Source organism: Diplotaxodon limnothrissa, linkage group LG22 (assembly GCF_057381915.1).
Source record: "Diplotaxodon limnothrissa isolate DT_005_m linkage group LG22, D_limnothrissa_male_GT1.1, whole genome shotgun sequence".
In the NCBI taxonomy this organism is placed as follows: Eukaryota; Metazoa; Chordata; class Actinopteri; order Cichliformes; family Cichlidae; genus Diplotaxodon; species Diplotaxodon limnothrissa.
In genome coordinates this window covers 10,173,190-10,459,573 of record NC_140616.1, presented here as the reverse complement: position 1 = coordinate 10,459,573, position 286,384 = coordinate 10,173,190, and the positions used below count along the sequence as shown (strand labels likewise).

Here is a 286,384-nt window from a genome sequence, read left to right as displayed (position 1 = left end):
AGTGCTTTTACCTTTCTTTTTGCCTTTCTTTCATCTGGGTTTTGATTTGAATCTGCATGCCACGTGGTTTAGGAGGGTGAAGGCCCACACACTTGTAAAACTAAGGGATGTCCTGGATTCATATCATAAGAGAAAATAAGATCATCAATGCAAAACAGAATGCAGCACAATAATCTTCTGTCACAATTATTCTGCTGTTAGTGAGAATAAACAAAGCCAAAATAAGAATCCGAACACGCCAGCGGTTTGCAAAATGCAGAATCAGGTCTTTTTGTCCCCTTGATGAATATGTAGTACCACAAAAAAAATGACACTCCTGACACATGTTTCATTCATCCCGCATCTATGTCACTGATACAATACATCAAGTCAAGTCTTATCTCAGCTTTATATTACCTGCATGCCGCTACATGCATCCTGTACTTCACTGTTTAACTGCTAAAGCTGTGAACACTACCACTTTTGTCCTGTTACTCTTCCTCCTTGTGTGTCACTGCTGGCAGGAGATAAAGTGGAAGTGACACTTGTGTGGGTAAGATGATATTTATGTGGTATGTGGGGGTCATTTATTAAAAGAAAAATGGCTTATTACTGGCCCTGTATGATGACTTGATTTATCCTCTCCTCAGCTTTTACCTGTAAAAATCCTCTCCCTGTAAAACAACTGGGATTCACTTGTTTCTCTTCCCCACGTAATAAATCTATACATTTTTTCAGACTTTCACCTCCCTCAGACACACCGCTGATTAACTCAGAGGACAAATTACAGCCTTGTATCTATTAGTGCCGTCCAGGTGCTCTGCCCTATTGAACGATCAGAACTAAAAAGGTCTGCAAAATACACCACACCGCCAAGCCCCTTAGATTTAGATGGAGTTTCTTTATGCACCAGAGGACAAAGGAGCATGACTGACTGGAGATTACATCATGGTTTCGCACCAGCTATCTGCCCTGCACTCAGGTTCGACGGCAGATTTACGATCTATTCATATTATTCTGACTGGTCGCTCTCTCTGTCCTTCTAAAATAAATTATTGTACACAGGGAGTTCATTTAATTTGTGCCATGCTGAGTCCCCAGTCAAATTAAACGGAGTGTTTACTAAGGATAAATGCAAAATGGCCCCTACACAAAAGACCTACAAACTGTAGGAGCTTTGGCAGTAAATTAATCTAAAAGGAAACAGTGTGAACTCCACTTCCTCTCAGTTGGGGATTTGTTAGGACAAAACAGTTACTTTCTCTTTCTCTGATGAAAGAAGTAGAAAGACTGCTATCCAATATGAAGCCACAAACAGTACACATAATAGCTGAAACATTTAACAACTCTGTCCTACTGATCTCTTAAGCAAGATCTTCTCACTTAAACAATAAATTGCATCACTTGTAGCTGCCCTTGAAAGATGCACATCAGTATGTTCTGGTCTTCTATCAGCAGCACATCATTTGGCACTGCTGAGAAAAACTATAAAACATTGCACTCTCTGAAGAGCACACATTGTGACCGAGGTCATCATCACAGTAAAAAGAAAGCAAAAGTTCAAAGACAAAACAGCCAACTCACTGTCAAAGTCCAGTCTTTTTATGTTGTATAGCAATCTCATCCCTTTTACTCTCTTATTCCCTACAGACAAAAATTAGGATTCTTCCGGCTGCTGGAGAGCTTTGTGTCTCGAACTTCAACAAAAGTCATGTTATTGGTCATTTGCTGAAATGAATAATGTCATTTTTCCTGGAAGAACAATTTCCCCCCAGGGGAGAGTGATCTATGTAGCATCTCCTATTAAAGCATACATTTTAAACTATGAATGAAAAAAAAGTCAAGGTGGTTGCCTTGACTTACAAAACTACTTTTGTAAAAACACATTAAAGCACAGGATGCTGCAAACCATTCTAACAATATGTGGGCTAAAAAAGATGATGGCTAGAAATCCATTCACCATCTGTTCATTTTCATTGTCCTCCATCTCTTTGGTCTGAGCTGGAAAGGGGCTTTTCAAGAGGGAGTTATATAACTTTAGGAGTATGTCTAGCAGACTGTCAGGCTGTACAGTGAAGGGAGACAGCTGCTGATTTCAGGTAAGGTATCTGAACTTGTGATTTAACAGTGACATTGAGTTATGATTTTACACTGAATTGTTTGCAGTAAGCCAGTGACTACAATGCTTGAAAATTAGGCATTTCATTACACAGTTATGCATACATGTAATATTTATATTACACTGTACAACCGCAGATAATGTACAGTCCTGTGAAAACTCTCGTTTAAAGTGCATTCTTACTACTTCCACAGGAATTAAGAGAGTAAGTTGATTAAATGATCACGGCTATGTTAAATGTTCATGATGGCACAATTAGAAAAACACTGAGTGTGGCAAGGTTGACAGGGAAAAGCATATTCTCTTTAAAATAAAAAAATCCCAAAACTTCTGGTTCTTCCCCAGTGACAGATGAGAGCACAGTGGAGATGTTTGGCCAAAATGCACAGTGTCAAACCAAACACAGCATATCAGCACAAAAACCTCATACCAACTGTGGGGGTGATGGTTCCAGCTTGTTTTGCAGCCACAGGACCTGGACACATTGGATTCAGTGAGTCAACCACAAACCCCTCTGTTTACCAAAGTAAACTAGAGTCAAATGTGAGGCCATCTGTCCAAAACCTAATGCTTGGCCAAAACTGGCTCATGCAACAGGACAACCGGACTCGAATCAGAATACTTGAATACTTGATAGGTCCCAGGGGAGAATTGTTTTCCTACAGATGTTCAATTAAAATACAAATATAAAAGATAGAAATTTTAACCTCTCTATTTTAAAATAAATGAAATTAAGGCACTCAAAGTGCAATGTTATATTAAATATTCCAGTGTTAAACAATACTATGTATAATGTGGACAAAAAATTGCAAGTAAAAAAAATAGTCCATGTATCACTGGGAGGAGTTTTAAAGTTTGACTTCCACAGGTATGAAGGATTTCCTGTGGTGTGGGGCATCGTGGTGGAATGAGTCTTTTGTTGAACGTGCTCCTGTGGCTGTCCAGCATGAGATGAAAAGGGTGTGAAGGATTGTCCAATATTGTCCGTAACTTGGACAGAATCCTTCTTTCCGAAACCTCTGTCAGCGAGTCAAGCTGCTCTAACACTACATTACTGCCCTTGCAGATCAGTTTCTTACATTTTTTGGTATCTGCTACCCTCAGTTTGCTGCCTGAGCACACCACAGTGATGACCATCATCTTCCAGGTATTAAAGGACAATGCAAATCTACCAGGCTGGAACAGAAAAGATTCAAGTTGTTGCAAAGGCCCAGTTAAAGCCCAGAAGTCAACAAAATTAAATGCTGTGGTGGTACCTTAAGAGATCTTTGGATAAATGAATCCCCACAAACCCTCAATGAACTGAAGCAGGGATTTAAAAAAGAGCAAGGCACAATTCCTCCACAGTGATGGGAGAGACTGATAAAGTTCTCTCACATGTGGAGCTCAAAGTTTGCTGTTGTGTCAGTCCTGTATCCAAAGATGACCATTTAATGAATTCTGTCATGTCAACAACTACAACTAATGCAGTATGAAATTATGTCATAATAAATTCTTACTACCATTACTTTATATCAAAAACACACGCACACATATAGAATTGATGGAGGTGAACTTGGAAAGCTTGTTATCATGGCCAGATATTGAAACGGCAGAATTGCAGCCAACAATTGATCATCATCGTCATACAGCTTATTTATCCTTCATTAGATTCATGCTACACAGTCTGCCTTGGATAAACTTAAAAGACTGGTGAACTTTTATAGCACATCCTAATAACCTTGTACAATAAATTTACTAAAATTTGAATACTTAATAAGATGGTGAATGGACTTGACTTCCATAGAACTTTTTAAATCTTTACATACAGTTTTCCTCTCTTGTTCACATGATCACGCACCACTGGTGACAAAGCTTCCACGCAGAGTGCTCAAGTACCCGCAGGATAAAAGTGGTTCTATTCAGATATTAAAGGGAAAATCATATTCATTAAGTGTAACTATCTTGGGTGGCATCTTCTAATTAAATTGGTCACAAGGAGACACGGATCAAGATGTGTTTACCATCTCGACACAGTAGTTTCTGGAAAAAGCTAAAAGTACCTGACAATCATATTAAGAGTAATCGAAGTGTCTGACCTCACAGTTTGAGTTTTCTTGGCGCAAGCAATGCTACTTAGTTGGCTTACATTTTTAATTACATAAACCTACTAATTAAATAAACCTACTAACTCCTTTCTGAGAAAAAGTTTTTGAAGCTGGCAGTGAAGGACAAATCATAAAAATATTCACATTAAGAACATGACATTTACACAGGCATCACACACACACACACACACCATATAAAACATAATTAAATATTTGGGTTCATTCACCTGAATGTCACATGAGCTAATGAACACATCACAAAAAGTATAAAATCCAATTAGATGGAAGATATCTTCATGAGTACTATCAAACTAATTGACAGACCTCAAGCAACACACTCTCACGCCTATTACACATGAAATCACTATTATTTAAAACACACACAGACACAGACAAGGTTGTTATAACCCCAATAAATATGACATGAAACAATGCTAGTCAGTAATTGGTGACTTACAGCATCTGACTTACACTATTGCCTGCTTTTGGTTTTAATAATCAGCTAATATCCACAGTCTGTGCTGTTCCAGATCCAAAACAATTTCCTTCCCTCCACTGAGTCCCAAATTAAATAAAATTTTCAAGTCTGGTCTCCTGGGTCTAACCTCTACAGACCTCTCCTTGATTCTTTGTACTTCCTGTATGATGCAGCCTTCCCTGCCATCTGCTCCAACTCACTACTAGATGGTAATCAGCTGACAGCTCCTCTCGCTACCTGAATTTCCAAGACATACGGTCACAGGTCAGATAATAAGACAACAAAAGGTTGATCATTTGACTTTGTTCTAAGATTATCTGGTACCTTGCAGATTTATGACCCACCTAATGCTTAAGCGTGATATTTGTTACATACAAGCCACGTCTGCCACAGAAGTCCAATAAGAAAAGACTGCTCTGGTTTAGCTCAGTGCAGTAAGCTATTCCTTCCATCCAACCCTCCCCACGTTTCTCCATAGTATCCCATGTGAGCACTGATGTTTTACAGGAGAACTATAGAGTCCCCTTCCAGGATCCTACCCAGAGGTCCCAAGAAGGGCAGGTATTCTGATAACAGTCAGAGATTTATCTTCTGTGACTCAGTCATAGAGGTGGCTATCTGGCTCTCAGAGTAAAGATCAAATCACAAGGGCACACAATGTACACAATGTAGGCTGGCAGCCATTAAATTTTAAAAATTCTGATGGTTCTCACATTGCTGAAAATAAGAACCTGGCAACAAGTAGATGTCAAAACAGACAAAAACACACTGTAAATTATATTTAGTACTAAATGTTTATAATCATCAGTATTAGATGCCAAGACATTTATCAATTTAAAAAAACTCTGAAAAGCCTTTGGCTGGATGTTGCCATTGAAAGGAGGCCACACACAGAGAGCAAGAAGGCCACCATCTCCTCAAGGATCTGGAGGCAAAAGGGTCAATAATATACCTCAACTTGCATTAATATAAAGTGAAAGTTGACAAACTCAGCAAGGTTGCAGCATCTTAGAAAGATAACCATGACAAGCTGACTGTACTGCTCAAGACAGAAAGGGGGAAAAAATGGACTAGCGGGCGGATCAGGTCTATTTAGATGCTTTGAAAAGTCCAGCGACTTCTAGCAGGAGGTGAACAACCTGAGTAGTTGAAGGATCAGCTAAGGTAGAGAGACAACAAGCCTGAAGCCTGAGAAGAGAAGTCTCTATGCCAGTCTCAATGAAAAGCTTCAAACTGACGAGGCCTTGATAAACAAATACAGCAAAACAGCACACTGAGATGCTGAAAGTGGTGGCCCAGAAAGAGAAACCTGAGCAACAAAGAAAGCTCTGAAGGAAGATAATGAAAAACTGACGAGACAAAAGAAAGAAACCATGAAAAAACTGCAGGAAGAAAACAAAGACCTAAAAAAGGAAAATAAAGAACTGACGGAGGGAAAGAAAGACCTACACACAGAGGTATCTGATAAGGATAAAGAAAGTCTGAAAAAGCGAGAAACCGAACAGTCAAATAAAGAATCAAAGGAAGTGCGAAAAGAACTGAAAGAAAAGAAGAAACAAATGGAAGACGCAAAAACAGAGGAAAACACGAAACTCTTGAAGAAAGAGTTTTTGAAGGCTAAATAATCAGAGGAAACAGTGCAAAAAAGTACAGAAAGAGCTGAAAAGCAAAAAAAGGAGGATAGAAGGTGAAAGAGTAGATAGAGAAAGTGAAAAAGAAGAGGCGCTACTTGAGTTGATACAGAAGAAAAAATGTGACCATAACAGAAAGCTGGATTTCATCACCTTTTTCTTTTCTTTCTCTCCTCTTTTTTCTTCCTCTCTGTCATCGACATTCCTTTAACCCTCCTGCTCCCCGACCCAGCTGTTACCCTTCTTCCTCCTCATTCCTCCATTACCCCTCTACCCTCCCTCTCACCCCCCTCTCTTTTCTGTCACCCCATCAAGTCGAATAAAATCATAATAATAATCCTTAACATAAAACAAAAATAAAAACAAAACACTCAAAATCATTTGAAATTGTTACATATTTAATAAACAAACTATTAATATCTGCATGTGTTTGCCTCCCTGATTAAACAGAATTAACACTGTGGCCGTTGGTGGTTGTGGAAAATGCTGGTGGTTATGATTTAAAAAGGAGTAAATGTCTGAAAGTCATTACTGTACAAAATAATTATATAAATTGTGGCAATTAAACAATTAATTACTTGCTTATTTCACTGTATGATTTTTTTTTACCTTGCTGACTCTAGTTCATGTGGTGAGGAAAGAAAAACAGACCAGTCGTCCATATTTGAGAAGATACAACGATGACTTTCACTGTTAAAGGTTTATTAAAGGCCAGAGGAAGCAGCATCCTCTCCCAAATCCAAAACACATCTACAGAATCAGATTAAACTACTGCATCTACAGTTCAAATGATGATGGCGCACGTGCAGGTGCTATTTCATTGGTTGCGAAACAGCAGGGAGCTAACATTTGTTAAGCTAGCAACTGGATATTAAGAATGAGATGAAGAGTTCATCAATGTGAAAAAGTGAAGGAATACTTGACCTGCATTAGGTAAGACCAATTGTTCAGGTTCAGGTTCTGCCACCAAACAGTCAGCATAAATGATCATTAGCCTGTTTTTACTGGTAAGTTGATGATGTGACGCCCTCGCTCTTCTTGTGAATATAGCAGCGGTTATGCTCTCAAGATATTTTATAATCAGCATAGCTGTGCTTGTAGTGTTTGTGTACTTTGTTCTATCAGATCGCTGTTGGCTTTATCTACACACAAAAAAACCTGTTTGACAGACGTTTGCTAAAGACTAAGGAGAAGGTGTGGTGTTGCCATTGCTGTCAGCTTTGATAGTAAATTTCTACACTTGTCGTTTTATTGTTAACATTTATTGTGTGGCTTTGAGAGCTCAATCACTGGATATGTGCATAACCTCTATTTTTCTGTATATTTTCTTTGAAGATTGCTCTTTCTTAATGTATTTTACTCATCTTTAAGACCACAATTTTTAAATGATGCACTTAACATTTTATAGCAGATACAATTTATACAGTTCTTACTTATATGGCTACTGAGGATGCTATCCAGCTTATAGTGCCATTTTCACAGCACCGTGTGTGTAAAACTAATTCTCACAGCTATGTTGTTATTATATGAAAGAACAAAGAACGTGATGGTGAAGTGTAAACTGCACCAAAGCCAAAAGCATCTATAAGGTGTTACTAACGCCACCTCAACTTATGGCAACAGAAAGCTAGTATCAAAAACCCAGTTATGTTAAAGCTGAGTGTATGTAAAGTTCCATGTAAGCTGGATTTTAACTTTGTTGTTGACTATGTGTTCATACTTAAAAGCGGTCTGCCTCGTCCTTCTGGGCTACATAGACAGAAGCCACACGCCAAAACACCTTGATCAGTTAATAAGGTTGGTTCTGTTTACCTTTAAGTGTTGCTGGAGTTCATGCATCCCTACTGGACAGAAGACCACTTCTCCTTCAAGGTTTGACCTCTTGTGCATTCTGTGAAAGATGCTGCGTGACCTCACTGACATAAAACTACAGTATATGTTGGTGTCACAGCTGGGATCGGCGGTGTGTTTGAGAAGCAGACCCAAAAGCACGAGGGACAGAATTGAAGTTAAACAAAAAGCAGGACTTTTATTCTGGCTGCTAGAAAACGTAGGTACAAAATGGCAATGGTGAAAACTAAATTATAACCTAAACTGGGAAAGCTAAAGCTAGACATGGAAAACACACAAACATGAACCTGAGAAAACTAAGACTTGAGATGACATGAATTTAAAGAACATGAGGTGCGCTAAACAGACGACCTGACAATTAACAGAGGAAGACAGAGGACTTAAATACACAGGAGGGTAATGAGGGTAGTAGAAACACCTGGGGAAACACAGCTGACACAAATGAACATGACGCCACAGGGGAAGCAAAACTAAACACACTGAACATGGAAACACAAGACTTTCAAAATAAAACAGGAAACATGAAGAGACGTAGACATGACAACACAATCTTGACAATATGAAACATGCAGACAAGAAAAACATGACAGACTGGGGAGACACGGAACACAGGGAGAGACACATGAGAACAGATAAGGGATAATTAAACATTAAACAAAGAGGACAAGATAGACTAACACAGGAAAAAACCCACAAACACGGAGACATAGGTGAAACATAAACTAGACTAAAACTCGGCTAAACTCTAACTAAATAATAGTACAAGAACTTACCATTACTGCAATGCCATCTGGTATGGTCTTCTGCTACTATAGCCCATTTGCTTCAGGATTTGACATGCTGTTCATTAAGAGATGCTCTTCTGCATACCAAGGCTGCAACAAGTGTTTATTTAAATTACTATTTCCTTTCCATTTGCTCAAAGCTGCCTGGCTGTTCTCTTCTGCCCACTGGCATCAACAAGGCTTTTTTCCCCACCAGTCTGGCTGATTAGATATTTTGATTAAAAAAAGGAAAAAGGAAACAAACATGTTATCTGCCTCGAAAACCACTGTGCTCTACATGTTTTGCATAAATGGTAGAAAAATACAGGCCAGCTGGCCAAATCAGATCTTTCATCAAGTGAAATATTTTATGCCAAAATATTGAAATGTCTCATAAATATACTTCAGGTAACAAAATACTGCATACACACACACACACACACACACACACACTGACATCCCTCCATGCATTCACAAAGTTCTACTGCTTCATTGCTTATTAATGCTTTCAGACAACCTTAGTAACTGGAGAGATATTTCGGGGGCAGAATGATCTTCAAATCATCTGCCAGCGAGCCAATCTCTCCCTGTGCTCATCACTCTCCTACCCGATTCTCATCACTTTTTCTCCCCCTGCTCATCACTTCTTTCCTGAGAGCAGGAGGCTGGCTACAGCCAGGGCACGGCAGGTTGGAGGGCGTGTGTGTGTGTAAGAGAGAGAAAGAGACACAGAAAGAGTGCACTGTGTGGTTAGATAATGCCAGGTCATGCTTTTCTGACACTGTGCAGTCAAAGGGCGTCCTCTATAGGTCACTCGACTAACTACATCCTGCCAAGGGTCAAAAAGGTCAAAGAAAATCATACAGATTTAAAAAAAATCTGCAAATTTTCCAGTCTGACTCCTGCATTTCTGCCTATATATATCTTCCAGTTAGAGATTTATTTTGGGAGATAGCTCCTCTGCAGAACAATATAACTGTCCAATGCCCATTTTCTCCCTCTTTTACATTGTACTTGGTTGTTATTCACAAAAATCTTTTTCATTTTAGACAGCTCCTCAAAGGAAAGATTTAATGTTTCCTTCCTGCATCTACTGATCATCTTTGAGACACTGATCCTGACACTAATCCTTATGACTGACAGTGAAAATGAGGCAAAAAAAGGGAACATAAACAGATGGATATGTAAAAATTGCATTCACAAGGCATAGAAACAGGAGGATGAGGTGCAGCAGTGATAGAGAAACGAAATGAGGCGGATGAAAAGAGAGGAATTAGACGTTTGTTTTTCAGGACACTTCTGCTGTTGCATAAGCTATTCTGTCAAATCACATAAACAACCTAAAACGAGGAAAGACGTAAAGGACAAAAGAAGGTATATAAAGCTGGACTAGAAAGAAATGGAAGAAATAAAGTAGCTTAAAGGGGGGAAGGCGAAGAGCAAACCAAAGAGTGTTTAATGAAAGTCAAATTCTATCCGTTTCAAAGAACACCGTTCCCTTAAGTTTCGTTTACACCTCCCTGCAGCTACTGTACCACTGCACCACTGCACCATCAACACTGCATCACCATCGCACACTCCCTATCTTTCAGTCACACACACAAACTCATAACTGTCAAGCTGCTTACCTGCTGAGCCTTTCACAATGAGAAACTATAGCGCTGCAACAAAAACAAAAATACCGACGAGCATATGATCCCATCCCATCCTGCTTGGTTCGTTTTTACCCTCCCTTGATTTGTGAAATAGAGTTTACCCGACTTTGAAGTGACAGCAAAAAAAAACTTTCACAGTATCTTGCAAGATACTGCAAGTTCATAAAGAGCTACATGTAATTTCAGTAACATCATGTTTGTATTTGTTATACGTCGTTATTTTAAATTAATGTCATCACACTACAAAGTTCACAGTGCTTTCATACAATGTAATAGAGACTGAGCTCATACAGTACTGTGGAGAATTCTTTAGCCACCCCTCATTTCTTTATATTTTGCTTCCAAGGAGCAAGATGTAATGTGTCATTTCTTTAAATAGTCCTTAAGTCTTTCTGAAGGATTTTGTTTTTTATGATGCAGAAACAATTTTTTGCTCCCATTTCTTTGGGAAAAAATGAATCAATAAAAAAGAGGTGGCACAGATTAACAGGCACCATCATTCAGTTGATCCATCTACTGTTCACTGAAGACTCATCAGAAAGGAGCTCAGTGGAAGGGTAGCTGTGAAGAATCTGTTCTTATGGAAGGGAAATGGGGAGAAAAACCTGAGGTATGACAAAATACACATAAAAAGAAAAGAAAATGTAGAAGAAACATCTGTTGGAGATTTGGGGACACCTGCAGTCATGGATTGACCTCTCCAGAGACTTAAAAACTGTATGCGGTCATCTTGACACAAAACAAAACAAAAAGCAGCCAACATCCAATGAAGAGCTTTGAATGTCCTTCAGGTAGCCTGGAGAACTACTCTAACATAAAGAAATTACAAAGCACCCATGCTAAGTACAACTTTCAACCCATTAGAATTGGACAATCCCTGTTTTTATGGCAAAATAAGAAAAGTGGGTTGACTTGAGACTTTTGCATAGTAATGAAAACTCGTATGATAGTACTATTCATACTTCTTAAATAATCTCACTTCTAAATAAGATGAAAAAATAGCAGATTTTGTTGGAAGAAGTGAGTATCCATTTGAATGAAGTGAATAACATTTTTAATAGTTTATGGAAAGAATATGCTGCCGGTAAAAGCTGAAACGGCACTAAACTCTAATGTGAATTTTGCCTCTCAGAAAATGCAAGTGCAACAGAATAGTTTAAAAATGAAGACAGCAAAATCCTACAGAAGCCAAAAAGTGACTGATATCCCATGGGATAAGCAGCAACACTTATTCTTTGCCCACCTGTAGCCTAGATTGCACTGGCCTGTCATGTTTGATGCAATGCAGAAAAATTGGGGAAGCTGAAGTACCGATCGCTGTGTCAGAATCAGCTACAATGCTCATCAAATGAAGTGGCAATCATAATCTTTTGTGAGAAAGAAAGTCTCACCATCTTCATGATTAGCCCCAATCATCCAGGCCAGAGTACAGGAGCACTCATAGCTATCTGACAATGACCTCCAGTGATTACTGAGATAAAAGTTGACTTTTGTGGCCATGAGACAGATCTTTGGTCCTTCACTGCAAGTTTTTTTGTCACGCAAGTCAGAGCAAAACTTTTCTGTGGGTATGTGGTGAGGGTCACACTGATTTAAAATAAAAGAACATAAGAATTCAGCATACTCTTGAGGGAAACCTCATAGAAGTGGTGCATACGTATAAATATCTTGGCTTTTTAATTGATGATTCTCTGACCTTTAAACCTCACATAGACAATCTTGTGAAAAAACTCAAACTAAAATTGGGATTTTTCTTTCGAAACAAATTTTGCTTTTCTTTTGAGACAAAAAAGCGTCTTGTAAATGCTACATTTTTATCTGTTTTAGATTATGGTGATCTGCTGTACATGAATGCTTCCGCCCAGTGTCTTCATAAGATTGACTCAGTTTATCATGCCTCCTTACGGTTTATTACAAACTGTAGGGCCTTGACCCATTGTTGTGATCTGTACGCTCGAGTGGGATGGCCTTCGTTGTCCTCCAGGAGGTTTGCTCACTGGTGCATCTTTATTTATAAGGCCCTGCTTGGACAAATGCCCACCTACATTTGCGATCTGCTCACACGGAGAAGTACTGTTTCTTACAGCCTGCGTTCAAGCGATCTTTTATTGCTCAATGTTCCATTTGCCAGAACTGAACTGGGAAAGAGGGCTTTTACTTATGCTGCCCCTTTCACATGGAACATGATGCAAAAAGACTGGAAGATAGCAGATCTTATTTCATTAAATGCTTTTAAGTCCAGATTGAGAGAGCCAGAGAAAAATGTTTTTAAAATGTAATTGTTATTTATAATATGTATGTAACTTTGTAATTTCAACGTGTTGTCGCCTCTTGGCCAGGACTCCCTTGCAAAAGAGGTTTTTAATCTCAATGGGACTTTTCCTGGTTAAATAAAGGTTAATAATAATAATAATAATACTATTTTATATATTTAGTCTGCAGCAAATAACAGCTTCGGCAGATTCAGCTCCACTGGAAGGCAAAGTTACTGAGATGCATTTTAGCCCCCACCTATGTTGTCAATCTCAGGACAGCAGAACTCATGAAAAAAGCATGTAGTGTGATTGCAGTGCCTATGTCCAGCTGAACAGCACATCTCTACCTTTTCAAGCAGGCATGGACACAGTTTATTAAACAGTGCCCAGGCACAGCACACAGCAATCAAACCAGTCACAGAAACTGGACTTTGGAGGTCAATTAAACTGAGTAAGAGTACAGCGATAGTGCACTGTTAGTAGGGCCTCAGAGAAAGGGTGAAGAGTTCATACACCCATTGGGAGCTTGGAGTAGAACATCTCTTCCTTGTGGTGAAAAGGAGCCAGCTGAGGTGGTTCGGGCATCCAGATGCCTTCTGGGTGCCTCATCTTGGAAATGTTCTGCCAAGCTGGGAAAAGAGCCCGAGGCAGAGCCAGAACTCAGTGGAGAGATTATACAGTGTGTCTCATATGTCCTGGGAGATGCCTAGGATATCCCAGGATGAACAAAATGTTGCTTGGAAAAAGAACAACGGGAACACCCTGTTTAGCCTGCTGCTGCCACCACAACCACCATGACTTCAGATAAGTGTAAGAAAAGAAATCGATGGATATACATCATATGATGCACACTGAAAGTATTAGGAAGAATGATTCTCTTCTCTCTGCTAGGAAACTCCTATATATTATAGTAAATTACGTTGGCGATGTATAAGACTGGGCCCATTTGAATTTGGCTTAACTGCATTGTCTTGATTTATGTTTACAGTTTTTTTTTGTTTTTCTTCTTGTAAATCATTGTGAGAACACTGCAGACATAAAACGAAACTGTTTATGCTCCATTGAATCACATCATTCCACATTATGTCACATAACGTACAGAAACTGAGTAGTATCACTTCAGCTTAAAATGTCATTTTTCTGTGTATCATGTGTATCATGACATCCTCACAAGGAAACGCACTCGAATGCATTCTGTAATAGGAAAAAACAGAAGCTAGTTTTAGCTAGTTGCTGTACAAAGCCTGCAGCTCAAACACACACATACACAAACTTATTTTGCTCTGACCATAAAATTCTTAAATATGCAACAAGTACTGCATGAAGTAGAAAAAAGATCTCACTAACGACCTAATTAGACCGTGGGGTTGTGGGTCACGTTAAAAAAGAAAAATCCTAGTTAATTACAAGCACATCTTCTGTGTAGCATGATCTGAGTGGAGTCCTGGAAGCTCTTCTAATGCTATCAATGCTGACCCGCTAACCTGCGATTCTTTAAAGGACTACATTACAGCACATCTAGTAAAGAGGGTGTCAATTTGCCAAGCACGACTGTTTTGCCTCACCCTATGCCCTTTTGTTTTGTAGCATTAAAAGTAGAAACTAAAATCTGAACAAGTCAAGCAGCAAAACATGGTTATTTTAGAAACATAGCCATAATTTTGTTATGTACTGCATCTTTTTTCACTATAGCTCTTAATTCAATATTGAAGATCCCTTTAGTCTTATTATTTCATTTGAACGACTGAAATGCCAACTGAAAGCAGCTTTTTCAGTTTTAACAATAACTTTGCCTTGCGAAAATATTTGAGCTGATAAATTCTGTCAGAAGAATTAAATATCAATTTCCATTCATCTGGAAAGAAAATTAGAATTTGAATCATTGCAAACTCCGTACTTGTCACGAGGGAACGATGAAGTGAAGTTTAACAAGAGTTGCTATGGTATCTAAAGTTGCAGCGCATAAAGTGAGGTCAAATATAGTAAAACAGAAGTGGGGCCTCACTACAGGTTTGAACAACAAGAGACTTCAAACTGACATCACAGAGAGCTCTGAATTCAGCAGCACCGTCCACAACAAGTGTTTAGAGCAATCTGAAGCCTGACCTTATTACTCACAGGGTTCATTCGTGCATACACCAGATTTATTTTAGCCTTGTTTATTTAAAAATCATCGCTGTAACAGTATATATGACAGAAATTAAAATTGAAAGTATAACAAATGCTATGTTAAAATAATTTTAGTATTGAAGTTTGAGCTTGAGTAAACCAGGTGGAAACTATCACATGCCTCAGTCTCACAGTGACACTCATGAGCAGTCACAATCAATTTACAAACAGGCCTTCAGCCCTTCGCTCACTGTCAGCGCGACACAAGAGGTATGAAAGCACTGCTGACTACCTGTTGCTTTTCTCTTTCTTCATCCCGCTCTTCCTCCTGACTTCTTCCTCATCAAACCCAATTCACAGGAAATTGGTCATTCCAGTGCTACCTTTTGAAGCCTGTGATTAACAAGCTATTTGGCCTCCAGTCAGAGAGAAAGAATGGCACAAGGGGAAGAATCAGAGAGGCAAAAGCACATCAGAGATTTCTGATATATGTCTGCCTATGGCTCACTTCAGTCACATTTCTACAGATTTACAATGTCTTAGCTCTATGAGGGCAAGACCTCTGGTATTTAGTTTTGTTCGCTAGAAGGCAGCTTCACTGCCAGATCTAAAAGGGCACTGCAGGGCAACAATAATCCACAGGAAGAGAGCGAGCTGTGCTGTGAAAGAGTGGACAAAATGAAAAACAAGAGCAAGGCTCTCAAAAGACAGGGACAAAAGAGCTTTCCCCCTGCTGCCTGTTCCTCTGACACGACTAATAAATCACCTTTACACCATCCATCAAGTGCGAGACTCACATGATCGATCAGGATGCCTTCAAACTGAGGTAAAACATGGACTAGATACAGAGGTCAGGCTCTGTCATGTATGCAGCAGAGCACATAAGCAGAACGTATACATATAGACAACAGTTAAAAAGCACACTTAACAACTGGCTGTGAAATTGAGCTGAGTTCAATGTCAACATCCACACTCACACCTGATTATTGCCAGACCTGTTGAACCAAGAAGTCACTTAAATAGAACCTCACCACCAAAGTGAAGCAGGTTAAGAAATCTAAAAAAGCAGCACATCATGTTACAATCTACAGAAACTCAAGAACTGCTGAGAAACGAAGTCATCTGTCAGCCTGGAAAGGGTTACAAAGTCATTTCTAAGGTTATGGGATGCCAGCAAGGCAGAGTGAGAGCCATTATCCTCAAGAAGAGAAAACGTGTAACAGGGGTCAACCTTCCCAAGAGTGCCCAGCTGTTCAAAATTACTCCAAGAGTGAATCAGCGACTCATCCAAGAGGTCACAAAAGAACAAAGAATAACACCGAAGAACTCCAGGCCTCACTTGCCTCAGTTAAGGTCAGAGTTCATGATTCAACAAAAAGAAAGAGACTGGGCAAAAATGGCATCTATGGGAGAGTTACAAGGAGAAAACCACTGATGACCAAAAAGAACAGAAATGCTCGTCTCACATTTGCAAAAACATCTTGACTTTTGGGAAAATATTCTGTTGACTGAGGAGACAAAATTCAAACATTTTAAAAGGTTTGAGTATCATTACAGCTGTGATGGTGTGAGGCAGCTTTGTTGCTTCATGATCTGAATAACTTGCTGTAATTGATGGAAACATGAATTCTGATCTCTAAAGAAGAATGTCCATCAGTTCATGCTCTGAAGCTCAAGAGCACTTGAGCACACTTGAAAATGATCTGATTTGGAGTGGCGTAGTCAAAGTCTGGACTTAAATCAAATTGAGATGCTTTGGCAAGACCTTAAACAGGCCAATAATCCTCAAAAACCCTCAATGTCGCTAAAACAGTTCTCCAAAGAGTGGGCCGAAATTCCTCCACAGCGATTTGAAAGACTCATTCATTCAATCATTGTGAACACTTGACTGCAGTTTTGCTGCCAAGAGCAATACAACCAGTTACCAGGTTCAGAATGCAATTATTTCTCACATAGGGCAGGTAGGTTTGGATAGATTTTTTCCCCTTAATTACTTAAATCATTATTTAAAAACTGCACTTCATGTTTACTCTGGGTTATCTTTGTTTGATGATTTAACAAATTAAGTGTGACAAATATTTCCCCCCCCCCCCCCCCCCCAAAAAAGAAAGAAATAGAGATGAAACACAGTACTGCAAGTCTTTTTCATGAGATTTTTAGCATTAGAAAAGTTCTGCTCTTTGTCATTCTGGGTTCCACTTCGTCTTTTTTTAATATTGTGCTGGAGAAGACAATACTCACCACCTCTGCTGCAACAATTTGGGGAACGCACACTTGGGAAGAAAACATCAATCAAAGGGGGGAAAAAAATCTTTGATTCAAAACCATAATACTCAAACAAATTACTCTCCTTATAGCAACATCTCTGGTGTCTCTTTATCACAAAGCACAAGACACAAGCACCAAAGTCTTTTCCTGTTTTCTGACATTTACTATTCTTATGCTGTCCTGGTGGCCAAGAGGTTCTAACACAGAGATAACAGTCAATCTAGATTTACTCTTGTTGAAATTTTAATATAAACTCTCAGTGCGCCCGAGTTCCCTTTGTTATGATTCAGTGTTATGGATCATTTTTGTGCTGTGTTTTTTGTCTGCCACACCAGAGGGTGGTATAGTTTGTGTCCTGTGTTATTGCTGCTACGTGAGTTCCAGGTGGAGGCTGACCATTGGTGGAGGACTGGGAGAGGCCTGCTATAAATGAGGACCCTTCTCAACCGGCAAGTCCCCTGCCTACTTCCTGTTCCCAACGAACTGTGCATGTGGCTGCGTGTGAATTTGTATTCTGGAAGCTTTTGCCGTGTTGTAAATAGTTTGTTGTAAATAGATGTAAATAGTTGTCAATATTTTTTTTACTCGGTAGCTGTAGGGGTGAGAAGCCATTTTTCTTTGGAAACTTTTTCTCCTGTTTTTGGTTAGGGAGGCAGGTAAGACACCTGTAATTTTCTTTTGGGGTTTTCTGTGTAGGTACGCCAGCTGCATTTCATTTCTAGAGTTTTTGTTTGTTGTTTTGGCTATGCTCACCCTGATGCCCGCTACCTTTGGGGACTTAATAAACTGACTGGCTGTTGCAAAATCCAGGGCAGTTGTCTTTTTGGTTCGTCTTCCTTGAGAGCAGGGAGTGTGGGGGCATTTTCTTTTTTTTTAATTTCCCTTATGTTGCACGCCGGTTTTCCCTGGGCTGGGGTGTAACACCTTATATTGGTTATACATTCAAATGAAACCAATCCTTATGTTATCAAAAAACAGTCAATTGCATTCTATAAACAGATGCAGTCTGTATCCACAAACACATGTGACTAGAAAACTGGGAAGCAACTGTGATGCACATGTGTTATAGCTTTTTGAATATCTAACATATCAGCAAAGTCCAAACAAAAAAAGCAGCTTTGGCCCCATTATTTATGATATAGTTATTACAATATAAAATGTTAACCCTAATAACCCAAATCCTATCATAGCAGCTAGGCTAGTGATAGCCTAAACTAAAACTAAACCATAACTAAAGTTAGTTAAAGCAGAGGTTGGTAAGCAGTATTTCAGTGATGCAAGGTGATGTTTTCTTCAGTGCATATGTAAATTACCTTAAGATAAAAAAAAAAATCAGTGGTTAAAATTAATAGTTATCATTATTCCAGCTCCAGCTTTTCCCCTTTATTGCCTTTCTTTTTTTTTTCAAATAAATGCTTCCTGAACCAAAAACCGTGAAATGCTTGATTTGTGCAAAGCTACGCCCGAAGCTCAGCTAACTGGATAATGACATCATTGTTTTTAAATGGTTTTGGAAATCGACTGTAGGCCTACATCTTGAACAGCATTTACAAAAGGCTGAAAAAAAAAACATATTTTTCCGCTAATAATTTCTTTTTGATACATTTAACTCCAAAATAAGTGACAACAAGACTTTTTCCTGATGAAGAAACTGAAACAGCCACAGCTTTAGACAAACAAGAGCTGGTATAGAACTTTAGCCTCAGTTCATATAATACAGATTAAAAAAAATACAGCAAGACAAGGACAGAAAATGACTGCAGAGGACACTTTTTATTGTTTTTAACACTCAGGTTGACTTCAGCTCTTTGTATGGTAGAACTTTGATGGCGGATGGACCAATAACAGTATGAGCAAGAGCAGCGTGCAGACAGATTGTACCACATATTTTGTACACTGCCTCCATCAAGAACCAGCCTCTTGGCAGGTAGATGGGTAGTGTGTGACTGCACTCAGAGTACCTTTGCACTGCACCCACCCAAGCATAAAACAAACATAAGCTGTGACACTGAAGGGCAAATGCAACCAACTTCTGTAAATACTTAAATATTTATTAAATACACAATATCTACCTAACCTGGCCTGAAGTGAAAAGAGACAGAAACTATTCGTTTTATTTATTTTATTTTTTACAAAAAGCTTTAGAAGGGTCTGAATCACTGTGACTATTATTTTAAATTACTCCAATACTTTTAAGGCAGTAAAAAACTGTGGGTTCAATGAATCTGTTGTTGCAAGCAGTGCTGGCTGTAGTAACTTGTACAAAGTAAATCATACAAAAACATCAGATTACATTTTTCTGTAACACAGTATTGTAATGTAACTACATTCATAAAGTTTGGAAATTAATCATGAAAGGAGACAAATGTAACACTAAAGTGCCTGAAACTAACCTGTAGCTAGCAAAACGTGAACTCTTGGCAAGCGTCTGCAAACCCATGCATGCTAACGCAAAGCTAGTAGCGATGAACCCCAGACCCAGAGAGATGTCAAGTAGCCATATCGTGATTTTTGGCACATAATAAAAGCAGAGACAAACAGTCAAGTTTGTAGCATTGAAGCCTCCACTTCACCTGTTTCTACAGGAGAATCTCACTGGCCACATCTGTGTGCTCTTTAGATTGTTAATACTGATGCACTAAAACAATAGACGTCTCACTTGCTGCCAGATATGATCGAAATCCCTTTCCTCGCGGTGATACGTAGTCACTTTGAGACTACCCCCTTAAAAAAAAATGTGGACTTTTTTTCCCATTTGTGACCTTTTTGATTTTCTAATGAAAACCAACCGAACATTCTCCTCTCGAGCATCATTCTCCCTGCGGCAAAAGGATAAGAGAAGGTTGAGCAGAAGGAGAAGACGGAGCGACACTTTGGTGGCCTCGATGGATGTCGCCTTCAAACGCCACATATACCCATCGAAGCAAAAGTGCTGAGAAACATGAGAGACTTTTATTTTTAACGCAGCCTTCCCTAATCTAATTACCTCAGCAATTAGACTGCAGTGACATGAAAATGAACTCGCAGAAGGCAATGCGGGAGTTGTGACATGCTCTGTTTGCCTTGGCCAGCCCAAAGACGGGGAAAAAAAGCTTCTGAGAGTTGGCATAAAATTTCATCAGTTTTTCCGCCTGTGGCAAGTGTGTGGCCAGTGCCTGTGTCCATGCCAGTAAGTGTCTGCTAAAAAAAGGACATATCAGGGTGTCTTTATGTTCATGTCTCCTCTCTGGTATTTGAGATGAGTGATCTGCTATGAGCTAAAAAGAGTAATGTTCTTCCAGCGCAAGTGACAGTTTTTGGCTCGGTTTCACAGCTAGTCACAGTCTCCATCAGGAGACATCGAGTCACATTGTGCCGTCATAAACAAGGCTTTTAGGAACAGATCCATACCTCCTCAGTGTTGTGAGTCACATGGTTGGACACTAGCCTGTGCTTGTTGGCAAAAGAAAGAGTCACACACAGATGGAGAGATGAGAGGCAGCACACGGATCGGTTTAAGTACAGGCGTGGACAAACAAGGTAGAGCAATGATCAGCAAAGATTGGAGAGATAATAATAATAATAATGGATACTTTATTGATCCCCATGGGGAAATTACTTGTTTTTCTCTGCATTTGACCCATTCACTCAGTGAAGCAGTGGGCAGCCTACTAAGCAGGCGCCCGGGGAGCAGTGTGTAGGGACGGTACCTTGCTCAGGGGTACCTCAGGGTAGCCGTTAAGTGGATTCAAACCGCCGACCTTCCGATCATGGGGCGACCACTTTACCTACTGAGCTATCCCTGCCCCTAATAAGAGAGAACTAGAAAAAAATAGATATCGACTTCAAACCCAAACAAAATATAGAAATACTGCATTTCTTTCATCTTCTGCCGCATGTATATGTATGCGTTTGCATGGTTGTAAGTGTGCATCGGCCCATCTCTTTACCACCCAGTCTCTCAGAGTGCGTCTCACTTCAAAGTCAAACCAAAACTGATTTATTAGGTACTTCAGTTGACAGGGTATTATAGCTGCTCGTTAGCATAATGGTAAAGATCCAGATCACAAACACATATATATATGTATATGTATATATATATACACACACACACAAAGACGTGCATTTAAAAAAGAACAACTGATTTGTTGTTCAGTTGACAACATTGGCTGTAATGTTGTAAAAGACATTCTCCCTGATGGATGTGTTGTGTTGAGGCAAAAATGAAGTTATTTTCAGATACAGTGGGCTGTTAACCAATTAGAAGGTAGGTGGTTTAATCCCCAGTTCCTCCAGTCCTTATGTCCATCCACATGTCCCGATTCATCATCATCTCATTGGCATGAGATGGTAGTAGACACGAGCGCTGCATGCATAGAATAATGTATGAGTGAATGTGTGTGTTCGGCTAATTGGAGATCCTATTTGACCATAGGTGTGATTGTGAACGTAAATTGTTGGCTGTCTCTCTGTGCTGGCCATGAAGAACTACCCGGGGTGTACCCTGGCAGCTGGGATAGTTTCCAGCCCCCCGTTGACAATGAATTGGATAAGCAGTTAAGAAAATAGATGAATGTGTGTGTGATTGGGTGAATGTGGTGTACAGTGTAAAAAGCAGTTTCAGTTGCCAAGAAAGTAAAATACTTTGTGTTCGTGGCAATTTACCATTTACACAGTATTCACCAAACCTACAATACACACCATGCACATACAGAGTGCAGTATGTATGCACTGTGTTAGATCACAACTACTGACAAGACGTGAAAAATACTAAAAGCTGCAAAACTCTCTGTACAGCAAAGCTTTCCCGCTGTGCTATCACGCTGTGTTACACTGAATCTTCTCTATGAAGAGAATGTGCTCAAACTCGAAAGTTTGAGCACATTTCCCCTGTTTTAGCTTCACTTCACTGGCTGCCCATTTCTTTTAGGATTCATTTTAAAATTCTTTTATTTACTTTTAAAGCTCTCCATGGCCTAGCTCCATCTTATCTCTCTGAGCTGCTACAGCCTTATACACCCACCCGCTCTCTCAGGTCAGCTGATCAGCTGCTCCTGAAGATACCCAGGACTGGGCGTAAACTTAGAGGAGATCGTGCTTTTGCTGTAGCAGCTCCCAAACGGTGGAACGAGCTTCCTTTAGAGATTAGACAGGCCACTTCTTTATCTGTTTTTAAGTCACTCTTGAAAACCCACCTCTTTACCTTGGCCTTTGACACCACGTGAGATGTTGGTTTTTTATTTTTATTTTAGTTGTTTTTAGGTGATTCGATGCTGTTTTATCTTGTTTTTGCTTTAACATAGGGCTGTTTTAATTTTATGTCTTATGTGTTTTATTTATTTAATTTGCTGTTTTTTGTTATTCTATTGTTTTAACTTATTTTCTGTACAGCACTTTGTTCCTGTGCTGGGTATTTTAAAGTGCTTTATAAATAAAATTGGATTGGATTGGATTGGAAGTAAATGTAAGTTCAAATACACAAAACAGGAAATTGCTTACAAAAGGCATAATTTGCAGTCTCACCTGCCCATTTGTTGTTCTTAGGAAATTTGGTGGCTATCATGACACTCAGTTTTGGCCTACAGTAGTATTTTTTTAGACTGCAGAAACCTTGATAACAGATACTGACGGCATTTGTACGTGGACTGTGTGCACTTCACAAAAGAGCTACTGCTGACTTTAAGCAAGGAAGACATATCAAGGAAAATCTTAATATAAGGAGCTCATTGTACTTGCAAAACCGAGGTATGGAGAACACAAAAACTCTTTGTTGTCAGTCAGTAAATAACACATTCATGCGGAAAGAAAATGCTTATAATGCACACACTCACCCTTTTTCTTTAGATTTTCCTTTTTTTAAGAAGATCACATATCTTATCAGTATTGTTCCTCCTTTGGCACACTATAGGTAAACAGGTGGTTATGCAGACATTTTCTGTACTGTCTTTTTAAAGTGATATACAGCATGTAATCTGTAGGGCTAAAATTCATCTTTTTATTCCATCTTATCTCATCTGCAACCGTTGACAGTGGGCTATATATCAAAGATTTGACGCCACGCTAAAATATGCAAACTACACCATTATTTCAAACTGCATGTGGAGACATAAAAACTCATCTGAGGATAAAATCTAAAAAAAAAAAACTTAAACTCTGTGTTTCATGCTGGAAGATGCCCAGGTTCTCACTGAACATTGGCTTCTAGGTATTGTAAATGCTGGGGCAATTTTTCATCAGCCCGAAATGAATTCCACTGGCCTGACTACAAAGCAATAAAAGCATGTTAAACTTAGATTCTCTGTCGGTCTGCACCATCAAACATGAGCAGACACAGCAACAACAAAAGATTAGAGATCAAAACTGGTACCAGAGCAATAAATCAGCTGGAAAACTCCTGTACCTGGCATACTGGAGGGACAAATGTCCCCTGAAAACAGCACTCTTGGCCTTGATAGGTTACTGTGCTATCCCACAAAATGTTGCTGCACCACAGCCCGCGTGCCGCGTACTGTTTCATATTCAATGAGTCTGTGGTGAGTTTTCTCAAATGCATTCCATCACCTCAATCACTGCTTCCTCCATCTTTTAATTAAATCAATGTCACCCTCCTTCTCTCTACCTCTGTCTGTCTGTCTCCTCTTCTTTCGTTCTCATTCTTTTCCATCTCTCTCGCTCTCTCTCTCCCACTCTCAATCTCTCTCGCCCGCTCTCTGGCCCGTGTTACTCCCCTGCCGCAGTTGATTGATGATGAGAAAAATCTCCCAAGGACAGGCGCCTTGTTAAAGACAGGCCAGTGTGTTCTGTCTGTTGGCGCCAACAGAGATGAGTGAGGGGAGGGAGAGTTGAGGGGATTACTAAGACAGGATCGCCCTGATATCCAGCTGCTCCACTTCTGCTTTTCCTTTCATTTCCCGATTTTATCTTTCGCCATAAATTCTCGCTTCCTGCTCTTCCTTGTATTTTCTTTTATGGTCTCATCTTGATTTTATACCCTACAACTCTGCAGCTTCACCGCAAGGTCCTTTTTTGGGGGAACTCCACTGAGAAGAGGATAGTCACAAGAGGGGCTGCTGGATGGGGGTGATAGCCGTCAGGTGGGGGAGGATGGAAATGGAGTAAAACAGGAAGATGGTGGTGAGGCGTGGGGAGTCTGAGTCCCCTTTGAGATCCCCAAGAGGGGGGGGCATTCCAGAGAGAGACAAGCGGCGGTCTGATTAATGACAGGGAAGTCGTCGAATTCATCACTGCCCTACATCAGCCCAGGGAGAATAGCTGTTTGTTGCCAAGACTGGTGGTTTTTCTGCCTCTAGATGTTTTTTTTCCCTCTCTCTAGTTTTTCTGAAATTAATGTACAATGAGACAAACAGAACCAGAATACATTGAGGAAAATAGCAAATGAATGAAAAAGAAAAGAAAAAGAATAAATCCAATTCTTGAAAGTATTTTTTAGTTTTTATTGGCTCCGTATAAAACAAAAGGACAGATAACAACAGAGGGAAGGACAAGGACTAAACTAAACATTTTATTACAACATGCTGATGTCAGCCTGTTTTTATTTTCTAATTCATGTGACCCTGACCTTTGACCTATGACCGTGATGTATTACATACTGAAATCTTTTGTTTTTTTATCTTTATGATTTGAGCTGAATTGACTGAATCCTTTAGCTTCTATAAGCTATAAAAACGTAAGATTTGAAGATATATTTGTGCAGTGTGTGATTTTGCAAAACTTTATGTGATGTGATAGTGGTAATAAGAAAATAAGATGTGCTGTACAGCTCTCTCCATGTCCTTTCATATGATATTTTACATGATTTTTGAACTTGGGTGCTAACCAACATGGTCCCTGAAACCTAATAATGTTTTGAAGTTTGAAGTTCATAAATAAATGTGGGCAATATCAAGTTTTTATTGATTTTCACACTTGGTGTGACCTTGACCATGCCCCTATTTTCACAAAAACTAAATCAACTGTCAAACAGAATTTGAAAATGATATCCTGAAAACTGTAGTTGCTACATTGCTAACAACCACACAGACAGACAAACAAACAGAACTGATTACATTCGCGCTCCTTCCAGGGCTTAAACATGAAATACGGGAATATCGTAGAGCCAATGACATGTTTCTGTCAACGAATTGTTGGGTCCCCAAAAAACACATTACCAGATTTGCAAACAGGTGTTTATCCAGACAGATTTCAGGGATTCTCCAAATATATTACACTTCCAGGAAGAAAAGCAGTGACCGCTCGGTGCCAGGTTTCCAGCACTTGAGCAAATTATGATAAAGTGGTGGCTTCCGTGGAAAACCACAGCGCTTGTTGTGAAATCCATGAGCTGAGAGTAAAAAGCTTTGTTTTCATTTACAGGCAGAATTCAGTGACTGTCAGAATAAACCTGCAGCACTAAGTTTACATGGTCAAGAGAGGCAGATCATTATCTTACCTTATGCATGTAAAGGCAAGGTTTCTCAAGTACAAGCAGTCATTTCAGTAGTCTACAGCTGAAAGACACTGTGACTGTTATTGTTTGGATCCTTCTACACATTTCCACAATGAGTGTGAAAAAAGGTAATTATGAACTGAGATTAAGATCAGTCAGAAGTCCTTTAATCCCACAGAACTGTTGTTACAGCGTATGCTCCCTAGACTTGCTGAAGACATTAAAAGTACTGTGAATTCAGTAAAAAAAAAACTTCCTGGCCTTGAATTTGTTCAGCCATGTGTATTTCCCTATACTGCAACCACTGCCATCTAGTTTACATTTGTTCCGTATCCTCCTACTCTTTTCCTCCCTTTTCCTCATTTTCAGTCCTCTTTTTCTCTACTTCCTCTCCTCTTCCTCCCTCCCCAAGCCCTCCACAGACTCATACAACATTTATGACTGTCTGGAACATACGCTTGCAGCAAAAAACTGAAGGGCATATATCGCTGTCTTCATACCAATACTAACACCGCCTAACAGCCTTTTTGTTGTCTGATTTTCTTTTTCACCGGACAGAATTACACCAACTCTCTGGAGGCAGTGACCTGCTTCAAACTCGTGCTGGAGAAAATGCAGTTTGGATTCGGAAATAAATTTTCCTGCTTCCCATGTAAATGTAAGCCTGAATACTTTTTATTCGCCGTGAATCCCAGATAGAAGAAAAAACATGACGGGCAGCAGCGCAGCACATCAGTGCAATCTCTAACCGTACTTTTTATTAGTTTGCTCTTATTTTTTGCATCCCCAGTAAAGTTTGAATTCTCAGAGACTCGTTAAAGAAGGGATGGACATTTCAAGCAAACACAGTTTAATTTTACTTTGAACTATTCAACTATAAAACTGACCTCAAACAACCGTGCACAGTAGTAGACGTGTGACGTACTAGTTTTACCTAAAGCAGGTTTAACACACACAGGATATCTTCCTGTTAGCTGGTTTTCTTTAGCCTAACATCAGGAGGCCGTGGTCACAAGAAGATGTTTATCATTAATAATTAAAACATATAATTAAAACAAGGTTCATCAAATTAGGTGCTAGCACATTCACAAACATAACTGTAAATGTCTACTGGCAGCAGAACGGCTGATAAAACTAAGATAGTGGAGAAATGTCTTAGTTTTATCTTAGAAATATCTTAGAAATTAAAGAGGTTAAACATGTAATGCACACTGAAAACAACGCAGTGGCTGCACACAGAGAGGCAGAGTGTGAGTGTGTGTGAGTGGAAAAGTGTAACATTAAACATGCTGTACAAATGTATGTGTGCTATACATGCTTTGGCACCACTGATTAAACCATTAAAAGTGAGAAAACAGCATTTATTGATTTATGGCATTACATATGATACACTAGCTTTACATAATTATTGCTGTAGCTGTTTGTTTTTTGTTCGCACTGGTAAACACCAGTTTCCACCACAAGAAAAGAAAAAGGTGAGTATTACAGGATGTATGGACCTCTAAAAATCTTTAAAGAGACGTCTTCATTATCCAAAAGACAAACTGCCCGAAAGAATTCAAAAAAGGTAAAAAAAAAAAAAAAAACTGTTTTAGAATTTCATTCAGAATAATACAATAAACAAGCCTTGAGCAGCTATTTATGCAACAAAAGAAGAGTTGTTTTAGTTTATACATTTATTTGTTTGCATAGCAATCAAAAGAGCCACAGGCTGAGAAGATGTGCACTGAATCATTTTCATAAAAGAAGACTGAGACTGAAGCCGTGCTCTTTTTTTCCTAGCAGAAAAGGCTTTTGTCACTCGCATCACATCTCTGCGCTGTTTCCTGGAAATTCCAGCGCATACTTGGAAAAGTCAAACTCTGAAAACTACAAGCAGCCCAAGAGGCAGTTACAGAATGCAAATGTATTGAATCAGTCAGATCAAAACTGAAGTCTGATAGATTTCTTCAACTTTAAACACTATGAAGATATTGAAGGCCTGCGGTACCACGGGGCACCAGGTGTGCGAGAGAACGGCTGAGCAGCTTTAGCTCCTTGCAGAAGTGTGGAAAGACTGAAGTAACTAACCTCAGTGGGCAATTTTTACAACGACCATTTTATTGGACCTCACACTCTTTTTATGTGGTGCAGAGCCATAATAGACCACTACTGAAGTCCTAAGTGAGCGCACTGGTGGTGCCGAAATGGAGTTTAAGGAGATTCCACCAGTTCATATTTCAGAGCTTCTTTTGATTTCACGCCTTTGCTCTGCCCATTACCTTCAATCATCTGCGTTAATAATGAAATAGGTGGTTTTCTTTTGTTGCTAATCTATCTTATTTGCTATTCAGCCACTTAAGGCCATTTCACTAGAACTCATATTAGAATACTGGGCCCAGTGGGCATTAATATTGGATGAAGTGGGAATATAATAATGTGAGCTCCCCTCACTGGAGGCAAATCATTCTCAGTGCCTTTCTCTCCTTCTCTGCGGCAATATATATGGAGGAATATTAATTACTGTCGAAGCATTATGGTTATTATTATGATTTCACATTATGCAGCTTCTAGGGGCAATCTGCGGTGCGATGCTAAACAGGTACAAGCTACTTAAGATGATGAGAGGAAATGAAAGCGGGTTACAAAAAAAGAAAAAGCTCTTTCTAAGACCTGCTACTTTTCTTTCTCACACTTTCTCTGGTTGTTTTACTTGCATCCATGTTCTCCACTTCCTGTCCTCCTTCTCTGCAGCTTGCTTCTTGGACCTACTGGCAACACTGTTTTTTTCCTCCTCGACCTCTTCCCGCCTCTCACTCTTTGACCATCCCTCTCTCACTCCCTCTTTCCCAAAGGCACAGTGGATCAGAGGGTTTTAGGTGATAAATACCCTGGACCGAGGGCTCACCAGCCACCGATTCCTGCCACTTTACTGTGTCACATTGTGGCCGAGGCCTCATTAAAAAGGCATTAGCCTCCTCTTGGTCCCATGATGGAGGCTGGCTCTGCCACTGCCGCAGGGATCTATTTAAAAGTGGCAGCAGGAACGGATAAGGACGAGAGCGATAGGGAAACCGAGAGCGAGACACAGAGAAAGAGAGATGGCAATGTAATGAAGGCAGGATTTGCCTATAGAGAGGGAGCAAGAGGGATCAATCCCGTGTCTTAGGATGAGCCGAGGTCCAGGAGTCCGAGTAGGCGAAAGAGGAGGAAGCAGAGATAACTAGCTGGAACAAGTCCACTTACTTGTCCCCTGTGACTTCGTGTGCTTTCAGAATTTAATTGATACTGGCCAATTAAAGCTGCTCAGTTTTCACCTTGAGGAGGTCAAGAGAGGTGAAGTCAGGGGTTGAGAACAGGATGAAGGGGGTGTCGGGGGATGATGACAATGAGAGGAGTGAGGTGAAGAGTGCAGAGCGAAAACACAGGAGTAAGCGTTTGCTGAACATCATTAGTAAATAAGTAGTCTAGAGGTGAAGATGGAGAGGGAGGGAAAGTGGGAAAAGAGGGCAGGAAAGGAAGACGAATAAGGAAAACTGTGTCGGTGGATATAAAAAGAATGTTTGGGAATTAGGATAAATCGAGGGCGCTATAGGGAAAACCATCAGACATTACATCATCTACATATTTCAAATATTGCAAAATAGATTAGTGTGAGGTGTGCAAATATTCCTGAATTCCCTCATTCGGATAAGGTACTCTCTTATCTCTAGCCTACAGCTCAGCTTTCTGACCTTCAGACTGTGCAGATACAAGTCGACATAATATAGACGGATGTCAAAGAAAGACTTCAAGGCCACCCATTATGTTACAGAGCAATGCGCCTCTCCTCTTCTAATCCTTTCTCTAAAGTTCAATAAACCATAAATGACACCGTGACCACATGAGTGATGCTATGAGAGACATTTTAACAGCCCCAGCTGTAGCCTTTACAATCAGTAACCTAAACACAGCAATTTGTTTGATTGTACCCCATTAGAGTTGGAGAGAGCTACCCGGTGGATTAAATACAAGGCAAGAAAGTCAAATAGAAGACTTTTGGCCTCAGAAGTACATTTCTGGGGGGGATTTCTTTTCTTTTTTCATTTGGCACATCATAAAACTACTAGACTTGTGCTTGACAATGCTAACCGCAGCACTGCATAACCACTGTGCCTGTTTTTACACCGACTCCTACTCGAGGAGGTGCTCACAACGATGAACCCAGAGAGAATCAGTGTCTGAGGCTGAAGTTCCTCTTGGCAATACTAAGCCTTGCACTGTAGGCTTTTCGCATTTCTCTGTTTTGTGCCTCTTCATCTCATCTCCTCTCCATTCCCCTGTATCTGAGCTGGAAATGTATCTCAGTAAAGCATCTTGTAGGATGTCTCAATCCCTAAAATGCTCTCTCGGAAGGAGAGCGAAGCCTTGCCTGTTAAAACACACTTCTGCAATACAGAACCCAGAGGTGTGGACTCGAGTCACATGACTTGGACTCGAGTCAGACTCGAGTCATTAATTTTATGACTTTAGACTTGACTTGAAAAAATGTTCTAAGACTTGTGACTTGACTTGGACTTTTACACCAATGACTTGGGACTTGAATTGGACTTGAACCGGTTTACTTGAAAAGACTTGATATTTTACCCCAAATATAAAATTTAACATGCATATTATATAGAGATTGAAAATGTGACGTCATTCACGGGTAGAACCGCAAAGGATTCTGGGAACTCGTGGCAAGCGGTACTAGCGCACGCAGGCTTTCAATTAAAATCAGTTACACAGCGATAAAAAGAAACACAAAAAATGGCAAGAAGCCGTTGTATTATTAACTGCAATAGCCGGTCGCATGACAGCCACGGGAAGCCGACGGGTAAAGAGATCGGTTGTTATCGGATTACGTCGTTGAAGAGAAATTGTTCAAGACATGTTTCCGAAGTAACAAAGACGCGACGGGTGGCCTGGATTGCAGCCATTCAAAGATCAAATATAACGTCCCAGAACACTCCAGCTCACAGGTTAGTCTGCTCCAAGCATTTACACGAAGGTCAGTGTTTTTTAGTAGTTAATACGTCATTTTCATAACATAATTAGTGATATAGGTTACAAGCAAGTCTGGCGCTGAACAGAAATTGTCGCGCTATGCTCCTTTGTTTATTGTGCATAAACAGTGAATTGTCCTGACACAATATTGCGTTTCGCTTCTGTTATTATGGTACATTGACAAAAACATATACTTTTATTCACAGGATAAAACAGGTTTTTTGTATCACTAATTGCCCAGTACGATTACAGCATACAGTATTATTGTCACTGCTACATTTCTGTGATGGGTACCAGAAATTATTTCCACTGCTAATTAATTACCGTTGAGCTCAAAGGTCCTATTAATAAACGGTTAAGGAATGTGTATTTATGACGACAATTTGTGAGGCTGGTAAACTTATGATACGTACTGTTGTGATATTTTGATACTACGGTTAGCATTTACAGGATATTGTTTTGTAGTAATATTATACAGGAGAACTGTTACTCAATAAGGCCCATTTACTAGTTGTTTTTCTCTTTCTCTCTGACCCATGTATTGATGTGTAAGACTCACAGGCTGGTACCCCAAGGTCGAAAATACCACAGAGACGAGACCACTTCCTTACTCCCATCCTCCCTTCCTTATGATTTAGAAAAGGCTCGTTAAAGGCCAGGTGGTTCGTTTCAGAATTCACTAATGAAAGAACTCTGTATTCTATGTCTAGGAGTGTATTTTGCTGGGATGATCATAAATTGTAGCTGAACTGATAAACTACACAAAGGATACTTCTTTGCTCACAAGGCAGGAAGACGTTTCCTTATTTGGTCTGTACCGGTTTGAACTGAGAACCTGCTGACACACGAACCTTTTTTTCCTCTATATAAGCTGTTATGTACTAAATAAACCTTTGAGTCGATTTGGGAAGGCAACCTGAAGCAGTCTGTGTTTCCTTGTTCTCCCAAGCTACTCCCGACGTCGTAACTAACCCAGCTGAGCGGCATACCTGAGTGTTACTTTGAATAATTAGGAATCTTATAAGGAAAGGACAAAACTCTGCTTATCGGTGCTCACGCCTTGGAGGGAAACCGGGACGGAGATTTTCTCTTCACGTACGATGGTCTTTACTTTCTACACGGTGCATTTCAAGGTCCTGCACCCATCCGTCGGTAAACTGTACCTGGACTTGTTGCAGTGACCTGAAGTTACTAAACTTCATGAGTGTATGCACTCACTCCAAGAACCGTATGATTATAAATATGCATATAAATATGCTAAGATGAGATAGCTGACTTCATCTAACTAGCAAATGTTTTCCAGGCTACGTTGGTGATACAGTTTTTTTTAATGTGTATGATATTTTTGTCATGCGATTTTAAAGCCGGTCCTACAACCGCATCCAAGAATAACATGCAGCTTATCTCAGAAATGTCGGTGAAAATTATTCTTGGAGCTAGGTTTAATTGAGCTGCATTTTAAAGAGGTGCAATTTCACAATTTGTGTATATTTTCTAAGTTCACTATTTTGTCATGTGTTGAGAAAAACACAGATTTTAAAATTACATGGTCTAATATTTACATTTAGCATAACTGCAACATTATTTTTTCGTTTTTTTTTTTTTTTAAAGACTCGAAAGGACTTGAAATTCAAAGTTTCAGACTTGTGACTTGACTCGGACTTTTACACCAGTGACTTGAGACTCGACTCTGACTTGCCTGACATTACTTGAGACTTGACTTGAGACTTGAGGATAAAGACTTGAGACTTACTTGAGACTTGCAAAACAATGACTTGGTCCCACCTCTGACAGAACCCTTTGACAGGAGAATGACTCTACAAATAAGAGTTTCCTTTTTATTGTTTTGTTAGTTATATTAAAGTTGTATTAAGGCTATATTAAATATGATCAAACGCATGAACAAAAACTTCTGTATACCATTTGTGAGTGTATGTATGCACGACTTCCTTTGGTTTATTAATGTTGTGCTCCGTTTTGTGTCGGTAGTACTAATAGTAGTGATACTATTATGTGATTTGTGTAGTAATGTCACGTGTGATCCTCATGTAGGGGCATTTGTGTGCATTTAGGGAAGTCCACTTAAACTAGTTAGTAAGAACTGCATGTGGTGACCTATAGTTAAACACTCATGGTGTCCTGTGGTGACTCAAGCTTGTGTGCAAGGTTGCCTCTTGCTTCAGCTTCTGATTGGTCTGTTAGGGTAACTTGATTTGTGGCTGCTGCACGCCACACTTTTTTTTTGCAGCTTTTCTCATTTTGTTTTTCAACTCTGGGAGAGGATCCGAAAAGACTCAAGAGGGGCTTATTCTTAATTTATTTCGGGCTCCTAGAGGAACACTTCTGAGGTGTGAGGTGTTATTCCCTCTCTATAACCCTTATTCTCCTTGCAGTGGCAGCGCAAAAGTATTTGGGTGTTGTTTGGACTTAACTGTCGATTGTTTGTTTCAGCTTAGAAGTGAGACACAGGATCTTGCCAGACCACGTCATGCTCTCCTGGCTGTCATTCTGTGAGCTGAAAATATTTTAAAAACGTAAAATAAAAATGTCACTTTACTGCCATAACAGGTGTTAGTTATTAAAAGCAAAGGAAATAAGATATGACCAAATAGAAAATAACATTAACTGTATAATGCACCAGACCATAAGGGGAAAAATGGCACAAATATAAGGAATTACAACACCATTAGACAACAATGCCGTAACTTTTTGAGGTTAAAGTAAAAATTGCCTTAATGAGATAGTTGTGTCACAGAAGTATGGCTGAAGTGGGCTTGCAGATTAAGACTGACAGTGGAAGGTTTCATTAAAAAGCATAAATGAAGCCACATTCGTGCCAATTTAGCTCAATTTACCATCTACCTTGTTTAACTCAACTCAACTTTGTTGTAACACCTCCTTGCTGACAGCTTCTTGATTCCGTTAATTTGAATTATTTTCTTGATGTAATTGCTATCACTTGTTAAAAATTCCGACAATAATTTACCACAAATCCACTTTGTGAATTTCATTCAAATTATTTATTGAGGTTTCAGGGTACAGCTTAGCTAAACAGGTCAAGAAGGCCGTGAGGCTTATCTTACAGCCCAGCACTGAGTCTGCCCTGGGTCATTTGTTGAGCATCTCCCTGCCTTCCTGCCATGTCCTCAGCTGTTCCCATCATGATTGAGGTGAAAAAGTCATGTGCACATTGCTCAAGCGTTGTCACTACCACGCTAGTGACCAAAAGAATCTTAAGGAGGTTTTTGTCAGCCTGTTGTGGAATACATGTTTTTCCCTAGCAATGGGTATTTGCCAGGGGGTCACCGACCAGTCTTTTGGCCTGTGTGCTGGGACTTTAGCAGTCATTTTCGGTTGTTGCCAGATAGTCGCAGACCCTTATTCACTTGATCCGATGTTGTCACCATGACTGTCACCCATCCAAAAGGCAGACAAGTTAGCGTCACATATCTGCAAAAGCTTGATAGAAGTTGTCATAACTCTGTTATATTAATCTGACAGAGATCATAAAATACCAGGTTTAACTGCCCTTGCTTCAATTATTTGCTTGGAGTGATAAAAGTCCCAAAAATATGAAATATTTTGACAAGCAAATAAGCAGATCAAACTTCAGGTGGACTGCAGCAAACAGAGAGAAAGTAACAGACAGGCAATCCAGCAGTATGCCTCCTCATGTATTGACAGAGCAGATTCCTATCAAATTGCCCTCTGCCCTCTGTAAGGAAGGAAGAATAAATGAGCAGATAGCTGTCACCACCAACACCTGCGTGTCTGTCCATCCACTGACAGGCTGAATAGGAAAGATGCGGTGTGTGTGTGTGTGTGTTTGCATGTGTAGGCAGCTCAATGAAAGAGGATGGGGTCAGACAGGCAAGCATTACTCAGATGCAGAAGAATGTAATAGCTCTAAAGGAATACTGGGTAAAATAGCCACAGACAGAAAGGTAGGAAGTTGTTCGTGGAAAGTCGAGCCACAGGTGAGGAGTTTGTCTGGTAGCCAGACACAGAGAAAAAAGATCATACTGCAAGCAGCTAAAAGGAGAGACAACCATTGCTCTTGTAACGATGCAGATCAAAAGGAGAAGGTCAGATAGAGAGGATTCAGGTGGAAGGAAGTGGATAAAGCTGTGATTTTTTTTAGTATCATTTTCTTCTTTTGAACTGTAACAGACAGATGGGCTGTCTGAGGTAATTTTGCAGGAAATAAAGTCTTTGTTCAGATGAAGAAGAAGACAATCTGATGTGAGGAAGGCTGCGTTGAGCCTTGTAGGGTACTGGACTGCTGTACAATGATAACCAATATGCTTGAATAATTCAGAGGATGGACAGGCAGCAAAGTTAAAGAAATAACAAAACTCAGCAGTCAAACGGAAAGAATATACTTTGTAATGATACAAATCAATACAGTGGAAAGACAGACTTTTGTTGTTTCTCCTCTCTAAGCCCTTTTGTGCTGTTAGGCAGTTTGTTTACTTGTTCTTGTTCTGGTATGTATGGTCTTGTTTTTGTGGCTATTGTCTTATTTTTGTGTTTTATGACAGTTAATGAGTCTTCAAGCATTTGGTGCCTATTGTTTTTCCAGATACTGTCATAAAAGAGGCAAAAGCAGAGACGAGATGGTATATTTTTTCTGTATCTGTGCACAGTGGAAACCCCTTGAGAAAACGATTTCCTGCGATTCACATCTGTTGTTTACCAAGTCGCATTAGTATAATGAAGTTAAAGTTTTATTATTGTACAAAAAATGTAACTATAGCAATGAATCTTCATACTTTGGTTGCAAATTTTCATGCAACTCCCAAAATCTGTTATGCTTTCTCGAGGAACTCCAACAACCCGTGCTTTGTGCTTGTACTCTGTGCTCCTGACTGACTAATACTTTGAACTGGGGATGTCATGCTCTTCCGGATCTAGGCCAGATCAGTCCACACAATCCTTTGTGTCTATGTAGTTTAAGTAATTGGTTGAGGTCTGGGTTGCCTCTCTTTATAAAAATACAAGACTTATAAATCTGTGCAACAACAAAAAACGTCAGCATATGGATCAGTAATCATTATGAGCCAAAACTCAGACTACAAACTGCTTTGCCCACACACTTCCTTTATGATTTCAAAAGATGCCTAAGCTAGTCATTTCAAGCACACAGCTGTGTCCCTGTGAGCAGAAACTCCAGCCACCCACTGTTCAAAGTGTTTATGAGGGCCAGCCAATCAGAAAAAAGCTGGCTTACACTGAGAGGAGGTAAAACTGTTTGTTTCAGGATAAAAGGAGGAGGATGAACCAAGGGGCTTCACCGATGTCCATAATGATAAATAAAGGTTATTAAGAATGAGTTTCAGATTGAGAAAGAACTGAGGGATTGCTCTAATGCCCAATATAAAGTGAATAAAGATTATTCTGAACTGTGAATCATGCAAAGCTACTGTAAATATGCTAGTAGAGTCCAAGTGTCGTGATTTGTGTGGATGTGGACCCCAACTCCAGACTCAAACACTGACAAGCAAATTTAAATTAAAGCATACCTTTAAAGGAACCTCCAGGAAACCACAAGAGCCAAGAATAAATGCACTTCTCACAGGGTGGAAGTAAATTCAATTTTTCTGTTAGTCTTATTAGTTTGGTTTTACTGTTGCGTGTTTTTACGTTTCTTGCATGCCTTTATTTTGAAAAGTCCTTACCTCCTACCCACGTTCTTCTGATCTAGAAAATTTTTGACACCTGCTCACTCACTGTATGAATAAGGGGGGGTCAGCACAGTTGAGAGGAGTCAACAGAGCAGGGACACAGCAGAGTTTCAGCAGAGCAAGTGGAAGCAACAAGATGACCGTTACAGACAAATGCCAAGAATCCTGGGATTGGAACAAGGAATTGCTTTGGAACTAGAGTTGGATGTGGAGGAGGAACTGGGCCCAGTGAAAGACTGATTGCCATGATGGTTGGTTTTAGAGCATTTTTTGGAAGACTGAAGGTTTTACTGCTAGCCTGGTTTTTGTTTTGTTTTGTTAAATGTCCCAGACCGAAGCAATTAACATGAAGCAATTAACAAAACGACCTGGGTCAATGACCCAGGACATAAATGGGAATATGGAGCAGGAAATGGGCAAATGTTAGTAAACCTGTGGGTTCAAGAGCTCAGGGAACACACTGGGGCCAGGTGGCCTTCGAGACAGGCCAGCTAATTTGAAATTTATCAATTGCACGGTTCAGTACAAACACACCGACTGTGTGTGGCTGTGTGATTTTAAAACATTTAAGAACTCCAAGCACCATTCCTCTGCAGTGTAATACAACAGTTGTCCTAAAATTCCTGTAATAAGTTAGTAAACTCCTCCGTATGACAGTGCAAAATGACAACTAATCACATGCTAGCAGCTTGATCCTCAAGCTGTCCATGCATTTAGATTTTCATTAAAGGCATTAAATCCCAAACTGCTCATGATGTGGGACAAACATAAGTCAGTTTGGATAAACATTCCTGCCCAAAGACACGTCAAACACCACCAACCTCAAAGCACACAAGTGGGATTTACATACAATAATACAACCTCTCAGAAACATTTGCAGCACACTAGATCAATTTATGTTAATGTCACAAAGCATCAGTTCGTTCATTTTAACACCAAGATCTCCCCTAAATGCCTGATTAAAGTTACATTTTCATTATAATACTCATATTTTAAAGGAAGATGTAGATGTAAAAGAAGGAACTGCCAGAGTTTCATATTTTCCAGCAAGTAATAAAAACATTTTAAACAATATAATATGTACAATATGCAATTTTTTCAGACCAAAAGCCACAAGTGTTTTACTGAGAAAGGAAAGTCAAATACTGAAACAAAACAGGCAAACAGGCAGAGGATGAAATGTACTTAGTTTAGCTGACGCTGGAGCACATTCTCCACCTGTATGTGGGTGAATTAAACCATTTCCATATCTCAAAATATCCCACAGGAAGCTGATGGCAGTGAAACAGTTTGCTGGAAAATGTGTTACTGAAAAACAAGGGAATTAACTCAGTGTTTCAGTGAAATTATATGAAATTATACTGAAATAACTTTTTTATTTCTTTGTTAGAATTTAGATCTTTAATTTCTCACAGTGTCACAGTGGACTGCAGGTGGCTGCGTTTGATGATTGTTTTTTAATTAACTTGACCTGGATTCCCCTCACAGATTACAGGAAAACCAGCCATTAAAATGAGGAGTGCTGTGTCACACGTTTGAAGACATCATTGAAAGCCATGCATTAGATAAAAGATGGGTTATATCTTTTAGCATTTTTTGCATACTTGTGACTTAGTTTTCTTTGATTCTTGAGAGAAAAAAGGGGCAAAATGGTCAGGACTTCTTGAGCAACTCAGGGGGTTGGAGAGTGAATGAATAGTGGAATTGTAAAGCGCTTTGAGGGTCTCGAAAAGTGCTATATAAATGCAACCCATTATTATGATTATTAACAAGGTCGCCCACTATGGACCACCACTAGAATACCCTAGTGCCCCAAATGCCTCTGTCTACTGCAACAATAATTAATAACTCTTTTATGAGCTCCTCACCCAATCTCTCTTAGAGAAAGGGTGAGGAGTTTGGTCATTCAAGAGGGACTTGGAGTAGAGCTGCTCCTCCTCCACATAAAAAGGAGTCAGCTGAGGAAGTTCGGATATCTGACTAGGATGCCACATGGATGCCTCCTAGGTGAAGTACCCTAACGGGAGGATACCCCGGGGCACACGCAGGACTGGCTGGAGAGATTACATGTCTCAGCTGGCTTGGTGTCCTCCTGAATGAGCTGCAGGACATGGATGGACACTTGGATGGATTTCTTCATAAAAGATTTAAAGTTAACCTTTTAATTGCCCCTACTCCGAAAGGTGTTTAGCTGGTTCATTGGGAGGCTGTATAGTTTGTGGCGCTACTGAGTTGTGTCATACTAAGAGGGAATTCTAATAGCATTTTCCAAACCATATTATATTATTGAAATTTTATAATGGCCATAAAGTTGTAGCAGGAATGTTGTAATTAACTGCATTAGCTTTATCTATCTGTACCCAATAAACTGGCGAAGTACACCTCTAAAGACATTTCTCCAGAGTTAATTTAACATCTCTGTTACAGAGTCCAAAAAAAAAGGTCATTAAAAGTTTCACTTGCAAGGCTGCATTTTATTGCTCGAGTAATAATGATGATACTGCACATCTAAGCTGTGTGGATTATTCTCACTGGCATGGAAGACAAGCCTCTACTCTATCACCTGTTCTTATTAGAGATGAATGAGTTGATTTAGTGGTTAATGTAGAAAATAGTGAGAACTATCCATCATTGGATATTTGCACTGTGCTGGATATTGATACCCAGAAAGTTAAAAATGATGAACATTTTTTACTTGATAAATGCTAATTACAAAAAATGTTCCTAATTAATTTTATTTTTGCTTATTTTCATCCGGTCTGTGTTATTCATAAAATGCCCATTCGCAATAGCATGAATGTCAGGGTAGCACGTTGTTGTTTTAAGTTAATAGGTCTCGAGCTGAATGATTTATAGCAGGCAGTCAACATTTTGTTTGACGAACCAATCACATTAGAGATCCCACCCCAAATCCCCTGTTCCCATTAGGCTGAATGACACACAGTTTCACACCACGCAGGCTTACTGTCATTCTCAGAGGTTAGTTTTAGTCACAAAAGTAAGTCAGAAAATGAAGAAAGTCCCTAGAGCTGTTTTAAAATACCCTGACATACCCGCCAGATTCATGGACTTTTAGATCATTCAGAATTATTTACATCATGTTTACCCCCTCACAGCATTTTTCAGTCAGTATCTTAAGAAAGATTTTCTTCCCTGTTGTAAGGTAAAGACCTTATAATAATACAGAAAGAAGCTCAACAATGTCCATGGATCGAGTACTTGGGGACAGTAACTGTTCAGTCGATATTAATGCCTTCTCTTTTTCTTTGTTTTCTTTGTTTTTCTCCCTTGCGACCACATTCTTGCACCTCCTCCACATCTCCACCTCTCACATGTTGCTCAGGCTCCATCCAAGCCTCCAATTTTATCTCCACCACCAGCATCTGGACTCTGGGTGGTGATAGGGATCACCATTGGGATCCCGATACTGTCTGCTATCAGAGTCTAATAACCAAATAGCTTAATTGAATTCTGTATGTCAATAAACCATGTTCGATTCCTTCTAATTATCTCTCCTTACTGAAATGATTTTAAAACTGCTTCTTTTAAAGATACTTCCATTCTTATGACAAGACTTTATCTGATTACATTCAGTCTTAACCAGTGTTGGTCAAGTTACTTGAAAAAAGTAATCAGTAACTAATTACTTCCCCAAAAAAGTAATCCCGTTACTTTACTGATTACTTATTTTCAAATAAGTAATTATATGCAACATTCTCTGACTGGAAGAAATTTGTTTAACATTTAAACCTATTTTCTGCACATTCCAGCACATAAAATAAAATATTTTTTTGTGTTTACACTCACTCTTTCAAATAGATGCAAGTGAAACACAGCAGAAAATAAATAAAATAAAAGACTCAGCGGTCCTGTTGCTCTATTTTCACCTGTAAAGCAGGAGTGGGGTAGGCGGAGGTTTGCCCTGGTGCAGGTGTGCCGGAGCGGTCAGTTGAAGAATCCGTGAGTTTCTCTGTGAATTTCCCATTACGTGGTAGTGTACTGTCGGTGCTTGCTTGGAAGTTTAGGGTTTTTTTTCGCTGTAAAAAGAAGTTTTCTTCCCACGCACAACTAATGTTTTTGTCACTTTTTATGGAATCGAACTCAAAGTAAGGTCAGTACTTCCACGCTTAAAACGCTGCACGCTCATACTCTCTCCCTCACTCGATATATTATCCATTGTTGAATGCGACTTTTCCCCTGCTTCAGATCAACTACAGAATCTTAGATTAGATTAGATTAGATAGAACTTTATTAATCCCTCGGGTGGGTTCCTCTGGGAAATTCGATTTCCAAAAAAGCACAGCACCGACAGAAGTTACAGAGTTACAGAATATTATATATATATATATATATATATATATATATATAATACACACACACACACACACACATATATATATATAAATACAGAGACAACATAAATAAAATATACGAAGGGGATAAATAGAATAAATAGGAATAAAAATAAAAATACAAGTGAATTGCACATTTCAAGTATTGAGTCTATTGCACCGTTGACTATTTACAAAAGTATTGCACAAAAGGTATTGCACAGTGAGGTGAAGAGGCACTACAGCTTAGTTGTTCCCCCCTCCTTTGTCCTCCTGTTTCCCCTCCCTCTCCCCTCCAGGGAGGAGTTAAACAGTCTGATGGCGTGTGGGACAAAGGAGTTTTTAAGTCTGTTAGTTCTTGTCTTTGGGAGAAGCAACCTGTCACTGAACAGACTCTTCTGGTTGTTTATGGCCGTGTGCAGAGGATGCCCAGCATTGTCCATAATGTCCATCAGTTTCTTTAATGTCCTTTTCTCTGCCACTGTCACCAGAGTGTCCAGCTTCATGCCGACCACAGAGCTAGCCCTCCTGATCAGTTTCTCCAGCCTGGATGAGTCCTTCTTTGCTGTGCTGCTCCCCCAGCACACCACAGCATAGAAAAGTACTCCAGCAACCACCGACTGGTAAAACATCCTCAGGAGCTTCCTGCAAATGTTAAATCTTTTCAATTAATTAATTCAATTAATCTTTTCAAGTATGGAGCAGATTGCTCATCAGGTTTATCACAGGAGACTAGTGTGTGTTTTAATCAGCCTTAGTACCCTCAACAACTCTGAATGCTAAGTGAGAAGTTTTCAGAAAAACTTTGTTGTAATTTATTCTTGTTTCGGTGAGCCATCATTTTAATCTTCTCCAGTAAACTTGGTAAAAACAGTAAAAGAAGTAAGAGAACACGATGAAACTTTCCAGCATCTGGAGGAAGTTGCTGAAATAGCTGGACAGTAATGAGATAACAACATAGACATTTTGCTGAGGCAGGTTGGAATCTTCACACCAATTAATAATAAAATCACACACGCACACACCTACACACCCAACCCTGCATATCCCATGCTCTACTTATTATGAAACTGATTTTAATTCATGCTCAGGGGGTGTTGAGCTCTCATAAGAAAACCTACAACAGTTGCCAAAAAAAGGTCAAAGAAACTTGAAAGGGCATCAGTCCCCAACCTTATCCACTCACAGATGATTTAGTTCCTGTGTCTGTATGCAGGGGCTACTCCACAGATCAAAGTGGGACAAGGGTAAAGGTGCTGTGGCAATAAAGTCAGATTGGTAGTTTATTAGAATAATAAATGATCTGAGGTCAGTGAAAGGGGACACGTTAATGATATGCAGCGCATAGAGTCCATGTAGGAGAAAAATCTGTGTAGGAAGTTTGTTCGAAAATGTGTACGTTTGCATATATTTTGCATTTATAAAATTTCATCAGTATATGATCCTGAGTGCTGAAGGCTGAATAGTTCTGATTTATTTTGAAAATTTACAACTATTTGGTTTTACTGTTTTATTAAAGAAGCTCCACAGCCTGTAAAGTATTAAAAAAATACCCACTACCATTTTTGTCTGGATTTATTTAAAGCCATGTGAAAAATAAAGTTTTCAAGGGCTCTCTGTAGTCTTCCAACTAAGTACACCCTATGATTCAATAGCTTGTAGAACCACCTTTATCAGCTATACCTTGAAGTAATCATCTTTTCTGTGACTTTATCATCTCTCACTGCTCTTCTTTACCATGTTGCATCAATTCATTCAAGTTTTAGGCATTTGTTTATGCACAGCTGTCCTAAGATTAAAACAAAATAAAAGGCTTGCTGCTAATTATTTAAGGCTCATTATTCTACAAGCAGGAGACAAAAGTGAGAATCCTTTAATATGTGCATTATTATAGGAAAATTGAATATGCACTTATTTCCGTTCTCGCTAAGAGCAGGCTAGGAAGACCGATATCGTGAATTGTAGGTATTTAAATTTTATATAAAACTAACGCCAGCAGCTGTTTACCTTCAATAACCTTGAACATAGGAAGATGAAAAACAAGTTGGCTGTTTGCAGTGGTAACAGTTATTCTTGTAGGAGTGCACGCCAAACCTTTTCCTGGAGTGTTCTCATCAAATTAAGGTTGCAGATATCAAGCAGGTGCAGGTGACTAGGTCTAGCCAAGAAGTATTCCAGCACATAATCACCATTATAATAATGATTTCTTGGGTTTGCACAGCCAACATATTCCCACAACGTCCAGTCTACGTTAAGCCTGGAAAGGGGTAAGCTAAGAAATCAGCTCACATAACCCCAATAGGAAAAAATCGATGATTTGATGACGTAACAACTAGATTGTGTGTATAGAGGCTATAATATATGCTTTTCTTCAACTTTTTATCCGCTACCATTATCAAGATTCCTTTAACAGATGCAATGTTTACCTTCTGCGAAAGACCTGCAGGGAAAGTGAAATTCATTTAGAAGCACCAACATTTACAACTGCTGACTTTACTGAATTTATTGAGCTAATTTACTTCGCATGGCTGCTTTGTACTATATTCAGTTTTTCACATAGTACTTTCATGGTACTGTTTGTTTTCATAGTATTGTTTGTTGATGTATATTTATAGAGCACTTTTATTACATTTTTTTCAATTTAACACATTTTTTTCCTTAAAAATTTAGTTATAAACTATATAATTTAATCCTTTATAAAATCCGTAAATCTTAAGAGGAAGTGGTGCCAGAAGATATTGCTTCTTTCTGGTTGTAGTGTGAACACCTGAATGACGTACAAGAAGAAATGGTCAGAGACCACATACTCTGCAAGCGGAGGTCAAAGAGCAGTGTGTGTGTGTGTGTGTGTGTGTGTGTGTGTGTGTGTGTGTGTGTGTGTGTGTGTGTGTGTGTGTGTGTGTGTGTGTGTGTGAGGCTTGGTGAACAGACGTTTAGAAAGACAGGAATTACTGGAAGTATTTGTAACATTAGAGGTGAGAAGAGGTTATGCAGCCTAGCGAGCAGCAGTTTTGAGAAATGAGCAGTGAACTGGCTTAGGTCAAAGGTTACTAGCTCTGGGCAAAGTAACCTCGAACCTGTTCTCTAGCAGATTTGTGGCTTTGCAGAGCGGTAAAAACCCCACCCCGCTAAATCTTTAATACCTGCTGCCTCATAGAATCAGAGGTATGATAGATTGGACTAGTGCTGAGCAGGTGACTGCCATCTGGGAGTGTGTGATACAGAGAGGAGTGATTGACTGGAATTTAGAGGAAACTGGCCCGGCTGTGTGGTCTGACAGGGACTGATAGCCTTTGTAACATCATTCTGGGTCACAGCAGGGGAGGTCTACACTCTGCCTGGGAGGTCAGGAGGGAAGTACAGCAGCAGTGCGGGTGAAGGGACATAGATGGCTGTTCTGAGAGGATTATAGAGAAGTTTTTATTAACGGAGTTTTGGCGCATTTATAGAGGTGAAAAACATTTCAAGTGCAGAGTGCGAGCAGCTTATCACAGATAGGTTTCATCAGATTAGAGACCATCATCAACAAAAATGTGGACTTTAACTTCAGAGGCTGTTTCTACTCTGATACTGAATGTTTAGTTTAACTCTCATTGTTCTACAGTCCTAACCACAAGTGCATGCAAAAACTTTAGCATTGTATCCAAATTTTTGACTCCGTTTACATCCTGCTCTTCATGAGATCACATTATTAGCTAAAAGTTTGGAAGGAAAATGCGCAACGTCAAATCTCAGTTGAGGACTTGAAATCATCTGGTGCTTGAGCTCATACTCGGATTAACAGATTATAATTGGTTAATACAAATGTATTTCAATCTCACAAGCTACCACAGAACAATATAAATACACCAGAGTGCACAGTGAAGGTAGAAAGATTTTGTAAAGAGGACTGTCAAGTGGAGGCCAAGAAATGCCTAAACACAGAACATGCTATCATTAACCCAACCACTCCAAGGTAGCAGTTGCTTCTTTTGCCTCTGGCTCTCTTCAGTGGTCCAGCTGACTGATCACTCGGGTTGCATTACCACCAGTCACAGCAGTGAACACTGGAACATCCACAGGTTGTTCAGTCTTACTCAAGTGTCAAACCGTTGATAATTCAGTTGCTTTGGATTCCAACATCAGAGATCGTGTTAAGATTCTGGTTTTGACTTTTAGAGCTGCACGGACAAGCAGTTTGTACATCAATGAACTTTTACATCCAAACATCCCCAGGAGGTCCCTGAGCTCTTGTGCCTGCAGCTGGCTGTGCAACTTACAAGGCTGGGAGTGTGGCTCCCAGAACCTGAGACTCTTCCGCAGGGGCTTAGATGTTCGAACTCAAAATTTTGCTTTTGCCTCATTTTTTGATGCTCAAATATGGGATATTTATCTTGAAAGGTGCTATATAAATACAAATGTTACGTACTTACACTGTACACACCTGTTTTTCATCTTCCCACTTACATGCTGTACTTAAAGTCTTTTCTGTCCACTTACCCCAGAGCATTTCAGCTGCCAAAGTGATAATGTCAGGCTTCTTAGGATTGCACCTCTTTCATCCATGTGTATTAGATTACTTACCTTTCGTCTTGTCTGTGCTCCTTATGACCCTTCCAGTGTGTGTGATTGCTGCTTTGTAGCCTGCCTGGAACTGTCTCACTGCAATTCTGTAAGAGGAAAAAGATGTTCATGAAAATGATAGCTCACATGCCTATGCAAGTACATTATAAATACTACTTTGTTGCACATCCCCCTTATTATAATAAACCTATGATAATTTTACAGCACGCAGTCACTGAAGTGTCAGCTCCTAAAGCAGACGCTGTGTAGTTTGTGTGTCGGTTTTGGCAGCAGGGTGCTTCTGAGAGGCATGAATGACTTTGCAGTTCTTAACACAGGGTGCAAGATGCCCCTCATTGGACTGGGAACATGGAAGAGTGAGCCTGGAAAGGTGAAACAAGGAGTTATTTGGGCACTGGAAGCTGGGTATCGCCACATTGATTGTGCACCCATCTATGGCAATGAGGCTGAGATTGGAGAAGCCCTGCAGGAAAAGCTCGGAACCAAAAAGTCCCTAAGAAGAGAGGATGTGTTCAACAACTCACACTACAAACTGAATTTGTGCCTTCAACAACCCCATCAGCACACCTTCACCTTCCCATATCACTGATAAATGTACCTGGGTCCTGCCATCGAAGTTTGTCTTTAGATTTTGTTCAATTCTGCACTTGCTGTTAGAGTAATTCAAGTTACTATTGGATGGTTGAGACTGAAAAACTAGTAACTGTAAACACACCGTACAGTATGTGTTAATTTTTTTTAATAAACATTTTGTTACTTCCCTTGCAAAAAAAATTAAATAAATAAATAAATAAATAAATAAATAATAATAATAATAATAATAATAATAATAATAATAATAAACCTATGAAATTGTCTCCCGTGTCCGTCTGCTTTAGAGGTCTTTCTGTCTCGGTGTCAACATACGCAGTGAGTACAGTCCATTTATATCAGCTGTTTTGCTTGTGTACTACAGCGAGGTCACATGTCAAACCACAGAAGGACTGTAAAAATATTACAGTTTTAAGATGAGTATAACTTGATTCATTTGTTTCGGTTTACCACCTCTCTTCCACACTGCTCCTGGCTTCCCTTTGGTTAGGACCCAGGAACTGCCAAACCATTCGAGATCCTTACAGACTCCTTTTGAGGTCAGTGTCCTGTGCAGGCTCACCAAGTGTCATGTGAAAGAGGGAGAGACTTGATGTTTAGAAGGATGCATTGATTTTAAGCAGTTTAAGGTATCTTAATTTTTAATAAGACTTGGATATGACTTTTTCTTCTGCTGTTAGCTTAAAACAGTTGGCTCTAAGTTAATTGAGTACTAGTAGTACTAGTAGTTATTTCCTGGAGTAAAATGAGCTATACAGGCAGGAGATGTTGCTCCTCTCAAGATTCATTGTGTACCAGGTAATGCTGATGAGCAGGCCACAGTGGCTGTACTGCCAGAAGCCCAAATTAAATGTGATATAAATGTAATACATTTTGGATTGTCATTTTTAAGTTGGAGTTTCCGGGTTGTTTCTCGTTGTTATTTAGTTTTCACTCCTGCGGTTTCTCTTGAGGTTATCTTCATTATTTACCAAACTGGCCTGCAGAGTAAATATGCTACATCAGTCCACTGCTGTAAAAGAGCTAAAAACATTTCTCTGAATATAGTCAGGCACAATGTAAAAGAAAAAGAGAAAAAAAAAGAAGCTAAAGACAGCTTAACAGCCCTGCATTTCTGCCTTCAACACTCACGTATTCTTTACAAGGACAGCATGCCACACGAGAAGATTATGTCGAGAGAAATTTTAGTAGATTAAACCTGGATTATTCTCAGGTTGAAATGAATCATAATAACCCTGAACAGTGTAAGTGTCATGGATTTGGGGGGAAATTCATGCACTAAATGTTGCATGCTAGATAAGATAAGTGATGTCAAACTTTTCCCTAAAATTGCTATAAATCATTGTCTTGTAAGCTAGTAAAGTGGAAAAATATTGTTAATGGGAGTGATAACATTCTGTGTGCTACACAAGAATCGAGGATATGGATTGCCATGTGTCAAATGCGAGTTATCTCTTTCTATTATCATGGCCAGTGAAGAGAGCATAAAGACTATATAAAAATGCTTTTGGAAACAAGAAAAGCAAATAACCATTTGTTACAAGCAGTGTCTGAAGACACAAGCATTAGCATGCGGTGGGGACAGGCTCACCGAAATTGGACACTGAAAGATTGGAAAAACACTGTGTGATGTGATGGGTTTCGATTTCTGCAGAGACATTCAGATGGTTGGGTTAGAATTTGGCCTAAACAACAATAAAGCTTCAACAAAGATTCCTGCTTTGTATCAGCAAGTCAGGTTGGAGGTGATAGCATAAAGGAGTGGGGCAGATTTTCTTTGGCAGACTTGGAGACCCAATTCAGCAACAACTAATGTTCTTGATTGTCCCGGAGTTAAAATTTAGTATAACTACCTTTACTCTTCAACGCAGCCTGAACTCTCTTAGGCAAGCTTTCTTGTCATTTCTTAAAGCAGTCTTTAGGAACAGTTCTTCAGACTTCTTGAAGGACATTCAAAGTTCTGGATATTGGCTGGTTTTTAATCTGTTCTCTGTAAAGGTGATCCCATGTTGCTTCGACATTGTCAAGCTCTGGGTGCTCTTCTTCTGTCCTCCACTTGTCCAGTTTCCTTAGATTTAGTAAGGGCACACTGCCGAGATGTTTTCAGCTAGAAGTTCTTTACAAATAACCTTTTCTCTGCAAAAACTACTATTGTGTCTGTCAAGCTATTATCTCTGGTAGATTCAACAAAAGAATTATGTGTTTATATGTGCTAAAAAATAATATTTACTTCACTAAATTGTCTGGTATGTGTATATAAAACATTAGTTCATCCTTTGAGTTTGGTGTCTTTTTATGCTTGAATGATTTATAAATCAGTTTTAAGTCATTTTAAGTTGATTAAAGAACAAAAGATAAAGCTAAAGAAAAGCTTCAAAAAGTCCAAAGAACTACTGGTCAAGAGCACTTTGAATATTTCTGAAGCTGAGATTCAAACAGGGGTTTTCAACTCTTTCTTTTTAGAGGTTTAAGGGCAGAACCTGCAGGTCAGTGTCAATAGGTCGGGTAAGGACAGATTAGCAACCAAGCAAACAACGTATCAAAGGTAAGAGACCCGAATTACTCTAACCCTGTAGTCTGGTAAAGACTGCTGGTGACAGTAGATGTGCCAGAGGAAATTGGGGCAGCCACGCCTAATCCTGGGTGGATGCGAACATAGTTAATCACTCGCACATTCACATGTGCAGAGGTAGAGAGAGAGAGTGGCAGTAAACACCTGAGAGGACAGGAGGACCATGACAGTTATGTCCAATATTGAGCCATTCATTCATTCATTCATTCATTCATTCATTCATTCATTAAACTTCTCCCTAAACAGCAAACTCATTGCATAAAGTGAAAGTTTCCTCATTACTATCACTGGCTCCATATAATATCTAAATGAACAAACCAGGCAGATAATGTCAATCAGCATAAGCCTATTAGTGCATTTAAGCCAATATGCAATTAAAAGCTGCAAGTGATGTTGTGATGCAATGAAAGAAATCAATCCAACATTACCAATTAAATTGTGTGAATATGATGTCATTGGGACATTTTGCACTAATTTACGGCCATGCCCTTTCAGTCTGAGATGTTAATCCGTTTGTAATAAAGCTAATCAACAACGCAGTAATGAATGAGTGGTTATTGTAGTCTCTCGTGTGGGAATTAAAAAATCGTCTCTATTTCCTCTCTCTCGTTCTTTCAGCCCACTTCCTTTTTTTTCTTTTCTTACCTACATCTGCATTCCCGCTCTCTACTCCTTCACTCTCCCTCTCTCCTCCACACCCACCGCGTAAAGCTTATAAATCACACAGTGAAAGACTGACCCCTTTGGGAATGTCTCAACCTGAGGCTCGGAGCAAGGGTAGCTCACCAGAGATGCTAGTCTTTGTTCTGAAAGCACATCACCAGGGAATATTTACATGAAGGGCACAGATCCCTATCATCCCAACTTGAAAGAAGGGAAGAAAGGGGTATACTCAGAGAAATAGTCCAAGGACAATAAAAGGCTACAATAACAGATATTTTCAAGGGACCAAATTGCAGGTTATATTCAGACTGAGACCTCTGGAGGGACAGAACACAACGATTGTCTCTATTTATATTTCAGCTGTGTGACTTCACTGCCATTGAGGCAAATTGTGTGTCTTCGTTCAAGAGGAGTAACTCAGAAAGTGAAGCACATTGGTGCTGTTTGAAAGCCGAACTAAAAGAATATGAGCCTGATCTGTTATAAGTGGCTTATTAACAAGGAGCAAGACACTCTAAGCATCGATGTTTTGCTGACAAGGGCTCAGGTTAACTCCTGTTTCACACAGTAAATTTGACACTTCAGTTTCAAATGACCTTCATCCCTACACGCTGCCTCACTGCTTTCTCTTGCCAGCGATCCACCACGGTAAGCTTGCGAAAATGACACGCTGCGAGGGGCTCGCACCATCCATCACACCTCGCAGGAAACAGTGCGGTAGCTGTCACACAATCCTAGACACACGTTTTACTTTTAATGCATTTATATCTGTACGGGAATGCCAAAAGCAACAAGGTGACCTCAAGTCATCAACACAATTTGCCAAAAGCTCCCTCTGCCATAAGTCACTCATCCCAGAATTTCAGCACAGGCGTCCTCTCTCAGTAGGATTAAATATTTATACAACGCAACAGGGGTTCACAGTGAGCACAGGAGGAGCAGCACAGTTTAACACAATGTCAGGTAGTGTTATCACCTTATTGTTAATGACTATAGACCTTACAGACATCCAGGCGACAGAAAGTTGCCAAGCAGAAGCACAGTTGTAGGATACAGCCAAGTTTCTTTGCAGAACTGCCAGTTGGATATTTATGCCTGGCTCCTCCTACAGTATTCCCCCCTTAAAAAGTCCAAGAAGTTACTACTGTTGTTAATATTTTTGCCATTCAAAGCAAAATTGGCAACTGTTCCATCATTATTGAACAGACCTAAAGGAAAAAACACATTTTGTACAATTGGAATTGGGATTGTAAAATCATATTTTAGTGGTCTTGACTATGTTTTGTATATAAAACATATAGCCATTAAATTGTGGACTGGAGTTACTTACATCTTGGTTTTTTAAGCAGGATGAAAACACGTTTGGAAAAAGAGGGTTTCATCCTCATGGTGAGCTTTCTGTTAATGGTACTGTCATAGAGGATATAAAAACTAGACATAGCAACTGCTTTCTGAAGTTGCATTGTGAAGTCTTGAAATTAGTATTTCTGTGATGCCATCTTGTGTCATGGTTGTCCAGTCCTCCTGTGCATCTCTCTCCTCTTTTGTTTACCTCTTTTTCATTATGAGTGTGTGGGTGTGTTTGTTTGTGTGCCTCTAACCAACCCCTTAATTTGCAGGGGTGGGATCCTTCAGGGATTTCCGCCCTCCGCTCCAGCACACCTGAAGTAATCAAGCTCCCCTGTTTGTCTGCTGATCTGCCTGCCACTACTTATGCTGGGAGAAAATCTTCAGTCTTTGCCTGACCGTTGAACTAATCACGTTAGTGAGACTGTCTCCAGTCTGTACGTCCTGTTGCCTGATGACCCCACTGATCATTTACCTGCTCCCCTCTTCTGTGCACTGTCATTTCCTTGGTGAGAGAAAACTGTGAGAGAGAGCGGTAGAGGATAATTTGTTCTGTTCATGTGCAATTGGAGCTCAGGGAGCTCAGCTCATTAACAGACTTTCCTCTCCAAAGGACCTTGCAAATAGTGGATTTGTCTCTTTATCAAGATTTGGTGAATTGTTACTTTTCAGAAGCACTGTAAATAAAAGCACTGAATCTGATCTCCTAAGACCCGCATTTTGAATCTGACCTGCTTCAATGGTTATGACATCTTGATTGCAGAATAAAACGGAGGCATGAGTCTAGGCAAGGATTGCGTGGTCTCATACCATAAATAGTCCTCCATTCTGAAACATGGTGTGACCAGGATTTACAAAATAGACTATTTGTCGTTTACTCTGACCAAAAGTATACAACTTTGCCCTTAAACACCAAAGTATTTACGGAGGCCAAGTCAGAGAGCTGGCTCCTCACAGACTTGCATATGAACATGTCTTTTTACAACCACAGCTATCGCCATCTGGTGGCCTTTAGATAAATTGCAGGTTTAAGGCACTTCCACACTGGTTATTCCAACCCAGAAGCTATGTCGACCGTTCATAAACTAGTTTGTTTAATAAGGCAGATCCTCATCACATCACTGTGATATTTAATGGGATGCTAACTAGGTGTGACGGCCAAACCCATGGACACAGTATCAAGTCGGTAACTCTTGTGTATTTTCATTTCTTCATTTGAACACAGTAACACACTTTAGTTTCTCCAGTTTCAATAAGTTTATTGATTGGTTTGGATACACTTGTTCTATTTTTAAGCGCGCACATTTAGTTTACTTATTACTTTGATTTTTGACTAACCTTTGTTTCTTTTACTTCTTACCTGCCATGATTACATGCGAGTTGCCAGGCAAAAGGTGTTGACCGCACCACCACTTGCTGCTGACGGGGAGAATGTGTGTTTTCTTTAATTAAGGAACAAAGTATTTGTACTTAGTTAATTATTGAGTTTAGGGTTTAGTAATTTTGATTTTCTTCTTTGATCTTTAGATTGTTAGCAAACCAGACTGTACTACTGTCACGGTCTGGCTGGCAGACCGTGGGGATGTGGGGAAAGGAGGACCCAAAACGCAGACTCTGCGATGCAAACAGTGCTCTTTATTTACAGTGAAAAGGCTGTAAATACAATAACTCCCCGTTGCTCCCTCGAACCCCGTGTGCGTGCTTCCCTCCGATATCTGTGCTCGTGCTCCCCGCTGTTGTGTTTCCGCACCCCCGTGCGTGCTGCCTCTCCGGACCACTCCTCCTCCTGTAGGGAAACCAGAGACGCAGCCGTCAACACTAACCCTCGGCGGGCATATACGCACAGCACAGACCTAAGCTAACACACACTGACTTGGTAAGATAACTCAATGATCCCGCGTCGGTGGGAGCTCCAAGACTCTCCTAAGTAGCTCCCCCGACGAGCCCTGATCAGCGGCAGGTGTGTGGCTTCGGGTGTGGCCAGTCCCTCCGCAGGGCCACACCCCTCAGGCCTGCAGGTGGCCGAGCTCCATCCTCCAGGCACACCCGCAGACATACACACCCATACCTCGCCTAAACATATGAGTGGGACACAGACTAACACAGCACAGAGAAACACACATATGTACACGCACAGAGAAGGGGAAACGACACCAAAAATACATAATAATAATAATAATACACAGGTCCATGACTGCCCAGGGATCCTGGGTCGCCCAGTCCCAGGACCCTGACAACTACATTGTTTGTTTACGATTGTATTTTGTTTAGTTACCCCCTCATGTGTCATAGTGGTCTGATCAGCCATTATATATTATATCTGTGTCATTTCATGTTCAGGTCAGTTATGATTTTTGGGCAGTCATTGGGTTTGTCAGGTTTGTAGTTCTTTGCCTGAGTTCAGTTTGTTTCTTTGACCTCTTTTATGAGCTCAAATTTATTGCTTTTGTAAATGTAATTTTTGGTTAAATGAATGGCAACCCTTTTTTTCTAATAATTCCTGTGACTCTTGCTTTTTTTTTTTTTTTAACTCGGCCCATCACACTAGGCATAGCAAAAAAACAGCAATAGAAAAATTTAATAATTGAGTCCTTAGATCAGGGGTGGTCCCCATTTTTCTCAGGGACATAGATACATTTTTAAAATGGTGATGGTGTTGTTCATCAAAGAAAACTTATTTAAATTATTTTTATTTGAGGGAAGTTCAGGTTGTTGGACTTCAGGGGCCCAACCATACTTTGCTCATGTGTGCCTTTGACTCTCTTTTAGTATAAAAGATAAACATGGGATGAAGTCACACTTCTCACTCAAAGTGAGTGGCTTAGTTATATATATATTTTTTAAAAAACACCCCTTACAGAGCTGTCACCAAGCAAGACATGCTACAGAAACCTTGACTGATTTGCTTGGGCAGCGAGCCTCAAGTGGCAATTTAAGGAACTGCAGTTTTTAGCATCTCTACTAAGATTTAATTTTTGATTCGCGAGGGTTGCCACACCAGGTGTGTCTCAGTATTTTAGTGCCGCTAGACGCAGGGCTCTATGGATGGCTGTGCTGAATAGTCAGCAGTCACATTACCTCTTTGGTCCAGATTAAAATTAGTCAGTCAGCCGTAAGATGTTCTTTACAGACTTTGCACAGCTGTCACAAAGAGCGTCCCAAGCATGGCCGTAGATTATTAGACAGTAATGTTTCTAGCTGCAGGAAAACATCAACACAGAGTGGCTTTGCAATATCCAGGGTTACATTTGGTTTACAGATTTCAAGTTTATGGAACAAATATGCCTCTGTGCAGACATATTTGTTTGTCAATATCCTTTTGAAGTTTGAGCAAATGTCTCTCGTTTATATAGCCAATCAACGGGCCGACTTTTAGCTTGCATCTGGAGAAATATAAACATTGCACAAAGATGCTTTGAAGAAACCTATAAAAACTGACACTGAAGTCAGTGGAACTATAAATTAGAAGTCACTTGCTCAAAACTGCCCTTGACAACATGCATTAGGCTTCCAAGACTACTGGGGTCTCAGATAAATAAAGAAACAAACTCCCTTGCCAAGCCTGCCTGCAATTGCTTTTCTTTATTAAGTGGTCAAAAGCAAGACCTCATTTAAAAGCCTGAAGTTTCATTCTTCCTTTCCTCAGTGCCCTCCCTCCATTAGCTCCAACATCTCTTGGGAGAAAGAAATCTGGTGCAATAATGTACAATGCACGGTGACAAGAAATAGGATTTTTAATAAACAAAAATAAGAAGAAAATCCTGCCAGGAGACAGGACCTGCAACCTTTCACAGGCTGTCTGTTGAAAGTGTCCTGATCTGTATTATACTGTAGAGTTTTCAGGGGGTCTGCTCCAGATAAAGGTAAATAAAGCCTTTTATTGCCTTGATTTCTTCAAAGATAGACTCAGCTGTGTAATATAGCGACTGAGATACCAGGGGATTGAAGCCAAATAAGAATAGCAGCAAGGTAAGGAATATATCATATGAAGATTTTTTTATTATTATTTTCTTGTGATGATATTGATGCAAAGAATAGCTTGGCAGCAATATTGGAGTATTTCTTTTACTATCCCAAGGCCCAAAAAATCACCTAAAAATCATGTTTTCTTCTGTTATGTAATACACAGGTTTTATTAAGAAATGCACAGGTATAAAAATACACTTGTATAAACTCTGTGTTCGGCTGATTATCTGAAGATTACATTAAAAGTGTATTTTGGCTAGAATATAGGTTTATCCCCTGCTGGCTGTGCCAAATTTAACAATTACACCTTATCTCATAACCTGCAGCCATGCTGACCTATCTGAACTTGGCTTGGTAATAAGGTCATACTGTATCTGACAGCAGCTTCCTTTCATTACTTCCATCTGTCACTTTAAGCACTGGTTCACATACAGTAGCTCCAACACATATCGATCGGTATTGAAACCGCCATAGGACTCAGCTGCCGAGCAATACACAAATACTCTAACAGCTCTAAGATAATTCCTTTACGCTAATATGAGGTCCTCAAGTGGTTCAAATACCTTCTGTTGGCACAGGTGAATGTGCACCGAAATTCCTCTTTTATTTATGTCTTATTACCAGTTATGTAGTCGTATGGCCTGATTTATTTCTCAACTTGGACTCGCTATTTATTAATATTTTCTGAGAGAGCGCCTTGTGCAGCACCTGTCATGAGGAAGGTCACTGAGAAGTCAATGTTTGTGTCAGTTTAGTGGCTCGCTTGATGTGCAAGCTGCTGTGTCATATGGATGACTGATGGGTGCTCCCCCTCTCCTTTAACTAACATGGCAGCTGGTCTGCAAACTTTCAAAGTGTTTGGGCAAGCAGACATTGATGGTAATTTCCTCACAGACCTTTTTGAAAGGAGAGGAAGCAACCGGAGAAACACATCACCTTTCAGCACTACGCTCATCACGAGGCACCAGAGGCGCAACCGTAAGAGTGGAGGTTAAATTTTAGGTGACTTTCAAAAGAGAAATGATGGTTCTTCACAGATTCACACCCAAGATGTAATAATAAGGGGGATGTTTACATTTGTTCTCCTGGTTGTTCAGTATGAGACATTTTAAGTGAAAATACTCTGATGTAGTTTTGTGTTTCATGTTTAATTGAAATAATAAATTATTCAGTAGACACTATACTGCCAAAAGTATTTGCTTGTCTGACTTCATATGCACATGAACTTGAGTGATGGCCGCCTACTTTGCAACTATAACAGCTTCAACTCTTCTGGGATGGCTTTCTCTGACGTTTAGGAGTGTATTTCTGGGAATTTCTGAACATTTTTCCAGAAGCATTTATCAGGTCAGATGTTGGATGAGAAGGCCAGTCAACTTCTTCCACACTAAACTCATTCATCCATATCTTTATGGGCCTTGCTTTGTGCACAGAGAACACGTCTCCACGGTTCTAGAGTCCAGTGGTAGTGTGCTTTATGCCACTGTATCTGACAGTTTGCGTTGTGCTTGGTGATGTGAGGCTTGGTTGCAGCTGCTCGGCCATAAGAACCCACTCTGTGAAGCTCTATGCACTGTTCTTGAACTAATCTGAAGGCCATGTGAAGTTTGATCACTGTGACCGTGATACTGTGTCTAAGTTGCTTATCAAAATTAACCAAGATCATTCTGATTGGTAGTTGAAGTGTGAGGCAGAGGAAGATGTGCAGGGAACAGGAGAGTAAAAAGTAATAAAGTAAAAGATACTAGATAAAAGTCTTGGATTTTCTGAGTTCCGTGTGCTTCCTTATGCTGCGTGAGAATAAAGAAATGTAAAAAGGATGATAAAAGGCTCCCCCAAGCCTACAGCAAAGACTTTTTTGCTGTGCCTGCAAAGGCACTTGGTGCCAAGTGGCCTCCATGGGGGTCACAGCCTGAGGACCTTTTTCCTCCTCCATGGGACACCTGAGGACATCTGCGTTTCAGCTCATCTTTCATCCAACTTTGCTGCACAAAATCTCAGGAGATCGTGAAGTGGAGCAGGATGAGATAAACTGGGACTAGGGGTTGATTAACTTTTACTGATTTTATTTCTAACTATTGAGGGATTTTTTTTTTATTGATTATTGCTGTTACTTTTTGCAAGAATTAATAAATGCTTGGAGTTAAACTTTTCTGTATGTACTGTTTATTTGGGTTTCTTCAAATGTGACTAGTGTGTGTCTATGCCAGATCCTTAGCTGAAGGTTCTAAGAGGTCATCTCTGGATTCTGAAATTAACATCTCATTAGCAGTAAATGCATCTTCACAGTAAACCACACTGTTTTCAAGGGCATTCCTGGGTTAAGCAGTAGGGTTAGTGATGAAACAGAGAGGCTTTGAGAAGAAGACAGTTGGCAGCTGGATGGAACTCCTTTAACTCAGTCTTTTTCTATATTAAAGACTGTACATGTAACATATAATGTAATTGTAAGGAGGTATTTCTGTAGTCTATCAATTACTAGATAGTGGAAAGGGGGTGGGATTAAATAAGCTTATGCTTCTTCCTGCTCCTTTTTGAACATGAAAGTTATTTGTAGTTGTGGTTGCTCGTTTTCCTTTTGTTGTGCTTTGTTTGTTTCTCTCTTTTTAATTCTATGTTGTTATACCTTTTCAACATGTTCAAAATAAGGATTCAATCAATCAATTCAAATCTTGCACTGTTGCGTAGTCAAGTAAGCATTTTGATATGAAGGCTGAACTGGGCCCATGTACTGAGCTGCTGGGGTAACAAACAAAACATTCCAGTCAAATGTATTTCTGACAGAATTCAATTGAGAAGTATGAAATGTGTTAGATATAAAGACTAGATTTAAAGTTTTTTCTAGAGTTTCCATGGAGTTTTCACCAGATGCCCCTGATTTGCATAAAGAAGCCTTCCAGACTTTATGCAAATAAGTAACAGGCGACTGAATACCTTAGCAGCCCTGTTTGAAACAGTGCAACATTACCTGCTTCCTCTTAGAGAATAAATGGAAAAGAAAAAGAAATCTGTATGTATGTTGGCTTGTTGTGTTGAAGCTAAACGCATTTGGCAGCCTAAAGGTGACTTTTAGAATGTAATGTTATCAGGGCCAACCAGGGTTTAGAAATTAGTTAAGTCCAGCATTTTCATGTATTTATGTATCATATTTATATGTCCTTTCTGAAAAGTCCTAAAGTTACAAAACAATCATAACCAGAAATTGAAACTATAACAGACAATATTTTTCTCAGCTGTACATCACATATGTATACCATTATGTAAAGACTCTAGCATACTGAACCACAGGTAACATCATCATCATCACACATCCATTTATGCTTGTCTTTATGGGGGCAGCTAGTCGCTACAGTATTCTCCTGAACCACAGGTGTCATCACTCAGACGGTACCTTCACATCAGCGTTGATGTAGGAGGAGAAGAGATCAAAACCAGAAGCAAAGAAAAATTTTGTAACCCTTAAGTCTCATCTTTTCAAACTGTTAGAACATCTCCCTTTGTATAACTTTGTATAATCTGTAAAACGCTGAGCTTCTGTGCCGATATATTAGGCACAAATTCCAAATGTATCTTAACAGTAGATTGGACTGGTCAGAAAACACTCATGCTGTGTACAAGGGCAAAGTTGGCTGTAACTGCTGGGCAGGCTGAGGTCTTTTATGACACAGTGATGGCTTCTGCAATCTTTTAGGCAGTTGTCTGCTGGGGAGGTGTCAGCATGACAGGAAGCGACTTAATAGACTGGTGAAGAGGGCCAGCTCTGTCCTGGTCAGTCCTCTAGACTCCACTGAGGAACTGGGTGAGAGGAGGATGTTAGCAAAGCTAATGTACATAAGGGATGACATCTTTTAACCTGCTGCATGAGACTTTGGAGGCCCTGAGCCGCTCTTTCAGCAGGAGACTGTTAGAGCCACTGTGTAAATGGTGCACTATTGTAACAGCAGTCAGACCTGCTCATGTGTATGTACAATAAATATTTATGTATATATGTATATGTTATCACCCAAAAGGGAGAGAGTATGTAATCAGCAGTCTGGATATCATTTAAAAATTTTGAGTGTTTGCCGACACTAATAACTGCTAGAGCTCGTTAAATTTTGATATTAATCGGGTCAAGGTCAAGCTCAAGGTCACACCAAATTTCAAACTCAGTAAAAACTTTTTTATCACCGCCAATTTTTCTATGGATTTTCTTCAAACTTCACAACAATATACTTGGCCTCGGGAGTCATGAGTTCCTAGGTTGGCCAAGCATTTGACCTTGATGTTCATTGTAAGCCTTCAAGGTCAAAGTTGAAACCATATTGAGTAATATATCATATAAAAGAGCGCGAAGAAAGCTGCACAACACACTTTTTTTTCAGTACGACGCCTATGTGTTATAGCAGCTGCCACATAAAGAGCCAACTGAGAAGGACAGAGAGATGGTGTGATTCATTTATGGCATAATATATTTGCAGATGGCCATATGACACTGCATATGGGACCATCACTCTACTTTTATATATGGAGTCGCTGAAACAAGCGCACGACACACTGCAAGCAACTGTAGAATGAATCCACTTTCTTCACAAGGTTTTAACCATGAGGTAAGCATCATCAGCACTTTTTTCCTCCAAGTTTGTTAATTTAATAAAATTTGAGAACACATTACAATGAAATACACCAAAATAAAATGGATTAAGGTTGAGTATTCAGTTTACTGCTGAGTGAGAGTGACGAACAGACTCAGAGCAGGAGCCACCTGAGACTCCACACTACCCTCAGTCAATTTAAATCACATTCTACAGAATCTGTCTTTCTGAGCGCTAAATTGAAATAAAGATTACTTAAACTTTTTTCCCCACAGTGTTTTTATTCTTTTTGGTTCTTCTGCAAGAATGTAGAACTTGTTTTACGTGTAACGGACCGTGTTAACTGTCACTACTTGAAAAAGGAGTACAAGACGGGGGGGCGGAGAGAGAGAAAAGTGTCTTTTCAGCAGGATACCAGCAATAATCTGTGTTAAACCTGCTGAGCCGCTGTATTACTGAGGCTTTTGGCAGGTGCAACCACAATGTAGCCTTGCTCAGTCAGTTTGAATAAGCTCTGAGATGATCACCGTGAAACTATAGATTAGCATGACTGGCGCACAGACGTGCCAGGGGAAGGCTGGATCTGCCTCTCTTGCCGCTGCGATCTCAGAAGAAAAAGCAATCACAATGCAAATATGACGGCGTGGTTTTTTTGCAGCACCGGAATCTGCAGTGGTATTGTTTTCATGGGAGCAGGTGACACACGTGGAAGGGGAGAGGATATTCAGAGGCATTAACATGAGCTAAGCGTGTTGTTTAAACCTGAAGTCCTTACTTTGAACTCATTTATTCCCATCATTCAAATGAGATTTCCATAATCTGTTCCATCAGCAGTGGCTGTCCTTCTTAGAGGCCGCACGGTAGATTACACTCAAATGAATGCACCCCAGTCGCCGCTGTTAATGTGATCTACTGATTATGCAGGAGGGAGAAAAACAGCAATTCAGCAGCTTACTATAGCAGCCATAAAATGCTTCTCAGGCTTTTTAATGTTGTGTTAAACATTAAAAACTCTATTTCCAGGGAAATAATCAAGAAGACGGGCACCTGCTACTAGAGACTTGAGACCCAAGCACTTAAAAACACTTTGCACATTTTTTTGCGGCTGACCAGTCAGAAACAGGGGTCTAAGGGGTCAACAGCTTTGTGATGCATGACACTGGAACAGGGTTTTCTGCTAACAGCACGTCAGTGTTACTTACAGCGAGGTCAGCATTTTACTCACTTCCCTCTGCACACAATCTCAGGATTTCTGCTCCAAGACCTCAGACACACATCAGCAGGCTGATGGGCCAGCAGTCTGTCTTCACTCAGTCGGACGTGCGTTCATGTGTCTGGGTTGTTGCTCACACTGCGTGTCCATATGGTCGTACATTTGTTGTTGATGATTAGCAACTTGTAGAGAAGAAGGAAAGTAAGATACACTATGCAATATTTTATATTAATGACTGATCAACAAGAAGTTATGAGCACACAAACAATTATCACCTAATTCTGCAGGTTTTCTGAGTTCGGGGGACAATTTTAGGCCCTTTCCGATAATTGTTTTGATTTTCTGACCTTTAAGGAAGCATGCTTTTTCATTGGTTTCTAATGGGAGTGACAAGCAGCTGGGTTTCTTTTGCATTATGAGGACTGAAAAATGTTCCACTTCAGGAAAAATTGTGCACCCATTTCTTTCACTTCCTACCCAGCTGGTCCAGTAACAGTGGAGGAGGGTCGGGATAGATGCTACATCAACCAGCCATCACATCCTACTTGTACAAGTGGTAAATGGTAAATGGCCTGTATTTGTATAGCGCTTTACTAGTCCCTAAGGACCCCAAAGCGTTTTACACATTCAGTCATCCACCCATTCACGCACACATTCACACATTGGTGATGGCAAGCTACATTGTAGCCACAGCCACCCTGGGGCGCACTGACAGAGGCGAGGCTGCCGGACACTGGCGCCACCGGGCCCTCTGACCACCACCAGTAGGCAACGGGTGAAGTGTCTCGCCCAAGGACACAACGACCGAGACTGTCCAAGCCGGGGCTCGAACTCGCAACCTTCCAATTACAAGGCGAACTCCCAACTCCCACAGTTTCTTCAATTAAGCAACAGTTAGCTAGAGTCACTAAACATCAAAGCATTTCTACTGATAAAATCCTGCCAATTGGGCGTTTTCCTGCTGTTTTCAGCTGGGCTTAAAAAATAAAAAATAACACCAGTGACTGGCTGGTGAACATGGTTACAGCATTTAAATGCTGTCTCTCACAGTGGTAATGCACCTACAATGTGAATCTAGACCCCTCCATGATTTCTAAGTGGGAGAACTTGCAAAATCGCAAGGTGTTCAAATACTTGTGTTCCTCACTGTGAATGTGAAGGCCCAGATATTTATTTTGACAATTAGTGTGATGTAAACACAGCTTGTACTGGAGTAAACATTGGTCTTGAATTCTTCAGGTTGACATCAGCTTTGAGCGTCCTAAACAGGACAGTATCTACACCCAGCTTTAGTCCTATCTACGCCCTCCCTCTACTCAACTCTTTCGTGACGCCATAAAATTCCCTGAAAATATTGTGAACATTAAACGTGTATTGGCTATGAAAAGAATCAACTGATGCACTTTGATTTTAGTGGCCCTGGTTTTTAAATATCTAATCTAATACAGTGAAGGAGAATGAAAACTAATTGTCTAATTACTTAGTTACAGAAAACCAAAGACAGCCTGTGGATCATGCAGGGAAAAACCCATCCAAGGTGTTCAATCGCACTGGAGCGGAGGCGTTTTTTTTAAGATAAGACCAAACCTTTTGTGTGGATAAATATCACAGGGTGGAAAAATGTGTCTGGTATTTGGGTGGTGAAACGAGCTGAGCGATGTTGTTTATAAAAACTTCTTTTGACAATCCTCAATTCTGACTCATTCCCTCTTTGAAAGGCAACTATTAGAAAGGAAGAGACTGGATCAATGAGTTCACAATGTTCAGCTAAAAAGTTAAACATCTTCTTTCATGGGGAGAGATTTATTGATGGAAGACGTGTACCATAAAACTACTTTCCAAAGGGAGGTAAAGAGGAGTTTTCAAAGTTGCCTGATGCCATCCTTCAGAGGCAGAACTGTTGTCAGCCTTTCCTCTGTTTTTGGCTTCATTTGATCTCTTTCTCTAGAGTGTGACTGCTTAATGAAAACAGCTCTGATGTTCCCCGGTGACTCAATCTAGTGGTACAAATGCAATGTACTCTCAATTACATGGAATTAGATGCTGGCTTAATGGTGCTTTATTATCTCACTTCTTAAGTTTGCACTTTCTGCCTCCTGTCTGTATAGAAATGCAGTGTAGCTCATTTAAGTAAAGGAATGTCACAGTGAAATTAAAATTTCATTAGAAATCAATAAAGTAAGCACCCACTTACATTAGTGTTCTTCAAAGGCAATGAGGTTTTGGTTCCAACTAATAAAGTCGGTACTGTAATTTGACTGGTAATATCTTGTATTGGCACTAAATATATTTGTAGCTCCAGTTCCAACAAATATTGCAGTTAAGAAACACCACACTAACTTTTCTATCAACTCTGGAAGCACTGAGATAAATATTTTATATGCAATATCCATAAATGATATTAAAAATTGAGATAGCTACCAAACGGTGCCCAGTGTCACCCACTGGGTTTTGTCTCATTCAAAGCGACAGTGTTTACCAGTTGATTAGCTTGGTTAGCAAGGTGACTGCGTGGGTGCATCACAAATACCTGCTAATTAGTGCTAACATATTTTTAAAAATTAATTATAATTAACAGTTAACTACAACATTAGATACTTGCATTAAAACATTGTATAAGGCATCAGTTGTCGTGATATCTGGTAATAGGTATGTCTTTTTCACAAGTTTTGAATTGTGAACCTTTTGTCTGGGTTTCTGTTTTTTTTTCTGTATTCTTGAAGCTTTGATTTATGTATTTGGTATGTTGAGTTTTGGAATCCTGTTTTGTATATCCTAAGTTTTTCAACATTCACCAGCCACTTTATCGGGTAGTGCTGGCTTAGACCCTTAGATTTTCCATTCATAACTGGCTTATTTCTCCCTGATATTGATTCAACAAGGTGCTGGGAGCATTCCTCAGAGATTTTGGTCAATATTAATGTAATAGTATTCATCCACATCCATGATGTGAATCTCTCACATCCCAAAGGTGCTCTATTGAAATAAGATTTAGTGACAGTAGAGGTCATTTGAGTACAGTGAACTCATTGTTATGTTAAAAAAACAGTTTGAGATTATCTGAGCTTTGGCCTGCCTAAATCAGCCGTCAGAGGATGAGTACACTGTTGTCATGAAGGGATGGCCATTGCCAGAGACAACTCAGGTAGGCTGTGGCACTTAAATGATCCTGAGGCGTCCATACTGTGCCAAAAATTAATCACCAATCAATTACACCACCACCTTTTTGTTCCCTTTTCATGAATCTATTATCAGATTTTGGATAAAGTTTTACTTTGTGTCCAGTTTGCATTTGGGTCTACCTTTGACACTAGTTACTTTCAGGAGGTCCATTTCATTGACTCAAATTAGCTGAGCTGAAGCCTGTTAGATAGCATGGGGTTAAACCTACTTATGTCTCTACCTGGCTCAAAGCAGCCATATCGCTAATAATGCATAACGCTAAGCTGTATGGAAATTAAACAATAACAAAAAAAGAGCAATAACAAAAACAGATATCACCCTGTATACAGTCGTTAGAAAGCAGGAAACTGTTTTTTGTTGGGGGGTTGTTGTATGAGACTGTAAACATGTCTATTTCTGCTGTAAAGTTGGGTATTTTAACACTGGACTCAATGACAGTGGTCCCCAACCCCCGGGCCACGGACCGGTACCGTGCCGCGAGGCTCAGGTGTGAAATGCATGGTTTTCGGGGTTTAATCAGTTTTTATCGTTATTTTTTTATCGTTTTTAACATTAACTCGATTTCCCTGGGTCTTTCCCGTGTGTTATGAGTACATCTTCTGGTTTTTTGGTACCGGTACTGGTTTTATTTTGTTGTATTTATCCGCAACACCTTGAAGGCCGGTCTGTGAAAATATTGTCGGACATAAACCGGTCCGTGGAGCAAAAAAGGTTGGGGACCGCTGGTCTATGAGGACTCACTTTTGGAGTTATCCTTAAGTGGTGATCAGAGGAACTGCATTTTCTGGCTCTTTAGCATCAGCTTAATTCCTTAGCAGCAGAATTAATTGTTCTGCTTGAATTTATCACATAACTGTCTCATCCATACATTTAACTGGTAATGAAAAAACACCTTCAATAGATCATTCAAAAGCAAATATTTATTCATATCCAACTCAAAGAGAGAAAGGAATTTGAACCAGTAAAGATAGGCTCTAGTTGTTGTTGGTAGGAAAATTTGCTAGCTGTGTTCTTCCATGTGTTTGTGTGTTGTGAAAAATGGAAATCAGCAGGGCACATGTGCAGTAGCTCTTGAAGCAGACCCCTTAATCATATCACTCATCACTGCATCTAATAAAAAGACAGCCTAGAAATGAAGATAAATTGATCCCCCTACTTATTTTATAATGTAGGTCTGGTGCCGTGAATCCAAGAGAGACAGGTGTTTCTCAAACGATCCAAGAACCACTGTGTGTGTGTGTGTGTGTGTGTGTGTGTGTGTGTGTGTGTGTGTGTGTGTGTGTGTGTGTGTGTGTGTGTGTGTGTGTGTGCGTGTGTGTGGTACACACATTATAACCAGCACTGACTTCATCTCAGCATTGTTTCTGCATCTACTACACACCCGGACAGAAGATGCCGCCACAACTGTCTGCCTGTGGTGAGCATGCAGACACAGTGTGGTTTTTCTCCAGGGCTGACCAACTTAGCAACTGCTAGAATAAAAAGACTTTTGTCTTTGGTGGGTGTTATAAAATAAGCATACACCACATATGTTTTATTTAGGGGAGACATAGTGGCTGTAAGTGCATCTAATAAAATCACCCATAAGGGACCAGTTAGAGGAATACCGCAGAGCAAAACTCATAGCTGAGCAGCAATCTCAAGGCCTCTGTGACAGCAGCACTTTGGGAAAATCTTTTAGACGTAACCTGAAGTAATAACAGAAATGAAATCTCTGAACCCAGCCCTGCATCAAAGTTGAAAACCATCCAAACAGAGTGTCAGCTCCATTCCTTTTGCTGTTCTGTCTCTAAAAATGCAGCTGAGTGTCCCCAAAAACTCAATAAGAAACTGTCAGCTTGGCTTTTCATTTATTTTCCCACCATTTGATGCACCGCACAGTGTTTCTCCTAACCTCAAAATATGAGTTAAGATGTAGAAGGGGGTAAAAATGTTTGACTTTTGGCTGAAACTGCCCGATCTTTGTTTTGTTCCTGCTTGTTTTCTCACAAAAGAGGTTTCAGAACATTTTCTCTTCATTCCACTGAAGTCCTGTTTTTTCCTGTGAATCGACTTCTCTGTGCACCTACAAGACAATATGAAAAATTATGTATGTGGCTCCATCGTGTTGTAACAACTGAAAACAATCAGAGAATGGAGAGAGCAGAGAATGTGTTCGTAAAAAAACTACTGGTCTCAAAACATAATGTGAAGCTTGAAAGGTAGTCCAGAAAGAATGCCCCCCTATGGAGCTGTTGTCCAAAATTGTAACTTTCATGGAATAGAAAAAAAAATTTCATTATGTTTTAAATAGGAGTCCAGACAATAGATCAGATTTCATTTTATAAAAATGGAAACTTCACAAGCTGTTTTCCAGCATTTCAGTTTTCCACTTGCAGTTTTCCTTTTCTTATAGTGATCCCAAGCAACATGATTCAAAGACCCAACTCTAGTGCAACAGAGCCTGCCACCTCCTGAATTGGATAAGCATAAGAAAATAATAGGATGGATGAAAGGTGTGTGGATGCTACGATTCCTTCTTTGGGAACCAAGGATGTCTGTACCAAATTTCATTACATTCCATCCAATAATTATTCACACATTTAATCCCAAATAAGTATTAAAACCGCTCAACAACCATTGTTTCAAACCTGGAGGCTTAAAGTTTACAGGCTTTCTGTCTACTAAATGTTAGATATAGAGGATATGTCAAAACATAAAAATATGTTTCCATGAGGTACTCTCTGTCTCACCACAGCCACTTCAGTTCACCAACTTGAGAAGTTATTTAGATTTAACAACTTTTATAACAGATGTCCTTTCAGAAAGGCAATAGTTTGACACTAAATCTAAGCCATCCCAGTGAAAGACTTTTGCCTATACTGCCTCTGCCATAGACTGTACATGAAAGACAGACCTAGAAACCTTAGTCTCACCTATTGATTAATGAAGCATCGCTCTGAGCATTTCAGTCTCTGCCATGTTGGACAAACAACAATCTGACTGAGATGCCAAGAGATACTGTTGACTCTAAGGTAAGGCATCAATTTATCAATCACAAGGGAGAGTCGTCCTAAAGCAAACCCTGCTTTTTTCTTATTATTTACAGTAATGAGGGCCATATTTAACAAAAATTAAGTAGTGAGACCATAAAACTGCTTTCTTCTTGTTTCTAGAGGAGACAGGCCCCCTGCTGGTCACTATAAAAAATGCAGGTTTAAGACACTTCCACGTTTGCATTTGTTCCCACCTGGAAGCTACATCATTTATTTACAGTCTATGGTCTCTGCTGACAGTACACGTCATCACTATCCTGTGATGTGACCTTTATTTGTTGTTAACATTATGTGCTGTTCTGAGCCGAGTGGCTGAAGCTGTATGTATCCAGTTTGATTAATATTTGTCTAACAGCATTGTTTTGCACTAACATATAAGATCAAACTCATCAGTCTCCTCACTCATCATCTGTTAGTGCAACCTGTTCTCCCAAACAATATATATGAGTCATACTAACTGATAAAAGAAGCATTCAAACACAGCCTGTGACAAGGTGAACAGTAAGGCATCTGAACTTAATGTAGGATTTTCTGTTGGAGGACAGAAACGGACCCTTTGTCTCCTCCCCAGTCTCCTAATAAATTGGTTTTAGTCTGTTTTGGAGCAAATTATCCTTCCCTCTCCCCCTAATTTTCCAATTTGCTGTGTCATTTATACCTAATTGAGGACCGCACTGGGCTGCATTACTCTCACAAATTGGGTGATATAGTTTATTGAAGGTCTGCTTTATACAGAGGGGCTGGTAAACCAAACATCAATTGTAGACCATACAGAAGATGGGGATTTTTCCTGCAGGCTGGGGAGCATTGCAAAGAGGCTTTAATTATTTCTCAAAGGCAATCCTGGCCATTGCTCCACCACTCATTTTATGGTCACTTTCTTTTTCTTTCTTTGATGGAGGTAATGAATGGGGTGAAAATTCACTTCATTTCATCCCTGCTCTGTCGCCCTTCCTGGTATTTGCATCTCATATTCTTCTAACCAAATAAGAAAAGCTTGTTTTCAACCTGCTCAGGCCAGGTCCAGCATAGGAATGAACGAAAGAATAAAGCACAGGTTAGTGCCTCCTCCATTAGCGTGTGACTCCTCCTAATAAGGAGGTGTAGGTTTGTGCCCTTGACTGTCAAACTATTTACTGGAAGAAATTCCCAACAAAGTTTTGTATTTATTTGCAATACAGAAACACAATTTATTGGTACACTAAAGTGAAAATGTAGGAACATAATAAACAAAAATGTGGTTATTAGTTAAATTCATGTGATGATAAAGGAAATACTTCAACAGTTTAAGATCCTTTTTTTTTTCACTTTTAAAGATGTCACAGAAAGAAAAAAAGGAGTTAACAGCAGTTAAATACATATTGTATCTCCTGCAGGTTTTCCAATCAAGCCTAGTTGACTCAAGTCAAGTACAACATCCACACAGAAAACTGTAATGGTTTTGAATAGCTAATCAGCTAGCATCATGTCTTATTCTTCAACTGACATCTCAGCCTCTTTCGGTACTAACCAAATATTCAGCTGCTGACTTTCTATACATAAAGCACCACGAGACGTGTGAACTATTCAGAGTGCACGGCTTGACAAATGACAGTTTGACTGCTCTTATCTCTTACACAAAGTGTCTACATAAACACGTCTCCAGTGTAGACTTTACTCTTCAGCTGACAGTTCAACCTCCTTCTGAGCTTCGACATTACCTGGCACTTTAGCTGTTTACACTTAGGCGTTTGTTTTTTTTAACTCCAGTTGTTACAAAGTGACAGCTCCACTTCCCACAGCACTTAAACTGAAATCTGACAGACTTTATGTTATTGCACTTCTGCTCATTAGCAGTTCTGATAGTGTAAAGGCATTCACTTCTTGAGAGTCTCTGAGTGCGTCCGTGTTTTAGAAGGGCAAACTGCAATCCTGGAGGCATCTTCTGTAGCAGGAGCTATACCACAAAGGCCGTTTTGTGATTTTTGTCTGTATGCTGGTTGCTAGAGTGGTGCTCCTTCCAGCTGCTTTCAACTCACATTTGAAGTTCAAGATGGTTTTTCCCCTTTGTTCAGTTTTCATACTTTAAGTGAAAATATCGGATATTTCACTTGCTTTTATGGCGTAGACAGTGATTGCTATTATATGACTTCAACAAACATGTTAACTGAAGACCTTCAAGTTCCTGGGTACAACCATCTCCCAGGACCTGAAGTGGGAGACCAACATCAACTCCATCCTCAAAAAGACCCAGCAGAGGATGTACTTCCTGAGACAACTGGGGAAGTACAGTCTTCCACAGGAGCTGCTGATCCAGTTCTACACTGCGGTCATTGAGTCTGTCCTGTGCTCCTCCATCACAGTCTGGTATGGAGCAGCCACTAAACAGGACAGGAGCAGACTGCAGCGGACTGTACGGGCAGCAGAAAGGATCATCGGCACCCCCCTGCCCTCCATCCAGGATCTGTACCTCTCAAGAACCAGGAAACGGGCAGGGAAAATCATCACAGACCCCTCACACCCTGCACACAGACTTTTTGATCTGCTGCCCTCTGGCAGACGGTACAGAAGCCTGCAGACCAGGACCACCCGACACAGGAACAGTTTCTTTCCCCTCGCCATCTCCCTTCTTAACAGTTGACCTGTCACACTGCTCCCACTGCCAGACTGCAACTGCACCTTATGTACATTTTGTAGTATTCATTCCACCTCATTCATTTCTGTATTTTATGTATATACGTTTAGATTCGTTATTTATAGTTGGTTTACATAGCTTTGTGTATGTATGTGTAATGTGTATATATAGACACTTGTGTGTGTGTGTGTGTGTGTGTGTGTGTGTGTGTGTGTGTGTGTGTGTGTGTGTGTGTGTGTGTGTGTGTGTGTGTGTGAGATTTACATTGCTGTGCTTGAGAGCCACCATCTACCGGAACCAAATTCCCTGTATGTGTCTGCACATATACTTGGCCAATAAACACGATTCTGATTCTGATTCTGATTCTGAACTGCTTACAGAGCTGCTCTACTGTGACATAAAATTATGGTGAAAACCGCTCCTACAGGACCTCAAAGTGAAATTTCACATGGTTCCAGAGGCCACGGTTCAATTGTTTTGATCTGTTTTCAGCTCTAATACTTGAAATCATTGCCAGGGATTCAACTACTGCCCTTCTGACATTTTACATATAAATACAAGCTGTCCTGTGGCTTTGCTGACTGTCCCAACTGATCTATTACAAAAAAAGATACAGGTCACGCTCTCACCTTTTCAAATATGGACATTTGTAATGAACCCATTGGCACCATTTAAGTGTCATTTTTCAAAAGCATGATTATCACCCTAATACATGATCTTTTGCTCAATGTTACTAACTAGTTTTATGTCTAAACCTAACCAACTAGGAAATGTGAAATTAAAAAGTGACTGAAAACAAAGCTTGAAAAGTGCAAAATAAAGCTTGATCAAATTACAATCTCTTACAAACTTGTGGTTTAATTTATTGGCACCCCAACAATCTTTAAATGCCACTCTTTAACCTCCTGCGGGTTACAGGTGAGAACCCTGTTTTGTACTGAAGAAAACAGTCACAGCAGCAGTCACCTCAAGGCACTTTATATTCTAAGGCAAAGACCTACAATAACGCAAAGAAAACCCAACAATCATATGAGCAACTTTGGGCAAGCAGTTGGCGGAAAAGCTCCCTTTTAATAGAGAGAAACACTCAGTACATCATGGGAATCCCCTATCAGCCCAGACCTATTGCAACCACAAGATTTATTTAACAAAAAGGAAAGTTTTAAGCCTAATCTTAAAGTAGAGAAAGTGTCCGTGTCTCAGTTGCAAACTGGGAGCTGATTCCGCAGACGAAGGGCCTGAAAACTGAAGGCTCGGCCTCCCATTCTACTTTTAAATTCCCTATGAAAAACTACATGTGGTTTTCCTGGTCAAAAACAAATCATTTGATAAAATGAAAAAGAAAACAATGAAGGAAAAATGTGATATTCTGATTGCGTAGAGTTGGGGTTAGAGTTGGAGCTGGCACTGATGAGTTAAATAGCACAGTCACTGTCCAATAATGCCACTACTAGTGTGCCAGGAAATCCATGCCAAAGCACACCTCTGCAATACCAGAACAGCAGTATCTGACACTCTAGCACGAGAAAGCACTTGACAACTATACAGGTAAAAATGTTTTCTATCTCTAAATGGCAGAATGGGTTTAATACTTAGGTCTTGTTTTTGTATTTAGTGCAAATAGATATCTGAATTTCAAAGCCATCAAGAGGCTTCTCAAGCAAAAGTTTGTCTCTGTGCAATCAGCAAACAGCATTAACTTCCCACCTCTCCTCAGGGTATCCTGTTATTTTCTTTCCACAGGAATTTTTTCCTTTTTTTTTGGCAGCAGATGTTCCTCTCCACCCTGCCCATCGTTGCAGGTGCCTGAGTGACGGAGAGGCCGCCCATCAAAATGCCATCAGGACCCTGCTGGCCACCAGATGAACGCATGCCCAGAATGCATCATGTGGGGGCTGTTAAGTCCCATTTACCTCTTCCTCCCGTCTGCCACTTTACCATCAGCTTGTGTCCTCGTAACTCTCCATCACCGAAGCAGACATAACAAAGCATTCAGCGACACTTTTTCTGGTTTGTGCTGACAAACCAACTTAACAAAAGATGAGTCTCGACCCCTGGCTGGCTCAGTATAAAAGACCGCGGCAGACGGAGGTGTGGGCATGTGAATAAATCGATTAGCAGAGCGCTTGACGGATGGGATTTACAGGAGGTCTCGACGCACCAGAGAATTAATTTTGCTGGGAGAACATGGTTCTGCCAGGTTCATTCGTCTTGGCGGGGAGTTTGGCAGTTTCCCCAGGTCTGGGGGCTCAATTAACGAACGGCTGCAGCGGTTTGGGGAGGAAACAGCTTTGTTGAGGAATATGCCACATCCATGTGTCAGGCACATTTTAACGATAACGGATTTTGGGAATGCAAAATGAGAAAGGGAAAGGGGAGGTTAGGGGGGTGAGGTTAAGCTTTCAATGCTGGATTGGTGGGGGATGGGGTTTTAAGAGGAACTACAGGACAAAGAGAGAGGTAAAAACATCTTGTGGAACATTAAGCCAGCACGATGTGTATGTGTTATTAAACAGCTGGCTAATTTACACAGCATTACACCATGGACCCAACAAATACACTGTACTGCAAAAAGCACTTGCTTGTCTGCCTTCACATTGCCTTCAGTGGCATCCCATTCTTAGTCCATAGGGTTTAATGCGATGTCAGCCCACCGTTTGCAGCTATAGCAGGTTCAACTCTCTGGGATGGCTTTCCCTGAGGTTTAGGAGTGTGTTTATGGAAATTTTAGGAGCATATTTGTGAGGTCAGACACTGATGATGACAGTGATGAAAGCCTGGCTTGCAGTCACAGCTCTAATTCATCCCAAAAGATGTTCTATCAGGTTGAGGTCAGGACTCTGTGCAGATCAGTCAAGTTCTTCCACACCAGACTCACTTATCCATGTCTTTATGGGCCTTGCTTTGTGCACTGGTGAGAAGGAGCCATCCCCAAACTGTTCTCACAAAGTTGGGAACATCAAATTGTCCAGTCTCTTGTTATGCTGAAGCATTAAGAATTCCTTTCACTGGAACTAAGAGGCCAACTCCTGAAAAACAACCCCATGCTATATAAATTAGCGACCTGTGTGTACTATGCGCCTCAACATCTGCTGACCCCGCTTTTACGTGGCCTACCACGTTGTGGTTGACTTGCTGTCATTACCAATTGTTTCCACTTTATTATAATACCACTAGCAGCTGACTGTGGAATATTCAGCAGTGAGGAAATTTCAGGAATGGACTTGTTGCACAGGTGGTGTCTCATAAAAGGACCACTCTGGAATTTAGTGAGCTCCTGAGAGCAACCCATTCTTTCACAAATGTTTGTAGAAGCAGCACGCTTCTGTACTTGATTTTATGCACCTGTGACCATGGAAGTGATTGAAACACCTAAATTCAGTGATTTGGATGGGTGAGTGAATACTTCTAGCAGTATAGCATATAAGGCCAATATTCATTTTACTTTTGATGCTGCCTCCACCACCTCTACACTCATACAGTATGTCAGTCGCAGAGTAGTTCACTGTAAAGCATCCAGTGTTTTCTCCTCCTTTTGCTGTAAATGGAACCATAATGAGAAGATGGAAATGCAGATTTAAGCAACTTAAAACAAAAGATGGGGTTTTTTTTATCTTCTGTATACAGTCAGTTATTTATGCAGTAATATAAAATATTAAAAATTATTAAAATTATAAATATTACAATTAAATTACAATTTTAATATAAATTATAATTATGAATATTAAAATTATTTGAAGCTTTGTCTTTCAAAAAAGAAAAAGATTTTCCATATGAAATTTGCACAAATGTTACTTTAACAGGATGTGGTCTGTTCATTTCAAGATGAGTATTTTCAGTGCATGGGCTCTGCAGAGTAGCTTTGGATGATTAAAAGGTCAAAATAATCTTCATTTACTGGGCCTTCAGTTAATCTATTGTCTAAAACAATCGGTTTTAGCACCTCTGCCTTCAGCCAACTTTCTTCTGACTGGAGGAGTTAATTGAAAAGGCCTCTGTGGTGACCAGATTGGGAATATCTGCTGTCTTTGACATCATACAGACATCCAAAATCAAGCTTCTAAAGCAGCCTCAGATAGCCTGAAAGAAGGGATTCTTTTTATTATTTGAAGATGCGCTTGAACATGTATATGCATCCACCATTGTTAAAGTATAAGTAAATATATATATGTATATATGACAGAAACTAAGGATAAATATGATGGGCCTGCTTTAAATTCTTAAGTACCTTTCTTTGGAAGTAAAAGGCAGGTGAATCTAGACTTCCACAGACTGAGCATTAATGCAGAGTTGCTTGTTATGTTGAAGCATCTTTGCACTCACTCTTCCCTTCCCACTATCTCAGGTTCCAATCCCTCAACCTGAACATTTCAGTGGATGATTTATGTAGTAGTGTTGCTCTGTGACCTCAAAATCCGCCCCATCCATACCGCACCTGTCACTGCGCCACAGCCTGCATGCTTACTGAAAAGCAAGCCATCCATGCAAAATGGCAATTTTCTACTCACCTAGAGAATAAAAAAAGGATCCAATCCATTCAGAGGCAAAACAAGGAAAATTCTATGATATATAGAGCAGGTGCACGAGGCCTTGGCCCACTGCTAACGAGGGAGCTGAACTGCATGCACCGTTGACCACAACATCTGTCGTTTTCACTGATGCAGAGTTTGGTTTTACCTTTGCAGCACAGTTTGCACGGCAAGAGACAGGAGATGATAAAGTACATAAGATGGATACAGATGGAAGAGACCCGGCCCGATTTCAGTTGGGGGGCACAAAGTTCCCATGCTGTGCCTTGGTAGCATATGATGCATGAGAATCCACCACGAGCAGCAAAGAGTTATGCTTGTCTACCTGGGCCCAAGGTGAGGCCCGGCCTGACCCAGTTCACCATCCCAGGTGGAAACCCTAATGAGCTCATCAGGCCTAACGAAGCTTAACAAGCTTCTAATTGGCAGCGTTATGATGTCCCCGAAGGTCAGAGTGCAGGTTCCTGTGCCAAGAGCAGGAAAGGCTTTCACTTCCTGCCAAGAGCAATCACGTGACTGACTAATATCCCTTTGTGTAAACAAAGTAGGGAAAGGGCAAGAGGAACTTCTTACATAAGCAAAAAGAGTGCGGTAGCTTACAGATAAAAAGTTGTGGTGAGGTTTGAAAACAACGCTGCAGCCTCACAACTGGAAAACAAAGATGTAAAATAAATATCACCAGTATAAATCATGCTTGACAGTGTAATCTAATACAAGAGAGAATACAGACACCTATAACTTTACAGATTATAAAATAAAAATCAACAAACATATAAAAATTTGCTACCAGTAAATAACAAGCAGTTAAAAAAGTTTGATCAGATACAGAAATCTTTTTTTTCCTTTAACAATAAAAAAAAAAAAAAAAAAAAAAGAGCAGAGGCTGTTCAGGTGCCTGACAAATATTTCTGTGGTGAAATGCTGCCACCTACTGGTCACTATGCACAGATACAACTTAAAAAAAAATCTGTCCACTGAAAGAAAGAAAAAACGAATTTCCACATTATGGCATAATTAAAATAAAAATCAAACATGCCATCTGCTATATTTAAGAATACAAAACCCCAATAAACCAGAAAATAGCCACATCACACAGTTATGAAGACAGAGTGCACGATGTACACGACGTATACATTTTAACTATTGATGTAACTACAAGGTTAGTGATAGAAACATGGAGGGGGTTTATTGCAGCAATGACAAACCACACAAATAATATCAGAAAATGTACTTTAAAAAAAAAAAAAAAAAAAAGAATAAAGAGAAAGTTGTATCTGATAAGCACATACTGCATGTTTCTGTTGGATATTATCATGCAAGTCCTATTAAGATCCATTAAATCCAGACTGGCCAGGAATAAAAGACTGGAATAGCACTAAAATCTATCCAATTTCCCCTGCAACAAAAAAGCATCTGAAACTACATAAAATTAAATTTTTTTAAGTAAAGAGATAATTTAGGAGAATGTAAATACAATGAAATGAACAGTTTAACTTCTAGATTAATTCCAGTGAATGTGAAGGATCTCAAGAAAACAGTGTCCAGCGCAACAAATATTAACCTTACACTGTATCCTAAAGTATTAGTTAAAGTATAAACTGTATAAAGGCAAAAAAAAGAAGAAGAAAAAAAACATGCCACATTGTAGAATGATGAAAGCTTTATAATAGAGATAAAACTTGTTTTTAAAAAAAAAAAAAAGTATAGTACACGTCCGTGGCAGACTGTTTGGTCACTCTGATGTCCCACACAATGTTGTGAGTCGATTCTGTTGGGAAAAATAAAAAGAAATGATGAGAATCAAAGCATATGCAAATATTTCACATCAAAATTTGGCTAAAGCTGCAACAAAACAGTGATGAAAAGCTGATGAAACTGCAAGTAACGCTGTCCTGCTGGAATTTTTACCTGCAGCTGCCGAATGCTCCTCATGGCGGTTTCGTCCAGCAGTGACAGATCTACTGAGTCCATCTGACTGGCCAGCAGGTGAATGCTCTGGATCAATATGTTAAGGACACTTGTGTTAGTGATTTCGTTTTTGAGAATTAGCCTTCTAATCAAGAGTTTTGTTAGACAATTAATTACTCAAAAGCCATGAAGTCATCAAATGTAACTAAACAGTCATCAACATAAACACAGTATAAAATCAACATGAAAGCAGAAGACTTGAAGGCCGATTTAATGCAGCTTTAAGCTCATTTTCAATAAACCATATATAACAAAGTATTCAATGTTTTATCTTCCTGAAAATAGACATCTAAATTTCTTCAGTAAATATCGTTTCCTCTGCTGCCTTGTTAAAATCATTTCTTAAACAACTGACTGATCAATAGTACCTGAAGCTCTGAGCCTGACTAAATGTGCACTCACCTCTCCATTCCCAACGGGAACATTGATGACAATATCCTCATTTCCTGCTGCAATGGGAGAGCCGTTGACTGAAATGCTATAGACCCTCTCCTTGTGGCGGGGAACTCTCACTGCGGGGGTCTTGGGAAGCCTGAGGTGTAGTGAGTAATATGAAGCCTTCTTTGTAGGAAATGTCAACATTACAGAGTAAATAGCAGGGGCTGCCAGATTACAGCAAGTCTCCAGTCCCCACACACTTTCTAACACTCAAAGACACTAGATCCACTTACAGCTCTATGAGAGCAGAGATTTTGCTTTAACGAGAAGCCTGAGCTTTAATACAATACTTTGAGCATTTGTTTGTCTGTTTGCCCATGTTTTCACAGAATCACTATCTATTCAGCATGAACTGTAAATGAATTTGTGCTAGTAAAAATATCTCAGTACTATGTCTCAGTAATAAATCACTGAATATAAAGACATAACAATGCAGAAGTCTTCAGTGAGCTGCACTGAATAACCACATTCAGCACAGGTGTAGATGTCAACCTGTGAGGACGACTGGTGCACTGCTAATGTTATTCACACACAGCAAACTAACCTGACCAGTATGTGAGTCTAGTATCTTATGCACAATATAAATCTGACCCGTCTTCATCTGTGCTCAATTTTGAATCCTTTTTTTAACTGTTTTATAAATACGTTTTCTCCCCTCTCAATCAACTAGAACACTAATTGCCATTGACACAAACACCATCTTTAGAGTGACACAGTATAATTCTAAGGTGTACCTTGGGTCAAAGCGGGGGGTAATAAGAGGAGTGGGTCCCATCATCACAGAAGAATCCAGCAAGCTTCTGGCAGGAGTAATCAGGGGGTTCCTGTTTGATCTGAATCCAAACAATGACAATGTGTTAGCATCACATTTGTTAGCCACCAAACTTGCTTCCAAAAGTTTTTAGCACGGGAGGAAAGAAGAAGAAAAGAAAGAAAGAAAAAGAACAATACAAAAAGTAAAAGAGCTTACCGTCTGATGGTGGAGCTCTGCTTGCTGATCGACAGTGCCTTTGCCCTCTTTGTTTTAGTCGGGGGCTTTCTGGTAGTTCTCCCCTAAATTATAAACAAGCATTTAAAACACCACAAAAGAAGCAAACAGAGGATCCTGCATAACAACAGCTGTATGTAGTTGCTCTCATGTATGACTGTATGAAAAGCAGTCATTACCTTTTTTGTTGTGCTTGGGACGTTTTCATCCTCAGAGCTCAATGTAGCCCCACCTTTCATCTTTAATGCTGTGGATTGGACAAAACAAATTGCATTGGCTAAAGGGAAATGGTTTTCTTGTTTCAAGGGAAATGTATAAACTACTTTTAACTCACTTTTCTCAATTGTTTTTAGAAGAGATGTATGATCCTTAGCCACAACACTTTCCACGAGTGCAGCTTCCTCTTTTCTCTATAAAAGCAAATATAACTGAGTGTTTATGCAGAACAGAGCATCCTTGCACAAGCATGAAACTTATATATACTTAACGTATATTAAGTATAATTTGAGAAGGCTAATCAACTGACCTTTGCATTATCGAGTTCTGGTGTTTGTGGTTTCTCAGACTCTGCAGAGATGTAAATATTCTTTATTTAATGCTGTTTAAAAATGAAATTCATCCAAGATCAAATGCACAGATTTTTGAAAATGTACCATTAGCTTTTTTAAAAATAGGAAGCAGAATGCTGTAAAAGTCTCTGTGGCTCAAGAGCATTTCTTCTTTATAGATTTGGGATTTGTTAGTCAATAATCTATGTATACTTACTCCAATGCTCCAACCAGTTCATTTGTCTGACAGCCTTGGGGAGCTTAATTATTGCCATGTTGTAGCTGTTGTCAACATCTTTCAACAGCTGGTTTATCTTCTCTTTCACCTGTCCAACTCTAGTCTTCACTGCAGAAACACAAATGTTGAGTTCCGCTTCAGTTATACATTGTCACTTCAGCTTAAGTTATACAGTGTCAGGGTGGGGTGGATGGATGTTAGCATCAGTGGTGATTTGTAGCAGTAGGTTAGCAGCAAGAGTGAAGGCAAGATTTCCATTGATAGTGACCAGAAAGGACAGATTAGAAATTAGTACATGTGAAGGATGGTTGAAGTTGAGTGGTTTGGAGACAAAGTTAGAGAGGCAGGGCTCAGATGTCATAAACATGTGCAAAGGGGGGACAGTGGAAATACTGGACAAATTATGTTGAATATTGAGCTCCAAAGCTGGAGGAAAAGTAGAAAAGGTTCATGGATGCAGTGAAGGAGGACGCTCCGAGGGTTGGTAAGACAGAGGAGGATGCTAAGGATATAGTGAGCTGGAAGAAAATGTTCTCCTGTGGCGACTCCTAAAGTGAGCAACCGAAAAAAGAACAGGGAGTATTTCTGTAGCATTTCTATGGTGAGTTAAAAAAATAGTAATAATAATCACCCTCGCTGTCAAAATCCTCCATAAAAGCTTCCAGTTTTGCCGTCTTGGGGTTATTCTTGCGTTTGGTGGTCCTTTTCCTGGGAGCCATTTCTGACGGACACGGAGTATATTAGTAATTACAATATACCCTAGTACAGTACAGTGTAGTGCAGTATAGTGTGGTATATTAACACCCCATAGACACCATGAAATGTTAACATTGTGGCCTTAATCGGGAACAAAAGAATGCAAAAACAAAAAATCAGCCTACATGCGGCTAACTGTTGGTGAAGCTAACGTTAGCAAGTAGCTTTAGCTGAGTTAACGCTTATTTTCTGACCTTATTTTCGACAGCTGTGTTTACATCTACCAATATGTGTTATGGTCTTTTAAATAACTGTCCCGAGATGTATTTACATAAATTTTTTAAAGTATATATCATTACCTAAATGTGTTTTTCCTGTTCGTCCTCGAGACTCGCCTTCCTTCCTTCACAAAGCCGTTTTCAAATCTTCGCGCGGGGAGGGGCCAACACACCAGATCAGCCAATTAGGACGCGCATGTGCCATGCGTCGCAACAACTTTGTTTTCAGCCTATCGTAGCGCCAAACGTCAGTGTTTACATCAAGAGAACGGAAGTGGTTCAGGCAACATGGTAGAAATGTGATGTTCTGTAGCTGCGGGAAGAATCATTTAAAAGTCATTTTTCATAAAGTCGCCTTCATGGAAAATAAGACATAAAGCTGACTTAATGTATTTCGTGTTTTTCCCTTTGAACACCTAAGTACTGAAATCGTTTGCTGAAATGTCCACGCTTGCGGTAGCTACGCTTCATCAGGCTCTGAGGAAAAGCTTCGCGACACTTGAAAGCAACCAAAAAGTATGGAAGAGTGTTTTAGCCGAGTGCAGCCCTCTGATGGTGTCTCTCGGGAATTTGGCGGAGCAGTCGAGAGCACTGTCCAACGTGCAGATCTCCAACACACCGCTCAGAGGTTTTCCTGACCTGGAGGAGAGACTCCGCTTTAAGCTCCTTGAAGCAACGGATATAGTGCTGGGAAAACTCAACGAGAAGATGTGAGTAAATCGGCTATTATATCTGATGAGGATGCTGCGTTATTGGTATTCACATCCAACTATGTATGTTTGATCGGACAGGAGTACAGCTACATCCTTTTTAGTAATAAAGATCAGTTAATTTTTTTAGTAAGTAAATGGATCTTTGGAGAAGAACCTTATTAGTACCAGTTTGCAGAAGCTGCTCAGAGTATGCTTAAAGTATATATTATACTATAATTTTTATCTCACCCTCCCTTCTTTCCTTTCCTCTTTCTTTCAGGTCTTCCCTCCAGTCTGCGAGGGATGCTATCAGTAACCAGGTTGCTTCAATCCTTCATCTGTACGAGCAGAACGCACACAGTTTAGATCTGCTTGCAGTAACTGAGGGATCAACCACCACCCCGTCGGTTGCTGACATGCTCGAGTGGCTTCAGGATGCTGAGCGTCACTATCGGCAACAGTATCCTTTTCTCTCTTCAGTTTTGGATGTTTATGTTATATACTGGTATTTTTTTCCCCTCAACTCTTGTGTTCAGATTCCTGAGGAGGAAAACTCTGCTTCAAACACTGAGAGCAGATGACCTCTCTCTTCTGGAATCTGCTCCCCAAAGGTGGAACTCATTGGAGTCTCCCAGTGCTGAGGACCACATCACAGGTAAAATGTATATGACTAGTATGTCTGTGAAGGTTCTCAGTTATCCACTTCATTGTAGTCTAAGTAGCTTGGAAAGAAAAGCGTCTGGACTTCTTTAAGTTGCTTTGCCCCTCTTTGGGGGGATACTCCCACTGGGTTTAAATCTGGGACTCTCCACCATTTGACCCTTAGAACTGAAGAAGCTTCTCGGATGAGAGGTGAAACGTCTTCAAGCAACTTAACTTTTCTTTCTAAGATCCTTAGATTATATGACCTGTACTTCACTATACCATTCAGTTCACATCTGTAATTAATGCTGTATAATGGACTAGTTCTTTCAACATAGAAAGAAGCTGAAGATGTTTATAAATGTACTTAAATCCAGAACAACACAAGTACTGACAGACTGTCGTCTAGCATATATCTAAAGTCATGTAAAGATTTGAAAACAATAGATTAGAAAACAACTGTAAAAACATAATTCGGGAAATATTATATCACGGCTTTAAACTTAAACTTTTTTCCCGTTACACTACAGGGCGTCTTTAAATATTCTTTTTCTGTCACGTATAATCAATCATAAAGGGACCTACCTTTATGGCCAGTATTCATAACACTTTTAAAATTCAGCTCAAGTAGCAAAATTTAACTTGATATAATTTCACTTTTAATAATTGAGTACACATTGGCCAGAGACCAGTGCTCTGATGGATCTAGAAGTGACTGTTATTTATTAAACGAATTATCTTTCTCTCTTTTCTTTTCAGATACACTTTGCAAAGTGTCTTTCTTTGTGGAGTCGCAGTGAAGATTGTTAAGGACTTACCTAATCGTGAATATAACTGCATTTTAATGAAGACAATGAGAAGAAAGAGATCCACAAGAATGACTGAATCTAACTCCACATTGACTTGAACTGATGCACACAAACGTCGCTTGGAGGACAATGGTGCAGTGAAAGCTCCTGGTTCAAACCTCCTGGTTAACTGTTGGTTTTTGTGTGGAGCTTGCATGTTATTCCTGAGCCTGCAGGGGTTCCATTGGCTTCTTCCCACAGTCCAAAAACACAAACTTGTATGTAAATTGGATGCCTGGATGTGAAAGTATAAATAGTTCTGTCTTCCCTGATGAACTGTTAAGCCCAGATAGGATCAGCAATTAAAAATGGATGAGTGGACTTAAACTGCTTCTAGATCTATTTTGAAGGGAAACCAGGGTGGCCTAAAAACTACAAATAAGTATTTACAAATAATGGGGCCAATGTAAAATATTGATTTATCTTGAATTCAGTTTGGATGGATTGAAATGTTTAATCCAGTACGTATGAGAATTTTGAGCACAAGTGAAATTAAATGTATTGATTGAACAGAAATTCTTGGTGTGTGTGTGTGTGCTGTTTTATTAGCTACAAAACTAGCAGTGTAAAAGAGACTCAAGAGCAGAATAATATCAAGTATAACAAAATGTACAGTGGGGCAAAAAAGTATTTAGTCAGCCACCGATTGTGCAAGTTCCCCCACTTAAAATGATGACAGAGGTCAGTAATTTGCACCAGAGGTACACTTCAACTGTGAGAGACAGAATGTGAAAAAAAATCCATGAATTCACATGGTAGGATTTGTAAAGAATTTATTCGTAAATTAGGGTGGAAAATAAGTATTTGGTCACCACAAACAAGGAAAATCTCTGGCTCTCACAGACCTGTAATGTCTTCTGTAAGAAGCTTTTCTGTCCCCCACTCGTTACCTGTATGAATGGCACCTGTTTGAACTCATCATCTGTATAAAAGACACCTGTCCACAGCCTCAAACAGTCAGACTCCAAACTCCGCCATGGCCAAGACCAAAGAGCCGTCGAAGGACACCAGGAAAAGTATTGTAGACCTGCACCAGACTGGGAAGAGTGAATCTACAATAGGCAAGCAGCTTGGTGTGAAAAAATCAACTGTGGGAGCAATCATCAGAAAATGGAAGACATACAAGACCACTGATAATCTCCCTCGATCTAGGGCTCCACGCAAGATCTCATCCCGTGGGGTCAAATCTAACTAAATTAAACCATATCCCACTTTTAAAGAAGGTAGAAGATGATCTGGCTAGATGGAAATGTCTACCCATATCACTCATGGGAAGGGTTGCCGCTATAAAAATGATGGTCTTACCAAAAATAAATTATTTATTCTCAATGATCCCAACTAAACCGCCACAAGATTGGTTCAGATCTCTAGATTCATGTATGTCCAAATTCCTTTGGAAAAATAAACCCCCACGTATAAGCTTAAAAACACTACAAAAGACCAAGGATAAAGGAGGACTAGAACTGCCTAACTTTCAGCACTACTTCTTAGCCAACAGGCTTCAGTTTATCTCAGGATGGCTAAAACATACCCTCTTAGATTAACCTTGGCTAGATGTAGAACAAGCACTTTGCAATAATCTAGAGATCTCAGACCTACCATTTATCAGCTCAAACATCCAACGACATGAATGCTTTAAAAGCATCAACATCAGCTCTTCTCTGACAGCATGGTGGGAGTTTCTAAAATTGACGGCGTCTTCATTAATCCCATGCAAACGTACACCTATCTGGAACAACCCTGACATATTACAAAACAATAATATGATAAACTTTTCAGATTGGAGTGGTAAAGGAATCAAATATTTAGAACATATACTAGAAGGAACAGAATTTATCTCATTTGACGGACTAGTTACACAATATGGAATCAACAAGAAAAGATTTTTAGAATATCAACAAATTAAATCCATAGTAAAAAAGAAATTTAAACCAGGTCAAGTTGAACTACAAACCCCACCAAGTGTGTTTCAATTTCTTACTCTTAAAACCCCCAAATTACTATCCAAAATATACAGAATGCTTTCTAAAACAGATGAATCAATATCACTTCCTATTGCAAAATGGGAAGCGGATTTATCAGTTAACTTAGACCTAAACTTCTGGTCTCAGATTTGCTTAAAAACCTTTCATCTAATTAGAAATCCCAGTCTTCAATTAATTCAATACAAAATATTACATAGAGTGCACTATACAGGTCATCGGATGTTCAAGATGGGCTTTACGTCTACCAACAAGTGCTCACACTGCCAAACCAATTCACCGGACAATTATATCCACGCTCTTTGGTTCTGTCCACCAGTTCAGAAGTTTTGGCGCGAGATATGTGAAGACTTATCGAAGTGTCTGAAATGTAACATTCCAACTTCCCCCTTAGTGTGTTTGTTGGGCAGCTTAGATAATGTCACTTCAGAAAAGAATATCGCCCATATGGTTTTCACTGCCCTATGCATAGCCAAGAAAACAGTCCTCATGAACTGGAAAAATAAAAATAATCTTAATTCTAACCAATATAGAAATTATCTATTAGATTACATTAGTCTTGATACAGCCTCTGCCACCACATCAGATCAATTGCTCTGGGCTCCTTTGATCAGCTCCATCACCTAGTGGGGGTGGGGGGTCATAGTTTGGTCCCGCCTTCACTGTTGTGATTGGTGTGGGGGTAGGGACAGGCTTAGGGCGTCGGGGGGTTCCCCGGAGGCATCTTCCTTGGGGGGCTCAACCCGGGGTAGCGGTCATGTCCGGTTAGGGGCTCTGTTGGCTCTCAGGCGACTGTTTCCTCGCGGCTGCGTGCAGCGGGGCTAGGGGAGGGTCTGTGCTGACGGACGTGGGTTACTGACCTGGTAGCCTGGCTGCCCCTGGGTGGGTCCGGGATGGGCGTGAGGTTCTGGGGGTGCTCCGTCTCTGGGCTGGGTCCCGGGCCGGGCCTCAGGGGCTTGGGTCCTGGTTGGTGTCTTGCCGGGGTTGTGGGCGGGTGGGTGCATGGGGGCCCACCCCTGGAGCAGGGTGCCGCCGGTGCATCGAGCCACCTGGGGGGCTCTTCAACTGGTGGGGGAGATTGTCACATCTTGCAGGAGCTTTCCTCTCCTCGGGAGCTGCCTCTGCAGGAGGGGGAGATACAGGAGAGGTGGAGGAAGATCTCAGCCTGGGTGTTTATTGTCTTGTGTAGTCTGGAAGATGAGTGGATGGTGGGGTGGGTGCAGTTTTCTCTGTGGTGGGGTTGGGTGGACTGTCCCGGGCTCTGTGGGGCCGGGAGGCGCTGCTGCACTGGGCCCCGGTCTGGATGGGCCTGGGCCCCCTTTCCCTGGCGGGTCGCGGAGTATGGGGGTGCCTACTGGGGTCAGCGGGGGAGCTGGCCCCAGGGAGGGGTCACTTGCCCCTCCCTTCCTTCCCTCCCCATCTCCAGCTGCCTCCCTCTTCCCGCTCCACCACAACCACCCACACATGCAGGACCTTGGAGTAGGGGTATGTCACCAGGGTGCAGAGGAGGCTACCCCCCCCCCCCCCCCCCCCCCGTCCCCTTCTGGCTGCCTCTGCCTCAATTTTATCCCACAACTTAGACATTCACATTACTCACACTCTCATTACACATACATATAGGATCTTGGGGGTGGGCACGATACACGGAATCCAAAGTACCATCAGGGTGTACACCCCACCCCTGGCGTCGTTGCCCACCTCTCAAGGTTAAATACACGTAGACATTGAGGGCTAGCAGGAGGGACCATGCGCTTACCTGCTGCTCTCTGGCAGGTAGCTCCATGCCCTCCTGGGTTTTAAATGCACCTTAGAACACACATGCATCAACACTACAATAAGCGGGTGGAGGGAGGTTTGGAGTCTTCTCTCACCCCCGTTCTCTGCGACCTGCTGGAGCGGGGGGGCTAGGAGGAGGAGTTGGCCGTCCGACTGCGGTCTGGAGTGTGGGGCCTCCCTGCTGCTGCGGAGTCGGGGTGGTCTGCCTCCCCCCACCGCAGGGAAAAGGGTAACACCACCTGGGTCTGGGTGCAGTTCCCCCTCCAGGGGTAAGGGTACCTAGACCCGGTTTGTAGAGTACGCTTGGGGAGTGTGATCGTGTGTACAGCGTCTCTTTATGTCTGTCTCCACGTTGGTTGAGTGTGGAGTAAGTGCATATGAGAGCATGAGGGTGGGAATGGATGTTTGTATCTGTGTGTGCCTGTATTTCTGTGTCTATATGTCAGGTTGGGTGTCAGGCGCCACCTCTCTGGGGACATCTCAGGCCCTCCAAGGTTTGGAGGCCTATCTCCCCCTACCACCACTTCCCCTGCCAGTGGCGGACTCCCTCAGGTGTCGGTGCGTTGGTGGTTCTTTGTGTCCGGGGATGGGCGTCCAGGTACACACCGGCTCACTCCTTGGCGGCCGCTTATCGGGGCCTGGAGCCTGGGGCTCGCTCGGGCCACTTCAGAGGTGGGGTGCCCCCGGCCTCTCGGCCTGGGGCTCGGTCACTCAGGCACGGCTGGCTGCCGGCGGAGCTCATGGGCGCGTCACTGCAACTCCCCCTGGCTTCTGCTCCGCGGCTGCTGAGTGAGCCCTCATCTGGGACTCTCCTCAGCTCTTTCTGGGACAGTGGCGCGGCTGCCCCTCTGTTGGTCTTCCTTGGTCTCTTGTGTTCTGGGGGCCTCTGGATGTCTGGAGTTTTGATCTCCTCCATACCTGCTTCATGCCCTGGAGGACGGGGCTGTGGCCCCCCCACACCCTCTAGCAGATCATTACATGAAGGAACCTTTTAAAAAAACAAGCGCGTCCATGCTCACAGGTGTACACACGGGTGATCACACCCACAAACTACACCCTTTTTGGCTCCTACCTCAAAGCACACTGTTCTGTTGATCTTATGTGCTGCACAATAATGTTTAATATTTAGTATTTACTGTCATATTCCCATATATCATTGTGATGCTGTTTATTCTATTACTCTTGTTCTCTTCTGCTTGTTTTCTTTTTTCTTTCTCAGCAGGTGATCCAGGTGATTGATATATGCATTTTTTTTCTTTTTTTTTTCTGCTCATTCTGTTGGTTTTTGTTTTTTGCCCTTCTCCCCCGTCCCTCTTCTCAGCTGTTTCTCTTTCCCTCTTTCTTTCTCCCCTTCTTTCCCCCAGTGAAGTCTGTCCCGTATTCAGTAAGTGAAAATAAAATAAACAATAAAAGGTGAATCAAATGGACCATTATGGCAAGGCTGGGATGGTCAATTTGGTAAAGTAAATCCGTTGGGCATCTTTCTTTGCCTTTAGACAATAATTCTGATGGCAAAAGAGCCAAACGGGACAGGCAAAAAAAAAAAAGAAAAAAAAAGAGAGAAGTAAAAAAGCGCAGACAGCATAGGATCAGTGAAACCATCGTATTGTTACACATATATAAGTTAGGTCCTGTGATGAAGTCTGTTTAAAATCTTAATGATGATGGGTGTTAGAGTGAGCGAACCCTGGATAATCCTCCTTTTTGTTTGGAAAGATGACCAAAATTTACTAAAATAACTTCATGTTATTTGACATGAAACTCATGACTAAACCAGTAAAGTCATCTGGAGCATAATTACTGAGGTCAGAGAGCAAAATAAATTATAAAACCAGACGTCTTTTGGCAACCACAGGAGTCGCCTCCTGCAGGCCACCCCGCTTTGGCTTCAGTTTTCAGACCCAGAGACTATGGCCATCTTTTATACAGTGTATGTAAAGAACAGAGTGAAAAAAATGTTTAGAAAATGGTAGTGAGAGCAGGCAAAGTACATGGGTAACAGTGCTGATGAAAAGGGAGGAGGTGGAACCAATGGCTGCTCTGTTAAAGATAATAAATTTGCACTGAGAGTGACAAAGACTGACAGGATTAGGAATGAGTACATCAGAGAGAAAGCTCAGAGATGGACAATATGCCCCAAACTTAGCTTCAGGTGAAACATTACCTTAAAAGGGACAGCAAACCTCCCTAGACCTCTGATCTCTGAGTAGTATAATTCATTTTGATGTTATTAGGTTACTAAGTTGATACTTTGTTAACTCAGTAGACATTTTTTTGTAACTTAATAAATAGGGTGTTACAAGTTCACAGAAAGCTTTATTTATTGTAGAACATAGCTTGTGTACTGCTAAGTTAAAATGGGAGAAGTGTATCATTTATCAAACCTTTTTAACAAGACTGTTTTAGGGATTTATAATCAAGTATATGTGTTGTTCTTATTAGGATTTCGCCTACTTCAGTATCAGTTTAAATGTATTACTAAGACATACACAGAAAGAGAGAAAAAAAAGAGAAGAAAAGAAAGAAAAAGGAAAAAAAGAAAAAAGAAAAAGAAAAGAAAAAAATGTACAGGTATGTATTTTCTGCATCACCAAATTAATACATGTACATTTCCATGAGTATATAACACTTAATTTAGTGGTTTTAGTGAGGTACGGCTTAACAACTTACACATATTAAAAAGTATTCTCCTAGAAACTTAAAACGTAGTCTAATTTAAAGCTGAGCAAAAACATGATACTTTCTTTTACTTCATTACTGTACTTAAGTAGAACTTTGAGGCATCTGTACTTTTCTTACAACTTTTTACTTTTACTCACTACATTTTTAAACATATATTTTTGAATTTGGATTAACGGATCTGACGGGAGTTATTATTTCACAGTATTTCATCATCTAGCTAGCCCTACAGAAAACAAGCAGGTAATTTTAAATTAAGAGTTTCTATCAGCTCAGCTCAGCTCACTCAACCGTTTGTGTCTCCAGTTTGTGGCACAGTGTGTTGCTAGCTAAAGGTCCAGCTACTGTATTTGATGGAGAGAAAAGAAAGAAAGCTAATTTCGCTCAGAGATGGATAAAGGTAAGAAAGACGACACGAGAGGAAGAAAAGAGGTTAGAGTTAAAGGTAAGGAATGCTCAGTGGGGTCTGCTACACTGGAAATGTAAAGCTTGCATGTAAGTCCTCGTGTTTTTAAATCAGATATTGGGTCTGTACATGCGGCATTGTGTGTTTTTCGTATTGTGAAACATGCTGCAAAACAAAACGGAGGTAGACTGTGTTATTTAAGGCTCAGTCAGCTTTGCATAAGAATAGCTGGTAGAAATATTCCTCAAGGAGCTTTTTTTTACCTTTTTACTTTAAATACATTTCAGAGCTGGTACTTTTTCACTTTTAGAAGTTTAATTGGTGCTTCAACTTTTACAGGAGTTTTTTTTTTTTCAACACTAGTAGGTGTACTTCTACTTAAATACAGAATGTCTGTACTTTTTTTGGGTTTGTCATATGCATGTCGACAGAGTGACCCTAAATAGAACAAAAGTCCAGCACACACAAAGAAAAGCAACTACTTCAAAATACTTTAAGCACACTTTGCCAGATTTTTTTTTTTAATTTCACAATTTTCTGACTTAAGTAATCACTGCAATCTTCAAAACACAAGCCATCATTAAAGCCATCATCAAGTCATACTGTTACAGCAAAGACTAAAGGCTTTCTTCAGGCACTGCTATGACTCAGAGAACAGAAAACATCAAATCTCAACGTACTGAAGACAAACATGACAAAGAGATATACAAAATACGTATTCATAAATATATGTTTGAATTTATACCTTAAAATTCATGATCTTTGTACCATTTTTAAGAGTATCAGCTCTTCTGTCCTTCTTCCTTTCCTACACATACTCCTTCAGTGGTAAATTATTAGAAGTGATAGGCTTTGGGAAATCTGGTGCTGTAGCAGGTGAATTTGCAAAACTCCGCCCTATGTAGCCCCTCCGGTACCTGCCTCCCCTCTCCATGAGCGGGCAGGTGCTGCTCAACACAGCTCCGCTGATCATGAGAATAACCGCAGCCGCCCAGCCCAAATAAATAGCCTGGCCCAGCTCTCTTTTGTACATCACAGGCACGTTGGGGTTGTAGAAATCCTGGATGACTGTATTGGCAGTCCAGGAAACTGGAATTAATACGCACAGGCCTGTCAAAATGAAGAGAACTCCACCTGAGAGCGCTATACCCGCCTTGGCCTGGCGATCGTCCCCGGCACAAGTGGTGCACTTCATGCCGCAGCAGGACACGGTGCAGGAGAGCCAGCCCATGAAGATGGCCAGACACATAAGAGCACGGGCTGCCTGGATGTCGGGAGGCAAAGCCAGCATGGAGTCATAAGTCTTACACTGCATGTGACCCGTGGTCTGGTAAATGCAGTTCATCCAGATCCCTTCCCACTTGATCTCTGAGGTCAGGATGTTGCTGCCTATGAAGGCTGAGACCTTCCACTGAGGCAAGGCTGTGACAGCGATCGCCATGATCCAGCCGGTCACCGCACAGGTGAAGCTGATCAGCTGCATCCCGGTGTTCACCATGATGAAAAAACTGGATGTGAAGCTATTTCTTAATGTTTAATTTGTTCTCTGTCTTTAGCTTCTTTGACAAGATCTTTTCCTTATTATCAGTCTTCCAAGTTGTTTTTTATTTAAGTGTTCTTCTCTTTTCCTTTTGTTGTTTGGCCAAGCGTCTTATGGTCTTTGCCCTAATGTCACTTTGTCAAAGTCATGTTCTTCTCTTTTTCTTTTCCTTCTCAACATCTGCTCACAGTTTCCACTTCCACGCGTCTCAGTGCGCTGCGTTATCCAGAAGTAATCGCTTGCTTTCCCTCAACAGACACCCAGCTTTTCAGGGGATCAGAGGCTCGCGCACTTTCTCCTCCTTTTCAAGTTTGAGTCGGTGCATTATTGAGTAGCCAATACCTGTGCAGCCACCTGTGGCAGCCTGCAGATGTGGGATCAATCAGGCTTTATAATGCAGGACCGGTGGAAGAGAGATCTCTGCCAGGAGTTTTTCTTTTCTTTTCAGTGGAAGTGCTTCTTTTTTCCTTGAACTCAGGACTCCTGAGCTGCTGTTTACTTCAGTGTCACTCTTGGTTTTGGTGTAGCCTTACCTAGATGGATCAGACTGATATAACCTGATACCTGGATCCGAGGCTACTGATGATGCTATGAGTGTATCCTTTCACAGGAGGTTGAATATAGTGACTCTCAGTTACACAGAATAAAACAGCGTAGCTTTTTACCTCCTGGTCATCGAAAGCCAGTTTCTACTCCTTATGCTTCCAGAAGGATGGACAAAATATGAACCGTGATCAACCTAAAGAGGGTACTCCAGCCTCCTTTTTCCTCCAAAGAATCCCAAATCCACATTAAGCCTCAAAGCAACGGGTTTTTGTAGTCTTCGTCCTCTGAAAGAACAGCTTTCCTGTAGAAAACAACCTGCAGAATTTATCTTCAGACACCGCTGCTGTTGCCAGCTGAAGTGTCTCTTAGCTGACAATATATGGCGCTGGGGTCCAAGCCTTGATGAGGCCACTTCAGGCTTCAGCTGCTGCACAGCTTCACCCTCCCTCAGCCACTTCCTTTAGTAGCAGTGCAGCCCAGATGGGTCAGTCCAGATCTAACAAGGGTATAAATAAGAAATCAGGCCTGCAAAGTCAGACTTCTGGGTAAGTAGAGCATAAGATCCCTCCCCCTTACCTTCATCCCCTCTGATATCCAACCTGTGGAAAGCACCACTGAACCCCACAAAAAAAAAAAAAAACACAATAAAACAGGCGAGTGGGAGGGAGAGGGCGAAAGAGGGTGAGACAACAAAAGGGAGGGAGGCATGGGCAAACTCAGGATGGAGCGGTGTCTGTAGGTGGATCAGCTAACACAAAGACAACATGGAGTGGGCTCCTACAATGGGGATTACAAACTCTATTGCTCCATACCACACGTAATTACGTGAATTTTAAAGAAGACAACACAAAAATAGCTTTCACTTGCCTCTTTTTGTCTGCAGCGAAAGGGCGAAGCAGCTTTTCATGGTTTTATTTTTTTGACTGTGGATAAAATGTTGTGAGGCTACACAAAAAATAAATAAATAAATAAATAAATAAATAAATAAATAAGAGATCACAATTTGTTTGGGGTTTATTTTCAAATTCACTTAACTGCAATTTCTTACTAAACACTTTCATGTTTTTCAGTTAGACACAGACTACTGAAACATTAACAAGCTGAAATACCAACTGCAGTTATTATGGTGAATTGTTTGGCACATAAATAGCTGGGGGCAGTGTAACAGAAGGATCTGACAGCAGGTCTTTGTTTTCATTTCAACATATTTTCCACCCAAGAAAGAATCCTTATTCCCTCTGCATTTGGCCTTAGTGGTGTGTTGTGCTGATGAATTAAATATCGTGGCATCAAGATCTGGGGTTCAGGTTTCCTTTCTTCTGTAGCCTCCGCTCGCCTTGGTAACAGTGGTCATGACAACCAGCCGGGACACAGGAAATGCAGCGGAGACAGATGATACACAAAGGGGGGGCAGAGGAAGGTGGCACATACCGCTAATGGCGAGTCACAGTGAACAGATAAACAGACAGATGTGTGTGTTTGAGTTTTCCTTTAAGGGAGCAGGCGGCAGTGAAATTACTCTAAACTTAAATCTTAAATACACATGGGAAAGACAAATACTTTAGAGCTTAAATTTTGAAAATATGGTTTAATGGTGGAATGCTTCAAGTCCTAGCTTGGGACTTTATAAGCAACCAATTCACTATCCCAGGTTGATTGCTTGCGTTACAGGTTGCATTTGCTGACTGCTGACCTCTTTACCTGAGGTGCACAAATATAACAGGCAGCCACCTGGTTATTTGACCAGTTCCTTCTTAGTAAATGTTGTGTTGTTGTTTTTTCAGTATATAGTAATGCATCTTAAAAAAAAAATCTGAATATCATGAAAAAGTTTAATTCTTTCAACAATTTTCTTCAAAAAGGGAAACACTGATATAGTCTTTATTCATTGCATGCCTTTTAAGCCTGCTAAGGTGTTGTTGAAGGTTGATTTGATAGCTGCCATAACTTGAGATTTATAATAGTTGTCACTGTGGGCAGTGCTAGGTCCTGCTGGAAAAGGAAATCAGCATTCCCATAAAGCTTGACAACAGGTGGAAGCAGAGGTGTGGACTCGAGTCACATGACTTGGACTCGAGTCAGACTCGAGTCATTAATTTTATGACTTTAGACTTGACTTGAAAAAATGTTCTAAGACTTGTGACTTGACTTGGACTTTTACACCAATGACTTGGGACTTGAATTGGACTTGAACCGGTTTACTTGAAAAGACTTGATATTTTACCCCAAATACAAAATTTAACATGCATATTATATAGAGATTGAAAATGTGACGTCATTCACGGGTAGAACCGCAAAGGATTCTGGGAACTCGTGGCAAGCGGTACTAGCGCACGCAGGCTTTCAATTAAAATCAGTTATACAGCGATAAAAAGAAACACAAGAAGCCGTTGTATTATTAACTGCAATAGCCGGTCGCATGACAGCCATGGGAAGCCGACGGGTAAAGAGATCGGTTGTTATCGGATTACCTCGTTGAAGAGAAATTGTTCGAGCCATGTTTCCGAAGTAACAAAGAGGCGACTGGATTGCAGCCATTCAAAGGTCAAATATAACGTCCCAGAACCCTCCAGCTCACAGGTTAGTCTGCTCCAAGCATTTACACAAAGGTCAGTCTGCTGTTGTAGTTAATGCGTCATTTTTCTTAACATAATTGGTGATATAGGTTACAAGCAAGTCTGGCGCTGAACAGAAATTGTCGCGCTATGCTCCTTTATTTATTGTGCATAAATAGTGAATTGTCCTGACAGAATATTGTGTTTCGCTTCTGTTATTATGGTACATTGACAAAAACATATACTTTTATTCACAGGATAAAACAGGTTTTTTGTATCACTAATTGCCCAGTACGATTACAGCATACAGTATTATTGTCACTGCTACATTTCTGTGATGCTACCAGAAATTATTTCCACTACTAATTAATTACCGTTGAGCTCAAAGGTTATATTAATAAACGGTTAACGAATGTGTATTTATGACGACGATTTGTGAGACTGGTAAACTTATGATACGTACGATGGTCTTTACTTTCTACACGGTGCATTTCAAGGTCCTGCACCCATCCGTCGGTAAACTGTACCTGGGCTTGTTGCAGTGACCGGAAGTTACTAAACTTCATGAGTGTATGCACTCACTCCAAGAACCGTATAATTATAAATATGCATATAAATATGCTACGATGAGATAGCTGACTTCATCTAACTAGCAAATGTTTTCCAGGCTACGTTGGTGATACAGTTTTTTTAATGTGTATGATATTTTTGTCATGCGATTTTAAAGCTGGTCCTACAACCGCATCCAAGAATAACATGCAGCTTATCTCAGAACTGTCGGTGAAAATTATTCTTGGAGCTAAGTTTAATTGAGCTGCATTTTAAAGAGGTGCAATTTCACAATTTGTGTATATTTTCTAAGTTCACTATTTTGTCATGTGTTGAGAAAAACACAGATTTTAAAATTACATGGTCTAACATTTACATTTAGCATAACTGCAACATTATTTTTTCGTTGTTTTTTTTTTTTAAAGACTCGAAAGGACTTGAAATTCAAAGTTTCAGACTTGTGACTTGACTCGGACTTTTACACCAGTGACTTGAGACTCGACTCTGACTTGCCTGACATTACTTGAGACTTGACTTGAGACTTGAGGATAAAGACTTGAGACTTACTTGAGACTTGCAAAACAATGACTTGGTCCCACCTCTGGGTGGAAGCATAAAGTGCTATAAAATCTCCTGGTAGACAACTGCATTGACTTTTTGATAAAACACAGTGGACCAATCAACCATCAAAACCCACCAGCACTTGATACACAGACCACACTCTCCACTTTTCCTCCAGAAAAGCGTGGGCGATCGTGGCTCAAGAGTTGGCAGTTTGTCTTGTAATTGGAAGGTTGTCAGTTCGAGCCCCGGCTCGGACAGTCTTGGTTGTTGTGTCCTTGGGCAAGACACTTCACCTACTGCCTTCTGGTGTTGGCCAGAGAAGCCCATGGTGCGATATGGCAGCCTCGCTTCTGTCAGTCTGCCCTAGGGCAGCTGTGGCTACAACTGTAGCTTGCCTCCACCAGTGTGTGAATGTGAGAGTGAATGAATAGTGGAACTGTAAAGCACTTTGAGGGTCTTGAAAAGCGCTATATAAATGCAATCCATTATTATTTGAAAAGGACTTGATTTCCAAATGTAGTTCAAAACGTACTTTTATCTGAAAAGAGGACCACAGAGCAGTAGTCCACTTCTAAAGTCTCTGGTTCAGGGTGGTTTGACAGCAGTAGTAAAGCAACAGCTATACCGCCTGTTATGAAGACGTCTATATACACTGACACCAGCCTCCGTTCACTCCTTGTGATGTTCTTGAGTCAACTTTTCCTGACAGTCCTCTCAAGTCTGTGGCCATGCTCTTTGTCTCCCTCATACTTTTTCCCCTTCAGCCAACTTTATTATTTACACACCTCCATACAGCCAGCCTTTTCAGCAAGACCTGTGGCTTATCCTCCTATTAGAGAACATCAATGATAGACATCTAAACAACCATCAAATAAGCAGTCTTCCCTCTGATTGTGTTTGCAGGTATTTACCAAGGTCTGCATACCAAGACAAACATTTATGTGAATAGTTTGTTCTTTAAATTTAAACTGGCTTTCTGATTTTCATGAGCTATAGGCATGGTCATCACAACAACAAAAAAGTCATAATGCTTGCATCATGTATAATGAATATAAAATATAGTTAAGTTTGTAGTTAAAGGTTTTATAGTTTAAAAAAAAAAACCCAAAAAAACCAAACTATTTACAATAAAGGACAAAGCATCACATTTTTTGACAATGAAATCATTAAGAGAAAATATCCTACTTATACTGTTAAATATGCCCCCACAACAATTTCCATTAATCTTTGGACCCTTTTCTGTATTGTACAGCATGTATTTTGTTTGAGTTTTTTGTTGAGAAAAATAAAAATTTATCCCATTACTTGCACTACATTCTTAAACTTTCAATTTCCAAAACTGCATTCTATTTTTAAAAAAAAAAAAAAAAAAAAATTAAACAAATATCCCTTTTTTTTTTTTTTTTTTTTTTTTTTTAAATACTCAACATTTCAAGTCACTGTTCACATACAGGACCCCATCCCTACACTCTTGCCAGGACTACTAACTTAACACCTGCTTTACTAAAGCAAAAAAAAAAAAAAAAAAAAAAATTAAATGTGTTCAGATTTCTTCAGGCTACTTAAGACAGAATATATCTGATATTGTTACACTATTCAGCTGCATCCAAGGACAGGAACAGCTTACATCATTAATATTTTACCAAGTGCCATCATCCTGTAATCTGATTTACTTTGGTAAAGAATGCCATCTAGTGACAATAAATGCATATGTAGGCTTTGGTGTCAAGTGCAGATCTAGCTCTGTGGGCATAAATCCACCTTTTAATCAATATTACAGGCTAAATGTCAATGACGAGCGCACACAGTTATGTTATAGGCATGAAATACCCATTTATTACTTTGCACATTAACACAAGAATTCCCTGCAGGCGAACAAAAACAACAAAAACCAATTCAACATGTCACATAATAGCAATAACAGCAAGTGAATGGCCTTCTGAGGGCAGGGACAGAACGAACCCTGCCCCTTTACAACTTAAAGGATTCCGTTCATTCACAGAATCTGAACCACCAGATTCCCAGAATCGGATCGCTCAGATTCTGTGATTCTATTGCTATTAGACAATCACACAGTTTCAGAGACCACTAGCAGGAAAAAATAAAAATAAAAAAATAAAGCAGAGCTATAACAAACCTAAAAAAGAAAAAAAAAAGTGGGAAAAAGGGTAACAAAAAAGGGGGAAAAAGACATAATACACAATGTCAAATTACAAATCTGTCAAGATATAATATATCAAAGTGAGAGGAATTTAAAAATAATTCATGCTCTTTCCATTGGGGCACAGAAAGAATTATGGATCTTGTTTTAAAAAGGTTAAAAAGAGGTAATCCTGCTCCGTCAATGCCTTGGGGACCTCTACACAAAAGAGGAAGTATATCTGTGAAGGGTCAGCGGAGTTGCCATGGAAACAGGAGAGCGCCCACCAATAGGCGTGGCAATAGGTACAAACCAGGAGCGAGAAGACGAAATGGATGCTCTCTACAGTAACCTGGCTCAGAGGAAAGGAGTTCGGTCTTTAACGGGTCCACGTTTGAAGAAAGTACCTCGTTTGATTTGGAACACGACGCAAAGCGCAGAAGCCCTCACCTCAAAAAACAGCTTGTACCTCCCAAATTACTGACATTTGTGTAGGAATCTTTAAAATACATCTTAAAGAGAGACAGACAAATATTGCTAGCCTAAAACAGTCCCACTAAATTGATAAACATTTACCCCGCCCCAAAAAAAGGAAGTTTATATATTTTTTTTCTCTCATAATAAATATGACTCCAAAAAGGTTTTCAGTTTTTTTGTTTTTTGTCGTTTTGTTTTTTTTAAAGGACAATACTCTGGCATGCAGGCGAGCAAAGTCTACATTTTGTTACTTGAAAGAAAGAGTCTAAAGCCTACACAACTACTCCACCGAATGCACATTCCCACTGATTGATACAAGCAAATCATGTTTACAAAAAAATAAATAAAAGTAAAATAAAAAAAAATAAAATACAGAGATTTGATAGCGAGTGACCAACAATCACAATGAGTAGAATTATATCTTTGTTTTTAACCATATTTGAAAACTTGGGTTAATATTGCTTTGTAATATTTATAAACAGGGAGTGAGCCTTTATCTGACTGGATTTTAATGACCAAATATTGTGATTTAAACATTCCCCCTTGGAGATCCCAGATGAATATTTAATCAAATCTGCTAACAGAACTGCACACTGTAAAAACTAATCTGCATCATTTAAAACTTATTGCAAGCAACGCCTGGAAAACATCCTCCCCAGTCCCCCTTCTGCTACTCATTTCCTGCTTCTCCACTTGATGCCCACGCCCACATCAAGACGGAGCTCAAACTCATTCATAGTAAACCTGCTGCTTTACGGGTGGTTTATTACAAAAGGGTTTTCACTGAGCTGTCCCTCTCGATGAGGCGTGCACATTTCTCCCAAAGCCTGCTGTCCTGCATTATTATCCAAAAGCAACATTAGGGGGAGCCAATTGTACGTCTGTCACCATTAGTTTCCATGTTAAAAAAGGGAGGGCGGGGGGGGGTTCCCAAGGGCAGCGCTTCTATTTACCGTCAATTTAATCCAGTGTTGAAATGCATAAAAAGCACAAAAAAAATACTGTTAAATAGAGAATTGTAAGATGGATATAACTGACATACACGCCGAGTAAAATTGTTTTTAAAAAAACAATTAAATTCAATTCATTGCCTACCATAACAACATTTCCCGATTGTCTCCATCTATCGGATCAAAACCAGCCAACACCCGGTGCGGGACGTACACCACCATGGCAGACCTGTTACACCAGTCTGACTGCTACAAGACAACTAGAGTCGGCCACCGTTACATCAGAACCTGCAGAAGAGGCGCGAATTCATCCATCCTGAGAACTACCTCTCACCAGAATGCTACAAAAAAAAAAAAAAAAAATTCCAATCTGAAAACTCAACCCCTCAACCTGCAGCTCAACAACTGAAGTCTATTCCTGAAATCACACTAGTAGCTATATAACTGGCTTCGCTGCAGACCTTAAAAATTTGATCACAATAGTAACAACAGTGACAACAACGAGAACAACAACAGTAAACTACTAGGTCTAAAACAGTTTAAGATAACCACAAAACATCTTATATTAAACTTTTACAAATCTGCTTTGTTGATTCGTATGTATAAATGCATAAAGGTAAGAGATTGACAGTGCCCTCTGGTTCCTGCTTAGCATCCCTGGTCAGTGCAATGAATTGGCCAACATTAGCAAAGGAGACCTTAAAAATCAAAATTAAGTTGGTTCCAGGTTCCTTGAAAACAAATTTAAAAATGTCCAGCAGTGTCATAACCCTTCTTAAAAAGTTTTAAAAAATTGGATACCACTTTTCACACAGAAAGCAAGACTGATAAAAACATACTGTGTTTAATGCCTTCAGCTTTTTAAACAGGTCCCAATGCTGAACCAGTCACAGGCCAGACCATGGTTGCTACTGCTACACATCAGTCCTGGCTTCAGTTACTACTTGAAATGGACTCTGGGATTCAAGGATGTTTAGAGGCACAAGAAAGCAGCCGTCTCCCAAAGGTGCAAATCCCTATCCAGCCTGTGCAAGCAGCAGGCTAACACAACCACTAAATGTAATAAACATTTCATTTAGTAAGTGACCCAGGACTGCTACAAATACCCACACGTGCCTCTATGAGGCCTGTTTAAGTCATATGTCTCAAAGTTGCTCTATAGATGTAAATATATGCTTATATGTACTGTATGTGTGAATATAAAACACAACAAATCTGAGGCATTTACAGCAGTTATCTCCTTGATTTCCCTTTACAATTCAGTGGCCTGCCATGAAACACACAAACACTCTCATACAGCAGTAAATGTATATACAGAGATGCACGCGCACACACACACACAGACTTGCGTATTCTTCGCTAAGATGGGAGGAAAGTCGCAATGGGTATGGACACCCAGGTCACCTCGCTTGTAAAAGACCGAAAAAGGAGAAAAAGTTAAAACACACGCTCATAAAAAGGAAAATATATATATAGATATAATTCTCAAAAGGTCAACCCCCCTCCATCTCTGTTCATGTAGAGCTCCCTCCCCACCACCCGATAAACCCAAGACCTTGTGACAGATTTTGCCCAAAAGGGCTTTGAGGTAAAAGTAGATAAGAGTCCTGCTTAGCTGGGAGAGCTAAAGAGCTGTGCGGGCACAGTTTGCGCCTGCCCACTCTCTCGCTCAGTGTATCTTACAAACACATGAGTACAGACATTCAAATAGAAAAAACAAAAACAAACGCAAAATAATGGCTCAACTCGTAGATGTGTGTATGGTTTGTTTTTTCGCGTTTTTCTCTTTTGTGCATTGTAAACCCCTGTGGGTTCGCAGTGCTGGATTGCTGGTTAAAAGGGCGGCTCGATTGGGAACGCTGGTTGGAAATTGTTCCATGAAACAGAGCCTGCTGGACGTTGGGATGTAGATGAATCCCCCTCCACGAGCCGCTTTGGTGCAGATTCAGAAAATGTAGAGTGAGTATGAAGAAAAGACTACAAGGAGAGAGGGAAGAAGGAAAACGGGGAATGGGGCAGATGGATTTAAAAAGAAAAAAAAAAAATATATGGGGTAGATCCACAAGTGGACTGGCTGACAGGCTAGTTCAGGCAAAGTACATGGTGTGCTGGGTATCATAGTGGATTTGAACTGCCTTTGCCAATGCCTGGGGGTCTCGGCCATTACTCTGGCCTGAGACGTGGCTGCCTTCGGCGCTGCAAGACAAAAAAGTAGTGTCAGTACGGTTTTCCTTTCTGTACCATCAATACCGATTAGAAAGCCATTTAATAATTTAGCTTTTAGGTGCTTTAGAGTTTTAAACTAATAGGTTAAAGTGAGTTGATGCACAGACTTCTATATTAAAAACCAATTAAAAAAAAAAGTTTTACATTAGAACTTAAACAATGTGGTTAATTTGAAAGGTTTTAGAAACATCTTAAACACTCATTTATGTTTTATCTGATAATGACATTGTTGTAGTTACATACGAGGCTCCCTTACCTGTCATGGTCTTTGTCCACCAGGTGGTAGCGGGCTCGGAAAGCCACCAACCTGGCATAGTAGGCTGGGGCCGGGATGGAAACTGAGCGTGTGCAGCGAACATAGGTGTGACACAGCTGGTAGGTAAGGAGCTGCAGTTCATCGGCCGTGAAACAGTTGTCATCCCACAAGACGTGGTAGTGGGAGGGGCGACTGGTTCCCTGAAAGAGAAAGCAATGCAACAATGTCAATACTGCATTACAACTTCATGAAATGACTTCCTGCTCTATTCCAGCTCACTCACAACCGCAGATTTGCCTGGAATCTGTTTGTTGCTCTAATCTTTGTCCACCCTCCCAATGCTCTGGAAGCTATTCCACTGCAAAAAGTTAATAACCTGGACACAAATTTCACTCATTTTCCTTTATTATCATGTAAGCTCACCTGGATCCCAGCATGGCTGCACAGGTAGAAATCAAATTCGGACGGGTGTGTGATGGTGCTGTCCACTGTGGTGCCAGCTGGAACGTTACCACTCTTCCCAACCTGCAAGGGGTAATAAAGTCAGACTTAGGGAACAGATTGACCAATAGATATCCCTTAAATGCACACATCTGGGTAAACTGCTAACCCTCTCAGCTTTGTCAGAGCAGAAGAGACGAGTATGGTGACGTTTCTGGACCACAATGTAGGTAATGCCAGGCCTGTAATCCTCCTCCAGACTGATGCAGGCCTTCCTGATGGCTATCAGCTCGGGCCATGCTACCTGAAATACCAAAAATAATTTAATGAATTTACACAAAACTCAAAGGCGTTTGATTTTACATATCATTCTGTTAGCTTTATGGTTTGTAATTTCTACATGCTGCCAGTATTACCTGTTTCATTTGTCCCTCTGATACACCACCACGATAATAGATGATGCGTGTGGGCTTGAAGCGTGTCGACTTGTAAAACTGGATTAGCAGTTCTCTGACCATGTTGGTAAGGTCTTGGATAACTTCCTGGCTGAAGAGCTGCTCCTGAAGATGCAAAACAAATCTGGAGTTAGTACAGGAAAGTATTAAAAAGTGAGCAAACTTTGGTTTAATGGACGTGAGCTGGGTCATACTGAGGTAAAACATTAGATCTGTTTTATAAAGACCATCTGTGTCAGTTTCAAGCACATCTGTAGTTACCTGGGACATGTCTTGTCGAGACGTCTGGACTCGCACCGTGGCGCAGTACCGGCTTGGGTGGCCATCCATGCTTCCCACCACTGCTGCGATGGATGGTTTTTTCCCATCACCCGCTGGAGGATGTGTGACATCAGCACCCAGGAAGATGACAGGCTGCTGGAACACAGAGGGCCTGAAAAAAAACAAATAGGAGTATGCTTCATTTTTAATTTCATACTGCATAAACAGCACTAATACTGTAACAGTATAATTAATAATCCTCGCATGTTTGCCAAAAAAAAAAAAAAAAAAAAAAAAAAGTCTCTGTCCCACATGATTACCAAGGAAGATTTCATTTTCCAGAGAACATTTAAACAATCTTCACCATTCAAGAGAAGAAATTGCATCTCTGTGACCAAATTAGAATTCTTTCTGACCTCTGATGAGGCACCAAGACATTGTTGATGCCTCCTAGCTTGGCGTTAATCTTGAGGCAGAGGTTGGAGAGGGTCTGAGGGGAAGTCTTCACCACGTTCTTCACTTGCACGCACTGGGTGGCCATACCGAGGAGGGTGTCTCCCACCCGCTTTACCTCAGCTGCACAAGACAACCAACATGACCAAGATTACAGTCACAATATTGTTTAATCCATATAAGAAAGAAGAAAATAAAAATGAAGAAAAGTTCCTTACCGTAGACCGGTGTTTTGCCAGGAAGGATTACCACAATCAGCTGCAGACCAACGTAAGACATCTTAAGGTGTTTAAACATGGGCTCCACGCTATCAGCTCCTTGGGCATATTTACAGAAACAAGGCTGGCCTTGAATGGGCATCCCAGCATCCTTTGAAATTTTTCGCAGCTGGTCAGTGAAGCTCCTGTTAAAACCCCAGAGTTTATTATAAATCAGTCCCTTATCCAATTCAAGGTCGTGGGCAATTCCCATCTACTGCTGTGAAAAACCGCTTGCATATAAATATTCTCGATTTGTAGTTTAGAGTTAGTAGTAATGGCAACATGTTATATCAATGATCGTTAACATCATATAGACATACAAAGCTTTAAAATCGTTGCACTCTTCAGAATCTGGGTTTTCTCATGCTGCACCCAAACAGTGATGATGCCGTTGGGGGGGGGGGGGGGGATTTGAGCAGCTTAGTCTAAAGAGTTGAGTATTAAAAGTGAGTTCTCATTTACAGAACTTAGTTTCATATTTTTGTGCACAGAATTAAATCCAGACATTTCACTGTAACACTGAGTGTTTAATATAAGCGTAAATGTTAGATATTTCTTTAAAATGTTGCACTAACAGCTGTTAAAAGCTTACTTGAGCAGGTCCTCACGACATTGTTTTTGTGGAGCGAAGCAGGCCACAGCCCAGACCTTGATCTCTATGCCAGCGTAGAACTGCTTGCCCCTCATGTCCCACACGCCCTGATTGGGCGTCGCCACTGTTTTATTCTGCGGAGAGAGCCCCTACACTCTTAGTCAACCCTGCAGTTGGATGAGCCAATACAAAAGCTGCAACAATTACAAGCAAACAAAGCATTAACCCTCTGAAGTCCAATCATCCTTAAGGTTAACACTAACCCTATGTTGAAGAGGGGAAAAAATAAATAAATAAATTAAAAAAAAAAAAAAAAAAAAAAAAAAAAATAGGACTTTGTTTTGTAAAAATGTGTAAAAAAAAAGTTTGTGTGTATGAGAATTTTGTCCACTGGTTGCCAAAACATGTGAAAACATTTTTTTTAATCCAAAAATGTAAAAATGAGATAGGGTTAGAGTTATATGCACACTGACCACTCAAAAAATAAGGGAACACTTCAAAATTACACATTGGCACTCAAATGACATTTCGGAGCCAAAATCTTTCACTGTGTAAGTTGTTGAGAACATGAGGATGTAACAGTCAGTGAAAAATATAATTTATTCCCTTTAAGGGCTTAGATAGATCAAATATAAGATTTTCAAAGTGTTCCCTTAATTTTCTTTATCCACATCCTTTGACCTCAGAGGGTTAACACACAGCTGAACATGCCTGTAAACACTGTACATTGGCTAGGAACACTGTACAAGTGTTAAAAGGCTTAAATGTTTGATACCTCAATACCAGTTTTACCATTGCTTATAGAGGGAGGGGGGGGGGGGGGGGGGGAGTGTTAACACATGACATTTATTTTGGCATCACCAGACTTGTGTAAGAAAAAAAAAAAGTCTCAGTTTTGAAGGCTGCAGTCAACCGAACAAAGTCCTGGCCGACTGAAGTATACCTACTCTTCAACCAAGTGTTTGGGGCAGTGGGTGTGGTGGGATACGCTTTACCTCTACATTTAGTAAGTCTGCCACAGCTGCTTGCATTTTATCCTAAATGAATTTGAAACAGACATAGAAAGTCATTATTTGCAACATATTCACTCTGTAATGGTTCACTTTTAGCTAAAATCTGGGAAACTGTCAGTTTAGATAGGAGCAGGAAGCCCATCCAAATTGGTCTGGGTCCATCCTTGCTGCCTCTGACAGATGATGGGGCTGTTGAAACAGTGGTCAAGTACAGATACATAGTTAAATATCTTCCTTCTTTTATGCTAAAGCTCAATGTGTTAAAGGCAAATGTTGAGACACTGTAGTACAGACTAGTTAACCATTTCTAAAGATATCATGCTGTTGAGCTGTGACATGCAAATTACTGACAAATTTAATGAGTTTAACTTAATGTGGCTACAACTGTAACAACATCAGTTGGTTTGCTGCCAATTCTGAGTACAAGTTCAACAAGTTGATTCACCAATTAAAGCTAGCAGTATCTAGGTTTGCCTTGAAGTCACCAGGGCTGGGTGAGTCCATAGTTGTGGTGTGGGGGGTGTTTCCGAGGTAGATTGTTACCCTGCTGCCAAAAATAATGACTTGGTCCCTCAAAGGCTAGTGCCAATTTGGTCAGTCATGTAAACGTATTGCGCGCAAAAAAATATAAATAGATTTAAAAAAAATAATAAAATCAGAACTTTTGATTCTTTTTAAATTGCCAAGAAATAACCGGTTTTCTTATATTGCTTCATGTCAGGGGTCCTAATGAGTAATATGAGTATAATGAGTATTGCATCCACTTAAAGAGACACCGAGCACTTCCAGTTTCAGTTGGGTTGCGACTGGAAATTCAAAGGGAAGCTTTCAATTAAGTTAATAAGATTTGCCAAAGGCCATTAGGAGCTTTGTTCTTCAAACTGAGTGGCCACATGGAACTTCAGTCGAATGCCAAAAGTTTAGTGGTTCTCCATCTCTTTTCAACACAACCTGAAAAATGTATTTAAAAAAAAAAAAGAAGATAAAAATACATATTTACAGGTTGTTCAGACTAATAAAAACTTCAGCGCATATTACACAGAAAAAAGGCGGCACGATTATATCACATTGAATAGAATGAAATGTGCGCATTTCATTCATACAAAGTGATCACAGAAATTGGAAAAAAGCTTTCTGTATGCATTAAGGGCACTTATGCTAGAAGCTGATTAGACTCAATATCCCAGCAGGCAAATGGCCAAATCATTCAGTGTTCTTTCAGGATCTTGGGTTTATGACGCAATGTATAGTTGAGGCAGTCAGAAGTGGATTTAAGCTTGGCACAGGTACTCCCCCCCCTCCCAAATGAGAATATGCCTCTTTTTTTTTTTTATAAAAAGTTTAAAAAAGGCGCCAGAGAACTCTACGAGAAAGCTGGCCAAAGACTGAGCCAATATTTCCCCACAGGGATGATTAAAATTTAATCTTATCTTAGCAGAATCATTGCACACTGCCAGTGAGTGGCGAGTTTTAATCCAGCCCCTGTAGTATTTATATTAACCTTCTAATTTTCATATGAAAAATAGATTCACATTCACTCCACAGGCACAAACAGTGGAAGTGAAGACTAATTTTACTTTATTCCTGCATGGATAAGAGTCTTATCGTCTTCTGGTTGGCAGCATTTCCATTACCCCCCACCTTTACACACAATCCTTGAATCCCAATTCAGCCTCACATGCCTTCCCAGGCAATAGTCAAGATATTGAAGGCGAATAACTTATTGCTATATGGCTATTTATTAAATTCCTTATTTTAGCTAGGTAGATGCAAATGATGCCATCTAGCATCACAGATCCTAACAGAGCGGTAAACAAATTGAACATATCCAGGCTTTCATTGCATTAGCTGACTTGACACAACCTAAAACACCAGTCAGAGATAACAAATATCCCGACGGTGGGTATCAACTTTGTTAACTCAGGGTTTTTGCGCCTCACATAAAAGGGGTCGTTTGATGGGTCATTTGACTCTTCCTCTGCACAAAGTGGATCAGCTGAAGCACTGTCTGAAATCTATAAAGAACAAAAGAAATAAGTGAAATGACACACTTGCTACACATGACAGTAATGTGGGAGAAAACTGCTAACCTTGTGATGTGATCACCACAAGTGCACAGAGTGCTAAAATGTATAACCTCAAGTTGATTATTTTAACCACTCAGTGCATTGTTACTGCAGCCATTTACTTCTAAAAAGGCAGCTGCACATTAGAGTTCAGAAACTTTAACATGCATACATCTAAACAGCCACATTTGACTGTCTTAACCTTAAAAAAAAAAAGAAAAGAACAAAAAAAAGATGTGGAAAAATCACTTTGATTTGTGAAATCAAAGTGAAATTGAAACAGCTGAATGTTCTGTGATTAACAGCCTACAAATGTGGCTGATTATTTTAACTACTCCAATAGCAGCTAATGGAACAGATTCATTCAGTGGTGTTGGTTAAGGCACAACTTAAAGCATAATTTATGGTCGAGCAAATATGTCCGTCTGTGTAGACGTTACCACTCGTACAGCGGGGGAGAGGGGCTTTCACTCACTGCAGATGGGCTCCCATGCAGTTCTCCAAAATTCAACTGCACGTCGCTGGAAGCAGATGCTGTATGCCACTGCCAATGCCGACTGCTTGACAAGTGAGCCGGAATAGAGAAGTGAGCGACAGCGGAGTTCACTGGGAAAAACCGCAAAACAACAACATTTTGCTCTATATTCATGCTGTACTTTTTTTAATTAAAGACAAAGCATGAAGAGTACCGACAGTGGCTGCAGTGGAAACTTCATGTTTAACACTCCGTTTCACTTTAGCAGTTTGTATGTTGTAACTTCGCTCTTCTCCACTACTGGCTGACGGACCAACAACAGCACAAGCAAGAGTGGCCCGCAGACCGGCTGTACCACATACTTTGTACACTGCTTCCATACACAGAGCCCTCTGCAGGCAGATGGGCCATCCCCAGACCGCCCGCTGTCTGTGAACACGCTCTCCCTGCTGAACCATAAATTCTGCTTCAGTTGCTTATATACACTGTGTTCCTCCAGGAAACAATCAGTTACAGGATACAGCAAAAAGATGACAAAATGAAGATTTAAAACCAAAACTAAATGCTTCTAGCCAGGTCAAAAGAGCCACCTTCGTGACACTAAAAACTGACTTTAGGCTTCTCAACTTTAGATCCTCAAATGGCTGATTTGAAATTCAGTGGGCATATCTCAGTGGTCCACAGGCTCCTCATCTCATTTCTTCCACTTACAAAAAGCAGTCAATGCAATATCATTTAGATCTTTACATCCTGAAGCTGTCTTAATGAGGGGAAGAATATGCAAAAGGAGACACTTAATAGACATCTGAGATGCACCACAGGATTATAACATGGGAAAGGTCCAGGTCTTACAAGTGTGCATATGTTAAAGCCGACTACTGTATCACCTATACTTCCAGTTTAATGTATATGTAATGGGTATACTATTCAGCATGTACTCAAGTCATTAATCACTTTGGATATTTTAATTTAACTGTATTTACAAGATTATAAGCATCTCAATCCTTAGCTGTAAAACCTCTGCAAACCTGGAACATCCCCATGTCACAGCATTCACTCTGAAGCCCCGTCCCACGCCCACCCTGTGCATTCCCAACGGGCTTGCGCCCTGAGAATGCAGTCCCCTGCCCAGTACTCACCCTGCCACAGTCCCTCCCTGTGTCTGTACTCACCCGGCCCCCATACTGTAGCATGGGTGCTGGGAGGACACGCCCTGTCACCTCTGTCATGTCATTATGCACAACAATGCCAAATTCCTTCAGGTAAGGGTCGGGGCCCCCGACCATGCTGTTACTTTTGACCTGAGAAAGAGAAAGGAAGACCAGTTCACAGGAATCACAATACAATCAACCTGCCAGGGACTGGCATTTGAAAATGTACAGATAAATCTAGTATACTGACAATGACAACTGTGTTTATTTATTTAAAAGGGACAATGCACTCAAGTCAGACACTCAAATTTCTAATTTTCCTTTAGACATGGTTGGGTTTGAAGCAGTTGCTATAACTAAGCAAACAATTAAAAATACAGCATGATGATCCAGCCCCCAATGCCTCCTCAAACAGGGAACCAACTCTCACCAATCTGCTGATCTCTTCCTGTCTGTCGGGGGCTGAACGAGCTGTAGCTTTAATCATGGTTGATGTCTGGTTGTCGGTCAGTTTCTTGATACAGCGCTGGCCTGCTACTATGTTACAGACCTGCAGGAGGAGGAATGGGCATTTCATTAATTAAACAAAAATCAGATAAGAGGAGCAGCAGTGGGCAATCTGAAAAGGAAAAAATGTCACAACTTTTTATTAATTTTATTATTATTATTATGGGGCAGGGATAGCTCAGTAGGTAAAGTGGTCGCCCCATGATCGGAAGGTCAGCAGTTCGAATCCACTTAACGGCTACCCTGAGGTACCCCTGAGCAAGGTACCGTCCCTACACACTGCTCCCCGGGCGCCTGCTTAGTGGGCTGCCCACTGCTTCACTGAGTGAATGGGTCAAATGCAGAGAAAAACAAGTAATTTCCCCATGGGGATCAATAAAGTATCCATTATTATTATTATTATTATTATTATTATTATTATTATTATTATTATTATTATTAAAGGTATACTGCGTGAGAACATTTTCCATCTCCCCCCCTCCAAAAAAAAAAAAAAAAGGGGGGGGTTTCTCACCTCTAGGGGAAGGTAGGTGTGCTTCTGTTCCTGTCCTACTTGCAAACAGGGTAAGTGTGGATACTTGAGCTGTAGATTGTACTTCTGCTTGAAATACTGAGCTACTGTGCACTCCATGGCCTGGCCGTTCTCAAGCTGTAAGGGGAACCTGTGCATAAATGGAAAATGTGTGCAAGCCACATTGAAGTCTCCGTGAGTATGAATAAATAAGAAAATGTTTGCCTAGTTTAATTCTACATTTACAACACTTATAAGGGTATGACTTTGGTACACTTTACTACAGTGCCTTTGCTGATGAGTGCAGGATTGCTACTTACGTCTGATGGCTGGCAGGTCGGCGCGTGACATTGCAAACTCGATACTTCCTCTTCATCTGACCACAGTGTGTGACCTCAACTTTCAAACCTGTTTAACAACACACCAAGAATAATTGCAATGTCTGGATAAAAAAAATAAAATAAAATGTAAAACACATTACTGTGTTTGCCTTTAGCAGGTTTAGCAGTCTGGTTTTTTGAGGCCATAATATCAATGCTGACACTCCAGCTAGCTATGCCTTTTCTTTAGACAGAAAAGTGTGCTTATACAAGCCCCACAGAGGCTAGAGAAGTGAAGAACAAAAAAAAAAAAAGTTTAATTTCAAGTTTATCTGGTTCTGAATTTCAACAAAAACATGTCAGCAGCTTCTGCTCTTTGTTGTGCAACTACCAGTTACAACATGTGAGGCTAAAGAAAGATCAAAACTGGTCAAAGAAATGTTTCTGTATTTTTGCTTAAAGAGAAAGTACTTTGATTTCCGCCAGTTGATTTAGATATAGCAGGACTGCATGACCCAGTTACCAGAGTGGATTTCTTTGTAACTTTTTATGGAGTGCGGAAGAGTTAAAGAGTCTAAAGTCATTCATAACGTGATAATGTGTGTCACTGACCTCCCCGGTCTGGCAGATTCTAAGCTCTTAATTCAGTTGGTGGTTGTGAGTGCTCACCTCTTATTTCCTTGGTGAACTTGACACGTTGTGAGTCAGTCAGTGGTTTGGTCTGTTCATTGATGTTTTGTATATCAAGCACCTCGCACATGAACTCGATCACAGGCTGAGCACGGTAGAAAGCAGTAGCTGATACTGTTAAGGAAAAAAGAAAGTTATTCAACTGGTTTTATAAATCAGTAACTGAGGAAAAATGAATAGCAGTCAATACAGAAAAGCAAAGATGAACGAACCAATTAAAAATCCGGACTCGACAGAAATTTCTTTGTCAACTTCGCTATTTAAAGACCAAACACATAACAGCCTTGTGTGCTTCTGTGAACCAATACCTTGAGCTGTACCTTGTGTTTAGGGCACCTTTCACTTTTACCCTTAATTATCTACCTTTATTTACCTTTTCAGATTCATATTATAAACACAACATGATTTGTAATGCATCTTATAAAGCAATATATTATGATGCTTTGCTAACATACTGAAACTTCATATGAATTGCATTGTAATACTTACGACTGTTTCCGCCCAATCATTTCTTTACAAGTTTTTACTAAAGAAAGTCAGTGTTTCTAGTCTAATGGGAGTCATGACACTGTACGAAATATTAAAGAAAGTATTCTAGTTGTAAGCACTTTCTTATTTCATTAGGCACATCTTGCTAGTACTGTGGTGGACCCCGTTTTTAATTCAGAACTGTTAATTCTTGGTGGCAAAGATTCAACAAGGTGCTGGAAATATTCCTGCAGCATTTTCATCCATAGTGACATGATAGCATTGCACAGTTGCAATTTGTCACTGCATCACATCTTTCTATTGGGGATTGGACTGAGACCCACTAACTGAGGCCATTTGAGTACAGTCAACTCATTGTCATGTTCAAGAAATCAGTTTAATGCAAGATTCGAACTCTCATTCAACTGTCACGGCAGAAATTAAGATTGATTGATCAAAGCAACATTTTTCCAATCTTTTGTACAGCTTCAGCAAACCTGTGTGAACTGCAACCTCAGTTTCCTGCTCTCAGCTGACAAGAGTGGCACGGTGTGGGGTTTTTTGGCTGCTGTAGCCCATCAGCTTCAAACTTTGAAGTGCACTTCCTGCTCTTGTTTGATAACAAGTGGTTATTTGAGTTACTGTTGCCTTCCTCAGCTCAAAGTAGTCTGGCAATTTTCCTTTTACCTCTGGTATCAACAAGACATTTTCACCCAGAGAACTGCCATTCGCTGGATATTTTCTCTTTCAGACCATTTGCTGTAAAACTAGAGATGGTTGTGTGGGAACATCACAGTAGATGAGCAGTTTCAGAAACACTCAGATCAACCCGTCAGGCACCAATAACCATGCCACGTTCACTCATGCTTGTCACTTTTCTCCATTCAGACACTGAACTTCAAGAGGTACTCTTGACCATGTGTACATGCCTAACTGCAGTGATATGCTGTCAAGATTGGCCAGTTAGATATTTGCTTCAATTGGCAGTTAACTGGGTGGCCAGTGAGCATCCTTACATCACATAAAAATCTCATTTTGGATGTTTTCAAATCAATAAAATTTCAAATCATAGCTGCAGAAAAATCTGTTTGTACCATCGATGTTGAGCATCATGTTCCACATGGCAGGACGGACAGACTGATGGAAACCAAACCACACCTCCCTGCCTCCACCAAGAGGATGGTAGTAACCCTCCGGAGGAGAGAAAAACGATCGCCCCACTGGAGTGTACCTGTGTGTAACCGAAAAACAAATTTTAGGTTTTATATTATCTAATTTTTGTATTTATTAACAAACCAGATGTTCACTTAACCATTAAGGTATATTTTTAAAACATGCAATAAAAAAAAAAAAAATCCAGACGCATTAGTCTGAAAGACAAAAGTGAGCATATGAGCATGCTAATAACTGCTCTATTGATCTGGATATTCGTAGTACAATGAATTCTTGATATGTTTAAGTCCTTCTCTTCTAAATACATCTGTGTTTACATTACTAAGTTATAACAGCTTTCAGGGAAAATTTAAGCCATTATTCTGACATTAGATTACATCAACAACACTGCAGAAAAGACGTGAATAAGCTGGTGATGCGTTTGTAAGTCATGGGTGAAAAGCCGTACCTCATGGAAGGCAGATGCCTTGTGATGACATCCAGAGCCTGAACGGAGTCCTCTGGCACCTCGTTAAGGTGACCCGACAGGGCTTCCAGCAGCATCTGAAGACTCACCACAGAAACCCACTGCAAGGACACCTTGAACGTCTGATCTTTCCCCTCACCAGGTAGGGTGACCTCCAGATCCACCTGAGGGCAGAAGAGGGCCAAGAATGATGAAAACAAAAGCTCAGCGAAGGGACATTGGTTGTAGAATGTGTGACAAGGGGTGATCAAAAAAACCCAGAAATGCAAAACAAAGAATGTAATCATTTTTTGGATTACAAATAGATGAGCTAGAGTCACCAATGAAGAATCAAGGGGTATAAACCAGACAAAAACTGAAGGAAAGGACTTTAAGTTACCAAAATAAAGCAAATGAAATGTCAGTAAGTCATAAAAATGGCACCAAAACACTTTTTTAACTGGTCATGCAGATATTAGTAACCCACTTTGTATTACTGAGATCTCATTTCCACATATACTGGCCAGATACAAACAGATTAAATTATTGGAGTGAAATTTATTGTTTCCTTTAAACATAAATTTTCATCATCAGGCTTTTTTGTCAGCTTAAATTACATAGTCGATGAAATATGAATGCCTGCATACTGCATTTTCTATTAGAGGTCCTATCTAAAAGACCCCTCAGACCAGCACAGATCGCATTCCTGTTCCAGACTTTCCTAGAAATCCAGTTGGAAACCTTTCACTCAATTATGTAGTCTGCCTCCTTAAGCTGAGCCAGTAACCCATTTAATACGCCTGCCATTTCCTTCTTAAAATATGATCTACAATCACTGAGGTATGCCATTAAATACAAAACTTATCCCTTTATGGTGCATTAGAGCTGACAGTTTATGTGCCTGAAATACCAACCCTGTCCCTCCCTATTGGCAGTGGATGTGCTGTGTACATGTTCCTCTTCCCATCATAGCCAGGCTGTCGGTCACCAAAAATCTGCATCTTGAAATGCCGGACCATGGTATCCACCACCTCCCTACAGAAGCGAGGTCCAACAGGATAGTCAGGGCACATAATCAACATTCAGAGACATTTAGGCAGTCTGGTTGCAAAAGCAACAGATCAAAACGATCAGTATCTTCATGAATCTTTACCTGTTAACCCTTCGTGGTCGTTTCTCAGGCTTGATCTCAATATCATAGTGATAGACATCAATCTTGGGAATCTGCACCTGGAAGTGGTTGGCAAGGAGCCGGATGGGTTTCCCCACCGTGCCAAGGCCGGGACGCCGTGGAGGCTGAAACAGAGAGGTAGGGGCGGGCGGGCCTGAAAGGAAAAGAGTAATAATTTGCAACACAATAACAATAAATTGATTCCCTAACGTCCACATTTGAGACAAGTCTCATTTTAAACTTCGCATAAAGCACATTTGGCATTTAACTGTTTATAAAGGTGGTGACAGCTTGTTTAGCTTGCCATTAAATGTCATGTCTGATGGATGAATGTGCACTGCGCAACGCCAAGCTCATTGGAAACTCTCATTAGTGACACCTGCTTGAATGCACTAAAATGGTCTCGAACCCTGAAGGGCACATGCATGCTTTGATTGATCCGTAACTCTGGCCCCTGACCTACATGGGTCAACAAGGGGCTGGCGAAACAATGACCTCCAATTATCCTTCAACCCGCCCACTGCTCCACCCAGACACACAGGGTGCCCACCCTTTACGCCGAGACAAAGACAGCGCTCTTCTCAGACAAACAGCAGTGGGACCATATGGAGGGGTGCCATGCGGACAGTCTGGGATTACCGTTACAGTCCGCATCCAACTCCCATACATACAGAAACGTACATATACACAATTTACGCTAGTACATGAGCCTCAATTTTAATCATAAAAGCCGCAAGTACCGAGGAACACAATATATGCACATATACGTGCACAAGACCTCAAGCTTCCTGTTACAGTGAACCCAATAATGATTCATCTCTCAAATATCAACACTACTGATTTGCATCAACACGGGAGGAAGGAGGGAATGTGGTGCTTATTCTGTCAAAATCATCAGCTGATATGGCTAGCCAAGCATTACTTGGCACAAGAGCGCCTAAAAGGCTTAAAAATCAAATATCCTAATACAACTCTCTACAGGAGGGGAAAAAAGCTTTTGAATGCTTTAGCCAAACTAAAGCATGCACAAAATTTAAGCACTTAAAAGGAAATATATATACTTATGTGTAAATATAATAAGTGCTGGTAGCACCAAATGTTGCCTAATGCTTTTGTCAACTGCCAGCTAAGGGACTGCGGGGGTCCTCCTAAACTCCGTGCACCCACACGCTCCAGTTAACAACTGAAGCGTGAGAGCACAGACAACTGAGACCCTCCCCATCGCTTCCTAAAAACACGCTTCCCAACATGCCCTCATCTAGCCTGCGCACCCCAGATCACCCTCCTCCTCCCTCCTCTATTCTACCCACTCCTCCTCCATCACATGAACAAGCCATTAGTTCTTATGAAACATTATGTTTGACGATATGTGCTCAAGTAAGAAGCCATTTGTTGCACGTCTGCTTTTCTCTGCCACGATCTGGAAATACTCTGATGAGTCATTTAAATTTGTCCTACTGGCCTTGTTACAGATAGCAACAAAAGGCATACCAAATGTTCCACATTATGCTTGAAGCTACACGTCTCTGCATATGTTGTACTCATCATTTGTGTTGGTGTATGTCACAACTTACAGGCAGGATAATTTGCTTATGTAACATTTTGTCTCCAACGTGGGATTTTGTCACACTTGATCCTTCAGTTCTGCAAAACCAACACCTTTGATGCAGCTGTGTTTTACTAGGGAAGGAATAGTCCTCATTGAGGTACTTTTATTCATTGCTGCCTTATACTATCATTTGGCAGCTCCAGCTTTTCAGATTTGTTGATGCATATATTCTAAAGTCAAACCAATGTAATAAAGTACAACTTTTGTAATTTAAAACAGAAAAATATGAATGACTTGGCAGAAGTAAAAATGGATTTGGTGAATCTTATATAGCACTTTTCTACTCTGACTAACCCAAAAACTCTATGCTCTATATAAACGCTATCTAACAATCACACACATTCACTGTCCGATGGACACATTGGAGAGCAACTTGGGTTAGCATTTTGCCCAAGGACATTTGGCATGCAGACTGGAGGGATCGAACCAACAACCTTCCAATTAGCAGATGACCTGCTCTAACACCTAAGCTACAGCCAACCCAAAGACATTGTAAGGCATGTACAATAATTCCTTTAATGCAACAAGTAATAATGACACATAACAAACACAGCAATAGAAAATGGGCCCATTTGCCAAATTATTTTAGTGCAGGCTTAGCATGGACTAAATTTCAGCATTCAGCCATCTGCATAAATAATCCACTTTGTGTCTATGCAGCTAACAGACGACCTGCAGTCAACTGCAAAAACAACTTCTATTTCGTCTACCTTTGTGCATATGCGCAGATACCTTTGCACACAGATTTCTTTTGTTTTCAGCCCACTGTGTGAAAGTAGCAGAAAGTGTTTTTAGTATAGACATGATGCACAGCAACTTTGAGGGCTTCCTCTTCCACCAAAAACAGAGCTGTGCCTATATTTAGCCTCCTCAGCTGCTACATTACTACACTTAGAAATGTGTCTCAATGTGAAATGCCTAAAGTCATCCTTCCTCCACAACCACTCTTCTCTCCACTAACACACCCCCCCCCAACTTGACCCAACATGAACTTTAAAATTGTAAAATATGAAAAGCACCCAGCACGAGATAGAAACTGATAGTTTTGTCTGACCAACTGTCTAAAGCGCAGCTATTTTCCAAGTACTTGTAATCCAATAACTAACAACTTATAGCAAATCTGAGTGTAACTGCTGGCTTTGCTGCCACAGGCAAGAAAAATATAGATCTACTTTTAAATTTAAACATAAATAATTAAGTTAGTATTGGATGACAATCCTAAAGTAAATCCGTTGGGCATGTTTCTTTGCCTTTAGGCAATAATTCTGATGGCAAAGGAACCAAGCGGGACAGGCAAACAAAAAAAAAAAAAAAAAAAAAAAAAAAACAAGTATTGGATGACAATCCAGGCGACTGAACATTATACAAAACTTAATCCACACATGTGGATAACACATTTCACTTTAAAGAACTTCTAAGTAAACATGGTCTTGTATTTTGTGAATGTCACAAGCTCATTCTCAGTAACAGCACTTTCAACTGCACAAGGGGTCGCCACAGTGGGCAGCTCCAAATGTTTGATTTGGCAGTTTTTACACCAGACGCCCATCCTGACACAACCCCGACGGGATCCGTCTTTCCTCCTGGGATCACACTGGGGTATCTCTCTCTTGTCTGGCAAATATGTAAACCACTACACTATGGAGCTACGAGGCACAGTTTCAATAAAAAAAAAAAAAAACAATATTTAATACAGAGCCTACATATTTTAGCAAACCTGTCAGCTGCACTAACACAAGACAGCAGTGACAATCTGCACAGGTCTTTTAATTCATTTTTTCAACCAGAACATTAATGAAGTACTTAAACAGTGCTGAATACCATATAAATAGCAGCTCTCACATTTACAGCGAGCTTCCTCCATAATTTGTGCTTCTGCTCCAAATGAGACAGAGTTGCATCTACTTTGAGTCACAGAGGAAGTGAAATTAACTTTCCCCCCTTACACACAAAATGACAGATGCACTAAAGGCAAACAAGCCTTCCTTTTCAAAACTTAAATCCAAACTGACCATAAACATTTCGGCCTCCCTATCTTACTGTAACACCCCACCCCCAACTCTTCACTGATCTAATTTAGACAAACCATTAGATCGTGTGCAGTGTACTCACACTTTCTGAGTAGGGTTTCCTACTAATGCACTGTAGAGCCTACTAATGCTATGCATGTCCCTGGTAACCACAGTGGAGCATAGACAGCTGGGCTTAAAGCTAAGCACGAGGATGATGGCTTGGCCCTGCGATGAGTCAGAGACTAAGAGCACCGAACAGGGAGTACACTGACGCCCACACCTGAAAATCACCCGGATTAAGGTACTACACCGAACAGGAGAAAGAGGAGATACATTAAGAAAGGCTTAGTGACCATTCACAATGTAGAAATATCCACACATCAGTGTAGAGATGTGCAGAAGAATCAGGCGAGCTGACTTAGATGATTTTAAATGTAACACAGGATGTCTTACTGACCATGTTTACCATTACGAATTAATGCATTTTCCAAATGGGATCTTATACTTCTACACTTCCTCTCAGTTTCACTCAGTGTCCTCCAGGCTTTTGTCTTTTCACTCATCTCTGCATACTCATGTTGTGTGACTCCACCACAATTTCGAGACAACAACAACCCAATTCAGAATTCTGTCACTGAATAGGCCACTCACTGCTGCATTTCACACCTCTAAGAACAGACAGTTGACCGTCTGCTTTACATCTTTCCTGTGTTTGAAGACATCCCCACCACTGAACAAGAGTATTGTTGAAGCACGACTAAACGGGAGACAGCAGACACACAGACTGGGCTACAAGACATTACTGTAACTGTAATTTAGAAGAGTTAAAAACTGCAACTAAGGCCGTCACAATATTAAAGCTTTGCGTTTATTTTGGTCATAAAGAAAAGAACGCGATTAGATATTAAGCATGTATAGAAATTTTGAAAAAGAGTCAAACTTATTTCTAATACATTCAGATTTACTTCACACCTGCACCGTGGCCAGTTTGCATTATATTAATATTATATTAATAATTCAATATTAATAAAGATTAAGCACTGCCTTTGAAAAGGGCAGCAAAGCTTTACAAACATGCCAAAAAGAGAAATTCTAGAGCAGTGTTCACAGATCATATTTATATTCATCACAAAAAATCTCATTGTTACGTCTGCATCTATGAACGTGTAAACAAAGGCTTTGATAGAAAATCTCAATTCAAACTCCACAACCTAAACACTTGCTGTAGCAAAGTACACACAGCAGGCACAATAAGCAATCACTAATGTATAATAATAAATGCTGATTACTTGGGAGTCATTATTTCATTTCATTATGTGCAGCAATGATCCAAACACACCCCTGAAGGATAGATAGGATGCATTGTCCCCAATAAGCCTGGACCCTCACAGCTTCTTGCATCCATTTAACATTTTCTGCAGGAGCACATTTCCTGTTTAAATAACACATCTAGTGCTTCCTAATGCCACTACCTTTCTTCTGATTCTTGCGGGGAAATGTGTGGTCATTTAGAAAGTCAATAAATAAATAATAATAATAAACCATGTCAATGCTGTCGCATGAAGACTTTTCTGTTGAAAGATGCTTCGTTTATGAAAAGGCGCGTTTCCCACACACAAAAAAAGAACACAATGTCTCCAGTGGGGTGGGGGGGAATATGACCTAAACATATTTTGCAGCTTTGTGACAATAACACTGCATATTGGACTGATGACCGCACAGGTGCATGATTTGACTTCCCACTGCATGCCTTTATTGCATCAAAATACGTGCCTTTGTTATCATATAGGAGACTATAATGGAGCTGGCCTGCAGATCTGATCGATAAGAGCGCCATCCATCCCTGCTGTGCTCTCACGGGCGCATGGCTGCTGCCCAAGGAGAGGCGCGCAAACCGATGACCACCTCACATTAAAAAACCCCACAAAATCACCACATCTGCAGAGTAAACGTGTTTTGTTGGCATTCATTTTGTCTTCCCAAACCATCGCTGTCATCTTGGACGGGCGGGGAGGGGGGTGTAAGAGACGAGCTTGCCTGCTCCTGATGGCGATGCAGGCAGATTTATATGATTTAACTGAGAGGGGGATTTTGCAAAAACACGTTACATTCCGCCGTATTTCGACGCAAACGCGCAGTCCCCTTGAAACAATCGGGTCGTAAAGACGTGAAACGCCGAATAAACACAGCGAAACCAAACAACGTAAACATAGCACGACGCGGAAGGAAGGAAGGTCCCAGTTAAATCCCCACTCACACAATGCCAGCCCCGACACGACGAGTAGAGCGTGCCTGACATAAATATAACCCTCGGACACGGCGGGAGAGTGGATAAAAACAACCCCCTCCGGTACTAACAGGAAGAGGAGCCCCCCTTGGTTCGATGTAATTAACGTACTACGAGTACGTACACAAACACGGGCTTGGGCCTCGGCTTGTTTTCCCGTCACAGCGAGGCCTCGCTGCAGCCACGGCCCCCAGTGAAGCGACGCATTTGCGCACACGCGCCCCACACACGGCTCGCGCTCACAGCTCCTCGCTCCGCTCTCGCTTTCTTAAAAATCCTTACCGGGTCCGAGCGCTTCCATGGCCGAGGCCTCTCTCTCCGTCTCTGTCCCGGCCTGGCGGCTCCGTACCGACGCTGAAATTGGGGGCGGTATCTCGAAGCTTGAAAGTGGCTAAATTTAAGAAACGGGAGTATAGATAGACGCGTGGACGACTGCTGACTGGGCTGACCTGAACTGAGCTACCGCCGCTGCCGATGCTGCTGACGGTTTAGATATGCGCATGCGTCGGTTACAAGTGGCAAAATACACCGTAGGCTACCGCAGAGATGCAAGCAGTTGTTTTTACTAGTTATACTCAAAATTTCTTTGTTTGGGAGTTAAAATTAAATACAGCTTAAACAATATAGCATCAATAAGTATAATAGCATTTTTACACTATACAAATTACCCTTGTATTCATTCATTTTTCTATTATATCTTCAATTCATTTTCTCATTCATTCGACGCCTGAACGTCTCCAGTGTGGGATTAATAAAGTTTCTGTCTGTAAGCAGAGTATATACTAAATATTTGTTACACCAAATAAAAAAGATCAAAGTTTCTTAATGCTTAATTGTGCTGTGAGACATCAAAACATTTAAAGCAAATCTTGTGTAAGTTTTTTTGTTTTGTTTTTTCAAACTGAGAAGCTTTTTAAGTGATACTTTCCAAGCAAGGTGCACATGCCCTGCTTTATTTTATCTGAATAAAGCAGAATAAAAGGTAGCAGCTTTTCATCAGTTTGTGTTTTTGTTATTTACTTGGATTATATCATAAGAAATCTTATTTTTTGAGAAGGGGTTAAGACCCCCAAACAGGTTGCTGTTCGAGTTTAAGATTTAAATTTGAATGTTTTTGTTTTTCCTTTGAAGATTTAGTTGGGACTTGGTCACAAAATAAAAATAAAGAAGAGAAACCCAAGGCAAGATATAAAATCTGGGCATCCTTACCTCTTCTAAATCCAAACCGGTCTTCATACCTCCTCCCTTTTCCGTTGCCTTGCTTTGGTAGTACATAACGCTCCAGGAACCGCCTTAAAATATAACCGTATTTTTTCTGCAACAACTCCCAGTTCATGGTTTCTGCTGTCAAGACGCTATAATTGGACGATACGCTCAATAACAGCCCCACACGATTCTCGCTCCGTGGTACCAGCTCGTTGCTCTTAGGCAGTACCATTGTTGCTACTCTACCTCCTCCAGTAGGATACCTCCACACTGAAATAAAAACCTGCGCTTAAACCCCTGCTATATACCTTTTTTCACCTGGACACGCATGCGCAGTTGTCTTAAGAAGTCACATCTGAAAAACTTTTGTGTCAATAAAACTGAAACAATATTAGAATGATAAAATGTTTTTTTTAAATGCTGTAAATTGGAAATAAAAACCTAATGGCCAAGTATGTGCATTCAAGAAGTAGGACTCCAGTTTGGTTCTTGCTCTCTGTGCAGTGGTTCAGAGTGCAAGATGTTGAAATAAATTCGCTTATTGGTAAGTACATTTGGAGTGGAACATTGTGTTAGTGTCAGTTGTTGATTGATCATTACGAATCATCTGTTCAACTATATAGCAGAGCTGAAAAAACTGATTAAAGAATCAATGTCGCTTGTTGATTAACCTGGAGTATCAGCCTTTGGGTGGGGATGTGGGGGTGGGGGTGTCAGTTTCGGGGGTTATTGTTTGGTCTAACAAATGAAACTGTGGGATACTGCTAAAAATCCAAATGTTTCATTCAACCTTGCAAAAGACACAAATGTATTAAGCTGCAAAAACCTGGAAAAAATACTAATTAACAGAAGTCAAGGTTATGCAACTAATTTTGAGAAACAGACAACTCTTGGATTGGATTAATTAGTATCAACAAAGCGCCGACTTTAACACTTGATTGGGGAATAGTGGGTTTGTAAGTAGAATTGCACAGAAAAATCTGTGTAGATGGACAAAAATGTGGAGAAATTTAATGGTTTTGAAATGTCTGGGTAGTAGGTCTTTAAAGAACAAATAAGCGATAAATGATTAAATAAAGATATCACTCCATTATGCAATGCCATTTTCCTTGCAACGGGACAATGGAATAGTTGCAAAACGGTGCATTTTCAATAACTGTGCTTTATGATTAATTACCATTACAATAAGTGTTAAAGTTGTTCTGATATTTGGAATTTTTTCCTTTTTGTTTCTTCTCCAGCAACAACCCCCACCCGCCGGAGAGGTCCCGGGGATTAAGCAAACGCTTTTGCATTGCAGCGTAGTCAAATTAGGCGGGACAGCTGCGCCAAACAGACCAATAGGAAATCGAGAACACTGTGATTGACGTTCCGGTGACGAAAAACTGTGGGCCAGCTGTCACGGCGCGCGAAACATCAAAATTTCTATTCGGTGTGTATGGAACAGGCGGGAGGAAGATAACTTTTCCGGCTAAACGCTAACTAAATGTCAATTAAAATACAGAAGCACCACTGGTCGCTTTGACTTGTCCACGTTTTTCTGTGGCTAACACGAGAGTACGAGGTACCGTCTGAGCCTGTTTATTTTGCAAAAAAAGAACGTAAACTAGCCAGCGGACAAAGATGAGCTTGCTTTCTCAACAACAGGTCAGGCAATGCTTTGGTTTGTCAGTGATTATCTTGAACATCTGCCTAACCTTTCTAGACTTGCATATATCGCTCTGTTTGATTGGGTCGTTTTTGTTTGGTGGAGATTGGCAAGATCGAAAGAAATATGCTAACTGCACATTTCGTTAGCCACCTAGCTTCCTGGCTAGGTTAGGTTTAGCTCAGCTCTTTTGGATAGTGATAACTGGCCTGGGCCTTTAAAGCGTGTCAATTTGACATTTTAATTTTAAATCCTTTTGTTAAAGTAAGACCTAGGTGACGGACAGCCTTATCTGTTGCCTGAATGGTGATAATTAGAAACGTCGAAAGGCAGACATGCTGCTCATTGTTTGGTTTACTTCAAGGCGCCAGTCCTGTCAACGAACAAGCGTTTCGCTGCTCAAAGTGACAAAAGTGACACCCATCCTCTGTGTAAACACCCTCTCCTCTGTGTTTTTGTCAAATGCAGAAACATGCTATCCTGGGGTACTTTTTTTTTTTTTTTAAATTAGCTATGCAGCAATTTGGGTTGCCCTCCATTTGAAACGAATTCCTAGTGTTACTAGATTTAACAAAAGCAGTCCCACACTACATGAATCTCAATCAAGTAGCCTAAACTGAACTTCTACCCTTGCCTTAGATGAACTGTTTTTCAGTTGATACTTAACCTCAAGTTTTTTTCCACTAAATACCTTTTACTCCCCCCATGCAGCAACAATTCATGTGTATTGTCTGCTACTGTATGCAGGCTGAGGCACTCCCAGTTGTGGCCCAGACTGCAACAGAGAGTGATTCAGACAGCGGGGTGGGCTCACCAGCAGAGGAGATGGCTACAGACACCTCTAACAAAAGAGAAGGTCGTTCAGGTAAAGCAGCATAACAATGAGCCACTCTGGCTGTGTAAATGAGGTATGCATTTATGCAACTGCCTGTGACACCAGAGTAGGCAGAGAAACACTAGTTATCATAATGAGCCAGTCTGACCAAAGAATCAAAGCTGCAGTGCTTTAGAAAATATACATTCAAAGGTTATAAATGAAAGCAAACCAGTATCTAAAAGATGTCCAGTTTCCAAAGGACCAAATTTATTTGAAAAATAATAAAGGCAAAGAGTAACGTATCAGTCCAAGGGAAATTCTGTAGGAAATAGTATAAATACTTTAATAATGAAGTATTTCACTCTCCCTGGACTCATATTTGTTTTTCTTCAGAAGGGTTTATATCAAGGTGTTCTGTATATAATTGTCCTGCATATAAGAACTCTTGGTGCTCACTGAAGATGTTTTTTCTCTTCCATCAAAGAAATTTCATCAGGGCTGTGAGCCAAACCACTCTCTGAGGACATATGTTGTTTTTGACTTCTGCTTTTTCTCCTGCCTTGAAGCTCCATTTCCCCCTTTTTTATTTTGTGACCAATATGTCCACTCTCCCACTTTAACCACATTAAGTTTGCTTTACCTGTCTCTTAACTTTGTCTCCAAACTACTCAACTTGCAGCTTATCTGTTTAGTCACTCCCAGAGGCCTGTTTCATGTTGAAAATCTCTTATTTAAATTACAAAAAGACATTACCGGTACATTTTTAAAAATACCTTTTATGTTTTGGTCTTCCTTTTTTATTTTTATTTCATTTATTTATTTATTTTGGTTAAACAAAAATATGCATTAGAATAAAATTCTACTTGAATTTATTTTTCTCACTGTTTAGTGCAAACTCGAGTATTTTGTTTCATTACACATTGATATGAGCTGGGATTACCACTCTACCATTTTCTACCATTTTCATTCTACTCTATTCTAATTTTCTAAATTGGTTGGTTTTGCTGTCTTATTTATCAGATTCTGATGACGACGAAGACATCACGGTGCACAGAAAGCCTCACCGTAATGCCATTAGAGACAGTGACAGCGAGGAAGAGGCGGCAGCTGCAGATAGCAGCGTACACATGGCAGAAGCACTAGTCTTATCTGCTTCCAGTGGAGAGGAAATGGAGACTAAGAAGGAAAAGGGACGACAGAAGTGCAAGAGAATAAGCCGAGCTCCTGTTGATAGCGAGGACAGTGAGCCTGAGGAGGAGAAAAGTGGAAAAATGGAGGAGGAAGAGGGGAAAGTGGTGAAGAGGAAAGTGAAATCCACAAAAGAAGTGAAGGAAAGAGAGAAGAGCAGGAGACATCATGAGAAAAAGGAAAAGCGCAGCAAAGCGGTGGAAAAGCTGAAGAAGAAGGAGAGGTTCTCTGAAAGGGATGAGGTGAGTTCTTTAGTGTCTGAACTCTTTTTGGCTGGTGTTTGATACATCAAGGGTTCTCACACACATGGGCAATAATCCGTCCTGTGGACTGTCTCAGCCCGGTCTATAACATATTATTAAAAATAATAAAATCAATAAAAGGTAGAATTATGTTTTTGAACCGCAAAGTGAATGATTGTCAGCAAAGTGGACTACGCTTACATAGGTGAAGAAAGATTTTATGTCAAGTACGTTACATGTTAAAAGTTATATACCATTTAAGTAGATTTTTTTAATGTAATCATGTGGCCTTTCGATCACTTTATTTAAGTCAGTGTGACCAGAAAAAAGACAAAGATGGCGCACTCACAAATCCTCAAATGATTGTGTTAAATGTGTTGTCAAAATTAGTTTTTCAAACATTATTTTATCTCAAAATTGGAAACCTTTGACATTTAAAAAAAATGTATTTATTTTTTTTATGTCCCAGTCAGATGATGCTTTTCAGTGCATGTCCAACTACTAGGCCAAGTAAACAGATCTGCTTCTGGAAGAACTTTGTTGTCAGGAAGAAAGGGGGGAAAAACACTTCCTACCACATCAGTGTGATGATCAAACTACTGTTGTGGAAGCATTTGTGTTTTGGTTCCCCGAGCACTATAATAAGGTTTAAACTGCAGATCAAACTGAACAAAGTTTTAAAATTTAGATCTTGTGTGTTGTGCAAAATGTTGAAGCCATAAAAACAGCATACAATTTGGGTAATGTGTGTGCAACTAAAATCAGCTTTACTCCCATTTCCTCAGGAAATGCCTCATCCTGGGACCCTGAATGACAGTGGATGTCCGCTCGGTGACACAGAACTTTTTGACAATGGTCTGGATGATGAGGAAGAAGAGTCTCTGGATGCGATCCGTGCTGCGGTCAAGCAAAAGATGAAAAAACATAAGGTGCAAAAACATCAAGTAGTTTAAAAGAGGGGCTCTCCACCCATTTTCCATCACTATAAAAGATAAACATTTGGAATTGGTATCATTTATGTTTGGCCTTTGACTTATTTCCTTAAGAAAAATTAAAACAGCTGTTGAATTTATGTCAGTGACTTGAGATAAATTTAAATCCTTCAATTTTATTGTAACACTTTGATTTAATGTTGTGGTGAGAATAGTTGGACCATGTTGGGCATTGTGTCCTTTTGTTTCTATGTTACTACAGGATCCCCTCTCCAATGAGGAGGAGGATGAAGAGGTGCCAGAGAAGCCCCAGCGTGCGGTATGCAAAATCAGAAAATAAATAAATAATTACTTTAAATTGTAAGCAGTTTGTCATTGCCACTATGTGACTCTTTCAGGAGAGAAAGGCTGCACGTGCCAGCAAAGAGGCGATGAAGCAGCTCCACAGTGAGTCTCAGAGGCTGATCAGAGGTCAGTTGATAAGACACGTTTATTTAACCCATAAAGTTTTATTGTGGGTAATAATTTGAATAGAGGATGGTATTCTAGTTTTCTTTCCATACTTGCAAACATTTCTGGTTTTTCTGGTTTTCCCGTACTTTAAAATCTTCTCATGGTGCCCATCTTGCTGTTTCTCCTGTGTATTTACACTGCAGTGCAGACTTTATTATAAATAACTGAAGTAGATGCATCTTTAAGGTTTTAGTTTATTCTAAACCTTAATTGCTAATTTCATTTAAAGAAAATGGAATGAATTTCACCATCTGATGTTGACTTTGGTAAAGGTGGATAATTTTTCACTTATTCAAGCCACTAGAATCAATAACAAGTGAAACATTGTAAATATTTTCTGTGGAGATTATTGCATAGATGTTGACAGGTGTAATTTAATGACTTATCTGCTACTAAAACTGCATTCTTCTGCCTTTTTAGAGTCTTCTCTTGGCCTGCCCTACCACATCCCCGAGCCAAAGACCATCGACCAGTTCTTTAAGAAGAGAGCAAGGCCAGAGGGTCCTGTCATGGCATTGTTGAAGTAAATACTAACATGACATTTAACACATTTCAGGTCAGACACAAGTCATGTAAGGATGGCCGCTGGACCTGCTCATTTCACACAAGTGCAGATTTAAGTAACTGTACTTTGATTCTGTCAAAGTAAAATCTTTACATTTATAAAACTCTTTCTGCTTTTAGATCTGCAAAGTACTCAGAAATGATGTTGGAGACACCGTCAGCTCCTCCACCTTCTGTAAACCCACCCAGCAAACTGCCATCCACTGAGCAGGACTGTAACTCTTCTTTGGATATGTCGCCCAATCAAATCCAGCCTTTACTTCAGCCAGCAGCAACCTCATCCCCGCAAAAGCAGAACCTCAACCAGGCCGGAGAAACTTCGGTTACCTCGGATCCTGAGCAGGAGTCAGGCCCAATGCTTTACCTCTCTGAGAGTCTGCAGGACTCGGTCACAGCTGATGCTGAAGACAAGCCTGCATCTGACTCAGGAGAGGAAACCTCAGCTGCTCCTTTACCACAAAATCCAACTGCAGCAACATCTGACTCTGAAACCCTGCAGAAAGAGACTGTATCTAGGGCTGTGGTTGATCCTGCAGCTCCTCAGTGTTTGAGTGCTGATTCAGCTACAACAGAGCCCTCGGTACAGCAGCCTACCAAACCGAAGAAAGACAAATTGACCAGACTAAAGGAGTTGGGACTGGATCCGCCTCCTATTGCAAAATTGTGTCCAGATGATGGAGCTTTTGTACAGCTCGACCCTCCACAGCTTAATCCTGGTGAGTCACAAATATTTCCCAATCTCAGCAAGAAGACATGGAGAATCAAGCCTTTTGATCCTTTGCCATGGTCACTGTGATAAATTAGGTGATTTGACTTCAAAATGTGCATAATCTCACGGGGGAAAGAAGTACTAGCAGGCAACTTTTCCCAGGAAAAATATGTGCACGATGTTACTTCATTTCATCTAGCTACACTGGCAACATCCTTCCTCTTTGTTTTTATCATGTTTATTGTTCTGAGCAGCAGAAATCTGAACACATGGCTGAGCGCTCTATGGTTTGGGAAGGCAGAAAACAATTAGAACATACTGTCCTTCTCTCAGGACCTCATAACATGTCCCAGATGCAGTTTTAAATCCTTTGAAACATGATGTGAGATCAAACGAAGTGTTGTGCACTACAAAATTTTTGTCCTCATCAAAAGCAAGGCCCGATGTCTTCTGTGCCAAAGAAAACCTCTCTTACCTCTCCTCTTCTTCAACTAGGTGTGGAGGCTCTGAAGGAGCGTTATCTGCGTCACATTATTGCACCCACACGACCCCAAGGGCAGCGCACTTTGCAGCTTGACATCATCCGTAAGGACAGCACCCCATCTGGCCAGGAGGAGCTGCACACGGAGTCTCTCACTGTGACTGTCAAAGAAGGAGCAGAGGAGCCTGTGACCACTAAACCAGGTCTGGATATGTAGAAGAGATAGAAATTATACAATTTTAAATTGTTTAGCATTTCTGTGAGTGTCATCATTTCACTTTAGATTATATAATTGATTGAATATAAGTAGTTATGATGGGCTTACGTTTACAATCATTAACCACAACTACACGTGGATCAGCTGGAAATGATATGACTCCCTTGCTCATCTCTGTGTAGGAGAGAAGCTGCTGACTCTGAAGCAGCGCCTGCAGCTCGCCATGGCCCAACGGAGAAAAGAGGAGAGGGTGCGCAAGGCCGAGCTGAATCGCCTAGACAACGAAGACTGTGGGGAGGATGAAGAGGAGGAGGAAGACATGACGGATGAGTCAGAGGAGGAAGAAGTACGTGGATGATTTTGTTACGCTGCACAAATTTTTGCTTTTACCCTCTTTGCACTTGCATCAAGCTGTTCTTCTGTTCCTCAGGGTGTCGATGACTTATTGGGAGGTGGTGATGGTGAAGAAGACGATGTGAAGGACAATGAAGATGAAGAGGAAGAAGGCAGCATGGCTCAGAGTATGAGGAGCCCTTCTCCAGTGGCACTGATCGGACCCTCGTCAACTCCCGACCTCATTAACACAGATGGCACTCTCATGCTGTTCCCTGGAAACTCTTCCTCGCGCACCGGGTATGTTTGCAGTTTTGTAGAAGCACTTTTAAAGTCTCTTATATTTGGCTGCAAGATGTCACCTGCAGCAGCTTGTTTAATGGATAAAATTAAAAATATTTTTGGTTTTTCTTTTTTTAGTGATGGTGTAAGAAGGTCTGGGCCTTCTGGACATGACAGTGGCAGTAAGATGGGTGGGTAAAGTGGAAGAGCTCCATTTAGTTTGACCGTATTTCCTCTTTTTTTTGTTTTGTTATTGAGAGAAATTGAAAGTACACTCTTTTCCTCTCCTCTCCCGCTCGTCTCCAGAAGAGGATGACTCCCTGTCCCTGGTGAAGGACAACAGCCACAACAGCAGCTTTGAGCTCCCAGGGTCCATGATTACATCATACCAACCAGTGAATAACCAGCGTGGCACAGGACGAAGTGTCCTCAACTCGTCCATTTTCCGCTCCCCTTCACCGTGCCTCTTCAGGCCGAGCTTCCTCGGCTCCGCCTCAAAGGTGAGAAGAAATGTTTTTCATTCACTCTAATTATTGCAGCATCAGACAGATTTCACGAGGGGTTTGAATTTGGGCCAAACATGCCCTTGGTTACATACATGCATATGTAGTTAAGTCCAAAAAAATTGACGAATCAATAAGGCTCAGAGAAAATCCACGAATAAGACTGTATCTGCAAATAACCAAGAGCTCATCTGCAAGTGCATTTTATACAAATAGAATAAAAGAAAATAGAAACCAAACTACACATTCAACATTAGAATGAGTACTTATATTTTACTTTTAAAAAATTCTCTTTCAGAGTTCAGGCAAGCTCTCCGAGCGTTCTCTTTGCCTCCCTGTTGAAGACTCCCAAGACCTGTACGCACCTTCTTCTCCCAGTGCAGATTCAGGCCCCCTGGATGGAGCTGCTTCTGGTCCTGGTCTAGCAGGTGACTCTCAGGGTCGTTTTTCGCTTGAAGATGATGCTCAGTCCCAGTTACTTGACGCAGATGGTTTTCTAAATGTGGGGCCGCGCCCCGGTGCACCCACCTCTCACAAGAGGCAGCTGATCTTGGGCAGCCTGGATGAAAATGCAATGGATGCACACATGGGGGAGCTGTTGGGGTTGTGTTCAGGTGGTTTTGGATCAGGGAAGAGCAACTCCATAGGGGGAGAGGGCGTTGGAGCAACACAGGAGGATGAGCTGCTTGGGCTGTGCTCAGGAGCATTTCCACCGACACAAGCTGAAGGGGAGCATACAAAGAAAAGGAAAGAGGGAGAAGACGATGAAGACTCTGAAAATACTATGGATCAGCTGCTGGGTCTATGTTCAGGCAAATTTTCGAGTCCAGGTAAGAGTGGTGTGCATTTCTGCTTTTTTATAAATGACATTGCATCATTGCAATTTTTTTTGTCACTTCCTCTACAGCTCATGTTTTTACACAATCCTTTTTCATTTGCTGCCAAATTTAGGTTCTACTCACACAGCTTCACCATCACAAGACAGGTACGGTACAAATATCGTCAGTATCATTTTCTGGTTTTGTTAATAATCTCTAAAGTTTGATTAGTTTCCGTGATCCTTTAAGCTGCTCCTCTCCCTCATTACCCCCAAACTGCTTTGATTAGAGGATTATAGGAATAATAACTGAAATATTTACTTGCAATGTAAGATTTTCACTTTGATTTTACACTATTAAGTAGAAAGAAGTTAGAGGCTAGAGAGCAGCAGGAGGAGGAGGAGGAAGAAGAGGAGGACTGCGAGTTCCGGCTCCTATCAGATGTTGAGAGTGAGCAGGTAAACAAAGAAACAAACAAAAAACACTTCAAGTGCTTTGGATTTTTTTTTTGGGTTAAATATATAATGCAATTACTAAAGTATTAAAAATGTCTTGTGGGTGTAAAGGAGGACAACGATGATGATGATGGTAATGATGGAGAGGAGGAGGAAAATGATGAGGAAGATGAAGCAGATGCCAGCGAAGAGGAAAACAATGAGGTGGAAGAGGAGGAACTGGAGGGTGTGTTCGCGCCACGGGCGAAAAAAAAGAAGAAAATGTAAGTGAAAGTGCTTTCATGCAACGTGATCGATGGAAAGTGGCAGAGTGTTGTGGCCAAATCCTGCTGTGGGAAGATTTTTGGTGGCAGTAAAATACGTCTGTATTTGGATGTAATCCAGCAAACATGATGCTTTGTTGAATAAAGCAGCCCTTCTTATAAATAAGTACAGAATTGAATAATACTTTTCATTGTGGCCTAACTAAATGTCTGTGCAAAATTGATCTGAGCAGCAGGCTTTTTTATGCAGTTTAGAGACCAACAGATAAATGTGTTGGATGTTGTTTCTGGCTTTGAAAGTTGTTTAAACTTCACTGACTGATGGAAAAGAGTGCTTTTTTTTTTTTTTAAGTTAATGCAAAGATTCTCACTTAAAAACTATTAGATTTTATTTTTGCCATTTGAATTAGGTCATTGGCCGCTAACCATCAATTTGCAAACTGTAGAAATGCTTAATTTTCACTGCTAATCCACACCTGCGACACAGCTTGAATGGTTTCTTGGATCTCCTTGGCAGGCGACTGACCGACTATGTGGACTCGGAGGCCGAGCTGTCTGGTAGTGATCTAGGCAGCGATGATGAGGACGGCGACAGAGGGAGCGAGTATGAGGAAGAGGAGCTTCTGGAAGACCTTCCCTCTGACGAAGAGCTGCAAAACCAAGTCAACAAGATCCACATGTGAGCAAAGACTAATTGATTTATAAAATGTCTTTTGTGTGAAGTACATCAAGCTGGAGATGAACCTGTGGCACAAAAACGATGTAAAAGTTGTTAAAATGCGTCTCTTGTTCTTACAGGAAGCAGATTTTGGATGATGACAAGCGTCGCCTGAGGCTGTATCAGGAGCGCTACCTGGCTGATGGAGACTTGCACTCTGACGGTCCTGGACGAGCGCGTCGCTTCCGATGGAAGAACATTGGTGAGTTTACAGGATGAACGATTAGATGCCTGGATTACCAAATACCGATAATGAGTGTTGGTAGGACTCAATTGGAGTAACAGCAGTAATAAAATGCACAAATCTAAATGAATAAAAACATTATTAGCTATTTGTTTCAGGTTTTATAAGAATTTAGCAGCATTATCTGTATTCAGTTAATTGCAACTTTAATACTGTCAGGACAAAATATTTTTTTAGCATCTAGCACAAGACAGTGGACGCAATATAGAAGAAAAGATAAAGTAAAAGATAACTAAATTACTTATTTTAATCAAAGCATCCTAAATATGACAAGTGATGATTTCTTCTGATTATTGGGTCTAACTGTACACATTTGTCATTGAGAGATTTTAATTGTAATTTTTGGTCCAGATGATGGTTTCAGCATGGAGAGAACTGGAGCCGAGGGCGAGGAAGGCTGGGAGGAAGAGGATGATGTGGACCAGGCTGAGGTCCAAAGACGGATAGAGAGACTGGAGAGAGAGCAGTGGCTCAGGGAACAGGTGGGTTTTATGGTTTGCAGTTTTTTTGCACACACACATGAAGGAGGTGGCACTAATGGAAAAATATACATTTGAAGAAAAAAAAGTGTGATGGTTTTCGCCAAGTTCTGTTAAAAGGATTTCTTAGAAATGGGCTGTGTGCGCCTTATGAATTGGCCTCCTCTGTGAGGGCTGCTGCTGTTTTGTGTTCATTCTTTTGTCACTCTTCTCACAGTCTGAACAGAAAGCCAAAAAAGGAGAGGATTTGGAATTGGATCCAGATGATGAGAAGATTGGAGAGGAAGACAGTCAATTCATGAAACTTGCCAAAAAACTGACTGCCAAGACTCTGCAAAGAAAAGGTTAGTTTGATAAAAGTCCCCATGAGTAGAATCCCATCTACTTAAAAACACCCAGAGGAGCTTTTGTCCAGCAGTTATTGGCACAACTGTCTTGCATAGCAGGAAAAATAAAAGATTAAAAAAGAAAAATATGTGAATTAATTAATGGTAGTAGTTAAGACACACAGTCAAACTGTAGAATAAAGCCAAACAACAAGAAGCCAATCTGAGGACTTTAGGACCTATGAAGAATACAGAGGGTTTAAATCATAAAGTCAAGAAAGGTTTTAAAGTTGGTATTTTAAACTATTTCAAAAAGGATAATTTAATGACCCCCAAGATTAGTGTAGTTTTTCAGTTTGTTGCTGAATTGTTAATAGAAAATATAAGAAACATACATTTTCATCTACTCAGTGTTGAAAGTTGGGAGTACAGTTGGATAGATGGGTAGATTCGGATAATGTGCTACATGGCTGTAGTAACGACGGCACTAAAAACACCAACATGTGTCCCAGCAAACAAAACTTGACCATTCGCAGAAACAGCTACAGAAATTCACGTTCTGTAAAAGAAAAAAAAGGAATGTAATCAGTAGCTAGATCTTTTATTTATTTAACTGGCTGCTTCGTATCGTCACAAAACAAAGTTCTACATTGAGATATGAATCATATTTAAAGGGTGTTTGAACTGTTTGCACTTAAAAGTATGAAGTTTTTCTGTACTTAATTCAACATGAAAACACTTAAGGAATTCATATGCAACACATGCACAACCACGTCATTCTTGTTAAATAAACTGGTGCTTTACTTAAGCTAACTGTGTAACTGTTTAAACCAGAGCCGCCTGTGGCACCACAACCAGAGAAGAAGACAGCAGCAGCTCTCAATCCCTTCCAGAGGCCCTCTCAGCCTTTACAGGTAATTCAAACACCCTGTGAATAACTTTTCTTTCTTTTAATTTTTTTTAAAAGTCTAAATAATACCTGCTTTTTGTTGTCTGTGTAACAATGTACAAAGAATTCAACATTAATCACGGCGTGAACAGTGTTGGAGTCTGCCCCACTCTGTCACTGCTTTCTTCTCTTCTCCATGCTGTCCTATAAAGAAAAGGCTAAATGGCAAAAAGATGTTTAGTTATTGCTTTTTACTAAATAAAACAAATATTTTAAACTGTCACACAGTGGGTGTTTGCAAGACTTCATCATGTGTTCGTCCATAATCTGCACAAGGCCGGTCTAAGATCTGTGTTTCTCCCAGGTGAGGAGAGGTTCTCTCCTGAGTCAGCCTCAGTCCGTCCTCCAGAAGCTGGCTTCCATCTCAGAGGGAAATCCTCTGGCCCCCAGAAACAGCCGTGGATTCCTCTTCCAAACACTCTCTCCTGAGAAAGTTAACTCATCAGAGGCTCCACAGAAACAGGTGAGTCAGAATTATGATGCTAAAAAAAACCCCAACTATTAATAAAACCCATTTCATGAGTACACGTGACAGAAGTTCAGCAGAATGTTCAAAGAGTACTTCATTTTACACTCCCAAACACTCAGCCCCACTCTTCATGTACACTGAATAGGCTCAGTTGTGTTATGTAAGTTAATATGGCTGCAGTTTTACTGCTGTAGTTATTTTTAGTCTTTTTTTTTTTTTTAAATAATCATGGATCAGTCATGAATAAAATTTTCTGTAAAATTCCCCCAAAACTGTTAAAATGAGAATCTGTATCCTGCGGTGAAGCCTTCAAACTGCTTGTTTTGTTTGATTTTTAATCAGGTTTAAACAAAACCGGAGAGGTCAGTACATGAATAAAAATAACTGTTTAAATAGTTGAAAATTCAGTTTGAACCAAGGTTATACTTGTAAATTAGCAGAACTAGAGCTGAACTCAAAATCTCACTTAACAAAAGGAACTAATTTTTAAATGGATAAAAAAAGCAAAATGTAAAGCACTTATTCAGATTAAGTATAAAAGTGCATGTCTCCACTATATGCACTGTTATGAAGTGTTGCTGCAAAAACAATGAAACTCTGGGAACCAGTCCTGTCCTGTGTGACCATTTAATGAGCATATGTCCTACTGATGAATATTCTGCCTGACATCAAGGATCAGTGGCCCACAGCAGCAGCATGCAATGACCCTCACTGCTAATTTGTAAAACAATAGTCCAGCATTCCTGCAGGCCCCTCTGGCTTCAATCGGTTCAGTCTTAAAATGCAAAATAAGGCTTGAATTGCTCTTTGCAATGATTAAGTACTTAAATCAACCCTTAAACTGCCTTTAAAAATAAAACAAATGAAACACAGAAGACACTTTTTCTTGCATTGTGAAATCTTGTTAATAACCATGAAAGTCACATGACCTCCAATCGATGTCTTTTTCATGAGACATTAGTGACTCCCGAGGAAAAATGTTGTAAATGTACTAAGTGGAAACTGGAAAAACAGTCGATTAACCTCTCCAAAAGTTGATTCTGTTCATCTGGACGTAGCGTTTTGTGGGAGAAACGTTTCGTCACTCATCCAAGTGACTTCTTCAGCCTCAGCTGACTGCAGGTTTCCCCAATCTTATAAACAGTACATTTGCATAATGACTGAAACCAGCCCACTGAGGAAATAATAGGCTGGGAGGTCAGTTCCTTGATCTTAACTCTATCAAGATTAAGGAACTGACTCAATAGTTGAACAGAATCAACTTTTGGAGATTTACTTACCTGGATGATATAGCATGCATCAAGAAGTCGATTAACCTCTTTAAACCACTTTAACTCACAGGCTGATTAATGTAACATACAACTAATTATAACAATAACAAAGGTGGTTTTAAAAAAAATTAGTATTAAATTTAACTGACATCGTGCATTTCAATTTCCAGAGTCCAGAAAACTTTATATTCAGTTTGGGAACTGCAGGGTTTAGATCTCACCCTGGGTCAACACAACTGAATCAAATGATTAGTTCATTACCAGTCCTCTGGAGAACTTCAACACATGTTGAGGAGCTAATTTAGCCATTTATATCAGCTGTGTTGGGTCAAGGATCTAAAATCTGCATGACACCCCACCTTGATTTGACAAAAATCTCTACAATTTCCTGTAAATTCTGACCATTTGATAAGCAGAGATGTCTGTTACAGTTGAAGCCACCATGAATAAAAATATGGTCAAATTCAGGGGGAATGTTTACTCAGCCTTTAGAAGCTTTGGGGAGGCCACCAAAGGTTTAGATGGATGGACAGGAAATTGTATTGCAGCAGGAATCACATCACTGTGGAGGAATTTTGTCCCACTCTTCTTTGCAAGATTGTTTTAATTCAAGAAATCGGGAAAGGCAGCAAATGCGTTATTACCTCAAGGAGTTCAAAAGATTTCACAATAAGTGCGACTGGTCTAAAGTCGTTGGCGCCTGAAAGTCTAGGGGAACTTCAGAAGAGGAACAATTATGGACACATTTCAAATAATTCTTATTGTGTGATGGTTTAAAAAAAAATCTAGAAATTTCAGTTTTTTAAAAAGATACTTTTGTCTTCTTTTAATAGTCACACAACAGCAAACTTTCCCATCTCCTAACAAGCACAGGTGGCCTTAGAAATCAGGCTGCTCTCCTTAAAGTGTCATTTCCCAACTCTGTCTGCTTGTCTCTTTAGTGAGGTCTCGCTATTCTAAAATAAATGCAGAAACGAAATGTTTTCCACAGAGCTCGGGGCTTCTCTTAAGTATGAGAGTCATGTGAATGTGCTGGGTGAAGTCATGGTATCTGGTGTATTCTCAATATTGGACACTATGTGGCGGCAAAGCCCACATTTCTAACAGTAGATTAAAGGCTGACTTTTACACTGTCAGTCCCAGTGCACATGCAGTCACTAGCCGGTATATTGTTTTATTTTGTACGGCAGTTTTGTAAAAAGACAAACTGATGTTTGTTCCTCAGACGATGAAGAAGAGGGGGCAGATGGGGGCAGCGAATCCAGCAGCAAAGAGGGTCTGCAGAGAGAACAAACCTGCAGGACAGACCAAAGGGTCTCAGAGGAGCATCTTCAACTTCCTGGACCACTGATGATGCAGCGCACTAACTGAATGAAGATGAAAAGCTGGCTGGGAGTCCAAGTTTTTCTCCCAGCTGCTACAGAGGCAGTGAGGAGGCAGAACTGACCTTTAACTTTCAGTGTTTCACTTCACAATAAGACTGAGAAAAACGAAGCTAGTGGCAAAACTCTGGGTGGTTTCAGGATTATGAGACGTCTCCCCACCTGTGCCCATTTTGTGGTTGAGCATAAATCACCAGCAAAACACACCACTGAAGATCCTGCTACTCTTTTACTCGATGACTTGCACACTTAATCTTCCCTTGTTCAGCTCGTGTGTTCAAATATTTAATCCGTTACGCCACTAGCGACATTCATCTGATCTGACTTGACCTAATTTGGACCACATGATTGAGGTCTATCTAGAAATGTTTTATCATGTACATATGGTTTTTCTTTTTAAGAAGTAGGGAATTTATTTGTGTGATGTTTTAAATGTATTTGTTTTACAGTGTAAATAAAATATTTTAAGACATAAATCTGATTCTTTTCTTGTCTCGTTAGACCAGATTCTTGTTTTCAGTATGTTTTGAACGTCCTAAGAAGATTAAAGGAATTGCAAAGATGTGCATGTTAGGTTACTTGATTTATCTAAACAGAAATCAATGCATGGCCCTATGATAGACTGCCCACTTGTCCAGATTGTACCCCACATCTTGCTCTACAACAGCTTGGATAGACTCCAAAATTGGAGGAGCTGATTCTGATCTGCGGGGGCCAAACCTTGGTAAATTTCTTGGAGAAGCCCCTCCAGTGTGCTAATATCAGTGCCAACAACTTTGGACCAATCGGCTTCATTGTAGCATGCTGTTTCCAGCTTTTTAAATGTATCTATGTAGTGGAAATCAGTTCTCCTTGGATATTGACACTGTCTGAGATATGTGCTCCGAATTTCAGAATTTGGGAGGCCTTTTTTTTTTTTTAGTCTTGTGCTACATAAAGTTGTTAGTAGGACATGTCTGGGTTTAAATATTTACAAAAATGTTTCATGATTTTTTTTTTAAAATGTGTCCATGCACAGCATCAGTTGTCTAAAAACAGCAGCTAATTTATCATCTCGCAAGAGTACTGGCCAGAGATGCGTAAGACGCAGGGTGGGTGATAAAGGCTCTCTTCTACTTTATAAAACATTTACTTACAACACTGAATTCCTTACACAATAAACCCATGATTTTGGCAGCAAATATGATTGCCCTTCCTCGAATGTTCAAATCCATTTAAGCTGAACATTGAACTAAAAGGTGGAACACACTGTCAGTCATATCTATCTGTGACAGATTTCCAGTCTTTCAAGGACTCTTTTTGACTCTTCTTTTCACTTTTTCCTCCTATTTTAAAGCATAATTGCAATTTGGAGACTAATGATTTGGTAAGTGGCTAATAATAGGCTGGCATTAAAGGGATGGTCTTCTAACGAGCCCTTTCATGTCTCTCCATCTCATTAGTAGCCACGGTGATTAGCAGGAGGTCCTGGGGTTAGGATCGGTCGCAGGAGGCCCCATTACACATCATTAGGGGCCAACGCCAGGAGGGTCTGGAATGAGCCCCATGGAGGGCCCCCGCCTGCAAAGAGCTGCTGTATACCTGCAGGCAGGCTGGCTTAATCCTGGTGTTGTTATGGCAGAGAAGGCATCTTTTCTCTTTTTTTAGCTTTTGTCAAAACATTAATGGTAAGTTTGAATGTTAAAATGTAAAGGGCAGAGAATCACTGGATATATTTTCAGCAGTGAGCAGCATCCATCATCATTTCCGTGTCATTTATATGCAATTAACTGACATAAAGACTTGACTCCAAGTCCTGAGGCCCGATGAGCGGGGGTCAAGAAATCAATTTTAATTAGAATTTAATAGGAATAATGTCTGCAAGTCCTTTCTTCTTTTGCATCAACACCATAGCCTCCTCTCCAAACTGAATTTCACAACTTTGTTTAACCCCCGAGAGGGAATTACGAGGTCAGCGCAGTGAAGCCAACCCCCCCCCCCCCTCTCCACCCTGAACTCCACATTCACTCTACACTTGAAAGAGGAGGAAGGTTACATGTTTTGGCATGGAGGCCCAGCTTCTAAATATCTAGAGGACACGGATCTGGCGTTATTCAGATTATGAGGAGGAGAAAGGGCAGAGGGTGGAATAATTGAAGAGAAACATGAGCTGTAGCACCCAAGGGTTTGTGTGCTTGTGTCAGCACTGTACGTGTATATGTGCGTACTCGTATTTAAAGTAAAAGTGTATAATTAGAGTGCAAAGCGACCTCTGTGCTGGATTAGTGGTTCAATTTAGCACGTCTTGGGTGATTTGGCTGATTTTAAAGAGTGCTGGCTGTGAGCTGGAGGTCCAGCGAGCTTCTCTTTGCAGATTCTCTTTGCATCTCAGGACCAGGGATCTGACAGCGTAGCCCATGGGTGCTGCCGGCTGCCCTCGGCCACTGTCACAGCCGAGACTGGTGCCGGAGCAGATGTGGAGCTGAACTGAGGGAAGTGGGTCATGGTGCTGCAGGCTGTGTACAATTCAAACAAGGCCTTATTATGCACAAGGTAAGTCACGTTCCTTTTTTACTCTTTTCGTGTGTTTGTCTGTGTGTGTGTGTGTGTGTGTCAAATGAAGGCATGGCTGCTGTGTTAACATTACAATAATCTTTCTTCCCCCAGGAGGCCTCGCAGACGACCCTCAGTCAGCCGAGTTCAGTCTATCGCTCTTTCCATCAGTGTCCTCTGCAGTTGTCTTTTGTAACTTGGGTTTTTTCTTTCTTTTCGAGAGAGGGGAGATGGAAAAAGAGATGATTTTGCGTGTGACGAGGCCTTGGGCGCACGGCTGTGTTTGATGTATTTTTTATGTGCTTAGGCTACTGGTGAACGATGGGGAGGGCGAGGGATGGGGAAGGAGTGAGAGAGGATGCCTGGAGCTGATGCAGTTGAATGGGAATGTTGTTGAAGGAGAAAAGGGAGGGAGGAAAGAGATAGAAGTGTGCGTGCGTGCGTGCGTGTGTGTGTGTGTGTGTAGGGGAGGGAGGGAGGTTGAGTTTTTTTTATTTTATTTCTGCCGGCAGCAACATTATGTCAGGGGGATGAGTGCAGGGAGGAGAGAGACAGCGAACACTTGTTAAGTCTGTCTGATGTAGCCTCTCTATACCAGATACACACCTCCAGAAAACACACTTACACATGCACGCACACACACACACACACACACACACATATTCAGACACACAGAAACCACTGCCATGCCCCTCTGATCTGACAGTTCCAAAAACATTCAGTCACCAGCTTGGAGAAAATATCACATTGCAACAAATCCTGCAGTCCTCCCTTTTGTGAGGACCGGGGGTATGATGCCGCCTGTCGGTGTTGCATTCTCCGTAACATTTTGCCTTAAACACACCTGAGACTGTAAATGATGAAGTGTGTTGTCCTAAGACTAAAACATCCCCTGTTAGCTTTATATAATATGCACTCTTATCAGCCCTGATGATGACGGTGTGTTCGGTGACTAACTGGAGGATTTGGGATTTACTGACGTGATTCTACTTACCTTAAATTCGCTTGAGTGATTTCCTCCATTTCCCAGAAAGTATTTTAACAACCACCAGAAGATGGGCATGGCTTTTTTCTTGTTGAATCCAACAAAAGGGAGATAAACTGATTATACAGTTATCACAGTGAAAGCATCACATGATGATTTGTGTGTGTTTTTGGTGAATTTAAATTCCCCAAAGCCACGCAGGGAAAAAAGTTGTGATTGTGTTGATATGCACGGTCACAAGTAAAAGTAATTAGCACTAAAATATACTCAATAAATCAGCTTCGTCATAGTATATTCAAGATAATTGTGATTTATGCACATTATTGTTGTTGCAGTGGGTGGTTTTGGTGTAGCTGATTACATCATATTGACACTCATCTGGGGAAAACCAACCACAGCATATCAGCACATATACCTCATACCAGCTGTCAAACACGGTGGAGGAGGGATGATGATTTAGACTCGTTTTAAAGCCACAGATTTGGGCACTTTGGACTCATGATGAACTCCTCTGTATACTAGAGTATTCTAGGCTCCAGCGTGTCTGCCAGTAAAAGCTAAACCCAAACTGGGTCGTGCAACAGGACAATGACACCAAGCAGAGCAGCAAACCTACAACAGAATGGCTGAAAAAGAAGAATCAAAGAGTTGCTATAATCCAGGTAAAGTCCAGACCTCAACCCAGTTGCCGTGTGGCAGGACCTTAAGAAAACTATGCATAAATCAATTCCAAAAAACTTCAATAAACTGAAAAAGAGTAGTCCAAAAAGTGTTTTTTCAGATGGTGAAAGGTCAGCCCTGCAGGTCAGTTTAGCACCCAGACTCTTCTACTACAAAGTCCTGCTGTTGTAATAGCCATAGGTCTTGCATATTTTGCTGAAATATGCAAGACCTTCCCTGGAAATGTCATCTAATGGAAGTATGTGAGATGTATATGTGATGATGTCTTTCCAGATGTACAAGCTGCCAATTCCAATAGGCGCTAATACCATCAGAGATGCAGGCTGTTGAACTAAGCACCGATAAAAAGCCAGATAGTCCCTCTCATCTGTAGTCCAGAGGATGCAGGGTCCATTGTATTTTCAAAAACAGTGTCAAATATTACAATTATACTGTTTTGAGATTCCCACATGACCCTTCAAAGGATAGCAGCAAGTGCCTGAGTCTGTGGGAAGCTGAGTAAATGTGTTGGTGACAGAGTTCTCATGACGTTATCAAGGTTCCCCTTGACTTCTGTTACCACAAACTTCTTCGTTTCCCTTAAAATGAATCTAAAATCTATCTCAGTAGATATCATATCGTTATATCTGACAGAGAACAGAATGTGTGCACAAACATTTAAACAAAAGTATAAAATTTTCATTTTTGTGTGTTTTATGCATTTCTGGCAACGCATCAGGGAAAAAAGAATAACATTTATGGTAATTTTAATGCTGTCCGATGTCAAAAGAGGTAAAAATGTGACCTTAACGCTGTGCAAAGGTTATGTATGAGTGCAATTTTGGTGTCAGTCACTGATCCAGTTTGCATCTGTCCTGCAAAACAAGACAATATGGAAACTTAGAACATCCAGCATGTGGAGAACTGACTTTTTTAAGTTTGGTATGAGACACAGATTTGTCACGGGGAGAGATTAAATGTATTTGCAAGACTTAATGAATACATAACTGTTATACCGTGAAATTCCACCAGGCCTACAACTGTAAATTACATCAATGTTAAGCTTTTTACACACTTTATTGTTTTTGTGGTTTTAATTTTGACTGAATAAAACTGTCCCTTTCTCATATACTAAAAAACTAAATATAAAACAGTGAAAGAGAGTTAGATGTTCTCTAACAATTAAAACCCCCATATCTCTTATTTTATATCTCACATATGCATAGCTATATATTGTGACTCATGTAGTTATTATGTATTTGCTGGGTGACCTCCCCCACCGCCCCACCCCACCAGCCAACCTGGAAAAAGTAAAGTGACATCATAACATAAGGGAGTTTAAACCATGATCTAAAACAGTTATAGCATGTAGCATAATACTATTTCAGCTGATAGTGCAGTTTGACCAGCTTCACATTGACATGATGTCAACAAAATGTCATTTTAACAAGAGTAAAACCACCCCCTCCAAACTCCAGCTGCAGCCAGATGTAGAAAGAGGGAGTGAATGGCACTACAGTAAAACCGTGTTGGTTATATTAAAGAGATCCTATGGATGGATTATAAACCACTTTTTAAACTTCTACATTGTGTTTATGAATGAGGATTCCCATAAAGGTACCCAAGAATTATTATTCTTTTTTGCCCATTTTGAGATGCTTTTATTTCTTTTTATTTGTTCATTTATTTTACTTGCTGGATTTCCTCTATGGAAATAAGTTTGGTAGCTACCACCCACAGAGTTACAATCCATTGTAATAAAAAGACGCTCGTTTCTGGGAATTCAGACCCATTGTTGAATAAACAACAAACACAACAGGCTTTCTGTCCGCGCACCGATTCATTCTCCACTGTTTCCTTTTTTCTTTTTCAGCCGCAGCCCAGTTTAGGAAATGCTTTTAGTCACCCAGCCTTTTCTTTTTTCTAGAGCTACCGCGTTAGACTGAGAGGAGGAGGAGAGAGGAAGAGGAAGATAAACATCACACAGAGGAGGGTCAGAGGAGGGGAAAAATTGGGAGGGCGCAGTGTCCAGCTTGTCTATCGAGCAACAAACCGGCAAAATAGGTAAGAAAAAACTGGAACCTCGTGCAAATAGATTCACATGTCTGACTTATGCAAGCGGTGAAAGGGAGATGAAGGGCAGGCTCTGAGGTTGTTTTATATGAGAAGGGCTAGAGTGGAGACTGCACAGATATGGGGTGAGCGTTACATAACGCAGCGCAGATTAAATATCCCCGCTTTTTCCTCTACATTTCTGAGTATATTTTTATTATTATTATTGTTTGAGGATGAAACTCTGAGGCGTTTTTGAGCTTTAGCAAAGAGCAGTGCTCGGATGAGGAAGAAGAACTGTCGCGTTTCAGGCTTTATCATCCTGATATTCTCCAATAAGCCGTAAAATGCAGCCACTGGGCGGCATTGGACGCCTTTTTCACGTTTTCTACAGAGCCAGGCGTCCTCATTTCAAGATTATAGGCATCCACCCAGCAGCAGGACTGCTTAGGTATTATTTTCCTTTATTTCCATCGCGCTTACGGCAACAAATATGGTGTTTTTGCACTCAGAGCGAAAAAAATACAAACCACTCGTTATCAGCATGAGAATTATTTTATTCTCCCATTTCAAGCGCCAGCACTGCGGCCAAAAACGCGTCGATTTCGGGCGGTTTGTCCCCGTTCCTCTCGCCGTGGTTAGAGCTTCAGCATGCGCGCTCGCGACACCGCCACCATCGCTGTCCTTCAGCACCACGTGAGCGCGCGTGCATAGGAAGAGGAGAGGGGACTGATTGACAGCAGCCTGGAGTCAGGATTAGAGAGATTTCCATTCTGAGGAGACATGTAAATATTTGACGCTAATAGAAATGGAGTGCGCAGACCAGCCTGTAGTTATAGACGTTATAAACAAGGAAAGTGTGTGTGTGTGTGTGTGTGTGTGTGTGTGTGTGTGTGTGTGTGTGTGTGTGTGTGTGTGTGTGTGTGTGTGTGTTTGGCCCCAGTGGGCTAGGCATTGAATTTTCCTGTTTTTGTTTTTGTTGCTTTAGCTCATGACTGCATTTTAGCTGTTTTGATCTTTTTTAATCCTCCTCCTTTCGCCCATGAAGAACTTTTCTTTGTTGCTTTGTTCTGCTGCCATGTGATGACAGGTTTAAGCAGCTACACACTGTGCAGGCCTGCGACACAGATTTTATTTATTGTTTCACTGTGATTTGGCTTGACTTTCTTTTGTTAGAGCATACTGCACATTTCTCAATGCAACTTCTGATTGATGTTCTGTTTCTTTAACACACTAAGATGTTTTTCTGCAAAGGAAGCCAAAAACCTTAAATGTTATAGACTGAAGCTATAAGCACTAGAAACTTAACTATGGATCTCAAGTAAGTCATGTCAAGTAGATTTTCATCTTCTATCTAAATTTTTGGCTCCAGGAAGTTGGGAAACATTCAAAGTGATGTACACGGTGGGCAAATGTCCAGCGGTGCTGTGTGTAGAGGTTATTTGAAGTAAAGAATGGCACTACCAGTACTTTGATGTTATGTTCTTTGTCATTTCAGTGAGAATCAGTCGAGGCCAGTGATGCTTCATCATCAGGACCAGCCTCTGAACTCAGCCTATGGAAGCTCCAACAGTAGTTCCTCGTTCCAAAACAGGAAGTGCGACAAAGACGGCAACTTCAACTTCCTGCCAAGGAAAGATGATGAGGACTACACGGGCAATGTAGAAGGAGGAGGAGATGAGAACCGAAACCAGGTGCGGCCCCGAAACTTGGGCCCACTTGGGCGTGACCCCCCAAACTCAGGGGTTCTGTCGCCGCGCTCCCGCATGTCCTGCTGGAGCCGCCTTGAGCCTCTGCCTGAAATCGAAGGTGGGGACGATGGTTATGGTAGAGTGCCCCCTGATGGAGCGGAGGAGAGGAGGATGGAGGAAGAGGAGGGAAGGATGATGATGAACCAGGATGATGAGAAGCAAAGAGAGAAGAGGGAGCAGCAGAGGAGGAAGGGCAGCACAGACTTCAGAGGAAGACAGGAAGAGGATTATGATGCACTGCTGGACGACGAATGGGGAGACAGTGACTCCGAGTCGGAGTACAGCTACCGGTCTGGCGGCAGCATGTCTTCCCTCAACATGGAAAGCGGGGGAGAAGGGATGCTCATGGGAGGCCTGGACCGCATCGGTGTCGGGGAACCAAAATCGAGTCATCCGGAAAGTGGCCCAGCAGGAAACAGAGACCCAGCCACGAGACAAAGAAGCTTTAGCCGCAAGTCCCTCCCAGGAAGCAACCTGGGAAATCTGGAGGAAAGAGCGGAAGATCAAGACGATGATGACGATCAGTCCTCCGACTCAGACGGCGAGATGCCAGAGCTGATGGACACCGTATGGACGCTGCGGGACCGTGAGCGCTTCAAGGCTCAGGAAATGGAGAAGCACCAGGTGCAGCTGACCATGTATCGCCGCCTGGCGCTGATTCGCTGGGTCCGCACCCTTCAGGGCCGCGTCCAGGAACAGCAGAACCGCCTTCAGTCCAGCTTTGATGTCATCCTCACTCACAGGAAGGAGTTGCTGCGAATGGGCGCCGCCGCTGCCATAGCCAACACTGCTCCCGCTGCTGCTGTCAGCCAATCGTGAGAGGAAACAAGTGTTTATAAAACTGCACTTTTGCTCATAAATTTCCCCTGGAAAAAGGAAAAAAAATCTCCCATCATCCCGTCAGACATTTTTAAGCTTTATGTTGCTTATTGTTGCTCATCTTCCCCGTTTTCCCATACAGAGCATCAATTACTGTATCAAACTCATCTTTGGGCTGCTGAAGACTGGTTTTAACTTCAGCTTCTACACAAAAACCAAAATGTCACATGACTTAAGGTCAAGGTCAAGGTCAAGGTCAGATTTATTTATATAGCACATTTCCAACAGCCGATGCTGCACAAAGTGCTTAACAATAACAATAAAATTAAAAACTACAGTGTAATACAATAATAACAATAGAAACAATAAAATAACTTAGGATATATTCTCATTAAAGCAATGACTGTATGAACTCTTGAGTGTTGTTATAATATGATGTTTATATCAGAAATGTCCTACATGCTGTTGTTACCTGTCTTGACCTCTGCGTAAAAAAAAATCCCTAAAAGTGTTGGAAAACATCCATGTGTTAGAGATGATTTCTACCAGGAGATGCTGTATATAATTATGATCGATTAAAAGAATAAAGTATCCTTCTATCTAATGTTTTGTGTGGATGTTTTTTTAATTTAACTTTTAAACAGCTTAATCTAGATTGAGCTCATTTCTAATAGACACATCTGAGAGAAAGACTAAGGCTGATAACTCCACTTCAAGAGCACAGAGGCTTCTTTTGATTCCTGAGGAACATTTTAAGAAGCTGGTTTATCAAAGTTCCCTCAGAACAGATATGACTAAAGAAGGCCAGTTTTTATCTTCTGTAGCTGTACTTGCTGTACTTGAAGCCTTGGGCCAATGCCCTTTGAGCTCACAATTGCCTCTTTGTCAGCTGAACAAAGTTGTTTTGTATCTGCTCATCACACGGGGCTGGGAGCGTGTGTTCTGCAGGCAGTGTGATAGCCGTGTGAGGGCTCAAGCCTCAATCTTTACGGGCTGGGCTTCCGCCGCAGGCTTTCCGAGATCATCTCACCTCTTTCTAAGTGCGTGTATGTGTGTGTGTGTGTTCAGAAAGATACCAGCCACGCTGCCACCCTGTAATCTCCGTCCTGGGCGAGTCGATGGGAGTCGCTGGAAGCCCTCGGGGAGCTTCAGTCTGCGCCCCGGGCCGCTGCGGGTCCTATCCGGCCTCGGTGAACAGACGCCGGTCCGGTTGCGCGCAGGAGCCAAACCCCGGGGCAAGTTTGGGATAATCCCCAGCTATGCCTCCAAACCAATTCCAGTTTATTTATTTTTTTCCTAGCTTATCGCTTTTCTTGGACGCGCAGGCACCGCACAGAAAGTCTGAGTCCATTTCCATATTGATCCGCTGTTCGTTGTGTTTGCGAGGCGACAAATCTGAGCGGATAACATGTTTACAGCAGAGCAGTGACTTGTATACAACGTGATACAGAAAACATCCTCAAAAAAGGGACATCTGGGAACAAACGTGCCTTTGATGGGGATTTTGTAAACCGCGGAGACTTGATTTCAAGGTAGTTAGAGGTTATAAATGAAGTGAGACAAAGCTCACGAAGATAAATGAAGCTGCAGGGGCGCGAAGGGGAAAAAAACACGGCTGATCAGTTTTACCTCGGGATAAAGGAGGGTTCCAGTATCTTTAGAGCATATGACAATATTTTAGATGTGTGGTTCAGTATTAAAATATCCGCTGGTGCTAAGCTTATTAACTGTTTCCTCCATTTAAAAAAGAAGGAGGCTTTGTGTAGATTAAATGTAACTAGTGACTTTATTAATGGTTAATAAATGACTTATTATGCTTTTATTAATGCGTTGTAAGCAGTGATTAGCACGAGACAGGTTTATCTTGTCGGCCTATATAACGTTTCAATAACAACTCAAAGACGTTAAGGATTAATACAAACATTATTTAATGACGTCATTTTAACAGTAAGTTAACCAATAAAGATTTGTAAACTGTTTTTAATAGTTAGTGTTAAAATCTATCTATGACTTGTTTTTATTGTTAAACTGCTGAAAATTTGATTTAAAAAAAAAACTGCTAAAAAAGTTTGTAACAAATAGACTCACATGTTCTCATTCAGTATTTTTCCAGAAGTTCAGAGGTCAAAGTGTTCAATGAGATCTCCAATGAGACCATTAGAGTGTCCACGGCTGGAGGAGAATAAAGGCCACGAAGGGACCTGGAAAACTCAGTAAATTGTTTATTAGAGACAATGAGGGCTTTATTTTCGAGTTTCCACCGCTGTAAATAGTGGCATCATGCAATATTTCCAGGATAACGACTATTTATATCCGACTTTCATGAAAAACACTATGTAAAGTATGCAGGGTTATTATTATTATTTTTTAACTTACATTCCTTAGACTAAATACGTTCTTCGGCGTGACCGTCGGGGCCCTGCTGCGGGCGCATTGCGCACATCTTCTGCAAACTCGGTAAATCAGTCGGTTACTAAAAATAAAAAATAAATAAGTAAATAAAAAAATAAAAACCCTACAACAAAAACGAAACCCTGGAATGACAGGTATGGCGTTAGATGACTTTTTTTCAGAGCAAAGCTTCCCGGGGAGCAGAGAGGTGCGCACAGCTGGGCCTTGTGGCACATCCCCAAGGCGAGTGGGAGCGCCAAAAGGCTCATCTGCATTTTTCTGTTTTGTAACACACTTCACTTTTTTTTTCAAACAACCAGAGCACCCAAATCCAAATGTTTTAATGTCTGATGGAAGGTTTCAGGGTCTTTGCTTTGCGATATATTTAACCCACAGAGAAAGGGTTGTAACACTTCTCCTTGAAGTTTAAGACGCTTAATCGCGAGTGTTGTTAAAAGAATTATACTGTTTTCTTCTAAATTGTATTTTGGTGGTATCATCATGTATTCTAATAGCAGACATGTGGTTACCTATAAAATACTGACTGTGAAAACAGATTTTTTTTAAATGAGCTTTTTTACGCTTACATTTAAAGACGAATGTGCACTAAAAGAAAATCTATCGATTGTTAAAATATATATTTAAAATATCAATTTTGCGGCCTGATTTTCATGCCCTTTGGTGATATATTCTTTCTCGTGTAGATTTTGGTAGCTGTGCATGTTGTGCCATCGATCAGTGGTTGCAAACCTGGAATTAACTGATGTATTTGTTGATACTTGTGTATTTTTTTTTAATCGATGCTTTGCAGAAAACATATCCAAGGTTGCCAGGTTTGCTACACTACCTTGTGACGTTTTTTCCCTTCGAGCAACGGGCACTCAAAGTCTTTATAGCTTCCACAGCGAGATTCTTCACACCTGCATATTTTTTTGTGATGAATCATTTACAGGAAACAGAGCCGCATGTAACCATTCACAAATGTATTAGATTAGCCAACTTCTCAGCACAAAACGCGTTAGAACCTGTTAAAAATAGTATCTAATCATCAAGATGGCGCAGGGACGGAGGAAAACATCCTCCCTACCAGACTATGAAAGAAAATAGAGCTACATATACTGGGGGGGGGGGGGGGGATAATTTTTGAAGGTCAGTTTAAAGATGCTCTCTAATGTGATTAACTTCAGCTTTGAGGGAAGATTATTTTAATGAAGTACAGCAGATAAAAGATGTGTGATGATGAGTCATCAGCCAGTATTAGGATAACCGGAACACTACAGACTAAATGTAGGGATAATGTGAGACACATTACTAATAAATGTGCAACTTTACAAACAATCTATGTGGGCTAAATGTTCGACATGTTTTATTGTTGTCTGTGTGTCTTTATATGCTTGTGTGTTCATCGTTTCTATCCTAATAATTGTTAAGACTGTTTTTTCAGGTTCAGCTAAACATCTTTGGGTTTCACTAACGATCTTTCTTGAAGGTGTTAACTTCATTTTTCTTTTAAGGAGGGGACACAGGGGACAATATTAATACTTAAACCCCAAACTAAGTGTACATGCTACTGTGTGGTGTGAGGGAGTGATGGAAACTGTGCATCATTCTATTAAATCCAGAAGTAATTAGAAGGAAGAAATGGAACAGCAGAAGATGGGGAAACAGTACATGTAGTACAAGACAGAATTCACCACAGGGGACCATGGCAGGTCACGAGGGCAAGGTTTCACAGGCCTGCTTTAATATCCACCATTACTGTTGTCCATTTTATTTGTTTAGACTGGTAGCAAACCCACGGCATGACCCCCTGCAAAGAACAGCCTCAAGACTCTAAGGAGGGAGATTTTTTGTATTGAGATCACGAGTCTCAGGACCTTGATGTTAACTAGCAATTCAAAGAGTGGAGATAATAACCCAGCTGTCCTCGTATCATGCTGACCATTCATGAGGAACACAAAGTGTTTCGTATATGTGTTCCACTTGTCTCACAGAGGGGGATTGTGAACAGAAAGGAAGGGGGGAGAGAAAAGTATTTAAATATGTGTTCAGTTTTTTTCATCTTGAGCCAGTTACAATGTGAGACAAGGGCTAAAAATGCTGTGCAGTCCCACAAGAAGTGGGACACCTGATCACCCTGGTGGGATGTTATTAAAGGAGACCTGAATGGACTGACTTTAGATTGCCTGAGCAGGAACAAGGAGGCTCCAGCATCCACTAGGGGGGGATACTCCATCACACACCCACTCGGTTCAGACCGTCACCTCCTTTTGTTTCTGTGTTCTGACACCAGAGGTCAGCAGCGTGCACATGGATGGCTCATCCAGCAGTGTGTGCAGCAGTGGTGCACTTAATGGGGGACCACCAGGGATCTGCAAAGGAGGGTTTCTATTGGGACATATTTTCAAACAACCCCCATTTTTTATTCTTTTTTGTGGAACAACAACAAAATAAATAAATAATTAAGATTAAAAGCTCTCTTTCTAACCTTTCTACAGTTTGGGTTTAAGTTTACTTAAAAAGAAAGAAAAGAAAAAGCACTAAAATTATTTTGTAGCCAGTGCTGAATTTAACGTGTTTGCTCAGGAGGTCATGGGCTCAAATGTGGAGAGCCACACAGGAAATGCAATACCAAAAATAAAAACATTTGTGACTTCTTCTTCATCAAAATCATACGTGTAGCACAATCTTCTACTGTGTGTTTTTTGTGTTTCAGCTTTATTTTAAACATTTTGGAATCTCGAGCTGAATAAAGTTACAGGATCTGAGCCAAACTCACTCGACACACAGAAACAATGTAACACCAAAGTTTGACCCAGGATTTTGTGTCATTATTTGAACACTGTTGTTCTGTCACTTATCCAAACTGATGCTCTCGTGCAGATATTTTTTGGAACTTACTTATCTCTGCTTGTTGTTGTTCGTTAACACGTATTTGTTTCGGCCCCTCTTCATAAATCTGCCACGCGCTTTAAAGTAAAACTGCATGGATGTACCCAACAAAAGGTCAAACTCATCATATCTGATCTTGAATAAAAAGTCAGTCCAAAAAAAAAAAAGGATGTCAAAAGTGAAATGATGAATTAAACCAAGATGTACTAACCAAGTGGAGAGCTATTAATTGAAGCACTGCCTGGGTTATTAATCCCATTTTAGATCAATAGGCTGTTTTGGTGCTATCATCTGTGCCACTGTTGGTTGTTTACTCAAGAATATGATATGGGTTTGCTCTTTTTTATTATTATTTATTTAAATAATCTCTTATATGTTATACTTTTTTAACTGGTTGTTGTCTAGAAGGTTCATATCCTAAAACATACCATTTTTTCTTTCTTTAAATAATAAAAACAAACAAACTGTGGATCCAAGATTTTTTTTTTTTAAGGAAATAAAAGCCAACACAACAGCATTTGTCCCCCTTGTTGTCCTCATCAGGCCTGCAGTGGATCTGCGCCCCACAGTTTGAAAACCACTTGTTTACCATCTCTTACGAATTTACTATTGTTGCATTTTATAAATTGAAATGTAATTTTTACACAAGCAAATATTAAATTGTATCATGTTTAAAGGGAACCTGAGCTTGTTTTGTTTGTCCATTCGGTTAAATAAAAAGTTATATAAAATTAAACAAATACCAGTGCTCTTGAATACAGTTACATTATAACACTGATCCAAACTATCTCAATTTAGAGCCAGTGACGTTAGTGTGCTGTATTAGTTAAACAGTCCTTGTGATTTATTATCTGATGGTTACAAAATCTCTGTCAATATAAGAGCTTGTCAAATATCAACAAGACACTGATAAAAACAAGTAAAACACTGTGTCTTTTGCCTGGATTCACTTTATTTCTGGACTCTACTGACAGCAGCCCCCTGATGTTTTGTTCATTCATGTCTGTGTAAAGCTGTAAATCCTTTCCTGCTGTCACATTTACCTCCCTGTGTACGGTAGCTACAGAGACTCATATCTCTCTTTCCCGACACTAAAATTCCCCACAGATTAAGATTCCTCAGGACAGGATCTGCAGTCTTGTATCCAGATGCCCTTGACATGCAAAAGTTCGGGAGTCCCTGCTGCAGCCACGGCTTTAGCTGTTGCATCGGGCTTTTTTTGAACACAGAAATACATATATACCCTATCATACTCTCTCTCCCCTTCTTCCCTCTGCCTGATGTAGTGTGACAGTGTGTTCGCCCGCAGCACTCTGCTGGCGTGGAAACAATCAGCTTTGACAGAAAGGGGGTGGCGGTGGAGGGGATAGAGGGAGGCAGAGGAAGAGGGAGGGATGGTGGGTGAGGAAGGGTGGAGGGGAGGCTGCGGCCTGAGGCCTGTGTATGATGAACTGGATAGAAAGACCCGTCATGAGAAGAGAAACAACACACAAACATAATAGATAGATAGATAGATAGATAGATAGATAGATAGATACTTCCTGTTTTTGTCTTTTCCTCTGTCCTCACTGTTGCCTTGATTGAATTCACCTGTGCCTTGTTATCCCTCTTTGTGTGTTTTTGTTCTGGTAGGTAACTTTAGTTAGTCTTCTGTTTTTGCTGTTTCTCTGTATTAAATAAAGTGTCTTCTTCTTTTTGTCAACACTTGGGTCTCCATTATGGACCTTATTGCCACCTTGATATTGATATAAAGAAAAAAGATACACTCCTGAGTCCAGCTTATTTAAGACATAAAAATACTTGTTTTATGTTTGTCCCTTTTATAATCCCTTCATCTCTTTTCTGAATGTTTATGTTGTCCCAGCCTTTTCTGTTAATTCGTTCATATGGGTACTTTCAAAGCAATATTACTCTCAAGAGACCCACACCTATGCGTAAATTATCAAATACCCTAAAATGTGTTAAGTATAATTTAATGAGTGTGGAGAAACTCTCTGTATGAATTACAGCAGAAGTTTAATTAAATGTCTCAGTGTGTTTAACTATCAGTTATCATTACTTTACTCATTCCTGCAGAGCCCAATTATTAAATTTAAATAATTTACAGTCTCATTAACAATAGATTTACTACATCTAAATGTTCCTGGCTAAGTTCACACTGCAAACCTTTGTGCTCATTTCTAATTTATTGCTCATATACGTTTTTTTCCCCCCTTTTGCTTTGCTCTTAATGTTGTTCTTGTCCTGAACTATTCTGCAATGTGCAAATGAGCAATACTGTCACAGAGATCATGCTGCTTTGCAGAAGTCAGTGTGCAGCGCTGTGTTTGTAAGAAGCCAGTGAATTTGTGAGAAGGTGACAACGAAGATGTTAATTATGGCTTGGTGTTCCGGTAAGCAGGTGAGTGGGATCATCACATGAATGGCTGCCACGGCCAATCAAAATTGTGGATTTGATCCAAAATTTTAGGATGTGACTTTCAACAAGATTCAAAGGAAAACTGTCCATTCAGACTTTCCCTCGGCGATGATGGAGGACACAACAAAGAACGTAAGTAAACTGAAGGTTTACATACACAAGGAGATGAGGGCGGAGTGGAGACACATAGGGAGAAACACACAGCAGAACTGAATCTAACTGAGGCAAGGGATACACAACTAAACATAATGCACATTAGCGGCTCTCAAAAGCAGGAAGTCTCAACACTGAGACAGACAGCGACACAAAATTGACATCAGTAAACAGACATGACTGACTACACACAGGGGACGCTGGGGAGGACACACAGAGAGGAGAATTAAACAAACTGGACACGAAAGGGAACAAAATTAAACAGAGAAATGAGATCTAGAAACATGAATAACTAAACTAGGAAACAGTGGAAATACTGAACCAGGAGACTAAACAATGAAAACTAGAATGCAATCATAATAACTCAGAAACAGGAGAGAAAAAACATAGGAATCATAAAAATTCACAGAGGTGATTCAAAGTGGTTACCATTCATCTGTTTTATAAAATATAAAATATATTGAATACACAGTGATAACAGTGAATACAAAGGACAAAAAATATTCTAAAGAAGAATATTCTTTATCCACTGCTTCAACAGTGTCAAAGTCCGGGCACTGGGGAGGCCAATTCATGACTGATAATGTTCCACTGTGTGTTTTTCCATCCAGATATGCTTTTACTGCAATCGCAGTGTGTTTGGCATCTCTTTCATGCTAGAAAATGAAGCTGATGTCAATCAGAGACTTCCCAGATGGCATTTCATGCTGGAAATCTGATAATACACTTTTGCTTTTACAATTCCATCAGTTCCAACAGATCCCCAACACCACTGACTGAAACATAGCCTCAAACCATGATAGATCGTCCACCGTGTTTTACAGATGGCTGTATCTTTCTCTAACGATTGAAACCAAAATGTTCCAAATTGGATTTATCACACCGAGAGACCTGTTACCACTGATTTTCAGTTCAGTTCTTGTGTAATTTCGCATACCCCAGCTTTTCTCCCTCTTTCCCTTCCTGTTTCCCTTCCTCTTGACAGCCACCCTTTTTTTTCCTATTTCTTAAAGACATGACTTTCAGATACTGTTTACCTGCTGTAGGTAGTTTTTAAAGGCTGTGTAGACACAACACTGGGTTCCTTTTTACACTTGAATGAATCACAGCTACACATTCCTCTGAAAATGGTGACCAAGGACTGGACTGAAAATAAGTGATAAAGCAGCCAATGTCTAAGAAAACCTTAAAAACTTTTGCTCAAGACCACTTAAAAACATTATAAGAATGCCTGCCTCTGTAAAAGCAAAACACATAGAAATGAGGGGTGGCTTAAGACTTTTGCACAGTACTATAGCTGGATGGATTGACGAGTTAAGTTTAAATATACAAATAAAGCATGATCTAAATCCTCTGCACTACATATTAGCAAACAGTAAACATCTACTGATGTGTTGTAACAACCTGTTGAAAGGCGCAAAAAACTTCAGATCATTTAAGGCCTTCCTGACCTGAGTGTCGCTCTCCCACTTGACTCTCTTTTCTGATTTAGTTAAAGCCATCAGGTCCTTTAAGAGGGTCTCTCTCAACCTCTTCAAACATCTTGTCAGGCTCTGATTCCAGGACTTGAAGCTTGTGTGTGAAGAGGGGTGTGTGCGTGTGTTGATGGTTCAGCTGCCTCGTCTGCTATAACCAGCTAATAAATATGAAAACAGCAGGTTAAAACTTTTTTATTCGTCCCGTGCCTGAAAGGATTATACCCTTCTATAGAGTCCCGTGAAAAATCCCCCAAACCTCATAATGCCCAATGTTGTCCCATAAAACTGTGTTGAACAAAAGATGGAGAAAGGGGGCTTTTTCACGCATAAGGGGTTTTCTCAAGAGCGCATTGAGAGGAGCCCCGGCCGGGATCCGCCCATAGATTATCTGGCTGTCGGTGAAAGCCCGGCTGGGAGAGGCAGGTGCGTGTGCCAGGCACAGGGGGGTCGTGGGGGCCCGGTGACCGAGCAGAGGGTGGTGAACTGTGGGGAGTGCTGCGCAGCTGCCAGCAGGAATGTTTGCAGATTGTCACTTCCATTTAACTTGCTCTTTTTCTCTCCTCTCCACCCACCCACCCCAGCCTAGAGATGGAGCTGGTCTCCCAGGTTTCCCTCCCACCTCCGAGCCGCAGAGATCGGACTAAACGGTGACACCACGGCCACAAAAGCGACAACCGGCGCGGGTCGTCTCCGCCCCTGCAGCGTGAAATTGTGGATTAAACTGATAAGGAGGAAGAATGATACTGATCCCACATTTTTTGAGGGCGCTTTAGAAGGCTAAGCGAGTGCGATGTAACTGGTAAAGCAGGGTTAACACACTGTAGTCCCCAGAGGCTTCTTTCATACAGGTTATTGGATTTTAGGCTTCTTTTTTTTTTGAAGTGCAATCTTCAACATATGGTGGCCTGTAGACAGAACTGAGGCTCTTTAATAATGCAGCTCATAAATTTATCTCTGCAACTTTGCCAGAATTTACCAAAATAAAATAAAAGATGCAAATTGCATGTCCCCTGAACTCAGAGAGCATTCATTTGTCACGTGGAAGCATCACCTCTTATCTTTACTTTCATGCATTCGCAGGAAAAGCCTATATGCAAAATTAGGAAAATGCATTTATCACAGAGGATAGTCGTCCGCCATGTTGACCCACACAGGCTGCATCTTTGCCTGGAAATGGCCCTCTTTGCACCCTACCTTAGTCTCTAATCTCTTCAGTCCAAACTGTGTCCTCTTTCCAAACTGTGGCCTGAGGCTACGTGTGGGTCCTCAACATAATCCCCTTCAAAACTCTGCAGTCCCTGTTATTCCACTGGGGTTTGGCAAAAGTGCTTCATGTCAGAGCAGCACAAAGCTCAATGCTTTTTCACACCATCTTCCAGCAAAAAGGGATTAATGTCCTCACCATTATGAATAATGAGAATGAATAACAAACAGCTCCCTATTTATCCCACTCGATTAAATAAAGGAAAGAGTGTCCTTGTGCTTTTTTATTGAACTGTCTTGAGGGTGCGTATGGAGGTCGCATATAAATAAAAGAAAAGCCTAAAAGCCATAAATTTAGTCAGCATGTGATGCTTCAAAGTGTTTGCACTGATTTCATCTAGTGACTAATGTCTCAGCCAAGAAATTTGATTTCTCCATATTTCTGTACACAAAGAGCTCAAGAAAATGTTACGTAATTCATTGTATTTAATTTGATAATTTGACCCTGAATTGGATAAGTGATGGAGAATGGATGGATGGATAATTTGACCTTGCTGTGTATGGCTTTTAAAATAAAAAAATAAAAAAATAAAATTACTGATGATTATACTCGTATTTTTTTTTTAACTTGTGTTGTTTAATTTTGAGTCTAGCAAAATGGCAATATGAAAAAAAAAATGCTGGGCACATGAGTGCGCATGAGAATTTTTCAAATTAGTATCAAATAATCAGGTCAGTGTATGCTGAAGTAATCTACCTGAACCAAAAGCTCAGGCTCAGACATCCTTTCTGCTCCTGACTCTGTTTGGTGTCAGAACGATGTGAAAGGAGATATCCCTAATATAGATATCACTGCGGTAATGCAGATATCACTCAGGCACAGCGGCTCCACCTGTTCAAACCTTCTGTTTGTGAGGAGCAGCCAATCAGGAAAAAAGTTCTCTTAAAGGCAGAGTAGTTTAACTGAGGGCATATCTCAGAAATAAATAATAATCAATAAGATGACAACCCATAAAACTAAAAAAAATCCCTAATTTTAGTGTCAACATTTGCCGTTTGTTTTTCCTTAAAGTGTCTCTTCTGTATCATACTTATATTACATTTATCTTTCACTTATGGTCTCAGATTATCCAACAAGCACAACTCTGCACCAACATCTGCCAAACAGACAGTGATTCATGGAATAATGAATGAGAGAAGCATTTCTCTTAGGAGACATAAACGATGATCAATGTGACAAATCAGCTTTAATACCCCCCACCCCCCACCCCACCCAAAAAAAGGTGGAATAATGAACACTTTGAGCCGTGAGTGACAAAACATCTCCTCTGCATCTCCTTAAAGTGCCCCCTGTGCATCGTGACCTTAACATTTCGCTTCTTCGCATCTGTTCCTCCTCTTCTCCTCCGCACGCACTGGATCACAGCTCCTTTACCACAGCTGCCAGAGCGGACAATGGCGGCTCAGAATGAGAATATGAAAATGAAATATGAAACAGTGGTGTGATAAACTGGTAGATAATCATCTTTTCATTAAACTTTCATCCCCAGTGACTTAAAAATTCAAGAGCCCAATTACAGAGCTTGTATCTCTCTTTCTCTCTCTCCCTCTCATTTCTCCCTCACTCTTGCTTTTCTTAACAAGAGCAGTCAGGGAGAGGGGGTGAGTGGCTTAAGGGATGAGTGAGAGCATCATTATGAAGCGGTCACGGGGAGGATGGGAAGGCGGGGGGTGGGGTGGGGTGGTGGGGTGAGATGACCCATCGTCCTGAGTGGAGGACAGGGAGCAGCAGGCCTGATTTTAGCCTGTCCAAACATGGAGGAAGAGGAAGAAGAGATGGTGAGAGAAAGACAGACAGACATGTGGAGCGTACAGCCATGCGGGTCTGATGGATGGATGGATGGATGGATGGATGGATGGATGGATGGATGGATGGATGGATGGATGGATGGATGGATGGATGGATGGGTGGTGGTGGTGGGAGGCAGACAGGCACACAGACGAGCTAAGAGGAGTATAGATTTTCCAGGCAGATAGTGGAAAGATGTGTGCATCCTGATGAGTGCCACAAACAGGGCGCATGACTCTCTCGTCTGCCTGTTTCTGTGTTGTGTGTGTGTGTGTTGTGTTTATGTGTATATCTGTGTGTGTCAGTGTATTAGCAGTCAGAGCACTGAAGCCCACGGGCGATTCCTGTGTGTGCTTGCGATAAAGGGAAAAAGGGAGGAAGTATAACGGGGGGGAAAGCGGGGCGTAGAGGCGGGGGTGAGGGGTGGGTGGGTGAGAGTAGAGATGAGGAAGTTGGATGGGGGTATGGGAGGAGGTGGGGGGGGGGGGGGGGATAGAGAAAGAGAGAGAGAAAGAGAGCATCTAGCAGAGCATTGAGCTTCCTCTGTGCTGTCAAAGCCTCTGGATCATGTCCCCATCGGTCTCTCGCTCTCTCTCTCTCTCACACACACACACACACTTTCCCTCACCCAATTGCTCTCTTTCCCTCAAACCAACCCCTCCTCCCCTCCCTCTCATGAAAAGAGTGTCTTGGCAGGGTAATTAAGAATGGCCTCTAAACACAGGAGTATGGCAGGAAAGCTCCAGATGAAAGTAAATGATTAAAATAATTACAGGCTGAGAGCTGACGAGCCGGAGTGTGGGGTGGCCGCCGGACATTTGTCGGTAATTAGATAATTAATCTGAATGCAAATGATGAGCCCTAACGAAGCAGTCAAGCTGAACCAGCGACAACTGCCGTGAGTGAAATGTAAGGTGGGGGGGAGAAGAGAGAGGGAAAAGCAGGGGAAGAGATTTGGGCTGGGTGGAGAAAAAAAACAAAAAGAAAAATATGAATTTTAGTATAAAACCTCCTGAAAGTCAGCATGAGCAGACTCAACTGCAAGAAGAAGAAGCAGCAGCAGAATTGCAAATCAATAAGTGTTTCTGGCAGTGACGGCGGAAAAACACCCCCCACACCTCGCCTCACTCTGTTTGTAACTTTCACTCCTAATGACAAGTAGACATGAATATCTTGTTAAAAATATACAAAAAGGCACAAGCCATGTGTTGTGCAAAAAATAAATAAATAAAAAATGTCTGCACTGAAACACCAAATGAAGGGTAGGAACATGAAATGGCACCTGAGGAAGAAAACAGAGCGCGCTTTGCACACCCTAAAATGCGTGAGCAAATTGTGGATTTACTCACTCGCTGCAACACATCCAAACACACACTCGTTATATCTCCGCACCTCTTCCTCATACACACTCTCAAATACTATCAGCAAGTGTATGTGCTCTAAGCGGAGGTAAACACTGAACTTCAGAGCTTATTCGGAGGCAGGGTTGTGTTTTTTTTCTCTCTCCAAGGTTGGTATCTGTGCAAGAGTGTGGATCACATCTTTAAATTTAAATAAAGATCTTCGGGGTTTATTCATCGCGATTCTGAGCAATAAAGCTGAAAGTCTTACAGAATACAGCAAATATTATATATTGCTAAAGATGTGGCAATTCTGTCTTCATTAACAGCAGTGGGCATTAAAGCACCCCACAGTATTATAATAAATAACTTCCTGAGTGGGCAAGAAAAGAGCTTGAAAAGGTAAAGCTGTGATTATTTTAATGGTATTAAGAATCTCATTTGAAATCAAATAAATAAAACAACTCATGTGATGCAAGTGATGGTGATGGTTTCACATTTTGCAAATTCCACCACCAAGAAGAACACAAACACGCCTTCCTGCAAAACCTTTAACTGTCATAACTTGCAGGTTTTACATAAAATATAAATACAAACAAATCTTTATTAAGGCTATACAGGTGAATCAAGAAGCAGCAAGAGATAGCATAAATTTATAGGGTACACACACACACACAAGTGGGAAACAGGCACACAGTTGGAACTATTTAAGATGATAACAAAAGAAGAAAAGCACACAGCAAAGCTACAGAGACAGATTACTAACAAACTAAAACAGCAACTAACTAAATGGAGAAATTACATGGCACAGTTGAATACTTGACATCAAGATGCTAAAAGAGCCTAATAAATTAAAGCACGAGGGATTAAATATCTAGAACTAAAGAGAACTAAACTAACCAAGCAATTCAAAAACTAAAGCATAAGAACAATTGAGAAATAGAAGACTCAAATTAACAACAAAATAACCAGAAAAGCACAGACCATGGTGTGAATTTAACTGAAAAAGCCAAATTTGTCTTTTATTAATGGTTTTCTAAACTCAGTGAGCACAACAAGGGCAAAAAATGACTCCAAAATTGTGGCTAAATTGTGGTTCACATTGAAATCTAATGAAATAAAGAACTTTCAATCCCAACTGTTAGTGTTCAGCATCTATCAGTAATCCAGGTTTCGGTGCTAGGTTAATTCTAATACCTAAACACCAAAACATTTCAATTGCCATCATGTAGAAGGGGACATGGGGGAGACAGAGAGACATGTTAAAATAACAAATAACATCCACATGAATACTAAGACTCTTTGAATGGTAAGTTTCCCATCAGACTCCATTTGGAATTTTAAAAAATAAGATACTGTTTGGATTATAACATTATACAGAATACTTTTGTGTTTTCCGACAGTCCTTAAATTACATATTTGGCCTGCTGTATGTGTCTAACACAACTACACAATATAAGTCATCCACCAACTCACCTGCTTGATCTTCTGTAGAAGCCACACAATCTCTGTCTCCTGCAAACAACCAGGTCTCCAGTCTTCACTGTCGTCTGATGTCCAAGGGAGGAGCCGCATTTACCTATGCATTCATATCTGCTTTACTAAATAAACTGGAAGCAATATCTATTGATATCCTTCATTATTCTAGATTCACCAATTAACCTGAAACGAATGTATTTGCACTGTGGAAGGAAGCCAGAGTACCTGGTGAGACCCCACCCATGCACAGGAAGAACATGCAAACTCAACACAGAAAGGCCCGAGCCAGCCAGAACCTGAACTTGCTGTGAGGCGACAACGCTAACCAATGCACTAACTTACATATAACCTAAAAACAAACCCTAACTTGGCAACCCTCATATTAAAAACTTCAGCTTCTCTTTGTGGGTTCCTTTCCTGACTGCCTTGACAATACTACTTTTTTCTCCTCCGATATTTAACTAAAAGAACTGTTGATGGGTTTTCTTGCTATTTTGGGGTACAGAGTGGTACTAAATGAGAGCATGGGTATGTGCCAATTTTTTAGCATCTAAAATCAGTAGCTATCACTGCAACATAGCAACAGATATCTCGGAAATTTATATTTCACATTTTGGACAATATCATTAATGTTTTAACCTGAAAGTCTCACATGTTGGATCTGTATGCAGCAGTAGGCTGATGTGTTGGGGTAGTGGGTAGAACAGTGGTTAACAGAGTTGCCTCACAGCAGATATATCCTGGTTTGACTTTTTTGACTTACTTGGCTGTGTGAAGATTGCATATTCTCTCTGTAATCCTAAGACTGGTGATTCTAACTTGTCTTGTCTGTCTCTCTGTGATAGGCTGGCGCCCGGTTAAGGGTGTACTTCACTTTTGAAAATGTGGATGAGGATACTCATCTATTCAAAATCTCCCATTGGTCAGCTGTTAAATGTAAATATATGGACTTAGATCGGTTTAATACCAGATGAATCAACTTGGTGATCTTTTGTGTCCTCTATTCAAACGAGTGTGTCTGTCAGCAACAAATGTGTCATTTTGTAAGTCAGATCTTCTTATTTTAGCTGCTCCCTTTAGGGGTCACTACAGCAGATAGTCTAATGCCATCTTGTCCTATCCCTAGCATCTGTCACACCAACCCTTAACTCACAGCCATACCACCTTGAACATGCCTGGTCTCATGGCAGGTCCTGGTTAGTACTTAGATGGGAGACTGCCTGGAAATACTATGTCCTGTAAGTTTGTGGGGTGACTATAACTCAGGAAGTAGAGCAGGGTCATCCACATATTGGAATGTTGTCACATGGATCCCTGGCTGCTCCAGTCTGCATACCAAATTATGCTTGGGGAAGATACGTAACTCCAGTGGCTTTCTGATGTGCTCATTGGAGTGTGAATGTTAACTAGAAAGTATTTTTCACACATTGGCTCATGTGATGAGGCACACGATCAATAGTCGGTCAGTGACCTTCTTAAGATACAACTCCCACTAGGGCTTAAAGACCTGGGACTCTCCAATATTTGGTTTTAGAAGTGAAGAAGCTTCTTGGATGAAACGTCTTCACAAATCTTAAGGAAATCCAGTTGCTTTTCTTTCTGAGCTCCATGACCTAGATGACAGAGAAACCTACACAGACAGCTCCTTCTAACCTTTTTTATACTTCTCTAAAGCAAGCATCTCACATATATTGCTCTTTCTCAGCATGAGGCTGCTGCTCACCAATCATAGCTTCAACAACTCTTTCCCATATCTTCATGGTGTGGCTCACCACCTTGATCCCTCTGAAGTTACTACAGCTCCTCACGTCACCCTTCTTCATTTTTAAGTGATAAATAAATCAACAAATCCTGACATGTTTTCAAGAAGCACTGGTTACTCACAACATAGCTCCTTGTTAGTGCAAATTATCCTCTCTATCCACTCCTTTAAAAGACTCTGGAGGAAAAATGTCCACCACTCTCATTAAATAGAGACAGTTTGCCCACTCAGTCATTCAGTTCACCTCATCATAACCACTGGAGACCACCTCTTTGCTGTCAGCATGCTTGGTTGGCACCTTGTTAGTCTGTGCTGGCTAATCCTGAGTGCCATCATCAGGCAATAACTTCAAAACACAAAATACTAGTGACAGATTAAATAAACAGATTTCTGTGAAATATTCATTTTACAGCTGGAATAAGATGAAAATACCATTTATAATGTTGCTAGTCTGTGATGGTCATCTTTGTTATTTTTTATTTCTTCTTTTGTTTTATAAATTAAGATATTGTGTGTAATTTGGGGAAAATAAAGGATAAAACACTATACTTTGACTCAGACGTCAGATCTGGCATTAGCATTTATTTACATGAAAATTTCCAAGAAAAGACACATAAGAAAACAGTTCAGGACAAGAGTATTGGCAACTGCTATTGAACCTTTGTGTCAATAAATGTGGATTCAAACACTCTATAAAAGAGAAAATACCCTGGTTTTAGATATAGAAAATAATACCAAAATCTTTTGTTTGCAGCCTCTATTAAAAACATTAAAAGAAACAAAATGTACTCTACAGGGTAGAAAACTGGCCCTTTGAAGGCTACAACTCCCCCCGTATTATGCGTCCAGGGTGACACAAGATTCTTTTTGTCTTTGTTTTATTCTTATTTATTCAACCCTTATGCCAGGGGAGATAATGAAATATTCATAATAAGATTAAAATAAGAACACAACTGTTTTAAAAGCCTTTAAGATCCCGCCAGAGTAAAAGCGATGGTCACACACCAGATAAAAATCAGTGAAAGGCATCTTATTTGAAAAATACCAGCACCAGTCAACAATCCTGATATATTTGTGCATCCTGACTGATTATGCTACAGGTGAATGTATCTAAACATTTTAATTTTGGTCTTGTTTATGTAACTATGGGGCCATTATAACATCAAAAACTATCCTGTCTGTAAGCATCCACAAAATGACTAGCAATCACATTAAGAGCAAACTCCAAAATGATCAAACTTTACAATAAGAACAAATAGAAACAGATAAAACTTTAATGTTTTGAGTAAGAAAAGCACATTTTCAGCAGAGTCCTCCCAGAGTCAGTGTTTGTATGCATGTCTGTGACAAACACAAGCATGCTGCCAAGTCTTTCTTTTTTCCCTTGAATATTTACTCCACGACCAGTTCAAACTCCTCAGCCTGGTCAAACTCTGCATTCATCTTTGCAGCCAGAGCGTCCAGTTCCGTGGCGTCTATCTGCTGGACCTTCTTCTTCCTCCTCCTCCTCCTCTCCTTCACCACAGCCACTCCGGGGATGTCTGGGTCCGGCTCGGGGAAAGCTGAACCACCGCAGTCATCAGCCTCAAGCAAAGACGTGAATGAGTTCAGTCCTGTAAAGGATCCTGCAGAAACCTCCAGGCCAAACTTGGACACCCCGGCTCTCCGGACCTCTGGGGTTTTCAGCTTCTCAAAGCCGAATAAAGTCTCACGAGACTCGGGGCTGTTGAATGAATTCTCGCTGAGCCTGCTGTAAGATCGGCGTACCTTCTGCGACCACACCGCGTCCTCTGGATCCATCTGCGGGGTGTGAGAAGCGGGCGGCGGTGATGAGGGGAGGATCGGTGAAGGCATAGTGGCCTTTTTCTTCTTAGCCGAGGAAGAGCTGCTCTCTCGGCCCGGGACGGGACCGGGCGTGGAGACCTTCGGCTTTTTCTGCTGGATGCCCTCAGAGCTGGACGGCCTCGGCGTGTTCTCCTTGTTCTGTTCCGATAACGCGACTGTTTTTCTGGGCGCTATTTTTCTTACGGTGATTGAGCGTTTAACAGCGAGAGACGGCAGCGCCATTTTGTTGTCACTTTGAGCTTGCGGAGAGCTCAGCCGCGGGGAGCGTCTCCGCTGCGAGCTGTCAATGCTATTAGAGTCCGTCATTATGCTCCGAGGAGTCCCTTCGTTCATCCCAACAGTCTCTTGAAGAAACTCCAGATACTTTCCCCTTCTTACAGCAGATCAGACTGTAACTCAACCAACACAGGGCACACAACAACAGCGAACGTTCAAATTGCCCGCCCGCGTCGCGTGAAAAATATGAGCTTCCTTTGCTGTGACGTAAACACTGTGCGCCGGCTATCACAAACTTTTGCTGTGTAATCCATACAGGCGAGGCTAAGAGACTGCTCATAATTTAATCTGTTTTATATAAATACTCCAACTTGTATCAGGTCAACAGAATGGAATATTTAATCGGGATACAGGGACCGGATTTTGTCCTCGTCGCCGCTGATAATGTTGCAGCAAGCAGCATCATTCAGATGAAACACGGTATGACAACGCGTTAGCGTATAGCGTTAGCCGCATAGCCGGTTATTTTAGACAGATTTGCTAACATAGCTACATTTTAGAGTCTCTAAATGCATTAAATCGGCTTTCTGCTTCTAATAAGTACTACTTGAACCAATTTTTTATTCATTTTGCTAAATATTTACATGTAACTACACACTGAATGTGACTAAAGCTAGCCAAGCTAACAGTAAGGTAGCAAATAATATCTTCTATCGCAGTTTGATGTTTTTTCTCAGCATTATCATAACCTTTTCCTAGCTAATAGATCAACTCTACATTTCATTCGTAACTAAAGTTGGCAACCTTAGCATGAGTTGCCATAAGAAGGTTACTGACAACGAAAGTGAAAGTCACTGTATCACTGTGGAAATGGAAGTTTACTTACACTCACCATGGATAATTTTAGCCTATTAATGATTTGTTTGATCTGTTCTTTTTGCAGAGTGAAATGATTGTACAGCATGTGTCTTTAATGAATATAAAAATGAGAGTTGGGAGAACAAGTTTGAATTTACTTCGTATTTGGTTCACTTAGCAAGTTGTACCTTGATCTTATATTTTTGGAAGGCATCAACAGACTTCTGGCATAATTCTGACTGAGTTTTGACCACAATTCTTGATGCTTCAACCTGCAAGCTGTTAAATTGGGTTGAGGTTGAAGAATTTGGAGGTAGTCCTTCATTATTATTCTGTGCACTTTGTTTAAAGTACCAGCACCACTGCCAGAAAACTGCCCCAGAGCATGATGCTACCACCAGGCTTAACAGGTCATGCAGTGTTTTTACATCTGAAAGCCTCACCTTTACTCCTCCAAACAACATCTTGTCATTGTGGCCATATACTTAAATTATTGTCTTGTCTGGCCGTAATACTTTGATCGTTGAGTGATCCATGTGGTCAGCAATTTTGGAGCACGGGCTTCTTTTCTGGTGGGCACCCTCTCAGTCCATGGTGATGCAAACACCCTTCGCTGTGCATTGTGCCACCAGCAGTTTTAATTTCAAGGTTGGCTTGAGCCTTGGTGGTTCCTGAACAGCCTAATTAGTTTCCTCTCATCTGAAAGTGACTATTTGGGTCTTTCCCCAGGTGTTTGCAAAGTGGTGACACATCCATACAACTTGTACTTGCATTCATTTGTTTCAACTGATGATCTTGGAATCTGTAGTTGTTCTGAGATGGCTCCAAGAGATCTTCCTAACTTGTGTAAATCTATAGTTTCTTGGGCTTTTTCATTGTTCTGAGTATTTGCCAATCCAAATAGTGGTGTCAGTCAAATCCTTTTTATGCTGGAAAAAGAACAGTTCAAAGAAATCATCAATAGCCCAAAGTTACCATGGTCATGATTAGTGTGTGTGTGTATAAAGGTTTGACTACAAACTATAAGACAATTTAGGAACAGACTAATGAATTTGTGTTCTTCCTTATATTTTTTCAGACTATGACAAGATGTTCAAGCTCAGTGAGAAGATTTTGCTGCTGTGTGTGGGAGAAGCTGGAGACACAGTGCAGTTTGCAGAGTACATCCAGAAGAATGTGCAGCTCTACAAAATGAGGAACGGTAAGAACCTCAGACATGATTGTTGTGATGCTGCTGGTGCTTATAGGTTTTAAGTTTAACTCTAAAATGTTTTTGGGAAACCAGTTTGCTTGCTAAAAACATTTATATTCAAAGCTTTGTGCCTTCTTTTTCTTAGGTTATGAGCTCAGTCCATCAGCAGCAGCAAACTTCACGCGAAAGAACCTGGCAGACTATCTTCGGAGCAGGGTAAATGTCCTGATATATTTATTTAAAAAAAAGAATAATATAGTAAGGCTACACAGATATAAAGTCAAAGTGATCAATTTTATTTTAATCTTTGTGTCTCATTAATTTTTGCACCGGCTAATCGAAGACGGTGTGGTAAAGAGTTGGAAAACTGTAAAGTATTTAAGTTATTATTTATTTATTTTTTGTTATAATGAAGTTTTCTTTATTTCTTTCGCACTGAAGAAGTTTGGAGGTAGCACATAACAGAAACCAGATAAGTAAGAACAAACTTTTGACAGATTTTACACATCAACATTGACCTTGAGTGGAATGGAGATGATCTGTACATCCCCAGATACTACAGTCCATTTTACTGTGTGCTTTTTTTCTTTTTTTTAATTGAAGAAGAATGGCTTCAAGCATTGTCTTTTAATATAAGAATTAGCTTGAAATTATAGGTGTATTCGTTATTTCGCCAAGTAAAAAACTTTGTCTGAGTTGTTAATTTGTTGGCACAGTGAAGATTACCTGATATATATATAGTCATTCAATGCTGAAAACAATAGGGTTGCGCTTGAATCCAAGTTATATCAGTAGAATCAGATTTGATCATAATATTCTCGCGTCTTTTTTTGTTTTTGTTTAGTCGGTTTTAGTTAATTGTATTTCTTTTGCAGTGACCAGTCATTCTTCTTTAGTTTGTGGTTCCTTGTCCATCCACTTATTAGTTGTTTGTTATAAGTAATACTTTAGGAAGATATTTTTTCTTAAATGTACAAATCAGTTAATATATTACCTAAATGTCAAAGGAAGCTAAACATTTTTAAGCACTGACTTGACTAAGTCAACACCTTTATGTTTATCTGTGGAGGAAAGTGTTGAGTTTCCAGCAGTATATGCCACACCATCAGGACCCCACTCTCTATTTTGGGTCCATTAATGTGCCAATTTAGACTTGTGAAAAAAGAGATCCTTAGAAAAGTGAAATTCACAAACAAGTTCATAAGTTTGGATAGAAAAAAGATTTTAAAAAAACAATTAAAGTAGTGGAAAAACATTTTTTTACTTTACCTTGTGTATCAGAAATCCACACGTTTTTTATTATTATTATTATTATTATTATTATTATTATTATTATTATATGTTTGATATTGTAAAAAATTATTTGTCCCTGTTGAATGCGGCCTCACCTAAGTGCTTTTTTTTTTTTTAACTGTCACAGCCACGAGCTTGATGTAAAGCAGTGGTCGTAACCTGTGTTTTGTGAGAGCTGCTTTCTCTTGCCCCGGGGAAAATGTGGTCTGTTGAGACTAGAGAGCAGAGACTACAATCATAACCAGCATAATTGTTTGACTTCAGGTGCCTCATACACACTATGCAGACATAAAGAAGTGATATCTTTTGTAGATGAAAAAATTTCTCCACTCTGCTTATTCAGAGTTTGATCATTGTAACTGATCCTTCGCAGGTGAGTCTCCACAAGTCCGTTAAGTTTTGTCTTAATGAGTGAAATCATAATTGGTGTAAGGGTTTAACGTTTCAAAAATGAGTGCAGATAAAACAAAATAAAGAAATCAGCAAAATAATGCAACATATATCATATTTGGTCTTTTGCTAAACATTTTTTCGTCACTAGTTTCAGATGTGATTGAGCCCAAATGACTATCATGTCTAACAGAAAACAACCTGCGCTCGCTTAGTTTCCCCACACATATGTCATCTTGCAAAGATGCATTTGTTCTGCCTTGGACTCTCTGTCTTCCTCCATATTTTACTTTTTGCTTCAAGTATACTTCTACCCTTTTGCCCATTTTCAAATCATCTCAACACTAGTATCCTTGTATATTTTCTCTGTTAACAAAACAGTTGCTAATTAATCCCAAGTTCTAGTGGTCACCGTCTGAATTAAGCATATTCATCCTGGAGTAATGAATGAACATACCTATAAATATTTTAATTTCTATTTTAAATTAATTACACTCTTCTGCCAGTATTTGCAATCTCATTTGGCTTAAGGGAACAAATGATAAAATCACCAACTAATTCAAGTAAGACTAACCATATAAGGTAGGTTTACTCATCCAATTTAAAAATGTATTTTAGTTTCTACTTGAAATTCATTTTCTTTGCTCAAAATGAAAACATAGTAACAGAAGCCCTAAGTGTGTTGATGACACGGCAGTGCTGTGGTGGTGCTGAAGAGGTGGTATTACCAAGGAGCTCAGGTGGGAATGAACTCCCACTTGAGTTGGCACATGTGTTTGTATCATTGTCAGCTTGAGACACTCATGTTAAACCAGCAGATGCATTTTGACAGAGCCAGGTACATTTGTCAGCTTGTTGTGAAAGGTGACTGAGGGTTCTCCCTCTGAGATTTCCTGTAACACCTGAGCCTGCAGGCCTGTCTCTCACCCTCACTACGCAGATCTGCTGAATGTCTTATCAAAAAATTCTGGTTTTGACCTGAGAATGAGAAACACGCAAATTACTGCTACTTTATCTGTGTTACTTCATGCAGATGTTATATTGCAATATATAGAGCTGGGGGGGGGGTCAGTACCTTAACACTTTAATGTTAATTAACCATTTTATTTGTCTTTGTGTTAAAAATGTTCCTGGTGACTAATTTACTAGTAGCTAAAATATTTTTAAAAAGACTAGCCGAGTAGTGACTGTTCATGCACAGTGCAAGCTATTGGAAGAATGAACACTTGAGCTCAGTCAGGGTTAAATGCAGTCTGTAGAAAGGTTGCATGTGTTTTTAAGAGTCCTGAGAAACTATTTATCACTTTCTTCTGTAGTCAGTTTATCTTTTCACATTCTTCAATTATCAAGTTCAATTTTAAATTCCAATGACATATGTGGCACTTCGGGCCATATATAATGAACCAATCCCAAGTTCAGTCTCCTGATAGCCTTATGAGTAAAGCGGGGATTACAGGGCAATACTTAACGCAAGTGCACTAAGGTCCATTTGGGTTCCAGTGACATAAATTTCATCAGTCAGTTTTTGCAAATGTCCCTCCAACATCCATTTGTCTGCTTTTTTTTTTTTTTTTTTTCTTGACTGCACAGACTCATCTGCAGAAAATTTACATTACAGTGCACCAACTATGCGGACTTTAAAGAAATATAAGAGGAATGACCGCTGAGCCATCAGGTCTCCAGCTGACCTAAGCTTAAAGCTGTTCAGCAGTCTAACACCTGGTTTCACTTCTTGTCACTTCACAACTTAAACCAGTTGTGGAACATGGTTGACAACCCCTGAGCCTGATTCTGTTGGAGGTTTCTTCCTGTTAAAAGGGTTTTTTCCTTCTCACTGTCACAAAGTGCTTGATCATAGTGAGGGGGTTTCGTATATCATATCTTCTCTGTGGCTAGGCGATGGACCAACAACAGCACAAGCATGACTAGCCCACAGATTGGTTGTGTTTTGGCATGGCCCCCCATCTTGACAACAGACACTCTAAAGGTAGACGAACGGTCTACACGTTACCACACCCGAATCATCATTTCCCCATATGCACCAGATCTTCCTCATGCAGGTTGTAATACCAAATTGACTAAAACAAAATACCTTTACTACCCTTTTTTTTTTTTTTTTTTTTTTTTTTTTTAAATTACAGTTTTGTATTTTTATGTATTTTCTTGCATATACAATATGATGTCAGTTAGTTCTGGTTTTCTAGTTTTTATTTTTAGTTCTGTTACCTGAAATTTTATTCCGCACATAGCCAAAACTAAATATTAACACTAACCATAATAATCCTGCTTGTTCATTATTAAGTCAAGAATGATTAGTTTAACTAACTGTGAGGGCAGCATCCCACACTCTTACTTTTGTGTTGGGGGGGCGTTTATTTCTCATTTTAAGAAGTTGACAAACATCTCTCTGATTGGCCTTAAGAGCTTTACAGTTTATCGTGCACACAGCCTTCCCTGTCCTTAAAGCCTTAATACTGATGTAGGAAAACTTTTTGACAAGAACAAAATATGCCAAAGGGTTTAACTCATCAATGTTACAGACTTTGGCCTAAAGTTAAAATAGTGTCCTGATCGGGAAATCGTGAAATCAAAATATGTCTGTTTCGATACTTGATGCGTGGAAACCTCTCTAACTCTTCACAGAAATGTTTGGATTTATAAAACCTGATATTTTTTTTTCCCCTGTCTCTCCAAAGGGGAATTTCTGACATCCCCCTAAAGAAGTTTTAGTCAGAGCTAAAAAGTTTTATAAATAAAGTAACATATTCTTGAGCATACTTTACATTTTTGTTCTCAGAAAGTCAGAAATGACAGGCAAATTAATAGGTGCTCATCAGATAAGGTCACACGTTGCTCTCATGAGTTACTGCGACTTTTTTGATTTTACAAAAACAAAATCATTTTTCTTTATCGAGTTTTGATTGTTTTTCTAAAAACATGCTATTATCTCATAGCATTTAATAGATTGAGATTTCATTCATGGTTGTTCGTTTGTAGCCCATTCAACCAAAGTACAGTTGAGCTCATGCCATTCGCCTGTCCTTCCATAGTTCACAAGAATCACTCCTACAGTACTGGTCAGAACTTAATCGAACTATAGCCTGCTGTAGGTAGGAGGAGGTAGAGAAGGTCATGTATAAGGTTGGTGGTTCGATACCTGGAGTCTTTAATCTGCATGTTGGACAAGAAACTGAACTGAGTTTTCCCATCCATTGATCTGTGAATGTTATAAAAGTGCTTAGGCAGAGAAAGTGTGGGTACGAATGGCTGAATGAGGTGTTTTGAGTGCTCATATGGAGTAGAAAAGCGCTATACAAGTACCGCTCCATTTACAGTTGGGTCTTCAGCCAAACTGCTCATATTTATTTTCAGTGTTGCCAGATTTTATTTGTCCTAGAGATGACTGTCTGTGATGTGATGAGAGTCGTGGACTACTCATTGGAGTTTAATTCTCCTTTGTTTTTGCAATACAGCCAAATGATAACAGCAAAACTTTTCACTTTCTTTCTGTACTTCACATATTACAATAACATGTGAATTGCAATATCTTTCCTGAGAATGTTTTAATCTATGTGTCAAGTTCTTTTAGCACAGTAAGAGGAGATGCTGAAGGTTTCTTCCTGTTAAAATTGAGTTTTTCCTCCCACTGTTGCCAAAATGTGTTTTGTAGGCTCCCGACCTTGTAATATAAAGCACTTTGGGGCAACAGTTTTTGTGATTTGGCGCTATATAAATAAAATTGAATTGAGTCAAATTACAGTTTATTTTTCTGCAGAGATTGCAATGTCTGAATCTTTGTTTTATGCATTTAGCTTATAATGTGAATTTTCCTATGAAACCAAAGCATTATACTTGAGTAGCTGGAACTAGAACTGCATAACATTTGGATCTTTGGTTTGAACAGTTGCTTTGAAGTTCAAACTAGTCTAAAAACTAATGATTTAATTTGTTTTAACCTGCAGTACACATGCACAGCTTCGTTCTTTTTCTTTTTTCTTTTTTTTAAACTCTCTACTGAAGACATCTGTATGGTCCTCGATGCATCTCATGCAGTAATTTGTTAAGAGTAGTGTAGCTGCTGCCTGTCACAATAGCAGGAGGGTGAAAATAATTACAAAAAACAATTAGTGTGGCAGAGAAGGGAATGTGGGACACATCGAACGGGGGATAGGGGCAGAGGAGCAGCAGCAGGAGGAGTAGAAGAAGTGGAGGTCTCGAGGGAAACGGCTAAACCCAGTAGACAACAGCACACTGACTGGAGTGCGAGGAGGAGTAGGAGTCAACATACTCACAAAATACAATATACATGCACACAGAGGGACCTATAGGATCGAGATGGTTTTATTCAGTCAAGGTTGTGCATGTTGTGGGATAACATTTATATTCATGTCTTGCCATAAGCTGCAAGTGTATCGTTATTTTTGTGCCTCACGGATATGAATTTGGCTTTATGAGTGCAGGATTTAGTAATGCTGCGTTCTCAGGAGTGCTCAGAAACTGAAGCAATAGCACTTTCTCTTCTGCATCCCACACCTTCCTCCAGCTATGCTCTCCTCACATTCATCAACCTCCAGAGTACACGGACATTTGCAAATTATGTTGTATAAACAAGTTTTTTTTCATGCCGCTACCCACCCCCCGCAGAACATCTTGTATATGTAGAATAACTAATGTGTCTTGTCTTTTTGAGAGTGAAACCGAGAAAGAGATCCTTGGCTGAAGTCTTGAACAGTCTACTGGGTGGATGTTATGATACATATTGCCATTCTGTGTTGGCCCTGAAGTTTATTTTTGGGTCAGTAATCGCTACCTAAAATAAATCTGAGCAATGCAATTAATGCAGCGTTTATGTCAAGACTTTAGGACTTCAGGTCATTGATTATTTGTAAACAATTTTTCTGTTTAATCTGCCTTTTTTATTTATTTTTTTTATTTTTTAAGATGAACAAAAAATCAACAGTGATATACAGAGGAAAGGTCAAGTTTCACAGAGGTATAGGTATAAACAAATGATTCGGGTTATTAAGAAAGAAAAGGAAATTTGAATATCATTTGACTATATGAAATCAGGGAATTTGGGATCATTTACCTGAAAAAATAAAACAAAATAAACAGATTTTTTCCTTCAGTAAATTTGGCTGATATTTCTGCCCACTATAATTATTAGTCAGGATTGTTAATCTGGTATTTTTGCTTTGATTTGATTTGACTAATGTGTTAACTCAGTGCCGACAGATGACCAGTTGTGTGTCTCTGTTTGGTCATTAACGTCCACAAAACCATATGAAGATAGACATTATTTTGATCCTACAGGCCAATTTCTCATATGTGGTTTGAGAACCCATTTGTTGACTAAATCTAAATTAGATGTAGATTAAGGTGAAAAATGCCAGGAGTCCAAGGGAATATGCTGCATATGTTGAAATATATTTTAATTAATATGATTAAATCATGTATAGCTATTTTTTTTCTCGTTATGCCATCTTTAAATTATCTTTTTACCCTCCTAAAAAATTTGTGATCCCACTTCCATGTCCAGAGCCCTAGGTTAAAAACCAGTGGCTGATAAATTAATCAGTGGTATATTGTTAATTCACATGGCTTTATTCCTGCAGGATAAATTAGAGATGAGTCCTTGAGTCTGAAAGATGTCATTCCCCAGTGGCCGCAGACCTCCGGGAGGTATAGTTAGCTAAAGTCAGCAGAGCATGTCGGCGCAGAGACATTGAAACCCTGCTCATATACGACTATGTGCTTACCAACCCGTTGCATAGAAAAAAAACAACCCTGGTAACCTCTAGAGTACTGCGTTCACTCAAGCTATAGAGAGGAGACAAAGGAGGGGGGGAAAGCAGCATAATCACCTGAGGCCTCGGTCTGCTGCATGCATATTAGCAATGATATGTGTGAAACTCACCGTAGAGCAAAGATCCAGGGCTGAATGCTTTGCCTCTGTTTGTTTTGCTGTTCCTCTTCATGTGCTGTGATGCACAGACAGGTCTCAAATTAAAGGAAAAAACCTGACCCTCTGACACAGTGAGAGGATCCAATGGCTCTGCCTTGATATGAGGAGTGGTTTACAGTCCACTTGTGCCTTTTATCAGCAGTTTATACTCACTTTTGTCATCCTGTTTTGATGTTGTGTATCAATCACAAATTAATCACCAGGATTGTTCTGGATGGACATGGACACTGTGATGTCACTCACTGATTTCGGTTTCTGTGTTTTGGCACATCACAATTAATGAATGTAAAGGAGAGTCAGGCTTGGTGAGATTTAGCTTAAATAGTTTCTAGATTGCTTTTAATATTTACAGCTATGTGTGATCCCGGCTGTTCAGATCTTTTGTAAATAAGAATTTTCCCATTTTTGTTTGCAGTAAAAGTGACTAAAAATGATAAAGTTAGAAGGAAATATGGTTGATCTATTGCTTTATAGAAACAAAAGGCAGGCTTATTTGACAAAAGCAAACTAAGTTAAGGAGGAACATGCTTTTAGTCCCAGGACAAAATAGAAGGAAATTCCTCAATCATGGATAAAGACACTGCAGATTGGGATTTTTGATACTGGTAGCTACAACAGGCCAAGACATGATGTTAATTTAATGGAGGGAACATCAAAAGGTTTGTAAATACAGCATTAAGCTGTTTTGAGGCTGATGAGGAACCTTAAATGTCCCATTTGAACAAGTAGGTGACATTCAGTCTGTTAATTTTTTTTACCATTTTCTATAAGACTGCTGCAACAGTTAGATCGCTGCAGTGCAGTGGTGATCTACAGCTCACCCCGTATGGGTTTGTAAAATATTTTTAAGCATGGGCACACAGTGGGTACAAATAATTACTGGCACCATATTGCACGCGGCTCCCCTGCTCCTGCACAGATGAACAATTAATACAGCAGATTGAGGAGAAATGCCAATAAAGAGAACATGCCCCGGGGCAGGGTGCAAAAATAAGGGGAAGGGAGGGAGGGGGGAGAGATGGCAGGAAGGGAAGTGCTGGAACGTGGCAGAGGAGTGTTTAGGGATGACTTTGTGATGATTTTTTAGAAGCCTGACCTTAATTTGTGTTCACAACTACAGAGAAGTTTCTTCGTGGTTTAGACGAGAAGACGGATGCCTCTCTCCTGCCTACAAAAAATAGTTTGCTACGTTTAAATCGCACAAAGACTGGAAATTGGTAGGAAGAGCCAGATTAGGGCTTTGGAGTATTTATAAAAATGCAGATATCTGTAGGCAAGCTACCAGAAGTTTCCTGGTTTGTGTGTCTAGAGCAATATCAACCAGTCAAAAAAAGTTAAGTGTTTCTACATTTGTAAATAACCACTGCCACAGGATTAGGAAGTTTAGGGTCAGATATATGATGCCTAACCCTGGGAACTCACAAAGGGTGTTTCTATTAGGCCGTGTGACCAACAAAAATTTGGTCGATCATCTTCTAATCACACCAGGAGTGTTTCAGAAGTTATTTTACTACAGGTGAGCAGATCTACCCAATATTCATAGTATCAAAACGAAACATGCACTATGAAAGATGTCTGAACCTTTTTGTGCTGACTGTCACGTCTATTTTATTTATAGGCTAAAGAACATTTACATGAAAGGTGTGCTTTGTTGGTTAATAAGTTGTGGAAAGTAAAAATCACATTGGTTTAGTGGTGATTGAAGTGTCCAGAATTTCAAAATTGACGATGATTCATCTCATAAATCGTGACACACTGTTCTCTCCTCACTATCGGTAATACTAGCCCTCTATGTACTTGGTATCAAATTGATACTGGTCGTGTTCGTGTGGTTGTTGCGGGCTGATTATTAGACCTTGCGTTGTTTAGAGTGAAGTACACCTTCTGAAGTGCTCTGCAGCACTTTTGGTAGAAATGCAAACATTGTCTTGAGTGGTGACTGATTGGTTGGAGAAACGTAACACTGCCCAGGCTGTTCTCCGGATTTGTCTTCAGGTTATAGCCAGCTGGTACCCACTTGGTTCTATGTGAGCAAAAACCATTTTAAAGCTCACTGAGAAACACTAGAGCTGTTGATTATTTTATTTTTTTTAGTAAGGTGGTGGACACATTGGGGAACATGCTGTCGAGTCTGCTGACTTGGCCTGACTTGGGGAAAACACCCAATATTTTACGACTTCCTGAACAGCCGCCTTTAAATAGCAGATAAGAGATATAAGCACTTTGTTTTAATGGTTTGTTTGCCGTTGTTGTTAAGGAACACACATAAATTCTTAAAACCAAAAACACTGAGCGAGAGACTAAAAATTATAATTAGCAGATAGCCTGTGGCATTTCCAGATATGGATTAAGCCCATTTGTTGACTAAGGCTGAATTAGAAGTAGAAAAGGTGAAAAATGACAGTCGTTTGAGGGAACTACCTCCATATGTTAAAATTTATTCTAATTAACTAGATTCAATCGTCACAAATTAAAGACCAGTTAATGATCTGCTATGACAAATACTCATGGTTTTGAGACTGAAGTTCAGCAAACACGTGGACTCGTTACCTCAAAGCAGGTAAAGACCGCTCAAACATGATTGGTCAGTAGAACTTGGATTACAAGCAGGAACCCGAAAACGTATCCCTTGACTACAGACCTGAATATTATTACAGTTACAGTAAAATCCACCATAAGTTTGTAAAGTCTGTGTTGAAGCCTCGAGCTGAGTGTGTTCAAAGAGCGAGGGACAGATGTGACCGTTAGATCAACTTCACGTGTTAGTCAGTATGACCTGAAACTATCAACTGAGCCCTTAAACTCTGAGGTCACAGGACAGCCGTTTTACCACAGATTTTTACATAAATAAGTGTTTGCAGTCAGAGGAGTCGCCCCCTACTGGCCAGTAGATAGAACGTAAGTTTAAAGCACATTCACATTTGTTTACTTTTCACTTTCAGAACTAAAAGCTACATGTGTCTTTTATACTCTCTGATGATACTTACAGGGTTTGTTTGTTTGTTTGTTTGTTTTTAATTATTGCCTCTTGAAATTTTTGTGCATGCTTTAGCCTGTAGGTCACACACTTAAATTGGTCCTGCAAATGAAAATGTGCAGTTTCCATGTTACTGTGTCACTCGCAAACCCCAAATTTGTAAAGTTACACATTGGAGCTATGAAAGGAGGGGCAGTGTTGGAGTAATTCTTGGCTAGCTGTTCCTCCATCTAAAGCAGGTTTGTGTCTGCTTAAGGCGATGGCATGGGTTACGGGTGAAGCCTTTTGTCTCATGGCCCAACAGTCGCCTTGCTTGGCTGTGAGCAGGAGTCACGGCAGGGAGGATTAAAACATATGATGTGTATTGTTTGCGTATTAACTGAGGTGTGAGTTCAGGTGGTAGGGTTAACAAGGTGCCTGTTCCCTCCGAGGTGACATGGGAAAGGGAAGGTTATTTTGATGCCAAGACTGTATCATTGTTACATGTAACCAGTGAGACAGCTGTCTGGTGGGCGGGGGTGACGCCACTGGGGCGTTTGCAAGCTCACATAGGAGTTAAAACACACACACATAAACACACACACATTAAGATATTCATCCTGAGATTCACGCTCATTGTGCACTCCTGCAAACACCATTTCTCTGTGTGTGTGTGTGTGTGTGTGCGCATTCGAAACCATCGTTAAAATACACCCACATTAAAGCCTGCTCCCACAGGGAGCGCAGCGATCATCGTTGCCCTCATGGCACACGCAGCGCCAACCCACAAGTCACAGAAACAAGCAGGTTGTCTCAGACATGAATTAAAGCACGAGGGCAGGTGCCTGGCGTAATGCGAGTCTTATTGTCGTTAAGACTCCCCATTTTCCTCCTCGTGCGACACATTACCCTTCTGCTTCTACTTCAGTCAAGAATTTAGGCCACAAGTTGTTTTAACCCCCTCCCAAAAAAATTAGTCCTGGTTTAAAGGGATTTTTTTTTTTCTATTGAAAATGAGAAACAAGAGCTTGCAACAGCGAAGATAGAAAGTTGGTGTTTTGGAGGAAGAGAAGGGAGACGAGGCTGGGAGCGTTAAAGATGTAATTTGAAAAGAGAGAGGGGGTAGGGGCAAGAGAAACGACTTTAGAAGTTTTTAATGAGCCCTGGCGCTACTCCAGGGCACAGGGTGAAGGCAGCAGAGAGAGGAGGAGGAGTGGGGGGGCAAGGGAAAGAAGGGATGAAGACAGAGGGAGGGGGTAGGGATGGGGGGCGCTGGCTCCCAGCAGATGTCACACTGCCGATGACACCCTGATTCCTTTCCCCCCCCCCCTAAACACACAAAACACTCACCTCCTCTGTCCTGTGACCCACTATCACCTTTTCCGCTCCCTCCGTTGCACAGCCGCTCTCTGACTCCTCCGCTAGCGTGTCTCTCTGTCACACTGCTGCTTATGTTTTCTTAATGTTGCCGCTGTGTGCAGCACGCCACGTCTCTGCTAAGTGGAAAAATCAAAGTCGATAATTAGGAGCAATTTATTTGGGATAAGTTGAGAAAGAGAAGTTGCACTTTTCAAGTGCCGTTTTAATCTTGTGAGCTGGCTCCTGGAGTAAAATCATCTATGGAAGTGTTAGCACCTCTAATTGGAGCAGAGAAGTAAACTTTTTAAATGGAGACAGTAAACATAGCACCGTGTTTAAAATCGTACCACATGTGATGCCCGATGAGAGTAGAGGCCTGCAGCTGGTGGATCCAAAATTCACTCTTCAAAAAATATCCGAAAGCTTCTTAAGACACTTGTATCGTGTCTTCAGTGTTTCTGGAGCAGCTTTCCAGTATCTGAATAAATGCATCCAGTTGGCTTGTCAGAGGATTTCGATGGATGAGCAATAAAAGCAAGGATTAAATGCAGTAACCACTCAGTCGCCCTTTTGATGCTTTGGTTTTAAGCACTTTAAGCAATAAAGTTAAAAAAGGAGGAACAAATATGATAGAAATATTAAAACTCATATCATATGATATCATATCTCATATCTGTCTTCCAGACTTACCCATAAATCTTTTAATAATCAGGCAGTCTAAACGAATCATAAAGTGTCCTTGACAGAGGTAACTGAGCTTATAGTCTCTGCATTGGTTTCTGACAACTTTGAGCTGCACGTGGGTGAATGTGAATGTGAAGTCTTCCTACAGGTGTTCATGAGCACTGATTTATGACATTTCTGATCCTGCAGCTCTGAACTAAATCGCACGTAGGAACCTGTTTCTAGAGGTGTTGCGTTTAAAACTGAACACATTTAGTTTGTTTTGTTCACGGTTATAAACTTGAATATTAATCCTCGGCTGCCTCCTCCTCCTCCTGCGTCTCCAGACTCCATACCACGTGAACCTGTTGCTGGCGGGCTATGATGACACAGACGGCCCGGGTCTCTACTACATGGACTACCTGTCTTCCCTGGCCAAGGCCCCCTTCGCTGCCCACGGCTACGGAGCCTACCTCACTCTTTCCATTCTTGACCGATACTACAGACCAGGTCAGTGCATACGGACGCCTCGTATCTTGTTGTTTTCTCTTCTTCTCATTGTTCCTGTGAGACAGAGAAATGGAGAGGATGATGAAATCACCGCGGAGGTTATAGTTTGTTCACACTCGGGTCAGGAGATTGGCTCGAGGCGTGGTGATAAACGACTTTTTCCTGGTGGTGATAAATGACTTTTTTTTTTTCCTCAGTCTTACAGCTCAAACTTTTTATGTTAATTCCAGCGTTTGTTAAAGTAACCTGTGACCCCTGTATAATGCACCACAAACTGTATTTTCTTTTTTTTGTTCTAGATCTGAGTCGGGATGAAGCGGTAGATCTGCTGAAGAAGTGTGTTGAAGAAGTGAGTTGAAGCAGTTTCTTTTTTTCATTCGCATAAATGAAAGCCGATATTTATTCAAATATTTATTATGTCAAGACTAACGTCTGACAGTTCCACACATACTCTTGGGTATTTAATAGCCATACATGTATCTCCGCAGTATTTACAGCATCCATTTCCTGTCAGAGTTATAATACTTTTGTGAAGTTATTTATTTCTTCTTCTTATTTCTTAGATTTTTCTTGTTTCCAGAGTAGATATACTTGTTAGTTTTTTGTTTCATTTCACATTTTTACTTATTTCACTCTGTTTTTGGTGATTATTTAAGTGATGTGGGAGTACTACAGTACAACCTCTTGACTCACAGTCATGTAGCTGTCTCAGCCTCGTACTGATGGTTGTGTTGAAAAAGACTGAATACAAGGACAGATCTTTTTGAGTTGACTGTAATACCTCTGATGTGGATTACACCTGAGAAAGGACAGCTGTGGAAAGTGTCCCGATCTAATTTCTGTGTGAAAAACATTTAAAGTAGCATTAGACAACTTCTACACAGCAAATCCAGCATGTCCAAATTAACACTGTCGGATTTGATTTCAACACTATTAAAGTGTCTATATGGGTCCACACCAGAGAGTGTTAATTTAACTCTTTTTGGAGAGTTGGTACGTTAACTCTGATTTAGTGTTAAACACCAAATCTGTCTGGAGTTGATAATTTAACACTTGGTGTTAAGAGTTTATATATTAACTCTCAAAGAGTATTTTAGTTTAACTACGTAAGAGTTATCTTCTAATTCATTCTAAAAAGCGGGAATTTTACTGTTCTGAACTTCTAGAAATTTCTTTTGGAAATAAACATTTACTAAAAAGATGCAATGGTTTTTGAAAAACATTTATTCTGAACTGTGCACCACAATTTCAAAACATTTTCTGAAAGATGTAACAGTATACATGTTCTCACTTTCATTAGAATTTTGTTTATCAAAAGGTCTGACATGGTAAATGCAAATAACAGCATTCTCATCACTTATTTCTTCAATACAATATGCATGTCCTTCATTCATCCCTTTGTGGAACTTCAACGCACTTCTGCTCTCCCCCATATTCCATCTTCACAAGCATATCCTGTGCGGAGTTTGAATAAAAATTAGTTGACACTAATTAATGGCACAAATAATCCAGTAAACAATTGCAGCACAGTAAAAAAAAAAAAAGGAATCCTTTTTGAGCCATTACTTGTGTAAAGTATTTTCCCAAAAGACAAAGACACAGGCAACAGGTAATACTGAACTAAATGTAAAACCTCAACCTTTTTCATTTTTACTTAAACCGTGTGCACAAAACTCTGGAGGGATCTATGCTAACGTAGAATCCAGTCAGGACGCCTGCTACTGCTGTTTGCTCGTTTTTTGTTTTTGTTTTTATAGGCGATCGTTTTCAGGCTTCAAGTAGCACCATTATACCAACATTTCACATTCTAGACATTGTTTTAGGTGTATTTGACCAAAAGTTTGACTGAAAATTCACATGCAAGCTTTTTTTCAAGGCTGTGGTATTTGCCCGCAAACAATACCCTTCAGCTAGCTAAAACAGATTATTATGCTATCAGCGAGCAACATGGCTAATGCCTTCCACACAGCTTTGTCTCAACTCCAAAGAGCCACAGAAGTAAAAGCTAATAACAATTGAAACAATCTTTGAAAAAATGACTTACCAAGCATGGCAAACAACTCAAATATGTAGAGCAAAATGTTCTGAAACGGCTTCACTTCAGCTTCGATTGGAGCCGTGCTGGGGGCGGAGTCTGTGAATTTACTCTATTGGTGTCATAGCCCCTCTAGGAGTTCAGAGTTAAGAGGTCAAGAGTTAATGTTTCCATTTTAACACCTCCAGATTTGACAGAGAAACACTCATTTTTAACACTCGATTTTAACTACTATCATTTTACACCTCAGAGTTACATTAAAAGAATGTGACTCTACTTAGAGTAAAATTAACTCTACTTTTGCAAGGAGACTATTAACACCAAAAAATTTAACACTTTTGAATTTGCTGTGTACTACCCCCTGTGCTAATGTCCCAAAGCTCACACTGTTGGCCATTTTTAAAACACTTAAAACATTTTTAGTTACTTCGATTGTTCCAGTGTCCACAATTTCAGCGAGCTCGGTAACCTGGAAAGGCCAAAGCTCTGTCCACCTCCTGATTTGATTGGTTGAGATTTCTTACATGATCACAGACTGATTTTTTTTAAGATGTCAGTATTGTTTCACAAAGGTAAATCAGAAACACCTGTCTATTACCTTAAAAAATAATGTATTCTTACTTTTGATCACTCTTATGATCATAATCCAGTTTTTACATGAGAAAGCTGTTTCTGTTCTACTTATTATTGATTATTTTGCCTCTGTGGCCTCTAAGTGTTGCACCTGGAATTAAGATTCCAGGTTATCCGCCCATCCCAATCTTGTGGTGGTGATATCTTAGGATATAAATGGACTGATAGCGCTATTCTACTCTCCTGGAGTACTCAAAGCGCTTAATACAACATGCCACATTCACCCATTTAAACAAGCACTTTGTTGTACAATTTTAAGTTCTCACTAACATTCACACACATTCATATTCTGATGGACGCATCAGAGAGCAACTTAGGGTTAATATCTTGCCCAAGGATATTTGGCCTGCAGACTGGGGGGAGCCAGGGATCGAACCACCAACCTTCCGATCAGTAGATGACCTGCTCTACTGACTTAAGAGAAACTATTCAAATATTCCACAAGCTTACTGTCAGTTTAGCCTGTCATATTTTGGGGATGACTTATGAGTCGCACATTTATGAGTCAAGTCTTTTTCCTTCGGGAAGTCTGTGCATTTACTTATAATTTCTGGACATCTGATCGACGGTTATATTTTATGCATGAATAAATTAAACATAGTAATAAACTGGTTGGGAATCATTTTATTACAATCCTCCTAACTGTCTTATGTGACCGCACTTGTTCTCGTCCATAAATGAAGAAGAGATGAAAATATTGTGTGTTGTATTTACACTATAACTCAACAACAGAAGAGGCTTCTGACCATATTATTACATCTGCGTAGGTTTAGATTAGATCTGGTAACCCATGTTTTGGTGCCCACGCTCGAAGCTGGGACGCAGCGTCCCCATTTTAAAACTCTCTTTGCAGAAACATTCATATTTAAAGCTTTGCATATTTTCGTGGCTACAGATCAGAATAAAAGAGGAAATGCACTTAACACCTTTTACTGAAATCCTTTGAAACGTTCGCGTCACGTGTAATGGCAACTTGGGAGCTTTGATCAGTCTTGACACATTAATAGGTTCACATCATACAAACAGCAGGATATTTGAGTTTTTTGAATAGTGGCATGTATAGATTATTAAATATAACAGAGGTAAAAAAAATAGCTGGAGTGTAAATTATGTCACTTTTCACCTCTTTTCTTACCCTGCTTCTCTGCATCTATTTTTTTTTTTTTTTTTTAATAAAGTTTGATTTTCTGTAACTTCACCCCAAATCCTTTCATCTTATTTTGTTGTTAAATTTCCTCCTGTGTCTGCTCTCTCTCCCTCTCACAGCTCAACAAACGCTTCATCCTGAATCTCCCCTCCTTTACCGTCCGTTTGATTGACAAGGAGGGCATCCATGACCTGGAGAAGCTCACCCTCGGCGCCAAGTGACCGCACTGCAAAACTACCCACCATCACAATCGCTTCTCTCTCGTTCTCTCTCTCTCTTTTTTTTTTTTTTTTTTTTTGTACCAGTGACCTCCCTGCTTTTTCTGTTCCAATAAAAAGTGACACACAGTTGAGATACAAGCTCTTTGTCCCTGTGGTGCTTTCTCGTTCTCTCGTGTGCTCATCTGCACATTGAATGAGAACAGCCTTCTGGCTGTGTACTTTGCACTTGTACTCAGTGAGAGGGCATGTGGGTAATGTACACTTGCTTACGCTCCTCGTACACGTGTATTAAAACACGCGTGCACATGTAAAGAGAAAAGCAGCTTTCTTTTGATTGTGAGATTTATGGTAAAGACAAACACGTGTAGCACAAGCGAGAAGTAGTACGATCACACAAGCTGTGTGCAGGGTGACCACATGTCCTGCTTTATGTGGTGCTACACGGCATTTTTTATTCCTCGTTCGACTTTTTCACATCTCGAGACAATGTCGTACATTTTCACTGATTATGCAAGAGTCTGGCTTTTACCCAGAACATGTGAAGGGAAAGCTTTTTATTATTATCACCTAGCACCCTGCCCTTTAAAGCGCCAAGAAGTCACAAGCTTTGCAGATTTTGTTGGACGTGATGAAAATGAAGCAACAGTATTTTCTGAGAAATAGATGGGTTATCTATTTTGTTGTTAGACATATTATGAACAGAAAAAGTGTAAAATAAATAAATGCATTTGGCAGTCTGGGTGCATCCTCTATTACTGTTGCCAGGCTAGAAAGCAGCTAAGCTTCCTTTTAGTTTTAATGCATTCACTTAGCAAAAGAGTTGCAAAAGTTGCATTTAGATCAAATAGATGTGCCTTCCTCCCACCACTGTTAACGTGTCCCACACAAACACTCGGTTTGTCCCACATGTTTTTCACCCCCCAAAAAGACTTTCAGGGCAGGGGAAAAAGGTCAACAGCAAAAATGGATGGTTACAATTATGTTTTTATTATTATTATTTCCCTAATTGCAAGCTTTTAAGAAGAATTAAACACACACACAGGACATATTCTATTATTATAGGGTTCAGTTGACCACCAATGATCAATTTGACTTCACATGTTTAAGAGAATGAAATGAACAAGAGCCCAGCACAGACATACAAACAACAAACTGCTCCTTCATTTCCACACGTTACAGTCCACATACCAGAAAACAAAAGAAAGAAAGAAACAACAACCTGCAGGGTTACAGCAAACTATTCTGACACTCAATAAAATCCAAAACATTCACTTCTTTAATAAACCTTCACAATCATGCACTGTTTGTCTGTCGCTGTCCTAAATTTCATTGAGTTTTTCTTTTCTTTTTTTAAGTAATGGTATTAACCTTTAAAAAATGCTTATTTTGTGGTAATTCTTTCTTCTGGATACAAATACATTAAAAGTAGTCTTTTTTAAATAATCTTCTCTTTCTGCCAAACACAAACTTTTCCTTTATCTGCACACTTGTGTTCATATCTCCAGTATATATTTTTATTTTAACAGCTTAACTTGGCAGATGTTAAATGTGCTCAGCCAGTTATGGTGTGTTAATCTCAGGTGTGTCTACACAATCCGAGCTGCAGCACAAGCTGATTTCCAATCCTCTGCTGAGATTTCACTCAAACATTATTCACTGATTTAATTATGTATGTCGGTAAATGTATCGCCGCGCGCATCTGTTAAATGATATTTACCTTTGAACAAGCTGAAATTGTTTGCTAGTGAGCCCTGTGTGTGGTTTGTTAAATATGAGCTGCCACATTTTGATTTACCTGTCAGGAAGAGATTAAACATTAATTATCAGTCAGGTTACATTTTACAGGTGTCCTGATTGATCACGTGAGCAGGTATTTCAAAGCTAGCACAAAAACACAACTTCCCCTGAATCTGATTCCATTTAAGATGATATAACAAGGTTATACCAGGGCAGCTACTCTGGTGTTAACAGAGAGACCAGTCAAACCAGTCAATGGGCTTTCAAAATAAAGTGTTCATATTGTAATCAGAAGAAGGGTTAACAACAAAGAACAACTGACTTCACAACCTCACATACAAATAAATTATAAACTACATTTTCACTTGAAATTTGAGAAGATTGCATACGGCTGATTGGTTCAGTTTGATATATACACCCTGAGATTGTCATTTCAAATTTTAAAGAGAAGTATTCTCATCCAAAGTCAATTTCGTGCATTTGTATAAAATAGTTATGAAGTTTTTTAGCTATAAATTTCCATAAGAGGACTTAAATTTAACCAATTCAGTCTACATCAAGGTCCGAACAGTAGATAAAGTTTGGGTTTGTTTTTTTTAAAGAGGGGCACAAAGGAAAAAAAAAGAAGTAGATGAACCTCGTAAACTTTTGCTACAATAGCTAAAACAGTTTCAGATCGATGTTGGTCTGCTCAGTCTCAGTTTTTTCTCTCCCTAAATATTCAAAGATGGTGTTTAGAAAGGCTAAAAAAAGCAGTTTATCTGCTCAGAGGACGGTGGTTTATGTTGCTAATTATCTCCACTGTCCTGGTTTTTAGTTTTTCACTGGTATTGAGGAAGTGGTTACTTTTCTGGACATCAGCTGAGTTTTTAAATACTTTTTTCTATTTTTTTGGCAAAAATACTAAAGAGAAATACATCCTTGGATCATTCTGTGCCGCTGCAAAAGTATAAAATATCCTTCATTTACACCAAAAGTTTAAGAATTTCTGTTACAGTAGCCAAACCCCCAAACACAGCCTTAAATATAAAAGCTTAAAGAATAGCTCAATAACAGCAAAGTTTGGCAACATAAATACCTCAATGAGGAAAAACTAAATCATGAAATGCATTTAACTAATTAGAGACAACAAAATACAGTAGAAGGCTTTATCAAGTGAAACAGCTCAAATTTATATAAAGAAAAACAGATTAAAAATGGATTTCTAACTGTAAAAGTTTAATATAAACTGAGAATGAATCAAGTGTATTCAGGCTTGCGTTCAGTAAGCATTAAATGGTTTAGAGGGCCACCACTGGACCACGGTCCACACTTTAAACCCTGGATATGTTTATTTTTACCTTTTTATATCTAATTTAAATCCTTTTATTGCTAAAAATTTGTCCAGTACTGAACCTTTAAGTGGAAATAAAAGAAAGGAATCTTTGTGATTCACTAACAAGAAGCTGAAACAAGAAGTTCATCGGTTTTGTCTGCGTATCAGAAGCATTACAGTAAACGAGCACACTTGCATGCAGCTGGAAATAAGAAAACCAGGCCAACCTCACAGCTGAGCTGGTGTGTGTTAGAGCGACTGTAAACCCATGTGTATGAGAGAGGGAGAGGCAGCGTGTGTGTGGCTCCATCATCCCATCTCCTCTCTCCGCCACAGACAGGTGATTAATAAACATTAAACAATCCCTCCTCTCTCAAACACACCGGAATCTGACGGGAAGAGCAGCATATGTTTGCCTGGAGGCACAGAGAGAGATGGAGAGCGGCCCTGCTGAGTGTCAGATAGAGGGAGAGAAAAGGCGTGGTGGTGGGGGGGGGGGGGGGGAGTTAGGTTACAGAGACGGAGATGAAGGGATGGGGTGGGAGGGGTGAGGGCGCTCACACAAGAGGGTAATGAGATGGGAGGAGAGAAGGGGAGATACGGCAGGTAGAGATGTTTGAGAATGTATGAGCAGGCGACATGTATGTGTGCGTTCCCTGGAAAGCAGTAATTGTGCTTAGCGTCTCATTCTGGTTAAATAAAGTGAAGGACTGAGCATGAGCGGTGGTCTGTGGGAGACGCGTGGAACAGACAGATGGGTTGAGGGGAAGCTGAGGTGTGCCTAGTTGGGCGCTGGAGGTCGTACTACTCCCAGGTACAGCGCTCAGGGCTGCAGCTGTGACACTGCTGTCTCCACAGGGGCCTCTGATGGAGGCCTGCATGCAAAAGAGGGTCACTGACGGTTTTTGGGGCCTTTGGGGAGCCATAGAAAGTATAAAAGATGGACATAGCTTCCAGGTCCGAAAGTTATTCCAAGGTATAAGTGCCTTAAATCTGAATTTTATTGAACCTCCACCAGAGGCTGAATCCTCTTGAAAGGCTTGGAAGTCTTTTTGTTGGAACGGTCTTTGGCTTCCTCTCTCTGTGATCTCAGTAAACAATTTTTCGATTAGTTTATATTCTCATTTAGGAGATTATGTACATGTACAATTGGGAAAAAAAAGACATTTATTTTGGAAATTACTGTCATTTTTAGAATCAGAAAGGAAAATGATCCAGAATGTGGTTTTAGAACAAAAGCTTCGAGGATTCAGATCAAGGATTTAAAACATGGCTTCACTAACCAAAAGCTCTCTCTGGCTTTTATTAATAATAATAATAATAATAATAATAATGGTCAGAGACAGTCACAACAGTGCTGCTGGAGGCCATTTTTTAGGTCTGGCAATTCAAATCAATTCAATTCAATTTTGTTTATTTTGTGCCAAATCACAACAACGGCTGCCGGAAGCCACTTGTAAATTATAAACTCGAAAATAATACAAAGAAAATCCCAACAATTAAACAACCCCCTTTGAGCAAGCACTTGGCAAGAGTGGGAAGGAAAAACGCCCTTTTAACAGGAAGAAAAACCTGGCAGAACCAGGCACAGAGAGGGGCAGCTATCTTTTGAGACCGGTTGAGGTGAGGGGAGGAAAACAGGTGCAGTGCTCATCATTTTCCTCTTTGGACAAAGGAGCAGATTCCGGTGCTGCTAATGGGTTAACAACATTTCCCTCCCCTCTCCAGCTCTCTTGGGTAACTGTCCTTCTTTTGAGACTGTGGTGAGACACAGCTAAACTTGTGGAAATGACCTCTATTTATGTGCCATCCCAGAGGAGCCAGATTACCTAACACACACTCTGTAGGGTCCAAGTATCGCCTCGTGCTATAGGTACGCTGACCCCTAGCCACTGTTTTGGGGGTTGTCTAATTGTTGCCCCTCAAGTGCACCTGTTTTTAATTTCATTAACACCGAAGCAGCTGAAACTGATTAACAACCCCCTCGTCTACTTAGCTGACCACATCAATATCCCAGAATATTTACTGACTTGATACTCTGATTAAAATGTTTTCCTTTCATTTTCTTTTTTTCTTTTTTTAGCAGTATCTGGCTGCTGTTGAAATTTGTCAGTGACAGACTGATCCTAACATCTACTGATTTTCTGTTTAATAATGTAAATGTAACTTTTCTTTTGGGTTTGGGCTTTTGGTCCTAACGGCGTCACTTTGGGCTCGGGGTGATTGCTTTGTGACATTTTTTCTGAGAGTGAAGTAGACTCCTGCATCTCCTCTGGGCTCTGCTTTCAAGCTTTAGAAAAACCAGCCTGTAACTGAAGATTTTAGCCAATTTGGTTTGACACTCTGAAGACTTTCACCTCTGAGAGCAGGGTCTAAGTCATGCGTGAAGCCAGGAGTCAGTATGCTCTTATGCGTTACCTCTTATAAAGCACATACATTGTCCCTGTGCTCATCTGGTGGGAGGTAGAGGAGCACAGGCTGGTTTTTTTTCTTTGTTTCTTCCTCAAATTTAGGATTTATTGTGCCTCGTGCAAATTTTTGCCTACTGCAGCTTTAGGTGTTGGATGCAGTCCTTGCTATGACATTTCTGTTGGAACTTTGCCCATGGGGATCAATAAAAATAAAAGGCACAGAGATTTACAATCAAGGCAAATAAAAGCAGTGGCCAGTACCATTCAGCTGCACCTCAAGGTGCTGTTGTTTTTTTTATACTGTATCAAAAACGAGAAACTCCACCACTCAGTTCTTAATTCTTTAATAATATATTACATTTATGCTGTAATACAATAATAATAACAACAGTAATAACATTAATAATAAACATACACAGAAAGTACAAAATGATTTGTGTTATTTTCTTAAGTTACCAACACGCAGTACTTCAAAATAAAAGAAAACAAATCTTCTTTAGCTGCCTCTCGTGCCTTCCTTCACCCTTGCTGCTAGAGAATCCAGAGAACTCGATTTCCCATGACCACCCACCATGAAGGACTACAAATGGAAGCTGGGTTTGTCCAATCGGATGGATCAAAAAGGCTTCCAAAGTTCCAGAGAGGGGCAAAGAGCAGGTTTTTGTCTCGGATATGGCTTATGGCGCTTCCCAGATGAGTTCAGTTAAAACTTTCTTTGTGTGTGTGTGTGTGTGTGTGTGTGTGATGACAGCGGGGGCTTCTAACACACACATAATAGTGGCATGTTTACCAAAGTAAATAAAAGGCAGGGGGAAATAACCAAAAGCATACTGCCATAAGTGAAAACTCATCCTGAAAAGACGCCATCGTGACACCAACCAGCTACTGAGAAGAGAGGTCCATGCGTCATTTTGAGCGAGGTGGCTGTGGACACACATTACAGTACAGATATCATCATAAGCCCCGCCTCCTCAGTGAGAGGGGAGGGGCTATAGAGGTTTCGAGGAGGTAAAAGTCTCAGTTTGTATCCTGAGGGCAAAGGTAAAGATGCAGAGGGTGTCAGTCAAGTCTTTTCTCCCTCTTTTCTCTTCCCTTCTGCCTCTCATCCATCCATCCATGCATTCATCCACACATGTGTTCCCCTCCCTCTATTTGCGGTGCTTCATCTCCTTGTCGTGGTGGCTCTTCCCTCCACCCTCTCCTTTGTCCAGCAATTTGATCGCCTCCATCAGGTAGCTCTGGAAGGCGGAGAGCGCCGCGCAGATGGCGGGTGTACCGAAGCCATGGGTGAGCAGGCTGAAGTGGGTGAGGCTTCCCTGGACGCCCGGCTCCAGGCAGGGGGTGGGTCGACTGGCACCTAGCGGGGAGCGGTCCTGGGACATGAGGTCCACAAACTCTTTACAGATTTCCCTGAGAAGAAACAAGATCAGCCTTTTAGAAGCATTCGACCGTGATCTGTTAGACCTTCATACCTAACAGGAGTTCTCTTTAAATGGCAACTATAATGATCTCATCATTCTTCTTGCAGTCCACAAAGAACACACAAACTAACTTTTTAAATCTTCATGTCTGACCACTTCTGAGAAACAGAATGGCGCTGGTTTTTGTTAGTTGAAAGCAAGAAGAAACGCTGAATATCACCAGCCTCATGCTTTAAAAGCTATTTCATGCAAGATTAATTCAAGAGTGAAATGAGCAGAAGAAGAGACCAGCCACTCACTTGGTGGCGAGCAGCATGCTGCGTCGCGTTGGGAGCTGGTCCGGCTCGCTCTGCCTGCACAGATACTCGGCCGTGGCTCTGGCTGGGAACTCTGTTTCACACACGTAACCGAAATCGCGCGCCAGATGGACGGCCTCACCTGAACGAGGAGAAGAGGGAGTTTGGATTAAAAAGAAGCTCGAGCTGAAATTTGCACATGGATTTATGGGTTGTTGTTTTTTTCACGTTCAGGGCTTCAGTTTAGTTTAAATCAAGTAATTATTCAGATAAAGACTTTTAAATATACACAACTGACTGTTCGGGTCAGGTCAAGATAAACTCACTAACCACTTCGCTCACTTTCACCACTCAAACAGTTCACTGCTCTCTGGCTACAGCTGCAGTTTTTTAAAGGACACCCTCCATGTCTGTGTGTGTGTGTGTGTGTGTGTGTTTGTGTGTGTTTGTGTGTGTGTATGTGCGTGCACTTGTGCGCACGCATGCAGCCATCCATGCTGTGGCTGTTTATTCATGTGTGCTCACGCAGGGATTTTGCTGTGTGAATATGTGTCTCTATCTGTCAGGATGTATGCAGGTCACTGTATATGTGTACGTGCCTCTGTGTATATATGTGTGCGTGTGTGTTTGCATGTGTGTTTTTCCTACCCTCCACTAGAGATGTTAGCAGAGTGACGTTGGCTGCCTTGCGTCGCCCGGCGGGCAGGTTGAGGCCAATCTTCTCCAGACGCTCTCTCAGACAGCGGCCACCATTCTTTGACTTCGCCCTGAGGGGGGGACAGGGAAACAGAGGGAGCAGTTTTAGGAGATGCTTCTTGTGTATTTGTGTGTGTGCGTGCGTGCGAGTGTGTTTGTCTTTATGACTTTTGTTGTGGTGTGCTTCTTTGTGTCCCTCTGTACGTGTGTGTGTGCACGAAGCTAAACTCTCCCTATGTTCCCTGTCAGCTCTGATGCTATCCAGTATTCTTCTCAATGTTTTTCTGCTTTGCCTCTTTATATTCAAGTAAAATTTAAAGCCAATGAATCCTGCTCATTGTTGATTTACTAAAGCTCTTCAGACCTCAACACATAATTCATATAGACTTTATGTTTGGAGACACATACGATTTTCTTTGCAATAACCTTTAAATTTAAGGTAGATGATGGGCAGTAATATATGAAATAAGTAATTCTACAGTGTAAAAAGATATTCTGCATTAAAAATACTACTTTAGAAGAAGCATAGTAAGGCAGTGTTATCAAAAAATCCCTTAAATATTTCTACATTTCATATTAATATGAAATAGGGACTGATTTATGCATCATATGAGAGTTTAAGCCACTTTACAAACTGTAATGTTTTACACGTTAAAATATTCATTTCTCATAAATTCATTTATTCATAAAAATGAACCAAATCATAACAAACATACAGAATAAAACAAATATCTTCAAAATCTGCAACACTGCACCAATTTCCAAAGTAACCAGGTACCAAATAATTGGAATAGGGTTCATTTCTTAATCTGCAAAAGCATAAAGTGGATTAAGCAGCGGTACCTCAAAGTGATAGGCAGCGATGTATTGTTATCACTGGGGTATCTGTATCTCTCTGCAGGGGAGGCACTGGGTTTTTACGGCCCTTTAGATCTTTTAATTATGTCCTCTCAAAGTATTTCAGCCTGCAACTCAAATCATGAAGTTGTTCTCTCGCCCCGAGGCCGTAGTTCATTAAACCGCATTGCTTCTCTTGTGATTTAGTCTCATGACCTATTTTGGGTCCTCGGCGCTGGTCCTGTAGTTAGACTAAAATCAATCTTATTCTGAAAAGCTGAAAGCAGAAACGTCCTAATGTATGGCGTGTATTGTAAAGAGTGAGACCGTTACAATAACTAACGCGACATGATTAATGTGGCCAAAAAGAATTCACAATAGAGATATTAATGAAGTGCAGAAGAGAGAACTGAAATGACAGCTGTGTGATTCATAATTCATAATATCATAATATTAAACATTATTAGACTCTGTTTATTATTGCCATTATATAAATATTTCATTTTTAAATATCATGGTCATTGTTGGTCCTCGTTTATTATTTCTCCTCTATTTGATGATAAAAGAGCCTGACTGGAGTGGTAACTTGATCCCACGCTCAAAGGTCAAAAATACGGAAAATGTAGTTCCTGTGTAGTTTTCTTGTGCTGTTGTGTTTCTAGACTACATTTCCCATAAATCCTGGTTATTGTTTGGTTTTTTATACCTCTCTGAAGAAGATAAAGAAGTCACATGTGCATTTTCCTGCTTTGTGTTGTGTCATAAAGCAGCACCTAGAAGGTAAAGCGTATTATATAGCAGGGGTACCAAACATAAGGCCCAGGGGCGAGAATGGGTCCAGCAAAGACTTCAATCCGGCACAAAGGGCGGCCCATGAAAATTTAGAGAAGAGCAAATATTTTGGACTTTAAACTGTATTTTGTATCATGTTTTAGAGCTTTTTCCTACAGATGAAGATCTCCTCCATGGACACTCATACTATACCAAAGAAATTTATTAATTATAAACATTTAAATGACAGAATAGTTCTTGTTTTTTCACCGTCAAATGCAGAAATTTATTATTATATACAGATTTTTTATTTTTATTTTTTTACATTTTCTGTGAATTAACAAAAACTTTCTGTTTTATAATTACCTAACAGTCTTGGACATGAAAGCTACCAAAATCTTTTCTGTAATTTTACATATTAATTTCTTACAAATTAAGTCCAAAGAGTCGGGCTGTCGGAGCTTCTTCTTATCTCTGGGATTAAATGTGTAGTTGAACTTCTTTACACTGACAGAAAGAAGAGTTTCACTGGCCTGACGCCTTACTTAAGATCAAACTAGGTTTCATGTAGCCCATGATGTAAAATTAGTGTGACATCCCTGTTACAGAAGATCAAATTCAACCAGTTCAACCAGTAACAGATGCTCCTGCTGGGGACTGCTCCGTTTTACCGCATTTTTGGGTCCTAATGAGGTAAAGTTAGCATTTTTCCATTCATTAAAAAAAGAAAAGGTTTGTATTTTTCTTGTGCTTTAATCTTTAAAGCCCAACTAAATAAAAACATCTTTACATCTAAGTCGCACCCTCTCGTTCCCCGTCTGCTTCTCACCTGCGGAGGACTCCTCCCAGCAGAGAAGCGTTGAGGCACTCAGGTGGGGAGAGGCGTCTCTGCACCTCCCCAACTGTCACCTTGTACTTGGAGGTGGAGCTGAGCAGCGACAGGCGACCCGGGACTGAACAGAAGACCTCTGCCGGGTTGGAGACGCACCCCACTCCGAGACCCTCCTTACCGATGGACAAGGCGGACAGGGACGAGCCGTTCAGCTTGGACGGGATGGGAACTGTGGGGCAAAAGGGGGATGAAAGGTGATTATTAAAGCAACAAAGACTGGATGAGGAGGGATAAAAGGATACAGATCATCAATCTTAACATATGTCATGTGTGGCGACGATTGTGTTGTGTGAATGACTGTGTGACAGCGTGCTCCTCCCCTCCTGATTAATCTATTCAGTGCAATGTTCTCCCCTGCGTCGACAGCTCTAATTCTGGAGCGCTGCTTGTTGATTCTGTTCCTTAAGCTGCAGGTGGTTGCATTTTAACTGCGCATTCTTAAATAGCTTCGCTTCGCACCTCGAAGAGCTCAATTTGCACTTAACTATTTTAAATCGAGCTAAGAAGTTACACAGAGAAACCTTCAGGTGACTGGCCAGAGTCAGCAATCGAAGGCTACTCGGGTGTAACACTCAGTGTACCTGTTGCTACCTGAGCAGCAGGGGCAGGGGCAGATTTTGTTTTCTCCAATGTTTATGTTGGGCGATGATGAAATTACTTTCTATTTGAGCAGAAATCCTCTGAATTGAGAAGAGTGAAGGAAGTCAGACGATTTGCTTTAAGACTGCATTTCCTTGGAAGGATACAACGAGTCCTTAGATCTGCTCCTCGTCTGTTTAATGTGTTCTCATTGTGCTTTAATCTTTAGTGTTTTCAGATTTATATGTCTATAATTTTCGCCTCCTGCCACAGATTCAGTTTTCTCCGTATTCACACACTGTGGCCAAATGACTTTTAAAACATCAGCATGCTCCTTTAGAAACGATTTATGTGCACAGTAATAAAAACTGCTAACTATATGTCATCCAGAGTTATGAAGAGACTGTCTTTGGTGAATTATTTTGCTTTTAAATTTGAATATAAGCAGCACAGACATATTTCCATCCTCCTTCACTGCAATGTTGTGCGTGCAAAATCAACAATAAACTCAAACTGTTGGGATTTAGTGAAGCGATGTGAGAGAGATAGACATGTTTATATAGAGTTAACGGTAGAGAGAGGACAGGAAATGAAGACAGAGAGAGCGAAATGAGGGCTGACAGGCTATAAAGGTCCCTGGATAGTCTCAAAATGGGGATTATGTGGTTTGTGATGAGCGCTTTAAGTGACCAAAGAACATGGAAATATGTTGTTTTATTTTATTTATTTTAATTTAGGAGATCCAGTCCTTTAAGGTGAGATACACACAGTTAAATCTCTAGTCTGAGTATCACCGATGACGATGATGATGACGAGAAACTTTAAATCCTAAGCCAATATTTTTGTGGAGGGGAGCATAAATAGATTTTGATGCTCATCATTTTGAGTCTTATAATTATTAATAATTATTCAAAAATCTCATATTCAGATACCAAGGACATGCAGAGGGTTGGTGTGACAGAGGATGAGATGGATGCAAATCAGTCAAGCAGGCAATCCCTGAAGGGAACATCCGAAGGAGGAGAAGAAGAAGGCATACTGCGATAACACACAGTGTTAGGCTTAGCTGTCCTCAATGATCAGGACTCAAAATTTTGAAGGTTAAGGAATAAAATGAAGCAATCAAAGATCTTAGAAATCCAAAAGAATCTCTGGTTAAAGAAACCTTGAATCAATCTGCACGTATGTCTCTTTCATGTGAAAGAATCAGATCTTTTAGTTGAAGGTTGAAGTTGAGGACTTATTTAACTCATGTAATAATAATTCCCTCAGCCTCACTTCCTGTGGTCGTTCCATGCCTCATGGCTCTGCGATCTATCTTCTCCTTTCAGTCTTTTGAAAGAAACATTGTCTGTAAAACTGTACTAACGCTGGCGTGCCAGCTCCCTCGTTGCACTGAGAGGGTGCTCAACGGCGGGTGGCCTCTTTGCAACTCCCTGCTGTGCAGCGCAGATTCCCCCAAACTGCACACAATCTCTAAAATCGCCTCATTCACAACGAGCCGATTAGCCAGGCGACGAGGCCGCAGAGCAGCAGAGTTTTTCTCCAAAGCTCCCCTCCTTTGTCATCTCCCTGCCCCTCCCTCTCTTTCTCTTATCATCTTTCACTCTCTTGCTTGACTCTTTCGTGTGCCTCCCACTTGTCGTACCCCCCCCCCCCCCCTTCTCCCTCCTTGCTTGTCTTCTTCCCCCCTTATACTCTATCTCATTTTTTTCTCCCCCATGGATTTTCTTATTCATGAGGGCTCTAGGTTTGCTCTGCTATCTGCTGCGAGTGCTCGCCGTGGAGAGTCTCGCTGCGGTAATTGATCAATTCTAAGCGTTTGGCAAACAAGTGGAATCACTGTCACTTCATCAGATGACTGCAGCAGAGAGATTCAGGCAGTCTGAATGAAACCAGAAATGTGTAAAGCCGCTCCCAGGGCTTGATTTGGAGAATTACACCAAATCAAGCAGCAGTTTCGGGGGAAACTTTAAGGTGTGGACGGCCAGACCAGTTAGGATTTTTAAGGTTTTGTGCAGTAAAAGAAGCACAGAATGTTTTTGTTTTGTTTTTTTATTGTGCATGCATGGGTAAATTTGAAGTTTTTCTCGTTCTAAAGAAATACAACAAAGAACCAATGTTGCTTAGTGTTATTTCTCTTATTCTGTCAGTCATTTCATAACACAGTGGGTGCCATCTTTAGCCTGTTTTTGTGCAAAACCTCCCTTTTTTTAAAAATGCACCTGAGCAGGGCGTCTATCTGTTTTCAAAGCATCGCGCTCGACACCAGCTACAAATCCAACATGAATTTTCTAATCGCGCCCCTGTGTCTTCTGCCACTCGGAGTCGGTAATATTAGTGTGATCGTACTCTGCAAATTTCTCCACAACTCCTCTTTTATCATGTTCCCCTCCCTTTTCTTCCTTGCCCCACTTCTCTCTGCTCCTCACTCTAAGCCTAACACACACACACTCACAGACACACACGTACACACTCTCATATGACCATGAACAGTTCATTAAGAATGTGTGCCTTTGGGGTGAAGTCTGCAGCTGAGTATTAGAGGACTTCTTGACTTCAAATGAAATAGCAAAACAGAATTATTTATAGTGTGTGAGAGAGTGTGTGTTCATGTGTGCGTGTGTGTGTGTGTGTAAGAGAGAGAGAGAGTGCAAGAGAGTGAGAGAGGCTGGTGTTGGAGTGCCCCTAAACACAAAATCCCCTTCAGCGTGTATGGCACAATTATATAGGTGCACACTTAGACACAAATGCACACATACACAATTGATCTTTTCTCTCTTGCTCTCTGACACACACACACACGCACACGTGCACACACAGACGCACACGCAGCTCTTCTACCTCTTACCTTTTTTAATGACAGAGTGGTCGAGGATGCCCAAGGCTGATCCTTCCTCCATTCCCTGTGTCAGACAGACAGACAGTCACTATCATTTATCCACCGGCCTCAGAGCCACCACACACTCACACACAGAGACACACACAGAGATATACAGCTTGTCTCTCTCAGGCCAAAGCAAGATGGAAGGTCCAACATTTACTTTCCCCTCACAGCACATATGAGCACCATCAATATCGAAGTAAATAATAAAAGCAAATTTGATTTAGTGCAAGTTGTTTTGTGCAACAGAGAAAGTAAATGAGTTGAAGTTGTGACGCACAAAGCAGTTTACATTTCTGTTTAATCAAAAAGAAGACATGTCACTTCATTTCAATTCTTTTAAGCCTAAAGCAATAAAACGTTTGGAACAAAGGCTATTTTTTGGACAGAAAAAGCAACATAAAGCAACATAAAAATCATTAATACATCTGCATAATATGTGTTAGGTAAAAATAAATAAATATATCTTTTTAAATCTTAAGAAAATGCGATTTACTGATAAGTGAAGTGTGGCTCAGCGATTCAAAGACTAAATTAGAAACATTTGGAGTTTTCTCTGATTGAAAGTAAAATCATGTTGCAGGGCCCGAGTCTCATGTTGCCTCCTTTGTGCTGACACTATGAGAGGGTTCAAACGCGGAGGATATAATCCATTAATCAAATAAAAGTCCCTGTCAAGTGGGAGCGTTTAACAGCAACATGCCCGGGTTGACTCCTCGCCCGGCGCTCCTCTCAGACGTTTCTTTTCTATTAATGACCGTGCAGATCAATTGGTCTCGGTGTGTGTGTGTGTCTGTGTGTGTGTTTTTTTTTTCTTCTGCGAGGAGGCAACAAACAGCGTCTGCAGCTGCACCTGCTGCAGGGAAGCTGACTGCTCAATAAACCATAGAAACTATTCTTCTCCCCCTAAAAACCTGCAGAAGGCAAAAAGGCTGCAGAATCACTTTGTGTCTGCGCGAGACGGAGGATAATGCTGGAGTGGATAATAAAATGGAGTGAGGCCAAATTGCTATCATTCATTTAACGAATGCAGTTTTTTATATTCATATTTTAGGGTATCGTTTTTATTGTGGATAATCCATTAAAAAAAGCTTAGAAAAAAAACGTATATACAAAAAGATTTCAAGTAATAAAACTGAAACATTAACTGATATAAAAACCATCTAAGACATGTCGTTATTGATCATGTCCAGCACAAACGGATAAAGCAGGAAAACAGACAACTGTAAGATGTAGAGATTTAGAAATTTAAAGAATATTTTTCTCTTGTCTTGAGAAATCAGCGTGCTGCTGTTTCCTTTGCTGTTTCTGTGTCAGACGCTAAAATTAAAGTATCAATTTTTAGGGAAAAATATAAAACTGCAGCTCTGAAGGTGTTTTAAAAAATAAAAAAACAAAGAAATAACATAAAAAATAATTTTAAATTAATTACCAGAGTTGTAAATTACACGTTTCGCTTTTTATGTAGATGTTTTAGTGTGGCCTGCATCTTTATAAACTCTTATTTGGAATTAAAGATAAATTGCCCTGAGGCCTTTTCGCCGCACTGCGCGTTTTCTAGTATTTAGTAGAATTTAGTAGTATTTATTTACATAAGCTAATTTTAAAATATTTCATTGTCGTAAAGGATAATTATTGAAGCACAACAAATACGAGCGTTTTAAGAAAAAATGCGTGCGTCTTTATCGTGTGCCGATTGACTTTTACGCACGGACTTCTCGAGCAGCAGTGCCAACGCAACACAAGCGGAAAAACAAAAAAGTCACCTGAAGATCATCCAGGCCGTGATGTCCCAGGTGCATCCCGAGAGGACCGTCTCCGAGAGCTGCAGCCCCTTCCCCGAGACCGTGCAGCAGCCGCGGGACAGCTGGATACTCCCGACGGGGGTCTAGGCTCAAAGCCCGGTGAGACTGTGATAGTAGCCCCCCTTCCTCGGAGCGCGACCTCTGCGAGTGCCACGCTGCTTGCTGGTGCTGATGGATGGAGTTGATGGAGGGGTAGGGGTCTGACAGGTGGGAATAAGCAGAGTCCTGGCTCTGAGAGTATGGCAGTGAAGACTGTGGATATGGGGGTGGAAAGTAGGGAGGCTGGAAGTCTGAGGCCGGAGTGTGGCAGAGCGGGGGAGCCGAGGAGTAGGCGGCCTGGTTCAGGGAGGACAGCTGGGAAAGGCGCCCGCTCGGCGAAGAGCCGCTTAGTCCGTCTGCGCGGTCCTGCAGAGAATCAGAAAGTTTGTTTCATATCAGGAGCTCAACGTGCTCAGAGTTTCAGGGTTAAAAACATTGAGCTCAGAGAAAAAATATTTTAAACCAAAGCGTTATTTCCATAAAGGAATCGAGATTTTAAAAAGGAAAAATAAAAGAAACAAACAAGTCACAAAAACGCAAAATTAAAATATGAAAAAAAGTTTTAATGTGTCCAAAATAAAAGTCGTGAATCCATAAATAAATATTTCCATTTCATTAGGGAGGGATGGAAATAGCAGCTGCGCTTGAAGTGATGCGCCGTGGCAGAAGACGCCCTTGGCATCGCTGTTGAAAAGTGTCAGAAAGGTCACTGCCACCAAGGAACTGCACAAAGGACAGGTAACGCACAGCAACAATAACAACAGCAGCACGTCGCTCCGGGAGGAGGCTCCATCTGTAAATAATCAGGGACTGCGTCAACAAACACAAACTGACCCCACGAGTGAAAATTAAAGCAAAAGAGGGGTTCATTCAGGCTGGCAAGGCGCGCGAAACCAAACGATAATTCAATGTGACTTCACAAGTTTGACCTCTCTTATTAAAAGAGATGCCAGTATGTTCACGCTGTGTGTGTGTGTGTGTGTGTGTGTGTGTGTGTGTGTGTGTGTGTGTGTGTGTGTGTGTGTGTGTGTGTGTGTGCGCAAACATGTAGTCCCCTAGCCTACATTTGGGCTCACACACACACGCATCCCGGTGAAATTTGATTTTTTTCTCAAAGCTGGGTCAACCTGATCGATGCTGTTGTGGTGGAAACAATGTCCATTATCTCCCTGCCAAAAATGCCGCCTTAAAAGCAGATATCGGTCAGCCCGGCACAGCTTTATTCGTGCACCGCCTTTCACCCACAGATGAATGAAAAAGTGCATTTCGGGCAACAAGGAAAGAATGGGCAAAACAATTAACAGACAAACAGATATTTGCAAAAGTTTTATAACAACAAACAGCAAAATGTTTTTTTTAAATTAAAAAATACACTGTAAATATCGAAAATGTCAACAAACGAGAGTCATAAATAATAAAGAAAAAATAAAGAAAGAGAAGAAAGGTAAGATTATAAGGTAACTGATGGGCCACAAATGAGAAGACACCTTAAGTAAAAGTGAAAATAATTATGTCTTCGGGTTTCTTCTTCTTCTTTCTTTTTCTTTTTTTTAAATCTCCACTGAGGTGCAGTCCACCATTCCCTGAGGCAGACTGTTCCTGAGACTGGGACCACAGTGGCTCAGGGATGGTTCCCCATGCGTTTTTATTAAGATCCTTGGGAGAACCCGGAGGCCGGCTGCACAGAATGTAAGCCGGGATCCGCTTTGGTACATAACTATAAAACATGTCAGAGAGACTGACTGCTGCCAGGCCATTAAAACCCACTCAAATCATCTCTCAAAGAAATGCAACCTAATAACTTTAAATTAATATTATTATGGGCTTTCATATTTGTGATCAAGGTCGATATTCAGTACTACAATTACTCATACTGATTGTGCGTACTTGTGCATTTCAAATTTTATTCCCCAAATTCTCTCTATATAAAAAAACTGCAAAACACAGAAAAAGATGAGCATCTTTCCACCGTGTGGACTCCTCATGGTCACTGTCTCAGCTGCTGTGACCGTGTGCAGACAGACAAAGAGCATCTCTGGGACAGATGCGCGGCGCAGTGTCAGTAAAGTCAAATTTTTGAAGTATCTGTGATTCTTTGGAACCACTTCTACAGGAAACCGAATTAACAGCAACGGTTGAACCACAAATCTTATATGATTTAGAAAACAATAAACATGAATTACTATTACTCTGTAAGCTGACAGCTGCTGTAAAGAATTCAACGCACTGTTTAAGTCTTTTTCTGTATCTTAATATACTCCAATTTTGTTAATTTGTTTTACCGCCAGCTGCAATTGTTTTACGCACGTTCTATAAGGTTTACTGACATTTCTAATGCAAAAAACAAAATCCTTGTAAATTTGTGTTACAGTAACGACTAACAGACACCAGCAGCCCTGAAAATACTAAAAAAACAAACAAAAAAAAACAACCCAGAACGACTCTGTCTAACTTACCATAGCTGAATAGGTGTGGATTAACATCTGGACCAGTCTGGACAGATCCCCAAAATTTAAAATTCAACGGGAGTCGAAGGCTTCCCACGGCTCATAAGGTGTCACAAAAAATGTTCCCAGATGTAATCCAGGCCTTTATTAAAGGTCCATTCAATTCAGAGGTGCTGATATTTACTTTTCCTTATCTCTCTGTCTGCCGGAGCTCTTTACGCGCAGATGAAAAGCAGCTGCCAGATACGAACACGCGCGTACAACACAACACAGAGTCCTGCAGCCTCTCCATGAGCGCACTACTTATAGGTTTTGCGCGCACCCGGCAGAATAAGGGGAGGGGTCGAGAGGAGCCACTTCTCTTAAAGAGATATATTCCTTCGCTTGCTTGTTTTGCCCCACGCTGATTGTACCGTTAGCTTTATTGTTGCCTTTTAAAATAGCATCATGCAGGCTTTGCGCACGAAGTAAGACCCCAGATGGGTTTTATTAGTAGTAAATATCCCTCAAAAATTCACATTTTCAACAAGGAAATCATCTCCCGTGATTCTTTTAACGTCTACGTTAAAAAGTTAGTCTTTTTACGCACGAAATTTTAGAGGGATGGTTTAAAAATCTAAATTATTTTAATTGTTTCAACTTTTTTAATACACCTTGAGTATTTCACGGTTTGAACCGACTTAAATTATCTTCTGTCATAAAAAAATAAATACATTTTAAAAAGACGTGTGCACCTTTTTACGCGCTTCTATATAAAACATAACAGACTCACAGAGCCCACCAATGAAAATAAAACTTTACCTGCGCGTTGTCAGTTTTAGTTCGGGATTTCCAGAGCATGATGGCGCTCGGGCTGTACGTCAAGCTGCAGCTGAGGGGTTAGAGATGGATGGAGAGAAGAGAGGAGACAGGCTGAAGGTGCAGAGGGGAGTGAGTTACTTTGAGAGAAGATGCAGTAGTTTGTATGGATGAGTCAGAGAATAGAGCCGGGTGTGAGGAGGGGGTGTTAGAAAAAACACAAAAGAGGGCGGTAGGTGACACGAGTCGAGGAGGGGGGCAACTGAAAACTTTTGTCACGGTTGGTGTGAGGACCATAGGATCAGCGGTGGAGGGGTTAAACATAGCTGATTGGTGATAATGGCCTGACAAATTATCAACCTAATCAAAAATTCACTTTAATACTTAGAAATATTCCAGAACTCAAAAATAAAATTTTCCCCGCATTTCTGAGTAAGTCTAACATCCGCTACAGCATTTAATTCTTGTTGCTAGATGACTGATATGCGCCAATTTAAGACTTTCAGCGTCCAGTAAAACGATGTCATAACTAAACACTTTGTTCTCTGTGCTGAGGTTTTTTTTCCACCACATATTGTTTTATTAATAGCTTCACTATAATTTAATTACCAGCCTAATAATTGAAACTACTAAAACTCTGGAAATGTGGATAACGGAAGAAGTTTGCCAGTAAACAAGAACTTCACCACACATTAAGTGTCATTGCGCCATCTAGTGGAAACCGACTGAATGCCTGTTCAGTGATATAAGGAAAATGTGCTTGGTATAAATGTACACCAGCCCAGTTCGCATTACACTGAACGTTTGACATAATACTTAAATTACAAGATTCTAATCAAATGATTTAAATTTAGCATTATTTTAAGTTCATGTAATGGCCAATGCAATAATATGACCTTTGAACAGGAAATTTAAATGTTCACATCCAACCTCATAATGCAGACCTGCATCATATTTAATTTATGATGCAATTACAGCACAAAACTGTCCTCAAAGCAGCAGCTAGTAACAGACAAAGCTGTAAAAACAAAAAAGCAAACCCAAAACACAGTGTTCTCTAACAAAAATAGTTCTTTATTAAAGGCATTTACATTTTCAACAGTTGCATTTAAGAAACAGCTTGTGTGCATTTTCAGCTCCTTGTGACAGGTATAGCCGTCTCTGTAAGGATTTACCTGCAGAGCTCTCAGATGTTTTCAATGATTTATGATGAAAACAATAAAGTAGGTCAGTCAAACGGGGCACATTCAGAGAAATGTGCACAGAAATGCATGATCCTCCTCATTCCTATTAAAACTAGACATTTCGGCAGACATCCCCAATTTATTAATTAAAAAAAAAAAAACCCATCAGAGCAAACACATTTATAATACGAGTTTGGTTTCAGCAGTTTCCCTGGTTTATTGGTTTCATTGTGCGGTTTCACTAAAAGTTAAAAGTACTCGATTAGAGAGTACACCATTTCTCCAGAGCAGCTGGTTTTACTTCACTCCCACCGACTTCTTCAGCTTCTTCATACTGCTCAAAGCTCCTTCGCTGGATCTCGTCATCATGTCTCCGATTTCTTGTTTGCACACCGGGCACCGCTCTGCCAGGGCACACAGAGCCTCCTGCAGCGCATCCTGGGTCAGCTGGTCAGGCAGAGCGCTACACTGATGAAGCATGGCGAGCATGTGTCTGAGCCAACCCTCCTCTCTGATCAGGGTGGTGATTGAGGGTTGGGCACGGGCACAGCCTCCCAGGGCCTGCAAACTCAACCTCCAGAGCTCTGCAGCGTCGTCCCAACTGTCCTCCCAGCTCAGGCTCACCTTCGCTGGACCTGGACTAGAGCTCGAGTCCAGGGCGCTGCGAAGGAACCGGAGAGCTGAAGAAAGGAAACGCCGCTGGCCCGCTTCCACTGAGCCTGCAGAGAAGAGCTTTGTTGAAAACTATTTAACAAATAACTAAACCATTAATTTATTTGTTCATATCTAAATGGGTCACATTCGTCATGTTTCACATCATAGACCAACATTGTGCAAGGCTTAGGAATCTTGCAGGACCACTACGAGAAAGACTGCAGCTAGATTCTTGCAAGTTTTCCTTCTTGTAAATTTCCAGCAGAACTGCTGAGCAGAAGCAGAAGGAGCTTTGGGCCACATCTGCCTGTGTGTGCAAGAGTTTGTTCTGTGGGTGGTGGTTCAAAACAAAGAAAACTGCACAATGTCAACAACTCAAGGTTACTTAAGTTTGTGATCACCTTATCGCAAAGGATTGAGATGGGAACATTTGTTGGCTAGCTTGCTAGCATTATGGTGACACAGCTTTGCCAGTCAGTGCAGGGTAATCTCTATAAACTGGTTCTGTGTATAAATAAATACAAACTGTAGGGAAGGGAAAATTTACCATCTTTAGCCTTTTAAATACATTTACACTTGTAAACTATGAGCAGTTTGAGCCAACACTAAGTGGAGGAAAACCGAGGTCATGGCATAGATTCCCGTGGTTACACTGGAAAGCCCTGAAAAACTAGCTGTTGTTCCAGTAGCTAATAGCTTTAAGCAGTGTGCAGATATGTCAATGGAGAATCTCTATACAGAGCGTTTCTAGATTAAATGACTTGAAGGTTATGCAAAAATAAATTACACCCCCCCCCAAACCTAAGAGTATAAAGAACCAAAAACCACTTTCACCTCCTTCCTTTAATCTGCCAATCATGAGTCCCAGAGTGCAGCAATTTGCTGTTAGGACCAGGAGGCGGGGCTTATTCACCAAGAGGGGGAGTGCTTCACTCAGAAGGACCTCAAGGCTTCTGAAACACGAGTCCTTTCTAGAAGACAATAAGTTTACAGGTTTGCATTTTTAAACACAGATTGTGTGATAAGTACTGCTCATAAACATTTGGCAGACACTCAGAAACAGACGGTTTGCTTGTCACATTGATGATTATGATGATAAACCAGCTACCTGACTCTCTCTGGCTCTGTAACAGTGAAGTTGAGCAAAGCAGAGCAGGCTGTCTCCATGCTGGGATCCCTTGTGGATGCGACACTGGTTTTTCCCCTGAGGAAAGTCCAGCTCTGAGACAGGAAGTCCACCAGCAGGGCCGGGGTGTCGACATCGAGCAACACCTTCCTGGGAACTTCCTCTGCTGACAGGTGGCACAGAGCTGGGAGGAGATACCTAGGGAGGAGGGAAAAGGAAAAGAGGCAGTGCAACATAAAACCAGCAGATTTTCTCTAAATGTTACCAATCTCCTCTCAGACTTCATCTTTACCTGAGAGCCTCTCTGCCCGTCCACGCGCCCCTGTCCTCACCAATAGACATCTTGACCATCCAGTCAGCGAGGCTATGCTCTAAGATCCCACCCTGCAGGTGGCTTCGGGTGTAGTTTATCAGAAATGGCAGGAGTTTAGTCACTTCCTCCTTAAGACAGGAAGTCTCCTCAGCCAACCACGAGCACAGAGAGCGGAATGTGGCGAAAACGAAAGGGTCGCCATAGCGGCTCGGCTCCACCTTTAATATCATGAATAAACGAGTCATTTATTCACATTTAAATTTTCTCTTTACTCCTAGGCTCTACACGTCAGCACAACAGAAATAATTTTGTGCACAATAAATGATCATATTTCTAGTATCACCAACAGATAGCTTGTTATGTTAGTTTTCTCATCATCTCTTTACCTGCTGCAAGAAGTACATCAAGCCAGAGAAGGCCTCCTCCAGGACCCCGAGGACCTGCCTGCTCTGCTGCAGACTGAGGGTAGCAATTGAGCTCTGAGAAGGTGCAGCAGCCTGCGGGACTCCCGGACTGCAGGCCTGCTCTATGGCCGCCTCCATGATTCGGTAACAGCCTACGAGGAGCACAGTTCAGATTAAATGACTGAGGTGGTTAACTTTGATTAGATCTCAATACCTAGAAAATGACTTAAGGAGTCAGATGATGCCTGTTTATTTAATTAAACTTCAATTGTACTTGCTCCCAACAAGAAACACTGTTACATGACAACCAAAACATGCAAATGAGGACACCAAGATGACTACTTTAAATCAGCTGAGTGAACAGTTACATGCAAATCATACAGCAGAAATGAGATTCCAAGTCAACTTCAGCTCTAAGATTAAACTGAAGTAAGAAAGCTTTACAGCAAGATTTAATCAACCTTTTTCCTTTTTTATGAAGTGTCATCCTGGAAAATAATAAACTTAAAGTTCCAATCAACATACTATTATGAGTAAGTACACTACCTGTTATTGTGTGTTGCACCTCAGGGGTCAAATCATTACCAGGCAGTTCTTCCAAACCCATTCTGACCTCCACGCAGGCCCGGTTCACCAGTAAGCAACAGAACTTTGGAGGTCCCGCCATCTCCCAGCCATATAAATCCAGCAGGCAAGCACTGAGGACCAGGATTGATCCGATATGTCTCGGTGTCAATTTAGCCTGCACCATAGGTCTCAGTATCTCCCATAAACTGCCCACGACTGCCTTCAGCTCCTCACTCTCCACTGCCACGCCTGCTGGGGGCAGAAACTGCGCCAACTGACCACACATGCCTAACCTGGTTTCGTCTGTGGACTCGCAGAAATCTTTGGAGAGTCTGACCAGCAGCGAGAGGAGCTCTGGAGTGTGTTTGCTCCATGCTTTGTCCTTGTTTTTACCAGAGAGGAGCGAGCCCAGCAAGGTGAGCCCTTTCTCGTGGCTCAGAGTCTGGTTCAGTTCCACCGCTTGGCACAAAGCCGAGATGGCGCCCCTGCTCAGGAGCTGCTCCGGGCCTCTGGGTAAGGCACACACAACTGTCAAAACCAGGTAGCAGTCAGCAGCCAAGGCCGCATCAAGGCTAGACGAGGGAGGGTTCTCCTGAGACGTTGACACTCTGTTTGCTTCACTGCCATCATCGCCTTTTTTCCTGCTGCTCTCAGTCTCTTCTGCAGATTGTGCCACACTGGCAGGATTACAGTCTGGGTTTGAAATGATTGCTGACTGGACTTCACCGTCTGGACTCTGCCCTACTTGGTGCTGCTCCCGGTCTTCCCGTTTCTGCTGGTTAAATACAGGACCATTTGCTAAGATGCCCAGCAGGAGGGGGATGGTGGTGAGGAGCTGGGGACTGGAGGCCATGTCTGGCTCTGTGCTCAGGGCAGCCAGCAAAGCCGTGCCCAGCGAAAGGAGCTCATCTGGGGGTAAGCCAGAGTTCTCGTCCCCTCTGACTGCTGTGACCAGAAGCCGAGCTGGAAGATTGAGGCCCACCGCCTCAAAGATGCGCCTCAACGTGGGTTTGTCCAGTTCACTGGCTGGGCACAAGCGACTTATCTGAGGATGTGAAGATAGAGTAGAATTAGTCTTTGTTGAGGCACAATTTAAAATATAACATCAGTAAAATCTGTCTACTTAAAAAAAAAAAACAAATAAAACAGTGTTATAGCGCGCAATTTTTAATGATACTTTGATCTGTTTGCAATTCCTTGTTGTCCATTCATCCATCTGGCATGCCAGCTGTTCCAGTGCAACCTAAAGGTGTTTGATGGTGAAGGCTTTGTTCCAACCAGTCAAGTTCTTGCCCACCAAACTAATCCAACCATGCCTTTATGAGACCTTGCTTTCTGCACTGGGGCAGACATGCTGGAACAGAGGAACCTCGATGCTAACTAGTCCCACAAAGCTAGAAGCGTAGTTGTCCAAACCTTCTTGGTGAGCTTAACCATGAAGATCTCATTCACTGGAACCAAATACTCCAAAGCAACAGCCGTCCAAACTTTACAGTTAGCACAATGCAGTCAGGCAAGTAACTGCTGTGGCATTTGCAAACCTAGACCCGTCCATTAGATTACTCACCACTTCTCCAGAGCAAGATTCCTGATTTCCTTGGAGTAACAACAAATATAAATGTCTTGTTTCTGTTCAGTTCTATAAAATAATATCTAGACATCCAGCAGTTAATCTCATCAGTGCAGCTCAGTGTGTGAACAGGGGCTAGATTAGAGGGAAAAGATAAGTACAACTGTGTACCATCTGTATAAGAATGAAAGGTATTATAATTCTTTATGACAGTACCAAACAGAAGCTTTAAATTCAATCCAAGAAAAGACCCTTGAGAAAACACTGTTTCAGCTTTTAAATTGGCTGGTTCCTTGATTTTACACACCTGTGACGATGAGACTGAAAACCCCAAAATTCAAAGATTAAGAGGTGTGATCCAATACTTCTGCCCATTCCTCTGCTGCAGAGGTAGTTTTAAGGGAAAAAAAAAACAAAAAAAAAACCCCACAATGTTTGCAAATAACCATTAGTTTGGTAAACGCAACTGTATTTATAAAAATAAATAAATTTAAAAAAAAAAAAAAAAAAAAAAAAGGAACATGCAAAAAGCTCCCATAATTTCTTAGTTTTATTTTGGGGAAGCTTAACCCCCAAATAGTTGAAAATCAATTTTAAAACAGTTTTATATGAACTCCTTTAACAATATTTTTGTTTTTATCTCGATTCTTAAATTAAACGAATACTTACCAGAAGAAGAGCAGCCAACGTTTGACTGTCGTTTTTAGCGTGCTTCAGCGCATGCACACACTTCTCCAAGACGCCTCTTTGGGCATCAGTCAATCCGTCTTTTACATCCCCTTCTGAGCCTCCTCCACCTTCACCTCCTCCCTGCTCCTCTTTAGCAGGAGACTGGCTGTTCACGGTGGGTGTAAAGGCAGCACTGTCAGCCATTATGAGCCCGGTAACTATGCGACCGAGAGAGATGTAAAGAGGAGAAAAACTTTTTCAATGAATTTCCAATCAGTCTTTCGAGCACTGATTGCAAGAAACAGCGCCACATCGCTGGGCCAACTTACCAATTTACTGGCTGTCAGCTGTCCCGCTAACGGCTGACAAAAATGTATATGTATATCAATTTAACATTTGAACAGGTGAACGTTAACAATGGAACTTACTTTGTTGACAACCCTCTTGCACGCCGCAACTGCTCGTGCTCACTCCCCCCGGAAACACACTGTCAAGCTAAAGATGTCACGAGCCAATAAAAAGGCTCGAAGAAAATCAGGCAACCAATCATCAGGCGGATTGTTGGAAGGCGACACCGCCATTTTAGCCCGTGTCATAACGTCAGATAAACGAGGTTATCCAGATTTATCGTTTTAATTTTATTTTTTAAAAATGTTATTATTTTTTTAATATAAAAGAGAAAAAGTTTATTAGCACTCGTTGAGTTGAGCATTTACCTTTTTAAACGGCTCCTCGTTAGGGGGCGTAAACCGGAACTAGCTGGATGAACGTTGAACGTTTTCAGCTTAAGACAACAAATTAATTTAATTTGTATTGTGTTTTCATTATGTACCAAAAATCCACGTGTAAATAAATAAATAGATTAAAAAATAGAAAATGATAAAGAAATGCCAACTGGTTAAAAAAGAAAAATTAAGAATAACCTGTATCGCAAGAAATAAAATGAGCTCATATCCAGGTTATTAAAACTATATAGCTATTTAGTTAGGACTTTCGGTTTTACTTACAGATGTACCACGTAACTGCTCTAGCTAACCATCGCATAACTGCTGTTTTCACTGCCTACTTTGTTTTGAAAATCTCATCACCGGAACCTTGCGTAAAACGTATTGCATTGACAGTCAAGCACTCACTCACGGCATATCAGCTGTATCAGCGAGAGGAGTACTGACCTAATTTGGAGAGCAGGGGACAACAAGAGACAAGGCTACACATCGGAACGAGCAGCTGAAGAGAAACTCTACCATTTTTTGTTTGTGTAAGTCCGTGCACGCATTCTCTCTCTTGTGTTACTGGGAGCAGTTGCCGTTAAAACGCATTGTGTAGGGTCCGATGAGAGATGTCAGCAGCTGTTAGCCTCAAGGTGCCTTGGATGCGAGTGATTCCGGGATTAAACAGGTGAAATACCTTACGGTGCACTACTTCAACCTTCCCGTGTCAGTGCTTGGACGTCGACATGCCTTGTAAAAACATAACATCTGCTAAATGCGCGCAAGTGGCACTTGGGTTTATACATCAACCCCCCACACAGTTGTTTATAATATTATGACAGTGCAGCAGACTGTGCTGTGGGCAGATACCGGCCTGTATTGAATTATCTGACAGCTGAACACGTCTTGTCCTGTCTTGAGTAAATCTGAGTGATTTGTCAGTTTCGCAAGATACATAATGCACGAGCCCACCATTTTGTCTTAGTAGTGTGAGGTTTTTTTTGTTTCTTTGTTTTTGTTTTTTTCAGTGCGTTTACTCACGCGTCTCATTTGACTTGACAGACTTTCATTCATATAGTCAAACATGCACCAATTTGCGCTTTAAGCAGTCCATTACGCGCTGCACGGGAATAAGAAGAGACAAGAGTGGAGCTTAGTCAGCAAATCAGGGTTATTTTGTTTGTTTTATCAGTCATTTAGTTGACAAAATAAAATAGGCCAGCAGAGGCTGAAGTAATGTTCTTTATTTAGTCCCTCTACGTTTCATCTCTGATATGAAGCTGGCAGTTACTGAACGTCTTTTATTCAGTGAGGCAAATACTTGGTGTTATGAAATTACTAAGAATGACTTTTAGTTGTTGTTGTTGTTGTTGTTATCATATGATTAAAATGTGTACACATGTCAATAAAAAACCTAGAACAGGCAAAATAGACCATAAACAAAATAACTGAAAGCAGATAAACTGACAGTAAAAAGATATCACTGATGACAAGACATAAAAGGCCAATTTAAAAGTATGAAAAGGACTTTTTAAGGAGATTAGCAAGCATTCTCTCCTCAGGCTGGTCACTCCAAAGCCAAGGGGACTTGATGGCAAAACCATTAGATTTAAATCTAAGGAGCAACCAAGAGCTCAAACGGGGGTCAACATTTCTGCTATGTAACTTGAGACCCAGACCCAGATGTACTTTAGAAGTGAATCCAGTTTCAGTTGCTCCGTTTAAAATACATGATAATTTCACGGAAATCATATGAGTGCTTGCAAATGGCACACGTTTGTTACCCAAGATTAACTTGAACTAGAATGATGTGAAGAGAAAATTATGGAATATGATCCAAAGCATACATTATCTGTCTAACATGATAGAGGCAGTGTTGTGGCATTGGTGTGTATGGCTGTGGAACAAAGTCACTAGTGTTACCTGAAGATGTGACTGCTGATAGAAGTAGCACCCTAACTTGATCTAAACCCAACAGAGTGCGCTTTTTCCATTGTCAAACACAAACAAGCAGCAAGTGAAGGTGGCTATAATAGAGATCTGATGGAGTAACTCAAGCAAGGAAACTCAACATTTGGTGTTGCCCACGGGTTTAGACCTCAGGTGAAGTTTTTCTTTTCATAAAGGTATTAAAAAGAGTGTTTAAATTTATGTTCATTAATTTTGAATCTCAGAATTTGGGGGACTGTGTATAGCAATCGCTGTAATTCTTAAAAAGTGCATGTAAAATTGTTATAAAGCTCCTTGAATTAAAGCTGAACGTCAGCACTTCAGTCACATATTGATTGATTTGCAATCCGCTGTGATTGGGGCAGAACTACAAACTGTCTTTGTCCCAAACATTATGGAAGGCGCTGTATATGCAATAAGTGAGAAAACCCTAAAGCCAAGATCTTGGCAAAGAGTAAAGTTTAAAGTGAGTTAAAGACTAATGTGATGTACTCGTACTTTCTGTTGGGTCTTTGATTTGTAATCTTATTTTAGGATTAGTGTAGTTATTGCTCTAAGGATATTTGTAGAGTTGTCACAACAAAATAAGCAGTTTGTCATGATTATTCATTTTATTAAATGTTTTCCTGGGTATGCTGCCTGAAAGAGACATAAAAACTTGATTTTCCTTCCCTGTGGCAGCCGGAGGAAGCTGTGCGTGGGACAGAGAAAAGCTACATCAGCCTGTCTGCGGAGAAGCCGATGCAGAGCTGACTGCTCCTGCTGAGAGAGGAGGAGGAGGAGGAAGAAACAAGTCAAAGGGAGAGAATTTGCCAGATGTAAGAGGAGGAAAGAGAGAGAAGGTGGGCGAGGGTTTCGGTGACAGAGATCATTGTTCTGCAACAAACCCCTCATGGGTGAACTGGCCATTAAAAAGTCAGTAATGGCCAAGCTGTCATCAGCCCAGGTGACCGTGTGCACCTGAGCGTTACTGCTGCAGCACAGTGAAAGTCACCACGTGCCTCGGGGCAGCTGCTGCATGGTTAAAAAAAAAATCCAGGCTGCCGGATCCTAACTGATTCCTGCACGTTTTCTGCACTGGATCATTTTCACCTGGAGCTTTTTCCCCTTTTGGGAGTTCACTAGGGAGAGAAAAATAAGCAAAAGCGGGATACGGAGCAGTTTGGATATTTGGACAGACTGAGCCAGTGACTACAGCAGAGAAAGAGACTGCTCGGTGCTCCAGTGTCACGTGCAGGAATGCAGATTTGAATAAGGAATCAGACCAGCAATCCAGGTTTGATACTACCACGTTTTCCTTTTAAAAAATACAGTAAGTAACATAGTTGTAGGTTTGTCTCAAGAAAACAGTGCTGCTTAAGCTTTTAATGCTTGCCTTTGTTTAAATAAGATCATTATCAGTTTAGTAAAAGCATCAGGACATTTGTAACAGTGCCTTACACAAACATGACTTCTTTCTCTCAAACTATATTTTCTGTTTATTCAATTTTTGCAGAGGCTGGCACCGATGGCACAGGGTAATTACTAATGTGGAAGATTAGGGATGTGCTTCCAGCCATATGGATACAGCATCTAGCTAACCTCTTTAGAGTGTGATCATAACAGATAGATATGAAAGCTTGATTTATTACTATATTGCCCCACAGTAGTTTCCTGGTGAGGCCATGTTGAGAAGAGGCCTGGCCGTGCCTTAAACATTGTGTTTCAGGAGCTTTGGTATTTATTTGACAGGGACCATGCACAAAAACACTGACCTCACAAAACAAAGCATGCTTCATACCTAATTTCCATATACAGTCCCCAGAGGATGGCAAACACAATATTAACTAATCCAGCAGTTGAGGTGGGCTCGAGTCCAACTTGGAAGGGACCTTAGGGCACACCCAGGACACACTGGAGTGATTATATCTCGGCTGGCATGCAAACTGTTATCTGGGTATCTCTGCTTAGACTTTTGCCAGCCGTTTCCTGCTGCTTATCCAGCAGAAGGAAGTAGGTGGATGTTTGTATACATGGACAGACTTATCCAACTTAACAGTGAGGATGAACCTAGCCGAGCTGTCACAAGGCAAGAGACGTGGTACAGCCTGTCTCCTAGAACGTTGAATTAAACTAAAGAATGCTCAGGACCGGCCAGGAGGTTTAAACTTCTAACCTTCTTCCTGTGGGACACCAGATACAACTTAAAAATGTATATACATACGTACCTCCAGCCCACTCCCACTCCCACACACAAACACATACACACTGTAAAACCTTCCTATATACACCCCCCTCATTCAATATTCAGGATGTTCCATCAGTGTATATAAACCTATCATAAAATGAGGGTATTATAAGGAAATCTTAGCTTCACCGGTTACCTACAAGCTTTTTTTGGATCATGAGAAAACATACAAATCTGCACCAAACTGTAAGGGAGCGTTTCCCATTGATTTCTTAAATGAAAACCATTTTTCCATAGCAGAACGTCTTTTAGGAACTTCACGTCCACGTTTCCCTTGAAGCTCTGCTCATCTGTAATCATCTGATATGCACACAGAGGTCTTTGCAGTGGTGGAGGTGCATTCATTTTTATATATTTTGCAGACAAGAACATCAGAGTACAAGATTAGGCTTTCGTAACTGAACATTTTGTACCTACTCAGGATATCACAGTGGTGATAATGCTGTGGTTTCCTTGTAGAAATGTTAAGGAAATTAGTTTTAAAGTTGTCACACCTTCTTGACACTAGCAATAGACACAATAGTGTCAAGACTATTGACACTAGTCTATTGACACTATGTTCCCAACATATCTGAAGATAACTGTTTAGTGTTTCAGTGTGCTACCACTCATGCTTAACCCTACTTTTATGATTTCTGCTGCAATAACCTAAAGGGAACCATGTGTACCAACACAGCGGTTAAATATTGCGCATTCTCAGATTTTTATCTTTGCATCAGACGAAAACCACAGAAGCTGAACAACATGAGGATTACACCTTCCCTTCAAGCAGCACAGTACTCTGAGTCTTGCCTCTTTTTTGGTGACTCATTTAGTCATTATTCTGGAGGTAAACATGAAACTAAAGGCTTCCTCCTCACACTTCCTGCACAACGGGATATTAAAGATGAGGAAGTTACTCGGGGTCCCGAAGGCCTGTGACTAAGGGTATTTGTAGCTTGAATTTTGGGTCATGGTTTTGTTCTTTTTACAACAGAAGGGCGTACTATGAAGCAAGATTATTGGGTTAGCAAGCTCCGTCAAGTTTAAAGTCAGAGTTGTCTCTCTCCTTTTACCTGGTTAAATCACCATGGTAACTTACACTGAACACATGACCTAGCCAGAAGCAGGTTATGCTTTGACTTTCACTTTAGAATCCGGTTGAAGTGCCACATTTATGCTTTTATTTGCAGCATGTTGTAAAAGCAGTACAGATTCTCTGCTGGGGCGAATGTGTTTTATATGTGCACCATTTTAAGATGTACCTTACTGACACCACTGAATCAAACTCATATTGTCACAGGAAGGTGCATGTATTAAATGTTTTCATTCTCGATTCTAATCTGCCGTTAAGTCTCTGTTACACTTCTGTAACCGCAGTTACTAGAACAACAGCGCACACACCAAGAATACCTATCCAGTCAGTAACATTAATTTGAATTAATGTTCAATGAATTTCTTTGCTCCACCAACAAAACAAAGCCATTTCCACATCTCCTTCCTTATGCTGTGGGACAGGAGCACATAATGTTTATCTCTAACCAGTTTAAAGCAAAGCAGAGAGAGCACTCAGTGATCAAATAATTAACTTGAATTAAAATGTTGAGTTTACTACTCTAATATTAGTGATTTTCTGCAGCATTAAGCTATTGCCGTCAATGCAACTTTGTTGCTTAATCTTTAATGTTCTTTATAGAGTTTAATCCCCCTTTTATCACTATCTTCATCTGAGAAATTGTCTGAATGGAGTAGGTGGCACTCAGGGATCTCATTTTGTGTGGAAGAAGAATCCAGAATCTTACATCATTATTGGAAATAAATAAATAATGTGCTTAGTACCAGTTTAGTCAGAACCTGAAGGATTTTTAAATATTACAACTTCCACTAGACTGGCAGAATTTAGCCAGGCTTTGGGAGTGCTACATGACGTCACAGTACGAGATGATGCAACAGCAATTTGTCTCTCTTTAAAGAATTGTTTTAGCCCTTACGTGTTTCTGTGTCCCAATCATAGATTACCATACGATACATTGTTTTTATATATCTGGTGTTAATACCTTTTAATATATTGTACTGATGAAATTGTCTCTCAGAAAAGGTCAATGTGATTTCTGCAAGTTGTTCGTTTAGACGGGTCCTAAATGAAGAAAGGACAGAAAACAAAAAATGTCTGTTGTTCCCAATAACAAAACCTTTTATCACTTACAATCCTCTTTGGTTAACAAACTGGATTCTTTGAGTTTTTTCTTCAAAAAGTATAAATAAGAATCTGTATAGTTCAGCATGATTCAGGCCTCTGTAGCCTCCCTGGAATTGAGCAACCTTTTCTTGGCCTGAGCTGAAAAACAAATGAACAGTGAGAGGGTCAGTGAAGACTCTAGTCATGTACTAAACTTTTCCCCCCTTTTGGCATGTAGAAATTCTCTAGTTATTGCCAGATGTTAACCAGTGTCTACTTTCATGTTCACATAGGCTAAAGATTTGCATAACTCATAATGTTATCAAGTTTGCCTTTAGGCATACAGAAGGAGTAAAGAACTGTTGTATAACTTCAGAAATTTGCTTATGATTAATTTTCCTGTTTCAGTTCTGCATAGTTACAAGGACATAGCCCAAAACTGTGTGAATCATTTTACACCTCCTTAGGTGTTGCTGTCAACAGGATATTGACAGAATTGCTGTGTTAGTTACACCCTCAAACCGATGACAGATTATAGAGGCAGACAGAAAATTCCTAGTAAGTGAAATCTGCTGTGTATTTATGGTTATAGAATTTGTGGCTTGTTTGTTCTCTTTTGCAGAAAAGGCCAAAAACAATGAAAGGTCCCTACAGTTTCAGTGAAGGTGCCTTTTCTTTAGTTTCTCAGCACAGTGTCTCCCGGTAAAGAGTCTCATTTTCATTAGCTTTTCTTATCAGATTTAGAAATTACAGACTTAAAATTCTTCTCCTCTAAAAAGCCGAGGCAGCGTTGGACATAAGCAATCAAAGAAGAGAAGGCACAAGACCTGAATAATTTAGAATACAGATGAAATTTCAGAATATATAATCGTGTATGTCCACATCCATGTGATGTGAATGATATTGAATGATCAACAGCTGAATTCATTTCTCTCTCTAGCCTAGTGGGAGACAGAAATGAATTGGTGGTTGTAGCTCAGGTGACAGAGCAGGTCAGCCACTACTCAGAAGGTCGGTGGTTCGATCCCAGGCTGCCTCCTGGCTGCATGCCAAATATCCTTGGGCAAGATACTAACCCCATGTTTGCCTACTGGTGGTGGTCAGAGGGCCCGGTGGCGCCAGTGTCCGGCAGCCTCGCCTCTGTCAGTGCGCCCCAGGGCAGCTGTGGCTACAATGTAGCTTGCCATCGCCAGTGTGTGAATGTGTGTGTGAATGGGTGAATGACTGAATGTAGTGTGAAGCGCTTTGGGGTACTTAGGGACTAGAAAAGCGCTATACAAATGCAGGCCATTTTACCATTTTTTTTTTTTTTTTTTAGTGTTGGAGCAGCTGAGCCTGTGAAGGCCCCTGAGGCGGCCATGTTGGATCTCTTCGTCAGAGTGCTGGTGTTGGCCCGTCTTCACCTGTCACCTCACAGCACCTTCCTGCCAACCTAACTCCTCACTCCTTTCTTCCTTCAGCTTTCTTCCACTGCTGGATTAGGGGAAAGGTAAATCTGACAGTTTTTGGTTTCTTTTGGGGTTTTTTTTGTTGTTGTTTTTTGTAGCTATACTTTTTTTGTTTGTTTGCTGTTTTGTTTTTTTTTTCTCAGATAACAGTTGACTATATCTGTGATTCTGGTTCTGTATTGATTTGGGTAAACATAGTGAGTCAGACATCAGCTCTTGTCTAAAGATAAGAAACAAGAAACTTGGGAAATTACTGTGCTACAGTAGCAAATTAAATAGAAAACACCAAAAATGTGGAGTCCAGTGAATCAAAATCTTTGTAGGTGTATTGTCAGCAGAGCTGAAACAGATGTTGGAGTAAGCATTCAGCTGCATGTGCAGTTAGTGGCGCAGAGGGCAGTCTGAATCCATTAAATAGCTGATGCAGAGGTCATCCAAATGACCTCTGCTTAGAAGAAGCCAAACAGTGAGTTGCACTTAATTGATAATTATACAATGATTAATTCTCTTGTCAAATAAAACAGATGCATAGTAACAACTGTTTGCAGTTCAGTATTTAGGCCACAGAACTTTAGACAAATGTGCAGGATTATACCACAAACAAGTATTTCACCTTTGCAATATCACAAAGAACAAGAACAAAATCAATGTGATAAGGTGATAAAGTCATTTAAAATAGCAACAGCATCAGCATTGGATTTGGGAAGTAAAAAAGTTGGGGTATATCCAATGGATACACTGAAAAGGCTATAATCTACCTTTTTAAAATAAAAGAGTGGTTTTATTTATCCCACACTGTCTGACAAATCCAGTTTACTCTTTCAACGTAAACCATAGACATTTGACCAAAATTCAGTGTTTTGTGGGAGTCAACCATGTTAGCGTATGCAATGACTGAGCTGCATTTAATTCTTCCTCTGTCTGCTTCCCAGGTCCTTGTACAAAATGTCCTATGCACACCACAAGCTGCTCACCTGGTGCTTACCTCACCTCCTCCTCCTACCGCTGACCTACCTCTGGCTCCTGGCTCTTCCCACAGGTAAAGTAAACCAAACATCACCCTGGACTCAAAATACACATGGCGTGAAACTGATAAAGAAAAACATGTGTGCGTGTTTTGCTTCCAGCACTCATCTTTACACGCCTTTGATTACTCAGGGTGGGTCTACATCCTTCTTAGTGTTATTATGATGCTAGGGTACTTTTAGCTTGGTTGGTGTTTACTGTCCCTGTAATCTTAGGCTGAGAGATGGACGACTGTTGGCATCCCTGCTGTGTGAGTTCTTTCTGATGCCACTCTGCTCAGTGGGTTACAGTGTGAAAGAGGACAATAAAGGCTCTGTGAGTAGACATAGTGTGTGTGTGTGTTGAGTGGTGGGAGACAGAAGAAAAGAGGACAAGGGGTAGGATGACTAAACAGAGGCCAAAGGGGGGTCCTTCCTTTCTCAGACAAACCACAGAGCCTTTGTGTGTTGTCATATGAGGTAAAATCCGTTTTTTCCAGACTTGAGTTACACTGATGCACCACAAAGTCACCCTTGCCTCTCGTGTTGCTATGGTAGCAGTAGTTGCCGGTTGCTGTAGCAGGGTCTAATATGATCTGATGAACTGTGTTTTTGTTTGGTTTTGCTTTTGATGCTACCGTAATATATTAATAGATATGCCAAGCTTTCACTCAGTCAGTGCACACTCAGCTGAATGTTATCTTATAAACATCTAGAAACATTGTTTTTCCTGTTTTTGCACAACACCGGATTTTAGAAAAGGGTACTATTATACTTCTGATCATTTTATGAATGTGCTTTATTTTTTTCATGAAAGGTCCTGTTACCTTTAGGTATTTTGCATTCTTTAATTACCTCTATATATTACACTTTTTATTGTAAGTGGTGGAGTAAAAAAAATGGCATCTAACTCAAATGATCAAACAGTGTTATTTGCACATAGTGGGCATTCTTGGCAAAGAACCAAATTTAAATTGTCTCAACAATATATCACTTTGTTACTAGATAATTAAATGGATACTTTGATCCCACAAAGGGAAATGTTTTGTTACAGCAGCATGATAAAGAGTAAAAATAGTACAGTCTACTGTAAACTGTGAATAATAAAGATAAAATAGTGCCACTAGCACCTGGTAAGGACCTTATAATATGAGATAATACAAATACAACAGTGATTAAAAACAAAAAATATATAGTATAAATGAAGTTAGTTAAAATAGAAAAAGTAAGACTGACATTGTGTAAGAGAGAAGTGGAAATTGCATTAATAAATAATATGCAGCCTGATGCAACAACACTTAATTTTTTGCCCATTTCTTCAGTTGAACCTATGAAATTCTACAAACCTATAATAATTCTACAAACTGACAGGCATTAAAATTGTGTTTTTACCTCAACAAGGTGATTCCCAAAAACTATTAGGTGATAACTTGGCACATGTCGACATGATGTGCAGTGTGTTCTACAAAGTTTGAGGAAACTGGAGAAGCAGAGAACAAAAGAAGAATCGGCAGACCTAAAGATCTATCTACAACAGATTACCAGTATTTGAAAGTCATGTACTTAAGAAATACTACTGTTTCTTAAGTACTGTAAGAGTGGCTGTCAAAAAAACATTCTTCAGTAATGGAAACTGTGGAAAAAAGGGCCAAGGCATGCCAAATGACACAAAAACTAAACTGTAAATCAGTGGCAACAAGTCTCATGGAGTGATAAATCCAAATTTGACTTCTTTGGTTCAAATTGCCATCAGGATTTACAACATGGGTCAAGAGAGAGGTACAACAGCCATCTGTGGAACACAAGGGTGTGTCATGATTTGTGGCTGCATTTCTGCCAGTGGTGCTGGGGATCTAGATTTTGTTCTGACATACAGTACCATCTGGAATGCATCTGATTGACAACTGCTTCATTTTTCAGCATGACAAGGATCGTAAACACACTGCTAATGTTGTCAAATGCATAGACCGGCCTACCCAATGCAATTGAACAACAGGCAGCCAAAATAAGACAAGTTAAAGACATTACGAGAAAACCTGCCTAACAGAGTTCATGCTGTGTTGAAGAATAAATGTGGGCATTCTAAATATTGACTTTCAAGCTCAAAAGAATTGTACAAACTGTTTTTGCCTCATATACTTCATTTTCATACTTTTGCACAGTACTGTAGATTCTCTGCTGAAAGAATCCATTAAGGTGTAGCATACTAACACCACCGATGGAAGCCTGGTCATCACAAACTGTATGTGTTGCATTTTTCCACTGGAAATTGCAGTTAGTAATGGAGATTGCATATCCACATGCTTTTATTCTTGGCCCTAATCAACCATTTGAAAATTGGTCAGTCTATTTGAAAGCTGATTACCAGGAATATTCAATCACTAAAAATGATTTCACTTTAATCTGGCTGCAAACTAAAGTGATTTCCATGTCTTCGTCATTGGGCTGTGGGACTGTGCAAGTCCTGAGCACACAGCATAATCTGTAATACTTAAAAAATGATCTAGTTTAAATTTTCAGACCTCTAATGTGCACCTGGCTGTCACGTTAGAAGTACATGGCAGCATCTTTTACGTAAGCACACACAGCCTGAAGCGGAAATACTGGCTTAACAAAGAAAGTTGATTAGCTTAAGCCATCCACTGCAAAGAGAGCCTGACTGTGTTGAACTTGCAGCTTAGTGCACTGCTCAGAAACCAAATCTTATAGACCGTAACTTTCAAAATGCTAGCTGGTGTGAACATGAGCCTTAAAAGCATCAGAGAAGATAGCATTAAACACAGCGTTTAACAAAAGTGAATTTAATGATATGGACATTCACATTAAGTGTGCGCAGTTGGCCTCAGTAAATAGGAGCATGTTTGAGTTATGTCTGTGAGTGGTGTGCCTCGGAATATTTCTTGTATATCACAAATATATTTTGGCATGGCACGGACCTGCTCATGAGCGTTTACTGAATAAGATCAGTAACAGAAAAATATTTAGTTGTCTCTTCATCGTGTGTTGTACTCTGCAGGCGGAGGCTTATAAACAGAGGCCACTAAGCATAGTACAGTAACCAGTTCTTGTGCTGTATTCATTAACAAACCTTTGCAGAGGAATGCTGTGGGTTTCAGATAAATTACACTGGCGTGTATGTGTGTGTTTGATCTGCTGCAGCAGTGAAGAACTTACAAGACAAGATTTAAAAAGCATTTTTATTATGTTGTAATGCCGCTTAGTTCACAGTGACTTGGCTGTACCATTTTCGTTGCTCGTTTGGCCTCTTTGTGCTGGTGACATATAAATTCCCTTCGCTCCCTCTCTTACTTTAACAGTCTGTGGTATTTTAAGGGTTGTGCCCTTTTACTGTACCTGGCTGCAGAGTAAATCGCTTGTCAACAATAATGGATGGATTGACCTGAACCCATTTGAGACTATAAAAGGTGTAGGACAGTAATGTAATGTAACACACGCACACACACGCACGCACACACACACACACACACACACACAGGGCAGCTAATCAGCTCACTGCGTTGCTGATATTAGTCTGATAATGTCTGGCTCAGAGGGCAGACTTTAGTTTGTACTGAACACTGTGCTTTGGTTTTTAATCAGCGTCCTGTTTTCTCAGGGAAAAGCTGCACTTCCTCTCTCCGCTGTAGCCTTGGTTGGCTCCTCAAACTGCTGCCTGTCGACTTTTCTAAGAAATGTTCAGTCAAAGCTGAATCTGAAAGTCTCAGTAGCTGTGGCTGGAAGCCACTACCCTTTTCCCTTTTTTAACAATGTTGTTGTAGTCATAAACATGTGAAATGGTGAAAAGAGTAGAGGTAGCCCTATGATGTCACCTTCGATGCCGTTGATTTATTTAATAAATTTTTTTAATGAAACAATCCATCAAGGACTAGATGTCCATGAAGGTTGTTTTTTCCAGGCTAAATTCAGTCAGCTAGGCATGGCCTTTATTAGCCCCAAACTACTTTTCCTGATCTCTTAGCAACTTTTAAAGGTGAGAAGTCGGCTTTTCTTGTTCTTTAAGAGATGCTGTTGTTCACCTATATTGTACTGAAAGGTGAAGTGATTTCATCATTTCTGCTGTCCCTGTTGGTTGTATAATAATGTTTGGGCTTAAACAAAGCTTTCTTCAGCCTTCATTTCTGTCTTTCAAGAAATCGGGTTCAGATTTACATATTCAGTTTCTCTGTGGTATTTTCGATTGGCATAGTGGTGTAATGATTAGCACAGTTGCTTCAGAGAGGTCTTTTTCCCTGAAGCTTGCAGAAAGGTATGGACACGTTGAATGATTTCTGTCTCTCCAGGTTAAAACTGTGATATATCAATCCAGGTTCAATCGGGACAGGATAAGTGGTGAAGAAAATTAGGGACGTCCTTTCAATTTGCTGTCCAATATAGATGTAAGAGAGAGGTGTTGTTTTTCTATGTTACGAGAGGTTGTCTTATTACCTTTCCTTTTTAAACCAAATGTCATCTTCTTTTCTGCTAAGTCCTTTCCAGAATGTATCTGCAGTGAAACCTTCAGTTGGTATTTCAGAAGAATTTATCTTCTTTCCTCAGTCTGATTTTGAACATGGATACAGTCCATCATAGATCTTGACTTCCTTCTGTCCTGGTCCAGGTGTGTCAGCAAATCACTGCCGGGTCACCGGTGGAGTTCTGGGCATCCATTGGAGCAGCATCATAAGCCTGGGTTGGTACCCTCTAGCAGATGGGAGAGCCGGAGCGAGGTGTTGGGAGTTCTGCTGCCTGGAGCCAAAGTGCAATGCTGTTTGGAGTCTCGGCGGTCGCTGTGTGTTTCTTAGCTGCTCGCGTGAAGGAGGCTGCCCCATCTCCATCCTGCCTCAGCCCCACGAGGAGTCCCTCGGTCTCCTACAGCTGCTCTCCAAGGTATGGTTGTAAAAGAAGAGATTGTCTGTTCTAAGAAAACAGCATCTGTCTGCCTTTTTTGGATGATACAGTCATTGATTGTGATACTGCTATCAGATGAGAATTTTTTTTATTTATTTATTTATTTATTTTAAAGACAGATTAGGGAACTTTTGTCTAAATGCCACTGTTTTTGTAACTTCACTTTAAGGTCCCTGTCAGTGTGAGGCGGAGAGCGATTCGCCATGCACCACCTACAGGAAGCCACAGAATACACAAAAGACCCCATATCCGCTCGGTAACGTGACAGAAAACTGTTGTGAAACTCATGTTAAAAAGTTTTCATATGACTCAATGCAGTTCTGTACAGCTGCATTTTCTGATTTCAGTAGAACATTTTCAAATTTCATAATACATTTGGAGATGCTTTTCCTATTCTGTGATAGCATTTAGTATGTCCTACTCGTAAACTGTATAAGTTATTTGTACACAGGTACAATTTCAATGAGACAAAATGTTAAAATAAAGTACGTAGTTTTTTTTTTTCCTCCATTAAAATTACTAGCTAATGCACTCTCAGTTTTATAAAGCAGGCCATTCCTCCTACTCTTTTTGACTTGTCACATTTCTACCCTCTTCCCTGCAGTCACACTTATTGGTTAATTTGAATGATACATACATATCTGCAGATATGAACCCATACATTTCTGATGTGATTCCTCAAATCTCCCCAATTCCAGACACAGATCTGCTCTGATTTCTGACTTTATAGCCTGAGGTTTTTACTTTCTGCCTACAGGGAAGCTCCAACACAGAGGCAGCTCAGCCAACATCAGCAGCACCCAGCACCATCGCTCTCATCCAACTCTCCCAAAAGAACATAAGCCAAATAACGAATGGGAGTTCAGGCACGCCTCCTGCTCCATCGCCGCAGAACTCAACGATCAACGTCGCCCTTGATGCTGCTGCGTCGTCTTCCAATGACAGCGATGTCAGCACGCCCACAGCAGCTTCTTCGACCATCAACACAACCCCGACACAGGCCGGTAAGTGAGGAATCTGTGGGTAGCAGTGGGTGTCACGTCCCCTGACAGCCATCGCCTATTTTTGGCTTGTTCAGTAATATGTCTTCATGTATTAACTATGAATTAATAATGTAACAGTACTGAACTGGTGTGAAGTCAGACGAAAATTCCTCTTCTAAATTTGGTTTAAGCTTTCAGCTTGTATATTTCAGGCTCACATACTCATAATGTACAGAAGACGCTTCACCGTCCTGTTTGAAATAGTTTAACAGAATGCAACTGTTTACTTTGCCCACACATTTTATGGTAGACTGCTCACATGTTATTTTTCCCAGATGAAATCAGTGTGCTCTGTGGGTGTGTAGCTGAATGAGAGTAAGCTGGAGGAATGTGTTTTGAGAGAAAGCGGCTGGGCTTCTACAGACAGGACTAACTTGTATGATCAGTCTGTCCTCACTTACAGAACCGTCTCTGTAGAGAAACTGGAAAAAGAGCAACAAACCAATCTCTGCATGTCCACACTGAAAAAGCCTTGACTTTAACAATAGAATTGCTACACTTTAAATGCGGCTTGTGGTTTTATAGCCACAGTCAGTTTATTTGAAATTCATAGTAGTTACACTTTTACACAGTCAGTGTATTATTCCTGGAGAAAACTAGCAAAACATTTTTGAAAATTGATATTATAAACTCTCCAGTTTCCCTGGAGGAGCTTTAAAACATCTGAAGAAATCATCTTGATGATGCCACCAGAGTTTTAAAAAAATAGTGTTTTAAATACAAAGCCTGTTGTGTAAACTGGGCCGGTGGATTGAAGGGCAGAGGTGTTTACCAGGCAGGGAACATCTAGCACTAGGGTTCGTAATGCTTGGCCTGGGGGCAAATGGCAGCTTTTGGTAAATTTTTGTGTGCCCCGCGGGCATAACAAGGAAACATTTCACTGCTGATCATTAATTAGGGTTTCTCCTGGTGTCTTATTTCCTTGTATTTTAAATAGGGCATAAAAAATATGACTAATTCATTTACTCAAAATTGACCCTGATTCTTCAGAAAAGATTCTCTGTGCAAATGTTGTGTATCCATATAGTGAGTGTGCCACAAAGAAATTACAGTTTTTCTCAAATGCTAAAACACATGTCACAAACGTTACCACCAGGTCCCCCAATGTCCAAACACAACACCCTTCTCTAAAGCTACATAAACACAACCACACCTTCCCACTGCAAAACTCAAACTCCCACACCAAGAGAGCAGCTCGAAGCTGTCAAAACTGTAAACACTATACACAGCATTACACACTACAGCAAAACAATTGAAAACACAATGCTCAATTTGTGAGGTTCTTTGGTTCATAACTGCCAATGCATATTTTTATAAACTGTACAGTAACAGATCGTCATAGAACCCTGCAGAGGATTAGGCATTTAGATTTGTGAGTTTCACATGAAGACTATAAATCTATAAAAACATCCTGCATGTACGTACACTACTGTAACACAACTCAATGCAAAAACAGAATCTATCGCACACAACAGTACTCTCGGAAACATGATCAGGGTGTGAAGTCTTTTTTATTGTCTACACGGTCTTTTTACAGTATTACACACAGTCACTGTGCGGCATCATGTCGCCGAGCTGCATTGGGCCACATCACCTCATCCACATCACAGGCTATATTGTCCCTTGCTAGGCACCGCGGGAAAAACGCCCTGGAATGGCGAATCCATCCCTGGAAGGCCTCCACTGGGATGTCAGCACAGGCCAGCTCCATTGCCCGTACGAGGTTCTCTCTTGTGTATGGCTGTCTGTCATACACCTTCCATCTCCATGATGAGAAGAACTCCTCTATAGGGTTCAGGAAAGGGGAGTAGGGTGGCAGACAGACGTTTAAAAAGTGGTCACTGTTGGTGGTGAACCACTCTCTGATTTGGTGTGTTTTGTGGAAGCGGACGTTGTCCCAAATGATCACATACATGTGATGTGCTAGCCTAGGATGGTGTTGTTGACGGTCCAGGAGGATGTCTTTTAGCTCCTCTAGGAAAGTGAGGAGACGTTGGGTGTTGTAAGACCCAAGGACAGCATGCCGGTGGACAAGCCCCTCCGTACCCATAGCTGCACAAAGAGTAATATTACCCCCCCGTTGGCCAGGAACCTCAGTGATGGCTCTTTGGCCAATGATGTTACGGCCTCTTCGCCTTCGTTTCTGGAGGTTGAAGCCAGCCTCATCCAGGAAGAGGTACTCATGGGGTCTGGCCATCGCGTCCAACTGCATTATCCTCTGTGAACATGGAAAAGCGTACAGGTGTTCAGAACGGTCAATCAGGTAGCACAGTATTGTCCAGAAGTAATGTAGGCCACTAAGCAACACAGTATGTCCACTAACTGTACTGTGGACATGGATGTATACGTACTTGCACATACTCGTAACGTTGTTCTATGTGTCGCGCAGAGTTGCGCTCAAAGGGAACCCTGTAGACCTGTTTCATCCTCATCTGTTGGCGCCGGAGAACTCGGTCTATTGTGGACACGCTGACAGCATCAACGTTCTCAAAGTTTACATTATCTGCAATTAGAGCAGGGCGATATGGCCAAAAATATTTATCACGATATATATTTGAAAATTTGCGATAACGATATAACCGACGATATAATTGATGTGAGACAAAATACAACTCCACAACATTACTAGCGCAAAAAGACAACCTTCCATTTATTTTCACTTAAACAAGAAGCTGGTTTTTATGTACATTAAAGCTTTATAAAAATGTAACAGTGCAAATGCAAATTCCTTGCTGAAAGTTTAACCAAAAGGCATTTCCATTAGAAATGGGCTGACATATCCTGAGCATAACCATGTATAATATCCACTGAAGTTAAAAAGAGGTGCTTTGCAACATTAAACTGCAGTGTGCAGTACGCATTTTTCGGACCATAAGGTGCACGGGATTATAAGGCACATTAAGCGAAACAAAGCAGTCAGATAAATCAAACTTTATTAAACTCATTCTTCTTGCTTCCTCCACTTCTGTACCATTGATTCATTAATGTTGAATTCTCTCGTAGCTGCTCTATTCCCATGTTGTTGCAGTATATTAATGACTAACCTGGTATTGTGGATGGATTATCTCAGTTGTTCTCCTGACTGAAGTTTGGTCCGTTTACAGCATCCTGCCATGCGATTGCATTTGTCTCTAACCATGAAGAACCTTCACGTTAACTTTTATAAGTGGAAAAGTGTTAGTGTTCGTCCTCCAGCTTCACTGTTTATGTTATGCTAACATAGCTGTGTCGCTAGCGATCACGTAGCACATCATTATATACCAGCTAGCCAAACTTCAGTAACCCTACAAACGTCACTGCTGTTTAGTTTCCTGTCTTCATTTATGTTGGAAGTGATAGCAGAGCTGTACGTTTGAATTTTTTCAGAAATCTCTTAGTCAGAACATGCAATATCATGCTTAGGTAACTAGCGAAACTAGCGAGCTAACTTCCGCTAGCTTCCTGCTAACTTCTAACTCCGTTAAATGTAATACATTTTGTTTTCATGGATGCCTGGAAGTTAAACTTTATAGTTACACCTGGTAAAGCAGCAATGCTGATCGTTTTATTAAAGATGAAAGAATTTAGACAGTTTTTAACTCTAAGTGATGCTGCAGTGTTGTTTGACCTGAAGCATACGGAGTTTAGGACCCAGATTACTCCCAGATTTAAGAGCATCTTAGAACGGCCGCTTGCATGTTCTGCAAAAAAATGTGCTTTGTTGTGTATCTGACGGACAAACACCAAACCAGTTCCACATCACGGAAGTTGCACCATTTTTACAAACCAATTCTGGTTCATCTGTTTCACTCAACAATCGGCCATGTGCATATGAAAACAAAGGCACTGCGCATGCGCGTTTTACTCATATTCTATCGCGATATTTCATTTTCCTATCGTTGCCTAACATTATACCGGTATTACCGTGAACGGTATAATATGGCCCAGCCCTATCTGCAATGACTTTGTCTCTGATCTCTCGGAGTCTAATGCAGTTGTTCTCACGGACCATATCCGCAATGAGGATTTCTTGTGCCGCTGTGAATATGGCAACCCTCCCACCTCTATGTGGCATTCTTTCAGCTCTAAAGAAAGAAACATGTGTTGTCAATTGACTGATTTATATGTAAAACTACATGTAAAGTAACAGACCACTTTCACAGGCCTGTAAAACTGTAGTGTGACAAAGAAAGCAATAGCGTACTATACCTGTTGTGTTGTCTAAATGCCTTGATAATGGTGGCCACGGTGAACCTACTCAGGTTTGGATGTACTCTTCGTCCCGCTTCAGCCATTGTCATGCCATGGACAATGACATGATCAATTACTGTTGCTCGCATATCATCTGTTATGATGGTGCGAGGTTGTCTTCTTCTCCCACCTGGACCTTCTCCTCTCTCTTGTTGGCCTCCTTCTCTTCCTCCTCTACTCCGAACTCCTCTTCTTCTTAGGCCTTCACCTCTTCCTCCTCTGATCTCAACCCCTCTTCCTCTTTGGCCTGCAGCTCTTCTCCTTCCGCACGCTCGAATGCCTTCATCCATTGTGATTGTTTGGCATCTTCACCAAACTATGCTTTTATAGGTGGGGTCACATCATTAGCAACAGGTGTCTTCAATTTTGTGTGTAGTGACTGACGCCAGGTGTGTTCCCTGTGTTCAAAGATTGGTGACTGTGGCAAGCATTTTGCATCACATGGGCTTTCATTTGAGAATATGAGCAGAGTTGTTTTGCAACATGTGTTTTAGCAAGGAAAAATGTGTTTAGATTTATGAGTACAGAGGGTTGTGTTTTGTGAATTGTGTCTTCATGTGACATGTGTTTATGGTACTGGAATATGGTGGCTACATTTAGTAAATGTGTTTAGACTACTGGTCATTTGGGTTACAGGATTGGCTTTTGTGTTTTAACATTTGAGAAAAACTGTAAGCAGGTTTTTTGGGGGGAAAAGGGCAAATTTGCAAGAACAGAACTCTAAAAAAAGAGTCCAGGAGCAATATATTTGAACATCTTCTATCAGAAAACCAAAATCACCCATTTTTACGTACATCACTACGACAGGAACAAACTACAGGCTTGATTTCATTGAAATGAGTCATCCTCAGGGTGTGCAGGAACTGTCAGCATTTCACAAAGTTGGACCTTTTTTCCTTTACTCGTTAGATTAACAGCTTTTAGCTCATCTGGTTAAAGGATCGATGAGCTTGTGGAATGGTGATGCATCTTCCACAGTTCACAAAATCTGTCCACAGCTCACAAAAATTGCAGGCCTAAAACCTAATGGGTCTTCACACAGATGTGTGTGACTCAGGGTCAATAGATGTTCATTCATTTGTGCCTTAAAACTAACCACTGTTTTATGCCACTGTATCAGACTAAATGCAGCATACAATAATTAATTTTCTTCGGGAAAGAAAGTTTCAGAGTCAGTTTTTAGTCTTTAGAGTCAACAGATGTAACAAACTGACAGTTGTTGAGTTAAAATGGCAAACAGTTGCCGACATGCACATTAAGTTCAAATATTACAACTGATTTTGAATCTAATGTTTCTATTTGTCATGCTTAACTCCAATATTCACCCTCCTTTTAGTTCTTTATGTGGTCTCCATCTGCTCTCGGGGAAATCTTTGTATCTTAAACTGCTAAATGCTCCAGTCTGTTCAGCAGCGAGTTAATCGGCTCGTTAATCTTTGTGCACTTGGTGTTTTGTGTACAGTTTGTGTACACAGTTTTTGTCTCTGCCTGCTGCTTCTGCAGCAGTTACTGCTGTCAGCATTAAGAGCAAATCGAAATGAAGACAAAGACACTGAAATGATTAATAAAGCTGTCAGAAGCTGCGCAGTCTGTGTATCGCTGTGAGTTGTGCCTGTCACATCTGTTTATTGCCTTCATTGTAGATATCTGATTACTGATAATAGCAGTTTTAACCATTGCAAACAGTAGATAACACTCGTTTATGTCGTCTATGGTACATGTGTAAACTCATATATATTCATCTCTTCCTTGAAGTGACTGAGTGCTGTCCAAATCACTCAGAAAGGAACAAAGGAGGGAAGTTCATCTATATTTGATCTATATTTTGGTGTTAAAATGTGTAATATATGGCCACGTTACAGTACTCTGTGCCCTGTTTGAGCTGTTAGCAAATTTATTTAGTTAATCACATTGAGAATATTTTAATGTATTTGTTTTTTTAGGGGGGGTTAATGTAAAAATGTATTATTTTAAAAAAAAAAAGAAAAAAAAGAAGAAGGTAATTTTACCCCATTGCCAGGTGGTTTCTAGGCAATGTGATGAAAACTTGTCATGCGCAGTTTTTTGTGTGGATTTTGTGAATATAAATATGATTCTGTTGTCGGGAAATAAAAATGATCCTGTCCTTTTTATCAAGTGTTACAGGCACATCATGTCATAATATCTGTTACATATAAGAACCTCCAGGGTTCTACGGTGTGCCCGAGTGCCAGTTCAGGTTGCTTAACCACTGGTTAGAGGGGTTCACAGTCAAAGAAACAAACCAACACATACACAAAGTTTGTTTTGCAAGAAAGAACAGATAAGGATTGTGTAAACAAAGGCAGTGTTGTTTACACAATTTATTTTTTTTAACTCCTTTTTGCATGAAAAAATGTTTGGAAACCATAATTAATGACGTTATAACATTATTAGAATATTTGTTACAACACAGAAAGAGCCAATGGAAAAAAACGTTCCTGTGTAAGATAAAACTGACCCTACTTGGGCATTTCTGTCACCAGTACTGGTTGGTTGCTTGAGGGTTAATTCTATCCATTTCAGTATTCATTTTCTAATTAAATATAAGGTTTTCGATTAAGTGACTGTTTTTTGGGGGGTTTTTTTAATGTTAAATGTTCTGTTTTTTATCACAGTGAGGGAGCTGGTGGTATCAGCAGGAAAGAGTGTGGAGGTAACGCTGCCCCTCAACGAGGTCAAACTTTACGCCTATGTGGTCCCAAATGGTGAGACCAATGGAACGCTGTATGAAATAATGCAGTCTTTTCATCAGTTTCCTGACACCTGAGGAAAAATGAGTGTGTAGGAGGAGCTAATTATGCATGGAGTGGATTTTTCTATGTGTACCAGTTACTAATTATTATTAAACTGTGCGTTATTTGTGCTGTTCAGTAATGCATGGACTAAACTGCGCTTGACATGAGTCTTAATCATTTTGTACGTCATGCTGAACGCTTGTCAGAGAATTTCAAATCTATGCTGAAAAAGATTATAGAGTTCAGAAGAGTAACACACATCATGAGTCTGTTAATCCCTTGAGCCCTCCTTAACATGCTGCAGTGTAAAAACATTGTATCTAGTAGATTTTATTTGAATGCGTACATTTTTATTACACTTGGGTATTTATTTTTATGTATTTTTCTCTACAGGGACAAACTATGCATTTGACTGGCGTCTAAAAACTCATCCCAAAGATTACAGCGGGGAGATGGAGGGGAAGCACAGCAAGACTCTGAAACTCAGCAAGGTGCAGATCACAGTTTCATATTCATGTTTGCTATAAATAAAATCATGCAGGTGGCACTCTGTTGACCATGTAACCAAAAAGGATCACTTCTTCTTTCTGGTTGACTCGATTCCTTCTCTTTGGGTCTCCTCAGCTGACCGTGGGCCTGTACGAGTTTGAGGTGACAGTGGACGGGGAGGGCGCCCACGGAGAAGGTTACGTTAATGTTACAGTCAAACCAGGTATGAAAACTCTTTAGTTCCTGTCATGGCTCCTGATTTAGCTTCTTTTTACACTTGTTCTCAGTGGAATATTTATGATTTACATTTTTTTTTCCCTCAATAATATGATTTTGTAAGACTTTTGGGGTCTCTTCCTCCAGTTTATGAAGTGACTGTTTGTCTGTGAAGGTTCTCAGTCATCCAGGTCATCGTAGTCAAAGGAGCTTGCAAAGAAAAGCGTCTGGACTTCTTTAAAAAGAAGTCCAGACGCTTTTCTTTGCAAGCTCCTTTGACTACGAAGTGACTGTTTATTCTACTTTTGAAACCACCTTATAAAATCAAGGTCACGTGAGGACTGTAGCCAACTGTCACAGAGTAAAAGGCAGGGTGAATGTAGTGTTCACACCCACGGGCAGGTCAGATTTACCAGTTAAGCTAACGAGCATGTCGCAGACACTGGAAGAACGTGGCACCGCCACGCCGGCTCATCACTGTGCAGCTGCTGTAAATCACAAATGAGAAACGGTGTCAAATAAAGCTACACAGGAGAGCGATGTTTTAATGCTGAAGCTTTTATATATTAGTTGCAAAATTATGTAGTACTGTTAAAGGGTGTGGAAAATTAACTCTCTTCTGTAGCACCAAAACATCTCAAAACAGCTCTAAGCAAGTGATAATTCACAGCAGGCGCGTTCTCACTCCTGTAAATTAATCCTTTGTGTGTGGTGCTGCGTAGCTGCAGAGCAGTCAGTGTGGGGTTTGGGTGGGCGAGTGTGACTACACCAATCAGGACAATTCACTTTTACCTGTGCTACCCCCACACATCATCAGCAGGTTAATGTTACTGTTAATGTAATTGTTTAATGTGTCAGACGCATGCTCACGGGCACCTCCATGTGGTGACGTGTAGAAAGTTCGTGGTGTGAAACCCATAGACCGTATACAAAGTTGAGCAGTTAGAAGCAGGAAAAAATGGAAAGCGTAATAATTTGAGAGAGTTTGACAAGGATCAGAGCATCTCCAAAATGGCAGCACTTCCTGGGTCTTCCCGGTCTGCAGTGGTCAATATCTATATGGTTCTGATAGAAAGGTGTCAGAAAAACCTGTGCAAAGCAGATTTATGGGCCTGCATAGCTTCAGACCAGTCAGGGTTCCTATGCAGACCCCTGTCAATCGCAGAAAGCCCAAAAAATATGAGACATTTGAGCATTAGAACTGGACTTTAAACAATGGAAGGAGGTGGTTTAGTCTGATGGACCATGTCTTGATGTGGATGGCCAGGGTGTGTGCACTGATTACTTGTGCCACAGCACATGTTTGGGTCTAGTGGGTCCAATGGAGCTTTTGCACATCTGCATTCGCTTAATTTTGCAAAAGTGGACATCAGGACTTGGTGGAAAAACACTGGCGTGAGAGATGTAAATGACTGTTCGTGTGTGTAGTAAGATTATAATGTTGATGCTGCTTTACATAGCCATATTTGATTTGCAAATTACATGTGCTTTTGAATTATGCCAGGACTATTTTAATGTAACCTGTTTAGTTTATTTTAATTCATATCCATAAATCTTCATTGTGTTTGTTTCTTTTATAAAGATTTGCAGTTGTAATGATCTGCATGTTGCATCTAATGAAGCTAAGCAGTCATGTAAGGTGGTTAATCTTCTGCAGTGTTTTGAATGTACTGGTCCCCCCCCCCCCCCCCCCCCCCCCCTTGAATTAATACAATTGCCCGCTAAAAAGCACTCATTAACCACTTATAAGGAAAAAAAACCCTTATTGCTGGAAGACAGCCCGGCTTTTCTCCCACACATGGTTGTATTTCTGTATTTGCCAGGGTATCCTCTAACCTGTTCTTACTGCCTCAGTCACTAATGCCTAATGTGCAGCTCAGTAAGCGAGTTAATTCCTTATTTTCCACCTGACAGAGCCACGGGTAAACAAGCCTCCTGTTGCCGTAGTTTCCCCAAAGTTCCAGGAGATCTCCTTGCCAACCAGCTCTACGGTGATAGACGGCAGCCGTGAGTCTCCCACATGGTACACACACAGTCATTTAGCACCAGTTAAAGAAAGGAAAACCAAATCCTTGTCTTCCCTTTACAGAGAGCACTGATGATGACAAGGTGGTGGCGTGGCACTGGGAAGAGGTCAAAGGTCCTCTGAGGGAGGAGAAGGTCTCTGCTGACACCCCTGTACTCACCCTCACCAGCCTTGTGCCTGGGAACTACACATTTAGGTAAACAGAAATCACACTTATCTCAATGAGATTAGTTGTGAAGTCTGAAAACGCACACCTGTTTTGTTGAAGTGTTGGCCTGCAGACAAATGCAGCTGAGTAAAACTGACTTTACAGATGTTACAGAGGTGTTGGGAAGCTGGAGGAAGTAATTATGCACAACCCGTGTAAGTGAACAGGAAAATCCGTAGTTTGATGTGAAAACATTTGGATACTGTAGCACATCTCTAAATACACTGGGCAACTAAAGGAAATCCTTTTTGTGATGTTCTTTTATTTAGCATGGACATAAAAAAGAAAAAGAAAATTCTCTCCTTGTTAAATAAATAACAGAAAAAGCAGTCCCTTTTGAAAATATCTGATTGATTCTTTGGTACTCAGCTTAACAAGTGCATTTTAGTTTCTCTAATATGGCCTCATTATGTGGGCAAGTGCGTGTCTTCATGACCTACTCGTATTTTTGAAGTGCCTCCATCTGGATCATTTTCAGAGAGAGATTTATGATTTACTTGACAAAGTGTTCTTCTTTTGATATGCTGGCAGCAGCAAATAATAACAGTGAGCTTTCTTTAAAACAAATTAAGAAATATAGACCCGGAGCACAGCTTTTAAGTTATGGAAGTCCGCTAGAAACCTCTGTGTCTTCTAAATTTATACAGTGGGAAGGTTAAATGTGATGCGACCAGTAAGTATAACCTCAGAGATCAGTTTTGTTAAATTGCTATTTATTTGGGTTTATATTTGAGTAGCATATTACAAATTGTGATATTTTTTTAAAATATAGTTCAAAAAGCAAAGAATAAATACTAAATACTTGTTGTGTAATTGACCTAAAAGCTAAAACAAAAAAAACAACAACCCCAAAATAGTGATGCGCTGGTTCTGAGTTAACGTCCATCATTTCACTGCTTGGCTTATCTGGGTTGACATCATAAATTTGTAGGTTTATATTTGTGCTATTTCAAATAAGGCTTGAATAAGGGCTGAAAGTCTTCAAACAACGTTGTTATTTATTTATGGTAAATAATGTTTTCCTGGCAGAAAAGTCGAGATGAATCAGAAAAGAAATGCAAAACTAAGCATCTTCTATGAAATTTTGGCAAAAAGATTTTAATTTCTGCAGCACACATGTCTATGGTTGTCCCATAAATGCATCTCCATCTTCCTTTTGTATCAGTTTGACAGTAACTGACTCGGACGGAGCTACAAACTCGACACAGGCCACTCTCTCCGTTAACAAAGCCAAGGACTATCGACCTGTGGCCAACGCCGGCCCAAACCAGGTTTGTCCTCTCTGTTGTATGATGCCCCAACCTGCAGGTGCTGCTATCACATGAAAATAAAGTAAGTTATTTACGCCAAACTGCGGCAATCCTAATAACTTTTCTCTTGCCTCTTCCAGGTCATCCAGTTACCACGCAACTCCATCACTCTGTATGGCAACCAAAGCACCGACGACCACGGTTCTCTGTCCTATGAGTGGTCCCTCAGCCCAGAGAGCAAAGACAAAGTGGTGGAGATGCAGGTACAATACTCCACACAGCTGAATTCACGTGTTTTGGGTTATTTTTCTGTGGATAAGATCATCGTAGCTAACAGTGGCGTATACTGTGCTTTTCAGGGTGTACGGACTCCCATCCTACAGTTGTCAGCAATGCAAGAGGGAGACTACACCTTCCAGCTGACTGTGACGGACTCAGCTGGACAGCAGGACACTTCTCAGGTCACCGTCATCGTGCAGCCAGGTAAACAGCTGGAGAGTTCATGCCACCTCAGCAGATATCACTTCCCAGCCATCACAGATGTCACACATTAGCTCAGGATTTTTCAGTGTTTGTTCAACTCTGAGCTATTGTTCACCATATGGAGCGAATAAATCTCTTTAACTTGACATTTAAGAGATGCCGTATCTGAACACAGTGTACCCTGTGTGGCTTCTTGCTCGCCCCTTGTCTCTTCCAAATTTACACATCAAAGAGCAAATTGAGCCAGTGTGTAAGTCGCCATTAATTTGTGACCTTTCATGACGTGTGAGGAGAATGTCGGCACTTAAACTGCTCCTGTTTAGCAAACAGTGACGGGTAATCATATGAGGGAGCAGAGTGCACTCAAGGTGATAAGCACTTTGTAGACTGGAAATGTACTGTTTTATGTTGGACCTCGAATGCGAACACACAACAAGGTCAAGGTCTGCTAGGTTTAGACCGAGGCTATCTTGTGAGTCATCGCACCTGAAAGATATGACGATGTTATTAGTCAGAATCTAATTCCAGGTACTTCAGAACATAACTGCTGTGCTTTAGTTACTGTCAGAAAGACACTGGTCCTTTATATCATAGAAGGGTTTTCATTACAGTGATGTTATTAGCTGTGTTATACAAATATTGGGTTTTCTTTCGTCTCAAGCTAGCTCGGCTTGAAATACTGGTCAGTCTCTCCAAATCACTGAATATTTTAATATTGACCCCCCTGAACGCCCAGAGCTTCCTAGTTTGAGGAGGCCTGCTCCCCAATCCAGGTTTTTTGGACAGTAATTGTAGCTCTGTGCTTTAGTAGTTTTCTCATAGTCTCATTATATACAACTGGACTTCTTTTTGTAACCAATGGAACCGGACTCTTCTGGTCATTAGAGAGATTGCAGATACAAAGCACTTTGTAATGCCTTCAGTTTTCTGATTTGGATTTCCATCTTCTACAACCTCAATTCGGAAAGAGTCGGAAGTCTGTGCAAAATGTAAATAAAAACAGAATTGAATCATTTGCAAATCTCATAAAACCAGACTGTTGTCACAATAGAACATAGAAAACACATAAAATGTTTTAACTGAGAAAATGAAATTTGATTTAGGTAAAACATCTAAAAACGAAATTGTGTCTTTGTTTAAATGTATTGCCTCTCTTCTATTAAGAGTCGGTGAACATTTGGGGACTTTCAGCATATCTTGATGGTGCCTTCCCAGATGTGCAAGCTACCAATTCGATTGGTACCGATACACCTCCGTACCACCAGACTTTTGAAAAGAGGGTTGATAATTTTCCTCTTTCGTCCAGAGGATGCAGTGTTTGTGTTTCCCAAAAAGAATTTCAAATTTGGATTTATTTGACCACAGAATAGTTTTCCACTTTGCCTCAGTCCATTTTAAATGAGTTTTGGTCTAGAGATGACAGCAGCATTTCTGGCTCATGCTCACACGTGGCATTACAGACCTTTAATCTGCAACCTTTGACCTGGCACACGATGATTTCTCCAAGTCTTCCTAAGTCCATGCAGTGATTTCATGACATAATCATGTCTGTTTTTGATGCAGCACTGAAGGCTCAAAGATCACAGAATTATAGATATATAGATAGAGCCTACACTTTTGATCATATTTTGTAATACATTAGATATTTTGCAGTCTTTGCAAATTTATGTTGAGAAAGATTACCGGTATTGAAGTTTCACAGTTTGTAGATGTACCTTTTTGCCAGTTAACCTAATGAGCTGCAAAATGTTCCCCCAACTCTTACTTTTCAAATTCAAAACAAACTAAAAATTTTCATATAACACTACTGGTTTAAATAAATTCGCTTTGGGGATCTGCTGATACCAAGAGCAGATCCAATGTTAAGTCAACAAACTAAACAATTCACACATTTGCAAAATAACCAAAGCACTGCTACAGATGCATTGTAAACGTGGAACAACATAGATTTAAATAGAATGGTTTGACCCGTTGAGGCCTTGCCCAGTCAAGCTGATCCAAACACTAATATTGAATCTGTCCTTCTATACTGTAATTTAGTGTGGTCCAAATAATGGAGTTGTGTGTGTCATTTTCACATTTCATTCAGAAAATAATAAACCACCAGTAGCAGATGCAGGACCTGAGAAAGAGCTGACGCTGCCCATGGATCACACCACACTGTATGGCAATAAGAGCCACGATGACCAGAAGATAGCCACCTATCAATGGACAAAGAACAGGTCAGATGAATATGGATTAATGCAGTTTGTATTTTTTGTTGTTAAAGTCTAGAATAATAGTTTACATGATACCTCAATCATAGTTACTGAGAGGTTTGTAATATAAAACACTTGAATTCACAGGTTTCAGTCGCTGTCACTAACATTTCCACATCCTCTTTAATTCCCCTTGTCCCTCCCTTCATGTTTCGATCTTTTTTTGGTCCGACTGTTGCTCTACCAGTGGTCCCGATGGTGTGAAGATTGAAAATGCAGACAGCGCCGTTGCCACGGTGACAGGTCTCAAGGTCGGCACATATGAGTTTACCCTGACAGTAACTGATGAGAGGAAGCTGGAGAGCAGCGACACTGTCACAGTCATCGTTAAGGAAGGTACGGAGTTGTGTGTTTGTGTGGGTGTGGAATAAGACTTTCCCTTTAAGCAAAATAGCTGCTTTATGTCAAAGTCAGACAGCTGAGTATTACGGATGTTTTGAAATTTACATGTTAATTACAGAAGCAAGAGCTCAGTTATTATCTGGAATAACATAAACACACTCGGATATGTAGACAAACGTATGGTTTAATGCATGCACATACACACAGAGATCGATATAAATATAAACTAATTCACTCTAGTGCGGTATTTAAAGTATTTGTGCTAATACATGCCTTATTGCATCAAATGCCTTAGCTTTATCATTATATTGAATTTTAAATTTTAAGCACTTGGTAACAGCAGAAAGGAAGAACTCCCTTTTAACAGGAAGAGACCTTCTGTAGGGCCAGTCGGTTACCCAATATGGGATAAATATGATCTCTCTCTTTCTAGTCCCTATCCAGCTCTCAGTGTAGCCTTTTGGATCTGCTGAAGGCTTTCTGTTTAGAACAGCCTGATTAAAATGGAATTACAAGAATGATTGTCCAATATTACTAAAATTAGGAGCAATCTGTTTATAAGCATTATCTTAGAATGCTTATTGGTCCTTCAAACGTAGGAGTGTTGTCCAACTATTACCTTAGGTGCCATTCAGAGGCCTGTTCTCTGTACATTTTTTTAAAAATAATCCCAGTAATCTGGATTTTGTTCAGATCTTTGAACCCATAAGAGAATTTGATTAGGAAAGCTGGAGATTATTGTGCACTCCCATTATCGGTGACCAGAGTATAAATATCAGTACTGGAAACCATAATCGGGTGGAGTAATGAGTGGAGGAAGCAACAAAGAGGGGGGAGTATATTCAGATGAAAGGTTAAAAGCAGCACAAATGTGACACACTCATTCATTCATTGCTTGGAGAACAATAGTAGGAAACTAAATGATGAGTTACTTTTGTCAGTTACTCCCTCTTGACTTATGCGCTAACTCTAATAATGACTCACAATATTCAGCAGTTTTTCCTGTCACCTGTGCACAAAATGGAACTGGTCCCCACCCTTCCTCCAACCTTGGTTGTGCAATATTTGCACAACCAAGGTTGGGCTGATTTCCGTTAAACAATTCTGGTAATTCTTGATCTTGTTTACAATGAACAGACCTGAGACGAGCAGGTTTGACCTCATGGATGTGTTGCAGTAAAATCCAATCCTATAGCTGAAGAACTGAAATATTCCACATCAAACCAAATCATCAGCAGTTTAAACCAAATAATGTGCCGATCTATGCGCTAGAACAATGAGAACAAGCCCTCTGTGAGCTCATCCTGTTATATTGTATAAACAAAAGACTGTGCTATTAATGGGAAACAGTCCAGAGGGAGTGACAGCTGCACAACAATCATAAACATGTGAAAATGGTCTGGCTGGAAACGTGCAGTGAAGTGGTGTAGTTGCATATAAGCTTTTGATTCTCTGAGTATTTAGAGGGAGAAGATATAAGGTCTCCTGTAGATCTGAGTGATCTGAATGTGCCTCAGTTTGAATGAGAAAAAGCATGATTGTGTTACTGAGATGCTGTTTTTGTTTGTGTGGTGCTTTCAGACAAACTGTAGGGGTTACAAAAAAGATGTATCCTGTGTCTTTGAAAGTGTGGGATTCTCTCTAAAATACTGTAGCGCATGTACCAGTGACCAGCAGGGGGCTCTAACAGAGACACATTGTAAAGAAGTTTATGAAATTTTAATGTTTTTTCTCCAGAAAAGGACCAACCGCCAGTAGCTCGTGTTGTGTCGAGTCCACCCATCTCTTTGCCTGTCAGGACCGCCACTTTGGATGGATCTCAGTCCACTGATGACAAAGGTGGACTCAGCTACCTGTGGACCAGAGAAGACACCAGTCCTGCTGCTGGGGTGAGACGGACCTTTATAATCAGGCCTTTAACTGATGTTAGTTCTGGTTTAGTTTATTGCAGGGACCATGAGATTTATAAATAAATAAAAATGTATTGTTTTTTGTTTTGTTTTGTTCTGTTTAATAGGATGTGCTGAACAGCTCCGACCACCAGGCAGTGCTGTTTCTTGGAAACCTGGTGGAGGGCAAATACAGCTTCATCCTGACTGTAACTGACAGCAAAGGACAAAGCAGCAAGGGGAGGGGCACAGTGGAGGTCAAACCAGGTAAGCAGACCTACAAAAACATGCATATGAACACATCCCCAAGATATACTCATTATTTTTAACAATACGTTTCTTTATTTCATATAAAAATTACTCCTTATGTTCAACTAAAGAGAACACACATTCTCAAAAACAGTTCAGAAAACACATCGACATTCAAAAACGTCTCAAAATGGGCTCAGGTGTGACTACATGTCATTGGTCCACATATAGTTGAGTCAAGAAGCCTGTGCTAACTGAATAAACAGAAGGCTGCTGGATAGATGGACGGGCAGTCAGTCCATTTTAGACTTTAATAAGTTAAACAGCCAACTGTTAAAATATTCACACAGTGATGGTGATTTTTTTTCCCTATGATGAAAGGAAAAAATTATATCAAAATTGATATGAAAATGGATTCATATCAACCAAAAACACCACTTCTTTCTTATCCAGTCTGTATCATTTGGTTTACTTTTTTTTAATCCAAAAACAATCCTATAAGCTACTTGTGTAGAAAAAAAAAAAAAGAAAAAAAAAAAAAAAAAAGAGGTTCATCAGTGTTTTATCACAACTTTGACCTTCCGGATCCAAACCAAGTAGAAAATGCTTTGAATGAAGTGAAATTTCTTTTGAAATAATCTTCTTATATGCCATTCTGACCCCTTCCTAAAACGTTTTAATCTTTTTCCACTAACTAAGCAACCTATGCATTTGTCTCTCGACATACAATTTGTCTGGTTTATTTCATACTGATTTAACTGTTTTACCAGGAGTGGATATCTAGGTATTAACCATTTATAGTGTTAGAGTGAAGGATGTTGAAGTGTAAAAGCTTAAACATTTAAAATATTTTAAAACTTCCCGGTTTGGGGAAAAACTATATATTTATTTGTATAGTGTAGCAACGTAACTTGATACTGATGCACTTAAAACCTAATAAAACTGCTGATTATTTTCCAGTGATCAGTTTTTTTGTGGTGCAGTGTCCCAATAAAAGACCTGTGGTTTCTATTCAGGCTTTTATTTTGTAGCCAGATAAAGATTCAAACGAGGGGAAAATAAATTCTTGTGATCGTTAAAAGACATTGTAGAAAAATATACTGAAACACAACTGCTGCATGGTTTATTTTTTCTTCAAACGACTCTGTGCATGCAAATGCTTTCCACACAGCAGGAGCCTCAACAACCAGCAGCAGAAGGTTGAGCAGGTCAGCACAGCATACGGTGCACAGACACACACTCGGCCAGAAACTAATCCGTCACTTGGCGCTCTGGACTCTCTCCCAGATTTCAGGGAGTCAGATGGATCCTGCAATCTGCCCGTTTTCCTCATGTCACTTTTTTCGTCTCACTGTCACCTCATGTGTCTTCCCTCTTCCCTATTTTTCCCATCTATCCATCAGACGTGCGGGAGCGGGACCTGGTGGAACTGGTGTTAGAGGTCTCCGTATCGCAGGTGTCCCAACGTCAGCGCGACATGCTGCTGCGACAGGTTGGGGTTTTACTGGGTGTGCTCGACAGCGACATCATTGTGCGAGAGATCAGTGCGTTTAATGAGCACAGGTGACTTTGTCTCCAGATTTTAGACAAGTGTGCAAACCTGATGATGAAAGTCATGAAACCAACTGTGAACAGAGCTGGAATTATCCTTTGACAGTTTGTTTGTTTGTTTTCCACCCTCTTCCTCCATTCTCAGTACTCGTTTGGTCTTCCTGGTGTCCGGAGGCCCAGGGCGCCCTCCGCTGTCGGGCCGTAACGTTGCACTCGGCCTGCGCAACAAACTGCGTAAACAGAAGAATGACTTCCTCATCTTCAAGGCCCGACGAGTGGATACAGTCAGTGAGTACCACATAAACGTTACGAAATGGAACAAGGAAAGGGGGAAAAGAGGTTTGATGCTTCTATGTTACAGCAGACTCTAAAAGCCTTGGTTTTTGGACATTCAAGGTCACAGTTGCATTGATTAATTTCTGATAAGCTCTTGAAATCATCAAGACAGTGTCTCCCAGTTTTGTTTTGTTTTTGCAAAAATGTAAAAATTTGTCCTATTATTAGATTCCTCCTAAAAATTCCTGGATCCATATTTTGATCTGCATTGACTCCTAAAATGAATCACTGCTAAGATGGGCCAGACCTCACTTCGGCTAAAAACTCCTCCTATGCCTGAATAGCTCTACAGCTTTGTCGCCAAATTGTAGCTGTGGGGAGGTTTCTCTCTTTAAGTTGATGAATTTTCTTTCATTAGCTGTCAACTGACTAAACCAATCAGTCGTTGCATGCTGTTTTTATGATGTAGATAAAGCATAGGTTTAATGCAGAAGAATAAATCTCACCGGATTCATCTTTGAAGACTAGATGTAACCCTGACCCATAATCTTATGTTTTGGGGGGTCGTTATTAGAAAAAGTATTTTGATGGGAGTCAGTTACAATGTCTATTCTTAAAATATCTATTCTTGTCTTTGATTTCCAATCTTTTGTCTTTTTTTTCAAAAGCCTAAAATCACAAATTTTGTCAGCAAAAGGTTAAAATAAGGCTTCATATCAGATCAATTTGATTTATGTCAAAAGTATGGAAATTACTTTTACAGCAGCTAAAATAATAAACACAGTCTGTAAAAAAAACTAATGTAGCTCAATAAAACAGAATATAACAAAAAAGCTCAGTTTGATCAAACGGAAAGATTAAAGAGCTCCATTAAACAGAATTGAAACCAAAAATTCAAATAAGATTGATCAAAAAGTAAATAATTGAATACAAAATAACAAAATGGCTCTATAAGGTAAAACAAATGCACTAACACAAATAAAATAAAATAAATTAGAATGAAAATAAACTTACTAAATGTAGCAAAAATAACAACAGTAAAAATTTTCCTTGACATTAAAGTGTACACAGAGTGTAAAACATGGTGTATTGATCACAGAAAATGACTCAGTCCTCACAGGGTTATGTTTTTGAGTAATCCCACCTACAGACAAACTGAACTTATCACAGACACACTGTTTAATGCATAAACCATAAAAATCAGACTGCTATTATTCAGTCATGCTCGTGCAGTCTGCAGTCTTTGGCTCGGTTAATGATGCAAGGTCAAAGTTTTAGATTTCTTAGCTATTTCTAAGTCATATAAGTATTTCTTTAGCACTTTAAATCTGCTGTTTACCAAGTTTTAAAGCTCTGACGGTTTATTGAACATTGCTGTCGCTCTCCCTCCTCAGTCTGCCAGCTCAACTGCTCCGGCCACGGCGAGTGTGACTCATTCACGCGGCGCTGCGTCTGTCACCCTTTCTGGATGGAGAATTTTATCAGAGCTCAGTTCGGAGACGCAGAGAGCAACTGCGGTAAGAAGGGAGGCATTACAGTAAAATATAGAGTCGATAAACAAAAGTCAATAAATAATCAATTTTATTGTTGTGAAAATCTGACCCAGCAGATTATTATTTTAATTCTGTTTATAAGAATCAGAATAAACTCTGTCGCTGTATTCAGGGACGCACGGCGAGTCTTTTGTGAATTTGTTGTCGAAGCTGCATTACTTTAGAGCTGTTTTAATATTACACACTTTTTACCACATCATTTTTTCTGTTTTCAGAGTGGAGCGTGCTCTATGTGACGATAGCATCCTTTATGATTGTGGTTGCTGCGGCAACATTTGTATGGGGGATAGTTTGTTGCTGCAACAGGTGAGTTTTTTACCTAAATTCTTTTTTAATATTCTGTCAGGGTTATTGTTAAATAACTTTATGGGGGTAATGGTCATTGATTCCCTGTGTGTTTATTTTCCTGTAAGGCGTAAGAGCAAAGTGCGCAGGAGTAAAAGTCGATACAAAATGCTAGAAGCTGACGATCAGGACTGTTTGGAGCTGCAACTGCCAAGAGCTGGTAAGATGGACGCGTTCACGTAAACTCGCACCACCGCCTGCATTTAGCCTGTTAACACTCACAGAAACAGGCAGACAGTAAATTCTGCTGCGTCTGTATTTTGACTGGAACTTGAACATCTTGAATCAAATTTTATAGAGATAACAACGATACCAGTACTTCCTTACTTTGTAATATGATTGCATGCACAGCTACGGTTTTTCTTTTGTGTATTTTTCTAAGATTATTTGTTTGGGACATTTTTTTTTTCCTTTATTAGATTAGATTAGGAAAGTATATAGACATGAAAGCGAGGGAATATGCAGAGCAAAGGCCTGCAAGTTGACCCGAGTCGATGCTTTTGGCCTTTGTGGCACATTGCAGCATGAGCTAAACACCGTTTTCCAACTTTAGCAAAACTTTTTTCTTTTTTTTTTGTAAATGATGAGTGTGAATGCTGTTAGGTTAGTCATATTTACAGTTAATTTACCCAATGCCATTCAAAAATAACTGCCCAAATAAACACTGAAGGTGTTAACAAATGGTAAGACTCGACTTTTTTCTTGTGAAGATTTCTTTTGATAATTAACACTGATGTAAATGTTTAGCCAATGTTTCTATTTTAGCCACAATACAAAAAACTTGATGTTTCAAAGACGTTTCAAAGATGTTTTAAATTTTCTGCCTAGTCGATGTTTAGGACAGCTCCATCACACTGTTTCTTTCGCTTCTGTTCTCCTCTTTCTCGTTCAGCACGCCTGAAGCCTGTTCCTGCTCCCACTTCCTCTGCCCTCATGCACTCGGACTCTGACCTGGACAGTGACGAAGGGCAGGGCGGGATCCCGTGGACGGATCAGGAGCGCGGGCAGCTCCTGAGGCCTCAGAATGGCTCCCTGAGGAATGGCCAGGGGCCGGTGAGGGCCAAGAAGCAGAGAGAAGAGCAGCTATAGCAAGAGAGGAGGGGGGAGCTCACAGCTGCCCTCACACAGCTCTTCCCCTTCACGCCTCCTCTTTCCCCTTCGTTGGTCTTCAACACAAAAACCTCACACTTCTCCTCTGTGAAGACAGACTGGGAGATACCTGAGTTAGGAAGAGGGAGAGAGAAGGAGATGTTGGGACCGTGTTGTCCCACTGTCACAGAAAAAACACCACGATACTGAAGCTTCCCTGCACCCACACTGAGCCAGAACGACGTGAAAAAGAAACTGCCATTACACTGAGAACCAGGGGTGAGCGCTGTGTTTTGAATGATATAAAATATTAATTAGACCCCTATTATTTAACACAGAGACATAAAGAATGTAGTGCTGCCCCTCTCCTGCTGCTGGCTTACAAAGGTTGGGAGACTGTGTGAGAGGAAGTAGCTCGAGTGACTTTTTAAGATGAGGAAAAACAAAACTGCTTCAATGACACGAAAACCAGCCACCTGGCACGCTAACACCTTGCCTCTTGTAGACACGCATGTACAAACACGTTGTATTCACGCCGTTTCAGGTCGACCTGATGCTACCAAACACTGCCATTTTTAAATTAATGGTTAACTTTGCTCTGATTGTTTCTGTTCATCTGAAGCATGACGGAGAGGAAAAGAAAAAAAAAAGACAACCAACCAACAACCAAAACTGATCTGAGCTGCCAACGGCTCGGAGAAACCACCTCAGAAAATATTTTAAATAATTTATGTGCATGAAGAGCGACAGATTGCAGCTCTGGTACAACCTGATACGATCGGCTGCATGTTTGTATGTCAGCTGTATGTGTGGATTTCTGTGGCTGCTGTGCCAAAAGATGTTTCCTCAGAGCAGTTTGTATGCTTCTTTTTTGTTTTTTGCTTTTTTTTATGTTTTTATGAACCCACAGAAGAGTCACAGTGTTGTAAGGTTTTATTCTCAAGGCTTCTCTGTGGATTAAATAACTGGAGTACACAACTGTAACAAAAGTGGTCTCAGTGAGGAAGGCAGTTGGGAGAAAGATGAAGAACAGGAGATTGAAGGACAGACTGCTGCTTCCTCATCACCTTTGGTAATGTGATGACTGCTTCAACCCTGAAGACCACAGAGTTTTTGTTACTGTTTTTACAAACAACCTTTTGGCTGTGATTAGACGTGGATGCACTTTGATTTTAATGTCTGCTGTCTCACTTTGTCTCTTGTTGGTTTAAAAAAAAGGGAGAGGTTCGTATGTGACGGTTGGAAGTTGGGAGGTTCAGCCATAAACGCAGGACTTTGCGGTACTGAATATGTAGGAAGAATGTCCATCAGTAATGTAATTCTCATGCTTTACACTCATCTCCATGATGCAAGCAGCTCTAAATTTTGCAGACTCGCAGCACACTTGGACAAGCATGCTCATTTTTTAACAAACTGAATGTTTAAATCCATCAAAAAGCCAAGTCACAATATCATTTTTCTGGATTTAATGGTATTCATCCTCTTCAGTCTGACCATTAAAAGATCTTCTTTTAAAGTGATTTTGATGTTATGGAGTTGGAGTAAAAATCCACAGGCCCTGTGCTGTGCAAAAACATAGAAACACAGTGGGGGTTTTTTTAGCAAGGTTAAAACAGTTAAATCAGTTTATTTCTTCCAGAGTTTTAATTTTTTAATTATAGTCAACTCTGTGTTTTTTGAACAGTGTCATTATTAGGTATACAGAAACATTAAGAGTTTGTACTCTAATGGTTGTAAAATTAAGATATCTTAAAGTTGATGGAGTGTTAAAGTTGGCCGGGAGATGCAGATTTCAAGCTGACTCGGATGTGAGGAAAATCTTTGAAAAGGTAAAATATGTTTTCTATTTTCTAATGCAAACTTACTTTAAGTATACGAGTGACCTGCGCATCCGATCGGAGATAAAACTGTACTAAATCCCGAAAACAAATTATTTCTTCCCACGGACAGGACATAAGCAGGAGGTTAATCTGAAGGATGTTTGCGTACGCTTTGAGCAGATTACCAGAAATAAACCACGAACGGGGCCCAGCAGGAAGGCTTTGTTTGTTCATCAGCAGTAATCTGAGGTGTTTCTTGGCTGGACCGTACCGACAGACAAACTTTAGCAGAACGACTCTCCCCGACGTATCATCTCACAGTGTGATTGCTTTGCATGCAGAATGTGAAACAGACACATGTAAGTCCTCATCTGGAGGCACACTTTTCTATGTTCGTTGTTGAATGTTAAAAGGGTACATCATTGATTCAGTTCAGCTTGTACTCTGTGCGAAATAAGCTGGGGTTTGTTTTTGGGTTGTTTTTTTTCTCAAATTACTGCAAAAAGTCATCTCATGCCGATGTTGGATCTGCTGCACTAAATGTGTTTTATTCGCACCTGCTGAATTTATCGGGCCATCTTTTTTTGACCTCCTGTGGGAGGCAAATTAAAATCAAGCACACCCAGGTGCCAGCAACGTCAAACCACTGAAAAAAATCTGTTGTCTTGTCTTGTTTTGGTTTTCGTTTTTTGGGGTTTTTTTTTTTTTTGGAATAACAGCCAAATTGTTCTGATGGACTCATCTTTTTTTTTTTTTTTTTTTTTTTTTTTTTTTGTCTCCAAAGCTCCTTTTACAGTTAAAAGGAGGACACAAAAATGTTGCGTTGTCTGCTGTTACGTTTGGGATTTGTTTAGATGCAAGTGAACTGACCTTGAGTCCACTGTGAAGGCAGAGATAAATGAGGAGAAACTGTTAAATGAAAGGGGTGTAATTGTTTTTGTTTTTAATATTTTATTATTAATAAAGTTTTAGTGAAGGATGACCCCTTCTTTTGTTCTGTGATCCTGCTGATGCAACTGGATAATGTGTAAATTAAAGTTAAAAAACAAAAAAACAGTGTTGGCTTGTTCTTGCTTTGTGTAATCTGAACAAAATTACCTCTGATTAAGGTAAAAAAAAAAAAACTTTTATTCTTTTTTTTTTTTCTCTGTGCTTTCTCTGTGTCTTTGTATTAGTTGTTTTTCTCCACAGCCTGCACAATTCAAAGGAAACTCCTTTGTGTGATCTGAGAAAACTTTGTGGGAAAAAGTTTTGCCTGGATAAAACTTTTGAGGAGTTTGTTTTACTCTGAAATGGAGATGAGTCATTTTTTTATATTACACAAAAATTCTGCTTCATCACCTGGTTGGGAAAAAAAAATCTAATTTCTTTGTTGCGCGTTCATTACATATTATAGGGTTGGTATAACATTTACTTTTCTGATTACAGGGGATCCAAACACCCGTGTATCGGACTGATCCTCTGGTTGGTCTTTTCATTTACTTTTATAAGCCTGCTGCCCTCGATGGTTTGTCCTTTGCACATTTTGGGAGATAATGGAGTCCTTAAAAGATTATAATCGAGATCTCCCTTCTCTGTCCTGTTATTCCTCCTCACTGTGGATCGATGCCTGTTTATAACACTTCCTATCACTGGATGGATATTTATTTTTAAGACTAGACAAGTGACATGTAAGATAAATACAAATGTGCTTTTAGGTGATCTCTGTGAAAATGGGACTTCTTTTTTGAAATCTTTATTTCGGCCAAAAAAAATAAGGTAAATAAGAAGACAGGATAAATATTTGCATGTTTTCAACGTCTCTGCAGTCAAAGTTTTGCTTCTTTTCTCAACTATTCGCAAATACAGTGTCTTAAACATGAAATGGGACAAATCATGAATGTGCAGCTGACAAATCTGTGTGATGCTATCATGTCGATATGGACCAAGATCTCTCAGGAATGTTTCCAGCACCTCCAATTTCACATGAATACAGTGTCTTAAACATGGGACTATAGAGAATTTATATTTATGTTATCATAATGTTTGTTTGTTTGTTTTTTCACTTAAATTTGAGTTAATTCGCAGAAGTATGATAGTGACTCTGACCACCAGCTTTCTTCAGTGAGTGAATGAGTGTGTGGTGCTGATGATCCACAGCCACACTCCAGGATGGGGGCCTCTCAGGAAACCTGGGAAAGACTCAAAGAGGCTCCAGCTCCAGCAACACTTGTAGTGTAAAGAACAGCTTTATCACTTGACCAAGTAATAATTAATACTTGGCACGACAAGTGTTGCTGGAGCTGGGCCTTTTCAGATTCTCCATTCACACTGGAAGCAGGTGAAGTGCTAAAAGCATCTTTAGTGACTCCACACAGACCATATATAAATATATTTGTTTGTTTGAATATTTGTGGGAATAACTAAGGGGGGTTATTATATCCCGTTCTGTATAAAACAAACGCTAGATTGTTTGGTTATAACAATAAGAACCCTTAGTTGTCGCCCTTATTTGAATCAGTGAAGTCACTTCATTGCTTTTGTGCACATTTACACAGTTGTGTCCATGTTTTCTGTATGTGTGACAGCTTTTTTCCAGTCTGTAAAGTGGGGCAAACATGCCCAGACAAGAAAAAACGCACCACATGAAATACACAACTCTGCGTGTTTTTCCTGCAAATGTTCGGAGGAACATCTCCTTTAGAGGCGCTGCCTCTTCTGTTATTTTTATGATGTCATATCTCACTGCCTGCAGATATGTTGTTACGAGGGGAAGAAAAGTACTTAGTTCTTCTATGTTTTCCCCTCTGCCTCTCTTCGTATATTGCTGCCCTCTGCCTCTCGCACTCCTTATATGGGAAAGGAATTAGTTGCGCGAACAAGGGCGGAAACGTGGCGCGGTGAGCGCTGGGTAAATTCAGCGACATACAGGAAGAAAGAGACGAAGCCCAGTCTGCTTACTGCACACTCCCACAGCAGCGACAACATAAAGGACCGAATCACTGCTCGACCAGTTTAGCAGGTAAGCAGCCGGTGTGCTGTCCTTTTTGGTATTTGCACTGCGGGGTTTGTGACTCGATTTACGGCTTTCTGCAGAAGCGGAAAATCAAATCTGAGACGAGAGAGAGAGAGCGCACAGCCGCTTCCTCCTTCACCGAGAATCATTCAGAAATTACATCTTTAGTTCGGTGTGATGCTAACGCAGCCGGCTAGCCGAGGTTAGCCGCAAAAGCTGACGCTGGTCTGACTTAAATCGTTAACATGTCTGCAGCCCTGTAGTCAGCCTTTACTTCGTCTTGCTGTGCTCTCTTATTAAAAGTGGAAACTTCTCTTTTTAGTCTTTTTTTCTTCCCTTTCCTCCTCTGCAGAGTAGTGCAGCATTAGCTGACACAGGGAGGGGTGTGTGTGTGTGTGTCTCAGAGGAGAGAGAGAGAGGAAAAAAATCCAGGAAATAGTCAAACTGACAGCAGACGCTCAACGGCAGGGAGGGGACGTATAAAAACACCACCCCAGCTTTTTTAAATATGTGTCGACTTTGAATAAGGTGGTGTAATTAAAAAAAAAAAAAAGGTTTATCTGGGGTTACGTTAGCTAGCTCTGGTTGTCGGCGTTGGTGTTGTGGCACATTTTGTACCCCCTTTAAATAATTTCTAAGCGGTGTAACGGCTCTTCAGGACGGCTTAACGCTATTTCCTAATCTGTAACTCTTCAGGACACTATAACGTTACTTGAGAAAGGTGTTTCTTAACCTCAAGAGCCACGAGTACACAATAAAACTGTTTAACTGAGGTTTGAGTGGTGGGGCTAAAGTTGTAACGGCTAGCTTTAGCCGGTGATCGCATTATCAGCAGCGGCTTGAGCGCGATTTGTTTGAGCTTTGAGCCCACCGAAGTAGGTCTGGAAGGGCGCCCTGCTTTCCATGTCTGCCACGGTTACAAACAGTGTTTCCCTATGCAAATAGATTTGGAAGAAAAGCTAAGGTTGCAAATGCAGGAGTGGACGCTCGCTCCTTTATGTCTGGACGTCTTGCCCCCAGGCAGACACACAAACCCTCACACAGGCCTAACTAACCTACTTCACTGCCCCTGCGTGCTGATGGGAGCTCTGTGCACAACATTTCTTCCATATAGACAACAAATGAGGTCGATGAGATCAGTTTGATAGGGTTATAGGCAGATTTCAGATTTTTAGTTACAAAGGTATTATTCATTAGTACAATACACTAGAGGACTAATGAGAGACTGCCACTCCTCATCTAAAGACTACTTGGAATTTGTAGTCAGACGTTAAGATTTTGCATAGACTGGGGTCACTATTTGCAAGGAGACAGGTAGATTCATTTTAAGCTAATTTCCCATAGTGCACTGCGTGGAAATGTACAAAAAGCTAAAGTTGCTTAAGGCAGGCTTTTGGCCACACCTGCTCTTGTTTGTGCAGTGGTTTGTTCTGAAAAACCAGCCCAAAAGGGAATAAAAAGGGGAGTAAATGCACCTGTTGGTTGTTGATAGTACTAATGTGTTTGAGTTTTAATATTTGCATAAGTTGAGACAAAAAAAAAAAAAGAAATGCAATATGTAAACTACGTGAGGAAGACCATGCTGATTGAGCTTTATGATCACTTTACACCAAATGATTGAGATAAGAGCATGCAACAACTTTACAAAACTCCCAGTTTTATTGCAGCATCAGTCATTTGTTTGCACTGTTTGAAAGTGTGCCTTCATACTCCTGGTATGAACTACAAGCTTCTATAATTGTACATGCTACAGATTTAGCTTTAATCTAAGGAAAACAGAACTGAAGGAATGACTCCCTGGCTGCCGTCACATCTCTGGTTTTGTCTTCGTCTGTAGCGTTTCCTTGGTGGTCAGCACTTGGCCCGAGCCTACGCCGCCACTTTGCTTTGGTGCACATAAAAATAAGCATTTGAAGTGAAGTAACTGGGCATAAAGTAAACTCAAATGTGCTTTGCTCTGGGATTTGCAATTTGCTAGATATGGATAAAGTTTGTTAGTGTTGGTGTAAACAACAGTTAGCCATCTACAGGGCTGGGTTTGTGTTGTTGTTGTTTTTTTCCAGCTGTTACACCATTTAGGGGCCGCTCCCTCCCTGTGCTGCAGGTGAGTCATGTCTCATGAGACCAGGAAGTGCTGGACTCTGGTATATGCAGGTATAAATGCTCACTGCCGTGGTGCTAAACAGAATGTGGGTCAAGGGTAGAGAGGGCTTTTGTTTCCTGCTGTGATCTAATTCATCTCAGAGTCTGCTGCACAAATTAATGCGTAACTCTCTGTGAAAGACAGAGGAAAAGGGGAAGTTTAGGTATTGTGTGCTTCTTATTCAGTCTGCTGTAAAAGGAAGAAATAGTGCAGTCTTTTAAAAATAACTTCATGTAATGTCTTGCCACCTCACCTGCTGATAACTCTATTGAATGGATTCACCTAACAGCCTCAGGGTTGATATAATGCATAACTGCCTCTCCTATTTAATGATCAGAAATCAAGTCGAAAGGCTGATTTTTAGTGATGCAGTATTTTACCTTTATTTAACCAGGAAGTCTGACTGAGGTAGGAGTCATGCAGACTCAAAGCATTATTAAAACTGCAACAAATGCAACATAAAATATCAGATCCACACATGATACACACCCACATACACAATAAGTTGGTTCTTAAGGAAAAAGATCCATGCATCTTGTTCACCATGTTCCTTATGATGGTTTTAAACTTAAACAAGCTTTTGCATTTTTTTTTTTTTTTTAAGTTTAAGATGTGGGGTAAGAAAATGCTGTTGTCATCAGATCTGTCTAAAACCTCAGCAGATGAACAATCAGCTGTTTGGAAGGGAAAAAAGAAGTATACAAAGTTAAACTAAATGGCTGCTTGAGTGACCATAACTCAAATCTCAAAATAGTTACTGATTATTTTGCTGCTGATAAACCGATGAGTGACTGTGGCTAATTGGAACAGTATTGAACACCCATTGATATGACTTCAGAGCATCTTCAGAGTGCCGCTTCTCAACATGAAGGATTTTATAAGCTGGTCACAGCCAAAAATTTAACATCTCGGTCATTTGATATGTAAAGATTTCACTGAGGAGTGAAAGTGAGATGTTGGCTGCAGCATTATCTTGCTCATTAGTGAGAGTGGTCTGTGTGGATCCATTCAGCGACAGCCAGGTATAAGGACCCGAGACTGGAGGGGCTCTCAGTGGCCCAGGTAAGGGCAGTGTCAGCTTTCAGCTGCCTCATGTAATGTTAGCCTTTCTCTTCAGGTGTGCGTCTGGATCTGTGAGTACTCCTTTATGTGTTAGACTTGGATTGGAGTCAGTTACGGTAATCATGTCTTTTGAATAGTTAAATCAGGAGTGTGCATGTTTTTTTGCTTCAAAGGTGCTGCTGACCTTAAGTTGTTTTCTTGTGCGATGTACCTGGATGTTTAAAACTCATAGCTGGGATCTCTCTGTAGTAACTCGCAACGATCTACATAGCTTTACGCAGCAAGTTCTGGCCTGCTCTTCCTCTTTTGTTACTCAACCTCAACACTAATAGGTGGATTTTTCTGTGACTTCCTTAAAGCTTGCAAATGAGCATATTTACATCTTTTGGCTCAATTTATTCAAACAGTCGAGGGTTCTGTCCTTGTGGCCGATTCGGCACAAAACCTTCATTATGTCTGTGCAGACGGTTTGATTCCCAGCTGAAATTCACTCTGTGCTGTTTCTTAATGGGAGGATTTTATCATCTCATGACATCATTGTTAGTAAAGTAGTCATTACTGTTATACTCCAAAGGTGGAAATGTGGGTGTAGGGTTGTCCAGAAAAAATGTGCCAAAATCACATTTGATTGTGTGATGCCTAAGCATCAGGCAGTGTTTTGTTTTTTTTTAATTAAATATTTAAATAGCGCTCCGTTTCGGAGGAAGTAAGACAAATTAAAACAGACAAAACTTAAGAGTTTACCTGAAGTTGTTGAGCTACATGTCATCACTAATGAAAGCGCCTAACCTTTCAGAGTCCTTTCTCGTTGCCAAAGAAAGAGGCGACAATGTAACCCTTGTCATAAAAATGCTGGACAATCGGAAGCTATCTGGTGGTTGCCAGGTAGTGACTGACTGGTCTTCAGACCTGACTGAAGCTTCAGTATATGTGCAGGTGATCTATGTGAGCCAAAAAAATTCAGGCTTTAGAGTACTCTAAATACTCAGTTTTTCCTAATATTGGCTCTTGGTGACATCATTGGCTTCATAGTGTAGTTAACACATTCACCTTACGCACAAATGGTCCTGGGTTTGACATCCAGATTTTAAAATCACAAATGGTTGTGATTTTAAAGTCACAACCATAAAAAAAGGAGAGGAATAAAATGTTAAAAGTTTAACAGTGTATAGGTGTTGCTTTAGCAGCTGGTGCATTTTGGAGCAGTGACTCCGTGGATGTCCCCACAGAGCCTTGGGCTCAGGACTGATGGAATTTACACCACATGAACGCAAGCAGACAGTCGTGTACTCATGGAAACTTTAACCTGTGGTTAAAGTAACCTAGGGGTTAAGAGTAGAGGCTAATCTCTTTATCTAGTACTCCTGTGAAGCTAGTACTGTCTGGTTTGTAGCAAGACAGAAAATTCATGATTACAATTTAAATCTGTTGTTGTGGTCATTGATTAATAGTGGTGTGGAGGGTACATTATATTGAGGATGAGGTCTAATTAACTTGAGGGATTTATTTATTAAATGAATAAATAAATGTCAGCACTATGTCAGATGGGGGAAGGATCCAACTGTTTGCCGTATGTGGTTGAAATGTTAGTTGTGACCTGTAGGAGGTTGTTATGCACGCAAAATGTTGTTAAAGCTTTTAAAGTTTCTGCAAAAGCACCTGTTGGAGACCTGTTGGATTAAGCAATAAATGCTTTGTTTAGTTTTAGGAGAAAAAGAAAAGCTTCAAATGATCCGCCACTGATTTTATCCTATATTATAATTATTAATATTGATAATCAGAAACATCAGTTTTTTTGGACTGTTTTCCCCACACAGTTTCTGGACAATATTGCTATGAAGGAGTTTAAGAGCAGCAATAGAAGAGCCCTTCTATTCTATTGCTGATATTCTATTGCAACATGATCTAAACCTGAAATATGGGACTTGTTGAAGTAAATGCACACATGTAAACTTGTTTCTGGTACAAAAGACAAATATGGGCAGCATTCAGAGCACTGTTGCTGTTTTTAATTTTTTTTAAAAATTGCATTGTAGTTTTAACACAACAAAAACAGGTTCTGGGATCGCAATACTGAATAAAGTTGTTTTTTCGAATCGAAACTGATGAAGGATAAACTGAATGGCAGTTAGTGATTCAGTTTAATGTAGTTCTGCACTACAGAATTTCCCAGAGGAACCCACCCGAGGGATTAATAAAGTTCCATCTAATCTACTTCACTAATGTAGGTTCAGATTGATGCAAGCAAGCACTTCTAAAGAAATGCATCCTCCTGTCTATGTTACTGTTGACTGTATATAAATAGGACGGATCAATGATCATTTTCTATCATGATTTCTTTCTTCCTGTGTTTTAGTCCCTGGGACTTCTCTCCCAATAGTGGTAGCCAGCGTGACACAGCTAACCTTTTTATCAAACACAAAAATGTCCTCTCTTTCTGACAGGTATGGCAGAGTTGGCGAGTCTGGTGCAGCGGTTGGAGGTGGCGGTGGGCCGCCTGGAGGCCATGTCAGGCCCTGGAGGCAGCGCTGGAGGTTCAGATGGAGGAGGTATTACTGTTAAAGAATACACTGAATAATATGTGTAGAGATCAGTGAGTGAAGTTTGCATTAATACATGAAAATGTATCACTGCGCTGAAGTCAGCTTCTGGCAGTGTGGACAGCGAAACCGGAGCCTTTTTGAAAACGATGACAGATTTTAGTCATGTGATGCAGTCATGTGACCAATTAAACTAAGATAGCGGAGGGCATTATATAGCTGTTGTTTTGTTTGCGCTCAATTTTGACAGCCCTATTAAAGATTAATATCAGTTTGTAAATGCTCCAGATAGCTTTTCTTCAAATTCTTTAATTCTCACTCACTTTTGCAACTTTGTACTTTTGTGTTACTCACAGCAACAACTCCACCTCATTGTTAGTCCATTTAAAAAACTGTGCTGAAGTCAGCTTCTGAGCTCACAAAAGCCACTAGATTATTTGACTGAGTGGGGTCATTTATCACTAAAATGTTCTGATGTTGATAATTATGGCTTTCAGTCAGTTACTGTTGGCGTTTGCAGCTAGGCTTCTGCAGCGGTAGATTTAGCTGCTCTTGGTGTGTTAGCCATGGTTCACTGCAATGTGTTGCTGTGCTGAGCGTTACTTGGGGAATTTCATGCAGATTAGACCCAAGTAGTTGTTAGTAAAGATATCAGTTCCACATTAATGTAATGTAAATGGTAAATGCACTATAGCGCTTTACTTAGTTCCTAAGGACCCCAAAGCTTTATACTACATTCATCCACCCATTCACACTGGGGATGGCAAGCTACATTGTAGCCACAGCTGCCCTGGGGCGCACTGACAGAGGCGAGGCTGCCGGACACTGGCGGCACCGGGCCCTCTGACCACCACCAGTAGGCAACGGGTGAAGTGTCTTGCCCAAGGACACAACAACCGAAACTGTCCAAGCCGGGGCTTTAATCTTTACATGTATTTCTTTTTAATCCCCGTGGTCTTCTTTATCTTTGCAGCTGTATCTGCGCACGTCGAGGGCTTCGATGAGATCATCAAGGGTCCTCTGGCGGAGTACCTCTCCCTCAGCCAGAAGATAGGGGGCGACGTCCAGAAACATGTAGGTCACAAGTTCAGACATTACACATTTACATGAGGCATTGGTCACCAGTCCTACTGGAGCTGAGTTTAATTCTTTCCTAGGAAAGATGATTCCTGAAAGGTTACTTTAACTGCAGCAGCCATTGTAGAAATATTTACTGTCTACAAGTAAACGTTTCTTCTTTCCTGATGAGCACATTGCAGTGTATCTTGGTTTTTTGCCTCCACCTGCAGATCAGAAGAGCAGGTGCAGCCTGTGGAAGGACTAACGCAGCCTTTTGTTTGTGCTTCATGCAAAACTCTGCAGGGAATCTCGTAATTGCAGTTGACGCTGCTGATTTAATCGCTTCTTTTATACAGCATTGTTTTACATTTACAGTGATATTCCTCATTTTCCAAGTCCATGATTTATTTTTTTTTTCCCCTGCTGGCAAGACTTGAATATTTCTAAATATGAAGCCCCTTGAAAGCAGTTTCTGTTAAGTGTTCGTGAAAGATGATTAAAAAATGGCACAATGATAAATTAATGTAACATTTCTTTCCCTCTTTTAGGCAGAAATGATGAAGCAGGGGTTCACCACTGAGAGACAGCTTCTCATCACAGCCTCCACTTCCCAGAAGCCCTCTGATGTGAGTTAAACACACTCCGTAAAACTTTAAGTTGAGCAAGCACCGCATTGATTGATCAATTTCAACTTTGTGCATTATTTATTGTGTTCGTCTGCAGTTTAAATGGATGAACCCTTCTTTCTTTTTCCCTCTCTGTACAGGTTCTGTGTTGTGATATTTCTGCCTCATTTTATTTCGATTTAAAAATCTGCTGTAAAGATTAAATATTCAAGCTCGGCTTAGTTGTGATGGAGAAAGCTTAGTGGGATTATTGGCCTTGTTAATTTGCTTCAGAAGTTGGAGAATTTGAAGAGGGTTTTTTTTTCTTTCTTCTTCTTCCTTTTTCTTTTTTCCTCGAGTTGTGACTCAATTCTATACAAATTCTTAAGTTTCAGGTATCTGCTGATATCGAGTGCTAAACTTTTGTCCTTTTTCGACTCTTCAGGCAGTTTTGACGACTCTCCTGCAGCCCGTGTCCAGCGTGATCCAGCAGGTGCAGGCGTTTCGGGAGCAGAACCGCAGCTCGCCGTTGTTCAACCACCTCTCCGCTGTCAGCGAGAGTGTGCCTGCCCTTGGATGGGTTGCCATGGTGAGTCCAGGGGCTGAGAGAGGTTAACGGGTAGGAAAAGAGCCGTTTTGGCACCACTCTGTGTATGTGGATAAATGAGTGTATAATGGGTGGAAACAGGCCTCTCTTTGATTCTGTCAACAGTCTCTGATGAGCGACGGTTTCTTGGCTGACGTTAAAGCACCAACAACAGAGCTTTGCTGTTACAGTAAATGATTCATTCATTGTTTGCTGTTGTGTTTTTTGAGACTTATGAATAATGGATCAGATTTTCAGATACACATGATGAATGTCTTCATTCTCTGTCCGCCTACCTCTGTATCCTTAAACTTCTCATTTGCTTTGCAAAACATTTGTGACAGCAGTACATATTTCAGAAGAACAGTCATTCTTTTTTTCTTTATTGCTAATGAGAGCTAGACAAGGAAGCTGATTAACTGATTAATACGTCTTTATCTTAGTTATTTATTTTTTTAGTCATGTTGAGACTGATTTTTTTTTTACCTTTGGACAAAGCCTCTTTTTGCAAAGATTGTGGGTGTAGCTTTATAGCAGTAGGATGGATTAGTCTTTAATTAAAGGCTTCACTTGTGGGGAAGCAAAGATTTTAAGTTCTCAAAATGTTGAGCTTTAGTTTTATACTTCCCCTTTCTTTAAACATACCTGACTCCTCTGCATCCATTTAATCCGACTCTAAAAGACAGACAGGAAAAACCTGGCCCACAGAGTCCTAAAGGAAAACAAAACATTAAGGGGCAGGAGGCATGTCAAAGCAAATGACTGCAGTGATTCTCCACTGCTGTTTAAGTTGATTTTAATACTGTTTATTTCATCAAGTGACCTCTTTAGTGGTACATGTCAGGTAGGGATCTACCAGCAATCTAAATGCTGACATGGTGCTTGTGCTTTTAAATTGTTAGCTACAGGTTACAATTAAAATCTTACTAAGTTCAAACTTAGTTATCCAGTGTTTGGGGTTTTTGTTTGTTTGTTTGTTTGTTTGTTTGTTTTAACGTTCTCTGTGGACATTTGGACTAAGTGGTTTCCCACCCATGATATACGAGATAAGACTGGCTCTATTTATCCCAAAATTTGGGGAAGTTCCTGTGTTACCGCAGCCAAGAACACTAAGTACAACCTAGATCAAAATGCTTAAACAAAGTGGACTGGACTGCTCAATATAATAAAAGCAATATGACAAAACAAACTGGCTCAGTTAGGCAAAAACTACACACAGGGTATGTTTTACGAAATGAATCTAAACCTTTTTACTTCGTGTCAGGCTCCCAAACCAGGCCCGTACGTTAAGGAGATGCAGGACGCCGCCACGTTCTACACCAACCGTGTGCTGAAGGACTACAAGGACAAGTCAGTAAAACCTCCACTATTAAAGCCTGTTTCCCTCATTGTCCGCAGCAGATGGGCCGTCCAAATTTAATTTGTATACAAAGCTGCTGGGATTTCTTCCAGTTTGTTCTTATCATTTTAAACTGTATCATATGTTTTTATTTTTTATGTTGAATCTAATAAACAAAAGGGTCAAAAGAACTTTTAAATGCAGCCAAACAGTTTGCTCGACCCATCTGTCTTCCATCCTTTCTTTTCCTTTTTCAAGTTATGGTGCCCCATGGTTTTACTGAGTCAGCACTGCCACATGATACACTGAAGCATGTCGGTGGCAGACTTCCTGGGTTTAAACTTGTAATAAAAGCCTGAAAGTGAGGCAGACTGTTTGTGCTCTCAGCTCGTGTTCACATGTCATACAGCAGGCAGGCAAATTGCACAATGAGAAAATCTGAAATAAAAAATAAAGTTGTGTTGAGTTCTAAGTAAAGGAAGAAAAACTGCTAGAGCTAAAAAACGATGCCATAAAATCATATGTCGTCTTCACAGGGACAAGGTGCATGTGGACTGGGTGAAAGCCTACATCTCCATCTGGACTGCGTTGCAGCATTACATCAAAGAGCAACACACCACCGGACTGACCTGGAGCAAGACTGTGAGTTTCCAAAGGAAGGAGGAGGAGGAGAGAGAAAAAATAAAAAAAGGAAATTACTGCAACTTGAAACATAAAAAGCAGCTCTCAAATGATCAAATGCAACCTGACTCATGAATTAACACATTTACCTTAGGGCCAGTTTTACTAATACTTTGTGCCAGAGCAAACTGGTCTTTGGCATTAGAGAAAATTGTACTGTCTGTACTTAGAGTTATAAGGTTGCATGATTTCTGCAGCTTGCCCTGTTGCATATGTATTTCTGGGACTTCCTTTCTTGTGGTGCACAATGAAGGAAAAGCAGGAGCTTTTAGGGTACAAAACAATCCTGAAACTGAACTTGAGCTCTGTTTTTGCTAAACTAAATTTAGCCCTTCAGAATAAACTTTATTTTTGTTTACACACAAAGTTGAGGCAAACACAGGGAGAAGTGGTGTAACTGCCCCTGATATGCAAACAGTCCTGTTTTAAATTATAGAGGGGAGAATTACTCCAGAGTTTGTCTCGTGAGTGTGCTCTCCTTTGTCTGCTTTAAAGGCTAAAAGTGTGTCCTTCATGACCTCATTCACCCTGTTAACCGTTTTCTTCTCTTCTTCCTCAGGGTGCAGTAGCTTCAGCCGGTGCTGCTCCACGCAGCGCTCCTGCTGGCGGTCCTCCCCCACCTCCCCCTGGACCCCCTCCTCCCGCTGACCTGAGCGGACCCACTGGCGGCGCTGGGGACGCCGGTGCTGATAATCGGAACGCCCTGTTCGCCTCCATCAACAAGGGGTCTGACATCACCCGGGGTGGGTAGCTACAGCTCCAACCAACAGTGATGAGAGGAGCTGATACTTTTTTTTTTTTTTTTTTTTTTTTTTTTCTGGCCTCAATTTTGAGGATTTGAGTGCAGCAGTAGTCATGTAGCAGAGCTACATGAATCAATACAAAAAGGCTTTGTTGATGTAAATCATATAAAGGAGTCTCTGGTCCTTCTTTCCTTTTGTTAATCATTACTCTATGTGAGGAGTAGTAATCAGTATTGATGAACCTCTCTGGACAAATAAGTTGATGGGAGAACGTGGTATGAAGGGCAGACAGTGTATTAAGACGGACCTTTTTATTTCAGTTATAATCTTTTATGCTCATTTACACTTACTAATATATGGGTTCCATTCCTTTTATTTATTTATTTTTGTTATCACATAAATTAGATGTGCTTTGGATTAAGTAACGCTCCCTCTCTCTCAGACTAACAGTGCATGTTTCATCTCTCCCTGACCCCTGCAGGACTAAAACATGTGTCCGATAACCAGAAGACCCACAAGAACCCCAACCTGAGGAGTCAGGGCGCTCCAGTGCGCTCTGGACCAAAACCCTTCGCTTCAAGCGCCGCCAGACCTGCTGCATCCGCCACACCAACCCGTACGCTCCCCCCTGTGCTGGAGCTGGAAGGAAAGAAGTGGAAAGTGGTACGTTGAAGGGGCCAAAATGACCAGAATAGATTTTTAAACTTGCTTCTGGCTCAGACAAACAGACCTTTTTTTTTTTTTCTTTCTTAATTCTTTTTCTCTGTTTTCTTAACTTGCTTTCTGCAGGAGAACCAGGAGGATGCTCAGAACCTGGTGATCAGCGACACTGAGCTGAAGCAAGTGGTTTATGCTTTCAAGTGTAACAAGAGCACCCTGCAGGTCAAGGGCAAAATCAACTCCATCACTTTAGGTAAGAAAGGAAACTCACTCCTCAGAAACACACACGTCGAGGGCTCTCGTATTGCCCCTGATATAATGCCCAAACATTTATTTATATTTGCCGACACAGCCGCCATAAGTGAATAAAAGGCAGAAGAATGAGCTCGGTGCTTAGAGTCTCTTAAATATACTTATTTATTTTTCTCTGACAGACAACTGTAAGAAAATGGGCCTGGTGTTTGATGATGTTGTGGGCATCGTGGAGATGATTAACTGCAAGGATGTCAAGATCCAGGTGTGATTATTTTATTTTATTTTATTTTGTTTCTTTTCACTGTTTGTTGCATTTCATGAGATCACTGAATGATTTTTGCTGCCCCGTCATTCTTCGGCTCTTTGTAGTTTCTCTGCTGAGGATTTATACATTTTTCATGAGCTCTGTTTATTATTCATGTAGTTAAATATTGGAAACTACAAGCTGCTCAGTTTTTGGCAGCTTCACTGTCAGCTGGGTGCAGTGTTGGGCTTGAGGAGATTTGTAGAAGCTGATTGTAGATCGGCATTGTGTATCATCTACCTGATAAAGTTACTGGCTTTTAGCCAAAGGGTCTACTGTTTATTTTTTCCTTTTGTTTCCAGGTTATGGGGAAGGTCCCAACTATCTCCATCAACAAGACAGATGGCTGCCACATTTATCTGAGCAAGGACTCTCTGAAGTGTGAGATCATCAGCGCCAAGAGCTCAGAGATGAACGTGCTGGTACCCAACAAAGATGGAGAGTTTGTGAGTATCTCTGATTTCATTTGTTTAGCAGAGGAAGTTTAACGTGACACAAACAGGACCTCACCTGACTGTGATAAGAAACCTTACTGCTTCTGTAAACCTTATGGGGTATTTTTGGCTTTGTAAATGCTGTCATCACTAAGTTTTCAGTGCTGCTGCTTTTATTTAATCCTTATTTCAACCAGAAAGTCAATTGAGATTAACATCTGTTTCTCAGGGAAGACCTGGACAAGTAGGCACATACCTCAAGTTAAAAATCAAATATACTATGAAAATAAAGTGAAAGAAGTCAATCGAATAATACAAATAGAAGGAGCAGTAAGTCTTTATGAGAGCTTTGAGCTCTCCTGGGTAGACAAACACGTTCAGCCTCGTTAGGTACTTGTTAGTGTCTGTGAGGCAATCGTCACATCAATTATGAATTTCTCTATAAAAGGTCTTGGATAAAAGTCCAGCCTTGCAGAAGTTTGAAGTCAAAGTCGTTAACATGCAAACGGTCACATTGGTCCAGCGAGTAGTGTGCATTTGATCTTTTGAGCTGCTTTCAGCTTCGCATGCGCGGCATGTTTAATTAGACCATGAAGTGTTCCTTGAACTGTGCATCTTTGAGCAGGTTTGTGGTGTAGTTGCTTTTAGGATTTTTGTTAAATAATGAGAACATGAGGTTAAGAGCAAGGGGGCAAAGCTCTCCCATCCTCGTTTTAGTGCTGCTAGGAACCTTTGACCAGAACAGCCCGTTTATCGAGTCTTCATCCTGAGCCGAGCTGATCAGCTGCTGACTATAAACGACAAGAATTCAAAGCTGGTCTGAAAAAGCTTGTTGATCTGACAAAAAACCCCTGTGTGTCTCTCCCTTTCAGACGGAGATCCCTGTACCCGAGCAGTTCAAGACAGTCTGGGACGGCAGTAAGCTCGTCACCACAGCAACAGAGATCGCCGGATAAACTGGGGCAGCATATTAAAACGGCCGCCCCTCCTCAACGCCATCCCCACTCGTCTATTTTAATTTTTTTTTTTTTGCAGAGTCCTGTCTGACTGATCGACAACCCCACCAGCTAACTCTCACACTGTACACTGAGATTCAGACCTTTCCCCTTCTTCCTTATCAGCCAATCACAGTTTAAACTGTTCCTTCTGTAAGCCAATTAGAGGGCTGCTTGCCTTATCTGGAGCAGATCCTCCAGCCAATCAGCAGGGAGCAGCTTGTCATTCAAATTAGGGTTTCCCTGCAAGCACTTGAAAAGAGTTTTGCCAACAGCTGGGAAGCTCTGTATGCTTTTTTTTTTTTTTAATTTATCTGGATGATGCTGAGCAAATTTTAGAATAGGCAATGTTGATTCCTCTGCAGCCAATCAGGCTCATTTCTTTCCCTTCTTCCTGGTCAGCTGGGGGGCTGGCGTGTTTAAGTTGTGGCCTCAAGGTTTCTCTTCCATTATATGCAATTCACTGGTGAAGCACTCGTCAAAAAGAGCCCTCTTTAAAGAGGATAAAGGCATCCATATCATCTCCACTGATGACTGCAACCATGAGACTCATAGTGGATAATGGTGTAAAACAAGTTCTCTGAGCACATAAAACCAGAGTAAAAGCAAGCTGTGCAAAAACATTCTCTCTTAAATCATTTTTAAAGCATAAATCCATCTAGATGATGTTTGAACGGTTTAAAGTACGTTTTCACTTAAATCTACACAGGACATTCCTGAATGAAAGGAAAAAAAAACATTCCATGTTAGGAGGCATTTAAGAAAAGTGTGATAAAGAGCAAAGATGTTGGAAGTCGGTGGAAGTGAATTTTAAAAAGTAAAGGAAAACAGACTGGAGTAAGTGATTGGAAACACCTGCTGTAATCACCTGTACAGCTATGAATAGTCTTTGAATATCAGCCTGACCATCAGCATCCTGCTCCTTCTCATGTCTGCAGCTCGCGTAGCTGTGGAGCTCTTCGCTGAATTTTCTTTTGTCTCTTGTTTTTGTTTACCACTTTAATTTCTCTTTTTTGGGGGGGTCCAAACTCAAATCTGCTCATTAGTACTGGAGACATCATTAAAAATGTTGCAATAAATCAAAGTATTTGGGTGTCTTTATTTTGATGTTTTATTTGTACAGAAGCATTATTTCACAGTTAAAAGATCCAAATGAGGCAAAACGAAAGTGGCTTACCCCCCCCCCCGTAAAACCTGCCAACAATGATGAATAGTGTTTGACCTCATCAGTAAACTGCACCTGTGACTGCTAAAATTATGATGGCATCACAAGACACAGATTAAAAGCCAACACGCTGGAAATGATCAGTGCAAAAAGAGTAAATGATGCTTTCTGCTAAGCTTGAGCATCCTGTTAAACTGGCGTTATATTGCTCTTGATTTCAACTGCAGCTACAGCAATCTGAGACTATCAGTATGGAGCTGCTTTAGTGTAAATAAGGCAGCAGGTTGGCTTTGAACCACTCTTCTTTGAACTGGAGGTGGTCGCCTTCGGTGGCCAGAAAAACCAGCTTCCCTGCTTTGTCCATCGCCGCCAGACCCAAACGATCCTACACACACACACAGTCTGTTTTACAACCGGCATGTGCAACAAAGTTTGATTAATAAACATTTGCTGATGGAAAACCAAACTAAGATATGTCCTACTACATGCAGAACCATCGTAAGGTGGTTAAGGCAAAAAAAAAGAAAAGCTTCTGAATTTTTGGAAAGGCATAAAAAGGCGAAATAAAAGCAGAGATCTATACTTATCAAGGTAATCCTAAGTGTTACAAAGGTGGTTCTTTTCCATTGCCATGGTAACTTGTGCTGCAGCTAACCTGCTCCAGGCCTTCCGTGTACTACAAACCAAGTTCACCAAACCCAGTTAGGCTCAGTGCTCGCCTCAACTCGATAAGTCAACCCAAGGTTTATAATCTAGCTATAAGTACGTTCATAAAAAACATTTAGCTTTAGTTGTTGTTCTTGAGTTAATTGTAATTTTGCAGCATTTTAGTCACTATCTGTTGAGTTTCTACGAGTCATAAATAAATTGACTTGACAAACAGTCTGATACCAAACAATGAATAAAAACAGGGTTAGTCTGTGCGCAGACTTGCAGTATAAATATGTCCTGTTCTGGATTCTCACATTAATGCCTACAGAACAATAAAAGTGTAAAATTGCAACCAACGAGGGAAAAAAAAAATAATTAAGGAATAAAGTTGCTCCTTTAAAAAAAAAAGAAAAAGAAAAAAAAAAAAAGTCTATATTGTTGGAAATGCACACATATCTTCCGTGTGTCTCATTGGCAGATGCTGCACACCAGCAAACAAATAAATATACTCAAATACAGACTGAGACCACGTTTTGACAAATAAATCTGATTACCACCTTCTTGTGACTGCTTAGCCTTCACATTCACAGGAAACACTGGATAATAAAGTGTGTACTGCTCACACCGTCAGCTCTCTTCCCTCATCAGAGAACCTGCAGTGATTACCTCCTTGTAGAGAACGCTCTCCTGTAGAGTCTCGGTCTCTTTGGCTTGGCCAGTTTTCAGGAAGCCGAACCACTGCGAGAAGAATCGGGACAAGACTGTGACTGGTCTTTAATCAGCACCTTTTTTTAATAAAAGTATTTTTTGAAACTGACTTGTGCAGAATTTTGCTAAAACTTTGGCCATCAGGGGACAGAATTTTACCAGTGTGTATGCTGGGATGATTTCAGTTAAGTGCTACTGCTCTTTCCTTACAAGGTGTTTCACCAGACCACTGGTATTGTACTTAATGGTAAAATAAAGGTTGCACTGACTCACTGCACCATCTTGTGGTGTAAACTGGTATTACATGAATGTACAGGCTGGCTCCAGTTCATTCAACTTAAACTTACATCTCTTCAACACATTACACAGACACTTTCAATAAGAAGTCGCTGAAGTTTTTTCTTCACATTGTGTTTTTAGTTCTGTTCATTTTTAAAATAACTACGTGCATTATGTTTGGTACCTCAGTATCGACAGGATCCACCACAGAGTCCTGCAGGAACTTGACCATGACGAACTTCTCTAGCTGCTGAAGATTCTTCTTGTAAGTCTCGTTCACCGCCTTTAGTAGAAAACAAAAAACATTTTTCAACAAACAGAAAAAGAACTTTGCAGATGTGCACGAAGAGTTTAAAAAAAAAAAAAAAAAAAAAAAAAAATCAGATTCAGGAATTATATAAATACAATTAAATGTCTCCATGTGTCTTGTGTGGCTTTCTCTACCTCAAACAATCCCAGGCTTCTTCTTTAAAATGAATTAGCACCATGCTCTAATAAAGAACCCTTAAAGAGTTTAAAGGACATAATTAATGTGAACAAATCATTCTCTTCTGCGTCGTAGCTCAGTATGAAGAGAACCAAATTGTGAAATAGCTCTTTGACTGGTTTTTATTAAGCGATTATTCAGAAGTTGATTGATTTATGGATCGGCAGAGATAACCCTGCAGGTCAGTTTGTAGCCACACAGTCTAATCCGATCCTGTCTATTAATGAAAGGTTAAGCTCTCGATCTAAACAGCAGTTTACGTCAGTGGGCAAACTTCAGTTTGATGGCACGACACAGACTTTCTTCTTTCTGGAAATGTTGACCCTGGAGCAGACTGTTAAGCACTAATAGGGTGTAATCTCATTGTCTTTTAATTAATACCTTTCACTGGACTTAAGTATCTTATACAGTAGCAGCAGCCGTCTTCCTTCTGTGTTGCCTTCTGTTTTTTCACTTGTTTATAGTTTTAATGGAGAATAAAGAAATCTAAACGTGTATAAAGGTGTGTTGTACACCGAGAACATTGCATGGTTATAACTCATCTTTGAGACGACAATAAATCATTTATTAACGATTAACTAAACTCCTTAGGCACCAAAGTCCACTTCTATAGTTATTCATAGCTGCATCTCTTTGTCTCCGTCAGCAGATGGCAGAGACAGAGTAGATTCAGTCCTCCAGCTGCCGATAAACACCGAAATGCTGAAAAAAACCCCACAATCTCCCTTTTGTTTTCCTAACGCAGTCACTGTTTACACTTCTGCGACCTCGTTGTACTGACTACAGGGCTGTTCTGGCTCTACCGACCCGCTCTTGATTGATGTCGGCCAGGAAGCGGCTGTACTTCTTGTAGAGATCATCGTTCAAAGGGTCATGCCAGTACTGGGCCTGCACCAGGCTGATAACCACAAACACAGAAACGATTCGTCACAAGATGCTTGACATGACTTAACAGGAACAACAGGCTGATGCAAGACGGAAAACTTACTGCTTTTGAAACCAGCCCAAGTAAGCTTCCTTATTCAGAGCTTCACGAATCATGTCACAGATTTTAGAGCTCTCCCCAGGACACCTGGGCAGCCCGTACACACCTGAGGATTCGAAAAACACACGGGGTTAGGTGCCAGCTTGTTTGGAAGCTGTCAGGAATTAGTAGGCAGCATAGAAAACTGTCAGGAAATAACCTGGACCATTCACTCCCATAGCTCCCTGGTCTGGCTCACAGAGCACTTGAGGCTCTTAATAAGTCTCCAGTGGGAGACTGAGCTGTTTACATCTTTACATAGAGGCTTGAATGTGTTTAATTTGAGGAGAGGAGTTCTGTTTTCAAAGATCACCTGTGATGTGTAAATAGAGCAGAACAGAATAACAAGTCTGACGTCAAAGAGAAGGACCTACAGAGTCAGGTTAAACTTTTATGTGCAGCTGATTTAATGACAATAGACTGAGTTTTATTTTACAAGTTAACTACATCATAAAAGAGCTTTTAGTTTTGTTTTCAGTTTAACTTTCTTTGCAACTACTGAGTTCAGCTCTGAAAGCGAGGCCCTTCAGCCTCCTGGTAGATGCACTTATCGAATAAGTTTGAACATAGTAGGTAAGTTCCTTCGTTAGTTGATGTCCGACCTTGACATTTATATTAGGGTCACTGAGATTTAAAGCTGATACACCTGTGGTATCAATTTGAAAATCCTACGTCAACCTGTTCTCTAGTTATCATGTTCACGGCGCCAGCCCGCTTGGCAGGGTGATGGCAAAACCTCAGCCTTTTTTGGCTGAAGGGTAAAAAAAAAAAAAAAAAAAAAAAACCCTAAACACTACTTTTACATCAGAATATATCTGGTCAGCTCTGCTCACAGGGAAGTGAGCTAAAGTTATCATTATAGTATCACCTTGGTGCTGACCGCCAACAGAGATCAGGTTTTTCATTGGTGGAGAGGCACAGCGCTGAGCCACAGCCCTCCTGCGAACAGAGGAACCGGGTCAAAGAGTCAGAGCGAGCTTCCTCATTTCAGTCAGGAGACAAAAACTACGAGCGGGAAACATGCCGAGGCCCGAGAGTTGGTTTTTTTTCAAACACACAAAGCTTCCAATTTCTCTTGCATAACAAGTAAGAAAACCAGAGTCCAGAACAGGAGTTACATACAGAAATTGCGCCCCCTGGGAGAAGCCCATCGCATTGTATCCTCCCTTCAACTTGGGGTCCAGAGCCAGCTGATTGCACACCATGGACACCTGCTCATTCACATCTGAGAAAAACCCATTTTCTGTGTCCTGCAGGAGGAAAAACATGAAAAGTTCAAATCACAAGTGACAGATTAAAAGAAGAAAATGAGCAGAGAGATAACGTTACGGCGTCACCACGGATCAAAGCCGTACCCGTGCAGGTTTGGTATAAATATTAACACAGAGGAGTCACACAGTGAAGCTGCAAAGGAGCCATTTTTCTGATGTAACTTATGTCACTACTACTGCAAATACCACAGAATAGGAGCCATCACACATGTGGAAAGCTGCTGTGGGACTGTTATAGAAAGAAAAAAAAAAGGCGTTCTTTATTAAACATGTCATATTCACTTTTACTGTGTGTTTCTGTGAGAAGACGAGTGGCCGTGAGTCATCTTCTGAAGGTAGTGAAGCAATGCTACGTCTTAATAGGATGACAGCGATTTTTTTTAGCTGCGAAATAGCATTACAGGAAGTTTTATCTATGCGTCCAGTCTGTACAACAGCTTCAGCGTCTTAAAAAGGTACAGGAAGTATGTAATCTTTTGAAGTTTTTTAATAAAAAAATAAAAAATAAAAAAAAAATAAAAAATATATAATAATAATAATAATAATAATAATAATCCATTATCATTCATTTAGAATGAATATCAAAAATACACAGGAGTGGGCGCTTGTTTGTGGAAGCTGCCGTGTTGCCTCACCTTGTAGAGACTGACATATAATACAGAGGGCGAGATGAACATCCGCCAATATTTCACAATTACTTATCGTCACCAGATTAAACATGTAACCCTCCCATTGCTGGACAAATGAGCCAGCTAAACAACAAGAGCTGGTTTTAAGCTAACGTTACGCCAGCTAACGTTAAGCTAGAGTGTCCTTAAAAAATTTAATTGTTTTTTTAAAGTTATCGCATTTTCCCTCTGATAAAAAAAACTTGACATTGTCACATCATACGAGTGTCTGACACAATAAAAACATTAGATACATTTCAAAGAGTTTAACTAATGCCAGCTAATGGCAGCAAATGCCAGGTAACAGCACTTAACAAAGGCTAACAGCAGCTAATAGCAGCAAAAACAGCAGCACTTACTGACAGAAAAGTTCAGCATATCCTCAACAACTCATCTCGGTATCGCTGTCAGTGGACAGAAGTGGGCTTCACTGACTCGTTTCGGACTCCTTTTACTAATTTTTACAGAATCATCCAATAGTAAATCGTAAATACATATGGACATCCAGTATATTTCTAAGGTAAAGTAAAGACTAACAGCCTGCAGTCACTGTGAATCATGCACTTTAATAGGGAAGGTTAAGAAAGGTTAAGAAAGCTGAATTCTACAGTCTGCAATCTATTAAATCTAGTGGTGAGATTTCACACACTCTACCTTTAATGCCATTTAAATTTTTACTTTCATACTATTAATATTCCACTAATTACAGAGATGAGGGGAAAATTTTGCTTTTTAAAAATTGCACTTTTCAAAAAAGTGTGAGTCTTCATAACTTCTTAAGTACAGAGCAGAAAAACAGAAAACACATTCAAGCTCTGTTAAAATCTCTCTACCACTGCCACAATCTAAAGCTAAGTTATTGTTTGTTGTTTTTTTTAAATCAAAAAGAAATATTCTTTAATGAGCTCTGAGCATTAATATAATGAGAAATATAATTTTTTCAGGCACAAAGCTGCAAAATTTAATGTTTATGATGTAGAATTAAAAAAGCAACGATCGGTATTTCGTCTGTTTCCTGATGATTCACAGGAGAAAACTTCATGGGGTGTTTTTGGGTTGCATGCTCATATTAAATTAAAGCTTCCAACAATGAAATCAGATATTTCATTGTTTCTCTTCGTGACTCTGTAATACGGTCATCTCTGTCCAGAAACCTTCTGTTTATGAGGGGCAGCCAATCAGAAGAAAGTTGTCCTTATATAGGGAGGAGCTAAACTATCTTATTTCAAAGAGATGCATCGAGGTAAAAATAAGGATTATTTTGAACAGCGCAAACGTAGAGCCCAAAAATACAAATTCATACCTGAAAATTCCTTGAACTGTTCTAACATTACCATGTGACTAATGCAAAGACCATTTTATTCACAGAAAATATTTTCACTTTCATAAATGTCTTTACAGCGTGAGGTTACCTCCACTATGTTTTTCCCAATCATCACTGAGAACACGTAAACTCCTGGGATCTCCTGCTCAATCATTTTCTTTATATAGCCCATGCTCAAAGGGTTGCAACACGAGTCACCTGATGAAGAAAATACAAATAAACACAAGCCTTATCGTCCAACTTTATTGAAGGGAATCAGGCATATCCACAGTATTTTTATGGCTTATTTTAAATACATATAAATCAGGTAGAGGCTCAGTGCAGAGCACAGTCTTCTTTGGTTTAAGCTCTAAAATCTTCTGCACTCTGAGTTAGAGGTAGTGTCTTTTTTTGCCTGAGGAAGAAGAGAAAGTGTTTTTCTTTTCACTTCCTCAGGTGGGATTTCTCTATCTAGTATAGGATTTAATGAGCAGCCTATCAGTTTTAAGCACAATCCTCATCTCTCACATTACAGCTCAGGTTTTTATCTCACTGCAGTGTTGCTGTAAACACGTGGCTTTCACTTTCGTCAGCAGGAAGTGACGTGAATCGATGAATCACATGTTACCAAGGTAAGTTATTCAAATGTGTACTGAACAGTGGGGGCAAAGGCATCACAGTTAACCTTTTTTGTACTATTCTAGATTATTTTGTGTAAAACACAACACAATCCCAATAACTACACATCTGTGGATGCATCTTTTAAAACAAACAAACAAACAAACCAAAAAACAGGATTAATTACCACACATGAGATTTTAAAGATCCTTTTCATGGCAGGTTTACATAAAAACATGCAAATTATTCAGTTCTATTTACATATTGTGGAAAAATGAGCTGAAGATTAAATGTGCATCTCAGTTTAAACATAATAGAGAAACTATGTACAGTTGGGTGAGTTTTTTCAATCTTAAAGCTTCTTAAGCCAAAATAAAAGAGGAACACCGGATGTTTCATGGTTTCATAAATCAATCTGGTAGTGATTTTGTCCACAATAAAATTAATTTTCGTTCATAGTTTTGATTAAACAACTTGCAGTACTTGAATTGAAAAACTGAATTAGAAAACAAATGACACAATTGCATGGGCCTCTACATATCAGACCTTTAACAGTCAGCAACCCCTTATATATATGTCTCTGGAACTTAAAACACTCTGCATCAGCTCATAAGCTGGTGTACTGTGTTTTTATGGTTATTATGAATACTGGTTTGTAGTGTGGTTTCAGAAAGGTGGCTTATGCTTAATTTTTTTTTCTGTGAAGACTATAAAGGTGCCATTTTTAAGATTTTTTCCAATATATCCCTACAGTAACAGAGAACAGAGTCACTTACCCATCCCATGCCAGAGCACTAGTGGTACAGTCCCATTGTCGGAGTCATGAATTGGGCTGGAGGTAACAAGCAGCACTGGCGCAGCCAGGAGAAAACACAAAAGGACAGCTGCCATTCTGAGTCCTGACACATGGAAACAAAATGAACTAGTTTTTCCTATTTTATCAACATCCAAGAAATAACAGACCCCTGGAATCTCTCGGCAATATGAATTTATTAATGCTATCTCTATATAAGCAATATTTGCTCTTATTCAGTTAAATGCTGTATGCTTTTATTTATTACAAATCCCCTTTGTCATTTAACCTTTTTTCTAAACCCCTGTATGTCATGGTTGCTAATTGCACTGGTCCATGTTTGTCAAAAGATATCTGCTGTATGTTTGTATACAGTCAGTGGTCCTTGCATGTGAATGAATATCAAATAAATGGGAAAGTACAATAAAATGTTCGACAGGAAATCATCCCTGTGCTTCCTAGTATCCCCAGAGCTTCCAGTTTATTAGAGCTGGTCATCCCGGGTATATTTATATCTGTATTAGAAACTCAGCTCACTATAAGTGCGTCTATGAATTATCCTCATGTCACTTCGAACAAGCTAACTACAAACGAAAGAGCACATGATTTACATCAAACGCATACTTATTACGTACATTTTGGAATATGCAGTAGCGCATTGGTGCTGTACCAAAGGTTTAAATCTACGCAACGTATTCTTTAAAATATGTATGTAAATATAGTTAGATTAAATTAAATAAAAGATGTCCAAAATTCCCCCAAAACACTACTCACCGCTTCCGTATCCTTACTGTTTGTCTGTTGGACTGCTTGTCACATGATAATGTTTGGAGCGTGTAACCAATCACGTGAAAGGGGAGGGGTTAAAAGCTAAAGGGGGCGGAATCTCCAAGTTACGTTAAAGTTAGCCTTTTTTTTGTCATTTCTTATCCATTTAGTTTGATTTAACCAACTTTACGCCTGTATTAGGATTGCTGAAGATTATGTCCACTTGTGTAGCAAGCTTCACATGGATACTCTAACATCTGGCCTCTTATTTTGAGACCTAAATACCGCACTCCAGCTACCTGCTAACGCTTAGCTTGCCATGCTAGCTCGTTGTGAAATTCCTGGACAACAGCATTCCTGCTCGGATTATTCAGCGAGTTTTCTGGAGGCTTGAGGCGGAATTGAAGAAGAACGAGCAAGTGAGATAATAAAGGACAGGATGAATATTCAGTACGAGGATACGACATTACCGGGGAGCTACGGCGTCGTGGGGTCGTTCCCCAAAAGTTTTGGTTATGGAGTGGAAGTGTCAGACCTTGAGGAGAGCCCGACATCAGCTGATAAACCCAGGATCCTGCTGATGGGGCTGCGGCGCAGCGGCAAGTCCTCTATACAGAAGGTATGGTCATTTATCTGTCCCCGAACACCATCCAGATCACCACAGGACAAGAAAATTCTGAGTTCATAGTAAACAAAAAGCGAACAAAGGAAACAGTTTGGTTACATGTACACCTAAAGGAGATATCACCGTGGGTAGGGCTGCTCAATTAATCGAATTTTAATCACGATTACGATCTGGGCTTTCAACGATCATTAAAAATGACTGAGCCGAGTATTAGCCCCTCCCTCGTTTATCCGCGACACCTTAAAGGCCGGTGTTCCAGATCTACTGGCGTTTAGCTCAACTGGCGTTGGTCGAACAGATGTGTGTCAGTCTTGCGTTTCAGGAGCTGTTACCGACAAACCAGCAAAAAAACGCCAAATGTGTCACCTGTGACACTTGTGAGGTTGTCTCAAACACACTCCGTCAGTCTTGATGCTGTTGAACAACAAAATGTTTAAAAATGTGGCGAGTTCACCTGGTGATATCCTCATGCGCGACGCGATCGCGAAAACAGCAAACAAGTAACACCACGCCGTTGTTGTTCACAGGACACAAAGAGTAAACGATCGGGAGACTCTTGTCGTCGTCATCGTTCCCCTCGCACGGTTTATTCCTCCGAATTCAGCGTTTTTGCTTCACAACTACAGCGTGCTGTTTACTTTGTGCACTAACATGGAGTCGAGTCAACCAGCGCCACCTCTGGCCAAGTGCCACAGCCTACAGCCAGATCAACCTGTGACACACATCTGCACCACGTTTGAATTCGTGTCATGCACATTTGTACCTTTCAATTGTGTCTGTTTGTGCGTCATGCAAACAAACCTTTGAAATGAATGAAATGATATCATATATTTATTATCAGCCTACATTTGTACAAAATGCCAAATGACATACACATAAGAATCACCATCCTGATATCAATACTTTTGCCCATACGAAAAATGTCGTGAACACACTAATATTTCACCAGTGTTGTAACATCACATGTCGTTAGCGTAGTCTGTCTGTGTCTGCCCTCTGCAAACAAACATGTTAGAGTTGGTTGTGATATACAGTCTGCATAAGTGTGGTCAATCTAATAAACATTTGTAAGGAGATGGCAGTTACTGTGAATGTACAGCAGGTGATTAGTAATAAACAGCCAGACAATGACCCTGACAATCTCATTCAATCTTGCAGATTGCACCTTCTGTGGAAAGTGGTACCACACGGTGTGTGTGGACTTCCCTTGTGCAGAAGGCGACTACAAATGTTGTGGGTGCTAAATAAACAGAAAAAAGTGATCCCTGTTTTCTTTGCTTACTGATTGTTTTTAGTGTTGACAATCCACATTGCTGGCATTGCATCTTTCAACATGTTTGTGGGCAGATTTGGATGTACCAGGGGTAAGTGCAGCCACTCAGCCTCTACTCACTGTGATCATAGCAGCAGGTGCAGATGTGTCACAAGTTAATCTAGTAGTGGGCTATGGTCATGTGTTAGTGGTGGGAACAGTCATATCCACTCACTCTCACTGGCTGTTTATTACTAATCAGTGTAACTGCTGTGAATTCACAGTAACTGCCGTCTCCTTACAAATGTTCATTAGATTAACCACACTTATACAGACTGTATATAACTCCAGCCATGTTGATGAATTGCCTATATTGGCTGGAAATATTCATTTTCAGGGTAAAGACACAGACAGACGATGCTAGCGACATGTGATGTTACAACACTAATGAAATATTGATGTGTCATATTTGTCCAAGGCGTATTTCATTGTTATGGAAAAAGAGAATATCAAAATCATGATGACCAATTGGAGTGGTGATTTCTATGACTTTGTGTATATAATTTGGAATTTTGTACAAATGTAGGCTGATAATAAATATATGATATCATTTCATTCATTTCAAAGGTTTGTTTGCATGACGCACAAACAGACACAATTGAAAGGTACAAATGTGCATGACACGAATTCAAACGTGGTGCAGATGTGTGTCACAGGTTGATCTGGCTGTAGGCTGTGGCACTTGGCCAGAGGTGGCGCTGGTTGACTCGACTCCATGTTAGTGCACAAAGTAAACAGCACGCTGTAGTTGTGAAGCAAAAACGCTGAATTCGGAGAAATAAACCGTGCGAGGGGAACGATGACGACGACAAGAGTCTCCCGATCGTTTACTCTTTGTGTCCTGTGAACAACAACGGCGTGGTGTTACTTGTTTGCTGTTTTCGCGATCGCGTCGCGCATGAGGATATCACCAGGTGAACTCGCCACATTTTTAAGCATTTTGTTGTTCAACAGCATCAAGACTGACGGAGTGTGTTTGAGACAACCTCACAAGTGTCACAGGTGACACATTTGGCGTTTTTTTTGCTGGTTTGTCGGTAGCAGCTCCTGAAACGCAAGACTGACACACATCTGTTCGACCAACGCCAGTTGATCTAAACGCCAGTAGATCTGGAACACCGGTCCGTGAAAATATTGTCGGGCATAAACCGTCCGTGGCGCAAAAAAGGTTGGAGACCGCTGATTAAGAGGACCCGAGGGAAGCTCGGAAAGCTAAGCAGAAGTTATTTGGAGAGTGACTGCCGTTGGTTGAAAAGAGAGTTTAAAAACAAACTTCAGTGGTGTTGCACACTATTTTATATTATTTTTTAAAGTCATTGTTAACCCTTTAAAGCCGGTCAGAGCTGCACGCTCCGTTTTGTGTAACTATTGTTAAATCCCTGTAGAACCTGAACCATGTAAGCTAGCGCAATAATTTGTTTTGCATATGAAACCGGAGGAGTTGTACTTACATCTGATGCCATCAGCTTGTCCTCGGTCACGATTTCCTTCCACATATAGCTTTGCAAAAATTGCATAAAAAGCGCTTGCAGGAACAAAAGCATAATATTCCAGAAACACGCTTTGCCGTTCCTATCAGCTGTTCGTAACACTTCCCACAGTGAAATGATGCACCTGCTGTTTTCTTTGCAAATTTGCATCATAGGATTGTTTTTTGTTTTTCCTGCAGTGTATAAAAATTGCTGTATCTCCAAAATAAAACTATGAAGACACTCAAAATAAATTTCCTGTGGTGGGAAACTATTTTTTGCAACTTTATTGTATTTAAAGTTTTGAGGGATAAACCTCTTAAATTTCTCCAAGTAGAAATATATGTAAACAAAAGCGATTTTCAATTTTTTTTGTAGTTTATTGCACTTTTTTGCAATTTATGTAATTACTATGGACTTAATGCATACATATTATTAAAATATGGGCTATAACAGTTGTATTGATGTATAGCAACTTGAAATGCTCCCACAAATGGCACTACAGCATGTAAAAAAATAATATAAGCTCTGGTGGACTTGGTTCTATAGTAGGTCTTAAAGGGTTAAATAAATATCGTCAAATAATCGTGATCTCAATTTCAGTGAAAATAATCGTGATTATCATTTTTGCCATAATCGAGCAGCCCTAACCGTGGGTCAACACACCTGAATGAAATGATTAGTTCATTACCAGGCTTCTGGAGAGCTTCAAGACATGTTGAGGAGGTAATTTAGCCATTTAAATCAGCTGTGCTGGATCAAGGACACATCTAAAACCTGCAGGATACCGGCCCTCGAGGCCCGGAGTTCGACACCTGTGATTTAAAAGATGGAGAATGAGACCTGCAATGCTGTATGATTTAGAGTGGCAGGCATGTGCAGAGGAGGGCTGGAAAAGGGTGTTGAAGGTGGAGCTGCCAGGCAGGAGGAAAGCTTCATGGATGTAGTGGAGGAGGACGCGTTGGTGTGACAGACGAGAAGGTTAGGGATAGGCTGAGATGGAGGCCGATGATCCACGGTGGCGACCCCAAAGTTAGCTTTGAGAGGTGGATAAACCTTTAGATCCAGGGTAGTGGTGAGAAATGACTCTTAATAAGTCACATGAAAATTTTGATTGTCAGCTTCATTTGTTATGGATTTAGTCAACTCAATTCAACAAGACATATGCAGAAGTTTAATGTTTTAAGTATTTCAGCTTCTTTCTGATCTCTAGGCAGTGTAAAGCTGCAACAAAAAAGGGAGCCTTTAACTCATGAAACTAAAGAGCATAATCAGCTGAGCCTTGTTGCCTTTGATCAAGAACAACACAGCCTGCTCTGGATCAGTCTAACAGAATCCATTATGTAATGGATTTGTATTATTATAGCGCTTTTCCAGTATTAGTGACCACTCAAAGTGCTTTAGACTACAAGTCACATTTTAACCATAGATACAGTGGGGCAAAAAAGTATTTAGTCAGCCACCGATTGTGCAAGTTCCCCCACTTAAAATGATGACAGAGGTCAGTAATTTGCACCAGAGGTACACTTCAACTGTGAGAGACAGAATGTGAAAAGAAAATCCATGAATTCACATGGTAGGATTTGTAAAGAATTTATTCGTAAATCAGGGTGGAAAATAAGTATTTGGTCACCTCAAACAAGGAAAATCTCTGGCTCTCACAGACCTGTAACGTCTTCTGTAAGAAGCTTTTCTGTCCCCCACTCGTTACCTGTATGAATGGCACCTGTTTGAACTCATCATCTGTATAAAAGACACCTGTCCACAGCCTCAAACAGTCAGACTCCAAACTCCGCCATGGCCAAGACCAAAGAGCTTTCGAAGGACACCAGGAAAAGTATTGTAGACCTGCACCAGACTGGGAAGAGTGAATCTACAATAGGCAAGCAGCTTGGTGTGAAAAAAATCAACTGTGGGAGCAATCATCAGAAAATGGAAGACATACAAGACCACTGATAATCTCCCTCGATCTGGGGCTCCACGCAAGATCTCATCCCGTGGGGTCAAACTGATCATGAGAACGGTGAGCAAAGATCCCAGAACCACACGGGGGGACCTGGTGAATGACCTGCAGAGAGCTGGGACCAAAGTAACAAAGGTCACCATCAGTAACACACTACAACGGCAGGGAATCAAATCCCGCAGTGCCAGACGTGTTCCGCTGCTGAAGCCAGTGCATGTCCAGGCCCGTCTGAAGTTTGCCAGAGAGCACATGGATGATACAGCAGAGGATTGGGAGAATGTCATGTGGTCAGATAAAACCAAAGTAGAACTTTTTGGTATAAACTCAACTCGTCGTGTTTGGAGGAAGAAGAATACTGAGTTGCATCCCAAGAACACCATACCTACTGTGAAGCATGGGGGTGGAAACATCATGCTATGGGGCTGTTTTTCTGCCAAGGGGACAGGACGACTGATCCGTGTTAAGGACAGAATGAATGGGGCCATGTATCGTGAGATTTTGAGCCAAAACCTCCTTCCATCAGTGAGAACTTTGAAGATGAAACGAGGCTGGGTCTTCCAACATGACAATGATCCAAAACACACCGCCCGGGAAACAAAGGAGTGGCTCCGTAAGAAGCATTTGAAAGTCCTGGAGTGGCCTAGCCAGTCTCCAGACCTCAACCCCATAGAAAATCTGTGGCGGGAGTTGAAAGTCCGTGTTGCTCGGCGACAGCCCCAAAACATCACTGCTCTCGAGAAGATCTGCATGGAGGAATGGGCCAAAATACCAGCTACTGTGTGTGCAAACCTGGTAAAGACCTATAGTAAACGTTTGACCTCTGTTATTGCCAACAAAGGTTATGTTACAAAGTATTGAGTTGTATTTTTGTTATTGACCAAATACTTATTTTCCACCCTGATTTACGAATAAATTCTTTACAAATCCTACCATGTGGATTCATGGATTTTTTTTTTTTCACATTCTGTCTCTCACAGTTGAAGTGTACCTCTGGTGCAAATTACTGACCTCTGTCATCATTTTAGGTGGGGGAACTTGCACAATCGGTGGCTGACTAAATACTTTTTTGCCCCACTGTACATATATCTGTTATAAGTCCAAACAGGCAAACTCGACACAGAAAGGCCCGAGCTGGGGTTCCAACCAACAACTTTATTGCTGTGAGGGGTCAGTGCTGACCACTCATAATAAGGATGTTGATAACTGATAATTCAGGATGTTGGAATGCTGTTCCACGTCATTCTTCCCACTTTAACCTTTCTCTGAACTCCATCTTCCTCCAGTTTCACAGTCATTAAAAGTTTCAGTCTTTGTTGTTGCTGCATTTCCGTTTATTTGTGAAAGATTTCATCACAGGCCTCAAAAATCAGCATAGCATGTGACTTTGTGTGGTGACTTGGAGTTTTTCACCCAGGATTTAGCGGACGACATGTTAGAAAAGTTTGTGACTTCTGAGAACTAAAGCCAGTCGAAATGTGGGAGTTTGTTTCAATATGACATATATATATATATATATATATATATATATATATATATTTACAGCGAATAAAACAAGTATTGAACACATCATCAATTTTCTAAATATATAGATATTTCTAAATGCCATTATGTCAGTAACAACCCATCCAATTCAGACATGTAAAGACATGAAACCATAGATGTTCATCAATTATGTGTAATAATGAGAAATGACCCCAGAAAAGATTATTGAACACGCTTACTGAAAATGATTTAGTGTTTCGTACAAAAGCCTTTATCTGTGGCAGTTTAGGCGCCTCCTGTGTGGAGAAACCAGTCACATGAATGAGCCAGAATCACGCCTGAGCAAACAGTCTTCAAATCCCGTGGGCCCCTTCTATGACCTCTGACCTTTAGTTCTTTCCATAGATTTTCACTTGGATTCAGGTCAGGTGTTAGGCTGGGCCATTCTAGCAGCTTTATTTTCTTTCTCTGAAACCACCTGAGAGTTTCCTTGCTGTGTGTTTGGGATCATCGCCTTGCTGAAACGTCCACCCTTGTTTCTTTTTTATCAAGAATGTCTCAGTACATTTTTCCAACTTTGATTATATGAAGCATGCCAGAACACCATGGTGTTTCCGCCACCAAACTTTACTGTTGATATGGTGTATTTGGGGTGATATGCAGTGGCGTTTGACAAACATGGTGTGTATTATGGCATCCAGAGAGTTCAGTTTGCCTCTCATCTGAGCGGACTATATTCTCCCAGTATTTCATAGGCTTGTCTCTAAACGTTGTTCAGCAAACTTCAAACGCGCTTCAGCATGCTTTTTCTTCAGCTGTGTGGTGAGTGTGCGTACAGTTCATGGTGGTTGAGTGCATTACTTGTCGTTTCCCAAAAAGTTGAATCTGTTCATCTGAATGTAGCAAATTGGTGATGTTTAAATTTCTGAGAGTAACTGTAATCTTTGTGCATCACTACTCAGGTTGTTTTCCACAAGATGTCACCCAACGAGACTTTATTCCTCGAAAGCACCAACAAAATCTACAAAGATGACATCTCCGGCAGTTCCTTTGTCAACTTCCAGATCTGGGATTTCCCCGGCCAGGTGGATTTCTTCGACCCCACATTTGACAGTGAGATGATCTTCAAGGGAGCTGGTGCTTTGATCTTTGTCATCGACGCTCAGGTACGGTGACTTAAGTGTGACTTGGTGCTTTGGGTGGTGAATTAAATCATGTGTTAACTAAATCAGCACATCCTGTCTTCTGTTACCAGGATGACTACATGGAGGCTCTCAGCCGGTTACATCTAACTGTATCCAGAGCCTACAAAGTGAATCCAGACATCAACTTTGAGGTGTTCATCCACAAAGTAGACGGTCTGTCAGACGACCACAAAATCGAAACGCAGAGAGATATTCACCAGAGGGCCAACGATGACCTGACAGATGCCAGCCTGGAGAAGGTTCACCTCAGGTGAGAGTCTGACGTGTCTACACAGGTGAAATACTACAGAGCTTCTTGTCATGGTTAAGGTGTAGTTTAGCATTCATACTAGTAAGTCAGACAGCTAAGACTGATCCCATTCAGTGATAGACTGTCCAGTTAGTCCCCTAACACAGTCATTCCTAAAGTGTGGGTCCCCCTGGTGGATTGTAAAAGGTACTGCAGGTGGGCTGAAGTAATAACAGAAATTCAGTTTTAAAGTGCTCACATGTATGAACAGTTACATGTTTATATAAATGTGTTTATTTATATAAAAAAATGAATTAAAAGTGGTAACAGGAGGTGGTTAGTTTGTAATATTATTCACTACTCTGACCTAAATTTACTGCTTTTGTATTTTATTAAAGTTTGTGTCCCAGTGACAGGTCGGTCACACATTGGCTGTAACACTTTACATATGACTGGGTAGCATTAGCTGTTTATGGCCAAAAGCTGGTGATCATGTTTCTGTTTTCTGTTTGTTGTTGTTGTTGTTGTTGTTGTTTAAATAAAATTTTCAACTAAATGAATCACTTTCTGTTGTATTTTCAATAGAGTGAACATTTAAGATTGGACAAGTACAAATACAGATACAGTATTTGAGATTTCTCAAGTTATTAGTCAGAGCCATCGTGCAAATATTCAACTATTTTAGGGGTAGGTATTCAGTTTTCAATTTTGGGATTCTCTGTTGTTGAAAGTACAGCACAGCCAATCTTTTAACTGTGAGGTCTACCAAACCTGACCCTAGTCCTTTCTTTCTAAATAGTTCTTTTGTAACCTGATTGCCCAGTCCTGGGAGAACATTTTAAAAAGAACAGATGTTATATATTCTGATGCTTAGAGTTAGAGTCATCTGTGGTGATAATTAGGCCTCAAAGGTTTTAAGACACCCTTGGAAAGCAGACGTGCTCAGAAGCTAAAATTAAAGCTTCTATCTCAGTTTTGGTAACTGTCTCGTCGTCTTTATTTTGTGTCCTCAGCTTCTACCTGACCAGCATCTACGACCACTCCATATTCGAGGCCTTCAGTAAAGTCGTCCAGAAGCTTATTCCTCAGTTGCCAACACTGGAGAACCTTTTGAACATTTTCATATCTGTATGTTTCATTTATGTTATTTGAACCACAATAAGAAGCCTCATTGTATTTTCTTTTTCGTATAATAAACATCCCTCCTGCTTTGCAGCACTCCGGGATTGAAAAGGCCTTCCTATTCGATGTCAGTAGCAAGATTTACATAGCCACAGACAGCGCCCCCGTGGACATGCAGTCCTACGAACTCTGCTGCGACATGATCGACGTGGTCCTCGACATCTCCAGCATTTACGGGTGAGAAAAGCTATCAGATTTGTTTTGAGCTTTGGCGAAGAGCAGCGTTTAGAGGTGCTTTTGTCTTTGCCTGCCAGGCTGGAGGACGGCAGCGGCTCTGCCTATGATGAAGAGTCTTTGGCGATCATCAAGCTCAATAACACCACAGTGCTTTATTTGAAAGAGGTCACGAAGTTCCTCGCGCTCGTCTGCATCCTCAGAGAGGAGAGCTTTGAGAGGAAAGGTGTGTACTTTTATTTTTTGTAATTGCTAGTGTTGGCTTTATCAGGAAAATCTTCCTACGTAAATGTGTAAAAACCTGAAGAAATTCACATAATAAACACACAAACACTATACACAATTGTAAACATGCTCACTAATTTTCTTTGCAGGTTTGATAGAGTACAATTTTCACTGTTTCCGAAAAGCCATTCACGAAGTGTTTGAAGTCGGCAGTTCGAACGACGGTGCCGCCTGGAGACCAGCGAGCTCGTCCAGCAACAGCCAACCAAGCCTTAAATATGCTTCTCTGAATGGAAGTGATGTTTAGAGGGGCCGTAACTCTGCGGTTTACATGAAGTCCAGTGAGGCTGATGAACGATGACTCTTACGTTTCACAGAGTCTTATCTATACGTGGTTCCTCCATCAAACGCGAGAGTTTTTCTGTTGTACCAGCAAGATTGTGAAAAAACTACTCGGCTGAATGTCACGAAATTTGGTGGAGAGGCCGAACGAGGGCAAAGGATGTAGAGGATTTACTTTGAATCTGAATAATTTTCTGGAAAACTGTGAGAGAACGCATTGGCCATGATTGAGAATGCGCTCTGCCCAGTGCGGGAAATACTGTCGCGTACGAATCGTATTTTTTCTCTGCCATCCTGCAGAAATGTTCAAATTTTCAGTCAACTGTGTTTACCTTCTCGGCCAGTACTCTGGAACGTAGAAACACTTGTGGCCCAGTTTAAGTAGAAATGCTCTAAAGCCATCTGAATGTGTATTTCCTCCACATCCCGCAGGAGCACACACTCCTTCCTTGTTCCTCCTCGCTTTGCTGTGAAATCTTGAATTCTTTAAGTAATCCTTAAGTTTAGGGGGGGGGGATACTCCTGTGCCTGTGGAGCACCATGTTCATTCTTCTGTGTGTTTCCTTGATAATGACATGTAATGGATCTCCTCCAATCAAAACTGTGCCAGTTACACCATCGCAGCCTTGGGTGATTAACAGAGAGGGTGATGGTGTTTTGGTCTTAATGGAGTCTGGGACTAACTTACGATGGTTTCACTCGGACAGCCTGCCAAACCTTTGGACTTTTGTAGCTTGATGAGTGTGTAGGCCAAACTGTTTGTAGCAGATGTTGAGGTTTTCTGTGTGAGCGCTGAGTGGGACCTGAATGATGTTTCGGAAGCAATGCAGATGTGTTTTCATTACTGTACATAAATCTTTAATAAAATATGTTTTCATACTTTGCTCAGTCACTGTTATCTTTGTGTAAGAGATGCCACTTCACACAAGACATTTAATTATAATGGGGAAACTTAAGGTTTATTATTATAATGTAAACAGACTCATAAGCTACTGGGCTGCACTTGTGTTTAATCCTCTACTAAGATAAGATAAGATAGAACTTTATTAATCCCTCGGGTGGGTTCCTCTGGGAAATTCGACTTCCAAAAAGCACAGCAACGACCGAAGTTACAGTTACAGAATTGTTATATATATATATATATACACACACACACATACATATATATATAAATACAGAGACAAATATAAATAAAATATACAAAGGGGATAAATAGGAATAAAAAATAAAAGCTACTAGCAGCTGCTTCCTTTAATGTCGCCACCACAGATCATCTCACTCTATCCCTACATCCTATTGCATGACCTCCTTCACTGTGTATCTCCTATACCTCCTCATCATGCATGTCCAAATCATCTCAGCCATGCCTCTCTGACATGCTACTCTGAGCACTCTCCACACTCCTCAGCCTAAGCTGCAGTTTTCCACCTCCTGTGTGCTAACATGCCTCACTGAGTGAGCCTTCCACTTAACTCTTGCTGTCTCCACCCAGCCTGCACTTTCTTCTTCACCTCTCTTGCTTTGGATGGTTGACTCCAGGTGTTTAAACTCCCCTACCTTCACTATCTCTGCTCTTCATAGCTTCACTTTTCCACCTGTCTACTGACTTCTCTACAGAGCATACCTCCACCTCTCCAGGCTCTCTTTCACCTACTTTCTACTCTCACGACCGATCGAAATGTTATCTCTAAACATCATAATGCGCAGAGTCTCCTGCCTGACCTCATCTGTCAGCCTGTCGGCCTCCACTGCAGACAAGAAGGGACTCTGACCCGATCTGCATGAACCTGTCTGTCTGTCGGTCCTTTTGCATATCCTGCACAACCCTCACATACTTCTCTGCCACTCCTAATTTCCTCTCTTGGCACGCTGTCACGTGCCTTCCCTAGATCGACAAAGACTCGGGCAGCTCTTTCTGACTTTCGTTATACTTTTCCATCAACTCTCTCAAAGCAAACATCACATCTGTATTGCTCTTTTTTACCACAAACAATTCATCGTCACACTATAACATGACGTCCTATTCTTATGATGGCACATGTGGATGAAGGAGCTGGACTACAGGTACCATGTTGTGATACCAGTAGCAGCAGAAATAGGAAAAAAATCAAGCAGGAGCGGCAAGGAGAGAGCAATGGTCTGTGGACACCACCTGCAAAATCTACTTGGGGGCTTGTCTTGTTGCCTCTCTGGTATACCAAAGCAGGTGGTGGGGAAAAAAAACACACGAATTTAATTTATTTCTCATGTGTTTTTAATTTAAATGGCAGTATTACGCTTCCAGAGACTTGAAGTTAAGAAATATTAGGTGAAGACAGGTTTACAGGTATATTTTCCAGGCTTTTAACTTAATTTATTTTAAATTTAATGTCACTTCTCCTGAAATGCTGTAACTATGAAGCCTGAACAGCAGATGGCATCATATTTGCATCTAAGAGTTTCATCCTAATTTAGCTCGGTCAGTTCAAATTAAATGAATGATAAAAAGCCAAAATGTCTGAGGCACAGAAATCTATCAACAGGTCCAGTAAATAAGTAAAAGCTTTCATCATACCATGCTGTGTACATCCTGATGTAATGGGTAATGGCAGGATGGAGCCACAGCTGAACCCTCTAATCGTCCCCAGACCTCCTGCTCACCACTGTGGAAAGTGAAGGTCAATGAGAGGGAAAATGATATCATGCTGTCCAGGATTTTCCTCTGTCTTTTATTCCAGGACCCTGCAGTTTGCTTCTAACCACAAATTAAAAAAAATGCATCAAACCGAGAAAACTCAGAAGAAACCGAATACTGTAAGGTGAAAGATAGCGCAGAGAGAAAGTGTGTGTGTGTGTGTGTGTGTGTGTGTGTGTGTGTGTGTGTGTGTGTGTGTGTGTGTGTGTGTGTGCAGGCTTTAAAGCTGATCTCAGCTCCTCATTTGTGTTTGATGGATGAAAAGTGTGCAGAGAGAGGACAGCTGTGGGGGTGATGCTCAGCTTGTCGGTAAGAGAAAATCACTTCCAGAGTTGAGATTAAGCCCCAACTCTGACTTTTACTGTGGTATTAAATCCAATAAAAGTCACAATAAAGCGTTCCTGCTGGAAAATTTATATTTAGATAGTATTTTATATGATCAGCAGGGCAAGGGAGTGTCCAAAGGCAGGCACAGGGTGGCACTGCCCCTTAGTGTATTATATTGATTTATTGATTTTAGATAGCAGTGTATAAAGAAATAAAACACCCCCAACTACGCTGAAGTGACAAATAAACACTAAGTAATGAATAATTATGATCCAAAGGGGTACTTTTACTTTGGGTCTTGTAATTAAAAGTTAAAGTTTTTTTATTATTAAACAGGACTGTAGTTTTTACGTAAGTCTAAACGCGTTTCGTCACTTTTTTATATACATAACCCTGAAACTCTTGTGCAGTATCACTTTTCATGTAGTAGACCTGTTTGAGGACACATGGGGCTGCTGCACATGAGCCTGAAAATCGTGCCCAGTTTTCTCCACAGTATTTATTTCCCCGCTTTTTGCCATCCCAAACAATCCCGGAAACGCCCCTGCACTAGCCCGAGGATCCCTTAAAGTCTACCATGTATTTAAAATATTCAGTTACGTCCAGAAAACACATGGAGTCTACCGTCTTTCAGCTCCCCGCAAAGTGAAATAAAGAGGGAGTGTAAGGACAGAGAGGTGGGTGGGGGAAAGGGGCGGGGTTTTGGAGGAATCGCTTTGGTTTTACGCACCAGAGACGGCGCAGATGCTTCTGTCAGTGGAAAGCCGTCAGCTTTCAGCTCGCTGGAGTCCACGGTGGATTTAACTATCTGTCATCTCAGCAGAGCAGAGCAGAGCGGCTGGCTGAGGCTGCAGGTCCTGCAGAGGCTGTAGAGTCTCCTGTGAGCATCTCCAAAAACTGCTGGTGCGCCGAGAGCGGTACGTGTACATTTACTGACAGCTTCACAGCATAAGGAGGGGGGTAAAGGAGCAGCTTTAGGTAGCTTTACTGTGTGAAAAATGAATGTTTTTGTGAGGTCTAGTTTTATCCGCGGAGGCATAAACACCTGTCTTCGCCTGCTGCAAAACTAGTTACTGACATGTTTTAGTCATCGTTAAATATCTGCGTGGATTGAGGCTTTAAAATGAAAGGTTCCACTCTTTATGAAGACTCTCTTCATGACCCACTCATGGCTTTACTAATAGTTAGTAATTGATCAATTAAATGAGAAGCTTGCAGGTTGCCAGGTTGTAATAACTCACTCTAGTAATTAGGTTT

General features: G+C 40.5%; 16 protein-coding genes across 27 annotated transcripts in view; 8 read left to right on the top strand and 8 right to left on the bottom strand.

Moving 5' to 3' along the window:
- Positions 1–75,222: 75,222 nt before the first annotated feature.
- On the bottom strand, positions 75,223–78,389 carry cdca8 (cell division cycle associated 8). 3 transcript variants are annotated; one of them, XM_085346231.1, is made up of 10 exons: positions 78,302–78,389; positions 77,650–77,778; positions 77,411–77,451; positions 77,208–77,294; positions 77,064–77,123; positions 76,867–76,949; positions 76,631–76,729; positions 75,861–75,990; positions 75,399–75,485; positions 75,223–75,258 (listed from the first exon to the last, which is right to left on the bottom strand). In XM_085346231.1, the coding sequence occupies exons 1-10, from the start codon at positions 78,387–78,389 to the stop codon at positions 75,223–75,225; spliced, it is 840 nt and encodes a 279-aa protein (XP_085202357.1). The 3 variants fall into 3 exon arrangements, with proteins under 3 accessions (XP_085202357.1, XP_085202359.1, XP_085202358.1); XM_085346233.1 differs by having other exon boundaries at positions 77,064–77,131; positions 77,219–77,294; XM_085346232.1 differs by having other exon boundaries at positions 77,064–77,131; positions 77,219–77,294; positions 77,411–77,456; positions 77,652–77,778.
- Positions 78,390–79,051: 662 nt separating this feature from the next.
- On the top strand, positions 79,052–81,306 carry airim (AFG2 interacting ribosome maturation factor). Its single transcript, XM_085346229.1, has 4 exons — positions 79,052–79,354; positions 79,617–79,796; positions 79,873–79,991; positions 80,738–81,306. The coding sequence occupies exons 1-4, from the start codon at positions 79,086–79,088 to the stop codon at positions 80,776–80,778; spliced, it is 609 nt and encodes a 202-aa protein (XP_085202355.1). The 5' UTR covers positions 79,052–79,085; the 3' UTR covers positions 80,779–81,306.
- A 7,171-nt stretch (positions 81,307–88,477) lies between these two features.
- Positions 88,478–89,167, bottom strand: cldn35 (claudin 35). The gene has a single exon (XM_085346860.1). It carries the CDS (start codon positions 89,165–89,167, stop codon positions 88,478–88,480), a length of 690 nt encoding a protein of 229 aa, XP_085202986.1.
- Positions 89,168–98,754: 9,587 nt separating this feature from the next.
- On the bottom strand, positions 98,755–118,302 carry ago4 (argonaute RISC component 4). 4 transcript variants are annotated; one of them, XM_085346756.1, is made up of 21 exons: positions 118,115–118,302; positions 111,907–112,078; positions 111,668–111,788; positions 110,757–110,938; positions 110,230–110,366; positions 108,647–108,781; positions 107,978–108,065; positions 107,661–107,808; positions 107,070–107,189; positions 106,661–106,789; positions 104,888–104,962; positions 102,930–102,971; positions 101,935–102,068; positions 101,301–101,485; positions 101,046–101,205; positions 100,630–100,801; positions 100,330–100,473; positions 100,083–100,217; positions 99,896–99,997; positions 99,473–99,672; positions 98,755–99,186 (listed from the first exon to the last, which is right to left on the bottom strand). In XM_085346756.1, the coding sequence occupies exons 1-21, from the start codon at positions 118,131–118,133 to the stop codon at positions 99,078–99,080; spliced, it is 2,709 nt and encodes a 902-aa protein (XP_085202882.1). In that variant the 5' UTR covers positions 118,134–118,302; the 3' UTR covers positions 98,755–99,077. The 4 variants fall into 4 exon arrangements, with proteins under 4 accessions (XP_085202882.1, XP_085202879.1, XP_085202880.1 ...); XM_085346753.1 differs by lacking the exons at positions 102,930–102,971; positions 104,888–104,962 and having other exon boundaries at positions 101,935–102,083; positions 106,628–106,789; XM_085346754.1 differs by lacking the exons at positions 102,930–102,971; positions 104,888–104,962 and having other exon boundaries at positions 106,628–106,789.
- A 2,359-nt stretch (positions 118,303–120,661) lies between these two features.
- On the top strand, positions 120,662–134,810 carry clspn (claspin). The gene is made up of 24 exons (XM_085346447.1): positions 120,662–120,685; positions 121,434–121,551; positions 122,524–122,933; positions 123,719–123,862; positions 124,128–124,184; positions 124,264–124,336; positions 124,799–124,901; positions 125,063–125,658; positions 126,147–126,335; positions 126,532–126,695; positions 126,780–126,982; positions 127,103–127,155; positions 127,271–127,464; positions 127,766–128,297; positions 128,419–128,452; positions 128,647–128,743; positions 128,852–129,003; positions 129,521–129,682; positions 129,802–129,923; positions 130,317–130,447; positions 130,662–130,788; positions 131,605–131,684; positions 132,024–132,182; positions 134,685–134,810. Exons 1-24 carry the CDS (start codon positions 120,662–120,664, stop codon positions 134,808–134,810), a joined length of 4,050 nt encoding a protein of 1,349 aa, XP_085202573.1.
- A 6,607-nt stretch (positions 134,811–141,417) lies between these two features.
- On the top strand, positions 141,418–143,640 carry c19h1orf216 (chromosome 19 C1orf216 homolog). The gene is made up of 2 exons (XM_085347018.1): positions 141,418–141,521; positions 142,569–143,640. Exons 1-2 carry the CDS (start codon positions 141,418–141,420, stop codon positions 143,638–143,640), a joined length of 1,176 nt encoding a protein of 391 aa, XP_085203144.1.
- Positions 143,641–161,998: 18,358 nt separating this feature from the next.
- On the bottom strand, positions 161,999–162,784 carry cdca5 (cell division cycle associated 5). The gene has a single exon (XM_085346905.1). The coding sequence runs from the start codon at positions 162,782–162,784 to the stop codon at positions 161,999–162,001; it is 786 nt and encodes a 261-aa protein (XP_085203031.1).
- Positions 162,785–162,939: 155 nt separating this feature from the next.
- On the top strand, positions 162,940–182,004 carry psmb2 (proteasome 20S subunit beta 2). Its single transcript, XM_085346198.1, has 6 exons — positions 162,940–163,147; positions 164,604–164,726; positions 164,863–164,933; positions 177,691–177,853; positions 178,153–178,202; positions 181,788–182,004. Exons 1-6 carry the CDS (start codon positions 163,057–163,059, stop codon positions 181,887–181,889), a joined length of 600 nt encoding a protein of 199 aa, XP_085202324.1. The 5' UTR covers positions 162,940–163,056; the 3' UTR covers positions 181,890–182,004.
- A 6,496-nt stretch (positions 182,005–188,500) lies between these two features.
- tfap2e (transcription factor AP-2 epsilon) lies at positions 188,501–200,859 on the bottom strand. 2 transcript variants are annotated; one of them, XM_085346044.1, is made up of 7 exons: positions 200,821–200,859; positions 197,495–197,938; positions 195,696–195,750; positions 192,203–192,434; positions 189,718–189,836; positions 189,073–189,211; positions 188,501–188,762 (listed from the first exon to the last, which is right to left on the bottom strand). In XM_085346044.1, exons 1-7 carry the CDS (start codon positions 200,857–200,859, stop codon positions 188,501–188,503), a joined length of 1,290 nt encoding a protein of 429 aa, XP_085202170.1. The 2 variants fall into 2 exon arrangements, with proteins under 2 accessions (XP_085202170.1, XP_085202171.1); XM_085346045.1 differs by lacking the exon at positions 200,821–200,859 and adding an exon at positions 200,029–200,055.
- A 1,357-nt stretch (positions 200,860–202,216) lies between these two features.
- Positions 202,217–207,775, bottom strand: ncdn (neurochondrin). Its single transcript, XM_085346574.1, has 8 exons — positions 207,733–207,775; positions 207,305–207,522; positions 205,045–206,110; positions 204,481–204,650; positions 204,074–204,312; positions 203,764–203,979; positions 203,490–203,626; positions 202,217–202,720 (listed from the first exon to the last, which is right to left on the bottom strand). Exons 2-8 carry the CDS (start codon positions 207,506–207,508, stop codon positions 202,299–202,301), a joined length of 2,454 nt encoding a protein of 817 aa, XP_085202700.1. The 5' UTR covers positions 207,509–207,522; positions 207,733–207,775; the 3' UTR covers positions 202,217–202,298.
- A 677-nt stretch (positions 207,776–208,452) lies between these two features.
- On the top strand, positions 208,453–246,494 carry kiaa0319l (KIAA0319-like ortholog). 4 transcript variants are annotated; one of them, XM_085345837.1, is made up of 25 exons: positions 208,453–208,562; positions 210,646–210,782; positions 215,668–215,838; positions 216,730–216,836; positions 221,420–221,688; positions 221,879–221,965; positions 222,467–222,713; positions 229,619–229,708; positions 230,132–230,229; positions 230,363–230,450; positions 232,358–232,450; positions 232,533–232,665; positions 233,843–233,948; positions 234,068–234,190; positions 234,287–234,410; positions 236,500–236,632; positions 236,856–237,004; positions 238,748–238,899; positions 239,028–239,166; positions 240,552–240,711; positions 240,845–240,987; positions 242,370–242,492; positions 242,744–242,834; positions 242,942–243,033; positions 243,766–246,494. In XM_085345837.1, the coding sequence occupies exons 4-25, from the start codon at positions 216,743–216,745 to the stop codon at positions 243,960–243,962; spliced, it is 2,931 nt and encodes a 976-aa protein (XP_085201963.1). In that variant the 5' UTR covers positions 208,453–208,562; positions 210,646–210,782; positions 215,668–215,838; positions 216,730–216,742; the 3' UTR covers positions 243,963–246,494. The 4 variants fall into 4 exon arrangements, with proteins under 4 accessions (XP_085201963.1, XP_085201962.1, XP_085201960.1 ...); XM_085345836.1 differs by having other exon boundaries at positions 210,646–210,806; XM_085345834.1 differs by having other exon boundaries at positions 210,646–211,240.
- LOC146609430 (uncharacterized) lies at positions 224,302–227,026 on the bottom strand. The gene is made up of 4 exons (XM_085346930.1): positions 226,941–227,026; positions 226,663–226,816; positions 225,104–225,184; positions 224,302–224,970 (listed from the first exon to the last, which is right to left on the bottom strand). The coding sequence occupies exons 1-4, from the start codon at positions 227,024–227,026 to the stop codon at positions 224,302–224,304; spliced, it is 990 nt and encodes a 329-aa protein (XP_085203056.1).
- A 2,201-nt stretch (positions 246,495–248,695) lies between the features above and the next one.
- Positions 248,696–263,276, top strand: cap1 (CAP, adenylate cyclase-associated protein 1 (yeast)). Its single transcript, XM_085346716.1, has 13 exons — positions 248,696–248,783; positions 254,427–254,531; positions 255,496–255,596; positions 256,130–256,207; positions 256,632–256,775; positions 258,037–258,122; positions 258,648–258,753; positions 259,352–259,535; positions 260,017–260,198; positions 260,325–260,448; positions 260,630–260,712; positions 261,057–261,200; positions 262,061–263,276. The coding sequence occupies exons 2-13, from the start codon at positions 254,429–254,431 to the stop codon at positions 262,142–262,144; spliced, it is 1,419 nt and encodes a 472-aa protein (XP_085202842.1). The 5' UTR covers positions 248,696–248,783; positions 254,427–254,428; the 3' UTR covers positions 262,145–263,276.
- Positions 263,277–263,279: 3 nt separating this feature from the next.
- Positions 263,280–273,260, bottom strand: ppt1 (palmitoyl-protein thioesterase 1 (ceroid-lipofuscinosis, neuronal 1, infantile)). Of its 3 annotated transcripts, none has more exons than XM_085346719.1 (10): positions 272,998–273,260; positions 271,134–271,256; positions 269,849–269,958; positions 267,620–267,747; positions 267,366–267,436; positions 266,462–266,564; positions 266,281–266,371; positions 265,171–265,269; positions 264,666–264,737; positions 263,280–263,733 (listed from the first exon to the last, which is right to left on the bottom strand). In XM_085346719.1, the coding sequence occupies exons 1-10, from the start codon at positions 273,011–273,013 to the stop codon at positions 263,611–263,613; spliced, it is 936 nt and encodes a 311-aa protein (XP_085202845.1). In that variant the 5' UTR covers positions 273,014–273,260; the 3' UTR covers positions 263,280–263,610. The 3 variants fall into 3 exon arrangements, with proteins under 3 accessions (XP_085202845.1, XP_085202844.1, XP_085202846.1); XM_085346718.1 differs by lacking the exon at positions 272,998–273,260 and adding an exon at positions 272,454–272,589; XM_085346720.1 differs by lacking the exon at positions 272,998–273,260 and adding an exon at positions 271,925–271,953.
- On the top strand, positions 272,054–282,606 carry rragcb (Ras-related GTP binding Cb). The gene is made up of 7 exons (XM_085346717.1): positions 272,054–272,537; positions 279,732–279,935; positions 280,025–280,224; positions 281,217–281,331; positions 281,420–281,562; positions 281,640–281,785; positions 281,934–282,606. Exons 1-7 carry the CDS (start codon positions 272,358–272,360, stop codon positions 282,089–282,091), a joined length of 1,146 nt encoding a protein of 381 aa, XP_085202843.1. The 5' UTR covers positions 272,054–272,357; the 3' UTR covers positions 282,092–282,606.
- A 3,287-nt stretch (positions 282,607–285,893) lies between these two features.
- fhl3b (four and a half LIM domains 3b) overlaps positions 285,894–286,384 on the top strand; it is a 24,755-nt gene continuing 24,264 nt past the window's right edge. Inside the window, exon 1 of the mRNA XM_085346721.1 lies at positions 285,894–286,044. The gene's annotated coding sequence lies outside the window, so the exon portion shown is untranslated. The remainder of the gene's footprint in view (positions 286,045–286,384) is intronic.

Coding starts and splice junctions, on each gene's coding strand:
- cdca8 (XM_085346231.1), bottom strand. CDS start 78,389: ATGGCTCCCAGGAAAAGGACCACCAAACGCAAGAATAACCCCAAGACG. Junction 77,124..77,207: donor TTGAGAAAAGTGAGTTAAAA/GTAGTTTATACA, acceptor ACAGCATTAAAG/ATGAAAGGTGGGGCTACATT. Junction 76,950..77,063: donor TCCCAAGCACAACAAAAAAG/GTAATGACTGCT, acceptor TTTATAATTTAG/GGGAGAACTACCAGAAAGCC.
- airim (XM_085346229.1), top strand. CDS start 79,086: ATGTCCACGCTTGCGGTAGCTACGCTTCATCAGGCTCTGAGGAAAAGC. Junction 79,355..79,616: donor GGAAAACTCAACGAGAAGAT/GTGAGTAAATCG, acceptor TCTTTCTTTCAG/GTCTTCCCTCCAGTCTGCGA. Junction 79,992..80,737: donor TGCTGAGGACCACATCACAG/GTAAAATGTATA, acceptor TTTTCTTTTCAG/ATACACTTTGCAAAGTGTCT.
- cldn35 (XM_085346860.1), bottom strand. CDS start 89,167: ATGGTGAACACCGGGATGCAGCTGATCAGCTTCACCTGTGCGGTGACC.
- ago4 (XM_085346756.1), bottom strand. Junction 107,190..107,660: donor ACACCTACCTTCCCCTAGAG/GTGAGAAACCCC, acceptor CTCCTCCTGCAG/GTCTGTAACATAGTAGCAGG. Junction 101,486..101,934: donor TGTCGTGAGGACCTGCTCAA/GTAAGCTTTTAA, acceptor GGGTTTTAACAG/GAGCTTCACTGACCAGCTGC.
- clspn (XM_085346447.1), top strand. CDS start 120,662: ATGAGCTTGCTTTCTCAACAACAG. Junction 126,983..127,102: donor AACTCTTCCTCGCGCACCGG/GTATGTTTGCAG, acceptor TTCTTTTTTTAG/TGATGGTGTAAGAAGGTCTG. Junction 129,924..130,316: donor CTTCCGATGGAAGAACATTG/GTGAGTTTACAG, acceptor TTTTTGGTCCAG/ATGATGGTTTCAGCATGGAG.
- c19h1orf216 (XM_085347018.1), top strand. CDS start 141,418: ATGCAGCCACTGGGCGGCATTGGACGCCTTTTTCACGTTTTCTACAGA. Junction 141,522..142,568: donor CCAGCAGCAGGACTGCTTAG/GTATTATTTTCC, acceptor TTGTCATTTCAG/TGAGAATCAGTCGAGGCCAG.
- cdca5 (XM_085346905.1), bottom strand. CDS start 162,784: ATGAACGAAGGGACTCCTCGGAGCATAATGACGGACTCTAATAGCATT.
- psmb2 (XM_085346198.1), top strand. CDS start 163,057: ATGGAATATTTAATCGGGATACAGGGACCGGATTTTGTCCTCGTCGCC. Junction 164,934..177,690: donor CAGACTATCTTCGGAGCAGG/GTAAATGTCCTG, acceptor CTGCGTCTCCAG/ACTCCATACCACGTGAACCT. Junction 177,854..178,152: donor TGACCGATACTACAGACCAG/GTCAGTGCATAC, acceptor TTTTTGTTCTAG/ATCTGAGTCGGGATGAAGCG.
- tfap2e (XM_085346044.1), bottom strand. CDS start 200,859: ATGCTCTGGAAATCCCGAACTAAAACTGACAACGCGCAG. Junction 195,751..197,494: donor ACGGCCTGGATGATCTTCAG/GTGACTTTTTTG, acceptor TGTCTGACACAG/GGAATGGAGGAAGGATCAGC. Junction 189,837..192,202: donor CTGGGAGGAGTCCTCCGCAG/GTGAGAAGCAGA, acceptor TCCCCCCCTCAG/GGCGAAGTCAAAGAATGGTG.
- ncdn (XM_085346574.1), bottom strand. CDS start 207,508: ATGGCTGACAGTGCTGCCTTTACACCCACCGTGAACAGCCAGTCTCCT. Junction 204,651..205,044: donor GGTGCAACACACAATAACAG/GTAGTGTACTTA, acceptor TGCTCCTCGTAG/GCTGTTACCGAATCATGGAG. Junction 203,980..204,073: donor ACGGGCAGAGAGGCTCTCAG/GTAAAGATGAAG, acceptor CCTCCTCCCTAG/GTATCTCCTCCCAGCTCTGT.
- kiaa0319l (XM_085345837.1), top strand. CDS start 216,743: ATGTCCTATGCACACCACAAGCTGCTCACCTGGTGCTTACCTCACCTC. Junction 230,230..230,362: donor AGACTCTGAAACTCAGCAAG/GTGCAGATCACA, acceptor GGGTCTCCTCAG/CTGACCGTGGGCCTGTACGA. Junction 236,633..236,855: donor TATCAATGGACAAAGAACAG/GTCAGATGAATA, acceptor TTGCTCTACCAG/TGGTCCCGATGGTGTGAAGA.
- LOC146609430 (XM_085346930.1), bottom strand. CDS start 227,026: ATGGCTGAAGCGGGACGAAGAGTACATCCAAACCTGAGTAGGTTCACC. Junction 225,185..226,662: donor GGGCTGGGCCATATTATACC/GTTCACGGTAAT, acceptor CGGCGCCAACAG/ATGAGGATGAAACAGGTCTA. Junction 224,971..225,103: donor AACGTTACGAGTATGTGCAA/GTACGTATACAT, acceptor CCATGTTCACAG/AGGATAATGCAGTTGGACGC.
- cap1 (XM_085346716.1), top strand. CDS start 254,429: ATGGCAGAGTTGGCGAGTCTGGTGCAGCGGTTGGAGGTGGCGGTGGGC. Junction 255,597..256,129: donor GGGGCGACGTCCAGAAACAT/GTAGGTCACAAG, acceptor TCCCTCTTTTAG/GCAGAAATGATGAAGCAGGG. Junction 260,199..260,324: donor AAGGAAAGAAGTGGAAAGTG/GTACGTTGAAGG, acceptor TGCTTTCTGCAG/GAGAACCAGGAGGATGCTCA.
- rragcb (XM_085346717.1), top strand. CDS start 272,358: ATGAATATTCAGTACGAGGATACGACATTACCGGGGAGCTACGGCGTC. Junction 272,538..279,731: donor GCAAGTCCTCTATACAGAAG/GTATGGTCATTT, acceptor ATCACTACTCAG/GTTGTTTTCCACAAGATGTC. Junction 281,332..281,419: donor TTTTGAACATTTTCATATCT/GTATGTTTCATT, acceptor CCTGCTTTGCAG/CACTCCGGGATTGAAAAGGC.
- ppt1 (XM_085346718.1), bottom strand. Junction 266,565..267,365: donor TGTTGGCGGTCAGCACCAAG/GTGATACTATAA, acceptor TCGAATCCTCAG/GTGTGTACGGGCTGCCCAGG. Junction 265,270..266,280: donor CCGACATCAATCAAGAGCGG/GTCGGTAGAGCC, acceptor TTTCTACTAAAG/GCGGTGAACGAGACTTACAA.